General features: G+C 39.3%; 12 protein-coding genes and 3 long non-coding RNA genes across 16 annotated transcripts; 7 read left to right on the top strand and 8 right to left on the bottom strand.

Moving 5' to 3' along the window:
* Nucleotides 1–8,956: 8,956 nt before the first annotated feature.
* On the bottom strand, nt 8,957–10,083 carry LOC122662341 (probable 6-phosphogluconolactonase 1). Its single transcript, XM_043857947.1, has 3 exons — nt 9,904–10,083; nt 9,620–9,755; nt 8,957–9,532 (listed from the first exon to the last, which is right to left on the bottom strand). Exons 1-3 carry the CDS (start codon nt 10,059–10,061, stop codon nt 9,038–9,040), a joined length of 789 nt encoding a protein of 262 aa, XP_043713882.1. The 5' UTR covers nt 10,062–10,083; the 3' UTR covers nt 8,957–9,037.
* Nucleotides 10,084–16,355: 6,272 nt separating this feature from the next.
* On the bottom strand, nt 16,356–19,347 carry LOC122663107 (glucan endo-1,3-beta-glucosidase 8-like). Its single transcript, XM_043858811.1, has 2 exons — nt 19,241–19,347; nt 16,356–16,713 (listed from the first exon to the last, which is right to left on the bottom strand). Exons 1-2 carry the CDS (start codon nt 19,345–19,347, stop codon nt 16,356–16,358), a joined length of 465 nt encoding a protein of 154 aa, XP_043714746.1.
* Nucleotides 19,348–32,585: 13,238 nt separating this feature from the next.
* On the top strand, nt 32,586–35,569 carry LOC122663105. Its single transcript, XM_043858810.1, has 3 exons — nt 32,586–33,139; nt 33,625–33,687; nt 35,449–35,569. Exons 1-3 carry the CDS (start codon nt 32,586–32,588, stop codon nt 35,567–35,569), a joined length of 738 nt encoding a protein of 245 aa, XP_043714745.1.
* Nucleotides 35,570–37,316: 1,747 nt separating this feature from the next.
* On the bottom strand, nt 37,317–41,903 carry LOC122663104 (tetraspanin-8-like). Its single transcript, XM_043858809.1, has 4 exons — nt 41,860–41,903; nt 40,482–40,626; nt 38,403–38,573; nt 37,317–37,631 (listed from the first exon to the last, which is right to left on the bottom strand). The coding sequence occupies exons 1-4, from the start codon at nt 41,901–41,903 to the stop codon at nt 37,317–37,319; spliced, it is 675 nt and encodes a 224-aa protein (XP_043714744.1).
* Nucleotides 41,904–42,023: 120 nt separating this feature from the next.
* Nucleotides 42,024–43,028, top strand: LOC122663103. The gene is made up of 2 exons (XM_043858808.1): nt 42,024–42,607; nt 42,845–43,028. Exons 1-2 carry the CDS (start codon nt 42,024–42,026, stop codon nt 43,026–43,028), a joined length of 768 nt encoding a protein of 255 aa, XP_043714743.1.
* Nucleotides 43,029–45,754: 2,726 nt separating this feature from the next.
* Nucleotides 45,755–46,447, bottom strand: LOC122663102 (uncharacterized mitochondrial protein AtMg00810-like). The gene has a single exon (XM_043858807.1). The coding sequence runs from the start codon at nt 46,445–46,447 to the stop codon at nt 45,755–45,757; it is 693 nt and encodes a 230-aa protein (XP_043714742.1).
* A 3,105-nt stretch (nt 46,448–49,552) lies between these two features.
* On the top strand, nt 49,553–50,681 carry LOC122663101. Its single transcript, XM_043858806.1, has 2 exons — nt 49,553–50,187; nt 50,489–50,681. Exons 1-2 carry the CDS (start codon nt 49,553–49,555, stop codon nt 50,679–50,681), a joined length of 828 nt encoding a protein of 275 aa, XP_043714741.1.
* A 14,657-nt stretch (nt 50,682–65,338) lies between these two features.
* On the top strand, nt 65,339–90,089 carry LOC122662129. The gene is made up of 3 exons (XR_006332977.1): nt 65,339–65,348; nt 65,682–65,686; nt 89,881–90,089. It is a non-coding gene; the product is annotated as an uncharacterized LOC122662129 (long non-coding RNA).
* On the top strand, nt 75,385–90,089 carry LOC122662128 (transmembrane protein 87A-like). 2 transcript variants are annotated; one of them, XM_043857694.1, is made up of 6 exons: nt 75,385–75,396; nt 77,569–77,739; nt 82,681–83,617; nt 83,721–83,816; nt 89,245–89,381; nt 89,488–90,089. In XM_043857694.1, the coding sequence occupies exons 3-6, from the start codon at nt 82,736–82,738 to the stop codon at nt 89,660–89,662; spliced, it is 1,290 nt and encodes a 429-aa protein (XP_043713629.1). In that variant the 5' UTR covers nt 75,385–75,396; nt 77,569–77,739; nt 82,681–82,735; the 3' UTR covers nt 89,663–90,089. The 2 variants fall into 2 exon arrangements, with proteins under 2 accessions (XP_043713629.1, XP_043713628.1); XM_043857693.1 differs by lacking the exon at nt 75,385–75,396 and having other exon boundaries at nt 77,492–77,739.
* Nucleotides 90,090–100,499: 10,410 nt separating this feature from the next.
* On the bottom strand, nt 100,500–214,417 carry LOC122661624 (nuclear cap-binding protein subunit 1). The gene is made up of 21 exons (XM_043857083.1): nt 214,331–214,417; nt 214,073–214,165; nt 213,799–213,858; nt 202,224–202,280; nt 200,188–200,259; nt 190,147–190,209; nt 188,228–188,404; nt 175,964–176,095; nt 170,911–170,977; nt 155,706–155,905; nt 136,933–137,003; nt 133,091–133,175; nt 131,501–131,569; nt 131,054–131,172; nt 130,764–130,902; nt 121,277–121,777; nt 118,116–118,415; nt 116,340–116,518; nt 116,135–116,246; nt 103,835–103,949; nt 100,500–100,635 (listed from the first exon to the last, which is right to left on the bottom strand). The coding sequence occupies exons 2-20, from the start codon at nt 214,154–214,156 to the stop codon at nt 103,839–103,841; spliced, it is 2,598 nt and encodes an 865-aa protein (XP_043713018.1). The 5' UTR covers nt 214,157–214,165; nt 214,331–214,417; the 3' UTR covers nt 100,500–100,635; nt 103,835–103,838.
* LOC122661625 lies at nt 108,815–128,083 on the top strand. The gene is made up of 4 exons (XR_006332912.1): nt 108,815–108,867; nt 108,989–109,134; nt 121,907–121,912; nt 128,073–128,083. It is a non-coding gene; the product is annotated as an uncharacterized LOC122661625 (long non-coding RNA).
* A 3,078-nt stretch (nt 214,418–217,495) lies between the features above and the next one.
* Nucleotides 217,496–218,225, bottom strand: LOC122663100. Its single transcript, XM_043858805.1, has 4 exons — nt 218,181–218,225; nt 217,953–218,081; nt 217,731–217,855; nt 217,496–217,634 (listed from the first exon to the last, which is right to left on the bottom strand). The coding sequence occupies exons 1-4, from the start codon at nt 218,223–218,225 to the stop codon at nt 217,496–217,498; spliced, it is 438 nt and encodes a 145-aa protein (XP_043714740.1).
* A 7,010-nt stretch (nt 218,226–225,235) lies between these two features.
* On the top strand, nt 225,236–225,860 carry LOC122662217. Its single transcript, XR_006332991.1, has 3 exons — nt 225,236–225,463; nt 225,576–225,672; nt 225,781–225,860. It is a non-coding gene; the product is annotated as an uncharacterized LOC122662217 (long non-coding RNA).
* Nucleotides 225,861–239,977: 14,117 nt separating this feature from the next.
* On the bottom strand, nt 239,978–245,672 carry LOC122663099 (protein NRT1/ PTR FAMILY 4.4-like). The gene is made up of 5 exons (XM_043858804.1): nt 245,578–245,672; nt 245,218–245,435; nt 241,691–242,131; nt 241,476–241,597; nt 239,978–240,815 (listed from the first exon to the last, which is right to left on the bottom strand). Exons 1-5 carry the CDS (start codon nt 245,663–245,665, stop codon nt 239,978–239,980), a joined length of 1,707 nt encoding a protein of 568 aa, XP_043714739.1. The 5' UTR covers nt 245,666–245,672.
* Nucleotides 245,673–256,532: 10,860 nt separating this feature from the next.
* LOC122663098 (protein MEI2-like 6) lies at nt 256,533–271,701 on the bottom strand. The gene is made up of 5 exons (XM_043858802.1): nt 271,600–271,701; nt 257,642–258,336; nt 257,096–257,215; nt 256,822–256,963; nt 256,533–256,700 (listed from the first exon to the last, which is right to left on the bottom strand). The coding sequence occupies exons 1-5, from the start codon at nt 271,699–271,701 to the stop codon at nt 256,533–256,535; spliced, it is 1,227 nt and encodes a 408-aa protein (XP_043714737.1).
* Between the last annotated feature and the right edge of the window lie 16,657 nt (nt 271,702–288,358).

The raw sequence follows: 288,358 nt of genomic DNA, 5'->3' as shown, positions 1-288,358 counted from the left end.
CCCACTTGCAACCAACTAAATTTATGGCTTGTGTGGGTGGCACTAGGGACCATGTGCCATTGCAAAGAAGGGCATTAAACTCAGTAGTCATAGTAGAGCGCCACTCAGGAATTTTATTTGCCTGTGTAAAGCCGATCGGTTCGGTGAGTGAGGAAGTGATGTGAAGAGCACGGGGGTTGGAGGGGTGGGGGCGAAGGATCATAGGGTGAGTGTGGGTGGAAATGGGGGAGGAGGGTGAGGTGTAGAGGTCAGTAAGGGGATGGGTTTTAAGGGGAGGCGGAGAAGGGAAAGGGGAAGAATCCTGAGAGGTGGGAAGGGGAGAAATGGGGGGTAGGGGATCAGGTGGTAGTGTGGGGGGTATATGTGTGGGTGGGGGGGCGGTTGGGATGGAAATGATAGCCCAAGGGGAGGATGGGGAGGAGATGAAGGGAGGTGGGGGGGGGGGAGAAGTGCGGAAGGGTAGGTGGTCTTCATCAAAACGCACATGATGCACAATGTAGATCCTATGAGTGGAGAGATCCATGCAGCGGTAACCAGTGTGAGAGGGGCTGTAACCCAAGAAAACACAGGGAGAAGAGCGGTAGTCCATTTTATGATGGTTATAAGGGCGCAGAAAAGGGAAACATAAACAACCAAATACACGGAGGAATGTGTAGTCAGGGTTTTTATAGAACACCAATTGATAGGGTGAGATATTATTTGTTACAAGGGAAGGCATCTGATTGATGAGATAAACGGTCATTTTAAAGGCATAGTCCCAATAAGAGAGAGGAACGCCGCCATGAGCAAGAAGGGAAAGACTAGTCTCAACAATGTGCCTATGGCGGCGCTCAACAGAACCCTGGTGCTCATGAGTGTGAGGACAGGAGAGGCAATGTTGAATGTCTAGGGACGAGAAATAGGGAGAGAGGGAACGATATTCCCCACCCCAATTAGTCTGTATGAATTTTATTTGACGGGAAAATTGGCGCTCAACAAGTAATTGAAAACGTTTAAAAGTTGGAAAAACATCAGATTTATTTTTCAAAGGAAAGAACCAAATGAACTTACTGAAATCATCCACATAAATGATGAAATATCTATGACCAACTGAAGAGATAGTGGGGGAAGGTCCCCATACATCACTAAAAACAAGTTCTAAAGGAAAAGCACTGCGAGAAGTAGTTTCATATAGAGGGAGGCGACAGGACTTGCCCATTTGACATACAGGGCAAAGATGAGACTGCAACGGGAACTGGTGATCCTTTAGCAGAAGACAGAGGACACGATCATGGGGAAGGCCGATACGCTGATGCCAACGGTTGTAGGAGGAAGAAGTTGCAAGATGAATTGAGGGTGGAACAGTTGTGGAGGAGGGCATAAGGTAGAGCCCATCTCTACTCGACCCTGAAAGTAGAATATGCTTGGACGTCGCATCCTTGATAAGAAAATAAGATGCATGAAATTCAAAATAAACATTATTGTCATGCGCAAATTTTTGAACGGAAAGTAAAGAATTGGTAAGAGACGGGACATGAAGTACATTGGAAAGTTGAAAAGAACGAGAAAGAGAGGAGATAGAAGCAGAACCAATATGTGAAATAGGAGCACACTTACCGTTACCTACTTGAAGTTGTTTCTTACCCAAATAAGTGTCATAGGAAGATAGAGATTGAAGATCTGGCGTTGCCTGATGAGTAGCACTTGTGTCTGGAATCCATGTTTGGGTATTGGTTGGAGTCTGGTAAGGGGGAGTGAGGTAGGAGTAAGGGTTTGGAGAGGTAGAGGGTTGCTGATTTTGGGTAAAATAAGTGGCGGGAGATGGTGGTTGGCGGTTTGATGGAGGGTAATAGGGTGGTGTAGGGAGAAGTGGTGGAGTAGATGATTGGCCTGAGTGTTGCTACCGATAGAAGCACTGGTCGGCAGTGTGATTAGTGCGGTTGCATATTATACAGAGAAAGTGTCTTGGAGAACCTGAGTGACCGCCCCTTCCACCACAACCACTATTGCCACGGCCACTACGGCCACCATGACTAGGACATGGATATGAAGAAGAAGGGCCATAGGTGTGGCTTTGTTGCATGAGATTGGCAAAAGCGGCAACTGTGGGATCAATAATATCTTATCTTGAGGTAAGAAGATGTTCATGACTGAGCAAAAGGCTGTGAAGCTCAGTGTATGGAATAGGATCAGTACGTGCCATGAAATAGGATCAGTACATGCCATGAGTGTAGGAACCAATGGCCTAAACTCAAATCGAAGAGACCTGAAAATATGTATATTGAAATCAGCAGGTGCAAGAGGCTTGCTAGCAACAGTCAATTCGTCGGAGAGAGCCATTGCACGGTGGAGAAAATGGGTCACCATTTCATCAGGTTTATGAGCAAGGTTCTGCAGAGCGACATTGAGAGATATAAGTCGTATAGTGGAGGCAGAACTGAAGGCAGCAAAGAGGGTATACCACAGGTCCTTGCTAGTATTTTTGTCGACAGCGAGAGGAAGGGCTTCATCGGAGAGTGAAGCAATCAAAATACTCATAATGGCTGCATCTTGTTCCATCCAAGTTTAAGCAAGAGCAGGGTCAGTAGGGCACGGTTTGGTGTCGAAAACATAGTTGAAGAGTCTCTGTCCTTTGAGATAAGGGATGAGCTGGGTCTTCTAATAAACAAAGTTCTTAGATGAAAGCTTGATAGAAAGGTAATGGTGGGAGCCATGAGAACCAGACGTGGAAGAAGAGAGTAGAGGGGCGACAGTAACCACGGCTATGGTAGAAGCGGGTGGAGGTGAATCTGGAATGGATGCTTGCTCGGTGGAGCAAGAAAAAAAAAAGAAGAGAAGAACTAGAGGTGAGGTTGCTCGACAACTCTGTATATATTGAGAGAAAGAAACCAACAGTGTCATATACCTTCCTTTCCCAATTTATCACATGTGATAATTAATCTTCACATGTGATGATAAAATCTTTCCCTGTATTGATACAATCTCTTGTACATGTAAACACAATATTTTCTTTATTTCTTTCCCAACTTAGATCAACTAGGATCTCACCACTTGTATTGCTTGTATATTCTCCACTCAGAGAAATCAAAAATCAAGGAAACATATTCAAAGTTATTATGGTGTCAAGAGCCTCCTAAACTCCAACGAGTTCTCCCTTCCCTTTTTCATTTTTTTTTTCTATTCTTCTCCATGGGGAACGGATCATCCTCCCCTCTCTCCATGGTTGAGCTTTCATCCCCTCTCCCTACCGGTTCCTCTCCCTCTTTTCATAATGCCCATCACTATGTTTCAATCAAGCTCATGTCCAAGAATTTTCTCTTCTGGCAAACTCAGATTGAGCCCTTTCTAGATGGGCAGGATTTGTTTGGTTATCTTGATGGAACCATTCCTTGTCCGAGTGAACCTGTTGTTTCTGCTACCTGGCGTCGTCAGGATTCTCTGATTAGAAGCTTTCTTATTGCCTCCCTCTCTGAGGAGGTGTTTCCACTTATCCTTGGCAAGCGTACTAGTCAAGAAATATGGCAGACTCTCTCTACTGTATTCTCTTCTCCTTCTGAAAGTCATATTATGTCTCTTACCATGGCTTTACAAGAGATTCAATAGAAACCCGATGAACCTGTGTCATAATTTTTGCAACGTGCCAAATCCATTGCTGCCGAATTAAATGCTGCTGGTCACACTCTTCGCCCCAACACCTTTAATCCGCATATCTACAAAGGCCTCAAAACTGAGTTCCAGGCCATGGTCTCCTCTCTATTGACAAGGACTGATCCCATCTCCTATGATGATCTTCATGCGATGTTATTAAGCCATGAGTTTCTCCATGGCACGTCTCTCAATAAGCTTACAGTCACTGATGCTACTTCACCTGGATCTTCCCCATCTGTAAATACTGTTCAACGTTCCTCTTCCCCTGGTCCTCACGGCTCTCCCTCTCCTCATCAGGGTGGTTGTGATGGTAGGGGGTAGGGGCCGTGGTGGTCGCGGTCGTGGCTTCTTGAATCAACAACCTGGCCGTTTCTGGTGTTCTATCTGTTGGCGCACAAATCACTCCACGGATCGGTGGTATTATCATCAACAGCCTGCTTATGCTCCCCCAAATAATTTTGCTTACCCTAACACCCTACCGGCTGCCCACTACACCTACCCCACATATCTGTCCTATGCTACCCAAAACCCCTCCTACCACCATCCCAATCCACCACTTTTGCCCAACCCATCACCGTCTCCCTCACTCCCTTGGTACCCTGACACCGGTGCTAGTCATCATGTAACTCCTAATATACAGTCTCTCTCCCACTATGATGAATATAATGGTCAGGATCAATTGCATGTTGGTAATGGTAAGGGCTTACCCATAACTCACATTGGATCTTCTTCACTTCCTTCTGACTCTTCTCATTTATTTTCTTTAAATAATGTCTTACATGTTCCTTCCATGTCTAAATCACTTCTTTCTGTTCAAAAATTTTTACTTGTGATAATAGTGTGTTTTTTGAGTTTCACCCCTCTCACTTTCTTGTGAAGGATCAGGTCACCACGTCAACCCTTCTTTCCCATCCGAGTAAAAGTGGACTCTACGAGCTTCACCCCTTGCGTTCTCCAACTGCCCATCATGCTGTTCGCACCTCTCTTGATATTTGGCATCGCCGCCTAGGACACCCACATGAGCAACTTCTCCGCCATATGATAATTATAAATAATTTACCTTCTCAATCTTCTCGGCTTAGTAGTATTTGTAAGACCTGCCAATTGGGCAAGGCAAGTCATGTATTTTTACCTACAACGCATCATAGGAGTTTATTTCCCTTGGAACTTATTTTAAGTGATGTTTGGGGTCTTTCCCCTACTGTTTCTGTTGATGGACATCGTTTTTATGTAATTTTTGTGGACGATAACACTAAATTTATTTGGTTTTATTCTCTTATTCGTAAATCTGATGTGTTTGATGTCTTTATTAAGTTTCAAGCTCTTGTTGAACGCTTGTTTGGTCGCAAAATAGTATCCGTTCAAACTGATTGGGGTGGCGAATCTGGCACTTTACCTACTTATTTTTCAAAACTTGGAATTTCTCATCGTATTTCTGCCCCTCACACTCATGAGCAGCAGGGTTCAGTTGAACGACATCACAAACACATCGTTGAGACAAGACTCTCTCTTTTAGCTCATTGGTCGGTTCCTCACATCTATTGGCACTTTGCTTTTGAAACAACTGTTTACTTGATTAATCGCATGACTACTCCGGTCTCTCTTGGGATCTCTCCCTTTTAACTTGTTTTTCATCGTAGTCCGGATTATTCTTTTCTTAAAGTTTTTGGCTGCCTCTGTTTTCTGTTTTTGCGTCCTTTTAATAAACATAAAATGGATTATCGCTCATCATCATGTGTGTTCCTAGGCTACAACCCCTCTCATTTTGGGTATCGCTGTCTCAATCTCTCCACTAACCGCATTATCATTACGCGCCATGTTAGGTTTGATGAAGGGTCCTTCCCCTTTTCTGTATCAATTCTAGGACCCCCCCTCTTCACCCATTATCTCCTCTCCGTGGGCCTCTGCCCCTATTCAGGGTCCTACAACTCCCATGCCCACGCCATTACCAGCGGTACAACTCCAGGCACCCTTATCCCCAGTGGGGGGTACCAGCCCTACACCCATATCCCCCTTAGATGGGCCTTCCCCGGCCGTCCCTAGCCCTACCCCTTCCCTGACTCCCCACTCCTTAAAACCCGCCCCTTACATGAGCTTTACCCACCCCTAACCATCCCTAACCTGGCTGTACCCCAACCTTCCCAACCTCCCACCCGCCATCCCATGCAACTAAGGTCCAGGCCAGATGCTCTTAACGCAATTACCGTTCCTACTGAACCAACCTATTTTTCGCAGGCAAATAAAATTCAGGAATGGTGGGTTGCAATGACAGAAGAATTTAATGCTTTACTTCGGAACGGGACTTGGTCCCTCGTTCCAAGGACACCCCATATGAATGTTATTGGCTGCAAATGGGTGTACCGTATTAAAAGAAAAGTCGATGGGTCTCTTAAGTGCTATAAAGCGCGGTTAGTAGCAAAGGGGTTTCACCCACAACACGGGCTTGATTATGGAGAAACCTTTAGCCCAGTTATTAAGCCCACTGCCATTCGCCTGATTCTCTTAATAGTTGTGTCCCAAGGGTGGTCTATCAGACAGCTTGATGTTAGCAATGCCTTTCTACACAGTTTATTGACTGAGGAAGTTTACATGACTCAACCCCCAGGTTTTATTGATACATCGCATCCCCATTCTGTTTACAAATTGCATTAGTCGCCTTATGGATTGAAACAGGTGCCCCGTGCCTGGTTTGCCCGCATGTCTGAATTTCTCTCTCGTCTTGGTTTTCATGGCTCCAAGACGGACACTTCATTATTTATTCGCCATGCGGGCAGTCATGTCTGCTATATTCTTATCTACGTTAATGATATTATCATAACAGGCAGTGGCACTGACATGATTACATCTGTCCTCCACCAACTATCTGGGGAATTCTCAATCAAAGATCTTGGCCCACTCCATTTTTTCTTGGTTATTGAAGTTGTTCCTCATTCCCGTGGGCTGGTCTTGACCCAATCTCGATATATTTCTGATCTATTAAAGCGCACTAGTATGGTTGACTGCAAGTCGGTCAAAACTCCTATGGCTACATCAGTTAAGCCTTCGGATTCAGGGGGTGCTCTCATGTCTGACCCCACTAAATATCGGTCTGCTGTTGGTACTCTTCAATATGTCACCCTCACTTGATCGGATGTTAGTTTTTCAGTTAATCGGGCATGTCAATTTATGCATGCTCCAACAGAGGACCACTGGCAGCTTGTCAAACGTATTCTTCGTTATCTCAGCAGTACCCGGTCACATGGACTTCTTATTGAGCGCTCTCTTGTTCGCTCTCTTCAGGCCTTCTCTGATGCTGATTGGGCTGGTGACACTGCTGATCGCAAGTCCACAGGGGGATTTGCCATCTTTCTTGGTCCCAATTTGATTTCTTGGACCTCTAAAAAACAAAGAACTATGGCACACTCCTCCACCGAGGCCGAGTACAAAGCCCTGGTAAATGCATCGGCCGAGCTAGTCTGGTTGGAGTCCCTTATGTGTGAGCTTGGTTACCCCTTGGCTGGTCCACCGATCTTATGGTGTGACAATATTAGTGCTACCTATCTTTCTGCTAATCCAGTGTTTCATGCACGCACCAAGCACGTGGAAATAGAATTCCATTTTGTCTGTGATCATGTGTCCAAACGGCAATTGCAGGCTCAATTCATCTCCACACATGATCAACTTGCGGACACTCTTACCAAGCCACTTGCTTCGACGCGCTTTGCTTTCTTGAGGGACAAGTTGAAGATTCGGCCTACCAACTCTCCACCTTGAGGGGGTGTATTGAGAGAAAGAAACCAACCATGTCATATATTTTCCTTTCTCAGTTAATCACATATGATAATAAATCTTCACATGTGATGATAAAATCTTTCCCTGTGTTGATACAATCTCTTGTACATGTAAACACAATATTTTCTGTATTTCTTTCCTAGTTTAGATCAACTAGGATCTCACCACTTGTATTGCTTATATATTCTCCATTGAGAGAAATCAAAAATCAAGGAAACATATTCAAAGTTATTACTATACCATATTAGAATTAGAATTCTGATTTCATTAATTGATTATGATAAGTTACAATGCAAATATATAAATATAGAAGAAGATAGGAGAAGTGCAAAACACATGTACACGGCTTCACATTGGTAGGTGAGATAAGATAAAAGACATCCATGTTATTGGTGGTTGAGGTAATGAAGATGGGAGACTTCATGTAAGAGACATCCATGCTAGTGGTGGTTGAGATAATTAAAATAGAAGACTTCACGTCTTCTATTTTAGAATTAGAATTCTGATTTCATTAATTGATTATGATAGGTTACTATGCAAATATATAAATATAGAAGAAGATAGGAGAAGTGCAAAACACATGTGCATGCAAAACACATGCACACGGCTTCACATTGGTCGGTGAGATAAGATAAAAGACATCCATGTTATTGGTGGTTGAGGTAATGAAGATGAGAGACTTCATGTAAGAGACATCCATGCTAGTGGTGGTTGAGATAATTAAAATAGAAGACTTCACGTGTGAGTGAAGGTTGATATCACATGGATCTCATGTGTAGATAGGATCCGATTGATAGCTAGATTGTGAAAGACCTAAGCTCCCTATGAGAAACCACAAGTGTAATAGGAGAGTTGAAGCTTCTTCCATTATTACTTATTGTTTCACTTATGAAAGCTTTTTTTTTTTTTTTTAATTTTTTTGGAAATAAGAAATATCAAGCCATACATTTGGAATAATATGTACGGTCATTTTTGTTCCCTGCTCTCTTCCTCCATTCTGCTAGTTTGATGCACAACTCGTCTAAAGATTTCCTTTGAAAACACACGATTGGCTATAGAGTTGAGGCCAGAAATCTGTCAGTACTAAGGCATTGTTGCTAATACGACAAGATTCTAAAAATATTATCCGAATTTTATTCGATCAGTCCCGGTCGAATTGAGTCGGGTTCTTAATCGGTCAGTCTCAGTGGGACGATCATCGGGTAGGATCTTTACACTGGGAACGACCAAATATTATTCAATGTAGGTTTAAGCCCAACATGTTTGATAAAAGGTCTGGATCGGTTTCGGGTTTTTTTGATCAGGGTTCAATCCGATTAACCAGTGCAAGCTTAGAATTGACACCACCACCTTCCACATACGATAATGTTTTAGTGTAGCACAAACCATTATAAAACCATCAACCTCTATAGAATTCTAACTTCTATTCTCTGCCAACTGCGGTACATGGTAACCAACTAAGAACTAAGAACAACTACAACAAAACAAAAAAAACATAAAAAACTAAGACAAAGTCTACTACGTACTCGGGGACTCCTATGTCCGTGGCAGTGGGACCCAATACATTCCAAAAAGGACAAAAAAGAGAAAAAGCAAAAGAAAGTTAAATCGATTCCAGAATCCCAGGGAATTTGGAATCCTACGTGGCAGAGCTTTCCCCGCCGTTGTTCCCGGGGAGGAGAGAAGCAGCACTGCCATCCAAAAACCAGACAAGATTCCCACCATCTCTAGGTGATACCATCTGAGCCGGAATGAACCCACTAGGAAGTGGGTCCCCAAGAGCCAAAGATACACTCTGAGCCACGTCACTACCAGTTGCCACAATCGCAACGTTAGCTGCAGAGTTAATCACAGGAAGAGTGAGGGTGACGCTTTCTTTTCCTTCACTGGCAACACATGCAACCCACTGTGATTCCTCACTCAACACAGGATGATCTGGAAACAACGAAGCTACGTGGCCATCTTCTCCCATCATCAACAACATCAGATCAAATCTCGGACTATCACTTGATGGTGAAACTGCCACCGTTCGACTCCTCACCACCTGTCTGATCTTAAATTCGTATTCCTCCATTGCCTTCTCCGCCGATACACCGAGTCTCACGGAGTAAATATTCGCCGATTTTATAGGAACCTGTGTTAATCAACGGTGGAGATGAGTCCACGTAGATAGTATCAACTAGGGTTAGCAAAAGAGAAAGAGAGAGAAAAAAAAAAGGACCTTTGAGATGAAAGCTTCTTTGGCTTGGCGATAGATACTCTCTGGGTGTTTCTTGGGAAGAATATTCTCTTCAGCCCAAAACACATGCCACTTGGACCAATCCACCATTCTTACATATGGTGGTTTGGTTAGTTTCCTACAAAACAAACAAGAAGAAAATAGTTAGTTAGTTTCCTACAAAACAAACAAGAAGAAAATAGTTAGTTAGTTTCCTACAAAACAAACAAGAAGAAAGCAAGGCCCAAAAACAAAAAAAGGAAAGAAGAAGGAGAAGAAACCATCACCGCATGAGATGGATGAGATTTCCTCCAGATAGAACAATAGAAAATGCTCCTCTTTCCTTCACTGCAGTATCAGAGTTCTCAATAACATATTCTGCAAGTGCAGTGGAAAGTTGTTCAGTGTTATGGAACACTTTCACTTCTTTGTCACTCTTCTCCATTTCACTCTACTACTCTCTTCCTCTTCTTGTTCTTCTTCTTGTTCTTCTTCTTGGTTTCTCTCCAACTCCCAGTTCATCATTTATAAGCAAAAAAAGGGAGAGAAATAGAAAGAGAGAAAAAGAGAGAGAGAGAGAGAGAGAGAGAGAGAGAGAGAGAGAGAGAGAGAGAACGGTCGATGACAATTGATGGGAAGGAATTGAAGTGGCCTTTCAACTTCAAAAGTTACTTCAAGGGCAGAAGCTAGAACCCCATAAAGGAATGGAAAGGAAGTGTTACTCAGTTACTGGCAATGGTCCAAGCAGGGAGACCTGTCTATTTACTACTTACATCTCTCAGAAGCATCTCATCATGATTGAATCTTTCAAGGAGATTTCAATAGGGCATTAAGGGCACTGTACCCTTTCTAATAATAGATACTCCCATCCCATCAGCCAATATACAATACAACAAGTCCATTTTCAACAAATACTTAACCAATAAATGTAATTTGACTTTTTTTTTTTTTTAAGAACTAAATTAATTGAACTTTATATAGAGAACTCATTGGGGGCTCTTTTAGTTTGACTACTATATATATACATTAGATCTCATTGGGCTATTTTTCAACTTTTTATTTTATTATTATTATTATTATTTTTTCTTTTCTTGTTCATAGGATTAATTGATGTTTCCCCTAGAACCTTCACCACTGGTTATTATAGTCTCATAGGATCTCACTTTGTAGTTTTTGTTCTTATGGTAAATGCCAAACTAAGATGGATTGGTCAGGTTAAGTACAAAGAGAATTTACATCTGAGCTAATTAATTTCTTCTAGGAGAGAGAGAGAGAGAGAGAGAGAGAGAGAGGAAGTACCACTAAGTACTAAGTAAAGCTGTTTGCAGATCAGGTTAAAATACAATACTAATTAAGGAGATACACATATTGAAGCTCAGTGGCAGATCAGGTCAGTAATTGTTTACTTTATTGAAGCATTTATTTTTTTTTAAATAACATTTTCATAATTGAAAAAAAAAAAAAAAAAAAAAAAAAAAAAAGCCTTCAATGAAAAAGGGTTATGTTTAGTGTGACCATGCATGGTTACATTGAATTAATCAAATAGGGGAAAATGCATGGATTGTAGGGATTTTTTTTAAGGGAGAATGTTCTCTGTGCGGGGGGCGTAGGCTGCGCCCAGACACATGGGGTGGGCGCATTGACCACCCTGCCCCCTGAGTGGCAGGCTCGGCCCATGTGTCTAGGCGTAGCCTGCGCTGCGGCACAGAGAACATGAGTCCTTTTTTTAATTATAGGTCTATAATACCAGTTCTGCCCCCTACTGGAGAAAAAAGATTGTCCATTATTATACAAATGGGAGAGAGATGGGCACATTGCCAGTTTGTCATAAACTAGAGGTGGCACCAATGGGGGTGCAGGATGAGGCATCATACAAAAAGGGCAGAGTCATTTCAAAGGGAGGAGGGAGAGAGACAGATTTACGATACACCAGTGGTGTGCCCAGCCTTTTTCCTATACAAATATTAGGGAAATTCTAGTATGGTTTACAAGCTTAGTGTATCCTATCATGGATACACAACAAAACCTAAATAAAATCCTTTATTTGAAATTCCTTTTTTACTCTTAACTTAAATAACTTTTGGAAATTATACAAGGTGCAATCAAAAGAAAGTTATAATATCTCAATTCACCACTTTGGTTACGACAAGAAGCACCCTTTAATTATTTAAATTTTTTTTCTTAATAGTTTAGCAAAAATTTTATTATATGATGTTTAATAAAAGGTACCTAATCTAATGTAGGCCTTTTTCCTTTTATTTTGGATGTGGGATGTTGTACAATCCTTGTGATTTCTTCTTCTATCGCTCCAATAGTTCAAAACTTTTAAAAAAGGTAATCATAAGGGGGCTATAAATTGTTGAGTAGCTGTGAATCTTCAAGGAGCGATTTTAAGCATAATTAAAAAATCAAACCTTTATGCGGACCATAAAAGATCATGTTTTTTTTTTTTCTATTTATGAACAATACTCTAATTTTTATAATAATATAAACCACCAATTAGAACCCATATAGGAGTTGGTTTGAATTTAATTTGGGTTGTGTTTGGTATGCATTCTAGGAATGCATTCCAAGTTAATTTTGCATTCTCGAATGATAAAAATAGTTGTTTTTGTTGTCTGAGAATGTGAAATTGACCTGAAATGCATTCCAAGGATACATACCAAACGCAGCCTTGGTTTCACCAACTGATTTCTGTTCTAATGTCTTAAATGATGGTCCTCAGCTCCATGGCTCTTTTGTAGTTCATGTTCATTAATAAAAGGTGTTTTATCTAGGGTTACAACAGGGTTAGGTTGGGTCGTGCTTTACAAACTTTATTTATTCTTATGTTTAAAATTTTTTTTATGAGAAAATCTCATTGTAATCTCAATGGTGAACTACAAAATTGTATTTTTACTATTTTTCCCTTTTAAGATAACATATTTTTTTCAATAAAAATAAATCATATTGTTTTAAATGCGGACACCGACTTAGCCCGACGGTTGTGCCTTGCGTGTCCTTTCCAAGGCTGAGGACTTCATTTCGGTTTCAAAATCCCTCCTACACAATGCAGTGCTGGTTGCTATTATGTCCCCACCACACCCCCATGTATTGCTGCCACTCCAAATCATGGTTTTAGGAATTGATATCAATTAATGGATTGGTACTGAAAAGGGTAAAAATGTAAAATATATATTTTTAAAGAAAACATGACCGATAAGGATCAATTTAGATCGATATCGACAGATACTGATACCGATAACTAAAACCCTGTTCCACATTACAGAAAATATTACATTAAATAACTTTCAATTTTTTAAAAACCTTTACTTATTAGTTCACCATTTTGGTGACAAAAAATTGCACTATTTATTTTGTTTTATCTTTTGTTTTCTATTCTAATCAAACAATATTTTCTTTCATATTTCTTTTCTTTTAGGTTTTTTTCTTCTAAAGATTCTCTTTTCTTTTGTTTTCTTTAATCCATATTTGACAAACAAACACAGCCTGTCTTTTGTAACATCGTTATCGATTGCGGGAGTTCAGGAATGATTCTTCTCTCCCTGCAACGACGTAGAATCTGGACGGTTTTAATGCTGATATGACCTTTGCAAAAGACCAGTACAAAACAACTAGTAAACAACACCAAGCCAAGTAACATTTAAACATCTAGCACTCTTTTAATGCTTTAGCTATCTACCTGAAGCCGCCCTTCCAGTTCTAGTTTTTGGTCGAACCAAACAATTGGGTTGGTTCGAATCAAACTTATACCAACCCAACTGTGTTTTTCTGGTTAATTATGGCTGGATCTTTTGCTCACATGGACTTTCCTAATGGTAACTTAACAGGGAGAGAGATCGTTGCCAGTGTCTCTAGAGCCTCCATGCACACAATGGTCAATGGGAGCCTACACACACACACACATCGACTTGGGCGAGATTTTCACCTTTTCATAAGGATAACATGATACTTTCACACGTTTCTACGTTTAGACATAGGAACCACATGACCAAATACCATTTTTTGTTTTGTCCTTCAAAGGATCGGTGTTGACTTAGACCAATCTTGCCCGGTATTAGTGAATCGTTCCTTGGTTCGATCAACTTGATTGGATCGCCCAAATCTTGGGACCCAATCATTGATATCGGTCATTACGTTTATAAAATGGTTCCTGATCTCAGGATCAGATTGGTCCTGACAGTGATTTTCTGATTTATTTTTACTTTTCATAATTTTTAAATATTTTCTAAATAATACTTGCCATTATGGGAACTGATCTAGCAAAATTTAATTTGTTTTTGTCATGTTTTACTGATAGAGCCTAATTGATATTAGCACTGATTGATCCCGATATTACGAACTATGCTCACCACTTGCATACACTCAATCTCCATCATATCCACAAAAAAAAAAGGTTACATAAATAAAAAAAAAATAAAATTTGGGTGCAATACATAAATTCAATCAATTGGATCATTTGGGTGGTCAAACCACAAATGCTTCATAGTCCGGTTCGATTTAAGCCTGAAATTAGGAAAAAAGAGAAGTGGGAATGTCATTCTCTCTTCCCCTATAGGCAACAGCTGGCAGTAATAGATCTATCACGAATTGAAGTGGATAGAATCATTTTCTTAACAATTTTCGTAAACACAAAAGCTAATCGTCACCGTCGATTCTCCACCTGGACGGCAAGAGATGAAGAATATAGTACGTTCTGATCTTCTTTTGGTGCGTCTGGAATAAAGTACTGTCATCTGTCACCTAGATACTGCCTGGCAGACAATTGGAAATGAAAGTAGAGAAAGAATCTCGTCTGTTTTTTTTTTTTTTTTTTTTTTTCTTTTGTCTTTTTGGAAGTTTATGGACACGTATGGTGTTTCCTATTTTCCACGTCTTTTCTGTCTTTTCTTTTAGTAAGATTCCTATTTGCCACGTCAATCTATACTAAAACTATTAGAATAAGATTGATAGTGTGGACCCCACATGAGACTGTCGTTTTCAGATTGGAGCATGGAAAACTGTATTGCTTGTGATTTGGCAACTCGAGCCCGCTAAACCATCCCATTATGATCGAAAATTTTTAATTGTGTTTGTTTTGCATTCTCATAATACATTATGGGTCAAGAATGTTTCTGAAATCTAATTTTTTTTCTTCTAGTATATCACTTTAAAATGCATTTTAGGCATTTTGTTTGCGACTTTCTTAGGAGGCTGTTTTGATGCAAATGATGGTTCCTTGAGGGTCCCAATATCATCCTCTATTCTTCCAAAAGTTTGGGGATTTATTGAAGGTTAAGAACGATGGATTATTGGGGATGGGGCGTCCATTAAATTCTGGTATGACCGTTGGTTGGGCGGTGCCAGAATTGATGATTTGATCAATAATGATGTCCAAGTTTCAAGCAGATTAACAACCATTGTTTCGGAATTCATTGAAGAAAGGCAGTGGATTTTGTCTGTGGTTAAGGGTGCGTTTGGTAACGTTCAGAACAGTGTTCTGAACAGTTCTTTTGTTCAAAAAGAACAACAAAACATGAAAAAGTGTTTGGCTTTGCGGTTCGTTTTTTCGTTCTTTTAGAACGAACCGAAGATCTTGAGCACCAAAAGAACGTTCTTTACAGACCGTCTCAGAGACGGTCTGCAAAGAACAAAGAACAAGACGCAACGAACAAAGTCACAAATCACGGGTTTTTTTGGAGAAAAAACACAACTCTCACATCTCTCTCGCTCTGCTACCACGAATTTGGGAGACGACGAAAGGCTCAATCTGCAACCCTAGGTGAGATCTCTCACTCTCTCTCTCGCTCTCTCTTCCTCTCTATCTCTCGCATGAAGGTAGCATTGTTTCCCTCTCCATGTTTCTCTCTCTCTCTCGCACTCTCTGCACTTCTCTCTCGCTCTTTCCCTTTCTCTGACTCACTCTCTCCTTCTCATATACTCTCTCTGTGTCATTGTTTTGGTTCATTTCCTCTCTCTGTCTCTCTCTCTCTCCCTCTCATACTCTCCCTCTCACCGTCTCTGTATGGAGATTATGGAAGACTGATCCAAATTTATTTTATTGTCTCAGGAAGTGGATCTACACCCTACAACCGAAAACAATAGACGGATCAGCACCCCTTTGCTTCCCATTTGGTCTCAGGTAATTTTATATCTCAGATCTAGTGTAGTCTACTTTTATTTTCTTTTAAATTTTTTTTCCTGCTGTAACGGATCAGCACCCCTTTGCTTCCCCTTTGCTTCCCATTTTGATTCATTACAATATGAATGACAAATAAAAATGGTTTTGATTTTACAAGTTGGTATGCCTCTAGATGATTCCATGGTAAATTTTGTGAAGTTGGAGTTTTCTGGTTTACTCTCTTCCGTCTTTGATTAGTAAATTCAAGGTGCAGGAATTGCTTGCACTATAGCTTTTCATGGGGAATAGTTTTGCAGACTGAATCATAAGTTGGGACAGTTGGTTGAATAGTTTTGCCACTCATCTTTTGACTTGCATTTTTATTATTTTTGTTATTAATTTGTTAGGATTTCTTTTTCCATTTTTATTGCTATTATTTCTGCTATTGTATTTTTTACAACATGTTCCAGAGACCTGGAGAAATAACATTAAATAAGAAACTATCATTATAACTCCTACAATTGATTCATAATATCATTTATATCAATTCCAGAATTGGTAATTGTCCTGAACATCCTGAACTGTCTAGGAAGCATGTGATGCAGTCATTGCTATTGGATATCTTCTGTCCACAATGGACTAGTTTCCATTGTCTGACCCCTCAAAGAAAGCATAGTCCACAGGGAAGTATTCATTGTCATAGAGGCTAAGGAATGGGTAGATATTAACAATGAAAGGGGCATCATTCTCATTGAGGTACTGAACTATTTCAATTGTAAGTTCACATATGTCTGACCTGAAGTCACCAGCAGAAGGGACTGGCTTTGAAACAGGGGAATTGTAGATATTAGCATTGAATGGAACAGTTGCTTTGATACGGTTTCCAAGCCCAACCTCATTTAAGGCTTTCTGAACATTCTGCAAGGCAGGCAGGGTGACTAGTGAGAAGGTGCCATTGTATGTCTGGAGGAAGGGTTCATTGCCCACAGCAACATACCTGCAAATTTTAATGGTTTTTGTTGAAAACAAAGAAACCCATCAAGTAGAAAAGGAAAAGGACAAGAAGCTCAAGATAGAATGGATTAAAACGAAGAAGAAGAAGTAGAAAGAAAAAAAAAACAGTCTCAAAGAACAATACAGAGAAGGAAGCAACAATATAAAGAGGTAGCAATGGGCTTTTATGCACCACAAGCTACCAAGTGCACTAGGCACTTGTTCACTAAGCAGGGGTTGTTAGTAGGCCAATCCATGGAGTATTTCAGCCTTGAATTTGTGTTAAAACTAGTAAGCTCACATAGGGCTATTCAAAGCGGACAGAAGTTATATAACAAGAAACTCTCAGAAGTCTTAACTATCCCCACTACATAATTTTGGACTTATTAGCGATTACTCCTTGCTTGGCTAGATCATTGGCTATCTCATTTGCTGACTTTGGCTTCTACTGGAATGAGGTATGAGGTATTCTCTTAGGAAGCAATGTGAATGATGAAACAAATAAGGTGGGTATAAACACCAAGGCTAACTAGAGGCTTTCCTCATCCAACCAGTGACTATAGCTGAATCATCTTCCCAAGGGGAGTTCACCTTTACTTGGAGGAGGAGATTGGCGAACTCAATAGCGGATGAGCTTGCTTGTAGCTTCTTCTTTTTTTTGGGGGGGGGGGGGGGGGGTGTTGCTGGTCAGTCACTCATTGAATTTGGGGTCCTATCCTTTGATGTAATATGTTTTTGTGTCAGATTTTACGCCTCCTGTTGTTGTTATACTCTTCCTTTCTCCTTGTTCTATTTTTTTTTTGCCAGTTTTACTTTATGTTCTCTTTCTTAACCAACCCATCTATCATGTATTGTTTTTTAAAACATGAACATGGTTCATATTCTTTGTACTTCGTTTGAGTGTTCGGTACATAGCATGATTCAAAGAAACAAGAATTAATAACCAGATTTGGATTAGTAGGTGGTCTTAAAATTTTTTCTTCTTCTTTTTATTGGTGCGTGGTAATTATGAAGTTTGATCCTAGAAACCTAGATATATCTCCTCGATATATTTGAAAGTTCAGTTCTCTTTCCCTTTCTAATCATTTTTTGTTTTATAAACAATTAATCATGAAAGTTGCAAGTCACACTGCTTAATGCTCCAATTAAACTTGAAACTCATCATCACATCTATATATTAAAGAACTACCACCACACATCTCCACTACTACTTGCTTCTTCATATTTGATCAGTAGTACTACTACTACTTTACCATATTATTCCCAACATTCTCTCTTTCCCATATTATTCTCAACATTCACATTTCACAAATCACATGCATTCACTGACACATTCCCACTCATTACTCCCACATGCACATATCCATGCATGCAATCCTATTAATTTTTCCAAATTACACTCCCTCTTTTGTTACTTTTACCAATATTTATTCTTTCTCTCTCTCTCTCTCTCTCTCTCTCTCTCTCTCTCTTTTAGTCTGAAGCACTCACATTACTACTATTACAACTCCATCGATCATGGATGGAAAAGAGGGGAGAATATATATATATATATATGGGAAATGAAAAGGAAAAAAGAAATGATAGGGCTGTCTTGTGTTTACAACTAACAATTCAATATATCCATGTATTCATCATAACATACCCTTCGATGCTTGTTTTAAGCTTCGATTGGTGGGTGTGCATTAGGAGCGAATCGTAGATCCATACTCAAATCACCTTTATCATTGTCCCAACCTCGTGTAATGGAAAACCCAAACTACAAGATAAGTTCCTTCTTTATCAAGAAGAAAATTGTGGTTCCTTCTCTATTACAAACCAACAGTGCAAGTCACACTGCTTAATGCTCCAATTATCTCTCGAATCGTAATCCAATTGAACTGAAAACCTATATTAAATCAAACCACTTTATTGAACAAAGAAGGAGTCATAATCCTTCATTAGTCATTAAAGTAACCCTAGATTTCAACCATGAGGTCCAAACTCCAAAGTCCAAACCCTCTTAATCTCTTATCTTACCTCCACACTTCGTGTCACAACTTTGAGCTCTGTCTCTGTTTCAACTCACGGACCCAAATCCACCAAATCTCAGTCCTCTCTTCTTTCTCTTTTCGAGTCTCCTGGTTTGCATATCTCGTGACTGTTTTTTAGGCTCTTAAACACATATTTCCAATTTCTTTCCCCTCTTTAATTGCATTTAATATATCTTTTTCCCCTCCTTGGGTAATTGGGATAGATTTGTCTTTAACAACTCATGATAGGACAAATGGTTCCCTGCTGCATAACAGTATCAAAGCTCAGCAATTCGGAGTTTATTCTTGAAAAACAAGCACATGGGTTCTTCTATGCAGTCCCTTTTATGGGCCTTACAGGGACTGAATTCTCATTGCTTTCCTTGTACGATTTGTGGGTCTTCTCTAATTTTTTTTGTTCTTACTTGAAGATTACCCATCGCTTACTTCAGTAATTTGTTCTATAATTTTTAGTACTTTTGTTCTTGGCCAAAAGGGCCAAATCTGTGTGGTTAATACCTATATGTAGCCTTGAAAACAGCATGTTTGTATGGAATTGTTTGGGTCTTTTGGTTATGGTTGAGGAGTGGTTCTCTTTCAAGTGGACTAACCCTAGCTTTGCTCATTGTGATCAAGCCTCCTATTTCTCTCTTTTTTTTTTTTAATCAACATTCTTCAATTCTTTGGTAATGAATATGACTATTTATTTTTTTGGGTAATAGATATTTTTATTTCATATTGTTTGTTACATAATGTATGTGTTATTATTCAGATATTATGGCTACTTCATCAAGGTCAAAAGGAAAATCAAAAGTTGGTCCTGTATCTTGGTCCACTACTGAGGTTGCCTTACTAGTTCGGTTGATGGTAGATAATGTAAGGGCTGGCAACAAGAGTGGGGCAACCTTCAGCAAGAATGGGTGGGATGATATTCAGACCCGGTTGGAAACCACTCTTGGTAGGGTGTTCGATAGGGAACAGATAAAGAACAAGTTCAACAAGATGAGGATAGATTATGGAAGTTTCAAGTCATTACTTCAAACTACGGGATTTGGATGAAACTCAATCACCCAGACAGTTACTGTTGACGATGACAGTGTTTGGGATAAAGCTATAGCGGTAAATACTATACTAATATCTTCTTTGGTTTGATCTAAACTATTATATTTAGTCTTATGTTGATTATGTAGTAAATATCTAATAATTTATTTGATATTGTATATAGGCAAATTCAGGATGGAAAAAATTTAGGCATCAAGGCTTGGCACATTGGTCTGAACTCCAAATTATATTTGGAGATTCTTATGCCCGTGGAGATGGTCATTTGGATAACATGCAAGACTGGGTGACAACTGAGATTGATGATCTAGATGTTGATGATGAAATACCTACACCAACCCACACCACTTCAATGGGTCTAGATGACTTTGAAGTCAATGAGGTTGAGGAAGAGACTACAGTCCATAAACAAGATAGAACTCCAAAAGCTAAACGGAAGCGAAGTATGAGCGGTAGTGTGACAACTGCTTTGGGATATGTTGGGAAGTTATGTCAGATAAAGATAGAGAAGGCAACTGCAAGTGCTGAGGCTACTTCTGAAGTTTCTGGCCATGGCACGTCAGTGACTCCTATCGATACTAGTGTTTTGGCATGTACACGTGTCCTTGATGAGATACCTGATATAAGTAAGGACATGTATTTGAAAGCCTTAAAACAAATTAGGGAGTCAGGACCGTGGAGGGAGTCATTTATTGGTTGTAGGCCTGACAGGAGGATGTGGCTGTAGGAGGAGTTATAGGGTGATGTTATTTAAATCTGTGTGGTTGTTTGAAGCAATTTACTTATGTTATGTTTAATTTGGATGGTATGATGATACAATCTTGTATTTTTTTAAATTCTGTGTGGTGGTCTGAAACAATTTAGGTTGTGTTATGTTTAATTTGGATGGTATGATGATACAATCTTGTATTTTTTTTAGTTATGTTTGAAACAATTTACTTACTGTATTATGTTAAAAGTTTATTACTTGTTGTGTATATTTAGCATCATGACAACAATATACCAGTTCGAGAATGACTCTTCAAGTGATGAGGATGACTTGATAATGGTAGCTGCAACTTTAGTTGCCGCACAATCTCTATATACAAGAGAACCTTGTAGGGATGGTAGACATCCAGGATCAATTATGGTCCATGAAGTTTTGAGTGGTCATGCGGACCGTTGCTTTCAGAAGTTTAGCATGGAAAGACATGTCTTCCAAAATCTATGTACACTGATGATATCTAGAAAGTGGTTAAAAGACAGTCGATATTTAAGGGTGGATGAACAAATAGCCATGTTTATGATGATAGTAGGAAGGGGTTTCTCTAATCGGGATATTCAAGAGGAGTTTCAACATTCTGGAGAGACCATTAGCCGTACATTCAAGCGTGTTTTAATGACTATGGGAAAATTGGCAAAAGAAATGATCACACCACCAGACATCCAGAAAATTCAGTTAGACATGCAATCAAAACCAAAATACTATCCTTTCTTTAAGGTAATATACAATCAATACAAGTATGAAAATTCAATTATTTAAATTTTTCTTATTTTAGTATGACAAGTTTATTTTATGAAATCTGTTTTTGGGATTGTATTGGAGCAATAGATGGTAGTCATATTAGTGCCATAGTGCCTCAACAAGATGCTACTCGCTACAGAAACCGAAAGGGCATTACCACACAAAACGTGATGTGTATATGTTCTTTTGATATGCGATTCACGTATGTTTATGCGGGTTGGGAGGGCAGCGCTAATGATTGTCGTATATTTGAACGTGCAAGGAGAGATCCAACATTACAGTTCCCACATCCACTTGAAGGTAAAACCCATTTAATTCTACTGATATATGAAGTACTTTATTGGTAAAGTTGAGTTTTTCCTTACAATGGTTTGTATGTGTAGGAAAATATCATGTTGTAGACTCTGGGTATGCAAGTCAAGTTGGTTACTTGACTCCATTTCGAGGTGAGAGGTACCATATTCCAGACTACAAGGGAGCTGGGAGAAACCCAAAGACTGCTAAAGAGCTGTTCAACTACAGACATTCCTCACTTCGGAATGTAATTGAGCGTACATTTGGGGTTCTGAAAAATAGGTTTAGAATATTAAAACATATGACTAGTTACTCAATCAGAGATCAGACTTACATTGTGATGGCCTGTTGTGGGTTGCATAATTTTATTCGTGACAAACAAGAGGCAGAAAAAATATTTGCTGGTTTAAGTGCTGATGACAAAGTAGTCATAGATCCACTGAATCCTGTACACTTGCCTTATGATACATCTATGTCTACTCTCAATCAGAGAGAGAGTGCAAGAATCATGAATGGATTGCGGATAAACATTGCAAATGAATTGGCCATAAGTTGTAGGATGGCGCAACTTACATGAGTTTCTTTTGTATTTGTTTGACCAAACTAGATATTCAATCAAAGAGACAATGCAAGAATGTGATTTGAATGAGTTTCTTTTGTATATGTTTGACCAAACTATGGCTTGTTTATGTAACTTATGTTGGATTTTATAGAGTGATAATTGCGGATGTGAATTTTTTCAATGGATAGAAGAAGGCATGACCTCATCTTCTAGCCAACAGACTAATGTATCGATGGTTTGTCCCTCGGCTCAACAATGTATCCGCTCCGTCTTCTTCAAAATTTCTGAAAGGTTATTGCAAGAGTGCAATTACATCCTCGGAGAATCATGCCAAGATGTTCAAAGACATCCTTAAAGGTCTTACCAAGTTAGACTTGAAGAAAGAAGAAAATTAAATCATGAGAGAGATTGTCAAATTTGTAATTTAATGACTTTAATTAACTATAAGTTGACATATTTTAATTATAGACATATTTTAAATTATGTTAAGTGTAGGAATTTATTAGATATTTTAATCTATGTTAAATAAGGAACTTATGAGAAAATTTTAATTTATGTTTGTAGAGAAACATGTATTTTGAGGTAAGGATGGCATTATTGTAATTAACATCAAAACTGTTCGAACAGATTTTACCAAACACCATTTCCGTTAAACAGCGTTCTTGAGAACGTTACCAAATGGTTATTTTTGGTCTCAGAACGCCGTTCCAGACGAAGAACGCAAAAGAACGTTCTTAGTCAAGAACGGGCGTTCTTTGTTCAGACCGTTACCAAACGCAGCCTAAGTCTCCTCAATTAGTAGTTTTTTGTGATCATATCAGAGCTACACCAGAAGATGGTCATTTTCGGCAGTCCATCACCCCCACCTTCAAGAGATTTTTAATAAGATTGCTGCTAGTGGTATTTCTTGCACCAGCATAGAAGATAGCGTTTTTGGGCCCACACAAGCTCTGGCAACTTCTCCGTCAAGTTTGCATGGGAAGCCATAAGAGTAAAGGCGGCAGCGCCGGGTTGGACTTCAACGGTTTGGGATCGAGACCTCCTCCCTAGAACCTCTGTTTTTGGTTGGCGTTTAGTGCTCGATGCCCTTCCAACTGATCACAATGTGCGACGCAAAGCAGTTCCTGTAGTGTCTCGATGTGATCTCTACCTTGCAGCTTGTGATTCAAGCCATCACGTTTTTCTTGGAGTGTGGATTTTCAACTCAGGTTTAGAGAGAGATCCTGTATGGGTTTAATCAAACTTGGGGCGGGTTCCCCTCTATTGAAAGGCTTTTCTCGTGGTGGCGTAGAAAGACCAAGGTGGTACCTTTGCTGCAAGCCTGGCGTGTCTTGCTCATTATCAGCTGCAAGCATATCTGGTGGGAACATAATAGGCGGCGCTATGATAACCTGCAGAGAACTCCCTCTCAAGTTGCAAGAGCTTGCTTTGCTGAGATGGCTGATTGCACTAGAGGTAAAGGAGCCATTATTCGTTCAGTCCAAGACCTTTCCTTGGCACGAGCTCTTAATGTTGTGATCTCTAGGACCCCTCCTAAGATCATTACAGAAGTAAGATGGAGACACCCCCCTCTTGGCTGGTGGAAATTGAACATTGATGGGTCCTCTTTAGGAAACCCAGGATCTATGGGTGCAGGAGGTGTTTTTAGAGACCATTATAGAACTATGAAGAGCTGCTTCGCGGCTTTCCTTGGGATAGGCTCAAATTATATGGCTGAGATGGGAGCTTTCCTCACTGGCATTAGGCATGCCAGCACTATGAAACCGGAGAAGCTATGGATAGAGAGTGACTCACAAGCAGCAGTTGCGACCATTCTCTCTGGCAAATTCCCGTGGTATCTCATGCAGGAATGGTGGTCCGCTAAGTCGTTCTTGGATTCCATTCAATGGCGGGTTTCACATTGCTTCAGAGAAGCAAACTCGACAGTCGATGCTCTTGCAAACTTGGCAGCCAAGAGGAAGACAAGAATTATTTGGAATACTGCGCCAAGCCTCATTGCTAATGCTGTTAACTGGGAAGCTCTTGGGCGACCAAACTACAGATTTAAGTAATGTTTTTCTTTGTAAGATTGCCAGGATCCTTGGGATCGTTGGTTTCTCTTTAAGGACCCTCTCAGCCATTCTTTATACCACTATTGTTTCATTTTAATACAATTTTGCTGATCTTTAGCAATAAAATATCAGAGCTACGCATCGTCCCTCAGTTGCAGTACAAGATAAACATATTTGGTCTCTATCAGAGTAAGAGAAATTTTTCGTTAAGTCGGTTTGGGAAAGTATTCGAAAAAGGAATCCAATCCAAAGCTGGGCAGGTACTGTGTGGATGAAAGATTTGCTCCCTCAATTCTCCATTTTCGGCTGGTGATTGGCGAATGGGAGTCTACCGACAAATGACTAGGTTAGTAACCGTACAATCTCGATGGTTTCAAGATGTGAGCTATGCTATAAGAGTTAAGAATCTTTCTTACACTTGTTCTTGGAGTGTGAGTACAACGTCAAAGTGTGGAAGGATATTATGATTCGGTTTGATGTGCAATAGGGTGGTTTTCCATCCATAGAGGAGCTATTCTCTTGGTGGAAAAGGAAATCTTTGGTTGTTAAGCTGTAGCAAGTTTGGCACTCTTTGGTCATTCTTATTCCTTTTCATCTCTAGCATGAAAGGAATAGGAAGAGATATGACAACTTGCAATGTTCGCATATGATGGTGATCAAGGTAGATTTGAAGGATTTTTTAAGTTTAATTTATATTATTGTGAAGTCTATCTCTGAGTTACTGTTCTCCAGGCAATTGCAGGTGAGGATTGTTCCTTCTAGGCCAACAAGAATTTTTGAAGTGACTTGGCAACTTCTGGCTCGAGGATTAATGAGTTAAATATAGATGATTGCTCTCTTAGAAACTCAGGACGATCAGAGGCAGGTGGAATATTTAAAGATTACAATGAGATTCCTTTTAGATGCTTTGCAAATTTGGAAGGGGTTACAACAAGTTTTATGGTCGAATTTGCGGCTTTCTTCACTGGTATTCAATATGCAATGACCATCAATGTGAGGAAGCTATGGATTGAATGTGATTCTCAGTCAGTGGTGATGTGCATTCCGAATCAAAACATCCTGTGGGTTTTTCAACAGCAATGGTGATATTGTAAGTGGTTTTTGAACAACTCTTCTTGGTATACATCCCACTACTTTTGTGAGGCTAATAATGTCGTTGACAAACTCGTAAAACATGCGGCATCAACAATGTCTTCAACAACTTAGGATGCCCCGCCCTCTTTCGTAGTTGGTGATATGTCTTGGGATGCACAGTTGAGAACCAGATATAGGTTTTCTTTACCTATTTGGGTGGTTTTTTTTCTTTTTGTTTGGGTTGCTTTTCTGCTGATGGCCATGCCGAAGCTAGAAAAATAGCTTAATGGTGTATTCTCCCGTTCTTTTGTTTGTTGATATTATGATATAGTTTACTTGCTGATTCTTAGCAAAAAAATAAAAATAAAAATTTTAGGCTTAGAATTTATTCCTAAAATGTATACCAAACATAATCTTAATTAGATTCAGAAATCATTGCAAGTCTGCAAGAAATAATAGCTCTTTTTTATAGGCCAGATTTGGTGGATGTTGTGATCTCGGGATTGGATCGACCGAAATTATCCGGATCAGAACGGTCAATATCGGTTGATATCGATTAGTATCGGTCAAGATAACATAAAAATAAAAAATAAAAAAACTTAAAAACTTTGAAAAAATCCACAAATATGTCGAATCGGTCAAGGATTGGATCAGAACAGCCGATCCAGGGAACAATCCAGTCAAACCTTGCCGTATCGGTCTAATCTCGGGATCGGCCTCAATCGATACCAATCCGATCCAGCTGATCCAATCCAAGATTATGAACCATATCTGGCGCACACAGATTGCTCCTTATCTGCGTGGTTAGAACCTTTTTGGATATCTTGATGGCACCCTTCATTGCCCTACTGATTCTTCCGTCGCTCAGACCTGGATACAACGATATTCTTCTATTCTTTATCTATTAATTGCATCCCTTTAGATGATGCTTTGCCTCTTGCCATTGGTAAGCCCACAAACAAAGAATTATGGAAGTCTCTACAACTCGCTTAGGGCTCTACCTCCAATATCTACCTATTGTCACTTCATATGGCTCTCTAAGACTTGACTCACAAGGTGGATGAGTTAATTACTCAATTTCTCCAACGTGTAAAAATCAGTTTTGATGAACTCTTCGCAACAAGTAAACCAATAGCGACGATCGATTTCAATATTCATGTCTTCAGAGTACTTCACTTTGATTTCAAGAGTCTTATTCTGTTGGAACCGCTTCCTCTAAAAGGCCGACCTTGTAGGAAAGGGAGGAAATAATATGTTTATTAAACAGGAGCTCTAACATGGTGGACTATCCAAAGGAGGACACGGGTGGATAAATAATTCAACACCTGCCCGCACCCAGGGGGACTCGATACTGTGACCCCTGCCTGCTCTGATACCGTGTTGAAACCGCTTCCTCTAAAAGGCCGACCTTTAGGAAAGGGAGGAAACAATATGTATATCATACAAGAGCTCTAACACGGCGGACTATCCAAAGGGGGACACGGGTGGATAAATAATTTTTTAACACCTGCTCGTTCCCAGGGGGACTCGATACCGTGACCCCTGCCTGCTTTGATACCATGTAGAAACCGCTTCTTCTAAAAGGCAGACCTTGTAGGAAAGGGAGGAAATAATATGTTTATCAAATAGGAGCTCTAACACGACGGACTATCCAAAGGGTGACACGGATGGATAAATAATTTTTTAACACCTGCCCGCTCCCAGGGGGACTCGATACTGTGACCCTGGCCTGCTTTGATACCATATAGAAACCGCTTCCTTTAAAAGGTCGGCCTTTTAGAGGAAGCGGTTTCTAGTACCTTGCTTGCACGTGTGGATACTATATGTTTCAACGAGTTGCACAGTCTTCTTTTAAGCAATGAATTTTTAATCAAAACTTCTCTGCATAAGCTCACACTCCAGTATTCATCCATTATGCCACCACCTACTATGAATGTTGCACAGGCAACACCACCCTCTTCCTCCACTGGTTCACAAGCCTCTTCTAACTGTCGGGGGTGTGGGCATGGTGGTCACGGGAATGGGGGACGTGGTCATGGTAGTCGCTTCTCTAATCAAGTCTGTCTTTAATGTACCATCCGTCATCAGACCAACCACCTTGCCAATACCTGCTTCTATCGCAACACCACCCCGCAAAACCCGACTTCCCCACAACCACAATACCCTTTTGTAAACGTGAACGGTGCTAAATCAAGACCCGTGACTATGAAAAATGACTGCTCAATCGAGACTTGAGTCACCTTGGAGTCAATCAAGCCACATTCTCAACAACATCTTTGTCTGAACATTGGAATCCCTAAACCAAAACACAAACAAAATCAATTCAAGCACTGGATCTGTAGATTTGTGTATTCCAAAATTCTGGTCTTCTTTCAGGTTCTCAAACCAATCAGTGACTGGAAAAGACCAAAAAATCCAATCCCAAACTCTTTTTGGCAGAACCTTCCTAGTTTTTAGAGAAAAACCAACCATCCACCTACCTGTCCCACCCATACCCCCACCCGCTTAGCAACTGGCTCCCCCCCTCCTCCTTACCCTTACCTCACCAACCCTAGATATGGTACCCAGGCACTACTGCTTCTCACTATGTTACACCAGATCTTCAGCCATTAATTGACTTCATTTGATTCTTACAACAGTCAGAATCAGTTGCAAGATGGGAACGGTAAGGGTCTCCCTATTACCCGTGTTGATCATTCTTCTCTCTCTTCCCCACCCAATGCTATTTTGTTATCTACTACTCTTCATGTCCCTTCTCTCACAAAGCCTTTATTTTCTATTCAACAATTTGCTAATGATAATAATGTGTTCTTTGAATTCCATGCTAATCATTTTCTGTCCAAGAGTACCCTCCTGAGCGGCCCAAGCAAGGATGGCCTCTACACCCTGCTAGTCATTGCTGAACGCACTTTTGTTGATGGGTGGTACCACGGTTTTGGCCACCCCATCATCAAGTTCTTCGTTTGGTTTTAACTTCTAATATGTTGATATGTAACTCTTCTCATTCTAGTGGCTTATGTACAACCGACCAACTAGGGAAGGCTCATACACTTACTTTAAAGTTATCCTCTTTTCGTAGTTTTCATCCATTAGATTTAAGGTTTTAGTGATGTTTAGGGACCATCTCCCGCTGTTTCTTTTGAAGGCCACCACTATTTTTTATTTTTGTTCATGACTACACCAATTATTTTGCTTTATCCCCTAGTTCACAAATCAAAAGTGTTTGATGGTGTTTGTTCTAATTCGGTAGCTGAGATGAGAGCACTCTTGGATGGCCTACGCCTATGTGCTAGTTTGTGATTATATGATTTTTTCATCAACTCGGACTCTTCTACGATTGTGTATTTTTGTTACATAAAAAATGTGTAATCTTTGGAGCTACTGGTTTTTGTTTCATGAGGTGCCCTCTCTGGTCATCTCTTTAGGAGTGTGCATTCATTTCTATTATCGAGAAAGCAATCGTGTGGCGGATTTTTTGGCAAACCTAGCTTGTGATTCTTTGGTTAACTCTTCTTTCTACGATGATCAAAGTATTCTGCAGGGCCTACACCAGATTGTTAAGGAGGATAAAGTTGGATTACCAATTTTCAGAATGTAATGTTTATTTTTTTGGTGGGTTTTTTCTTCTTTGGTGTGTGAGAGTGTACGGGTCTTTGGGTTGCGGTAAGGTAGGTCATGCCCCTTGGTGTATTTCTGTATCGTTTTGATTATTAATAAATTTGCTGGGGCCAGCCTGGGTCTAAGATAATATTCGGGCTAAAAAAAAAGCGGTTTCAAGCTTTAGTTGAAAGCCAATTTTCTAGAAAATCAAATCAATTCAAATAAACTAGGGTGACTACCACACTTTACCCAAATTTTTGCCCCTCTTGGCATTCAACATTGCCTCCCTAGTCCCCACACACATGAGCAACAGCCTAGGTCCCAGATAAAATTCGGGCTAAAAAAAAAAGCGGTTTCAAGCTTTAGTTGAAAGCCAATTTTCTACAAAATCAAATCAATTCAAATAAAATGGGGTGACTACGACACTTTACCCAAATTTTTGCCTCTCTGGGCATTCAACATTGCCTCCCTAGTCCCCACACACATGAGCAACAGGGGATAGTTGAACAATGTCATTGAGATATCCTCAAAACTGGCATCACCTTACTACCCTTTTTATGCCCTTACAATACCCACAAGATGGACTTTTGTTCCACCCATTGTGTGTTCTTCGGGTACAACCCTTCTCATATGGACTACGTTACCTGGACTTAAAAACCAACCATCTATATAGTGTGCGCCATTTCTGGTTCGATGAAACAAACTTCCCCTTCAAAGCTACCTCCATCCTAGGACCACCACCACCACGATCGCCATCACCACCCCTCCCCTCTGCTGCAGCTCCCACATGTGTGGCGCCATCACACTAGCACCCAAATCCATATAATTGGCCTCCCCGACCACCTTTGTTGTCCCCTCATAGTCCCCCTCCCCTACTCCTTTCCCTACCCCTATACTGCCAACCCAAAGTCCCCTCCCCACTGGACTCACACCACCCCCACCAGACTCTCACCACTAACAACCAGATCCCTCCACCCCTAAAAACTAGGTCCATCATTGACCTATGGAATGCCACATCCTCCTAAGTGCTCCACTCACATCCCCAACCCCCCTTTATTGAACCTACCTATTTTTTTGCAGGCAAACAAGGTACCAGAGTGGTGATCTACCATGGCCAATGAATTTAATGCCCTACTACGCAATGGTACATGGACACTAGTTCCACCCAACCCCCATATGAACTTGGTGGATTATAAGTGGATCTACATAATCAGATGCAAGGGCTGACGTTAGTTTGGAATGTTATAAGGCAAGGCTAGTTGCTAAGAGGTTCCATCAACAATATAGGCTAGACAACAATGAGACCTTCAGCCCAGTGGTGAAACCAACCACCATTCGGACTATACTGTCATTTGCCATCTTAGAGGCGTGGTTTGTCTACTATCTAGACCTGAATAGTGCTTTTCTCCACGGTATTCTCAATGAAGAGGTCTACATGAACCAGTCATCTGGCTATGAGGACAAAAGCAAACTGGGTTATGTCTACAAATTGCAGAAATTACTATATCATTTAAAGCACGCAACAAGGGCATGATTCCCCATATTGTCTCAATTCCTACTGGAAAGCGGTTTCAGGGCTTCTCAGATGGAACCCTCCCTTTTTCTATTCACAAACAATACGGTTACCACCTATGTCCTTGTATATGTGGATGGCATTCTAGTAACTAGCAGGGATACTGGACACATTAATTCTCTACTACAACAATTGTCCTTTGCATTTGCTATCAAGGACTTTGGTCCTTTAAGTTTCTTTCTTGGAGTTGAAGTAGTTCGTTTACCCACGAGGGTCATTCTTTCTCAATAAAGGTATATTTCGGACCTCCTCCATATGGTCGGCATGTCTGATTGTAAACCAGTTCTCACCCTCATGGTCGGCCACCACTACCAAACTATTGGCTGCAGGGGTGCACCACTGGCCGACCCAACCCACTACTGGTCCATCATTGGGGCCATCCACTACGTCACCCTAACCCACTTGATGTAACTCTGTCAAGAGCGTTTCAGTTCATGCACACCCCAACTGATGAGCATTGGTCCTTAGTGAAGAAGATTCTTAGATATCTTAAGGGTACTCAAAGTCATGACCTTTTTATTCAAAAATCCACGGATATCATCTTACAGGAAATATACAAGGGGATATGTAATCTTCCCTAAATCTTCCCCTTGAGGGGCTGTATCAACAGAAGATATCAGCCAGTCTACCATGCGCAATCTTGCACGATCTCAACGATCACACTTTCTTAGCACCTTCCATATTGTGCAGCTTCTAAAAAAGGGCATACCCAGTGCACAAGGCTCCTGCCACTGCGGGGTCTAGGGAGGGTCATATTGTAGTTATCAATGCTGAGCTTTCCTATTCTAGAGTTATCAATGTTGACAATATAGTCTTTCCTATTCTACATTGTGAATATTTTATTCCCTATCAACTCTGGTGTTTCCTAAACCAGAGAGATCCCTTGTAATATTCAACCATTCTATATAAATAGAGATCCCTTGTAGTGTTTCCTATTCTAGAGTTATCAATGTTGACAATATAGTTTTTCCTATTCTACATTGTGAATATTTTTTTTCCCTTTCAACTATGGTGTTTCCTAAATCAGAGAGATCTCTTGTTATTTTCAACCATTCTATATAAATACAATAAGCTCTCTTTGGAGAGTGTAGATTGATTCCTAAGTTAACAACAAGAAAATGAAAAGATAGAAGAAACTAAAAGGTTTTTCAATCTTCTAAAGTTTTTAAAATATTAATTTAAAAACCAACAGTACATGTGTGAATGTGTGCGTGTGTGAGAGAGATCACGATCTAATTCATTTCCACTAACGATAAGTTTGTTAACATTTTTACCAAAGGACTCTTCTCCACCAGGTTCAATTTCATTAGACACAAGTTGAAGATTCACAACTCCAAATCTTCCACTTGAGGGGTTGTATCAACTAAAGATATCGGCCAGCCTAGCATGCGTAATCTTGTGCGATCTCAACGATCACGCTTTTCATTCTCAGCACCATCCATAGTATGCATCTTCCTATCATTGAGTTACCAATGCTGAGCTTTCCTATTCTAGAGTTGTCACTGTTGACAGTATAGTCTTTCCTATTCTACATTGTGAATATTGTATTTCCATTCAACTCTGGTGTTTCCTACACCAGAGAGATCTCTTGTAATCTTCAACCATTTTATATAAATATATACAATAAGCTCTCTTTAGAGAGTGTGGATTAATTCCTAAATTAACAAGAAGAAAATTAAAAGATACAAGAAAATAAAAGGTTTTTGAATCTTCTAAAGTTTTTAAAATATTAATTTAAAAATTAAGCAACAGCACGTGCGCATGCCTGCATGTCAGAGAGAGATTTACTTCTTTTTTTGTCAAACGGTTTCTCTCTCTCCTCCTCAAAACAAGGAGGCAGAGGTGTCTTTTCATATGGAGAGAAGAGAGATACACTCATGGGATCTTTTTCCCAATTTTGAATTATTTATGATCGTTTATCACTAATCGGATCCCAAAAGAGGCAAAACAACCATTGCACCCCTTACGAGAAAGTGCCTCAGCAGTAACCCAAGAAACCACCTTCCGAAAGCCCATCTTTTGAAGAATCACACACCATCATCTCTATAAATTAAAGACTAGTCGACCCAAAGTGGCAACATCTGAACTCAACCCATCGACTGTCACCCAATTCTTACAGCCTCAAAACCCATCTCATTTTCTTACCAATGGCCTCTTCTGATGTTACCGTGGATGAGCTCACATGGTTTCATGGCATTGATAGAAAGATATTCACTATTTTAGTGATCAACCTTAGACGTGACATTGCTGAATCTATAAGGGTAGTTGGCCTATGGTTATGGCTAGAAGCGATGGGGTACCCTAATATTATCCTCTCATTGCTCTCAAGCACCGAACCCTTCATCGAGTTGGTGGTAAATGAAGCTATCCTATGCTTGAATACCATTGACAATAAGGAGTACTCTCCGTCTAGTACTGAGATCCCTTACATGAAGAAGCTTATGAACAGAGACATTTCTCTCTTATTCATTCATGGCCAAAGGGTCTCTGCAATTACTAAAATTTTACAGTTTGTCTCTGACATTGCACCCAAAATATTTGATGATATTCTGAAGAAAGCAGTAAGGCATCAGTCTAGAGTAATGGGTTCTGATGGTTCGGATCAATCCAGTGATAGTCATCCTGATGTGAGGACCATATTTATAACTTTCGCTAGGGGATACCCTATTTCAGAAAGTGAACTTAAGGACTTCTTCAACATGTTCGTAATCTCTCTCTCTCTCTCTCTCTCTCTCTCTCTCTCTCTCTCTCTCTCTTACATTCTTGAGTCCTACATCGGTTGCCTTGTTGACGTGTGTTTATAAGACTTTGGGCTCTCACTTCTATCAAGCTAGCTTTTGGGATGGTCTCTTTTGGAGTCTTGTAACATTGGTGGTTTCATTGACGCCATCTTCTACGATTGACTATTTGGGAGGGGCGACCTAGAGGGGGGTAAAAGGGCTTCCTGACAAAAAGGTCAAAGTGAAACCGTCTCTCTCCCTCAAGTGGGTCGATGAGGACGTTGTCGTCTAAGTGTGGGGAATTACACTCTTGAGTACCATATCGATTGCCTTGGTGACTTAATGTTTGCTCATAAGACTAAGTCCTGTAGCACACACTCTCTCTCTCTCTCTCTCTCTCTCTCTCTCTCTCTCTCTCTCTCTCTCTCTCTCATTACTGATCCCTGTTTTGGTTTGTGGAGTGCAGGAATTACGGAGAATGTGTAGAGAGCATCTATATGCAGCCAGTAGTACCTCATTCAGAAGCCAAGTTTGCTAGGGTGGTTATTAGATCATATGAAACCATGCAAGCTATCCTTAAAATGCTTAAAGGAAATGGCGATGAAGAAAAATTTAAGTTATGGATAAATGGCAAACATGCCCAGGCCAAAAAATATGTCTAATGACGATGAAGAAATAGGTCTCCAATAGATGGCATAGTTACTGGATGAACAATAAGCCATCGTAAATGAGAGGCTAAGAGTTTATATCAATGGATCAGAAGTGGTTTAGTATCTTAGATTTAAATGGGAATAAAGATTCTCTCTCTCTCTCTCTCTCTCTCTCTCTCTCTCTCTCTCAATTAAACCCAAAGAATGCTTCACTGTACCAAATTAACTGAATAATTTTTATAGGATATCCATGACCGAATACAGATATCCCTAAATGGATACAGATGCGATTGAATTCGGACTTTCAACCATCCGTAACCGAGTTCTCAATTGATTTGGATCAGATAAATTTTTTCCTATATTATTCGAATATCCGTAAACGGATACAGATACCCCTAAATGAATACGGATGCAAATCAAATTCGGATTATCGAATATCCGTTGACATCCCTACCACCAACCTGATACTTGCCTTGCTCATACAAATTCCATTGCATCACATGGTGTAATGGAATTTGTTTCATTTCCTTTTTAGTAAAAAACTTTTTATTTGAAGAGGTCATTCAATTCAGTTTTAAGCAGAAAAACTCGAGCACTTTGCGTCAAAAATAGACAAAAATCATGATGATCGATGCAATGATTGCTTAATGTGCTCTCCTCAAATTCTTTTTTTTTGAATGTTTTTTGAATTTTTTCTTTCCTTTTCTTGACATCCAAACATAACCTTAAGACGACCCAACTTGCTTGGGCAACCTCGCTTCCTCATGCTCATAGTTTTTCAATAGGAATTGAACAATACAAAGAAGAAACCATGAAGTGAAAAAAAAAAAATGAAAGTAGAAAACAGAAGGAACCAATAATATGTACTGCGTGAATAACAAACGTCGTTTAATCATTGGAAGTTGTTCTTGTGGCAACTGATACACCATATTTTACCTACCCAATCCGAGGATGACACGTGGAATGGTTTGGATTCCAAGAAACCAGTCTTCGTTCAAGACTAATGAGACCACGTGCATGGCAGTTATACTAGTTTAGACACATCAGCAAGATCAGTTTTAGAGAACCCTGATAGATGGTGGCTGCTAACCACTACCCACGTGTAAAAAGAAGATTCCAAACCCCTGGAAGAGAGGAGAAGATCCCCTCAATGCGAATATCATATACCAAGAATGACGCAACCTCGGGAGGAGGGAAAAAGCCATTTGGCAGCTCTATTGTAACAAGATTGGGGGGGGGGGGGGGGGGAAATTCTATAAATAGGGGCCCTTGTGCCCCATGTAAAAAAAAAAAACTCAAATTCATTCACAATCAAGTCATTCCGGTACTCACTTGATAGAAAGAGAAATAAAGCAATCGAGAAAGTTTCAAGAATATCTTTCGTTCTCCAATACTATTTCCATTCTTAGTTGGAGTGTTGCAGAGAGGGAAACCAAGCCGTTTTCTTTGCGCAACAGCAACCAAACCACTGGCCATGGAATCTGATCAGCGCTCTTGCTCCTCTTCCCCTCCCTCCTCCATTGCTACACTCTGCCAGAGAAGTTGAAGTCGAACTCTCAGAGAGGAGAAAAGTCTTGGGGATCAAGAGCGGCAGAGAGAGATTCGAGAGTGTGACTTATATGTTGATCATTTTGTTGCAGAGCAGCAGTGGTGTCGGCCATGGTTTCTGAATTGGAGCATTGGAAGGATGTTGATGTTGAATTCTTCGAAAGCAGAAAAGCCTTTGGATCAAAAGCTGCAAAGAGAGATTCGAGAGTCTGAGTCCTGGGCTGATTAGGTCATCGCACAACACCAGAAATCTTTGCCATGGTTTTTGTTTCTTCACTTCTTAGTACTTCGTTCTTCTTCTTGCTTGCTTTTTGCTTTTTTTTTTTTTTTTTTTTTTTTTTAAAAAAAAGCAAAATCAATTACCTTTGAGAACCCCGATTTTGCTCTGAGTTTTCGGAAGAAGAGGAGAAGGGAGCTCACAGTGTATCGTCAGCAATCTGGTGGAAGCAGAGAAGAATGTCGGTGATGGAGAGGATTTGGGAATTTTGGGGATTTCTCCTAAACAATCTGAATCCAACCCTAGGCAGATGAGAGGATTGGGTTTAGTTTGAGTGAAATGGGTTTGGGTTGATGTGTCAAACCGGTCGGGTGGGTTTGGTTTGGGGTTGAATATGGTTCAAACAGAATCTCATTAGATTTTCAAAATATTTTGAATTTATTCAATATCATCTGTTGGATGCTGGTCAGGCCAGGTGGCGCACTGTGAGATGTTGGAAGTAGGACAGAAGTAGGAGCTTTGGAAGTAGAGGATCTGGATCCCTAAGGAAGCGTTTGGTTGCATAAATCTTTTGGATGTGGTCTGATTGTGGATGGTCATCCACTTGAGTTACCATTTGTTGAATCGTAATTCTAGAAAATAAACTGTTTGGTTATCATGATTCTGTAACGTGATTCTTCCTGAAAAACTGTTTGGTTACCCTGAGTCTGTTAGTTGGATTCACCTTGAATCTACCTGAATAACTGTTTGGTTACCCTAAGTCTGTCGGTCACTAAACCTTACATTTAAAAGTATAAGACACATTAAGCAAAAAAAATACGATTACCATATTAATGTTCTCAAATAATTAATTAAATCCAATTACCACCCAACCCTATATAACCTAAAATTATTAATATGCCATTGCTATGTGTGAGTGTGAGCTTAGGTGTAGGGGCAGCAAGGGGTGGGGGTGAGTGTGTGCTCAGGTGTAAGGGCAACACGGGGTGAGGGTGAAAGTGTCAGTGTTGTGTTCGGTGTAGGGGTAGCAAGGGGTGGGGGTGAGTGTTTGCTCAGGTAAGACAACATAGAGGATATGACTCAGTATGACTTAATAGCTTTCATTTAAGTAAAACAAAAGTTTAGATTCCCCCAAGCCTCACCCTATTCTAATGAGTAAATCAGTTCACTTCAAGATAAGAAATTAAATAAGAAGCTACTGCTACATGAGAGTCGTGATGGAGTCGAACCATCATCTCCTGGGAACAAACCCAGGTGCTCTTCCTCTTGAGCTAAAGACTCACCTACCTACATAACCATGTCACAAAAACATATAGCAACTGAACAAAAGCGAAAAAAACATTTGAAGCCAACCCACAGATCCAACATCATTTTACACCAATATGCAGAACCCAAAACAAAAACAAAAACAAAACTAGCAACAACGGAATTGGTCCATTCGGGTTAAGGTATGCAGCCTTAACCCGCTCCCTATCACAAAAGAGACTTTCCAAAATTTAAACCCGCAACCAACAGTTATCCCCTCAACCACAGACTGAAACAATAAGAACAGTTGTGTACACCAGGCAGATAGGTATAACTCTGGTAATATATGATGAAATACCAACAGATAGCTATACAAAAAAACATATCCATGTATCAATCTACTATGAATCAAATGAAAACCAGAGTAAAACAAATCAGCAAAATATGCTATCTGCATCTTCTCCCTCTATAGCAATGTAACCAGATCAGATTAAGATTCTATGGGTAACCCTTATATCTGGGATAAGAATTATCCATCCTGTTGTTCCTGAAAGCACAGCAACCAATGGTGTAGACAATGACAAGGAAGATGAGGAAGATGATGTTGACAATGGCAACCTTCTTCCACTGACTCTTTATATTTTGAAGCACTCCACCCTTACAAGACTGGCAGTTGTAGCAGAGATCATTTTCATTGTTGTTCCAAGCTGTGTAGTCAGAATCAGTGAAGGAGGTTGTGTTGCTTGGGTTGGTCCATTCGATTAGAGTCACATAGGTGAACTTACATGAAGTTGGAGGCTTACAGCAACCAGACTGCAGATCACATGACCAAAAGAAAAACCAAATAACACATTAATTTCAAAATGTCACACCTGAAGTTACTAAATCACAAAGAGAGAGAACTAGAAGCATAATTCCAGTGAAATTTAGATGAAGACTACAATAATAAGGCAGGTAAACAAATCTAAAGCCCCAAAGTTTTGAAATTGATGAAGATTCCATGATACCCACATGTTCAAAATCTAGCAAAAACACACACAACCCGTTTAAAAATTTCTACCAAAAGTTTCAGAAAATTCAATGTCCCATCATTTAATTAAGGCTGTGATTCGAATAGAAAAGAGATGCTAAAAAGACACCAAAGCAAACAAAAAACCCAATGTACACTTATTTAACAGAGGTTTCTGGTGGTTACTAGATCTAAAATTCTGAACAGATCCAGATCAGAATATCAGAATCACCAACTACGCATTTATTTTAAGAGAAAATCCTAAGAAGATTAAGAGAGAATCAAAATGCAGAACCAAAATCAAGTGACTGAACACCCTTCTTTTGAAAACCTATTTCATGTTTCAAAGACAAACGATTGATGAAAGAGAGATCAAGAACTCAAAAAGAAAATCCCAAAAGAGTATTACTCAAAATAAGAGCAAATCTAGCATATATTATAAGGAGAAGAAAGTCAAGAAAGAGGAAACATTACTGAAAGCAAAAACCCTAAGAACTCAAGAATGAGAAATATAGAGATAAGTCAGTATTTCATATCTGAATCAGAGACAAGTTATTGCTATAGAACTGGTGTACGTTCTTGTTCACGTTCTGATCAACGAGACTCTTGCAAACCTTGCTATCAATCAAGCAACTCTTAATATTGTTCCAGTTCTTGGTATTATTAACCCTCTTCTGCAACCAATTAGAATAATCCCCCAACTTAAACTCCTTATAACCTCTCTCAGAAACAACCTCTCCAGCACCCTTGTTAGTTACAACGAAAGCAAAAATGGTGAAACAGAAAAGAATGCAGGTTGCAATTCACTTGAGTTTGTGAAAGAGAGCAGAGAGGAAGCGAGAGAGTCTGAGAGAGAGAGAACGCAGGTTGAAGCCATGGATGAACAACCTTTGTTTCCCTAGGTCGTGAGAGAGTCTCGAGAGAGAGAACACAAGTCGCGATTCACGATTTGTTTTTTGATTTGGGGCAAGAAGCTATCATTCACTTTTGGATGATGGTATTTATACTAACCCTAGAATTTGTAATTCATATCTGAGTTCACCTAAAGAGGTAAACTCAGATATGGATCATATTTAGTGTAAAAATCAGAATCATGCAATTCTTGTAATCCATTGGAATTAGGCAACCAAACGGTTTTATTAATTTAGAATTATGGTCCGACAGAACACCATTCTATTGATTTACGCAACCAAACGCTTCCTAACACACCCACATGAAGGACGTGTTTAACTTGTTCTCAGGTAGTGATCCGGACTCAACCCCTATCCAATCTCCCACGTCCCATGCATCCGATGACCCTCTGGGCAACAGTGAAAATGGCCCAGGCAAATCCTCTGTGTTGCACCCTCCAGCTCCTCACTCATCTGTGTACCTTGGGTATAAATAAAATCTCTCATGGCCCCATTGGTGTGGGGAAATCCACTCAATTATATCGGCTCTGAGAGAATCCTACACAAAGGGAAATTCTATCACAGCAAAGTAGGAAAGAGTCATATAAGAAAAGTACAATAAGAGATTGAAACAAAATAAGAAAGCTAATATTTATGCACTGTTGGCCCTTGGTAGATCATACTGAATCCACATGGATGGGAGAGAGAATATCTTTGGATTTACTCCCTCAAGGTGAGGCTTGGAGACTTCTAATCTTCAACTTGTCCCTAAAAAAATTGAATTGGGCGATGCTTAGGCCCTTGGTAAGGAGTGGCGACTTGGTCCTTAGTGGAGATAAATTGAACCTGAAGTTCTTTATTGGCCACTTTAGCACGAACAAAGTAGAAGTCAATCTCCACATGTTTGGTGCGCGTATGGAATATTGGATTAGCGGATAGGAAAGTGGCTCCAATGTTCTCACCACCAAAGTACATGAGCTACTCTTATTGGAATGCCAAGTTAGCCAAAGAGTGAGCACAACCAAGTGAGCTCCGCACAAGCATCGAACAACGCCTTATACTCGGAATCAATTGAAGATCGGGCAACTGTGTACTGCTTCTTGGACGCCTAAGAAATGAGATTAGGGCCCATGTAAATGGCATAGCTGCCCATAGACTTTCGATCAGTAGAGTCATCAGCCTAGTTTGCATCAAAGAAGGCCTATAGGGTCTGTGATTGGGATTTTGAAATGAAGAGCCCATGAGTCTTGGTATGCTTGAGGTAGCGCAATTTGCGCTTCACCATGGACCAATGTGTTAGAATATTTTATTCCTATTCTATATTCCTTCCTATTTTGTGGGTTCTATTAATTGTGGCAACTGCCATTTCTAAAGGGTTGGTCTAATAAGGTAGATATGCAATAGCTTAGGGTTTCCAATATGGAATGGCTAGTGTAGGTTCACAGATCACCGTTAGATCTGTAATAGGAGGATCTATGGTTATCTGTATAAAAGGGAAGCTAGGTCCCTCCTTTAACTTCGATCAACACATTGTAACACCACTCTGTCGAAATGGAGACTGAAGGGGTTCTACCATTGAGCCAGTGCTAAAGGGGAGATTAGAGGAGAAGATCCTTGCTTCGAAGAAGACTAAAGTGCTATTCCATTGCGTTCTTCATCGTCTCCATAGATCCGAAGGAAGGTACGCTCCCTAGAACGAATCTGTCACATATTGGATGTGTTCTTGATCTGTCTATATGCAATTCTGTTTGGATTTACTCTTACACAATGATCATCTGTTGAAGCGTGCATGAACTGACAAGCATGATTAACTGATTCAGGACTTTCTTCTTCGCTGAAGGAGTGGATTCTTTCCTCCCATGCCTTTCTTGGTCGGACCAACCCAACTGGCAATTTCCGACAAGTTTTTCTGAATTTTTAGCACATGAAGCAGAACTATAGGGATGAAATAAAAAGTGTTTCTTACAATTACGCCCAACAGCCCACTTGAGCAATTTGCCATTCTCCCATTGATTCCTATGAATATAGGAAACTTGTATTTCTCATTCACAAATCCATCTTTGTCTATGCCGCTAACTCTCAGTTTGGTTCAACTTCTGGTTCATTTTGTTACTAAAAATGGAGGGGGAAACTCAGTACCAAATGACATCAAGCTGCGTCAGGGTGATGTACTGTAAAGCACCAACAATGGAACGATACCTAGTAGGATCAGGGAATGGTGCACTCCCTGACTCTGAGGCTTCATAGTCGTAGCAATTGGCGTCTAAATGGGTTTGCAATTAGTCATGCCCGCCCTATTCAAGAGATCATCAATGTAACTGGATTGAGAAAGGAGGACACCTGTGGGCTTGTAAACCACCTCAACTCCAAGAAAGAAACTAAGTGGACCAAGGTCTTTGATGGAGAACTTATAAACTAGGTGTTGTAAGAGGGAGGCAACAAGTGAAGATTGGTTCCCTGTAAGTAGAATATCATCAACGTAGACCAAGATATATGTAGTATTAGTACCCTGACCAAAAATAAACAACGAGGGGTCGATTTTGGAAGCTCGAAAACCAAAGGCAATAAGAATTTGGGATAGCCGATGGAACCATGCACGGGGTGCTTGTTTGAGGCCATATAGAGACTTATGAAGTCGGAAAACATGGTCAGGATGGAGTGGGTCCTCAAACCACCCTTGTGGCTGAGTCATGTACACCTCGTCATTCATAATGTCATGGAGGAAAGCGCGTTGGGCACATCAAGTTGTCGAACAGGCTACCCTTTGGATAACGCAAGAGAGAGGACTGTGCGTTGTGATGAAAATTTTGTTTTCTACTCCACAAGTGACAACAAAAGGCAAGTATGTAGTGTTTGGTCCGAATGATGTGAGAGTTTATGATACTACAAGGCTATAATTGGTCTGTAACTGGAAAACATATAATTCTTTTATTTTATTTTATTTTTTTTGGTATGAAGAAGTTTATTAAGGAGAAACATGCTACAACTCAAGGTTGGAGAGCGGACATAACTCACGCAACCAAGGAGAGGAAATTGGCCAAACTGTCTACGCGTTTGAATTATATGATCAGAATTCTTGGTTCAAATAACCAAACGGTTATAAATCTGCCCTCAAGAGGCAAAAGCAAAACAACCATTGCACCCCTTCTGAGAAGGTACCACAGCAGTTAGCCCAGAAGCCACCATCTGAAAGCCATTTTTTGGATCACACACCCCATCGTCTATATAAATTAAAGACCAGTCGATCAACCCATTGATACTCCCCCCCCAATTCTTACTTCCCATCCCTCAAAACCCATCTTGCCAATGGCTACTTTTGATGTCACTGTGGACGAACTAAAATGGTTCCATGGCATTGATAGAGACATATTCACTGTTTTAGTGATCAATCTTGGCCGTGATATTGAAGAGTCAATGAGGATCATTGGGTTTTGGTTATTTCTAGAAGAGTTAGGCCATCCAAATATCATCCTCCGCATGCTCTCATCTCCGGACACCGTCATCGATTCGGCGGCAACTGAAGCTGTTTTATGCCTAAATTGCATTGACAAAGATGAGTCTCCGAAGATTAATGAGTTCCCTTCAACTAAGAAGCTTATAAATAGAGACATTTCTCTCTCATTCTGTCCTCATATTAGGGTTTCTGCAGTTTCTAAAATTTCTAAGTTTGTCTCTGATTTTGGACACAAAGTATTTGATGATATTGTGCAGAAAGCAATAAAGCATCGGTCTAGAGTAAGAGATGGACAAAAAACTGGTTTTGGTATGATGGGTACCTCAAGCTCTGGGTTTAGGCCTTATGGTAGTCATCCTGATGAAAGGACCATATTTGTAACCTTCGCTAGGGGATACCCTATTTCAGAAAATGAACTTCGAGACTTCTTTAACATGTTAGTAATCTCTCTATAATTTCTGTTTTCCTTAATTTGTTTCTTCTATGATATATAAAAATAGGATGGGCCTTGGTGCAATGGTAAAGATTGCTCCAACAGTCTCTTTGTGAACACAAGGGTAAAGGTACGTACATTATCACCCTCCCCAGACCTCGCAGTGGCGGGAGCCTCAGTTTAATTTTTATGATATAAAAAAACTAACATTTTTCTTTTTTTTGGGTTTGTGGAGTGCAGGACTTATGGAGAATGTGTAGAGATGATCCATATGCAGAAATTATCTCCTAATGGACAAGCTATGTGTGGTCGTGTGGCTTTTAGATCATATGAAACCATGGAAGTTATCCTTGAAGGTATGGACAAGGAAGAAAAAATGAAGTTTTGGATAAATGGTAAACATGCTTGGGCAAGGAAATACTGATGGGGGCATATTGGATGGGAAGTGGTTTAGAATCTTAGTTTTATAGCTTCATCATTTTGATGTAATTTTTAGCCTCTCTCTCTCTCTCTCTCTCTCTCTCTCTCTCTCTCTCTCTCTCTCTCTCTATATATATATATATATATATATATGTGGGAATAAAGGTGTTCTGACATCTCTCTCTCTCATTCATTGTTGAAGAACTAGGGCAGAATAGGATGTTAGAATCTTTTAAATGTATATCCTGGAGTAAATAGGATGGTTAGAAATATGGGCAACGAGACATCTGTGAGACATTACATGATAGGCCATCCTATACTATTGATCTCTAGAATGGATCCAATCAAGTACCTGTTCGAAAAGATAGTACTAGACTCGCTCGATGACTTTTGTTGCTATCAGAATTCCACATCAAGTATGTGATACAGAATTCAATCAAAGGTCGAGCAATCTCCGATCGGTATCATCTTTCAGTGCATCCCATCCCTGAAACATACCGTTAGAGGACGTATTCTCTAATGAATATGTTTTAAATTTAGAACTAGAAGACACAGAAATGATCTGGCGGCTGCTATTGGACGAGTAGCGAACCATAAGGGATGTGGGACTCGTCTAGTATTGATTGCACCAAATGGATCCCATATTCCTTGGGGGCAGTTAAGCTAAACTTAAGGCCATATAAAAAATATGTCGACATTTTGGCTAAAGAATTCAAAGAAATCGCCTTCGATTACCTGCAAAGAGACTAACTAATTCATCAATTTTTGCATCCATGGTCAAGATGGATCCAAGAGCAAAGATGCAGCCCTTTTCGATTGAACAACGACATCAGCCAGCATACTTAAATGACATCCATACCCTGTCATGGCTTGAATCCATCAAAACAATTTTTTTGCTGAAGGTCAGCAAGAATTGAATAAAACTACAAATGAAATATACAGTTAATTTTCAGGCATACCCAAATGATTACAAAAAACCAACTTAGACTAGGAAGCCCCACCTTCAGCCATGGCATCAGCAGGAAACTACCCAGACTAACTAAACAACTTAAACTAATTATCTTGAGAACAGATTCTGCGGCCTGCCTTGCACATCCCTCTCCAGTTCGTCTTGAATAAGAATAGGGATAACAATTGAAGTAGAGAATAAACCCTATTTAGCCACATCTTTCACAAGGAAATCCGCTACTGGATTGGCTTCTCTAAAACTATGAGTAATCTTTCCAAGAGATAGAAGACAGGAAATATTGAAGATAGATCCATGATTGAGTAACGAACCAGGGGATCGACTTCCTGTAAATGACGCAAACCACAGCTGATGAGTGGCTCTCAATCCATAGGTTCCTCACACCTATTTCCATGGTAAAACCAATTCCCTGGACCAAAATCTCAATTTTCGCAACATACATGTCATACACATCGGCACCAGTTCTCCTTGGATTCCAAGCGAACACCCATCAATATTTAATTTTAGCCTTCCATGGACTGGCTTACACCACCAAACCTCTCCAATTCGTTGAGGTGGAGGAGGAACTGAAGGGATGGCCAAACGATTCACATATAAAAGATCTAGAACAGATCTTACTGGGTCATTGAAGTTAACCCCCAACTCACTCACTCTTTCAAAACAGGATTAATAGTATATGGAGCATATTTTCTCCTACCTTTTTAAGGGAAAGCAACTTTGACTTCCTTTTCCACCATTGGAGAAAATCTATAATCAACGTGACCCTCGCATAAATGCGTGGATGTTGGCTAAAAAGATCCTTAGACTAGGGTATTATTGAAATACGATCCAAGTAAAATATTCCTTTGGCGTCCACAAGTAGTCATGCACCCACTTGTTGTGCCCTTTCGAGTGTTACAGAATTTTGCTCAGACTCGAAACAAACTTTGTAAGGGAATTGGTAAAACAAAAGATGTTAAAGAAGAATACTTGTGTTTTGTATGGAAACTGTTAAGATTTGGAGAAGACATGAAGAAAGGTTGAGAGACAAGAAGAAGAAGGACACAAGGATTTACTTGGTTCGGTGGTGAATCACCTACGTCCAAGAATTCTCTACTTGAGAGAAGAATGTATTCACTTACCTTTCTTCACTTCTCCTTACAATATTTAAAATCCATTCTTTCCATAACCGATGGATTTATTTTAGGGATAGGATTTGAATGAAATCCTTGATTTTGGTGAGAATAAAATCTCTGATTATGGAGCTGATAATTAGGGGGAGACATAGGAGACATATCTGCCCTCTTCCCTTGATATTTTGAATTATTTCCATTTAGGAAATTGGCATGTGTTTTGTGTGTAAGCTGAGCATTGGGAGAAGATAAGCCATGAGTCAGCACTAGCTTATTTTGAATCGTGGTTCCTCTTTGTACCATGGTTCCATGGTCTTGGTGACCATGGACCGATTTGAAATCTTCCTGTGTCATAACACTCCCCCTCAAGCTCATGGGGTTGGAGACCACTTTGAGATTGCTTATGATGGCCGCAAACCGTTGAGAGGATAGAGGTTTGGTAAACACATCAGCCAACTGATCTTTGGTGGATATCTACCGGACAGTTAGATCTCCTTTAGCAAATTTGTCTCGAACAAAGTGGAAATCAATTTCCACATGCTTCGTCCTTGCATGAAAGACCAGGTTGGCACTTAAATAAGTTACCCCTATGTTGTCACACCATAGAGTAGGGGCATGTGGTAAATACACTTGCAGTTCTTTGAGTAAAGATTAGAGCCATGTTACTTCTGCAGTGGCATTTGCTAGAGCCTTGTATTCAGCCTCTGTACTGGATCGTACAACTGTTGATTGTTTCTTGGAGCTCCAAGAGATGATGTTGTTACCAAGGAATATTGCATATCCACCAGTTGATTTTCTGTCATCTGGACTCCCTGCCCAATCAGCGTCAGAAAAGGCTGATAGTTCAATCTTTGCATTTCTGTGAATTTTAATTCCATGGGAAATTGTTGATTTGAGATATCTCAAAATCCGCTTGACGGCCATCCAATGTGTTGTGCTGGGGTTATGCATATATTGACAAACCCTATTGACAGCATTTTGAATATCTGGTCTTGTGAGAGTGTCATATTGTAGTGCTCCTACTACACTTCTATATTGTGTAGGATCCGTCATGGGTTCCCCACCATATTGACTGAGAGTGGTTGAAGTGGCTGCTGGTGTAGAAACAGACTTACAGTCTAACATCTTTGTACGGTGGAGAAGGTTGTAAATGTATTGCTCTTGACACAAGACGATCCCATCAATCATCCATTCGACGTTGATTTCCAAGAAGTAATTGAGTCTCCCCAAGTCTTTGATTGCAAAAGCCATACCGACTTTGTGCAGAAATTGTTGAAGTAAGGCATCACTAGTCCCAGTGAGGATGATGTCATCCACATAAATCAAAATATATATGGTTCCCATTGTCTGTATTGAGATGAAGAGAGATGTGTCTGTTTTTGAAGCTCGGAATCCATTTTTCAAAAGAAAGGAACTTAGCTTGTCAAACCATGCTCTCGGGGCTTGTTTCAAGCCATACAAGGACTTGTGCAATTTGCAGATATGGGTTTGATAGGAGGGGTCAATAAAACCGAGCGGCTGCTTCATATATACATCCTCTTTCAGATCACCATGCAAAAAAGCATTTTGCACATCTAGTTGCCGTACTGGCCATCCCTTGGAAATAGCTATGGCAAGGACCAACCGAATTGTGGTTGGTTTGATGACAGGACTAAATGTTTCATTGTAGTCAATCCTTTCTTGTTGATTATATCATTTTGCTATCAAACGGGCCTTGTACCTGTCAAGCGAATCATCGGCTTTTCTTTTTGTGCGAAAAACTTATTTGCAACCGATCACATTCATATCATTGCGGTGGGACACAAGCATCCAAGTTCCATTGTGCATTAACGCATTAAATTCATTGGCCATAGCTTCACACACACAAACAAGAGAAAAGAGTGAGAGAAGAGAGTAAGACACATAGAATATCATCTCTAAAGTGTCAAGGATGTCTTTTATTTATAGAAAAGAGATACCCTTAGAAACACCCATCCAAAAAGGTACAAGAGATGTGTCAATGAATTCTCTTTAGATGTCAAACAGAGACTTGAGTGCAGCCGCAGCCAAAAAACAAGACACACACACTTGTCAACACCGTGTCTTGCATCACCACGACCCAACCCAACTCGGTGCACCGGTGTGTGAAAATAAAGCCTAAACCCTCAAAGACAAGAGAGCATAGTAAGGTCATGGAGCCTGCCCTTTTAGTTCTCATTCTAATATATAAGCATCACTTCACTCTCTTCCAAATACATTGTGTGACTAAAGATTTCTCACTCATTTGTCTTGTCAAAAGCAACATCGGAAAGGTCTTAGGTTCAACACTGGAGACAAAACAAATTAAAAGAAAAGGAAGTATTTTAAAACTTAATTTTTGTTTTTAAAATCCATTTAAATCCAATAGAACTCTATTATTTATTGTGGCAGTGGAGGAGAGCTAACTAAGAAATGTCTACCATAGACCTAGAATGGTGACAATCTTGTTTTTCATTCCACATGTGACAGCAAAAGGCAAGTAAGTAGTAGTTGATTCCAATTAGGGATGTAAATGAATAGTCAAAATCCATTTCCATATCCCGTATCCGTTTAGCACTATCTAAACCCGTCCGAAAGCTAAACGGATACGGATACGGATAGGCTATAGCTCTCCGAAAAACTATATTTACATGTAAACAGATAAAATATTCGATCTGTATCTGTGTCCGTATCCGTTTAGCACTATCCATGTCCGTATCCGTTTTGCCAATAAAAATCAAAGCCAAAAATGCATTTTGGTAAATAAGATTGGGGTTGGCGTTCTCTGTGGGGGAGTGTAGCCCATCCGTGCATGGGCCAGTGAGAGCATGTATATTGGCATCATGGGGGCAGGATTTCTGCCTTCCATAGGAGATGGAGCGATACACTCCCTCAAAGAGAACTTTTCCCCACAAGATTGATTGTTCGATTCTTTTGTCTGTTAAAAAAAAAACGGTGCTTCAAGAGGATAATAGTTGTTGAAGTATCATCTTCGTTTCTCTTAAAACAAACATGGAATGATACATAGATGATTTTATGTATTCACGGGCGTGTTAGAGAGAGATTCCATCCTGACATAGGATCACGTGAAATTACCACTTAGTCCCACTGAACTAAAAAATCTCATTCAATCAGATGCTCTTGCACGCGCTCTTATTGACCTCTTGTGTTGGTGCAGGCTCTACACGACCAGACAAAGATCTATTGCCCTTTAGATTTATATGATCAAAATAAGGGTGTAAATTAAATCAGTTTGGAATTGATTATTCGGTTCGGTTCCATAGAGTGTGGGTGTGTTCCAAAACCAAATTGGTTCTGAAATTCAATACTCAAACCGAACCTGCTCGGTTCGATTCGTTTGGTTTCAATTTTGGAATTCAGTTCTTACATGGTTCACTTCTAGTCCCTATTCTCGGTCCATATACTATAATATATTACACTATAATATTATATTACAATATAGTCGTATATAAGATCTAATAATAATATTAGTAATATATACTATAATATATTAGTATTATAATGTATTAATATACTATCATATATTAGTATTGTAATATACTAATATACTATAATAAAATAGTATCCATATTCGGTTCTTATGCTGAAACCAGAACCTAACAGAACTCGGTTCTTACATTTCAAAACCGAGTTGGAACCAAATTTTATTCGTTTCGGTTTTCAATTCCGGTTTCGAATTGACACCCTTAGATCAGATAGAGATATCTTGCCCTTCAGATTTAGATGATCAGAATAAGGGTGTTAATCAGTTTGGAATTGATTATTCGGTTCGGTTCCATAGAGTGTGGATGTGATCCGAAACTGAATCGATTTTGAAATTCAATACTCGAACTGAGTAGAACCTGCTCGGTTCGGTTCGTTTGATTTCAATTTTGAAATTCAGTTCATACATGGTTCACTTCTAGTTCCTATTCTCGGTCATATACTACAATATTATATATAATATAGTCGTATATAAGATCTAATACTAATATTAGTAATATATATTATAATATATTAGTATTATAGTGTATTAATATACTATAATAAAATAGTATCAAAATTGAGTTCCTATGCTGAAACCAGAACCGAACAGAACTCGGTTCTTACATTTCAAAACCGGTTGAAACCAAATTTGATTCGTTTCGGTTTTCAATTCCGGTTTTAAATTGACACCCTTAGATCAGAACCGTTGGTTCTTTTTTTCTCTGCTTCTCACGAATCTGCCCGCAAGAGGCAATTAAAACAACCATTACTCTGCATGCACCCCTTACCAGAAGGTGCCTCAGCCCGAAAAGCCTCCATCCAAAAGGCATCTTTTGACTCACAACCCCAAAATCTCTATAAATTAAAGACCAGTCAACCCAGATTGGCAATGTCTAAACCCAACCCATCGGATACTCATCCAATTCTCAAAGCCCATCCCTCACAGCCCATCTCATTCTCTAACCAATGGCTACTTCTGTCACTGTTGAAGAACTCAAATGGTTCCACTCCATTGATAGAGATATATTCACTATTCTAGTTATCAACTTTGGCCGTAACATTGCAGAGTCTATGAGGATCATTGGCCTTTGGTTATGGCTAGAAGAGATGGGTTTTCCTAATATCATCCTTCCACTTCTCTCATCCTCCGACGCCATTGTCGAATTGGTGGCAAGGGAAGCTGTCCTATGCTTGAATTGTATCGACAAAGATAGGTCTCCGGCAGGTAATGAGATCCCTTCCACTAAGAGACTTATGAAGAGAGAAATTTCTCTTTCATTCATTCGTAAGAATAGGGTCTCTGCAGTTGGTAGAATTTCTCAGTTTGTCTCAGAGATTGGACTAGCATTTACTGATATTGTGGAGAAAGCTGTTAATAACCGGTCTAAAGTAATGGGTTCTCATGCTTCTAGGGTTAGGCCCATTGGGTCCAGTTTTAAGATGGGTGGCCCAAGTTCTGCCTTCCTTCCATGGTCTAGTTCTTGTCATCCTAAGAAGGGTATGGCCTCATTAAGCGCCTCATCAGATGAGAGGACCATATTTGTAACCTTCTCTAGGGGATACCCTGTTTCAGAAAGTGAACTCCGGAACTTCTTCAATATGTTCGTGTCTCTCTCTCTCTCTCTCGCTCTCCTTGGTTTGTAATCGGACTCCTCTACTTCTGCCTGCCCCTACTGTCGTGTGCGTCCTAGCTACACACAAGTAAAGTGGAATGTACCGTCTTATCTCTGCCCGAGTGCCTTGCCCGAACAGAGGTAAGGCGGTACTTTTCGCCGCGCTTATGTGTGAAGGCGCAAGTACCGCGCAGGCGGAATTAGAGGAGTCGGATTGGTAAGTTTGTTTCTTCTATGATACCAAAACTAACAACATTAAAGTCTTTATTTTGGGTTTGTGGGGGTGCAGGAAATATGGAGAATGTGTAGAGTGCATTTATATGCAGGAAGTGTCAGCTTATGGACAAGCCCTATTTGCTCGTGTGGTTTTTAGATCAATTGCAACCATGGCAGTTATCCTTCAAGGTATGGAAAATGACGGAAAAGTGAAGTTATTGATAAATGGAAAGCATGTTCGAGCAAGGAAATACTTCTCCAAGTGAGACTAAATTAGTGTTCTCTCTCTCTCTCCCCATTTTAATGCAATTTAAAGTGTTCTCTCTCTCACAAAAGTAGTCCATATTACCTCTTGTATTAAGTAAAATAGTATATGGAACAAGATGTACCAATATAATAGGATGTGGATGTGGATTTGTATCGGTTCCTAATTGGTCTATCAGTTCTAGTTTCTAATAGGTCGGTTTTGATCCGATTCCGGTTTCAATCCAAAAATTGACACCCTTTCGTACCTTGTCAATAGGAATTGAAGAATAAAACGAAAGAAGATATGATGTAAAAATAGAATGAAAGCAGAAAACAGAAGGAACCAATATCCTCATTCGGATCCGACTCCTCTCTAGGGAATTCAGTGTTGGAGGGGCATCCAAGGGCTGGGCTGTGCCGCACACATCCTGGCGCGCACCTAGTCAGCCATTGGGATGTGTGCGGTATAACCCAACAGCTGGATGCCCCCTGGGCACTCCCTGAGCGCTAGACTCCCTAGAGAGGAGCTCAATCCTCCAAATTCAATTCCACATAGGGAGTAAGGAAAAGATGTAATAGAGATTGCTCTTGGTAATTGAGACGGGTCTATTTGGTTCCAGTTCTTTATGGCCAGGAACATAATCGTGCTGACTAAACCCATTATTAATCAAGTATTTATTTCTAAGCATATAATAACCAAATATCTATTCTTAAGCATACAAATAATCAAATATCAATCCATAATAAGCATATAAATAAAAATATGAATCAAATACTTCTCCATTCTCAAAAATTCCTAAACACCAGATAAACATCCCAAATGGTGTAGGGTAAAGGTTGGGCATGTACACCGGCACTGTGCCCAGCCAGAGTATCTCTCCCGTCCCTATGGAAATGACCATCCTACCCTACCATCCCATGCTCTTCATTCGGCACAACCACTAGCTCCAGAAATCTCTATTTCCTGGGCAAGTCCATTTCCCCAAGTTCCTCTAATAGAGGGGGCAAAAATGACCATCCTACCCCTGTCCGAACACACTGTCCGGGTGGGGTCCACCCCCCTCTATTAGAGGAACTTGAGGGAATGGAGCGGGCAGGAAATAGAGCAGATAAAAATACTAGCGACGTGCGGTTTACCGGTACTCACCTATTTTTAAGTTTTTGAAAATGTTGAGATTTTCTATTACCGAAAAAAACAATTTGAGATTTTTCAAATGAGGACAGAGAAGATCGACCCTACCTGCGTAGGTAAAGTATCTCACTCTTTTCTTGCTAGATCCGATCAAGTGCTGCATTCCCCGGAGAATCTGCATTTGTGGATTAAAAAGACAACAAAAAAGAGGATTAAAAGGCATTATTTTCCGCAACAACCAATTGTGTAAATTTCATGAAAAGAAACCAATTGCATGAATGAGATTGCAAAACCTACCATCTACCTCTCCTAGACCCTGTGAAACATGGGAGCCTTGTGCACTGGGTACAACCCTTCTTTAGATTGCAAAACCTACAAGCACGTTGTATTATGAAGCTGCACATTGCAGCCATGCAGTTGTATCTCCACGTTAATGCAACAATGGACCTTAGGAATATTTTACAAGGTGCATGTCTTTTGGAGACATCCATTGGCGGTACCTCTTCTCTGCTATATATAGAGAGGAGGGTGTGCCTTTTTCTCTAACAATTTAGAGACATCTCACTTCATTTTTTTCTCTTGTATTTCTCTAATTTGCCCAGTAAGAGAGTGCAACGTCTACTCAAGGGGCCTACGGGACTATTTCATCTTGGAGGTTGATTAGCAAGAACTTGGCTTGCACCATAGGAGGCGTCTACAATCTTAAGGAAAATGTCATTTGGTATGACTCAACCCCACCGATTCCTTAAGTTTGTCCAATTCAAGTTCATGACGCTATATTTGGCGCTTCAATTTATCGACATCAACCTTGGTTTGTCTACGGCTCAGATAAGTACTCTATTCCCCTTAATACATGTAGGGGTGTCAACCGGTTGGGCTCGGTCGGTCTAAATCGGGACTAATCGGGCTTAACCAATTTCAAACTCGGCACCGTGACCGCCCATTTAGCTAATCGGGCATAGCTTGGACGGGCATGGTACACTACATAAGGTCGGTCGGTCTCGGGTTATAATTGGGCTACTAGAATCGGACATTAAGCGAGCTTATGGGCCTATTTAACTCTAGACGGTCTTTAAATGGGCTCTAAACGCTGGAAGGGGATACCAATAAAATGAGGCCTAGAAATTTCATGGAGATCCACCCATCATCAGATCTTAAGGTTTTTATGGAGTATAAGATTGTACAATTGTTTGTTATTCTAATAAATACCATGACAAACCTACGAAATATTAATGAACACTGAGTGAGAGTATTTCTCCCTTGTCAAGCATCGGAACATGATGATGGGTTGCATCAAAGATTAGCAACCATAGTTGCACATGCCATGCATTTTTTGTGTTTAGAATCGACTTCAATTTTTTTGTGCTTGGAATCTTTAGCTTATGGGCATTGGAGGGAAAAATGGGAATTTCAAACAATAGTAAAGGGCTAGGCTAAGTGCTAAAAAGGTCGGTTTAAGTCGGGCATATAATTGGTTGGTCTGGCCGGGCGCCTGACAGGCGCTAGGAGCCCACACCAGGAATGACCAATTATTAAACATGTTGGGCTTAAGCCCGACATGTTTAATAATCGGGCCAGTCTGGGTCGGGCTTTAACCGGTTGGCCCTGGAGTTGGCACCCCTAAATGCGTGTGTTATAATGGATGCTTTGGATGAATTATTTCCAGCAGTTTTAGCATTTTCCATTATACAAAACTAAAATAAGAAAATCTATTAAAACCCAGAACCCTAAATGTGCATGAGTTCATCAGACTATTCACCGTTCCGGAACTATTTCTTCTTAATGGAACTTCAGAAATGATGAGAAGTCCCTCTAGCACTAGTACGAATATGCGCTTCCCTATGTAAGTGTTCCCCTAGCCTTGTATGTTGTGGTTAATAATTTGCATGTTAGTACTAAGAAGGACCTATAATTTGCTAGTTAGCACATCTGTAAGAGCATTGGTGTCCGAGCTCATGTCTTGGGATTGAATTTGCCTTCGCCTTTGAGGGGTTTGGCTCGGGGAGAGGTAATAGGATTTTGGAATTTGTAATTAAAATTTTGTTAAGGCTAATGATATGTTCAATCTATTTTTTTATTAAAATTTTGTATTGACTAATGATATGTCCAAATCAAAGGATCAAGGTTGCCATTATCATATTCTTGGGGGGGGGGGGGAGCCAGCCATGGTGACAGGCAATAGGAGCAGTGAGGAATTGGCTCACGGCTAGGAGTGGTGGGGCAGGGCAGTAGTGAGGAAAAGTCCTCATACATAAACTCCAATCATCTATCATGATGATATAAATGTTTTGATGATAACAAATAAATCGAATTGTACTAACTCTTGTCTAAAAGATGCATAGATAAGAACAGAGCATCAAGTAAGGGGGAGCACTTAAAAGATTGATGCACCAAGTCAAAACTTTCAAGATATTTGAAGAGAAGAACACAACTCAAGACTTATCTTCAACAAATGGGATACAAGACCTCAAAGAACTTGTTTAATTTTGTATCAAGTTGTATCTTAATTAAAGTCACAATTGATGTAATGCACACACATGCATGCATTCATTTAGATGGACGTTAGGAGGTTAAAATTAACCCCAATCCATGTGATCAAACCCATTTGGAATCATCCAAGTAAGTCCAATAAAGGACTTAACAAATTTCAGCAGAAATTTGGTGAACCGATAAACTGGATCATGAAACGGCATACCGGATCAGATGCAAATCTCAGGAAATAATCCACAGTAGCCTTTCAGCCCACACCGGATTGTAATCCAGCATACCAGATCATAGGCTTGTTGTGTTTTACCCTGAACCGGCATACCAGATCATAATCCAGCATACCAGATCAAGATATGACTGTTATAATTTGACCATTGCTCCTTATTCATATAAGGAAATTTGGTGAACCGGCATACCGGATTGGGAAACGGTATACCGGATTATTGCTGTCTAAATCAATCCGATCTTAAGACAATTTCCATATTGATTAGAGCTATCTAACCTATAAATACCCACTTGTTTAAGGCTCTAATAACCACTGCTAATCACAATTACGAGCCTCCAATACAAGTTACTTCCAAGTGAGAATTCAAGCATCCATTCAAGGCATAGACTCTCACAAGCTTCCTTCATTCACTTAGCAGGTTGAAAGGTAGCAATACATTACTAAGGTTTGAGGTAACTCTAATCATTTAGTACATTCATTTTTACTTATAATAAGTAGGTTGAGTTCTCTTGCTCGGAATCAAGAGTAGATTGAGTTCTCTTGCTCATTAACTCAAGATTAGTTGTTGTTGAGTTCTCTTTCTCACACTCAAGAGTTGTTATAGTGAAATTCTCTCTAAGGTGAGAGGATTGGACGTAGGCAAGTATTGGCCGAACCACTATAAATCTCTTGTGGCACTTTTGATTTATTGTTTGTCATTATAGTGGTAATTTGTTTTATTTTCGCATTAATTTTTATAATTTCCTACCTTCACCTATTCACCCCCCCCCCTCTAGGTGAATTCACAAGTAGAGGTTACAAGAACAAAGGGGTAGTATTTGGGATTCTAGGATAAAAGAAGTTAAAGGTAGGGAGTTTGAATAAATATAGGGTGAGTATAAGAGAGTGATAGTAATTGCCCCAAAAAAATAAAGAGATTGAAAAAAATATATGATAGTGAACTCAACAATAGGCATAATCATGATGAACCATCACCTGTAATCCTTACATTCATGGTCACTGAGAGGGGGTGAACAAGTGGACTCTAAAACTTTTTTCTTCAACTTTTTCATCTCTCAGTTCACTTATTGATGTTTGTAGCACACAACACAATCACCAATATAGTCCTCTTAACTGCACAATCACACCACTACACACTATCTGACAAAGACTTAAAAATAGTAGTGAAGTCATTGCCTAGAAGATCATTTAGAAACACATGAAATTCTAGTAATGTTATGTTGAACACTGATGGTCACTGAGAGAGGGGTGAACCAGTGGACTCTAAAACTTTTTCCTTCAATAGTTTCATCTCTCATTTCACTTGTTGATGTTCTTAGCACACAACACAATCACTGATATAGTCCTCTCAACTGCATAATCACACCACTACACACTATTTGGCAACTCTGACTCAGACACACACAACCATAATCATAACCCCTGTTGCCAAGAGCTGATGATCACAATGTTGCCAAGAGTTGCTATGTCAATTGCTGGAAATCGATCACTCAAGCACACAATTTCAATCACTGCTAGAGGCCCTCACTGATGGCATACATAACACACACAAATCGTGTCACACATTTCCTCTCAGCCAACAAGCAAGCATACAATTCATGTGGCTAGGTCTACCCGGTGTACATACCCATCCTGTAGACAAACACTCGAAGAATACACAAGCACATCCACAACATAGATATATGTGCTTCGGCAAGTTGCCTACATGCATGGAGTAATAGTCACACTGACCTCATCATCTACTCATCACTATTTTCTCAGCATAGAATTGAGATGTCACAACCACGACAATTCCAAAGTTTCCATCCTTGATGTACAAAGGTTGAGTCTTCACCTATTTACCTAGAATGAATTAGAAGGTCGCACCCACGGTAATTTTTCGGCATCAAACAAAGAGGCCAAACAACTGGCCAGTTCAGGTGCTCAATGTTACCAGTGTTCAACATCCACTCAACACACCCACATGCATATAAATTTGGGCTTATATGAATGCCATATAGTCAATCCCACATAGCATAGGTCTATGGAAATATAACCTAGCTAACATATGCAATGAAAATACAATAAATCAAATACAACAGGCAATAAAGTGTAGAAAATCTCACAACAAACTCTATCTCTGATTCTGGTATCCGGAGATGGAGTCTGGAAACTTTGGTAGCTCACTCGAATCTTCAACTTCTCTCCATTTGATGGAGAACTGGAAACTTCAAGTGTGCATTGATACTATCTGAGTCTAACAATGTTTGAAACCCATAACAATGGATGTATAATATTCTCTCTCTCTCTCTCTCTCTCTCTCTCTCTCTCTCTCTCTCTCTCTCTACTTTTCCTTTCTTTTCTTTTTCCTTCTTTTTCTTTCTTCTTCCTTCTTCCTTCTTCTTTCTTTTCTTCTTCCTTCCTTCTTCCCCGATCTTCTTCTTTCCTTCTTCTTCCTTCCTTCCTTCTCCCCTTTTCTTTTCTTTCCTCCTTCGTCCCCTCTTCTTTCCTTCTCTTTTATGCTATAACCATCACATAAAAATTGCAATGAAACTTACCTACTTTGTTGGAACCATTAATGGAGCTCCATAGACGCACAAGCATAGGTAGGGGGTGGCTTTAGCACATAAAATGATGGGCAGTGGCCTTTTTGCATTTTTTTCGCTCCACAGAGGCTACTACCTCAATCTTCTATTCATTCCAGCATGTAGAGCTCAGAGAGATGGGAATTCTGCAAGTTGGAACACCCAAATCGGACTTAAGAGGAGTGATTTATTCAATTTTGAAGTCCTACTAATAAGAGAATCCCAAATAGAATCTCGGGTACAGTGTGTTGTGCATGTGTTACATCTCAGTAACGCATTTTCCTGTGTAGCGCATGTGCATGTGCGCCTGCAATATCAGCTGTTAAATCGGTTTCTCAAGATACAGCTAAGATAATATCTGTCAGATCCTTGTTAGACTTGTCAGTGAGTCAGCGCAGATAGTACTAAATCATGTTCGTTGGATCCAAACGTGGTGAAGCGGTGGAATATTACGCGTCAAAGGCTTAGACAACATTTCCACATTTCATTGGTTCCTCAATATAATTCAATCTCAACTGTGCAATCTGTTAGAAAAGGGAGGTATTACGTCCCAGCCAGGTAAATGGAATCTTAGGGTGTACGTCAACCTTGTGCGGCGCTACATGGTAATAGCAACTTCAATAGTGTGGCACGGACTAGGAAACTCTCAGTATGCTCAACCAATGCAGAGTCACTAAAAGGAATCTTTCTTGTCAAGGATCGGGCACCTACAGTAACCTCCATCAGAACTAACAAAACAAAATCTTTTACCTTTCCAACCTGTGCTCATGACACACTGGATCTCCTTTCCATAGCTGTACTATTGTGCATACATGGTCTACTGAGGCTTGATGCACCATCTAATAAAGCTCGCAATGGAATCTTTTGTGCCATGTGATGTGCCCTTTATGTGCCCCTCCACAGCCGATGTTAGGTGGGAATATTCTTTATTTTATGCTCATTATATGGATGATGATTTATAACCCAGTCAGCCTTTTACTTCGGTATATAACAGATCACCAATTTCTCTATCCTCCTAGCCTACCACAGAGACTAAAATGGTATCTAGACCATTACTTCTTCATTCGATCAAATTTGTGGATGCGGTTTACGATAGTACGCTCATGAAGAGGAGAACTATCACCCTATGTATAAAAAATCAATTAATAGTTATAGAGTGCATATCAATATCCCCAAAACCTCTCAAGTTTGCTTATAATTTACTTGATTGGACGAAAATCATTGTATCTCCTCCGTATGGTGTCAAAATGGCACGGGACCATGTTCAATGGAATAGTGACTTGAAGAATTGTACTTTTTTAATTTTGACCTCCTTACGAAAATTCCATATAGGTTTCTAAAAATGCCCTCAAACACATTGCCATCACGTGAACTTAGGAAATCACAATTTCGGAGGCATATAACTTTCAGCGAAGGCTGCCAAACACTATAAAACACTAAGGTGCTACCATATAAGCACGGATGCTCCAGTAATCTTGCCACATCACTACAAAATGTCTAACATACCCCTGGGAGCTGTGTCAACACTCCACTAACCTCTGTGATTGACATAATCACCAAAATATTCATGGATGTTGACTGTTACCAGTCTAGCCCATTTGCACTCTGTAAAATTATAGAAATGCCACTGTAATGTATCCATGTCTATAAATGACAGAATTTTCCCTGGATGACCCTCAATCATTGTGGGACCTCTTTGTACACGTACAACCAAACCCCAATAATACTATCACTATAATTGTAAACATTGTAAGAACTATTAGGAATGCTGGGAACATTGTCTAGTCATTGACTGTAGTGCCATAAGTCTGCCAACTCAACTAGAATGTTGCCTGAACTATCCTGATCACTATATCTGCCGCTCTACTAATTGAACTATAATAAGATGCACTGTGTTGACACTAACAACACACACGCACTATGTTGACAATAATCACAACGAACACACAGTCACTGCCATGTGCATTATGTGTTTAATATGTTAAACAAAGCCTATGCATGCCTTATGGATTGCATTGATGATATTGGAGATCACCACAAAAACATTGATTCTAGAAGAGCAACTCAAGTTAGCAATTCTCAAGCATTAGGGGACGTTGCTTTGACAAAGATCCTATATGGTGTCATCTCTAATAGATTTTTTCATCGATATCACTATTCTCTAGTTGCAAAAGAAAGGAAGACAGATCAGCCAATTTGATTAGAAGTGGGGGGGGAGAGAGAGAGAGAGAGAGAGAGAGAGACTTGAAGTTGTGAGTTCTTCTCCTATCATGTGAAGCACTAACTGCACTTCCATCGCTTCTAGAGTCTTATTTGTTATGTTTTTCATCAAAAAAATTAAAGAGAGCAAGCAATGCTTGAGAGAACTTGAGTTTTTAACTTTGGGTATAGTGTTCCAAACCAGATAACCCACTAATATTCTCTTCTTCTTTTGGGTATTGGATCCATATAAAGAAAACTTATCGTCCAGGTTAGTGAAAGGGAATTGATATGAGCCACTTCTTTCCGTTCATATTTAGCTACTTTTTGTGTCAATAAGTAATCTAAGGTCCTGATTGGTAACACTCCCAATTCTTAATTCCATTGATTTTATTCAACGAGAGTGGATTGGAAGTGGAATTCTGCTTGGTGCAACAGGCTGACTTCATGCTCCAATGAATCGGACCAGTCCCAAATAGTGAATCAAGAATTGTAGAACATCCTTTTTATGATTTCCTAATTCCATAGCAAATCATGTGAAACAAATTTTTCAAAAAACCCAAGGAAGCCCGACACTTTTTCCTAACTCAACCCAAGTCAAACATTCGAGGCAACATTGCAAAGAGCTCCCAAGTCAAACACGATCTCACCTTAAGCTCCGACGGTAAGTTCTTCTTCACTCCTCCTTTTCCTCCTCCTCCTTTCTTCTGCAACTACAACTACTACAACTTCTTCTTATTCTTCTTCAATTTCCTAATTTGTGTAACTCTAACCATAGTCAGTCCCAAATAAATGAAATTTTCTTCTTCATCATCTTCTTCTTCTTCTTCTCACCCACAACCACCTTCTTCTTCTTCTTCTTCTTCTTCGTCTTCTTCTTCTTCTTCTTCTTCTTATATAAACCCCAGACTCCCTTGGAAATGTTAATTTGTCCCTCGAACATGGGAATCTTTTTGTTTCCAACTCCAAACCAACATTCCTCAGAAATTGATAGCATAGAGGTTTAATTTTTGAGTTTTTTGGTTGATTAGTAATGGCTAAACAAAGTTCCTTTTTGTTTTGCAGGGGATTTGTCACATTTCATACCGATTCAACAATAGCAATGAATTTGATCATTAAGGACATATCACATTTTCCTCTTTTTGATTAGTAAAGGCAACAAATGATGCTATTGGAATCCTTTTGCCCAGTTGTATGTGCACATACGCGACTTATTACATCACCACTAGTTCTAGGTTGGGTCTGGACTATCTGTAGAAGTTGGATCATCACATGCTTTATCTCTACTATCTCGGCTTGTAACTGATCAACAAGCTGGCTTAATTGCACTTTAGGGTGGTCATTACCTATTGGATCCATGCTTGATCTATTAGGAAGCTACTCAATAGGGCTTTGATTCACGAGGTTGGAGGGAGAGAGATATCTTTGGGTCTCTAATTTATTGGAGGCAAGAAAAATAGGGATGGAGTAGGACTGATTTGGATCAATCGATCACCTAGTAGTCTTTTTAACGTGAAATTGTACCTTACATTAGCAAGATGGGTCCAAATTAAGAAACAAAGATTGATGGTAAAACACCTATATAAACAAACAAGGTTAGTTCACATGACAACATGCTTTTAACTTGGATCTGTCTAATAGTATGACAACCTCATTTGATGCACTTTCCAAAAAGAAAGCAAGATTGTGGTTTCAGCACTTTAGCTCTTAGCTACTTCCTTTGATTGGGCTTCACAAGTTATTGTGGATGAAATTTTAGTTCTTGTCTCTTTCTTTAATTATATTCAGTATCTGTATCTTCCTTGGTGTAGTAAGAGTGTTGCTCATTTTTTAGCAATGTGAGTTTTCAAGTTTAAGTTGTTTAGAACTTGGTCGCCTTCCCCGTAGGCTTTCCTTGTAGCTTCTTGTTTAGTTGGCAATGCCTATTCCTTTACTGACTTCCTCTAATATAGTTTATCTTGTTTCAAACAAAAAAAATGGAAAAATTGTTGACAGTTCATTGGATCACCATCTTTTAGTGCAGTGATATTACTGTGATTAGCTTTTATGAATAACAACACATCTTTTTTTGTCGAGAATAACAAAACACTATCTACAAATAAGATGACGTGCTACTTTAATTCCATTTAGAATTTTATTAGAGTATCACCTTGACTCATACCTATAGAAGGAATAATGTGCTAATTCAAAGGCGTAAACCCATGCATTGATATTAACTTGAAACAAACCTTTGTAGACAACAAACGAAAATTAAGGTCACTCCATCTCTCATCAAAACCTATGAATTCCATGATGGGATAGATAAAATCTCACTCAACCCTATCAAATACTTTTGTTATGTCTAGTTCGATGCCCATAAATGTAGTTTTACTATTTTTCTATTTTATTTTTCATATTGGCAAAGAAGTGATGATTAAATCAGTTGCTTCCTCTATGTCAAATTATGCGGCCTCTCATTTCAAGCTTCATATATCTCATCATGATTAAGTAAGGAAGACATTGTGAAATTTCTTATGAGGTTCATTTGATAACAAAGTAAATATTCACTGGATTTCTTGGTCTCGTTTGTGTCGTTCCAAGGAAAAATATGGTCTGGGGTTTCATGATCCCCCAAAACCTTGTTTTATCATCAAAGACAACATGGCAGAATTGATCTCAACCAGATTCTTTTTGGGCTAGATTTCTCAAAGCAATATACTTCCCACTGATCGATTTCTTACACGCATCACTAGGTAACCAACCCTCCTGAGGTTGGCGTAGCTTACTTGAGGGGCGTAATGTCCTTCTCCAAGGCCTTACTTGGTAAGTGGGAGATGATTCGAGTATTAGAACATGGGAGGATAAAAGGCTACCAACCACTAAAGATTTTAAAATCCAATACCCATAGCCGCCGAATTACAGTGTTGATTTGATCTTTGATCTCATTGATCATGAAAATATAAGATGGAGAACGGATTTCTTAGAGTCGATTTTCCATCCATCTGATGTGAATGCCATTATGCAAATTAATTTAGGCATGTATCATTTGGAAGATAAGCAAGTATGGGGAGCTTCTCGGACTAGTCAGTTCTCCGTAAAATCGGCTTATCACTTATTGTCAAATATTGACTATGATCAGTCCTTAAGAAGGTCATCTTCCTCTAAATGCTCAATGTACAGTCTTGTTCCGGATATGGTGTGAAAAAGAATTTAATCGAGCTAGACATTATCAAAGATTCGTAGTTTTCTATGGCGAGTTTGTGCACAAGGAGTGGCGTCTAATGAAGCTTACTCAAAAGGTGTATAAATATGGATACATCTTGTTTGTAGTGCAATGAACAAATGGAATCCACTAATCATATCCTCTTTGGATGCCCATTTGCAAGAGCAGTTTGATTCGGCAATTCTCTAACCTACTCCCTTCCTAATGTATTTGATCCAAAAACTTATCTTTGGATTAAAGACTATGATAGTATTTTTGCAGCAAACAAAGTACGGGCTAGGGAGGCTTTCTCGTTAGCATATTTTATATGTTGGGGATTATGGAAAGCACGTAATGACAAGGTGTTCAATGGAAAAACTTGGACTTTGGAGGAATTGATACAGTATAGTCAAACGGCTTTTAATGAATTTTAGTTAGCGGTGAGGGAGAAAAGGATTGAAGGTGTTGTTGCCTCTTCTAACCCATCTTCACACCAATCAAGGTGAGAAACTCCAATGCAAATTTTATAAAGTTGAATTATGACGCCTCTATGCAACTTGATAGCTCTATTGGGGATATTGATTGCATTCTTAGAGATAGTTTTGGATCCCAACTTGAAGCTGTTTTGGAAAAGATGTTTTTCGCATCTGTCGTGGTAGGTGAAGCTTTGGTAAAACGGGTGGACTTATTCTATGCTCAATCTTTGGGGTTGGACCAAATTTAGGTGGAATTTGATAATTCAGAGGTTATAACATCTCTCAAAAGGGTGAGCAGGGATTATACTCGTCTTCAGTTTGCTCTCATTATCCATGACATTGTTCGAATAGCAGCATATTTCTGTGTCTGTTCTTTCTCATGTAATCCCAGGACTAGCAATGGTATTGCTGATAGCCTGATCAGGAAGGCCATGTCAATCTCGTGTAAGACAGAATGGCCAAATTCCACTCCTTGGCTCCATGAGCTTTGTGTTCAGGATGCTTTAGGTTGCTCACGAGTTCATTCTCAATAAATCATTTTATTACCAAAAAAATTTGTGTAAATTCAAAGGGCTCTAACTGATTGACTTATAGTTTGAAGATGAATTTTTATAAAATATTACATAAGCTAACTGATCTAAAATGCTCGGGAGGTGGGGGTTCTCATGTTTGGGCATAGAAGTTAGGATAATTTCATTAATAGAAGCCAATCTGTAAGAAATTGCAAGCCAAGTTAATTACATCATTACCATTGACATGTCAGAAACCTCTAGAAGAGGAAAAAAAATCACATGTGAAGGCCCATTTACACAAATTGGTTTAATTCAACTTTGACCAAGTGTTCATTCTTCCAAAATATAACTTGATGGTATAATTAGGCCTCGTTTGGCTATATGTTCATTTGCTTTTGTGTCAAAAGAGACCTAATTAAATCCTATACAATTAATTTAGTGCATATGCCCAAAGTCATGAAATAATTACATCATTTAATACTAACAAGTTACCCATATAAGTTCAATAAATGGGATTAAATATTCAAAACATCAAGAATATTTCATATGTTTAAGACTTACTATACTAATCCAGTAATACATACATAAATACATACATAGGAAGCCGTGGTGAGTCCCAAATTGCTCAATACACCAATAGAGTCAAAACCAACTTAGGCTTAAGTTCTTTCTTTGAGTCCAAATCCAAAGAGGCTTAAACAATCAAGCTCATATCCCTTGTTTGTATCCTTAAGATCATCTGCATAAGCTATGAACATCCAGGAGTGAGCGGGTTAATAATATGTTTGTCCCATTATGGCCCATATATATATATATATATATATATATATATATATATATATATATATATGTGTGTGTGTGTGTGTGTGTGTGTATGTGACGGGATGGTTCACGTTTGGTCGGGTAAGAACTTGTGTGAGAAAATGGTTTGCTGGCCAGGTCACTTAGGAAAACATTCCTGCTGAACTGCCTAATACTTAGGCAAGCTGGATGAGGTCTAGATTTTTGTAGATAAAATATGCAACTCAAGTCTTCCGCCCATATGTAGAACTTATGTCCAAATGAAATATGTCACATGACAAAATAATTTTTTTTATTTTTTTATTTTTGATGAAAATAAAACTACTCAGTGAAAATAATGATTGAAAAAATATCACCTTAAAATTATTGGAGGAAGTTACCACACTGCCAAACTATCATTGGTTATCGAAACCAACTACAATGTATCACTAAATTAATTATGAGTTTGATATTTTTCTTCTTAAGGTATTCAATTGAAGGATGCATCTATGTGTTAAGTTTTAAGCCTTAACAAACCAGTATGAATAAGATCATAGGATAAATATAATAAAATTCAGATTCTAACCTCAAAGAAAGATAGAGAGAGAAAGATAGAGAGAGACATTAATTGTCCTAACATATAGCAACTTCATATTTTCATTTATTAAATTTCAATAATTCATCATCTTTCCACCATATTAAAATATCATTAAGTACAATGTCTATTTTTATATATATATTTATTCTTGTCTACCATTAGAAAAATTAAAATAAATAATTAATATATATTGTTGTATAGCATAACCACATACTTAAGAATACAATGATACCTACCTGCATGTAAAAGAAAATGAGAAGATGTGTAAATAACAGCCTAAGACTAATTAAACTACTAAAATTAATTGAAAAGAAGAGAACTAATTAAAAATCTAAAATAATATGTAGAATTAGAAGGAATATCTAAATAATTTATAGAGAAATATAAAAGAAACTCTTATACATGATTAATTGGCATGTGAATGTTCTTCAACTTCTTGTGTTGTTGTCAACTCATCAACTTCGTATTTTGCCAGCTTAGCAAAAATCATGAATACATTTAGGCAAATATTGCATTCATACTTCAATTTTTTGTAGTGATATTTATTGTGATCTTTGAAACCTTTTATCATATCAAACTTTCCCTTGTAATTGAAGTATAAATGTAACATTTGTCTCAATGTATTCCTGACACATTGATAATTTTTCTCAGGATTTAACATGATGATTGAAAAAGGAAAAATTAAAAGACCCAAAACAGTTAACACGCACTAAGACTACATGTGCAGGCATTCAAGATGTATTGAGATTAAATAAACAAGTAAAATGCAATTTACATGCACTTGAGGTCTCATGCACCCTTGTAGCATGAAAGAGGATCTTCATATCCTTTGCATTACTAAATGTTATTTTCATGCATCTATTAGGGAGTGTATGTAATAGAAACTGAACCAATTAAGCCATGTTTATATAAACTAAAGAAAAAAAAAAAAAAAGAATTATAGCAATTATTTAGTAGATGTAACATTATTTTTATGAAATGTCAAATTTGACAATTTAATGGTAGAAATACAGTTAAAACTGATGGGCAATATTATTGAGATGTACCATCAAATTTCTACCAAAAAAAAAGATATAACATTAAATTTAACAACAGCCTTAATAAGATATATTCCATCTGTCAGATAATCAGAATGACAAATGATGAGTCCACATTGCAAAAAAAAAAAAAAAAAAAATGTAAGCTAGCACTTCCAACATATGAATCCAATCATTTATTAATTCAATTATTAATCTTTTGTGTAATGAAATTGCTATATCTCATAGTGACTGTGACATCGCAAGCATGATCAAATATCAACTTTTCTGTTTTTATTGTCTAGAAATTGTCACTACATGGCCTACCCAGATAAGCTTTGCATGGCTCGAAGATTAACCACATTTTAACTTTTAGGTTCTTTCCCTTCATTGCATAGCTCATAATTTACGGTTTGATCCTAGTCAACTTACCTGTTCCAGCAAGATAAAAACTGGAAGCAAGGTTGATTGTTCAATCTACCTGATTTGTCTTCTCAAACTATCAAGCAATGATCATTGACCTTAATCGGATGGATTCTGCAATAGATTGAGCTACAAACTTATTGATTGAAGATATATGTGTTACGTGCATGACAAAAAGAGTAAAATAATAAAGAGTGAGTACTTATGGAGTATTTATGGGAGTTTATATAATTATTTATGTGCTAATTAAGGAGCATGGTTAGAAAGAAAAAATCTCATTTACAATAATTGGTTTAATTCAACTTCAAACAAGTATTCATTCTTCCAAAATATAAGTTTATGGTTTAATCAGGCCTCATTTGGATACATGCTCACTTTCTTTTGTGTCAAAACGAGACCTAATTAAATCCTATACAATTAATTGAGTGCATATGCTCAAAGTCATTAAATAAACTATAGCATCATTTGATACAAACAACTTACCCATATAGATTCAACAAATGGGATTATATATTCAAAACATCAAGTATATGTTATATGTTCAGGATTTTACTATACTAATCTAACAATACATGTTGGATTTATGTGTCCACATCAAACCCGATTTGTTCTGGTTAGTGCCGGTTTATATTGTATTGAACCGTTTATACATTTTGATTTAATATTATTACATGCGATATAAACTTTTTTAGCATTATGTGTCCGTAAGTTTAACTTAAAATAGTAGTCACGACTAGGGTTTGGGCTGGGCACCCTTATCATATGGTCGTCGCATTAGTTATTCCTAGACATGTTGATGTTGGGGTACAAATGCCAGTGCACATTATGATGTGCATTGACGAAGAATCTACTATGTCGATTCCCTCATGTATTACTGTCAAATGTAGGATTGGGATAAACATGTATCACCGAGAACTAGTACCTGAGAGGACCTTGTCACTGTGAAATGTGAACACATTCTTTGGAACATCAATGACTGAGTTTCAAGAGAATCAAAGCCCATGTGCTGGGAATGCGTGAACATTTTGTGAATGAAAGAATTACTCAACATGTTCTCCATTGCCCAATTGAGGAACATCAAGATAGAGATTATCTTTGGATGATTGGACTAGAATCTAGATCCACTGTCATTTTAGAAATAGTTTTTGCAAAACTTATTTTCACATAAAATGATAGATTATATGTGATTTCGATTAAAAATATTTAATTACGTTTTACGGATTCCGATCATATATACAGACGCTCTGATATGGCTATGTACTATGGAATGGGGTTTGGTAATACATGTGTACATGCCCTAGATTCCATAATAATGATGTTGATTAGTGGTGGGTTGGTACATAATGATTTATTATTATGTAAGAGTATTTTTGCGATTTGCTAATTAATTAATTTAATGGATATGGTACTAATTTTATTTATCCATTAAATATAAAATAAATAATTTATTTATTATTCCCTTTAAGATTTTGCTTCTTCACCAATTAGAAACCCACTAGGTTTGAACAGGTTCAAGTCAAGGAGGAGAGAAAGAGTTACAGACTCTCACTGGGATTTCCAAGTGGGGCTCTTTATAGCCTCACATAAAATCGCTCAAAGGGGGGGATGGCCAGGACTTCTTGTAGAAATTTTTCTCTCCCCCCTTAGACGAATTTCACTCTCTCTCCTTCTTATTACTCTCTAGTTTTGAGGATTAGGGTTTTGGAAACCCAAGATTTTGTTTGAAAAATTGAAGGGATCCTTGGATTGACTTGGAGAACCTTGGCTACACCATAGAAGGTTCAAGATTATTTTACTTGGTCTGCTCATTGGAGGAAGAACTACTATCTAGAGGAGGAGCAATACTTGAAGCTCAATAGGTTAGCAAATTCTATTTGATTTCTTAGTGATTATTTGTTTTTGTCATCCATGGGATGCGAAAGAAAATCCGAATTAATTCTTTTTCGCTGCATATTCGGGTATGGAATGGTTTCCTCTTTCCATGTGATGGGAAGAAATGATCTTTCTTTTTATTTTTCCCTAAATTATAATATAGGAAGAACAATGAGATGTTTTTGATGATTTTTTATCATACCAGAAAATTCAACTTTAATCTCTTCTCATTCCCATGAGATGACTTAAACCAAGAGATGATCCCATGACTTCAACAGTACATACATACATACATAGGAGGCCTAGGTGAATCCCAAGTTTCCTAAGGCACCAATAGAGCCGAAACCAACATGGACTTAAGTTCTAGCTTTGAGCCCAAAACCAAAGAGGCCTAAACAATCAAGCCCATATCCTTTGTTTGTATCCTTGAGATCATTTGAGTAAGCTATGGATGTCTAGGAGTGTCAACAGTTTAATAATATATTTGTCCCATCATGACCCATATATATATAAGCTCACCCTCTGTTTATTTCAAGTTCAACTCAAAATAATCAAGGCCTCCCAATGATGTCTCATCTTACAGATATTCAATGATAAAAAATATTTTTTCTGAGTTTAAGAATAAAGTAGGAGAACCAGAGATCTATATTCATTAAATTCCATCAATTGGGACAGAATGAGTCATGTCTACGGGTTGGGTAAGAACTTGTGTGAGGAAATGGCTTGCTGGACGGGCCACTTAGAAAAGCATTCCAACTGAACTGCTTAGTTTTTAGGTAAATTGGATCCGATCCAAAGTTTTGTGGACAAAGTGTATAATTCAAGTCTTCCGCTCATATGCTGAACTTCCGTCCAAAAGAAATATGTCACATAACAAAACTATTTTTTTTTATTTTTTAAAATCTGTTATGAAAATGTAACTACTTAGTGAAATAAATGATGAAAAATATATATTATCTTAAACAATGATTGGAGAAAGTTACCACACTGTCAAACTATCATTGGTTAGCAAAATCGACTACAACATATCAATAAATTAATTATGATTTGGATATTTCTCTTCTTAAGATACTTGATTGAAGGATATATCCATGTGTTAAGTTTTATGCCTTAACGAGCTAGTATAATTACGATCATAGGATAAATATTGTAAAATCTAGATTCTAACCTCAAAGAGAGAGAGAGAGAGAGAGAGAGAGAGATTGATTGATTGATTGCCTTAACATATAGTAACTTCATATTTAAATTTAAATTTCAATCATTCGTCATCTTCCCACCACGCTAAATTATCAGTAAGTATATTACCTAGTTTTTTTTTTGGGTAAATTATTGCCTAGTTAAACACACACACACATTTTTAGTTAATATATAACATTGTATAGCATAATCACATACTTAAGAATTTAATGATACCTACCTACATGTAAAAGAAAATGAGAAAATGTGTAAATAATGTCTAAGAGTAATTATGGTGCAATCACCCCTACGGGATTGCTTAAAAAATGGATCAAGAGAGTACTTCTCAAAACAGAGATTCTGTCAGAATGACTTCCATGTAGTATTTTAGGAATAACTATACTAAAATATGGATTAGGGTGATTTAAAATGGGTTTTGAAGAAGACAGAAAATGTTACAGTTTTGGTTCTTTAAGTTTTGTCAAACTAATAATATAAGGGGATGACAATGGGCTGTGAAGTGAGGGTCACTACATAGATCCGAATCTGAGATACTAAAAGAGTAAATTTCAGAATTCGGGGGGCATTAAGGAAATGAAAGGAAAATGTTATGGGTTTGGTTTAGGATTAAAAAAAAAATTAGGTTAAAAGGATAAGAAGAATTCTAAAGATGAGTTTAAGGTGAGGATAAAATATATATATAGAAGAGAAAGTATGGATGCAAGAAACTTCAAGATATGTACTTTTCTAAGTGGATCTTTAAAGTGAACCCCTTCAACGACCTACTCTTTTAAACTTCAAGAGATCTACTCTTTTCGATTACTTACTAAAATTAATCGAAAAAAAGAGAACTCAAATTCTTAAATAATATGTAGCATTAGAAGGAATATATCTAAATATAAAGGAAACTCATATCCATACATGACTAATTGGCATGTAAATATTCTTCAGTTTTGTGTTTTGACAATTTAACAAAATTCAGGAATATATTTAGGCAAATATTGTATTCATACTTCAATTTGTGGTGATGGTCTTTATTGTGGTCTTTGAAACCTTTTGACATATCAAACTCTCCCTTACAACTGAAGTATGAATGCAATATTTGCCTCAATGTATACTTGACATATTGATAATTTATTTTAGGATTCAAAATGATGATTTGGCAAAGAAAAAATTAAGAGACTCAAAACAACTAAGATGCACTATGACTATATGTGAAGGCAATCAAGATGAATTGATATTAAATAATAAGTGAAATACAATTTACTTGCAATTGAGGTCTCATGCACCTTTGTAGCATGAAAGAAGATTTGCATATCCTTAATTTACATTACTAAATGTTATTTTCATGTATCTATTAGAGAGTGTAGGTAATATAAACTGAACCAATTAAGCCATGCTCATATGAATTAAGAAAAAAAAAATTATAATTATTACTTGGTACATGTAACATTATTTTTATGAAATGTCAAATTTGGATAATTTAATGGTTGAAATACAATAAAAAATGATGGGTCATATAATTGAGACATACCATTAAATTTGACAGCAGCCTATAGAAGACCTCTTCCATCTATCAGATAGTCAGAACGACCAACGATGAGTCCACATGAGAAAAAGAAAAAATATGTAAAAGTAGCACTCCCAATGTATGAGTCCAATCAATTATTATTATTTTGTGTAATGAAATTTCTATATATCATAATACTTGAAAAAATCCAAAGCATACATAAATCTTATGCAAATAAAGAAAATAGAATACTTATCGAATCGTAGACAAACTGAGGTTGATAACAACAAATTCAAACACTAAATATATTATCATGAATATAGAAAAAAAACATGGAGAAACTTAAGGATTCGGTGAGGCTAAGTCGTGCCATTGGTCACTCTCCTTAAGACCTTAGTTCCCCCTTACTGGTGCAACCGGGTTGGTGTGAACTTGTTTCCTAAGATAAAACATCCCTTATCGACCCTCTAGTCCATGTGCACTCGTTGATTAGGCCACATCAGAACACTTCAAAGTTGCACTTAATTGTATACAAATCATTGTAGAGAAAAATCAAGAGAAAAGTGAAGATAAGATTCTATCTTAATTGTTCGAGAAATGGGTTTAGCAACTTCTCTATAAATAAAAGACGAAGAGACACCTCCATGGGGTGTCTTCGAAAGATATGCATAAATAACGTATCCTTTGCCACAAGATATGCTTGTCGACCATTCAAACATATCTTCTAATAGATACACCTATTGGCCATTTAGGTGTCTATCAGGAAAAGATATAATCCTCTAATATTCTGAATCATCTATTTAATTCAAATAAAATTCAAAGAATCCCCACATGATTTGAAATATTCAAATCAATGACAATCCCAATTGAACACATTAGAAATAGTAGGAAGTGTCATTGCAGATGTTTTTTGGACTTCAATCTACACTAGGTCTGATAAGTCACGCTGCAAAAGAAGGTTGAAATTAGAATTCTTGAACCTTTTCTCATTAGTGTAACCAACTGACTTACCATCCACATCTTACCACTCGAACCTTTAGTATCCCTTTCGATGAAGTGGGTATTTCTGGCCTTGTCTCCATCTTGGAATCATGATCGTTCAGAGAATTCACCCTCAAAATTCTCATCTGTAGGCGGTCTCACCTTCTACACCCACTTAGGTCAATCCATAGTGTGCACCATGGTTAACACACCCTCACATTTATGAAATATATGGTTAATTAAGAATTTATATTCATCATCTGTTCATCATGGTGGATATTAATTTCTCATCTAACCAAAATAAATCAGAAATAGTAGTACTGGTCGAGTCATTCGATGACTTCGTTATTACCCTTTGAACATAATTCAAAAATATGAAATCTATAAATCAATTATATTAACCGTGTATGAATAATGAGATTACAATGAATAGATAGACTTGAACTTTCCATCCTTAGCACATACGATAATAGAAAAACCAGTTGCAATAGGAAACTGTAGGTAACTGTTATGCATGAGATAAGGATGAAATCCTGATAAAAGAAGAAAAATAAATATTACAAAATTACAAGAGATTGTATTAAAAAACAAAACTTGGAGGGCGTGGGTTGGTAGCGAGATCTCCTCTAGTAGATCCGCTAATACTCCCCCTCAAGTTGGAGCGTGAAGATTACGAACGCTTAACTTAGAAGGAAGAAAGAGAAAATAAATAATATAATATTACAAGAGATTATATTTAAGAAGAAAACTTGAAGGACGTGGGTTGGGAGCGAGATCTCCTCCAGTAGATCCGCTACTAACGAATATACCTCTCACATAGGTTGAGTGTCCATCACATGACTTATATCACATGTCTTTAAGGCTCATTCCTTTAGATGAAATCACTTTAGTGATCTAAGGCTTTATACAAATTTTAGTCAGACTATTTTTCTAACTACATAGATTTGATAGCGTTATCTCACTACCCTCACCAGATATATATTTAAGACATATAATGACCTTTTAATTTTGGCCGTTATATTGAGGCATCGACTTAGGTTCTAAAAATATATTTGTTGTTTAGGTCCTTAACCTTGTAGCTTCCAATCCGACCTTCTTACAAACCCACAAATCATTAAAATCATGGTGGATCTTGTAACACAAGTTTATATTATTAATTTCATGAATTGTCCCATTAACACAAGTCTTTACATACCACTTTTGAACCGAGGTAATTTTAAAACAATTATATAATCGAAATTAAGCATATCTACCTAGATTATGTTTTTAAGTAAAGATTAACCATTTTGTTTATCTCTACATATATATATATATATATATATATATATATATATATATATATATATATATATATATATATATATATATATGCATTATCAGTTGTATCACAACTTATCAACAAGATAACTTAGAGTATCTTGCCTAATACTTGATCCACTTAAACAAACTTTATGGTTAATTACTTAGATCAATTATTGTCTTATTCTTAATTGAATCATTTGATCCAAACACCGTTAAATAAACAAAATTTTCTATCTTGAATAGACAACACATAAATTATCTCAATTTACTCTAATGGGTAGTTATTCTTTTGGTCATAGGAATGCATAAAATTCTTTAAGGCAAAATAGTTAGACTTTTTTGATTGGGGGGCACAATTTAGTGCATGGGGTGTAAGGGATGCCTACACGATAAATTTGTTTCTCTCCATATCCTACCGATTACTTTACAAACTCATTACAGAGAAAGTAGAAGACACTTTTTGATGTAACATCCTCATCTCTGTGCAAATAGAAAGATTAAAAGACACTTTTCAAAATGATTGGTACTAATGAAAACTATGAAAAAAACACGTTGGTTATCAAAATGATTTTTATTTTTTTTCTCTCTCTCAAAAATCTGGACAATTTGTCTAAATATACCAGAGAAGCAAAACAAATTAATGGGAAGAAATCCACATCACTTGCATACGTAATGCTCATTTTTTTTTTTATCTATTCTAATCTAAGGGCCTATAGACCAACTACAACTATTGAGGGAAGGCTAAGACAAGCTAACAGAACTACAATTACTATAGGGGAGGGGGGAAGGGGAAAGTGTGCCTTTTTTTAATAGTATAAATGTGACTAGAAGAGTCGAACCCATGACATCCTAGTGGCAACTTCAACTAGCAAGCCTCCAACCAATCGAGCGAGGAGCTGTTCACTTCCTCATGCTCATTCACGTGAGAGAGACCTCTCTGAACGCTCATATTTTCATTCTCGAATTTTATGGCAGCCTTTGATTGATCAATTATGGGTCCACCCGTTCGAGAGCTGTAACTTCTAATTCGTTCGTTCAATTTTGACATGTGATATATCATTTCGAAAGCTCGTGTGGAGCACTATCCAATGATGTGCGAATTAGGCTTGAATTTGACCGATAAATTTTGTGTAAATGTGCAAAAAACAGTACAACCTGCTTAACAATGTGGGGAGAGAACCAATGGACATTTTGCATAGTTTTTGCTCCATTGGCTAATGTTTGATCCTTATATGATGGGAATGCTTATTTTCACATCAAAACTGGCCGAGATAATCCTATTCCTTAACTATTAAGCCAAGGGGTATTCAGGTCCTTTCAATAATCAAAGTCTTGCTTAAAGAGATGTTGTGATTCATTAGCATCCTATCGTCATCATTGCCAAGGGTGACAAAATGGGGTATCTACAACAGAATTGGACATATCATATTTATTTTATTCATCATCAAAATCGTCACCTAGTGCCGACATAATTTACTTACAAATATATTTTCTAGTGACCTGGAGTTTTAGTGAATCATTGGCTAAATTTGGTGGTGGTTTTAAAGATTACCATGTTCTTTGAGTTGAGTTACCCCTTTTAGGTTTCCTTTGAAATAAATTCTCAATTCTTGTAGTTTGTTTTCCTGATGATTGTAGACATAAATTGGTATAATTATTTTGTTTAATTACATGATTAATGTGAATGGCAACAGCCTCAATATCAGGCCTCTATATCCTTTGTAAGGGGACACTTTATACCATTAACCTCTAATCATACTTTAGGGGATGAATGGCTTGAATTTCTTTCCCTTCATTAGTTGTGTATTTTTGAAAAGGAATTTCAGTTACATTAATTGTTTCATTGGTGTCCTATTTAAGACCTGGATGTTTTTTACAATACCAATTCTACCAAAAAATATGTACTCGCTCTTTCTCATGTACGAGGCTTTAGAAGACGAACCAGATATATTAACCCTTGCTTTGCAGAAGGATGAAAATTATATTTCTACCTCACCCATTAGGGTATTCAATTATTCTTTCTAATTTTTAGTTTCTAAAGGTATTGGCTTCGACTGTGACTGTAAGATACTATGATCCAAGTTTCAGGTAATGTGATTTTATCCCATGGAATTATCCTAGGTACCATAACATTAAACTTTGCTGAATTGGCTTGAAATAGAATTGTTTATCCTTTGGTATCAATCCTTTTAGCATCATGTGCTAAGGTGATCATTGCCTTATAGCATATTCTATATATAATTGCTATGTTTTGGGAATAGACATCATGTTAAAACCTTGAGTTTTTAGGTTTAAAGTAAGTGCTTCTAATATATTAGGATTTGTTAAGGCCATTGGAAAGCATGGGTAACATTTAAAGATAGGGATCAAGTTTGGCTTTGTCGCCCTGAACCTGCCCTGAGCCTGAACAGGGCCTCGGCTCAGATATCTTGGCCTTGAGGGCGGGTTAGGACTGGAAATTTCTGGCCCTGAGTTAGGGCTAGGTCGGGATCAGGATTGTAATATATATATATATATATATATATATATATATATTATATATATATATATATATATATATATATATATATATATATATATATATATATATATATATATATATATATATATATATATTATAAACTTTAAATGTCACCCACCCACATTTTGTTATATAATATATTATATATGAAAATAATAAGTGATATAATATATTTTATTATAATATTATTTTACGTAAAATTGATAATTTTCTCCCTAGCCAGTCCAGCCCATGCATCTCCCTTCCCCCTCCCCATGATCAGGGCCAATCAGGGTCAGCCCAGCCCGACCCTGAGGGCGGGTCAGGGTTGAATTTTTTAGGCCCTGAGTTAAGATCAAGTCGGGCCAAGTTAAGGGGACTCAGGGTTGGGTAGAGTTTAATAAAGCCCGACCCAATCCGACCCTGTTGTAGCTCTAGTTAAAAAAAATTGGACCTTCACTTAGACTAGATTCAACTAGCTAGTCCTCTAATAGAGAATCCGAAAAATGTTCATGTTCTAACGTTCTCTTAATACGACTAGAATAGAGTTATTCAAACTTATTCTAGTAAGTGGTTTATTAGCAACTTGTAATATAGTCCAATATGGAGATAATTATATTTATTTTGTTAATGATCCTCTATCAGTCTTTTAGACAATAATTGAAATTGATCTTGATTTTCCATTACAGAGGTAGTTTTCTTTATAATTTTAGTAGTATCCATAATGAGCACTTTAACAAATTCCTTTATACCCTCCTCACGTAATAAACAATGGGACCCTAGTCGAGATTTCACTCTTCTATTCTGACCATGTGGGGTCCCATATGAATGATATTATTTTCCTACCCCTCGTTGGTTGTATTGTGTAGTTTTCTTCTTATACTGCCTTATAGGAAACCCTCTCTCATATATGGGCAAGAGAGTGTTGCCTGATCATGTAGCCCTACACTAGAGCTGGGGCCAATGAGAAATGCACATAGGGTGGATAGAAAATTTTATTTCACAACGGATGGGGTGCTAAATTCATGTGCTCCTGTGTCTGGGTGAAGGGGCCACACGACAGACAACATTCTTTTTCCCTATATACGGGGAAGAGTTTTCAGTCTAGGATCTGGCGCATGGGCTAATGGGACTGTGTGCGGAAGCATCAATAGGGGCAGTGTTTCTATCTTTCATGGGGAGCGGAGCGGGTCTAGACTCAGGAGCCACACTCTCGGACAGGCTCCTTTTCCCCATATATATATATGGGAAAAAGAATGCTGCTTAATCATGTGGCCCCTACCCCCAAACACAGGAGCATGCAAAATTACCAGCGGACCCCCATGAAACTAAAAATCCCATCCATGTTGATGCCCCTACATGCATCTCATTGCCCATATATGTAAGACAAGAGATCGCTGCCTAGTCGCATGGCCCCTGCACCAATGCGGGGATCAGTGAGAGCGCACGTAGGGGCATCAACATGGATGAGATTTTGATTTCGGAGGGGCTGGATAGTAATTTTACGCACTCCTGTGTCTAGGCGTAGGAGCCACGCAACGAAGCAGCATTTATATAGGAAAAAGAACGCCGACCGGTGGCGCTTCCCTACACCTTCTCACACGGGGGTAGTGAAATGACCACCCCACCCCCTTCCCTTTGGATGCCCGTGCGCACGCTCCCATTGGGTCGCGCTGGCGCAAGTTTAGACAGAGGAGGAACGCCTTAACTTTTTTTTTGATAATACGGGGAACGCCTTAACTCTCAAGCAAAACATTCACTTCTCAGTTCTTCACCAACCAAAACTGAATAAATTGCAGCCTTTTTGTGTCGGTGATCTCGTCTTAGAGCTTTATCTCGTCCTCCATTAGATACGGCGATCTACGCTCTCTATCTGATTTTTGTGTGTTTGTTTCATGGCCATGGGTTTCGCGAGATCTGTATTGTCTCTTCTGTCGTTTACAGCTATTGTTGTACTTTTTGTTTCACTTAGTGCTGCTGAGGCTTCGATTCACGTCTACGATGCTGAAATCTTCAAGGAGGTTGGAAATGCTTATCTCCTCTCTGGAGGTAGCGAGGGAATTGTAGCTTCTCCAGCTGTTCCTCCTGTTTCTGCTGAGCAGCATTTCAGATTGGGGATCCACGATGGCCTTTCCTATATCCGGTAATCTTCCACTCCTTAGTTGAGTCTCTCTGTCACGTATGGATACTACATTATTACATTGGAGACATCCAGTGATGTTAGAGATTGAAATCTTATTCTTAAGCTGAAGTAAGAAACAGATGCTAATGAGATAGAAATGATGAATTATAAGTAGAGTTAAGGATCGAATTTGTTTAGGTAATATGGATTGGTTAATTTCTGATGATAGAGAAATGAAAGACTTCCTTATGAATCTTATTTTATCTCCTTGATATTGCTTAATTTTTTTTCCCGATAATTTTGAAAGAGGATTGTTGAATTTTAGAATCGTGATTATATTGTGTTTGTTTTTTAACTTATATTTCTCTCTTAATTGTTGAAGTGGGAATAGATCTGGGGGATTCAAATTATAGGTTTGGTGCTGGCAGCATGTTACTTCAAGTGCAATGCCTGAATGGCTGATTCAACTCATTATGGCTCATGAGAGCATGTAGCTTTTCAACTTATTATGTCTTATGAGAGCATTTAGCTTTTCTGCTCCAGTTTCCTGTATTGCTAAAGATTGCCCTGAAATTTGAACATTTGAGTTTGTGGAAGAACAAATCTAAATAAAGAGTTGAGAGACAGATTGAGGTAGTACTGATCCATTGCATGGAAAATGGGGTGGATCCATTGGCATTGATCATTGCTTTGAGCATAATTCTACATAAGTATTGTATTATTCAGGTTTTAAAATTGTATAGGAATATATGACACCCTTTGACAGGAGTATGTGGCATTAGTTTAAGTAGTTTGATTTGAATTATGTGAAAAGGTTTAAGTATAGAAGCATAATAAGAGTAGAAAGCCCATAATAAGAGTAGAAAAGCCCTGCTTGGGAAAAATGGCTTTGAGGGTACACATCCAAGAGGGTGGGCCTTGGTGCAACAGTAAGGTTGCTCCATTGCGACCTAGTAGTCGTGGGTTCGAGTCGGGAAACAGCCTCTCTGCGAACCGGGAGTAAGGCTGCGTACATTGTCACCCTCCCTAGACCCTGCAATGGTGGGAATCTTGTGCACTGGGTATGCCCCTTTTTTTTTAAGGGTACACATCCAAAATGAGCAAACCCTTCTTCCTTTCCCTCTTTCGAGCTAAGCATAAAGCACAAATACAATAGGAAACCGTACTAGTCTAAATCTAAACTACTTAACAAGAAGATATGACCCTACGGTATGGAGGTCCATGAGCACCCATGGACCCCCAACCGGAGAGAGAGAGAGAGAGAGAGAGAGAGATTACAAATATAATTGGAGACTTACAACGGAGCTAAGCATAAAGCACAAATACAATAGGAAACCTTACTAGTCTAAATCTAAACTACTTAACAAGAAGATATGATCCTACGGTATGGAGGTCCATGAACACCCATGGACCCCCAACCGACAGACATGTATTCTAACACTCTCTCTCAAGCTGGAGTATATATAACTCTGATGTAGATCGAAATATGAAGAAAAAAAAGACCAAAATACTGTTCACACAGCCCATATTTGCCTTGTGTGAGGATGCTTTTTAGAAGATCTTTTGGGCCCATCAAGTGGAGAAAGATTCTATCCTAATGCTGCCTTAGTTTAGTTTCTATCTTCAGTTTTAGAAAGTATATTTTATTTCATTTAGGTAGCTCTATTTTCAGTTTGTTACTATTTTTGTTTTTTGGAGTTTCTATTTGATGTATAGCAGCTAGATTTATAGGAAGTTTCTATTTTGGTTTTAAGCTACTTGGTAGAAAACACTTTCTATTTTGGGCTCAACCCTTGAATCTGTATAATGTAATACCCTTAAAGGCCTCCAACGATTGAAGGTTGAAGAAAATAGAGAGCTATGGCTTGAAGCTACGAGAGGCAGTTGCTGTGGGATACAGCAACGATGAGAGACCATGGGTGAGAGACTGATGTAGATCAAAACATGAATAAGAGGCCAAAACACTGGTCATGTTACTGTTCACATGAACAGTGTCACAGCCCCATATTTGACTTGGTGGGAATATTCCTAGAAGATTGTGGGGGACAGATCAGTCTTTAATTATTAGTTACTTCAAGTCTTTAAGTGAAGGGTATAACTGTCCTTTTGTTCCAAGTTCTAAAAGCCTACTTGCACTAATTGATGGAGCCATATTTAAAGGTGGGATCCCCAAGGAAAAGAATCAGCAGCAATACTTAGCACTCAAGAGGTGGGGTCCACAAGGAGCAAGCGCATCGGCTGGAATATTTAGAAAACTCCTAGAAGACTTGAAGATTATATCTAGTTTCTATTTTCAGTCAATTCGGGTTACTATTTTCCTAGTTTCTATTTTTGAACATAGCAAGTTAAGTTTCTATTTTTCTTGTAACTTGAGAAGCAAGTATTGTCCTTTATTCCCTATACTCCCATTAATTTCCTTCTTTTATTCAAACTAAAATAGAATATTCTTCTTATTTGTTTTTATTTTATTTTTTGCATTTCAGAAATTATTTTTGAAAAATCTGAAAAATAAAAATAAAAAATAACAGTAAAAAAATTCTAACACCGTCATGCTGTAGATCGCCAACGATGTCTAACATATATTAAATAGGTGTCCATCCGTCATATTTAACCCTAATTTTTTTTTTTTCAAAATTTGTTGTGGGAAAATGCCTTTTTAAAACAAAAATTTAGAAAAAGTGAACTACCCAAAAAATAATCTCATTTTGCGGAGTCGTAGATCGGGCCATTCTAACTAACATAAAAACTTGAAAGAAATTTATCTTGTATCGTAGTATATTGTACAAAAAAATTTTGAATTGGGAAAAAATACATTACCTTTAAGCTTCAAGCACCAAATTGAGTGTATAGCAAGCTTGATTGACTTGGAGAATGCAAGAAATAGGAGTTAGATGTTGATTTGAGGCCAAACAGTAAGTACTTTTATGCAAAAAATGCTCTTTTTAGTCGAAACCCACGAAACTAGAAGCTTGCAATCGAAACTTGTCTAAATATGCAGGTTTCGATGGAGTCAATCAATTTAAGTGAATTAGTGGTTCAATTTATGTGGTTTTAGTAGTTTTTCTTCCAAGTGTTTAGTTGGGCTGGATTAGGACTCTATTTTGAGTCTATTTCAGTTTCCTAGTCAGTTTAGGTTACCTAATAGGTTAAGGATTGGGTTAGGCCTGTCCATTTTAGTGTAGGAGTCTATTTTTGAGTATTTTATATAAGGTTGTAAAGGGGGCAAGTATTAAACACGAATTTTGATATTAATGAAAAGCTTTTGTTGCTCTTCTTCTTCATTGAAGATTTTTGTCTTCTGTTTGATCAGGGTTGGTGGGATCGGTGTTTGATCCAATTGACACCTTGCGGTGGGAAGCCCGGGTGGTTCATTGGTGGGATTGGTGTTTGATCCAATCGACACCTTGTGGTGTGAAGCCCGGCTGGTTCTTTTGAAAGCTCTACTTCAAGTTCTAGTTAAAGATTCAATTTTTATTCAAGTTTTTCAATCATACAAGCTGCTGCCAAGGGAATTCTGCAACAATAGTGAGTTTGATTACCTTTCTTCTAATTCTCTATACCACCAAACCCTAACATCCCCTCCATCTTTGAACATCATTCCCATAACCCAAATTCTACCCAGACCAAACCAGCCATCAAAATACCCCCCATATTTGGATCGAATTTCCCTCTCACCCTTAGGAGAACTCAATCCAAACCCCTGCCCTAATCTCCCATTCTAAACCCTAGATTCTGCCATTATTCCCTTTTCAAAAACCTGAAATCGAAACCTTAACCTTGCTGCCAATTCTAATTAAAAGGCCTACACTTAACGTAACCTTCACTGATAGACTCCCCTACATCAACTTGACCTAACCCTACCATCAAACCCTAGGTCCCATCAAATCCTAACCCTAATTTCACAATTTTCACCTATCTTGACCAAACTGAACTACCCTGTTCATGGCAGGTCCTGGTTGTCTGGCTTCTAGTTGGTCTTCTACCAATCTAGGACTACATTATTCTTCTTCTTCCTTCTATTGTCTTTCCCCTCTTTCTTCTCTCTTTTCTATATGGCTGTAGGCACCATAGAGTGGGGCAGAATACAACCAAGCTGGCTTTCTCCAAGTCGTGTTCAAGTCAGAAGTTAGAGCTCAGAAGCTTACCTGCGACTGTCTCATTTCGATCTTCTCTGTGTTTGGTAGTTAGGTTTTTACACTGTTACAACGTGTAAAGTATCATCTGAAATGGAGTTAATCTAGTTGAAAAAGAATACATCGAACAATTAAGGACTACTGAGAGGTTGCATGTGAACGCTTGGATTACCAGAGAGTGGATGCAAATGCATTGGGGGTAGACAATTCAATTTTAGTATGAAATTTGACACATGACTAATCAAGACCATTCACTTAACCAGTGGTTGAAATTGCCAGCTCACCCTTCCATGTAGCATGACTAGGTGGTTCACTCATAGGTACTCAATGGACAGACCCATCCATAAAAACTTTTTGTCCTGAAACAATTTCCCTATGGGTTTAAATATATGGAATTGTAAGGTCTTGTAGTTTCGCTTGCTTATTCTATAGATTTATTAGTAAAATTCTTCTCTCAGTCTTCTCTTTTAGTCAATTTGACTAAGTTTGGCAATGGATGAGGCTAAGTTAAGAGTGCCCTACTTAAGCACTTTGATGGTTATATGTTGTTTCTCTTTTCCAGGCAGTTGTATGTTACGTAGAGGGAACTCTGGGATAGGTCCACTAGAAAGAATTAAAAAATCCATTTTTGGTTAATGCTTAGAGTAGTAGTACATCTTCAATTTAAAGTTTGGGCTAGTCCTCTCTCTTAGTCCCCTTCTTTGTTTGCATTTGGATTAAAGATATTTTGGCTGCCCATCTATACTTCATTGTTATCTGTCTTTTGTTTTGTTATTTATTTAATTATTTTAGTGTGTTCATTTGCTTGGATGTTTGATAACATGAACAGGTTTGAGAATATCACCTTCTGGAGGAGTAAGGAAGTTACTGACAAGAATTCAAATATGGAACATAGCACGGGCCTGGTTCAGGCTATTATTTTTGAGGCAGCTGATAGGGATAATATTGGTGGTTCTGCTTATGGTGGACAAAGGTCAATATGTTGCACACCTGATTTGGCAAAGCTTGAAGGTTGTAAGCAAGGTGAAGTTATTAGGAGACCTTCTGCTGGGGATCTTGACTGGCCTATTGTTTTAAATACACAGTTCAGTGCGAATTATTTGTCTACAAATATGGATTCTAAAGAGATTTACATTACAAAGAGTGGAATGTATAACTTGTTCTTTATATCCTGTGATCCGAATCTCAAGGGGTTGGTGATGAGTGGGAAGACATTGTGGAAGAATCCTGATGGTTATTTACCTGGGAGGATGGCACCACTGATGAAATTCTATCAATTCATGTCAGTTGCATATTTAGTACTCAGTCTAATATGGATTTCTCAGTATGTGAGATTTTGGAAGGATGTATTGCAGCTTCAGAACTACGTCAGCATTGTTATTGTTCTTGGTTTGTCGGAAATGACTCTTTGGTATTTTGAGTATTTAAATTTTAACAATACAGGAATTAGGCCAATTGGAATTACAACTTGGGTTGTTACAATTGGAGCCATAAGGAAAACAATTTCGCGTGTTCTTATACTCTCTGTTTCTATGGGATATGGCGTTGTAAGACCTACTCTTGGAGGTCTTACCTCAAAGGTTCTTCTTCTTGGAGTAACCTATTTCTTGGCAACAGAGTTACTAGATATCACTGAATATGTGGGAACTATCAATGACATATCAGGGAAAGCAAGACATCTCCTGGTTCTTCCTAGTGCATTCCTGGATGCATTTTTAATCTTATGGATTTTCACTTCTCTTTCAAAGACATTGGAGCAGCTACAGGTTATCTCTATCTTTCGATAAACTTGAGGTTGGTTAATGTGGAAGTATCCATGAGACGGTTTAGCAATGTTTACATGTTCCTCTATATTTTCCCAATTTCCAGGCAAAAAGAAGTGCTGCTAAGTTGGATATTTATAGAAAATTCTCAAATGCATTAGCAGTAGCTGTGATTGCTTCAGTTGCTTGGATCGGTTATGAGGTATGTCTTCAAATTTTGTCTTGAAAAAATGAATCATTTTGTAGTACAATGGATCCTGAGGAGGATCCAAGTTGCACCTAGATGGGGGGGGGGGGGGGGATGCGGACTGCTATCCTGGTACCTCGCGATAGTGCTCTTTCGCGTCGTGGGAGGGTGGCCCGGACAAAAACACAAAGGGGAGTCGCCGCCTAGATTAGGGTCTAGGACCCGCAAATGATCCCCCTCCTTTTGGAGGAGGGATTAACTCTAAACTCAATGGCAGGTCTGCCACAAATCACCGGGTAGGTGTCAGGTTACGTTTGGGGAAGCTGTTAGGCATCCCTAGAACACCCTGCCGGAACTGGTCTTCCTAGACCATACACTTGTTGTTTATACGTGTTATACACCTAATTAATCTAGTTCGAAATGGTTTAGCTTACATTGGTTAAGGTTTATGCACCTTATTAGACTAATTAGAATTAATAACTTAATCCTAATTACTAACCCTAGGTTAGGTATTTATGCACCTTATGAGCCCTAATTAATTTAATTAATGCATTTTATCTTACGTTAAAAGTCCTAAAATCTACTTTATGTTTAACATAGTGAAGGACACCACAACACCTAGCTTACAGTAAGGTTAAATGCTAAAATGATGAAAATGACAAGATTGCCCCTGAAAACCAAAATACAAGGAGTGCATGAAATTTCATTTAAATGTCAAAGATATCTAAATTATGATTTAACAACATCAAAGACATGTAAAGAACTTACTGAAGATGCACACGGAGATCAAACAGCAAAAAGAGAAAAATTACCAAAATGCCCCTACTTGGGAAAAAATGCAAGTCTGCATGGGGATGGACCTATGATGCAAGAAAATCATTGGCAATGATTCCTAAGGTTTTGAAATACTAAAATGTAGGGTGTTAAGTTCACAAAACTGAAGCTAGGCTTAATTATCACAAAATGACCAGAATGCCCCTATAGGGAAACAATGCATGAGGTATGCTAAGAACACAGCCTTATCCCAACTAAATGGGTTCGGCTACATGGATCCTTTCAAAAACAAAGTAGAGAAAAGTGAGGTCCTCACAAAGGGAAAGGAAAGTAAGAGAAACTTTAAAAGAAATGGAATAAGAAAGGTAAGTAATGGAAAATGAAAGATGAAAGTAAGAGGAAAGAGGATAGCCCAGGAATTCAGGAACATCTCAGCTACATGGTGTCGAGAACGTGGATCCTTACCCTCCAATAGGCTCTATCTGAGGTCATACTTGGTAAAAGACCCAGACTATGCATGTCATTCTTCACAACCTCACGTATGGTCATTTTAGGTCTGCCCTTAGCTCTTTTAGCTCCTGAAATAGACATCAGATCACTTCTCCTTACTGGGGCATCCCCAAGCCTCCGTTGTAGATGGCCAAACCACCTCAAGCGACATTCTTAGTGCTTGTCGCTGATCGGCGCAATTCTCACATCAGCTCTAATACGTTCGTTCCTCACTTTATCCTTCCTAGTTTTGCCGCACATCCATCTTAACATCCTAATCTCTGCATTACATAGCTTCGCTATATGACACTTCTTAATTGTCCAACATTCCGCCCCATACATCATAGTTGGTCGGACAACAGTCCTGTAGAACTTTCCTTTAAGCTTTAAAGGAATGTGTCGGTCACACAAAACTCCGGTCGCACCTCTCCACTTCATCCATCCTACTTTTATTCTTTGTGAAACATCATCATATATGTCACCTTCTTTGTGTATGATAGACCCCAAATATCATGAGGTATGCTAAGAAACCCATCAAAATGCAGTTTTTGCTTTGAAACATGTAGATAGATTCTAAAACATCAAAATGAAGTAACAAAACCCTTCCTAAATCTTCGACAAAAAGGTTGAGTATAAAATGACCAAAATACCACTGAAGGGTAAAATGATAAATATGGCTAAAATCACTCTTTTTACACAAGAGTACTAAAAAATGCTCATGTATGCTTTAAAATATTTTGATATGTCAACAATGCAATTTTGTTATGGTGAAAATCCCAATTACCCAAAATCTGGAAAAATTACCAAAATGCCCCCTAGAGGGCAGGGAAATGCAGTTTTTTATGCAAAAAACTTTTAAGTGAACATGCATGCATATAAAACCTTGTGAAAATACTAAATCATTTTCATGTATGCCTACAAATATGATTCCCTAATCCTAACCATATCACATTTTATACATCATGGTGCACATGCCCTAATTACGAAAAACAGGAAATCTGTTAGATATATGTCAAAAATCACATAACATGATTTGGGCATGCATTGACATACTAAACAGTGAACTATGACATGTCACATGATAATACACAACATGCACATCAAAGACATTTTTATTTAATTATTTGAATTAAAATGAAGAAAAAAGTGACATTTATGTCCTAATAGGGGAGTGAAGCATGCAAAACATTGCATAAACATATAATCAGAGAGGGATTAAGTCTAAGCACTAGAAAACAACAAGGGTCACATTATATATTTTTTTCGGATTTTTCTAGAATTTTAAATATTTTTAAGTGCAAAAGACGAAATACCTTTTGGGGCGCAAAATGGTAAAATGTGTTTGCACGATTTTCAAGGCCATTCTTCCTCAAACTAAAGCCCAGATGTATAAATTTAAAAAAAAAAAAAAAAAAAAAAAAAAAAGCCTAGACCAAATTCAGATTTTTGGACCCATATTTATAAAATAACGAAAATTCCTTTGAGGCCAAAAAGGTCATTACCGAGAGGGTTTGGACCTGAGGATTTAACATCAAAGATAATGTGGGCCATTACATATAAAATTTTCAGAATTTTATGAAATCTTTAGGAGTATTTTTAAAATGAAGTTTAATATAAAACACCTACCTTTGCACCTATTTAGAAGAAAATATAAAATAAGTGGAAAAATATAAACCTACCCTTGATGTATGGAAGAGTCTTGGCTTAGTGTGCGTGTGTCCGGTTTGTCGACTTGCTGCTGGGGCTGCCTAAAACAACTTGGAAGGCAATGCTTGAAGTGTCAAAACAATGCATGGTAGGGGTATTGTGGTAATTTTCCAGGCTATAGGAGACACTGGTAAGGGGGGTCAAAGCACCATTCGAAAGAGGGGGTAGTGGGCTAGCTCTCCTCCAAATTTCGTCCAAAAGACCGCCGATTCAAGTGCTATATGAGTTGGGTTTAAAACGTCATGAGACAGTTCGGTTCCTATCTACTGTTGGTGTTAAAGGGAGAAAGAACTATGAGGAGCCAACCCTGTTGGCCCCACCCCGAATTGATTGAGTCACCCTTCGTTTTTTATTTTTTTCCAAAATATGTTTTTCAGAATAAGAATAAGGAAAGAGAGTCTATTTGCTACTTTCTCCATGCTACTCTTAGAAAGAGCACTATTCTTCTTTAGTTAGGTAGTTCTCCCCTTTCTCAGACATTGTAAGACCCTGGTGGAATTGAAGGCCGACAAACAACAGGGGACTGTTTCTCACCCAGCCCTACCTACTTCCGTGAGGCTGGAACAGAAAGGATCTGGTTCCGCACACATGAGACAGGCAGAAGGTGTGGGATGACCAGTTCACCACGGAAAGTTTGCTTAGGAACCTGAAAACCAGGAGGGGGAATGTCTAGAGTGCAACATCAGCCTAGGTCGCAATTCTCGTACTTCAGCAAAGTTATGAAATCTCACATTATGGATTTCTTTTCTTCTTCAGTAGTTGCCTCGGCCATACTTTCTTGAATGAAGTCTTCCCATTCCTCCAGAACCTCGGGGTCCGAGTCAGATTCAGTAGCAAGTTCTGGCCTGCTTGAATCCAAATTTGAAGCGGATTCCAAGACATCCACTTCATGTTGGGAATCTGAATCTGTCATCATGTAATCCTCCGACGGGGTAGATGGAATGTAGTATGGGGAACTAGACTGAAATGACCAGGCATCATCTTTGTTGAACTGATCTTCTGACTCACTTGACCTCCCATCATTCGTTGGCCCTGGCTAAATTAACAAGGTTGGGTCAGTCTCTGCTGCTGCTTCTTCAATTGGGTCGGTCTCTGCTGCTTCTTCTTCAATGGCATTTACATCTTCATCAAAGGAATGCAGAGGGTTTAGTCTCCAGATTGCAATATTATGCATGCCACACCCTATCCTGGCAATGCTAAAAAAATGGTTCCTTTTTGCACTAGTGGTGACGTCATAAGGGTTTTCCCATAAAATTGGTGGGATCTGCTCTTTGGGCACACCGTTGAACTCAAGTTTTAAGTAGATAAGAGTCCATGCATTTTACTTATTTATTTCTTTATTTTTATTAGTTTCTAATATTCATTTTATAACTATGGGACATGGAGAGCATATAGTGGAATGACTCTTTGATTTGAATGGATAACTGATGGAACCATGGTCTTAACTTTTATTGCAGCTGATTGCTATTCTCTTTTTGTCTTGCTGTTAGCAGTTTATTACCTCTATTATTCAGTCCTTTGTGTTTATTAACCAAATACACAGATATGTTTGAACTTAAACTTTCTCTTTAAGTTTATTACACACTCCCACCCTTCACTCCACCCCTTCCATACACAACCCCCCCTCCCCCACCCCCCCCCCCCCCCAAAAAAAAAAAAACTTTTAGTTTCTGTATATATTTTCTTGAAATTTTGAGTCCTGAATCATATTTCTTGATCCATTTGAAGAGTTCCTTTCAGCTGGAATCTGTTTTACAATTTCTTTGAATTCCATTTATTTTTTATTGAACATAATATGTTTACTAGTACTCTTTTCTGCTTGATAACTATAATATTTCGAGATTGAGTTTTCCCTCCTGAAATTGAGTATCCAACTAATACCAGCTAACCACTCAAAGACTTGATGAATAATTCTTCTATAACTATGTCGTTTGTGTTGTGGCCTATTGATTTTCTCTGAATTTTCGTAGGGGTTAGATTTCAATTTGTTAAGCTATGATATTTCCCCCTTATGATATCTTGCTCTTCATATTACCTTAATTTAGCTTCATTTGTTAGTTCCTGATATTTTAGTGTTGTTCACGAGACTTGGAGTTTTGCATTATCCAACCTTTTCTTACTATCCAACCCCCTCCCCCCCAACCAAAAAATTAAAAAAATAAAGAAGGAAGGAAATATCAATCAGTGAATCTAAGGTAAGATTTTCTTAATCTATCCTTCATAGAGAAGCTGTATCTAGGACTGCTTAATATCGAGATAATTACTGTTAAGTGGTTGTGTTATACTGCATCTTTTGAAAAGTAAGGTAAGATCTGTGGTTCTATTGAGTTTTACACTTTTACTTCAGCTTAAAGCCTTAAAACGTGATTGTCCATAAATTACAGATGCAATTTTCACGATACTACCTTTCTTACTGGGATTGTCTACCATTCTCTCATGATTTTGACATAACAGAAATGCTTCCTTGTCACAGGTATATTTCAAAGCAACAGATCCATTCAGTGAGTGGTGGCAGAGCGCTTGGATAATCACTGCTTTCTGGGATGTTCTTGCATTTGCTTTACTCTGTGTTATATGCTATCTTTGGGGACCATCTCAGAGTTCTCAAAGGTGTCTTTTTTTTTTTTTTTGGTGATAATACAACTAAAATTATCTATATTTGTTTACCCCTCTTTCTCTCTCTTCCCCCATTTCAATTGTTTTTGTTTCCAACCAGGTATGCATACTCGGAGGAAGTAGGAGAAGAGTTTGGTGATGAAGAAGCCCAATCTTTAACCAGAGGAACTCCGGAAGGTGATATTAGTTTAGTTAAGCAAGAGATGAATGAGAGGAATGTTGAAGATGATGATTTTGATCCAGAAGATGATATCGAAGAAGACAAAAGGGAATGATCCCTGAGAAGTCATCGAAAAGTTCCTTATGGTCATGATTTTTGCTGCAGAGCGTCTTTTTTGAAAACACATCGATGGGAAAAGTTTGCAAAAATTCTCCATCTTCATGTAAGGTAGCTGTTCTTAATTTTGTTGGATATCTCAGCATCTATACTCAACCAGGGAGAGTTTTACCAGTGTGACCATGACAAATCCAACCACTCCTTGACTTTCTAGAGATTTCCCAGAAGTGACTGCTGCCTGTGTATTTAACTTTCTTGAGCTTTTCATTCCTGTAAAGCATTAGTCTGCCAAATTGTAATGTGGACCTATGTATAATTGTGGACTTGTCGCATCAGAGGAGCTGTCCCCAAATGATCACAAACTGAGAACCAACCAGCAACTACAGGTATGAAACTGTTTCATCCATTAGTAAAACAATGTTGAGGGTACCACCTTCCCTTTTCCCTTCCTAACAATTTCTTTGATAATGCAGGAAACAACAGAAGCTGTCTCACTTAATATCTTGTTTGAACTTTGAAGTACTGAATTTTAATGTGGAAAGAGGTTATTTGCATGGCCTACATAGTTAAGGCTTCCTGTAAGGTTTACCTAGTTGTATCACATGGAAGGATGATGGGGGTAATGCTAATTGTTGGATAGATGGAGCATAATGTGGGTTTGGTAATGCATCTTCCCATTTTGGTGTAATCCATTGTACTTTCAACCTTCATTTATTTTTCTGAAGAAACAAATGAAGGGTGAAAGTACAAGGGTGTACACCGAATTCGGAAGATACGAAGTTACCCATCCAAAAGATGGAACCACTAAATTTCCTGAATCGCCGAAAAAGCGATGGGTCTGTTGGGGGGGGGGAGGTCTGATTCTGTGCATTTTATACTATTTTGCCCCCGTTAGTGCACAAAGCACTATTTAGCCTGTGTTTTATCTATAAGCTCCTATTGAAATTTCAGTTTTATGTTCAAGTAGTCTCCCATTCTTTTTTACTTCCGAAGAGACTTTGGAGATGTTTCGATTGCTTCCAAGCTTAGGTTGCGATTTGGATCTTATCTTCGTAGTGCTCCTGCTGTTCTGCCTTCCGTGGCTCCCTTTCGTTACTGTCTTCAAATCCCCATTGTTAATTTGCCTCTCCTCTACTTAACACTTGTTATTCCCTTCTAATTTCCCTTCTTAGAGTGCTGGATTTGGTATGTATTGACCATCACCGCTGTTAGCTCCAAAACTGTTGGCTCTGGACTTATACTGCACTTTTGAATGATTAGCCTGTCTTAAAACAATTTCTTGGACTAATTGGTTTTCTACGACACTGTTGCTGATGCCATTCAAGGTGGACATAGGTGAACAGAGGGCCAATGGATGGCTGCAACTGTTACTCTGGAAAAAGGAAGAGAAGTTAAAGGGGAAGGGGTAGACTGGCTAGTGGAATATGATGGGGTTAGTGGACAAGTTTTAAAGTATTGGTATTGGGTATCTTAACAAAAAACTGATTTTAATAGATGTATCATATTGTATCAGAGAGGCGCAAGATATGTAAAAGATAGAATGACATATGGAAATGCTAAGAATATATGCAAGATACAATTTTGAAGCATAAACACGTATAAAAAGGATAACAATGTACAATGAGACATTCCATCTAGTATATGAAAAGGATGAGGTTTTTTACATGTATTAATGCTACAATTTTTTTAGATATCGTATCGGCATGTTGATATTTAAAGATAGAGAAAATTAATTGGACACCCCCTGTACTGTGGCCTAATCACTTAGTCTCCCCAACGTTTGAATCAATTACTTGAACACCTCCTACAGTTTACCATTTCTTTCAAGTAAGTCCTGTCTGTTAGTTGAGTGATGATGTCATTGGTTAAATTTTTTGTGCCTAAACTACCTTTAAAGGGTAGTGAAGTGACCCTTTTACCCTCTTCCTCTTTCTTACAACCCAATTTCAGATTCAAATCCTATTCGATATCAGAAAACAATCTCTTTTCTTAAACAAATTTCAAATCAAAATAACCCAAAACCCTTAATCGATTTCAGATTTAAACCCTAATAAATCTCTTTCATGGCCGATTATAGTACCAAAAAAAAAATTTAGTTTGAGATCTCGCAACCTGTTCCTCTGTTCAGAGATAAAAACTTGATTTTCGATTAAGTATTTTCGCTGCCCTCATGGTTCTGATTTTGAAGAATATTATTTCATTATCATTCAAGTGGGATGCTTCTAGATTAGTTCCCCATTACCAACAACATAAGTGGATTATTTGAACTTGAAGTATTTGGTATCACAGGCTGAAGATAGTATGGTAGTTTGATTTTGTCCATTCTGAGATTATTGCTGCTGATAGGTCATAATTTACCAGAACCAATCCCCACGTGACACATGGACAAGCAGGTCAGCTTCGGCTCGGCTCATAAAAGCTTGGGTCGGGATATTGACCTCGGGAAAACCCCAACTAACCAAGGTTGGTGGTTAACTCAACCCTCCGGCCAGGTTGAAGACATGCATTCCCGCATGACCCTAATCACGCTTCTTACATGACTCTAGGTCACACACGTGTTGGCCAGGGAACATGCCACCAAGGACGACCTGGACCCGAGATTATCATCCATAAATAGGTAAAGTTTGGGTACAACATAGTGACTCGAAGCTATAAATAGCCGTGCCCACCCAAGGTATGGGCACTTCACTTCTTCTAGCTTAAGCTCTTTAGCTTGAGATTTTTATCTGTTGCAAGTTCTGACTTAGGCATTGAAGTGCACTAACCAGCTCAGGCCAACACTTCTTTGTCTTTCTTGTGGTTTGCCTGTGCAGGACGACCCAGTACGACCCGACCAGGCGGACCAGGTCTCGAGTCAGAATTTGTCACAATAGTTGCAAATGGTGTACATCGATTGACCTTTACAAATGGATTGTTGGTTTCCACCGATTGAAAATTTTGACCTCTACAAATGGACTAAGATTATTGATGCATACGTGGTTGTGAGATGAACTGAGATTATTACTCCACCCCTACTCCGTCTAGGTTTCCACCTAAGGGTTTCAAAACCTAGCCCGAACCGTTAAGACCGACCGACAAAACCCAAGATCAAACCGAACCGATCCTTATTGGATTGGTTTTGGATTGGGGTATGACAGGACCGGTTGAAAACCGGACCGACCGATAACAAACCAAAAACCGAACCGAATGAAACCGATAAGAAAATAATGAGTATAAGGTTATGAATCATTGAATTGATTTCAATATTAGTGAGCAAATTTATGGTTGTAAGATAAATTGTTACAAATCAATGAGTATGAGGTTATGAAAATAGGAAAATTGATTTGTAACAATGCTTGTTCCATTGATCTCCTTTTTAAGTATGAGGCTAATGAAATATTTTATGTAGTTGAAAAGAGAAAGAGAAGAAAATAGGCACAAAACAAACCCAACTTGTTAAAAAAAAACTCGGTACCGAACCGAATCCGAACCTATATCAACCCGTTATCATAAACCGAAACGATCCAAAACCAAACCACACCGAAACCGAAACCTAAAAGTTCTTATTGGATTGGTCTCGGTTTCTCTAAAAGCCACACCGAAATCGAAAAATCCGAACTGAAACCGGACCGAACCGACCCATTGATTCCACTGATTGAAAAAAAAAAACAAAAGAGAAGAAGAAGAAGAAGAACGGAGAGGGCGAGAAACCAAGAATCCCTCCCGATGTACCCATCATGCGTTGATGGTGACGGTGGTGAGGTTTGGTCCTCCCTTCGCAGCTGAATTGCAATTGTAGGAAGAAGAAGAAGAAAAAGTTAAAGAAGAAAGAAGGAGAAGAAAGAGAAGAAGAAAGAGGGTAAGTTGGTCATTTAATTTCATAAGTTTAAGTTAAATAACTCATAAGGGTAAAATGGACATTTCTATTTAAACACTAACAACAAACTAACATCGTCAGGTTTCAGAGGGTGTCAAGTAATTGTTTCAAACGTTGATAATCATAAGCAAAATGGCCATAGTATAAGGGGTGTCGAAGTAATTTTCTCTTAAAGATACGATATTTATTGATTAACATCGACGAATACGATAGGATACTGTTTGCACCCTATTTTTACTAAATAATCGGTCAAAATAACCGATGTATGTTTGACCAGGCTTTATGTTAAATAGTGGTTTAGACCAATTCAAATTCTACAAGGAAGAATATTTGGTAGGTCAAGAACGGTTATAACTATAAAGAAGTGGGGTTTGAACAACTGACGCCATTATTGAAGGCATGGAAAGATAGGCCACTAAACGGCAAGTGGGTCAACGCAATTTCCATAACTTTCTAGACTAAATGGTCCCAAGAAAATGCACAATTCTAGCAAATATTAAAAAAAAAAAAAAAAAAAAAAAAAAAAAAAAAAAAAAAAAAAACCTCAGAGAGGAGAGAAGGGGATTGACACATGACAACATTGATTTTCAATTTATCTGTACAATTTTTCTAGTTTAGTTTATTTTTGTCTTTTCTTCATAGTGTAGCAGTAACTTTCTAAGCCAACTCTTATTTTGTCTTCAATCAATGGTATGTTCTTCAATGTACTAGCATTGAATTCTAGGGAATACTTATCTTTTCTTCAAATTTGTAACAAAGATTTTTCAATTGAATTTCTTTATTCAAATCTCACTTTGTCTTCAATCAATAATGATACGTTATTTAATGTACTAGTATTGCGTTTTATTGAATTTTTGTCTTTTGAAGTTCTTTATTTGATTTCCATCATCCATTCTTCAAGCATTACGGTTTAGCTTTGTATTTCAAAAGTCCTTGGAGCAACCAAAGCAGGAATCCGTGCAACCCATCATTGCCTGAGACGAAGTTGAAGCAGAACCTTTGCTTCACTCAAGCATCAACAACGGTCTTGAGATCGAAAAAAGTGGGAAACAAATACTTAAAACATTGTTTGGTAGCATTGGTGATAAGAGTACCCATCGTTTAAGTAAACAAACTCAATTGTTGTGTAGGCAAAAGCAAGCCTCCATAATCAACAAATTTGTTGTCATAGATGTCACGATTCTTAGCTTTCCCCAGATCCCCCCTTTTTATTTTTTCGGCTATGTTTCTACTTATCGGTTGGCAGAGTTGTAGCAACAGCTTAGAAAAGTTTCCTGTGCACTATTTCAGCCAACATCAATGGGTAATCGATAAAAAACCTTCCTAACAAGTTGTAGTAACAAACTAGATGATTTCCATTTTCCCTGACTGTCTCGACCATGTTGCCAGTGGAGAGCCACAAAATCATTCCATAAGATCGCAACACAATACTCAATCTTGATGGCACTTGTTCGGTGTAAGTAGAGTTGCAACAGGGTCGGATTGGATCAGACTCTTTAAAATCCCAGCCCAACCTTGAGTCCCCTTAGTTGGGCCTAAACCTAGCTCAACCTTTACTCAAGGCCTGAAAAATCCAACCCTGACTCGCCCTCAAGGCCGGGTCTGACTAACCCTGATTGGCCCTGATCAAGGGGAAGGGAGATGTAGGGGTCAAGCCAACTCGGGGAGAAGAAGAAGAAGTAGAAGAAGAAAGATCAAGAGGAAGAGGAGGAAGAAAAAGAAGTAAAAGACAGGGTCGGGCTGGGTAGGACCAGGCTCAACCCAAGGCCTCACCCTAGCTTGGTCCGACCTTGACTCAGGGCTAGAAATTCCAGCCCTGACTCGTCCTCAAGACCAAGGTATCTCAGCCCAGACCTTGTTCAGGTTCAAGGTGGGTTGAGGCGGGCTTGGGCCGATAGGACCAAACTTGCACCCCTAGGCATAAGGGTGTCAATAAACTGAAATGGAAATCTAACATCTAGAATCAAATCAAATCGAAAAAATTTGGTTCGTTTTGATTTTGAAGAATGAAAGTTCATTTCCTTCCGTTCGATTTTAGACTAAAAGCCATAAATTGTTGGTTTAAGTCAAATCATATAATCCACATCAAACCTAGACCATATTAAACCCTACAAATCTATAATTATGTCTTTCTTGGGCTGTGTGATATTATCTAATAAGAATTTCTTTGTTAAGTTGTGCAAAAAAAGTTGAAAGGTATCAGATTTGATATCATGGGACTCTATTTTCACAAGGTTATAATTTCCTTTCCAAAACTTTATTTGTTTCGGTAGGTTATTTCCATTTGAACCGAATTAACTAGACTGTGTACGAACTATATGAAATTGAATACATAAACTGAATAAAATCGAAACGATTTGGTTCAATTTCAATTTTGAGGTTATGAAATATTTTGTTTTTTATGAAAGAAAACAATTCTATTAATTAAAGAGAAGAAGTATGTATATCAGAGGAGAAGGTCCTCAAAAGTTTTAAGGGCAAGATGTCCTAACAGTTGAACTATTTAATCATCCTGACATAACTTAAAATAGGTTAAAGAGAAATTAGAAGTTGAGTCCACTAATTCAAGGTAGATAGGTAGAAGATTCCAAGGAATATTGACATTATGAGAGGAGTTGAAGTAGGTATGCAAGTCTTTGCTGGTGCACTTCGGTTGGTAGAACTCCTTTGTTCTTGGCTGCTTTCAAAAGCTCAGCTTCCATCTGATCAGTGTGAGAATGTGAACCTGCAGATGTTAGAACATGCTGGCCATCTATCAAAAGGCAAAAAGCCCAACCCATTAGGCTTAGTTGTGGGTTAGAAATGTCTGCGCAAATTAAAATAGGGCAGTGAATATTAATGTTAGAAGCATACTGGGAAATATTACATTCAATAGCAAAAGTTGAGTTATCAAGGGGGGAATTAGGTAGTAGGGAAGGGGATGAATGTTAGTCACCAAGCCATTTAATTACAGTCCGTAAAATAAAATGTGGACAAGTTCTAGCCGATCCATGCACCACCACATTGTTCCAAACAACCCAAATATATTAACAAGTAACAATAAAGATTGAAAAAGCCATTGAGAAGATTGTTTATCCAACGCTCTAGAAAGGAAAAGAGAGACACACAGTTGTGCTAGAGAAGGGTAGGAGAGAAACTCTGTTCTCAATCCAAGAGGGCCAGATTCCCAAACACGCTTAGTCCAGTCACATGATAGGAAAATGTGCCACATGGACTCATCACAAGAACCACATAAAACACATGTTGAATCAATTGTCATCCATTTCGAGATCTCTGCTTTGACAAGCAGTCCTGCATCAAAGACACACCAAAAGAACATTTTAAATTTCGGATGTAATTTAAGTTTCTAGAAAAAAAGGCCACCATTTAGCTAGGATGAGGCTGTAATGCTTATTCGAAAGGAACTTTGCAGCCTGTTGTGTTGAAAATCTTCCAATACTAGAAAGTGAACATCTCCATTGATCATCACAATCAAAAATTGGAATCTTTAAAATTTCATTAATAAACACTGTTGGAAAAGAAAGTGAGAGTAAATCTAAGTTCCAGTAATTGGATTAAATAAACTGTCCAATAGAAGGACTGGAGGAAACAATATGCAAATTAGATGGTAAAGATTTTCTAGGTATACATGGTATCCAAGGATCAAACCAGCAATTAGTATTGAGACCATTCCCAATTCTCCTCCGGATAATAGATTTTTGGGTGCAAATCATGGAGCATAAACTATTCCAAGTCCAAGAGCCCTTTTTCTTGAGAGTCTTAGGATCAAATATAGATGTCCTGGGAAAATATATGGCTTTAAGGATTATTGCACATGTAGAGCAATTATCATTAAGTAACCTCCAACCTAATTTCAAAATAAAGCCTGATTATGAATTAATGATTTTCTCAGGCCTAATCCTCCAAAAGGAGTTGAGGAACAGATTTTATGCCATCCTATTAGATGTAGCTTCTTTTTTTCTTTTTGATAGATAAGGGGGAGGGAAGATGTGAACCAGGAGGCTTGAACCCAAGACCTCCTGGTAGAAATGGGCTTTAATGCACCACAAGTTACCAAGTGCGTTAGGCACTTCCCCTACCAGGACGCTTGAACCCAAGACCTCTTGGTAGCAATGAGTTTTAACGCACCACAAGCTACCAAGTGCGTTAGACTTCCTAGTAGCAATGGGCTTTAATTGAATGCAACTTCATATTATTGTTAGATGTACCATTCCAAAATTGAAGACAAATTGAATCAAGAGACTTGCATATCTTCTTTGGAAATAAAAATCAAGACATTAGATATGAAGGTATTGAAGCAAGCACATATTGTATCATAACCTTCCTACCAGCATAAGAAAGAAACCAGATTTTCAAGTGGTGAGTTTAGACTGTACCTTCTTAGTGATGAACTCCAAGTCCTTGATTTTAAAACAAAAAGGACACAGTCTTGTTCCAAGATAAATTGAATCCAAAGACATTTCTAAGAAGTTTAAAAATGAACAACATTTCTTTTTTGGGGGGGATGGGGACATTTTTACTGAAATAAATTTCACTTCTGGAGAAATTGATTTCTTGACCGATTATGTCAGAAAACAGATTTAAAATAGACTTGATAGAAGAACATCTTCATCAGTGGCCCTACATAAGACAAAGGTATCGTCTGCAAAAAGAAAATGTGTTATCTCTAGTGCCTCCTTAGCAACCTTAATCCCTTTAAAAGAACCTAATTCTCAATAGGTTTTTGTAAGGCTAGATAAGACTTCCATCGCAAGGAGAAATAGGTAAGGACTTAAAGGGCGTCCTTGGTAGAGACATCTTTCTGGGATCATGTATCTAAAGGGGCTACCGTCAATTTTGAAAGAGAAAGAGGAAGTGGTAACAAGGATTTGGATCATGGAGATCTAGTTGATTGAGAATCCCAAGTATTTAAACAAATTACAGATCAAGGACCATTCCACTCTGTCATATGCCTTGGCCATGTCAATCTTAATAGCCACATACCTAGTTATGTGGTTTTGCCTTTCTTCATATTAAGGTAGTGGAATATCTCTTGGGCACTGATGATGTTGTTAGAAATTTGGTGACCTGTTAAAAAGGCAGCTTGGCATGGAGAAATGATAGAGGGTAAGATACTCTTAAGTCTGTTTTGCCAAGAGTTTAGCAATGATTTTGTAGGATACATTGCATAAGCTTATTAGCCTAAAATCAGAAGTCGATGTGGCATTCAAGTTTTTGAGAATCATGCAAAGTAAAGTATCATTACAGCCACTAGGCAGCTCAGAGGAATTAAAAAATTGTGTAACCATTTTCACAATATCAACAGAAAGCACATCCCAATATTTGTGGTAAAAACAGGCTTGGAATCCATCAAATCCTAGAGCTTTGAATGCTCCAATAGAGAAGGTTGCACATTTAATATCCTCCTCAGATACTAAGGAAGACAGGAAAGAAGCCGTGTGAGTATCCAAACATTTATTAAAAATACATTCAATCAAACTTGAATCCAAAGGGTGGGAAGTTTTGAACATTTGGGCCATATGATCTGAGAATAAATTGGCCATTCTGGGAGGGTCAGAGATTTTATTCCCCAAATGATCAACCAAGAAAATAATAGATCTTTTCTTTAGGTTAGTCTCTGCCACAGAGTGATAGTATTTTGTATTCCTATCAACATCCCTGATATATGTCTGTCTTGATATTTGAAGCCTGAAGGCTTCCTCAGCCTTGAAGATCCATTTTCGCTTGAAAGCAGTATGAGAGAATTCTACAGATTTTTTTTTGATGAATGAGAGTTCTACAGATTTATGAGAGGGGTCGGGGGAATCTTCCAGGGTGCCAAAGAGACAAAAATAATTTTCTCTAAGTTTCTCCACCTTCCCAAAAACTGATATTTCCATTGGGCAAGAATTCTACTAAAAGAAAGTAATTTGTTGTGAAAATTCTCAGACTCAAGACTGGACCATTTGGAATAACAAAAAGAGTTAAAATTAGGGTGATGAGTCCATGCAAATTGGAAATGGATCATTTTTTTAAAGGTTCGCCTACATGGGTCAATTATAAGGTAGATATAGGATTGTGGTCTGATCCCAGAGAGAGTAGTTTAGAGAAGGTGGCCTTGGGTAAAGTGATATGCCATGGTTGTAAGGTTATGGCTCGATCAAGACTTTCTTTGATCAATTTTGATGGTTTTTATTTGTTGGACCAGGTAAAGGGGGAGCCATGAAGGGAAATTGCTTCTAGGGAGAAAGATGATAAAAGAGATGATAAGGTTTGGTAGGAGGTGGCGTTAAGGAATGGATTCCCTCCTAATTTATCAGTCTGAACCCTGGTGGGTTTGATGCTCTGCAATTGCAAAGGTTGGGATTGCAACATCGCCCTACCACCTGACAGACCTGGCTGGCTGTCAAGAAAGAAAACCTGTCCTCTAACTAGAAATTCCCATCCAGTGATGAGAATTGCTGGACCTGTATAGAAAATTTAGAACGAAAAAAAATAGAGAGAAAAATGGTCAAGACGGGTAGCAGGAATTGCCAAGTAATCATTCCAGGTGGCAAAAACTAGGTGGGAACTAAACAGAAGGCTTCTTTAGCAGGCGGCCAAACAATATTTTGCATACTCATCATGATTGTATTGCGTTTGTGTAGTTAGAATTTGAAAGTAGATGTTATCTAATTAAATCCAACTTTGTGGGGCTTTGAAACGCCAGGGTTGAAAGAGGCCCTGCCACCCTACTTTTAAACTCTTAACTTTCAAATGAGTTTTCTGAGAATATGAATCGCATCCATGAGTAAAACAAGAATACAAGGGTTTCATTTTTCTTTAAGGTACATCATAATAAGAATTGAGTTGCAATGACCTGAACCAACAATCTAGACTAATTATATTCCCATCCCCAGGTAATAAATTTTTATAAGCCACAGTGGGGGGAGAAATGCATTGTCCACAAGGTTAGCTTATCCACATGTTCAGCATGCCATTTAGGACTTCGAATTCATCCTCGAACTCCAAAAAACCATGTCCATCTTGTTGCTGCTGCTGCGGAGAGTACATTTAACATTTCTTTCGATGTGTTTATAGGTTTTCTTGAAGAATCAACTTGATCAAGCTCTTTCCTTGACACACACTGGCACACTGCTAGATCACATAGGGCAAAGCACTGATCAGTTGCTTATAGGATTTAAACATAACAGGTTATGTGCAGAGAAATGGGACACATCCATTGGAAAGTCTAGACAGGATCCCCTAGCCAAGGTTTCAAGTATCGAAACGTCCTATCCATTGGATGGTCTAGACAGGATTCCCTAGCCAAGGTTTCAAGTATCAAAACAACCTGTGTGACACATCCATTGGATGCTCTAGACAGGCACCTAGCCAAGGTTTCAAGTATCGATATGTATCAATAGCATCAGTCCAATGCACATCTGTTTTGGCCCTCACCGATACGATACAGAATGGATGCATAAAAAATATTTATTTAGGTATTATTGACCATATTGAACCAATAAAGATTGGCATGGTATCAATAAACTGATACAGTCGATACATGCTGCCAAACCCATAAATTTCAGTTTCTTAAAGAGAACTTGATGCAGTTATGTGTAGGAGTTAGGACTTAAACCTTTTTTGTAATTTTTTTTATTTTTTATTATTCATGTTATTAGAATCTTCCAAGGTTAAGAGTCTAAGTTTATTTGAGAATGTTTTCTGTTTAGATTAGATAAAGGGTCAAGTTATGATTTCAGTTTCAAGATAGGATTAGGACTTTAGAGTTTAGTCATGTGGGCCAAACAGAAGAATCAAATTCTCTATAAAAGGGCATGTAACCCATGATGGAGAAGAGAGTTTTTTGGAATACAATTATATTGAGTTACTTGCCGTAGAGTGAGGTTCCTCTCTTCTACGATTCTGAACTTCATCTTTCTGTAACTCTTCTTTTAATCGTCTAATCTTTTCTCTTTTATTTCACCTTCTTCGATTTCTTCTTCCTTCTCCCACAGTCTGCCATAACCAATGAGTTCCTAAAGTTTTTCCCAGCCATACCCTGTTTTCCAGTGCTACCTAAAACTAATCAAATCCGAATTGATTCCAACCAACCTTTAACTCTTCAATCTGAAATTAGGAGCGAAGGTTCTACACTCTAAGGCGACTTACCCACCTTCATTTTTGACTGATATACAAAAGGATCTAGGAGACTGAAATCAGAATCTGCTGTTGGTTTCACTAGTATGCCAAAATCAGTTGCATAGCAAGACAGACTGCTATTTGGTTTTTGTTTCTTGGGCTGTGTTGTTTGCAGTCAAGAAGGATATGGGTTGATCTTTCATCCAAAATTTCAAGTTGATCGAACTCCATATGAGAGAGTTCTTGCATTCGCAATTGAGCCTGGTTGTCGTGAGTACAGTCTGATTAATCGAATGAAAAAGAAGATGCAATTTTTCTTATTTGCAAGTAAGGACATAGTTCTCTATTTACTTTCCAGCCCTTGTTTCTGAGTTTTGTTCTGTCCCTAATCTTCTGAAACTCCAACTTTGCCCCTTTTTAAAAAAAGTAAATACTCTTCCATCCCCCAAAATTCTGTTCATCTCTTAAAAGGGTTCCTAAATTGTTCGCAATATTTACAAAATTACCATTATTCCTTTACAATTGAGTTATTTGTATTTGTGGGCCCACAAGCGATCCAATAAGGGTTTAGAACCCTGGAGATCCCATCTACACTAAAAAACAACCTAGGCCAGGTGATCAAACAAGCAAAAGATTTGTATCAAAAGTGATCAAAGTAGAGAATCAACATCTAGGCCATGAGTTGTAGTATATTTTAAAAAAAAATTGATCTTCTTTTCCTTGAATCTTTGTTTTTCTTGCTTGTTTTTGCCAAGTATCACATCTAAGCTGAAAACCAACTTAATTCTATGCATTCATTATTGAAAAAACCATAGATTTGTCCATCTATTTTCATTTTTTTTTTCTAAAAATCGAAAAAGTGAACATTTGAAATATTTTAATTTCCCTGCATTAAATGCAATATCCTTTTATATATATATATATATATATGTTTTGTCTTGTTTGGATCTACGACACCCATGATTTCAAGAATTTTTTGAATTTTTTTTCACTAATTTTAAGAAACTTTAAAAATACTATAAAGCAGTTCCTGGGTTTTGTTGCTAATAGCATGTTTAGCCAGGTTATGAGCTGGCTGAATGATAATTCTGGGTTGTTTAGTTAAATTTACAGACCTGTAACATCTGAATGTCAAAAGGCAAATGGTAGAACACTTCAGGTCTCATCAAACTGTATGACGAATAATTTTAATTTTATATTTTAATCGAAGTTTTTTTTTCATAAAAAAAAGATAGTTTTTGATCTTATTGAATGTTTTGTGAAATGTTCAATTGTCCCCAATCCTTCGAATTTGTACAAATTATTGGGAAATTAATAATATTGAATCGAAAGCATTACATAAGTAGGTAGATTTGGATCATCTTAAGTGAGATTTGATCTACAAGATATAATTACAATTGTTACTAAGTACTTATTATTAATAATTATATATTACTTAAGGTTTGTTTAATATTGTTTAATATATGCTAGTTAGTAATATGTTTAATTTTCTTACGCTTACATATTGTTTGCTTGGTTTGGAGCATTAAGGTTTACTTTTGGCTGATATCCTAATATCAAAATATATTTTCTTTCAAATCCTTTTGCTATATACTTCTTATTACCTATTAATAAGTTTGACATTGCACTTGCAATTGAAGATTTGAATATAGACAATGCCACCAAGACAGAAAACCTAAAATTGGTTGGATACTAATATTTATTGATTATTTATGGCATATAATATTTAAAAACACTAGTTTTTCATGTATCCTAAGCACATTGCTGTGTATCCAAGTGCATCCAGCATCTCTCTAATACGTCTCTAAGATGTCACTTAAATCAGCTTTCCAATACACGTTTCGTTACCAATACTTTAAACCTTGCCCCTACCATTAAAGTTCCATATCATAGGGTACCAGTCATTATGTGCATTTTTTTTTAGGGGGTCGGGGTGGGGGTGGGTTTGGGGGAGTGGCATAGGGGTTCTATGATGGTAAATATCACAACCTGGATAATGCTAACCACAAGAACACAAACAAATTGCTTGCTTTTAATTCTCCAGGAAATATAATAAAGAATACAATTAAAGAGGTCAAACATGGTCAAACAAGAAGCTGTGCTGCTAATCTAACTTTATCTTGATTTTATTCACACCAGTTCAAAAGACGCAGATAGGATTCTTGAGGTACAATTTGATTTGGAATGCAGAAGGTTATAAGGAAATTTGACCTGATCACTCTTCATGGATTGGCCGACGCAAACCAGAAAAGACAGCTTTGCGGAAAAGTGGATGGGCATTCTCTGTAAATACCTCAGAATCCAGCTTCTCAACATGAGGCCAAATCTGCCAAGCAGAAAACATAAACCAATAAATAATGCCCGAGGCCAAAATAACAGTTACCTGATTCAAGCCTATATTTGCCCAGTATATGATTTAAATACAGAAATAACTCACCAGAGGTCATGTTAACAACCATCTTAGCTGATAGTGAATGGATGCAACTTTGGTTTTTCCCCCTAAATTAAGAATCTCATAACATCCTCCCACTTTACAGAAGCAGGTTAGGATGGTGAAGCTCCATCATCCCTATTGAACCCATACCAATGTTAATTGTAAACTATTTCTGTTGGGATTCTAAAAAAATCCAAAGGATTGGGGTTAGGAATCCCCAAGTTTTCCAGAACCACAGGATTAGGAATTGACCAAGTTTCCAAGAGAAATCCAATAGCAGACCTAGGATAAGTCTGATCTATATCAAAGTCTTGTCAAGTGGTTTAAACAGCCAGTAGAAGATACTAGTAAAATATGGAAGCAATCCAACGGCTGGATTCAGAATAAAGGTTTCCTGCTGTATTTAGGAAACTGAAAACTCAGTCAGCAGCAGAATTCGATGGTAGGTTCTTTGGGGGTTCAAAACAGTATCAAAGGCAATCTGATTTAATGTTTAATCAGCATGATGGAGCCTCAATAGTAAAAGAAAACCAGAACCAGAAAGGTAAGAATTCGAGGAATCAGACTTTCAATAGTAAACTACAAATCGATATGCAGAAAAGTCCGAGATTCATAATTGCATAAATCATAGTTGTCAAGGCGTTGCCCAGGCGCCACTTAAGTGTCCAGGCTCTTTCTTGGGTCCGAGTCGACAACTTGCCTTGTTGACAGTTTTACATTGTGTTATGTTCACTACTTTGTTTTTTTTATGAAGATATTTATATTATATCCTATGCTTTTGTTTATTATATGTGGGTTTTCTCAATATTAGGTCATTACTATCATAATTATACCATATTGCATTGATATGACTTCTATGTTGCATATAAGCATAATTATATAAAATTATCATTGCTATATTACATATGGACATATACTGCATGCCTAGAGTGCTTAAGTGACGCCTAGGCGTCCCTCCAAAGCCTTGCGTTGCCTAGGTGCCTTGACAACTATGGCACAAATGATGAACTGAATTGATTGGTACCAAACTGAAGCTATAACAGTAAACAGAAACTCATATTTAAAGCTTAAACCAGAAACTGACATTTGTAGAAAGTAAACTAAAAGAAAGACTAAGAAATCAATGGCAAGATGGGATTTTGAAACCAGAATCAGAAACATTGCTAGAAAAAGAACTCAGAAGATGAACTAACCGAATATCAATAAGAAAGCAAAACAGAACTAAACAAGTATAGAATAAAGTATGTGCAGGATAGAAAGTGAAGGAACAATCAGAAATCCACCCAATCATAGTTATCAAGGCATCGCCAAGGCGGTTTTTCAAGTCCAAGGCGATAGGACGCCTTATCATATGTCGCAAAATCGAGCGCCATGGTCTCCAAGGCGTCGCCTTGGTTGCTTTAGGACGCCCATGCTTCTGGGCGGTCGCCTTATGAATTTTTTTTAAAAAAGATTTTTGTTTTTTAATTTTTTAATGTAATTTAAGATATTCTAATTGATATAATCTGATTGGTGTGATGCTTTTGGTTCCATGCTCTGAGAAGCATGGAATCAAATGTTACAAAAAGAATAAAAAAAAACAAAAACACCTAAATCGATTCAACTAATCAACTTAACCCTCTCACGAGTCTAACCCCAAACCCATTTGACCCCAAAATTTGAAAAAGACGAAAAAGAAGAAGAGTCGAGGACTGCGAAAGAAAAATAGAGAAGCAGCAGCGACTTCGAGTCTTCGACTTCGACTCCGTCAAACACTCAAACCTCACTCCTCACTTCCTCAATGCCCATCCTCCACGGGCGTCCGGCGAGGCTGCGACATCTCCAGCGGCAGCCTTGTAAGTATTGTTCTTTTTTTTTTTTCTTTCTTTTTTCCTTCTAAAATCTAAACCCTTTCTAAGTTCTAACCCCTGCGGCCCTACTGTTCTTCTTCTTCTCTTCTCCAGCCTCAACCTCCACCGGTGACATCTCCAACTTCCACCGGCGTCTGGCAACAACTCCATTAAAGGTAAGTCCGTGAGTCATCTTCAGCTTTTCTTCTTCTTCCCTTCTATTTTTCGTTTTTTTTTTCTTATGCTGCATTGCTGCTGCTGTTCCATCACTTCCATGTCCCTCTTCTCCAGCTTCCACCCCCAGTCCGGCAGTCCCCACCGGCGACATCTTCAATCTCCACCCCCACCGGCGAGTCGGCGACATCTCCAACTTCCACGGTAAGAGGTGCCATTTTTTTTTTCTTTTCTTCTTCTAAAATCTAAAGTCTAAACCCTGTTCTTCTAAGTTCTAACCTTCTCTGTGACTGTGTTTCTTCCTTTTGGCAGCAGCAGCCTCGTACATCGTCTGGCGCTATTGTCTGCCATTCCAGCAGCATTTTCCAGCCAGTAAATGTCTTTTTTTTTTTTTTTTTCTAGTCTCAGTGCTTCACTTATTCTCTTCCTCATTAGTCTAATTCTAAATCTGAGTATTTTCTTTCCAAGTTCCAAATTCATTTTTTCCTGATTTTCTTTTCATTTTTTAAGCTTCACTGCTTAGAGTTTCAAATTTCAGCAATGTATTACTGTGTTACTAATTTCCTGCTTCTTATATGCCTTCGGTTGGACTAGCAAACACTTCAATAGTTCAATTAATCAATTCTCTATTTTTATTAATTTATTTTCTCTTCTTCAGTTCTTCTCCTCTTCCTCTTTGGTTCTTTTTTCCATTTTTTTTAAAGCTTCCATGATTGATTGATTCTATCATTGCTGAATGTTAATTTACTGATTTTAGTATTTTATTCTATTGTGAATCTGTGATAGTTTGATTACACTTTCTATAACATAGTTGTTTTTTTCTTTACTTTTTAAGTTTTTGTACACTTCAATTCTCTTTATTTTTTAATTTTTTTCTATTTTTTGTCATTGTAGACAACTAGACATCAGACAAAGGGAGTACAATGGCCAATGTCGATGGTAGTAGTGGGGCTGAAAATATAAGTACAGCGGGGTCAGGGATTGATCCAAGCAAGGATCCGAAAAGAAAGGCTAAGTCTAATGATCTGGGGTGGAAGTATGGATACTAGCCTAATTTAGAAGACAAAAATTGTGTCAAGTGTATCCTTTGTGGGGTGGATACCAAGGGAGGAATAAAAAGATTGAAGCAACACTTGATTGGTGGCTATGGAGATGTAGCCAAGTGCTCAAAGACAACTGCAGAAGTTGCTAAAGAGATGAGAGAAGCGATCTTGAAAAACAAGAAGAGGAGGATGGAAAATTTGGACGATTTGGATGTTGGCGGTGGAGATATTCCTGTTGAAGGATCCGAAGAAAGGCATATAGAGTCCGATTTGGGGGGTGGGGGCTCAAGCCTTATTCCAAGCTCTGGAACAGCTTCAAAAAAAAAAATAAAGTTGTCATTCCAACAATAGTCAAACAAAAAGTAAGGGGTCCCATGGATGCTCATGTAAAGAGGCGGACTCCTAAAGAGGTTGTTGCAGAGAGCACGGTAAAGGTCCCCAATAGACTACAATGGAGAACCGTATGAGATCAGAGGAGGAAAGAGATAAACTCCGTTCTTACTTTGCAAGGTGGGCTTTTGAAAGTGACGTTCCATTCAATGCATTGAAGCTAAGGAGCTTCGAGGAGTTGGTTGAGGCAATTGGACAATATGAGCCAGGTTTCAAGCCCCCTTCATTTCATGATTATAGGGTTCCTCTATTGAAGTCTGAAAAGGAGAAAGTTGATGAAATAAAAAAGAAACATAAAATCTCTTGGAGGAAAGGGTGTACTCTCATGTCTGATGGGTGGACAGACAGGAAAGGAAGGCACTTAACTAATTTTCTTGTCAATTGTACGGAAGGGACTTTTTTTTTAGGGTCTGTAGATGCATCAAGTCAAATACAAGATGCAAAAAAGTTATTTGAGCTCCTTGATAGTAGGATTGAGGAGATTGGACAGGAGAATGTGGTTCAAGTGGTCATTGATAATGCTTCCAATTATGTTGCTGCTGGAAGGTTATTAATGGAGAAAAGAAAGAAGTTGTATTGGACTCCATGTGTAGCTCATTGCCTAGACCTTTTGATGGAGGAGATAGGCAATATAAAAATATACAAGTCTGTGATACTGAAGGGAAGAAAAATTACTACCTTCATCTATAGGCATGCTCGCCTTCTTGAAGCTATGAGGGTACAAACAAAAGGAGCAGACTTGGTAAGGGCTGGAGTAACCAGATTTACATCTTCATTTTTAACACTTCAGAGCTTATTGAAGCATAAGGATGCTTTAAGGAGATTATTTCTTTCTGACCATTGGGAGCAATCTAAGTTGTCACATACAGAGGCAGGGAAGCAAATTGTTGAAATAGTTATTTCCACACCTTTTTGGAATGGTGTGCAGGATTGCTTGAGAGCATCATTGCCTCTTCTTCAAGTATTGAAGATAGTAGATGGAGATGAGAGGCTTGCATTGCCTGAAGTATATGTTGTAATGGAAGAGGCAAAGAAGCACATAATATCAAATTTTAAGGGCATAGAAAGGAAATGGAAGAAGATTGTAAAGATTATTGATAGCCGTTGGACAAGTCAGATGGAGCGACCAATATATTTGGCTGCATTTCTCCTTAATCCAAGCAAGTACTTTAAAGCAATTGAGATGGAATCAGATGAATCTTTAGCCAACTCCTTGATGCATAAAGCAAATGATGCCTTTAACGATGTTCTTGCAAGGATGGTGCCTGATACAACCTTGCAAGACAAGAAGTGAACAATCTGCTGCTTATATTAGAACTAGAGGATCTTTTGCAAAGGAGATGGCGATTAGACAAAGGGACAAGTTGAGTCCTAGTAAGTATTTTTTTTCTTTTAATTTATATTGCTTAGTTGTTTTACTTGTTTGTATTTTGTATTGTATATTGACTTTAATTTAAGCTATATTTTTTCGTATATATATTATATATATTTATAGTCGTTTGGTGGGAAAAACATGGAAGCTCTACACCTGAGCTTACAAAGCTTGCAAAGCGCTTACTTGGTCTTTGTTGTTCATCTTCTGGTTGTGAGTGCAATTAGAGCATATTTGAGTTTGTAAGTAATTGAGTATTTCAGTACTAAGTTAATATTATTTTTATTTTTTGTTTTTTGTGTGGTTTTAATGTTTTATGAAAGAATGACTTAAAGAATAAAAAGCAATATTTTCATATTCTTTATTTGTTCTTCAGATTCACACCAAGAAGAGGAATAGGTTAGAACATCAACGTTTAAATGATCTTGTCTATATCCAGTATAATCGCCGTCTTCAAGTAAGGTTCCAAGAAAGAAAGGAACAAAGCAGAAATTATGATCCACTGGAGCTTGATGAGCTAGATTGGAGTAGTGAGTGGATGACTGGGGCATCAGATGATGAATTAGTTCATCCTGGGGATGATCTCACTTGGAGAACTGTATCAGCAGTAACTGGGGCATCTTCATCGTTTTATGGCGCCAATAGAGTGAGGAGGTCTGGACCATCAACCGCTCCAGTTCCACTCCTTCCCTCTTCTTATTCACGGCGTGCTAGGGGGAGGGTTGAGGAGTCTTCAGATGAAGGACTGGAGCTCGGGTTGGAGTTAAATGAATTCAATGAACAAGATCTACGTGATGATGAAGATGTTGAGGATGATTTTGGAATAGAAAGTAATGATGCGGACAAGCAACAGGAGCAAGAAGATTTAAATATACTTAATTGGGATTGAAATTTGAAGTTGTGAAGTACTTACTGAACAATTTGTTTTGGATTTGGTACTTCACAACTTGTTTTGGATTTTGGATGGTTTTGTTTTTTAGACTTTTCTTCACTTTAAGTATTTGAATGTTTGAGCTTTAATGATTACTTCATTTTGGCATTTTACTATTTTAGGTTATGTCATGGTTTCTTTTATTGAGTATTGATTGACAGGGTCACAAAAGTAGAAATATAGTGGATGACCTTAGGGCCTGCGACTCAATTTGGCATCACAGAGGTAAGTGTACTAATTTACCAACCCTTTATTCTTTATATTTAATAATTTATAATGTCGTTTGATTCTTTGATATTTATATTTCATTATTTTCATATGCTATATTGCATTATTGCTATGACAATATGATGAACTTAGTTTGTTAATTTATTTTTTGATGAATATCTTGCATTGGTTTGACTCTTTAGTATTTATTTGGCAAAGAAGTAGAATTATATAATTTTTAATATGCTATTTGTGCCAAATAAAATGGTTATATAATAAAACATAACACTAGAACGCTTTGTTCGCCAAGGCGCCGCCTTGCGGTCGCCCTATCGCCAAGGCGCTTAGGAAGGCCCTCAAATGCCATGGTCGCCTTGCCGCCTTGATAACTATGCACCCAGTTAACAATCTGGATTTCAGTCGATCCACTTCTGAATCCACAGAAGTTCACTCTTGAATCCACAAAAGTCAACACTCAGATATCCACCGAGCCTGAAATCCACCGACCGATTGAGCTGAAAAGCCTTTTCTTCATTAATCAAATCATAGAAACGGCTGTAAGCCTTTACAAGCTTTTAGAATTGACTGCTAACTAAAACAGACTTTAAGCAGCAAAGATAAGAACCATAAAAAAAGAGGAAATCTTCCCCTTGTGGTAGGCTGAGATGGAATTTCCCTAACTAACTAGGAAACTAAAATATAATAAAAAACTGAATCTAAATCAGGTCTGGAATTAAATATTGCTTTCCCAGCCTGTCTAAACAACTGAACAGCAATAAAATAAAGAAAATAAACTCCTAAAGCTAGCCCACGATTTGAAGATTTCTTGGATGAATCAGAACTTGAACCATTGGTTCAGCTAAACCAGAAAACTGGTTCAAACCATGAACCGCATGACCAAAATAGGTTCTGATCTTGATGCTATCACAGGAGCCTCTCTTCCTCTACTTTCTTTTGCTAGATATCTGGAATGGCTAATGGTCTAAGATCAATGTAGAATCAATAGTACAAATATAGGAAAAGATCAGAATAGTCTGCAATTTTGGTTGGGTAAGCTTTTAAAGACGGCCTATCTAATGATACAGGAATCTTGGAAAACAAATGCAAGAAATAGATGAAACCAAGGTTCGAAAACTCGGGTCTCGGTGCCAACTCGGACCTTTGAAAAACCGAGTCGAGTCGAGATCTCGGCGAGATCTCGCCGAGTTGTTGAACTTTTTTTTTTCTCGACTCGAAGCCTCATCTCGGTGGGTTTTAGACCTAGTTTGGGTCTAAAACTTGGTATTCAGCCTATTTTAGGCCATTTAAACACAATGCCACTATCAGATTTTGCAAAAACTAAGTCCAAATAGGAGTTTCAGTTAGTAGGAAAGCAGGACAGACACTTACTTATGCTAGAAACCAGGACAGACACACTTATTTATGCCTTAAATGATATTGCATTTACTTAAGATATTATTCATAAATAAGCAAATACCCCTCTATTTGAATCCAATAAAAATAGTTAAAAAATAAAATTCCAAAAGAAAAAAAAGTCACCCCCCCAGTTCAAGAACAAAAACTAGATTTTCGGCGGTAGGTGCAATTTTCAAACTTTCTAACATATCGATTTTTGACAAGACATCTCGTGCACAGAATTAAGTTTGACCGGTACATAACTCTTTCAATATAAATCAGATTTTAGCACTCTTGGACTTGTTGGAAAGCTTTGTTTTGAAAGCTTTCCAACAAGTCCAAGATTTCTAAAATCTGATTTATATTGAAAGAGTTATGTACCGGTCAAACTTAATTCGGTGTGCGCGAATGTTGTCAAAATCGCTCTGAATGGAAATAATTTTTTGGACATCAAAACAAATGAAATATTTTACTGCACTTTTGGTTTTTAGCAATGTTTTACCATAATAAGATTTATGGAATTTTTAGATTTGAGAAAAACCCCAGCATTAGAAAGTTGAAAATTGCACCTACCACCGAAAATCTAGTTTTTGTTCTTGAACTGGGGGGTTGACTTTTTTTCCTTTTGGAATTTGATTTTTTAACTATTTTTATTGGATTCAAATGGGGGGGGTATTTTCTTATTTATGAATAATATCTTAAGCAAATGAAATACAAATACAAAAGCATTTACTTAAATGATATTAGGCATAAATAAGTGTCTGTCTTGGTTCCTGGCATAGATTCCGGGCATAGACAGGTGTCTGTATACCAAGAATTTCCAGCAAGATCTCGAGATCTGGCACTCATGTAAAGGACCTAGATGGGCATTTTCCTATGTCAAACCGAGAAACTCGAAGATCTCGCCGAGAAAATGCACTTTTAGAATGCGTATGTGATCTCGACTCGAGATTTTGAAAAACCGAGAAACTCGGCGAGATCTCGCTGAGATCTCGCGAGTTCTCGAACCTTTCATGAAACCCAGGCTCCTTTATAAATAAGCTATAATCAAGACTAGGAATGAATGAAACTATTTTAAAACAGAATTTTGAATGATAGATCTGAATTTCAGAAGCCGGAAGACAACCAATAATTTTAGAATTGTAAAGAAAGATAATATAACAGCTTTAAGAAGTAGAATAGGAATAAGAATTAAGAGAGATGGAACCTGATCGCAGTAGATGATTGGAACTAGAATAAGAAATCAAGGAGGAATTGGCCAGAAGATCATCCTTCTTCCACGTGCCCAGTATTATAGTACCAAATCTCTTAAGAAAACTCATTTTATTATCAAATTATGCTTAACTAATTGGGGGGGGGGGGGGGTGTATACATATAATACATATAGCCCTTTGAAATTTCTGTCCATTCCTTCTCCCCCCCTCCTCGCCTTCTCTCAGAAGCTTAAAAATGTCAAAGTGGCCCTCAAATCCTGGAACTCCTCCACTTTTGGTCATATTTCCTCCTGTGTCTCCTATTGTCGTGACACCCTCTCCTCCATCCAATCCTGTCTTCAATCTGACCCTTTCAATTCCTCCCTCGTGGAGGAAGAGAACCTTGCTGCTTCTGAGCTGTCCTCTGCGCTTTCCCAAGAAGAAAGCTTCCTTAAACAAAAACCCTGCATCAAATGGCTTGAGCTTGGTGACTCGAACACCGCCTTCTTTCATCGCACCCTTAAAGCACGCCCCAACTCCAACTCCATCCTCTCCCTTACCTCCTCTGATGGCTCGACCCTCTCCTCTGTGGATGCCATCAAATCTAAAGCTGTGGCCTATTTAAATGGTATCTTCAGCCCCCCTCCCCCTACCCAATCCACCTTTCCAGAGGATCTCTTAAACATATTCATCCCTTCCCACCTTTTCAATTCCCTTAGCTCCATCCAATCTGACTCCGAGATTGCCTCTGCTGCACGCTCCCACAAGGCTAGCAAAGCTCCCGGCCCTGATGGTTTCCAGGGGTTCTGATGGTTTTCATCAAGCGGGTTCTTCTCCGCTTGCTGGGACATCATTGGTGTCGAGCTAGTCAAAGCCATCAAGAGCTTCTTCTTCAACCCCCATCAGATCCAAAGCGGGTTCTTCTTCGCTTGCTGGGACATCATTGGTGTCGAGCTAGTCAAAGCCATCAAGAGCTTCTTCTTCAACCCCCATCAGATCCAAAGCATCAACCACACCTTTCTTTACCTCATCCCCAAGTCTTCTGGAGCCTCTTCCATGGCCGACTTCAGGCCCATCTCCCTTTGTAATCTCCTCTACAAGTTCATTGCTAAAGTACTTTCCAACCACCTCCATCTTGTCATCGACTCCCTTGTTAGCCCCAACCAGTCCGCCTTCATCTCTGGGCGAAGTATCTCGGATAATATCATCCTTTGCCAAGAAATTGTCCGAGGCTTCGACCGCAAATCTCACTCCCCGTCTGCCCTTCTGAAAATTGATATCCACAAGGCTTTCGACTCCATCACCAAAGTCCTTCTCAAGATGTCCTTCCCTCCCATCTTCGTTAACTGGATACACTCCTGAATCTCCACTCCCCGCTTCTCTGTTCTTCTGAATGGCAGCCCCGCTGGTTACTTCCCATCCTCTGTTAGTATTCGTCAAGGTTGCCCCCTCTCCCCCTTCCTTTTTTGCCTATCCTTGGAGGTGCTCTCCTGCAGCATCCAATCCAAAACTGACCTTCATCTCATCTCCCCCATCCTAAAGTGTAAGCCTACCAGCTTGACCCACCTTGCCTTAGCCGATGATCTCATGATCTTCTCCAAGGCTGACCCTCTCTCCATTGAGTCTATCATGTTCTCCCTTCGCCTTTTCCAAGACCTTTCCGGCCTCCGCATCAACCTCCTCAAGTCCCAAATCTTCCTTGCAGGTGTTTCAGGCATCACCAAAGCTTCCCTCTCCTCCCTTAGCGGCTTTACCCTTGGCACCCTTCCTGTCCGATACCTTGGCCTTCCCCTTATCCCTGCTAGCCTCTCAGCCCACCACTGCTCCCCCATTTTAGATCTCCTCCGCAAGAGGCTGCAGCTTTGGAAAGCCAAGCTTCTATCCTATGCAGGTCGGCTCGAGCTCATCAGATCGGTTCTCCAATCCTGTTACATCTATTGGAGTGGTGTTTTTGGTCTCCCCAAGGCTACCATCAAGGCAGCGGAATCTATTTTGTGTACTTTCCTCTGGAAATGTGTGGACTCAGGCAGATTTCTTCACCCCAAGAGTTGGTCTTCCCTTTGCCTCCCAAATCTGAAGGAGGGCTTGGGCTTCGAAGGATAAAAGATGTCAACATTGCTGGTTCGATCAAGCTTATCTGGAAGCTCTTCTCCAACAAAACCAGCATTTGGTCTTCTTGGGTGTATGCTGGGCCTCTCCGTAGGGACTCTATTTGGACTGTTAACTCAGTGGCAGACTCCTCCTGAGTGTGGTACAGAATCCTTCAAGTGAGGCATATCGCCAAAGAGGCCATTTCTTGCAGGATCGACAATGTTATGTCTACCTCTCTTTGGCTAGACAATTGGCACCCCTCAGGTGTTCTCTCTACCCTTGTCTACCCTCGTGACATTTACTCCTCTGGATTGGACAGATCTTCCTTAGTTGCCTCCATCATCACCAGAGGTTCTTGGTCCCCTCCTCCCTCCCCCCTCCCTTGGCAGACCTTTGGAGCTCCCTCCCCCTATCCCCCCATGGCCACCAAGGTAGAGGTGACACCATCTTGTGGCTCCCTTCCCCCTCAGGCACCTTCAGTTCCCACTCCGCTTGGGATATGGTTAGACATAGAGGGACCCCCTGTCCTTGGCACAGAGTAGTCTGCTTTAAAGGGCACATCCCTCGCTACAGTCTCATCGCTTGGCATGCCCCAGCGAACTGCCTCCCCACTCAGGCCTTCCTCATTCATCGCCATATGCAGGTCTCCCCCAGCTGCTGCCTCTGTTGGAATGGAATTGAAGATGTAGATCATCTGTTCTTCTCTTGCCCCTTTGCTTCCTCCATCTGAACCCGTGTTCTTCGGAATTGCTGGCCTAACCGCTGTAACCCTCTTCCTCTCTACAGAGAATGGGTTTGGATAAATATGACGTTCGGAGGTAAGACGATTTGTGATTCGGTCGGCAAGCTTGCCTTTTGTGCCGCTATCTCCCACATTTGGATGGAACGCAACCTTAAAAGATGGGCGTCCAACTCCCGCTCTTTCAACAAGATTTGGAATGCCATCTTTTTTGATGTCTCATCTAAAGTTAGTTCCCTCCCCCTCTCTGATGTTAAGGATACCCCAAGGAACAGGCTCATTGTTGTCTCCTAGGGTCTTCCTCTTTCCATATTGCGCCCTAGCTAGCCTTTAGCTTCGGTTGTTGGCCCTTGGGCTTGTATATTCCTTCTCCTTTCTTCGTAATTTAAACTTTTATTCATCCAAAAAAAAATCTTTCAGAAGAGACTTAATAAACTTAAAACAGAGCCATCTAGCTATAATAAGTATCCTAACCTAAGTCAAACACTTTACTAATCCTGTGTACTAACTTCACCCTCAATTTATGACATAATTTAGGCCCATTATAATGAAACCCATACAAATAAAAGTCCATACAATATTAAAGTAAATTAGGCCCAATAGAATTGGACTGCCTGCATCAAACTCCCAGTGTATAATGAAATCACAAACTGCACCGTCTTAATTAATGCCTAAATGGAGAAGGTATTTAAACTTCCACATGTCTATTTTACCTCAGTAGCATATTGCCTTGAAAAGGCCTTGATGTAACCCAAAGTTGATATACACCATTGCTGATTTTCTCCCATTTTATAGCTGTTCCTTTCTCTCTCACCATTGGCCAGACTGCTCAAAGAAAGGGAGAGAAGGCTAAGAATAAACAACTACGAAGAAATACTTGTATATAAAACTACTGAACTCTCTGAGAAAAGCTCAAACCTTTTCTCTGGCCTTCCATTCTCTTTGTCCACCTCCATTGCTGATGGTTCTTCAGAGTCCACAGCCATTGTCTCCAGCTGATCAGACAGTACAACCCCCTTCTTTTCATCTAAAGACGCATGATGCAGTCGTTCCATAAGCACATTTGAGAAGCTCTTATACATAGACACAAACAATGCCTGCATAATGTAAACAAAATTAACCAATAAAAAAAAAGACCGAAAAATGTTAAGAGCCTCAAAACATCGTGCATGCATGGAAGCACAAATAGTCAGGGCAAGGGCAAACAACCACACGAGGCACACAAACATAATGTTCTCATCATATTAGTCTCAGGTAGAAAACCCATTTTTTGCAGAAATTCTCAAAACGTTTGAACAAAACAAAAAGCGTTGAGTTCCTCTCGTCCTCCTTGACAGAAACCACACTGATTTTGCAGAGTTAATGCAGCATGAGTTCTCTCTCTCTCTCACATTTTGCAGCATCCCCCGTATCAGGTTAAGTAATGGCGAGATCCCAATAATAAAACATTCTTTCAGTGACTCACCGACCCATTTCAGATTTATTTGCAGTGTTCTCTAATTTTATTTATTTATTTTGCTTGTTCCCAATTTTAAATGAAGCTAATTTTAAGTCAATAGGTTTGGATTGAAAACACAATAGGGAAGAGACAACAGGAATCTCTGTGTTCTATTCATGTGATGAGACAATGATCAGAGACAATCTCTGCAAAACCAGATTTTGGGTATCTTAGTTTTCAAAATATGAAATGGTGGCGTTTTGGAGGTTCTGGAAAACCAAAACAAAGTGGGCTTTTGGCAAAACCGCAGTTGTGAGGATTTAGGATAAACGGGATCAAGAGGAAGAAGATGGAACTAGGAAGATGGACCCAACTCCAAAACCTGTCCATTGGTAGAGTAGCAGAAGCTGATTCTGAATTTTTTTGTGCTTCCACCGGGCAGAGGTGAAGGGGGTTTGCAGGGAGGAGCAAGTGTGAGGTGGGGTTTGCAGGGAAGGGAGTGATGAGAGACAATGAGAAGGAAGGGGGTGGGGTGGGGTGGGGTTGCAGGGAAGGGAGTGATGAGAGATGATGCGAAGGGAATCGAGACGAGGAAGATGATGTGGGTCCTACTGTTATGAGATATATTAAAAAATAAAAGCAGTTGAGCTTTTGAGGAGGTAACCGGTTTTCCCTTTAACACGTGTCAGCTTACCATCATATGTGAAGAGTATCTAGTCTCCACATATGTGGAGCTGATCCGGACTCTTTCTTAACAAGGTCCATTCATTGGGTGGAACAAACTTATCTAGGGCATGACCAAGGTTTTAAGTATCCTTTTGTATCCATCAATATTCTAACCGATATGTATCCTGTCTTCCAGGTAGCGATACGATACCTAAAAAAATTGATACAGTACATGGAAGAAATCTCATCTTGTATATATAATCAATTGAATGAACTTGTCTTGTCGTACTTTATTCTCCTTTTTATACATGATATATTTTACATAGTACTATGTATAGTGTTTTATGCTTCAAAACTGTATTTTGCATATATCCTAAGCATTTCCATATGTTTCTTGACCATTTCCATACGTATCTAGCATATCTTGCGTCTCTTAAATTCACCATTCCAATATGATACTCGATACCGATACTTTAAATCTTGGGCATGACTAAGCAAAAGTTCAAATGGAGAGTCATAGCAACACAAATCTAGCCAAGAGTTTAATGATGAAAACAACAGTAATATGAAAAGAGTGGTAGCAATAATACCTCATTTTCCTGAAGGGCTCGAGTGAGGAGGGCGGTCTTTGCCTCTAAAGAATCACATATGGAGACTTCATGCTCTTTTGCTTTCTCGGCATATGATTTGAGACGCTTCATTCTTGCAGGGTTTTCACCCATTACAGGTTCACCATTAACAACTGTAAGTTTTGACTCAGCAGCTTCTAGGTCAGTTTTAGCCTTTGCTGTGGCTTCCTCAGCTGATAGAACAGCCTTCTCAAGGGATGAAATTTCTTTCCTTAGATCAGATACACGATTGTATGTCTTCTCGACTGCATTCCTAAGAATCTACCAGGAAAAGGGTTTACAAAGATTTTGAAGACAATTTACTGTTAGATAACAATCCAGGGGAAAGCAAAAGAAATTTTGCAAGCAGAAGAGAGACCTATTACATGTGCCAGCTAGTACACAGAACAACTAACTAAAATTTTAGCGATCCCGCACCAAACTGGCTGATCAAAGTTAAGATTCTTTACTATATCACATATCATGAAAACAGACAATATTCAGACAGGAAATATTTTCAACATAATGTAACAGGATACAGAGTTGCCCCCCCCCCCCCCCCCAAAAAAAAAAAAAAAAAAAAAAAAAAAAAAAAAAAAATTGGGAATTTTCATCATCAAGACACAAATAAGACAACAGGAATTAAAGAGGGGGGGGGGGAGAAAATATTACAAGTTTAAAATAGACCGGTAAACAGAAAGAATTAGATAGCTAAAATCCAGTAGTATTTAAACTATGAAAATAAAACTTTTAAGATGTATGAATAAAAACAACGGGAAGAGAATGTGACTAGCATTATTCCAAAAGCAAATGAATAAACAAATTAGTGATCAATATCAAATACATTACATAACAATAGAAAGTTGGGTACTTCATCATGTGATACATGTTTATATACCATGAAAGTTAAAATCATAGTGTCAGCTGTTCATGACTTTTTGCCTTGTATAAACAATATCCGCTATATGTGCAAGGCCTCACAAAAACAGGACATACGATTGATGGAGATCCGGATTGAACAGCCTGCAGGTAATAGGCGCAATAGGGAAAACAGGGGGGAAATCCAATACATTATACTACGAAGAGAAGATTCCAACCAGATGGCTGATATAGAACAGATTAGACAAGATCTTAGATCCAATGGTCAGATATGATAATAACAAGGGGCAGGATTAATATCTAAAATTCCATATTTAAACAAGATATATAAGATGGTGAAAAAAAAGAGTGAATACAACAGATCAGATCTTAGATCTAATGGTCAGATTTGATAATATCAAGGGGCAGGATTACTATCTAAAATTCCACTTTTAAACAAGATATATAGGATATCAACAAAAAAAAGAGAGGGTACAAGAAGGTATCAACGAGGTACCATAGGAGAGAAAATAGGAAGTTTAAAGGAAATGAATAGACACAAATAAGGAAGAAAACAAAGGTGTCGAATGTCAATGACTATTAAAGAGAGAAAAAAACAAGGAGTCGAGAACAAAAGTTGTTATGAACAAAGGGAAGAGAAATTATAAGAGGTAAGGAAAAAAACCAAGAGATTAAACATGGGATGGGGGAGGGGAGAGTGAGTAGTGACCTCACCAAGTAGGCAGTCCTTACTGAAAAAAAAAAATCAAAGACATCATCAGCCACTTCGATTTTCCCACCCCTCAACTTCCAAGAGAAGGGCGAGAGTTACAACTGTATTTATAGAAGAAAAATAAAAAACAAAATATAAATAGATCTAGGACTCTTACTTCTTGTTATGACAGAAATAGGATTCTAGGATAACTAATAGACCGGGATCTTTAAATGCGCTCCTGCATTAAGAACCCAACAAGCCAACAGGGAACAACACAAAAAACACATAATCGATTCATATTCTAAGTTAGCAATAGACATCAGAAACTTCTTCATTTGCGGCAGCCCAATGAACCATCTCCTCAAGCCTTGAAGACTACTTCATACACATTTTAAGCATGATTTCGAAGGCCCCCTCTGATTTCTCTGATCAGAAAACATTTTGCTAAGACTTTTGCTTGTTAACTAGGAGGTGCAATTCTGCAAACTAGTGTCCAAATAAAATAAGGCCAGTTTTCAACCCAAAGTGCATATAAACTCAGATTCGGAAACCACGGTCAGTATGGTCAATCTACAGAGATGTAACTTGTGGAAGGGATGGTACTGGCTCCGAGAGGTCTTGGGATTGATTTCACTGATGCAGGCTACGGTATCATTTGCATTTCGGGAAAGCAATAGAGCGGCGGATTGGCTGGCTAACCACGCTTGTGGTACAGGATCGTCTTTCACCTTCCAACAAGGTAGTCTGCCTGGGGGAGGCTTTGCTGGTATTATTAGAGAAGACAAGGCAGGAATGCCAGTCTTTAGGGTCTAGCAGTTCTTGATTGTAAGGGGAACGTCCCTAAGAGAGTGATTGAGCGAGTTTGAGTTTGGGTGTGGGGTAAGGCGGCATGTCCCCCCTTTTGTATTCTTTGATTCCTTATTTTTTTTGGATATAAATAAAAGTCTAGGGGCTTACCCTGGTCCCAGGTAATATTCGGGTTTAAAAAAAAAAAAAAACTTGGGAGAGCACCATTCAAGCGCTTTAATTTGTGGTGAACCATCTGATCAACAGTCAAGATCATCCAGTTAGGTTAGCATATAATAATATTTTAAAAATAAAAAAGAAAGGAAAGATGGTATTATGACCATAAGTAGTCCCTTCATAATAGAGAATAATATTTTCAAGGTTGTTAAAACTCACACCTCTACTTACATACACTAAATGGATTACTCTTTAGAACGTTGACTTTGAAAATAAATCAACATTTAACAAAAAAGAAAGACATAATCAGTAATTAATTATTAAGATTTAGTGTACCATGTCAGATATCTTATTGGTTTCCCATAAACAGTTTAAATTCAACATAATGCAAAAATAACATATTTCTCTTCCTGGACATCAGTGGACCAACTAACTTCAACTCAGAAGTGGAACCAGATTGCTTCAACCAAGGCATTTTTGAGTCTGTCTCCAGCCATATTTTATATTTCTTTATGGTTGGAGAGAAAAATCATCCCTCGTTACAGAAAGGGAAAAGGGACGACTAAGCATTTAGAGACTTTCTATAGCTAGTGGAACCGTAACATACCTCCCATGGATGATCTGATGAATGGAACTGCTCGACATTAGGTGGGGAGAAAACCCAGTTTACTATGGCCAAATTAGATATAAGCCGGTAACCCATCATTCGGTCGATGGTAATAGCCTTTGTTTGAGCATTGTTCTTCCAGTACGAACTGACTTCATCTATCAGTATCACTTGCTTATCCAGATCAGGACACAACTTAGCAATTACTTGGCCATATCTCTCCAATACGGTGATCAAATGAGTGAAACTTTTCGATCCAATGTCAAGAAAGGTTTGAATAACCACTTCAAGTGCAACTGTAAAGCCATGAACTGAGATTACACTCTCTTCAACCCAAGAAATAATCTCCTGGGATGTTACCCTCCCTTTCACCATGCTGCTGAGTTGAACAGAAAATGCATGTGCTTCTGCTTTTTCACTACCATCTTCTGCACTGTACTTGAAGTTTGGGCCACCCTTAGGGGGAAGCAAATCCTCCAACGTAGGGGCACTTTCAATGCTCTGTATAAAGAAAATGATAGTCAACAAAAATAAGTAAAACTACATTTTTCTTAAAAAAAACAATAAATTTCATTCAATTAATAAAAGAATAAAGGAAAATGGCAGATGGAAAGTCACTGGTGGACCTAGGTCCACGTAGTGTTCCCTTACTAAACAAAAGTAAATTTTTCTGTACAAGATTGAGGGTATCAAAATTAATGGCCTGAGACCTTGAATCCCATTATATAAAGGGTAAAGCTGTTTGTAACCAACCCGGTTACAACGTATTTTTGTAACCTCCTTTTTTTACCCTTACCCACATCATTTACACTTTCTTCAAGTGAGGACTTTGTAGTAATTTTGCTCATTCATCTTCTCCCTTTGTTTCTTTGTTTTAGGATATGGAGATGGAGAAGAACTTGGGTTGCAGTCTGTCAGCAAGAACCAGAAGCCGGGCTTGGAAGTCACCATTCCTTTCCCCTCAAGTACCCAATCTCAGATCTGATGAAGAACTTGAATACGTTGGGGAGCATGTGAACGAATCCTGTTGTTCCGCAATTCTCTCTTTGTTCTCTCTTTGTTAGAATCCGATACTATCCTCTTTGCGCTTATGGTGTTTTTTTATTCATTTAAATTCCAGAAGAATGGAATAAGTGGTGATGGAGGTGAACATGAAAGTTTTTTTTCTTCTTTATTTCTATTTATCCCTTTCTTAACATATTAACTTAAGGAAGGATTTCAATTCCTCGGGTTCCAAGGACCGCAGTATAGGTCATGGAGATTCTTTCTGCAATATGGACGTGAATGGGCAGGTTGAAGCCATCGACGATGCTAGCACCATACAGGGTGAAGCCACCATGCCGTTGCACTTGAGGCGACCACCAGTCACTGGTAGCACAGGAGAATCAGTCATTGGAGTAGTTGCAGTCATCGGTGGGAGATGATGGCAGAGAGCGAAACTGAAACCTTCCCTTAAAAGCGAGGGTCATTGTGAATTTACATTGTTAGGCACTTTAAAAAAATGACATATCATCTTGTAGGGATAATAAATGTAAGGTTACAAAGTCTGTTTGTCACTTCTTGGTTACAAACAGACGCACCCTTATATAAATAATAAACTGTGAGCTTCAATAAGTTAAAACATTCTGTACAAGATTCCGCTTAATAAGGCATCTTTTATTTCTTTCATAACACATTTTCCTGGGTGGCCTTTTTAACTGAAATTTAAGGACTGTACACCTAGTTGCACCATGTGAAATGGTGATGTTGCAATTCTTATCGTTGGATATCTACGGGATGGTCTAGATTGGCCACATTGTTAAAATTCCAGAATGAAATTCAATCATATCTGTCCATGTATTTGCATTTTCCTCCTGTATTTCCAGATGTCAATTTCTTTTTCAGTAAGTTTAACTTTTCCATTGGATTTCTTGGCCGAATCCATTTGAGCTAAAACTTGACATGTGAGTAGAGGACACCAAGGTCCACCTGTCCACAAAATTTTAGCTCCATCTGACTTGCCACATGACAGATATTTGTATTGTCCATGTACTTCATAATGGGCATGCTCACATGCCATCCAAGGAAATCCCTCCCTCTTTTTTTTTTTTTGGGTGCTAAGGGAGGATATAAATGTTAATAAGCCATTTGATGCTTGAAAACTATTTCAAACTTTAGCACCTGATGGAAATCATTAAAAGAATAATGACTTGTGTCCCAAGGGATCACATCCAAGCTTTATTTATTAAAAAGGAGAAAGAGTACAAATTACAAGTACACCCTCAAGACAGAAAATATCTAAAACCAAATTAATACCCGAATTACAACACTCCCCCTCAAGTTGGTGCATATATATCACACATGCCCAACTTGCACAAAATAGAATGAAACAGCTTGCTATTAAGTCCTTTAGTGAAGACATCAGCTAACTGATCACAGGTTTGAACAAAGGGAATACATATAATTCCTTGATCTAGCTTCTCCTTGATAGAATGACGATCTATCTCCACGTGCTTTGTCCTGTCATGCTGAACTGGATTATGGGCGATACTAATAGCAGATTTGTATCGCAGTACAACAACATTGGAGAGTGAGTGCTAACACTAAGATCCTTAAAGAGACTCTTAAGCCACAACAACGCACATATACCATGTGCCATAGCACGGGGCAGGCTTGCTTGCACTCCCGGTCTATTCGGCTCGGCGAACCTATTCTCTTCTCTACTAAACTAACCACTTGAGCCAACTCGAGAAATGAAAACTAAAATGACAATCCATTCTATTGTTATTCAAAAATTACTGAGTACGAACACACATCTAGGCCGTCGGGTAGCTGCTCACCATTTCAAAGTCTATATCTGTGGTTCCAGAACCAAGCAACGGATGAGCCCAATTATTAGTAAGCTGATCTACGAGCACCGTTGCGCGGGAGCGCATCCAAGAATCAAGTCTTTCCACTAGCACGAAGAACCAAGCAACGGCTAGCTGATCTACGAGCACTCTCTTCCTCCGTCTTCCGAAAAGAGATGCAGCAATGTTGAAAAGACAACTATCTCACTTGCAAGCATATTTGGGTGGGATCCAATATATGACGGGGTTGCCTGATATTGTAATCATCGTTGATCAGCAAGAAGAATATACGGCTCTTCGAGAATGTGTCACTTTGGGAATTCCAACGATTTGTTTAATCGATACAAATTGTGACCTGTCTCTGCACTAAACCGAGCAACAATAACTTGTTTTTTACTACGCCAAGTCACAAGGTTACCTCCTACAAAGGAACAATAGCCAGATGTGGACCTTCGATCATCTGGAGAACCTGCCCAATCAGTATCAGTGAAGGCTTCTACACGTATGTGACTATGAGGAGAAAAGAGAAACCCTTTTCCTGGAGCTGACTTTAAGTACCTTAGAATATGATACAAAATGTCCAAGTGGGTTGAGTATGGATCATGCATGTACTAACTCACAAGGCTCACAGCATGAGCAATGTCAGGCCGAGTATGAGAGATAAATCAATCTTCCAACTAGTCGTTGGTAGCCTCCTTTGTCAACTGGGTCACCATCCTTGCCCTTCAGATGAATGTTTGTCTCAAGAGGAGTATCAATAGGGCAACAACCAAGCATCTAGTTTCGGAGAGGAGATCCAAAGTATATTTCCTTTGAGAGAGGAAAATTCCATTGGAAGAGCGAGCAACTTCAATTCCAAAGAAGTACCGCAATTGCCCCAAGTCTTTGATCTCAAACTCTTGACTCAAATAGGTTTTTAAGTTTGCTATTTCAGCGGAGTCGCTTCCAGTAAGGACAATGTCATCAACATAGACAATAAGAACAGTGATGTGATCACTAGACCGCTTAATGAACAGGGTGTGATCAACAGTACTTTGAGTGTAATCAGCTATGATCATAGCCTTATGAAAACACCCAAACCAGGCTCTAGGAGACTGCTTCCACTCATATAAAGCACGCTTCAGTTTGCAAACCTTTCCTTGAGTTTCCTTGAGAATCTTTGAGGAACTTCCATATATACCTCTTCTTCTAATTTGCCATGAAGGAATGCATTCTTAACATCAAGTTGTTGTAGTTCCCAACCCAAGTTCACAGCACATGAGAGGATAACTCGAACGGTGTTCAGTTTCGCAACGAGTGCAAATGTCTCCTAGTAGTCAATCTCATACGTTTGGATGAACCCTTTTGCAACCAGCCTGGCTTTATACCGATCCAGTATTCCATCAGCTCTCTGTTTCACTGTATACACCCATTTGCAACCCACATGCCTCTTGCCCGGAGAAAGACACTGATTCTCATGTGTCATTTTTGCCAAGGTCCCTCATCTCCTCTATCATAGCTGCTTTGCATCTCAAATCTGCCATTGCATCTTGCTAAGACTGGGGAATAGAAATAGAACACAAGGAAGACACAAATGCATGATAGGAAGGAGAAAGGGAATCATAAGACACTAAGAGAAATAGGGTGTTGAGTACAACTCCTCTTTCCTTTACAGACAGAAATAGGAAAATTCAAAGAATCATCATTAGGAGGAAGATTACCAAGCTCAGATGTCATGATGGTTGGGCCTGGATTTGAGGGAAGTTGGCTAAGTGGAGTGGTAGTAGTGGTAATATCTGCTGAACCTTTGCGAGAAAGAGACCGAGTGAACACCTGCAATGGTTTAGCACTAGATACACTGTCAGTATTCAGCTGCTCCCCTTACGCAAAAGGGTTCACATCGAGCTCAGAGAGAGACAAGGAGGGGATGTCAACGGGAACCATCAACGGCACATCATCCCTAGAATGCTTCCCCTGCGGAGGTGCTGAGGAAGAATAATAAGCAACAGACTCATGAAACACGACATCTAGAATGACTATCATACAACGAGAAGGCAGATGGTAGCACTTATAGCCTTTCTGAGTGGTAGGGTATCCAACGAAAATACATCGGAGCCCCCAAGGGTCAAATTTGCTAGCAAGACGATGATTGCATGCAAAACACACAACCAAAGACCTACGGAGGGAGAGTAAAAGAGGAGTGGTGTTGAAGAACATCCAAAGGAGACTGGGAACCCAACACGCGAGAAGGCATGCGGTTGATTAAGTAAGCAACAGTAAGGACGGCCTCACTCCAAAAGTGTTTAGGGAATGCATTTCAAGCATTAGAGAACATGCAACTTCCAACAGGTGGCAATTTTTTTCGTTCCGCAACACCATTTTGTGCAGGAGGATCGACACAACTAGTCTGATGAATGATGCCCTCAGCAGCAAGATAGGACTGAAAGGAACCCTCAAAATATTCTTGGCCATTATCACTACGGAGAACCTTGACAACAACATTAAACTGGGTTTTAATCATACGATGAAAAAGCTGAAAGCAATGAAACACCTCACTCTTATAATGCAACAGATATACCCAAGTAGTACGAGAATGACAATCAATAAAAGTCATAAAATACCGATAGCTGGAAATAGACGAACATCTTGAAGGCACCAAATATCAGAGTGAATTAAAACAAAAGGTGCAGCACTTACAAAAGAGGATAAGCAGTACGAGTTTGCTTAGCAAAAACACAAGCATCACAGAATAAGTAATTTATATTACACTTTTGAAATAGATTGGGAAAAACAGAGACAAAGTCCTAAGAGGTGGATGGCCTAAACACCGATGCCACCTATGTAACTCAGATAAAGTTAAAGCACACGAATCTAACTGATGTGCCTGAGGTGTAAGTACTAAAGCTCTAGGGTGGATGTCCTCTAGTAGATATAAACCACCACACAATCTACCACAGCCAATTGTCCTCCCTATCACCAAGACATGAAACACACAGTTTGATGGAAAGAAGGTGACCTTACAATTCAAGTCGCAAGTAATGCTACTAATAGAAAGAAGGATAGTGGAAAATTAGGAACGTGAAGAACAGAGGATAAAAGTAAACAAGTAGAACACTTAATGGATCCTTTCCCAGAAACAAAGGAAAAAGATCCATCAGCAACTCGAACACGTTCTTTACCTAAACCTGGATGGAAAGTAGAGAATTGACTAGAGGAACTAGTCACATGATCTGTGGCACCGGAGTCAATTATCCATGGTGAGGAAATAGTAGAAGCACAATGACCAATAAAAGAGATACTTGAATGCATAAAGTTGGCGGTAGAAGATGTCAAACCAGATGTGGCAGAGGCAGCAGTGGCAACAAGAAATGGTAATGAACATGGTGGTCAACTCTCAACAACATATGTACCAAGTCCTACCCTAAACATGATGTAAATTCTTCTTCTTAAGTAATATAATACTTTGTTTTTCCATTAAAAAAAAAAACTTGGACATCAGACGGCGGAGAACCAGCAACTCATCCAGGGAAATCTGGCTATCTGTGGATGGAGGAGTCACCTCAGTATGGTGAGCATGGTTGGGTCCAAAGCAACATGTCCACGTCCACGTCCATGTCCACGACCACACCAACATGTAGAGGTGGGACGACTGTGTAACTTCCAACAATACTCCTTCGTGTGGCGCTCCTTCCTACAATTCTCACATTTCACTAGATCAGATGAAGGTTGCCCAGTAGAACGAGTAGAACTATCCCGGGACTGAGAACCAAACCCAGTGTAGAGAGCTGATCTCTCCAGAGAAACGGGTTGTAGCATAACCATCCGTCGACTCTCCTCAAGCTGAACAAGAGCATAGGACTGCACCAATGAAAGGAAAGGGTCCTGACTGAGAACTTGGGACCATATATGATCATACTCCACATTCAATTCTGCCAAAAAGTCATAAAGATGGATCATATATTCAAGTTTCTTGAAGTTGGCAGCATCAGTAGAACATGTAGCCTGAAAGGTCTCATAGAAATCAAGTTCATGCCACATGTTGCGCAACTCAGACTAGTATAGGGACAAGGACATCTCCTTCTGGGTAGTCTGATGAAATCTCTTCCGTAACTCATAGAATTGAGCAGCGTTTCCAACCTGAGAGTAGGTTTCCTTGGCTACTTTTCAAATCTTCTCAATAGAGTCCAAGAGAAGATAGCCATGAGGCCCATGAGTAATCGAAGGTTCCATAGAGTTAATCAAGAAGAACATGACAAGTGAGTCATCAAAAATCCATTTTTGTAACAAAGGACCAGTAGTCGTAGGCTTCACAACTTCACCCGTAAGATATCCAGTAAAGCCACAGGCAGCAATAAAGAGGAAGCAAGAGCGTGACCACATCAAATAGTTGCTGCCATCCAACTTGATGGAGCTAACAAGGAATGAAGGAAACTCGCTACTAGTGTTGTGATTCACACCTTCAGTGTTAGTGGATGTGGTACTATCGCCAGACATGATTGTTGATCAAAAGGTAATCCCAACTGCTTGCTACAGCTCGTTAAAGTTGAAAAAGCGGATGAAGCAAAGGAGCATCACAGGGAAAAAGTCCAGCAGAAAAAGGAATCTCTGGTTTAGGCCATAAGAAGCAGACTGATGAAAGAACAGGGACCCTTGGTCGGAAAAAGGAACCACCGAGGGTTAGATCATAGAGAAGACCCTCTAAGAAGAGAGGGGAGTTTTAGAAGGAAGAAAAGTGAAGGCCGAATGCTGGTGGTAGAGAAGAAGAGGCATGGGAGAAAGAGAGAAGAGACAAAAGTGAGTCACAAGAAAGAGAAAGAGAAAGAGAAAGAGAGGCGGTAGGCTAGCAGTGGTGTGTGAGAGTCGCGAGCAGGAGGAAAAGAAGTGGCGCTGGTTTAATGGGTGTGAGAAAGGGTGTCGCAAAGGAGAAGAGGATAGACAGTGGAGGCGGTGATGATGAAAGAGTCGGGAGAGAGAAAGGAGTCGGCGCTGCTATGGTACTTCACGGTGGCGGCGGTGACATGGGTACTAGGGCAGGGATCCCAAGATTGATCCCCGCTCTGATACCATGATGGAAATGATTGGGAGAATAATGACTTGTGTCCCAAGGGATCACAGCCAAGCTTTATTTATAATAAAGGAGAAAGAGTACAAATTACAAGTATACCCTCAGGACAGAAAATATCTAAAACCAAACTAATACCTGAATTACAACAGGAACCATCTCATGATTGTTTTTGTGCTTTGATTATCAAATTTTTGTCAAAGGTTTGGCTTCATAGCTTTGGTGAAATGAGCAGTGGGAAAAGATTTTCAATTTTATAATTAATCTTAAGCTACGATAGCTGAATCATTGAGATTAACAGCACAGTCCAAAGGTATGGTCTGATAAATAGATGTAATAGAAGCACTATTGACTCTCTTATGAATACTATTTTGAGATTGTTTAGTCAGCACCAGAGGGGTTTTCTAGGTATTTCCTTTACAAAACCTTGGTTCAATTTGAATTTGAGCAACATGCAGGCCTAGGTTTGGGGTGGGTTAAGGGTAGATGTTTTAAGGGGTTCATCATGGAAGGTTCACTTTGATGGCAATCCTAATGGAAGGCCAGAGTACCGCTTGGATTTGACATGCATTAAATTTCATGGCCTAAACTATTCTAGAAATTATAAAATATCCACTGTTCACTTTAATAGGGATTTATCACTCGTAGTGGACCCATAGCGGCCTAATTAGGGTTTTTGAACCTGGAGTTGCACCAGTCAGTGAGGGAGCAATTTGCAGTGGCAGCTTGTGGCGGCTAACTGAGGGTATCAGGTAAATACTAACCTCTTTCTCCCACCGCCTCTTCTTCCTACTTTCCCTTTCTTCTCTTCCTACTTCCTTGTCCCTACCTTTTCTTCTTCTTGTTCCACTGGTTTTTCTTCCACCTTCCCTTCCTTCTCCTTCTTCCTCCACCTCCATTTTCCTTCTCGTCCTCTGATTCTTCATCCTTCTTTTTTCTTCCCCCCCCCCCCCCCTTTTTTTTTTTTAGATATTTTTCAGTGAGCAAGGCATGCCTAGACAAAAAAGCAACCACATGCCTTGAGCATCTGAATGTGTTTTGCAGCCTAGGCAACACCTCGACAACTATGTTAGTAACAGGTCCCAACCAAAACTAGGAGTTCTGCAGTTCTAAATATAAGTCAGATTCTATTTCTGTTTTAGTTCTTTCCTAGTTGCTATTAGATTTAATTGGTACATTTTTAGAAGTCTAATCAGAATAGAAACTGGTATATTGATTTCTTTTTTATTAGGAGTATGAGTATGCAGGGTATGTAACTAATTTTTCAGTTTCACCAATGAATACAAGTATCATGCTCAGCTTTAGTGCAAACTTTCTTCTCCTATTATCTGTGGTTTTCTTAGGAGAAAACCCTGCATTTTCATCTTAGCCTTTGGCTTATATTATGACTGATAATTATTTATTTTTCAGTAAAATATATTTTTTTGAACTGAAATTTCACAGGATTCATGTCACATGCTTGGTTATCATATAATATATGGATTACTCATATCGGATATAAATGTATGGACCCTGATCCAATATCATGGTCAAGTCCAGTCCCATTGACACCCTTGTAAGGAAGAATACTGAAGTCATTATCAGAAAAGATAAAAAGGTTTTGGGCATACTGTTATACCTGCCTGATTTTCTCCCAATATGATAGACGGACTTCCCTCTCCAATACTTCTTGAACAAACACTCGTTGTGGTGCCCATTTTGGGAGTTCTAATACGTAAGCCCACTCTTCCCATGGCCAAAAGAACTGAAAGTTTGATCTGAAGAGAGGGGACCAATAGATTAGGCTTGTGCATGCGCACACATGCAAGCATGCGATCTAAACACAAAATCAATCCAACAAGATGCAACTAAAAAGGTTAACACATCAGCCAAAATCACAAAGCTATGCTTCCTGACACAATAACTTACAGGTGGTGCGAGAACCACAGGATCAACCGTGTTCTACATTCCATATCCAAATCAGCAATTCTCTCGAAAAGTGAACGAACTGCTCCAGCCACAACGGATGGAAAAGCCCCAGGAAGAGCCTAAAATATAAATCAGTCAGTAGACTCCAGAAATTTGCAGCATGCATTGATCAAATCAATAAAATCAGCTGCCATCTTTTAAAGATCAAGAATTCCTTCGAAAAAGTCATAGTTGTCAAAATCACAGCAGAAGAAGAAAGCTTTGGCCACTAGCAGGAGAAATTATCCAACTACAAGAAAATTAGCTGCATGAATGCAACCACTCATGTACCCATGCACATACATTTACTCTAATATTTCATAATAAACAACTAAGGGTGCAAAATTATGGAAGGCCAGTGATGTACTTAAGTATGAAAACTTCATTTGAGGATAGCATTCATATTACCTTGCAGAGGTCGATAATAACCAGCGTATAGTAAATTGGCTTGAATGGTGGTTGAGGCAGTAAAAGCAGCTGCAAAAGACCAATATGAAAAAATATATTTTCAGAAAGTCCACCAATATAAAGTCACATAATTAACATAGACTAAACAATTCATCTCAAACTTAAGTTGGATGCAAAGAATTCCGAAAATCAGACGCATCAAACATCAACAAAGGGATATACTTTAAATTCTACTACTGATCAGCAAAATGTCACCCAAATTTGAATGAAGTACATAACAAGAACCTCCTCTAATAGCAAATCAGAAAATAATGGAACAGAAGCTTAAAGGAAATAGCTTGACAGGACTCCAAGGGAAAAGCCAAGGAAAGCTCAAATATACCAAGTCCCTGAACCTGATATGGACCTAGAAAAGAACTCGTTCCCAACGCTCACCTGGATCAGCCAATGATGACAAAGAATGGGCACTGGGCCAAAATACTGACCTGGATTAACCCGGTGAAGTCATTTTCATTTATGCAATATAAACTTAAGTTGTACATACAATGATGTATAGAGGTTACTTTTCTCACAAGGGTAAAAAACCTATGCATTTCCCCTACCAAAAATGAAGGTATGCACATTACCTCCACATCATTTACTCCTGATTTTTTTCACTTATTTCAGGACTCTCTCAATATAAAGAGGAAACCCTCCTCTCATCCGCCACCCTGTATTCTTTCCCACAGTAAATTCATATGGAAAGTTTGCAATTTCTACGGATTTTTTGCCACACTTCTTTTTGGTTTAAGTAAAACTTTACAGGCTGAAAATCATGCAATAGAATACCACATATAAGATTATCTTTTAAGTTGTGCAGGTATTTTAAGCACCCCTGTGCAAAACATGAAAAATAAACCAACAGCTAAATTCCAAATTTTATTTTTAGACTTTTAAGACTTATCTTTTGAGTCAAACTACCAGATCAGCCATGTGATACATGTTAAAAACTGCTACCATGGATGATAAGAGTCATTGTTACCATGAGGGGTCCTTAATTAGTTGTAATTGTTAGGCTATGAATTGTAGTTGTAGTTTACTTTACTTTTAGTTGTTTACCTTCCTTGTAATTAGACTTGTACTCTTAATAGGTTTCCTACTAAGAGTCAATCGTTCTAGCTCTCTCTCCCTCTTCTCCATTCCCATCGTTCTCTCTCCTCTTCTCCCTCTCAACTTTTTTCTCCTCTTCTTCTTCTTCATAGATTTTGGTGATATCTGATATTGTTACAATACATATTTTCTACTTTGCAAAATTTCAGGATCAATGAATGAAACCACCTCTTAAAAAGGACAAGGATGATTCATGCCCCAGCAAGCCAAACAGTTTGCTTTTGCAATATTCTTCTTCCAACAATATAAAAATATCCAAATAGTTAATGCACAAACATGTCTTGTAGAATGTTGAGTTGAGCACTCACCATATCAATGCATATCAATCATGAACTATTTTCACCACATTACTAGAGACTCGAAATGACGAAACAAACAGAAATACTCACAAACATTCTGTACAAAGAACAACCAGAGAACAAACAAGGTTGTGAAACATACCTGAGAGAATATTGTCTCCGCCATAAGGTACTCATATCGGAAGGGCACTGGGAGACCAACCATGAATGATGCGCATTCTTTGCGACTAGCTTTGCATGAAACACGAAATAAAAATACAACAATTAAAATTCCATAAGTTCCACCCAAGAGTCAAATACAAACAGAGGAGAGAAAAAAAAAGAAATGGTTCTGAACAAATTTTTTTTTTTTTGGAGTGTGTTGGGGGGGGGGGGGGAGGAGGGAAGAGAGAATGTAAGAATCATGTCTTGAAAGTAACATCAATAAAATCCCATAAAAACATGCAGAATCAGACTAGATTCCTAACCTCCCCTTCCCAGGAAGAAAGAAAAAAGATCTATACCTTAAAGTAGAAAATCTCTTCACCTAAGAGGCCGTTTGATAACACTCCAAGAAACAGGTTTTTCCGTTTTTCTGTTCTAAGAAACGAAAAAACGCCCCAAATAGTGTCTGATAAACTTGTTTCTTTTCTACTGTTTTTTAAAATATAAATTAAAATTTATGGGCCAGAGAATGGGTTTGAAGAAACAAGTATGACTTGTTTTTCTGTTGTTTGAAACAAATTGACTGAGACTGTGTCCAATAAAATAAAGAAAGGGGGGGGGGGGGGCGAATCGTTTGCGATAAGAAGAAACTCAGCGCCAGCGGCATCCTCAAGCTCCAACGCCATATCTACTCCAACCTCAAGCTCCATCGTTTGAAAGCTCCTACCGCCTGCGACTCGCCATCGCCATCACCATCTACAGTAAGTTTTACTATTGCTTTCTGATTTTACATATGCTCCCAAATGATCAATCTGGCTCTGTGGGTCTTTGGATCTGCAGAGGTCTGTATTTTAAAAATATATATATTTGGCAGCCAAAACTCAAAAGCCACCATGATCGGCAAGCATGGCTGCATTCTTTCTGTATTTTATTTCCCAGAGAACCGTTTTGGTAATAAGGATTGTTGCATCTGAGCAACACTTTCTTTTCTTCCGAGTTTTCGCCGATTACATTTTTTTTTTTTTTTTGTGGGGGGGGGGGGTAATCTATGATTGATGGCCCCACTTTCTTCTTCATTATGATCTGTTGAAACTTGAAAGTATTTTATATGGTTACTTGATGGGCAAAATAAGAGCATCTGCAACAGAATGCTCAGTGCCTGCATATTTAGGTGATTAATTTTTTTTTTATGCGGCTCACCTGCAGACCAATTTCTGCCAGCAAGAGCTACCTGTGCAGTACGCTGCCATGGCTGTCCGAAGCAAGTCGCAGCACGCATGCCGCTCACAGCCCAGGTTGCAGGTCGCCTATGTATACAGGGACCCTGCGGCTCAGGATGCAACAATAACACGCATTATCGCCATCCCCTCCATTCCCTTTCGTCATCGCAAGAATCCAGAAGGGGGTTCTTCTACCTCTTCTTCTATTTCGTCGTCATCGCCGTCGTGGAAGCAAGTTCTTACCCCACCGTTTTACCGTTTCCGGAACAGGTTTACCAAACAACCCAAAAACTGTTTCTCAGCACAGAAACAGCAGAAAAGTTATCAAACGGTGCCTAAATTAGCATTATATCAGGAAAGAGATCATATGATTCTTCAAGACACGAGTTCAATCCAAGAAATGATAGACATGAGTTATATTCAATAGGTCACTGTATCATGATCTAAAAGTAATTACCACAAAATGATCAGATATGGTCAGGCAGGTACTTTTTTATGATGAGATGGTGAGTAATTAGTTCCCAACTCCCCCTCACCCAGCCAAAGGGGCACCACCAAACCAAACTTTGATGATTGCTTCTTCGGTAAGTCCTCTTCCTAGTGCAGCAAGTATCAGGATTAGGGAGTGCATACAGAGTGATCCATTATGTCAGTATTTTCACACCAAGGGAAAAATGGACTCTGTATTGACTCAGAATAAGAGCAGTTTTTGGCTTGTTGGAGGGCTAGATGCTAAGGTATTCAGAGGCTTTCGATGGAATGGCTGTGACACCAACCAAGCTTTATTTTAACAGAATGTTGGGCATTCAAGAAACATGACCTACAGGCTACCGGCCAAGAATAGAAACATGACCTACAGGATAAGCATATTACTATTCGAAGCAATCTTCTCACTGAAAATAGGGTGTAGTGGAGAAAGAGAAGACCCTACGGCTCCTATATCCTTCGGGTCTGTCAGTGTTTTCGCAAGATTGCAACACAATCTTTGATGGTGTTGCTGCAACGTGATAAGAGTCCTTTATCAGGTTCACGTGACGATCTTTCCACCAGCCACTTCTTTGAAAGATTTCAATGATGCTTGATATCATGAGTTTTGTTCGTATAAGCAGTAGAAATATTTTAATACTCCAAAAGAATTCCTTGCATGATTTTGGCACCTCCATGTATATGATCATTATTAATTAAACCTTCCATTTTATTGATTAAAAAGAAAGCAAAAAAACTGAGATGACAATGTTGACATGCACGCGCGAATAGACTAGAGTGAACCTATCCCCCCCCCCCCCAAAAAAAAAAAATAAATAAATAAATAAAAAGAGAAGGCTAGAGCAAAGCAAGGCATATTTATGGCAAAATTGGGTTAACACAAAACAACCAGTAGGCGACATGATGAGTGTATGATAACTCTAATGGTACATTCACAAGAATAGAAGACCCAAGACTGCACCAGTGCAACAGAGCAGCATGGTACAAATCCAGGGCCTTGGAAAGACACGGGGAAGGCAACCAAAGGAAGTTGGTGGGTTTGCAAGAATAAGTTGGATGATTATCATTTAACTGAGGGTATTGGCTTAGATAACTAAGCTCCACCAGATAGTTGGAACAAAGCAAACCTCTGTGTTTGTGTGATTAAAGATTAAAGGATTCAAAAGAAAACCTATAGCAGATAATGGGAACATTGATAACAAATTAAAATTGGCAAAATTTTGCAAAATATTTTAGTTTGCTGAGAGTTGAAATTGGCAAGATTTAGTGTAACTGAACAAAATTTGGTAAGGTTTCATCTAGGGTCAAAGTTACCCTCACTACCGAAGTTTAAACTCCTGATCACAATTCACAAGTGAAATACTACCCACTATAGAAAGGGTCAATGGCCACACAATGAATCTCCTAGATTAAAACCAATAACCACATAATGAGAACATTGATTACAATTTCAACCATCTCATTGAATCCGACGCAGATAGTTTAGCAGAAAATTTGATGATAAGGAGAATCAGTGTCCCTGGTATCTTAAGCCATTTATTTTTCAGATATTATGTACCTTAAGAAGATTTTGAACATTGCTTTTCAGTATGTTCCTAGAGCAGAGGAATAATGAGGAGCCCACAATCTAGCAAATAAAGCTAGGTTGGAGTTCATTAATAATGTATGGACTAGTACCAACCAAACATGGCTTAGAAGCGTGCAGTGACATGGATGCTCAGATGTACTGCATTTTGTGATTAATGAATTATTATGTTTTCGCTTAGAAAAAAAAAAACCATTTTAGAAGAGGTCAAAGGCCCCATGATTAATCTCCTGGATGATGACTGGAGATAGGAATCAGACCTCTACAGAGGTCAAAAACTTATTTAAGTTCAATCCAGAAACACCAAAAAGAAGAGCTCTGACTTGCACCTTGATATCAACTCCCACTCCAAAGTAGGGTCTAAATTTATAAAGTTCTCCATTCCAATCACACGCATCTTTAGCTTCCTCGGTAAATATTTCATGTGTATATAGCTGAATATAAATCAAATGACTCGAACTGTGCCTTTTATCAAACTCATTCAAATATAGCACCATGAAGACAATGAATTACAGACAGAAAAATAGCTAGCCAAGTATGTCTACAAACCAGCCATTAAAGAAGAAGAGCACATCCAGCAAATACTCCTCCACAATGAAGCGATCTATCGGTTGCTGACCCTGCAGTACAGCAGAAAAAGGTAAATGTGGACACAAGAAATGAACGACATGGCATCTTTGGTGGGCACAACAAAACAGCACCTGAGTATAATAAAATTGCAAAAATGAATGCATATATAATTTCCTTTTAATACCTACTTATATTAAATTCCTCATAAATATAGACGCGATAAAATAAAATTTTAAGTTATACAAAACTGTTACCAAAGATTTTAGAAGGTGACCCTTTCAGGCTGAATAGGATGGGCAGCCTGACCTGAGCAATCGATTGATGCTACCAATCAGAACTACTAGATAGATTGGATACCCTCCAATCTGCCCTATGTCAAATTTCACAGGTTATCTCACACATATGATCAATGTGAAAGTTTCAGACCTAGAACAACAAACAATAACTAACTACTAGAAGAAGAAAGAAAGAAGAGAGAATCAAAAGACAGAGGAGAAGAGAATAGGGAGAAAAACTAGTGGTACCAATTGGAGAGAATAGGTTATATCCAATCTGTAATCATAGTGTGAACTATATGAGTCATTGCCCTATACTCAGCTTCGGCACTAGAGCTCACCACTGTAATTGTTTCTTACTACTCCAAGTTACAAGATTACCACCAACAAACGTACAATAACCAGTGGTACACCTCCTATCATCTTCAGCACCAGCCCAATCAGCATCTAAATAACCAACAAGATCAACATTTACATGAGGCTTATAAACAAGACCTTTCCCTGGAGACTGGAGCACCCTTAAGATGGTGAAGAATGTGACATGCAACCTCCCAATGAACTTGCTTAGGTGATTCCATGAACTGGCTTATAACACCAAGTATAAAAGATATTTGAACTAGTCACGGTGAGATAAATAAGTTCACCAACCAACCGTCGATATTAATTCTATCTAAAAACTTCTTGCCATCACAGGTAGAAAGCTTTTGATGTGGATCCATGAGGGTATCAACAGGTTTAGGGGCTAACATAACAATCTCAGGCAGCAATCAAAAACATACTTTCTCTGAGAAAGACTTATACCCCTTTTACTTCGAATAACTCCAATACCCAAAAAATACCTGAGAGCACCTACATCCTTTATTTGAAAATGTTGTTGCAAATAAACTGACATTTTCAATTCTAGACAATTATTACCAAAAATAATAAACCGTCAACATAAACAAAACAATCACCTTGAAATACTGACGACGAACAAACACGCAATGATCAAAGTATCACCATGCAAAACCACAACCACGGACAATGTTGCTAAACTTGTAAAACCAAGCGTGTGGAGACTGTTTCAAACCATAGATCGTCTTCTGAAGCCTGCACACTTTCCTTTGATTCTCACCTTGAGCAACATACCCAGAAAGTTGCTCCATATAGACCTCCTCAAGCAAATCACCATACAAAATAGCATTCTTTATGTCTAGCCGATACAAGTGTCAATCAAGATTAACAATCAATGAGATAAGAACATGCATAGAGTTCAGCCAAGTAACAAGAGAACGCCTCAAAATAATCAACACCATAAGTCTAAGTGTAGCCCTTGACCACCAAGCGAGTTTTAATCTTTTCAACAGATCCATCAAGGTGATACTTAATGTTATACACCCCACGACAATTAACAGGTTTCTTACCTGGAGATAATTCAACAAGAATCCATGTCTGATGATTTAACAGAGCATCCATTTTCACATCCATAGCTGATTTCCAGCCAAGACGAGAGAGCTTCTCTTAATAAGATTTATGTATAGAGTGGATAGAGAAGGATAAAGCAAAGCCATGAATGGGAGATGGAAGATGTTAAATAGAAACATACTTTTCTATAGGATAAGTGACCAAAGAACATTGAGTGCATGAACGAGTACCTTTGCAAATTGCAACAAGTCAGTAGTGGTAAATGACAAACTAGGATATACAGATACGGTATCGGAGTGTGTGGCGGGTGGCAGAGGAGCAGTAGCATCTGGAGCAGATGTCTTACGACGACATTGACAGACTTTCAGTGGTTGTAACAAAGACAGAGAATTTGTAACAGAAAACACCACAGAGATAGGGGGAGAATGGATAGGATAAGATTCCAAAATACCACTCTGAGCGTAAAAATAAGGGGTACCTTAAAAAGGTAACATCGGACATGAAAGTAACCCTTGTAGGTTTTTTTAGTACGAATACCCAAGAAAGGCACATTTGACAACCTAAGGAGACAATTTATCAATGTCAAGACTCAAATTATAAACAAAATAGGTACAACCAAAAACTTGGAGTGGCAAAGAAAACAATAGAGAGTTAAGAAAGACAACAGACATGGGAGACTGATTTTGAAGAACAGAGGCTGGCATTTGGTTAATCAACTAACAAGCAGTCAAAACCATAGTTGTCAAGGTGTTTCCTAGACTAGGCGTCTAGGCACCTTGGTCGCCTTGGTCTCCTACATGGGTGTCTAGACACCTGTTGGTATCACCTTGCATCCAAGCCCCCTCCAACACCTAGGTTGCCTAGACACCATGACACTATGGTCAAAACAGCATATTCCCAAAAAATCCTAGGAACATTATAATGAAATAGTAATGAACGAACAATCTCTAGCAAATACAGATTTTTTTCATTCAGTTACACCATTTTGTTGAGGAGTGTAAGAACTAGTCTAATGAATAATACCATGTTCAGAACAAAGGATGAAACTCCAGGTTTTTTGTATTCAATAGCATTATCAGAATGGAGAACTTTCAAGAAAACACCAAACTGAGCTTTTATTTCATTAAAAAAAATACTTGAAGACAAAAAAGAATTGTGACGATCTTTCAATAAATAAAGCCAAGTTAAACGAGAATGATCATCCACAGTAGTCACAAAGTATAACATACCAGACTGACTTTTGATACGACATGGACCCCACATATCCGAATGAACCAAAGAAAAAAAAGACTAACTCCTAACTATATCACGAGAAGAAAACACAGTATGATGATGCTTGCCCAACTGACAAGCTTCACACTCAAGACGGGAAACGGAGATGTAACTAGGAATCATCTACAGAAGCTCGGAGAGAAAAACATTCCCCAACCGATATTCCAATGATGCCAATTAAAAGGGGAAATACAACTGGAAGACGCAGAAGCAATTGTACAAGACAAAGCATCATCAAGATAGCAAGACCATCGTTCTCATGCCCACCACTAATCGTCTTCCTTGTCGGTAAATGCTGAAACACACAATATGAAGGGAGAATGGGAGAAATCACATAGATCAAGATCAACAGATCAGATGGTCTCTATACTCAGGTCAGTTCAGCAAACATGGGGTAGCACAGTCGCTGAAATTCTTAGCTCAATTCGAGAGCTGGATCAGAAGTTATGAGTTAATCCCAGTAGCACAACGAGAGGGCTACATCCGTAAATTCACCACCCAAAATAGAAATCAGATTATAGGAATATTATGAGCAATCGATTCAGAACATAGAAAATAAAAATCAGAAAAAAACCAGAATGCGAATCAGTATACTGACGCACAGTATCAGTTACTAAACAAGGGCAGTGTAAGCAGTGAGGAGGGAGCCATTCGAATTTGACAGGCTGCTCAAAACAAAACCCATCGTCTTCCACAATGGTGATGGAGGAAGGTGGAGGGCGATCAGCAGGGACATTGATACAAAGCCGAGCAAAGGAAAGCCTGTCCATTTTCAGAGTGCGAGCATCAGAGTACAGGGGATGGCAGAAGACTGAACCTATTCTGCTGGGACAATCTTCAGTCCAATACTCCAACGGGAGGCCAGGGAGGGTAATCCACAAGGGAATGGAGCTGAAGTCGACCTTGTGGAGCTAGATAAAGGGATCCCACTGACGGAGCAAGATAGGTTTGGAGCCAACAACCCAAGGAGGACCTTCCAAGGCTCCGGGTCCATGGTTCAAAATCTCGCGATATTTCGGTATATTTCGGATATCTCGACACTGCCGAGACGAGATGACCATACGAAATGAAAAAAGTCCAAATTTCGGTATATTTCGTGAAATTTTGGTATATTTCGTGATATTTCGTTGAAATTTCGGTATATTTCGTAAATAAAGTGTATTTAACAATTTATACATCAAGGTCCGACCGTATACTGTCAATAAAGGGTGCAAACCCAAAACACAACTTTGAGTTTATTTTTTTTTGCAATATGAAGGTTTAAATGTGTTTATTCAACTTAAATAAGGGTGTACATGAAGTATCAGGCCTTAATATGGCCAAAAACCCACCGAGATGGAGTGCCGAAATATGATATTTTCGGCGAAATTTCGATATATTTCGGATATCTCGACCAGCCCGAGATAACGAGATATCGCGAGATTTCAAACTATGCTCAGGTCTTGGCATCCTCCGAAAAGAACTTGAAGATAAAAACACCGGTGTCGAGTAGGAAGATGTCAAGGGAGCCTTGAGCTTTCCATTGCTTAGAGAGGGAAGCCTTGACAGTTGAAGGAATAATTGGAACGGCTTGTCAATGAGACACAGCCAAGGATTATATTTATAATGATGGAAAGAAGGTACTAGAATAGGAACACTTACATAATTACCCTTAGGCATAAATAGAAAGAAGATAACTAACCCCATGGGTCGATCTTATAATATGGATCCACCCATGTTACATAGAAAACCCATTTGTCAACACTCCCCCTCAAGTTGGTGCATAGATGTTTGTCATGCCCAACTTGCACACAAGAGGAAGAAATGTTTTTCCACTTAAACCCTTAGTGAACACATCAGCCAACTGTTCCCCAGACTGAACATAAGGAAAACAAACAGTCCCATTATCCAAATTATCCTTGATAAAGTGACGATCAATTTCTATGTGCTTCGTCCTATCATGTTGTACTGGATTATAGGCAATACTTATTGCTGATTTACTATCACAATAGAGCCGCATAGGTAGAGTGATAGGAATATCTAAATCTTGCAACAAGGTTTTGAGCCATTAAAACTCACAAATTCCAAGAGCCATAGCTCTAAATTCAGCTTCTGCACTAAAGCGAGCCACCACTGTTTGCTTCTTACTGCGCCATTTAACTAGATTTCCACCAACAAATGTACAATAGCCAGAGGTGGATTTATGATCATGCGAACCAGCCTAGTCTGAGTCAGTGTACACCTCAACTCGAAGATGGCCCTGTGGAGACAATAAAACCCCTTTACCAGGGGCTGACTTCAAGTGCCTCAAAATTCGGAATACGGCTTCCAGGTGATGAGAGCATGGATCATGCATAAATTGACTAACCAACTCACAACATGGGCAATGTCAAGCCTAGTATGAGAAAGATAAATTAATCTGCCTACTAATCTCTGATATCTCCCCCTGTCAACTTGTTCACCATCAGTACTACAAAAAAGAACATTGGCCTCAATAGGAGTGTCTACAGGAGAGCTCCCCAGCATGCCTGTCTCTAAAAGAAGATCAAAGGTATATTTTCATTAAGATAAAAAGAGCTCTTTGGAAGAGTGAGCCACTTCAATCCCAAGAAAATAGCGAAGTGTACCCAAATCTTTGATGTCAAACTCTCTAGCCAAATAATTCTTCAACTTGAAAATCTTAGCAGTCATTTCCAGTTACGACGCTATCGTCCACATAAACAACGAGGAGAGTAAGAATGCTGCCCGTCTTCTTGATGAACAAAGTGTGATCAGCATTGCTTTGTTTATAGCCAAATGTCATCATTGCCTTCTGAAACCGACCAAACCATGCATGAGGTGACTATTTAAGACCATACAGAGCACGCTTGAGTTTACAGACCTTGCCTTGAGTTTCAGCAGATGAAAAACCAAGTGGTATATCCATGTAAACTTCCTCTTCCAATTTACCATGGAGAAGGCATTTTTAACATCGAGCTGCTATAGACTCCATCCAAGGTTTATTGCACAAGAAAGAATTACTCTGATGGTGTTCATCTTGGCAACATGAGCAAACATTTCCAAGTAGTTAATCCCATATGTTTGGGTAAAACTGTGAGCAACCAGTCTTGCTTTAAAGTGATCAACTGTACCATCAGCCTTCTGTTTGACCACAAATACCCATTTGCATCCAACAGTTTTTTTCTGTGGTGGAAGTGTGACAAGGTCCCATGTACCACTCTTTTTGAGAGCTTGCATTTCTTCGACCATAGCCCCTTTCCACCTAACATCTACAAATGGTTCCTGCCAAGCCTATGGTATGGAAACAGAGGATAAAGAGGAAACAAAAGCATAGAAAGCAGGGGACAAGGAACTATACGAAACCACCTGAGATATTGGATGTTTCGTACAAGTCCTTGTTCCGTTTCTAAGAGCAATGGGTAAGTTCAGAGATGGGTCAGAAATAATAGAAGATTCAGAAATACTGATGATAGGAGAAGGATCCAATGGATCAGAAATATTACCAGAGGGAATTTCATTCGGTCCTGGTTCAGAGGACAACTCTTGATTTGGTAAAGGTGCAGTAGTGGGCTGTTGGTGCCTTAGTTTTTTCCGATAAAAATGTTGCCTGAAATCATTTGGTTTCGGCTGAACCTGTTGCTCCCCCTGAACTAGATCTAAATCACCTTCTAAAGAAACATGAAACTCATCTGTGGGTTCATTGAAGATGGGAATAGAAATTGGCACATCTTCTAGAGTAGATGTAGACTCCCCCTGAAGAGGTGTCGTGGAGGGATAGAAAGCCACAGATTCATGAAACACAACATCCATAGAAACAAATGTGCGACGAGAAGCAGGATGATAACATTTATACCCCTTTCGAGTTGGGGGAATAGCCAATAAAAATGCAGCGGAGACCACGAGGATCAAGTTTTCCATGAGCATAGTGATTTCGAACAAACCACACACACCCAAATATTTTTGGAGGAATGATATAAGAGGATGAACCGTTCAAAAGATCCAGAGGTGATTGATAGTTTAGAATGTGAGAAGGCATCCTATTGATAAGATAGGCAGTGATCAAAACAGCCTCCTCCAATAAATGAGAAGGAACATGCATTTCAAACATGATGGAACAAGCTACCTCAAGAAGATGTCTATTTTTGTGTTCAGCCACTCCATTTTGGGGTGTCGTATCAATGCAACTAGTTTGGTGAACAATTCCTTGAGTAGCAAGAACCATTTGAAAGGCCCCATCAGTATATTCACGACCATTGTCACTCCGAAGAGTTTGAATGGTAGCTTGAAATTGGGTACGAACCATGCTACGGAAAACTTGAAAACAAGAAAAGACCTTACTTTTATGTCGCATTAAATACACCGAAGTAGTACATGTGTGGCAATCAATAAATGTGACAAATCACTGAAAACCAGAACATCAGAGTGTATCATGAAAAAAGGTTTGAAACATCTTTTATTTGAGCTAGAATAAACAGAACGAGTTCGTTTTGCAAAAACACAAGCCTCACATAATAAAGTTTGAGGATTACAATGCTGAAATAATTGGGGAAAAAACTTTAGCTAAGGTTCCTAATGGAGGATGTCCCAACCGGCGGTGCCAACGATGCAATTCAGATAAATGAGTGTCAGAAGAAGTAGCCTGATGAGCCAAGCCAGATGAGGCAACAACAACAGTCTTTGATGGAGAATCATCATCCAGCACATATAGTCCACCACGCACCTTACCAGTTCCAATAGTTCTCCCCGTCCCCAAGTCCTGAAAAATACAATGAGAGGGATAAAAAACAGCTTTGCAGTTAAGATCAGAGGTCAAGCTACTAATAGAAAGAAGATTAGAAGCTAAATTAGGAACATGCAAAACCGAAGACAAGGATAAGGAAGGAGAACAATGGATGGAACGCTTCCTAGATACAAAAGCGAGGGAACCATCAGCAATTTTAATTTTATCCTTGCCAGAAGAAGGAAGATAATGAAAAAACAAGTTGGATGTACCAGTCATATGATCAGTGGCTCCGGAATCGATTATCCAAGAATGGGATAATGCCGAAGCACAATGACTACTAAAGGAAATACTTGGTTTGGAAAAAACAAGATTGGATTTAGAAGAGGGAACCATAGTCGAAGATGATGCAGATGCAGATGCGAGGGACCCAAAATTGGTCATCATGCAACGAAATACAGCAAGTTCCTCTGCAGACATAGTGGTACTAGGAGATGAAGTAGGTGTTTCAGTTGTTTCAGTAAGATTGGCCTGTCCACTACCACGGCCACCACCACCACGACCATGACCGTGGCCAGCACCACGACCATCAGATGTATCAGATGGCCGACCATGCAATTTCCAGCAATAATCCATAGTATGGCGATCCTTTCCACAATGAATACATTTGAGAGGTTCCTTCTCAGAACGGGTACCAGTATTAGAAGAGCCACCCCCAAAAGTAAGTAAAGCTGATCTCTATGGCTGAGTAGGTGGTAACATAGTGGATCGACAGGAATCCTCCAAGTGTATCATAGCGTAGGCCTGCTCCAAAGTGGGAAAAGGAGAACGACTCAAAACCTGAGACCTAAGCTGGTCATATTCCACATTGAGTCCAGTCAAAAAGTGTATACTCTGAATTTATCCTCCCTTTTCTGAAATTTGGTAGCATCTGTTGGGCAGTCAGCCTGAAAATTATCATAGTAGTCTAGCTCTTGCCATAGAGTACGGAGTTCAAAGTAGTATTGGGACAAAGTAAGTTCTCCCTGTTTGGTTGCATGGATTTTGCTTTGAATATCAAAAACTTGTGCATCATTCCCTACTTGGGAATAGGTGTCTTTTGCAGCCTTCCAAGTTTTGGCGGCTGAGTCAAGCAGCAAATAGCCACGGTCAATGGCTGGAGTCATAGAACTGATAAGAAAAGACATAACAAGTGAGTTAGCTGAACTCCACTTACCTTGTAATGGACCAGCATCACTTGGCTTTACAGAAGTACCATATATATATCCCTTATAGCCCCGTGAATCAATGGAGAGAAAGCATGATGTCGACCATAGTAAATAATTTGTGCCATCGAGCTTCACTGGACTGGGTGGAAAATAACGATATTCATGATGATGCCCTTGTGTAACAGATGGGCCAGTAGATGCTGAGGATACATCTGAATCAGGCATGATGATAGTTGCAAAATATCGATCACAAAACATGCAGAAAAAAAAACCAAATCACAAAGTCGATTCTGCAGAAAATCTGCAGTTATCGTTTTCTGCAGAAAACGGATTCTCAGTTTTTGGAGAAGACCTGGAAAACTTGAAATAGGCTGGTGTTGTTTAACCCTCTGTGGTGTCGATCTTAAAGTGCAGAAAAGAGCCTGCGATGAAAGAAGATTGACGCCAAAAAAAATCTGGAATGCCGAGAACTTCAAATCTGGAAAAAACTGCAGATCGTGGCTGAGAAAAATAATCTGCAATGTCTTCAAAAAAATGATCTCGACATGTATGGAGATCAAAAAAAGGATAGAAAAAAAGGAGGTAAGATCCAGGGTAGGTACTAAATCATTATTTGATCACCTCAAAGTACCGCCCTCCATAAACAGATGGAGACTGGAGGGAAAAAGTCTCAATCTAGAGAAGGGGGGAAAAATCGAACTCAAGAAGGGAGATCGATTTTTGGGAATTGGGATTTATTCCTTAGGTATCGAGTTTGGCTCTGATACCATGAAGGAATAATTGGAACGGCTTGTCAATGAGACACAGCCAAGGATTATATTTATAATGATAGAAAGAAGGTTCCAGAATAGGAACAATTACATAATTACCCTTAGGCATAAATAGAAATAAGATAACTAACCCCATGGGTCGATCTTATAATATGGATCGACCCATGTTACATAGAAAACCCATTTGTCAACAACAGTGTTGAAGGAGGGTCTAGAGCCAAGGAAGTGACCTAGAAGGCAAGATTTCCATTTGGACATCACTGCTAGATCTTTGGACACCACTCTCACGACTGCTCTGGCAAAGCTCCAACCGTATCACCTGAAGATGCTCTGACTCCCTCAACGACTCCATCTGATCCGGCAGCTCCCTCTTTGTCTCTGTTGGGTCTGCCTTGTTCTACAGTTGAAGCAACCAGATCGATGAACCCTTCGGATCTGGCCCATATGACGTCTAACTTCTCCAGAACATCCAGCAGAGGTCGCGACAAAGTGCGCCACCGCTGCAGACGTCGCTGTCGTGTCCTTCCGACTTCTGGTTCTCCCCCTCACAGGGAAACTTCATTGGGGCTCGGGCTTGCTACTACGCTGCATTCCTGCGACACTGCTGATGCTCAGGTTCTGCCTGCAACCCATGCTGGTACCTCACTCCTTGGTCCCAATCAAGACGCTTCCACAGCTTTTGCGATCTCTGGTGCTCCCATTGGTCCTTCAGTGCCCCAGTGCCCCAGGCAATAGACACGACAGCCACTTTTGCTCTGAGCTCTCTGCAGAACAGATCGCGCAGAGATGGCTACCCCAAATTGGCACCTGATACCCTCGGCTGTTCCTCTTCTCATCTGAATGCATCGACGAATTGGACCCTATCATCTCTGGCTTCCTCTGTCACTGATCAGATCAGGGATCAGTCCCCTAGAAGCTCCTCTCTCGAAGGTTGTCTCGCTCCTTTGCGAAGTCGAACAAATGAACCTTTTCCCCTTTCTCAAACGTTAACACCCTTTTGTTGTTGCTTCCCCCCCCTACCTAACCCCCTGGCCCCACCACTTACCTTATTCCCAGGCCTCCCTCGTCTACTTTAAACCAACTCCCATCCTATTTCTCTTACAATCTCCCCATTCTATCCCCTCCAACCCATTTATACCCCAACACTATCCTAAACCACAACCCATCCACTCCCACTCCCCTAACCCAAACCACTTCTCCCCTAACCTGAACCATTTCCCAATCCACTTCCCCACATGCCACCTCCACCCCCTTTACCGACCCAGTTCCCTCCCTCAACCACCACGTGCCATCCTTTTCCCATTGCCCCTTGTCCGCTGAGTGCCCCCTCCCCCTCCCCCTTGGTTTCCCCTAGTGTTTGCGGCAACTCTCTTGCTGCTACTTTTATTGCCCGCCATCGCCCTACCTTTGCTTACTTCCGCAGGAGGTATAAGAGTGTCCCCCCTAGGACTTCGATGCCCTACACCCTTTAGCTTCCCATGTCTATTGGTTTCATCTGGAATGATAGGGGTCTTAATTCCTTGGCCAAGCATCATGACATTAGAGCCCTCATTAAGTCTTCTCACTCCTCCTTCTGTGCCCTCCTTAAACTCGAGTCCTGCAAGAGAATGCCTCTCGCATCGTGGCATCCATTGCTCCTTCTTGGCCTTCCTCTCCAATTACAACCATTCTCCTGATGGGCGCATTTGGATTCTCGGGGACCCATCCAAAATCAACATCTCCATTTCCTACTCTTCCCCCCAGCTTGTTCATATCCTTCTCTCTCTCCCTAATTCCCCCATTTCCTTTTACCTCTCGGTGGTCCATGCTTTTAACTGGGCTACTGACCACTCCTCCCTTTGGGATGATTTGACTTTTATTAAAGTCGGGACTAGGTCCCTTCCTTGGGGGGTGGGGGGAGATTTCAATGTAATCAAATTTCAATCTGAGAAAATTGGAGGTCACCCCCCTGATACCCATTCGGTTAAAGCCTTCAATGATTGTATTGAGGATATTGGTATTGAGGATCTTAAATGGTCAGGATCCCCCTTCACTTGGCACAATCGAAGAGGGGGCAATGACCGGATTGCTTGCAAGCTGGATCGCTTCCTTATCAATGAAGCCTGGCTCTCCACCTTCCCTCACTCCCATGCTAACTTCCTCCTGCAAGGCATGTTTGACCACAGCCCTGGCCATCTCCTTATTAAAGATTATTCCTCCTTCGGCCCCAAGCCTTTTAAGTTCTTTGACATGTGGACCTCCCATCCTTTATACCTCCCTACCATTCTTAAATCTTGGAGCTCTCTCGCTCACTGCCCCTCCCATCCTCTCATTGCATTCACCAAAAAGCTCAGTCTCACCAAATCTGCCCTCAAAACCTGGAACTCTGCCCCTTTGGCAATATCCCCTCCCGGTTATCCACTTGTCGAGCCAACCTTACCTCTGTGCAATCTCGTCTTCAATTAGATCCTCTCAATCACTTGCTGGTTGAAGAAGAGAAAAGTTCTCTGAAGAGCTCTCTTCCCTCGCCACGCTGGAAGAAAGTTTTCTTTGCCAGAAATCTCGTATTCAATGGCTGGAGCTTGGTAACTCAAACACAACCTTTCATCGTTCTCTGAAAGCCAAGGTGAGCTCCAATTCCATCACCTTACTCATTGCTCGGGATGGATCTCCTCTTTCCTCCGTCCTCGATATTAAGTCCGAGGCTGTCTTCTTTTTCTCCTCCCTTTTTAATCCTCCCCTCCCCCCTTCCTCCCCCCTCCCTCCTGGCTTGATAAACAAATTTGTCCCCCCCCCCTCTAGCTAGCTCACTCCTAGCCATTCCTTCTAATGAGGAGATTACAAAGGCTATTTTGTCCCATAAATCCAATAGCCCTGGCCCGGATGGATTCAGCATGAGATTTTTTTTGAGTTGCTAGGACCATATTAAAGGAGACCTCATCAAAGCTGTCCGCAACTTCTTCTTTAACCCCAGCCAGCTTGCCTAGGTCCATCAGACTTTCCTTTGCCTTGTCCCTAAAAAAGATGGAGCCTCTTCTCTGTCTAATTTCAAACCTATTTCTCTTTGCAATCTCCTTTACAAGTTCATTGCCAAAATCCTGGCAAAAAGAATCCAGCTTGTCATCCCTTCCTTGATCAACCCCGATCAATCTGCCTTCATCTCTGGCAGAAGCATAGCGGATAACATCATCCTCTGCTCTGAAATTGTTCGGGGTTTCGACCAAAAATCCCATTCTCCTGCTGCCCTTATGAAGATTGACCTTCACAAAGCTTTTGATTCCCTAAGATGGGATTTCATCTGCGATGTGCTCGCCCAGATGAGCTTTCCCCCTACTTTCATCCGATGGATTCTGGCTTGTATCTCGTCTCCCTCCTTCTCTGTTATCGTCAACGGTTCCCCCGCCGGCTTTTTCCACACTAAAGTTGGGATTCGCCAAGGTTGCCGTCTCTCCCCTTTCCTTTTCTCTCTGTCCTTGGAAGTCCTTTCGAGGAGTATCCAAGCCAAAACAGACCTTCAACTTATCTCCCCCATTCCCAAGTGCAAGAAGCTAAACCTCACCCACCTGGCCTTTGCGGATGATCTTATGATCTTCTCCAAAGCATCCCCCTCCTCCATCTCTGCCAGCATGTCTTCCCTCCACCTCTTTGAGAGTCTCTCTGGCCTCTGTATTAACCTCCTTAAATCCAAACTCTTCCTCTCTGGCGTCTCGGATGTCGACAAAGACACCCTCCACTGCCTTACAGGCTTTTCCCTGATCTCCCTCCCAATGAAATACCTGGGCCTTCCCCTTATCCCCGCTCGGCTCTCCTATCATCATTGCACCCCCATGCTTGACAATATCTGCAAGCGTCTTCAACTTTGGAAAGGCTGACTTCTTTCCTATGCGGGTAGGCTCGAATGCACTAGATCGGTTCTCCAATCTTCTTTCATTTACTAGTGTGGCATCTTTGGCCTACCAAAAGCCACCATTAAAGCTATGGAAACCCTCTTTTATGCTTTCCTCTGGAAAGGGAAGAAAACCTCTAAATTCCTCCATCCAATCAGCTGGAAATCCATCTGCTTTCCCAAATCTCTTCTAAGCATGACTCCATTTGGGTTCATTGGGTCTACTCCCATCTCCTCAAAAATGACTAGATTTGGACGGTCTCCATCCCTTTGGATTCCTCCTGGGTCTGGCACAAGATCCTCTTCCTTCGCCCCATGGCGCTTAGAGCCACCTCCTCTTCTATTGCTGATGGGTCCTCCACCTTCCTCTGGCTTGACCCTTGACACCCCATTGGAGTCCTCTACAACTTCTTTGGAGCTAGAGCAATCTACTCCTCCGGAATCCCCAAGTCAGCCCCCCTGTCCTCCATCATCTCCCATGGATCTTGGACCCCCCATCCCCTTTTCCCCTCACTCTCTCCCAGATCTGGAATTTCCTTCCACCTTCCCCCTTGGCTCATGCGGACAAGGATATTCGGCTCCCCTCCACAAACGGCCTTTTTAGCTTTAGATCAGCCTGGAACCTGGTTAGGACCCAAGCCCCCTCAGTCCTTTGGCACAAAAGCTAGTCATGTTCAAAGGTCACATCCCTCGTCAAAGCTTCCTGGCCTGGAGAACCCTTAACCTTTGCCTTCCAACCCAAGCCTTCCTCCTTCACCGAAAAATCCCTGTCCCCCCTACTTATATCTTATGTTGGAACGGTTCCGAAGATATTGACCACCTCTTATTTGATTGCCCTTTTACCTCTACCATCTGGAAAAGAGCCCTTTCGTTTATTTGGCCTCACAGTAGGAGACCCCTCCCTTTTGCTAGAGGGTGGCTTTGGATGGTCATGACTTACTCTGGCTGCTTTATCTGCAACACTATTGGCAAGCTTATGTTTGGTGCGGCTCTATATCACATTTGGATGGAGAGGAACCTTCGGAGATGGACCTCCAACTCTCGTTCCTTTGACTTGATTTGGAAAGCCATCTTTTTGGATGTTTCCTCTAAGCTTAGTTTTTTGCCTCATAAGACCTTTTTGGATTCCCCAAGGAACAGGCGTATTGTTGTATCCTGGGGTTTAGATAGTGCTCTTTTAAGACCCCGTTAATTGAGTTTGTCTCTTTCCCCTCCCCTCCCCTTCTTTCTATCCTTTGTATATCCCCCCCTCTCTTTCCCCCTCGCCCCCCTCGGTCTTTGTTAATACAATTTTTATTCACCAAAAAAAAAAAAAAGAAACAAGGGCAGAATTGGAATAATGAAATAACTTCATGTCAGCAGGTCTGATCTAGGTCAAAATCTGGTTCAAGGCTTTCTTTAGGTTTAAGAACTCCTTAAATTTTGAGGATGATCCAATTGCCAGACTCCCTCAGCTGAAATTCGTTTCAAAAAAGTCTTGCATACGAATTCCAGATCAGACTAGGAATTGCAGAAAATTCGTCAGCACTTGATTAATGGAGAAGAAGATAGAGGAAGATGAATAATAGCAAGAGAAAACACCCGGGCTTCACACCGCAGGGTGGTTGGAAGGATCAAACACCAACCAGCCTTGATCAAATATAAGGGAAGAGCATACCACGATAAGCAGCAAAGACAACTTTTCACTAATCAAAATCCGTGTACAATGTTGGACCCCCTTACAAACCTATATAGAAAACCCAAAAACATACTCTAAAACTAAAAAGGAAAGGCGTAATCCAAACCTTAACTAATAAGGTAACCTAAACTGACTAGGGAACTGAAATAATAAAGGAAACTGACTCAAAACAAGACTGGACTTGTAGTATCCTAATCTACCTATCTAAAACACTTAATAACAATTAAAATAAAGAAATAAAGACAGTTAATTCAGAAATATTGTATGCTTAGTCTCTACCCATATTATAGTCCCTTTAAAGTTGCCCATTACAATCAAACACATGGGATCAAAGGCCCAATATATACATAACCCAACCCAAAGCTTATTTCTAAAAAACTAAGCCCATTTAGGTGATTTAACTGCATCAGGTCATATCAGGGTCAATAACAGTCGAACACTCCTCTTAGGCATTGATTAATATCCCAAAATATTACTTATTCTGATCGCTAGATGGTGCAAATCAGACAAGTCAAAAACAAGATAAAAAGGTAGAAAAATAGAGCAGCTGCAAGTTCAGATTAAAGTAGATTTGATCATATATCACTTGTAGAGTATAGCAAATTAAAATAGATATGATGGTATATTCCAGCCACAGGAGCAGATTAATAGCAATAGTAAAAAAATAAGTCAGATTAAATCAGGGGAACTGAACAAACAAGGTAGAACTTCATGCGCAAGAATTTTTCAATGATCCCATTAACTTAGCAGCAACAGATCATGTACCAGCACCAGCAGATGAAAAAAAAGTATGCAAGATTACTTAGTTAAGAGTTGAATTTACAACTTCTATCCCTCCACCTCTATTCATGGAAAAGATTTAAAAGGGTAGATAAAAAATAGTGAAGTGAACACCTTCACTCTTCATAGTGACGGTTAGAAAGACCATTTACATAAAATAAAAATTACAAATATGTCCATTACAATTCTGTTTAGTTTATTACAATTAAGGACACACACACACACATATATATTTATATATAATTCTATACCCATACAGACTATTATCTTAACAGAAATTAGGAGATATGAGAAGATAATATCGGAAAACTGAGAGAGAGGGAGATAATTAGGATAATTTAATATTTAAAGTGAAATGATATAACTGTCCTATTTCCCCATGTGCAAATTTGAGTAACTTAAAGATTTAGTGCAATAACAAAGAAATTGTGTTGAAGACCTATTTATTTTTCCAAAACGGATCCAAATTTTTTTGCGACGAAATGTTTTCCCCTTTTTCGAAACAAGAAACAGTTCTTTGAAACATCATCAAATGGTGCCAAAGATTGCATTTGAAAAGTTTAATTTCTATAATTAGTAAGATCTCAATTTAAGAGGGCGGGCCTTGGTGCAACGGTAAGGTTGCTCCATTGTTACCAAGTGGTCACAGTTCTAGTCTGAAAACAGTCTCTCTGCGAAAGCACGGTAAGGCTGTGTACATTATGACCCTCCCCAGACCCCGCAGTAACAGGAGCCTCATGCACTGGGCACGCCCTTTTTTTTTTGGTAAGATCTCAAGTCAGTTCACAGGCACCTAAGTTTATTTCTTGTACTAGCACAAAGCAGAAGCAAAGCTAATTTCTTGATAGACATTGGCAGCCTATCTGACAGGCTGTTAACAATTTGCACGAGCTTTTGTTAGCTAACCAATTAAATCTCTTCCATGCAGAAAATTGTGATGCAAACAATCAAATTCTCAACCAGCCAACCAAATTCTGGGAAGTCCATGAGTAGGGCTTCACCCTTGTGAAAGAAGATTTAGATGGTCCACAAGATGATCAAGACCATTGGTTTCACATATTTTACAGTGGATAACCTCTACTATGGTCTAAATAAAAAATAACACTCAAAATAACTCCATCACCACTTGTAACATGACTATGCATGAATCATGATATAGTGTCACATAATTGTCAAGGCATCGCCTAGGTGACAAGGCAATTTAGAAGGACCAAGGTGTGAGCTGTTGCCTCATTGTATGCACGAAAGGCACCTGCCTTGCACCTCGGTGTCACATAGGCATCAATTTGGATGCCTAAGAGCCTGCCTTTGTATGAGTCAGCTTTTTTATATATATATATATATATATATATATATGAAATTGATTCTTTTCTTTACTCACATATTTGCTTGTGTACAGAGTTCTCATACATTGGAATACATGAACTCTTGCTTATGCATGTGGAAAAACAAAAAGAAAGAAGAGCGAAAAAGAAGAGAAGAGAACATGGCTCTTGGAATACATGAACTCTTGTGGCCATGTCTTTCCTCACCACCTCTCCAAAGGTCATTTCAGGTCTGCCCCTGGCTCTTTTAGTTCCTTCCATCTGAATCAAATCACTCCTCCGTACTGGAGCATCCAAAGGCCTCCATTGAACATGGCCATGCCACCTCAAACAACTTTCTCATAGCTTATCATGTATCGGAGCTACTCCCAAATCAGCCCCAATATGATCATTCCTTATATTATCCTTCCTAGTTTTGCCACTCATCCATCTCAACATCCTCATCTCTGCTACACTGAGTTTATCTATGTCTTTCTTAACTGCCTAACATTTCGCACCATACATCATAACCGGTTGTAAGAGTGTCCTATAAATAAATAAATAAATATATACATATATATATATACACATATACATATATTAAATCCTATACTTCGTTTATTGTATGTCAGTTTTCTCATATTAGGTCATTACTAGCATAATTCTATCTTCAGCATTATTACATATACATTAAATTTTTTATATTGCATTAAAGCATAATAGAGCTCATTATTGCATGAATAATGCATAGAATGCACACCTAGGGCAACTAGGTGACCCTTAGGTCGCCTCCTCTCAATGTAGGGATTCTTTCCCATGCCCTCTCACATAACTAACACTCTCTCTCCTCTTGACATTTTCTCTCCTCCCTGACCTTGTAGTCCCCCCCCCCCTCTATTGACGAAACCGATTCCCACGTGCTAATTTGTGTGGAGGTGGGAGATTCCTATTCCCCCTCCCCCCCCCCAACACTGGCAGTGTGGGGAACCCCTCCCCCCCCCCCCCCAAAAAAAAAAAAATTTAGGTCTTGAAGAAATGAATCAAAATGACTAACAAATGAATGTCCATAATAGATTGGCAATTAATTGTCTCAGAAGTTTCATTAATTGGAGCCATATATATTTTTTAAAAAAACCTGGTGCTGATACATATCCACACTTCACAGGTATCTTTAGTTTTAACATTAAAAATTTGTGAGATATCAAAGTGATTGACACCAAAAGAAAAGAAAATAACTCTGTTGCCGTTTCTATGTCCTTCATTATGTGTCTACCTACCCTACAGAATTCAAAGGGGGTTGTGAAAGTTCACTTGAGGTCAAAATCAAATCCTGGACTACTACCCTAAAAAAAATTTCAAGTAGAAATAAAATATTAAATTCAAATTACAAAGTGCACAAGGTAATATATAGCAAGCACAATCTAACCTGTGAACCAAATATGAAAAAAGCAGCGCATAAATATACGAGTACTTGAGAAGTCATAACCAGTATGGTACCTCAATTTTGCTTTCAGGAAAAATATTAAGCCTTCGCAGCCTTCGAGGATAATTCATTTCAGCTTCATGCTTTTGTCTACCACAAGTGACCCCAGAAAGTACAGAAGGAGGAGCTGGTTGCTCAGGGCAGCTAATAGGACCCAAATCATACGACTTCCCAGCAACTAGCTGAGCTTCAAATGAAAGGTGAGGCCTGGGAACTAAAACAAGAAAAGGAAAGAAGCATCAAAAAATGAGAAAATAATGGAACTACACCAATACAACACACCCTCTATTTATTTATTTTTATTTATTTTGGGGGGGGGGGGGGGGGGGGGGGTGAACACTAATTAGTAATAGCATTAAAGGTATGAAACTATAAACTGAGAAATAAGAGGTACATTCGCATAAGAATGGTCACAAAAAAATAAACTTCCAAAACTAGAATTCTCTGAAATAAGTCAGGTTTTATATGTGCGAGTAGGTGTGTGGACTATGGAGTGTAATTTCCCGGTGTGGGGGGGGGGGGGAGCTTCTAAGATTGGTAACCAAGAAACAACTAATTCAATATCCTGAGTCAATAATTCCATTGGGAATAAAATTAGAGAAACGTTTCCAAAAGATTCGAGAGGGGTGCATGAGGTAGAGATATGCTCCAAGTGTCTGAATGGCAACTAACAGTAGAATTTACTGACAAATTTCACGAGGTAGCCACAAAACAACAAATTAGTTATGGGTCAGAGTATAAGTCAAACAAGAAAAGGCATAAGCTTTTTTTGCTGCTCATGCTGTAGCAACAAGCATAGGAGGCATAACCACCACAGCATAAGCATTTGGGAGTTGCTTTAGTTGTAGATGGCTTTATTGCTGCTTTAGTTGTAGGATGTGTGGGTGTCATTGGGAGGAGATAGATCCAAGAGCTGGGTCCCTTCTATCTCTTGGATCCATGTTTGTAATATTTTCTTATTCTCTTTCAATCAATCCTTTCAATGAATTTTTATTTGCTGTTGCCTACCCGGAAAAAAAATGAAAGAAAGACACAGCACAAGCATTGAAAGCACCTAACTGAAATAAGAATGTTGTGATACAAGAATAAAAAGGAAGTCCCAAAAGGTAACAAGATTTGGGAAAGTTTTTTTTTTTTTTTGGATGAATAAAAATTTAATTACGAAGAAAAAAGAAGGAATATACAAGCCCAAGGGCAAACAAAGCCGAAGCTAGGAACTAGCTAGGGCGCAAAATGGATAGAGGGAGAACCCAAGATACAACACTGAGCCTGTTCCTTGGGGAATCCTTCACATCCGAAGGGAGGAGGGATCTAATCTTAGATGAAACATCAAAGAAGATGGCCTTCCAAATCGTGTCGAAAGAGCGGGAGTTGGGCGTCCATCTTCTAAGGTTACTTTCCATCCAAATGTGGGAGATAGTGGCACAAAAGGCAATCATGCCAACCGAATCCCAAATAGACTTCCCTCCGAACGTCATGTCAATCCAAATCCATTCCCTGCTGAGAGGAAGGGGGGTGCGCCGACCGGGCCAACAGTGGTGAAGAACACGGGTCCAGATGGAGGAGGCAAAGGGGTAAGTGAAAAACAGGTGATCTGCATCTTCAGCCCCATTCCAACAGAGGCAGCAGCTGGGAGGGACCTGAATATGCCGATAAATGAGGAAGGCTTGAGTAGGGAAGCAATTTGCAAGGGCGCGCCAAGCGGTGAGGCTATGGCGGGGGATGTGGCCTCTAAACCAAACGACTCTGTACCAAGGACAGGGGGTCCCTCTATGTCTAACCAAGTCCCAAGCGGAGTGAGAGCTGAATCTGCCGGAGGGGGAGGGGAGCCACAAGGTGGTGTCACCTCTACCTTGATGTCCAGGGGGGATGGGGGGGAGGGAGCTCCAAAAGTCGGCGACGGGGGGAGGGGAGAGGGGGGGGGGGACCAAGAGCCACTGGTGATGATAGAGGCAACAGGGGTTGATCTGTCCACTCCGGAGGAGTAGCTATTGCGGGGGCTCACAATGGAGGAGAGGACACCAGAAGGGTGCCAATTGTCCAACCAAAGTAAGGTGGTCGAACCATCATCAATCCTACAAGAAATGGCGTCCCTAGCTAAATGCCTCACCTGGAGAATTCTGCGCCAAACCCAGGAGGAGTCAGCCCCTGGGCTAACAGACCAAATGAAATCTCTTTGGAGGGGCCTAGCATACACCCAAGAAGTCCAGATGCTGGTTTTGTTGGTGAGGAGCCTCCAAATAAGCTTGATGGAACCAGCAATGTTGACATCTTTAATTCTCCTGAGCCCGAGGCCTCCTTCAGTTTTGGGGACACAAAGGGAAGCCTAGCTCATGGGATGAAGGAACCTGGCTGAGTCCACAACTTTCCAGAGGAAAGCACACATAATAGATTCAGCCGCCTTGATGGTAGCCTTTGGAAGGCCAAAAACACTACTCCAATAGATGTAGCAAGACTGGAGCACCGATCTAATGAGCTCAAGGCGACCTGCACATAGGATAAGAGCTTGGCTTTCCAAAGCTGCAGCCTCTTGCGAAGGAGATCCAACATGGGGGAGCAGTGGTGGGCTGAAAGTCTAGCAGGGATGAGGGGAAGGCCAAGGCAGCGGACTGGTAAGGTGCCAATGGTAAAGCCCGTGAGGGAGGAGCATAGTTCGAGAACTCGCGAGATCTCGCCGAGTTTCTCGGTTTTTCAAAATCCCGAGACGATACTGCCTATGAGTCTCAAAATGTCAATATCTCGCTGAGATCTCAGTTTGACATAGGAAAATGCCCATAGAGGTCCTTTATATGAATGCCAGATCTCGAGATCTTGCTGGAAATTCTTGGTATACAAACACCTATCTATGCCAGGAACCAAGACAGACACTTATTTATGCCTAATATCATTTAAGTAAATGTTTTCGTATTTGTATTTCTTTTACTTAAGATATTATTCATAAATAAGAAAATACCCCCTATTTGAATCCAATAAAAATAGTTAAAAAATCAAATTCCAAAAGGAAAAAAAGTCAACCTTCCAGTTCAAAAACAAAAACTGAATTTTCGGCGGTAGGTACAATTTTCAACTTTCTAATGCTAGGGTTTTTCTCAAATCTAAAAATTCCATGTCTTAATATGGTAAAACATTGCAAAAAACCAAAAGTGCGGTAAAATATTCATTTGTTTTGATGTCCAAAAATATATTTTCATTCAGAGCGATTTTGATAGCATTTGCACACACCGAATTAAGTTTGACCGGTACATAACTACTTCAATATAAATCAGATTTAAGCAATCTTGGACTTGTTGGAAAGCTTAAATCTGATTTATATTGAAGGAGTTATGTACCGGTCAAACTTAATTCGGTGTGTGCAAATGCTATCAAAATCGCTCTGAATGAAAATATATTTTTGGACATCAAAACAAATGAATATTTTACCGCACTTTTGGTTTTTAGCAATGTTTTACCATATTAAGTGTTGAGATGTGTTACCCGATATTATAAGGGTAGTTTGGGTTTTTTATTTATGTTTTATTTATGTACTTTTAAACAAGGGTAGGATTGTAATTTGGGTTGTGACACTGTTCACGTGAACAGTGTCGTGAACAGTGTCGTGAATAGTGCCATGAACAGTGTTTCTCTTTGTAATCTCTTTTATTATTATTATTATAAATAGAGAGTTTGACTGATCTCATTGATCATTCAAGCCATTCACGAAATTCCTGTTTTGTTAACATGGTATCAAAGCCAAATACACTCTGATCTAGGTTTTCAAAACCTACCTCCCTCCCTTCCATTTTTTTCTCCTTCCCTCCATCGAGCTTCTTCCCTTCTTCTTTCTTCCTTTCTTTTGGTTCTTCTTCTCCCATTAGGGCAGCACTACTGAGGTGATCGTAATGATCTAGCTGCTGCCCCAATATACCTCCTTTTTTATGCCTCTTTTTTTGGATCGAGTGGAGCTGAAGCACTGTCTGCGATTTGAAGATTCCTATTTTTTTTGGAGATCAGGCCTCTACATCTGTTTCGGCTGCATCTTCTATTGTGGGATCTTTATTTGATATTGTTCTCAGCCCCTATTCACTTCATCAGATTGGTTGAAGACCCCAGCCCCTTATCGATCTCTCTTCTCAGGGTTTTTTTCAAAACCTTGACATTAATCAATCTTGGGGTTGGGCTGCTGGTTCCTACTGCATCTGATTGGCACCCTTGCTGCCTTCATTCAACATCATTCCCAGCCTACATATCTGAGATTTTTTGCTCCAATACAGCCCTTTTCTATTGGGGGTCGATTCCAGAATTTTTTTGGATATTTTTTGGCTGTTTGCTGCTTCATTGAAGATTGGTTACCTGCTGCAATGACTGGTTCAGATTCTTCTTCGGCCTCTTCTGGCATTGATGGCCAGCCCCAGACTGATTTTCTTCCCCTTTGAAGATGTGTCTGCTATTCTTCCAGATTCTATTCAGGGGGAGCCCTCTGTAACTTCAGCTCCTATAGTGGCTCCTATTCAGGGGGAGCGTAGACCAGTCAGTCAAATCCCTGTTGATAAGGTATATACCCGGGAGCGCACAGGACAAGTTGAGACTACCACCACCACCATACCACCTCCACAATCGTCTGCACTTGATCCAGATCCAGACCCTACTACATCATCTGGTAAGGATCCTTCCCTTGACTTACCTATCGCTGTTCGTAAAGGCGTTAGGTCATGCACCCAACACCCCATCTCCAATGTTGTTTCCTATGATGCTTTATCTCCTTCCTATCGTGCATTTGTTTCTTCTCTTTCCTCTGTTTCTATTCCTCAGAAATGGCAAGAGGCGATTGCAGATCCAAAGTGGAAAGCAGCCATGATGGAAGAAATGACGGCCTTACTTAAAAATGAGACATGGGAGCTAGTTGTTCTTCCTTCAGGTAAGAAACCAGTCGGGTGCAAATGGGTATTTGTTGTCAAGCAGAAGCCAGATGGAACAGTGGATAGATATAAAGCCAGGCTTGTGGCCAGAGGCTTTACTCAGACTTATGGGATCGACTACCAGGAGACATTTGTCCACTGTTGCAAAGTTGAACAACTGTCCGGTTCTTCTTGTCTTGTCTTGTCAACTTTGGTGGGACCTCGGCGATTGGATGTAAAAAATGCATTTCTTCATGGGGAGTTGGAAGAGGAGGTTTATATGGATGTTCCTCCGGGTTTTTCCTCTGACAAGACCCATGGGAAAGTTTGTAGGCTCAAAAGGGCACTCTATGGGTTGAAGCAATCTCCACGGGCATGGTTTGGTAGGTTTCATAAAGCCATGGTCTCCTGCGGATACAAACAAAGTCATGCTGATCACACTTTGTTCATCAAGCGAAAGGGAGAAAAGGTCACTCTTCTCATAGTTTATGTTGATGACATGGTTGTGGTGTAATGATACGATGAAGTTTCTCACTGAAGGCTTTCTTGGGGCGGAATTTGACATAAAAGATCTAGGACAGCTAAGATATTTTCTTGGGATTGAAGTTGCCCGTTCTCCAAAAGGCATCTTTCTCTCCCAGGAGAAAGTATGTTCTAGATTTACTATCGTAGACTGGTTTGCTTGGTTGTCATCCTTGTGACACTCCTTGGAAGCTACTACCCGTCTCGCAAGAGAAGGATGGTGAACTGTTGATAAGGGCAGATATCAACGATTGGTGGGCAAGCTAATTTATCTCTCCCACACGGACGGATATTGCCATTCTTGTGAGTCTTGTGAGCGATTCATGCATGATCCTTATTCCACTCACATGGCTGTTGTTCTTCGTATTCTCCATTACTTGAAGTCGCTCCGGAAAGGGGATCCTTTTGTCTCCTCATGACCATCTTCGCATTGAGGCTTACACAGATGCGATCTTGGGGGTGGTAACCCGACAGAAATCTACCTCCGGTTATTGTACTTTTGTTGGAGGAAATCTAGTCACATGGCGGAGTAAAAAGCAAAATGTTGTGGCAAGATCTAGTCTGAAGCTGAATTCCGTGCTATGGCCCGGGGCATATGTGAGTTATGTGGCTTGAGTTTACTCCTTGATATTCATGGTTCTGTTCATCTTCCAATGATGTTGTCTTGTGACAACAAAGCGGCAATTAGCATTGCTCACAATCCAGTGCAGCATGACCGTACCAAACATGTGGAGATTGGCGACACTTCATCAAGGAGAAGTTAGAGAGTGAGCAGATTTGTATTCCTTTTGTGAAGTCCGGAGATCAACCGGTGATGTCTTCACCAAAGGGTTGAGTGGGAAGTTGTTTTATCCTAGTCTAGTCAAGTTGGGCATGTGTGATATCTATGCCCCAACTTGAGGGGGAGTGTTGAGATGTGTTACCCGATATTATAAGGGTAGTTTGGGTTTTTTATTTATGCTTTATTTATGTACTTTTGAACAAGGGTAGGATTGTAATTTGGGCTGTGACACTGTTCACGTGAACAGTGTCGTGAACAGTATCGTGAATAGTACCATGAACAGTGTTTCTCTTTGTAATCTCTTTTATTATTATTATTATAAATAGAGAGTTTGACTAATCTCATTGATCATTCAAGCCATTCACGAAATTCCTATTTTGTTAACATTAAGACTTATGGAATTTTTAGATTTGAGAAAAACCCTAGCATTAGAAAGTTGAAAATTGTACCTACCGCCGAAAATCCCGTTTTTGTTTTTGAACTGGAAGGTTGACTTTTTTTCCTTTTGGAATTTTATTTTTTAACTATTTTTATTGGATTCAAATAGGGGGTATTTGCTTATTTATGAATAATATCTTAAGCAAATACAAATACAAAAGCATTTACTTAAATGATATTAGGCATAAATAAGTGTGTTTGTCCTGTGCCAGTCCTGGTTTCTAGCATAAGTGTCTGTCCTGCTTTCCCACTAACTGAAACTCCTATTTGGACTTTGTTTTTGCAAAATCTGATAGTGTCATTATGTTTAAATGGCCTAAAATGGGCTGAATACCAAGTTCCAGACCCAAACTAGGTCTAAAACCAACCGAGATGAGGCTTTGAGTCGAGAAAAAAAAAAGTGCACTAACCCGACGAGATCTCGACTCGACTCGGTTTTTCAAGGGTTTGAGTTGGCACCGAGACCCGAGTTTTCGAACCTTGGGGAGGAGAGAGAGGCTTTGATGGTATCAGGGACTCCGACAAGGAAGATTTAGGACTTTAGCAGGTTGATGCGGAGCCCAGAAAGGCCCTGAAAAAGGTAGAGGGAGGACATGATGGACTCAATGGCGAGTGGGTCAGCCTTGGAGAAGATCATGAGATCATCAGCGTAGGCAAGGTGAGTCAGGTTGGTAGGCTTACATTAAGGGATGGGGGAGATGAGATGAAGGTCGGTTTTGGACTGGATTCTGCGGGAGAGAACCTCTAGGTAAAGGCAAAAGAGAAAAGGAGAGAGGGGACAGCCTTGGCGAATACCAACAGAGGAGGGGAAAAAACCAACAGGGCTGCCATTCAGGAGAACAGAGAAGCGGGGGGTGGAGATGCAGGAGTGGATCCAGTTAACAAAGATGGAAGGGAAGGACATCTTGAGGAGGACTTGGGAGATGAAGTCCCCACGGATGGAGTCAAACGCCTTATGGATGTTGATTTTCAAAAGGGCAGACGAAGAGTGGGATTTGCGATCAAACCCTCGGATAATTTCCTGGCAAAGGATGATATTATCCGAGATGCTTCGCCCAGCGATGAAGGCAGATTGGTTGGAACTGACAAAGGAGTCAATGACAAGGCTGAGCCGGTTGGCAAGAATTTTAGCAATGAACTTATAAAGAAGATTACAGAGGGAGATGGGTCTGAAGTCATACATGGACGAAGCTCCAGGGGACTTGGGGATGAGGCAGAGAAAGGTATGGTTGATGCTTTAGATCTGATGAGGGTTAAAGAAGAAGCTCTTAATGGCACTGATTAGCTCGACACCGATGATGTCCCAGCAAGCGGAGAAGAACCCCATGCTGAACCCATCAGGGCCGGGAGCTTTGCTAACCTTGTGGGAGCGAACAGCGGAGGTGATTTCAGAGTCGGAGGGGATGGAGCGGAGGGAGCTGAGGAGGTGGGGAGGGATGAATTTGTTGACCAGGTCGACTGGAAGGGAGGGTTGGGTGTAGGAAGGGGGGTAGAAAATACCAGTGAAGTAGTTCACAACTTCAGATTTGATGGCTTCAACAGAGGAGAGGACCGAGCCATTAGAGGAGGTAAGAGAGAGGATGGAATTGGAGTTGGAGCGGGCTTTAAGGGATCGGTGGAAGAACGCAGTGTTTGAATCGCCGAGCTCGAGCCATTTAATTCTGGATTTTTGCTTAAGAAAATTTTCTTCTTGGGAAAGCGAGGAGGACAGCTCAGAGGCAGCAAGGACTTCCTCCTCAGCGAGGGAAGAGTTGAGGGGATCAGACTGGAGGCGGAGTTGGATGGAGGAGAGGGTGTCCCGACAAGAGGAGACACGAGAAGAAATGTTGCCAAAGGCCAAAGGTGGAAGAATTCCAAGATTTGAGAGCCATCTTGACATTTTTGAGCTTTTAAAAGAAGGCGAGGAGAGGGGAGGAGAAGGAACGGACAGGGATGTTCCAAGCGGCTTGGACAATAGGAAGGAAACCAAAGTGGGAGGACCACATGTCAAAGAACTTGAAGGGTTTAGGGCCACAAGATAGGAAAGGTAGGACAAAAAGAGATATGGGGGAATGGTCAGAAAGACCAGGAAGGTTAAAGGAGGCATAAGAGGATGGAAGGGGGTAGAGCCAAGGATCATTGACGATGACTCTGTCAAGCTTGCAGGCAACTCTGTCGATGCCAGAGCGCTTGTTGTGCCAGGAGAGAACAGCACCCGACCATCTGAGGTCGTTAAGCCCAGAATCCTCAAGACAAGAGTTAAAAGCTACAACGGCTTGGTAGTCGATAGGAGAACCATCCAACTTTTCATGGCTATAGCGGACGACATTGAAGTCTCCTCCAATGCCCCAGGGAGAGCAACCAACAGACGAAGAAATGGATCGGATGTCATCCCAGAGAGGAATCCTATCGGGGTGGCGATTGAGGGCGTAAACCATGGTGAAGAAGAAGAGATAGTTGTGAAGGTGGTCAGAAATGCTGAGATGGAGTAATTGGGAGGAGGAGGAGACCGAGATATGAAGTTTGGAGGGATCCCAAAGAATCCATATTTGGCCGCAAGGAGAGTGGTCATAGTTGGAAAGGAAGGACCAGGAGGGGGCAAGAGAGTAGGCAATATGAGACAAATTGTGCTCAAGCACTTTGGTTTCAAGGAGACAGCAAAGGGGGGATTTGGAGGATTTGGGAAAGTTGAGTAAGACATTTGGTCACAAACAAACTTAGACTAAAGAGTATTGCTTTAAAAAGAAGGAAATAAATGGTACAACTTTATTTCAGATGAATGGAAGAGAAGCATGATGATTCCGATTTTTAAAAATAAAAGCAATATTCAAAGCTATAACAACCATAGTAAAACTAATGAGTCATACAATGAAGTTACAGGAGGGAGTTATTGAAACTCGCCTGAGACAAGAAACTACTATTACGGAAAACCCATTAGGTTTTATGCCAGAAAGATTCACGACATAAGCTATTAATTACTTAAGAGACTCATGGAAAGATTTAGCGATTGCAAGAAGGATCTCCATATGGTCTTTATTGACCTAGAAAAAAGCTTATGACAGAGTCCCTGGAGAGTTAATTTGGAATGTACTAGAGAAGAGATGTATTTCAAGTAAATATGTGGACATAGTTAAAGATATGTATAATGGTGTGGTGACTAGTGTAAGAACGGTGATGGGTCAAGGGAGTGAATTCCCAATTATAATCGGGTTACATCAAGGATCAGCTTTAAGCCCTTATTTGGTTGCACTTATCATAGATGACCTAACCATAAATATTCAAGATCAGGTTCCTAAGTTCCTTGGTGTATGCTTTTTACTGAATATATTGTTTTAGTGGTTGAAACAAAATCAAGGATTAACGCCAAGTTGGAACTATGGATATCAACCTGGAATCAAAAGGTTTTAAGATAAGTAGAAAGAAAACAGAGTATATGGTGTGTATCAAGTGTTTAAGTATCAGTATCGGATATCGTATCAAATGGGTGATTTTAAGAGACGTATCTGATAGTATCGGAGAGATGCAAGATACACTAAAGATATGCATGGAAACGGTCAAGAAATGCACGGATGTGCTTATGATACATATAAAATACAGTATAGAAGCATAAAACACCATATTATGCAATTATGTAAATATAAATCAGCCTGATGCAAGGATTTGAGCATTTTTACCTAATCCAGTGATGCATAACAAACAAAAAAGTGATTTGAGCAAACAAACATAAAAGAGATTTGCAGCTTTACAGCTTTTTTGCACAAATCTATTTTGATCCATGATTTGAACACTATAAGTTCCCAAACCTTGTTGAATAGTGAAGATTAGAGTTGTTTTTTAATGTAAATAATTCCCTCCAACTCATATCAAAGAAAACAAGTTTCCAAGTCCTTCGGTTGCTCTCAGTTTCGTATCTCACACGATTTTTTTTTTTGCCAGTTTACAGGAGGCGTATCTTACCTGTATCGGACCCATATCAGTCAATACAATGGAAAATAAGTATCGTATTGACACTGAATGATACCAATATGTATCAGTTGATACAATACGATATGGCACGGCCTGATAGTTTAAACCCTGTGTGTGACTATAGTTACACTAGGACGGATAATTGATGAGAGGGAGATCATGCAAAGTGATTATTTTAATAATTTGGGTTCAATCATAAATAAGGAAGGAGAAATAGAAGATGATGTTACACAAAGAATTAAAACAAGATGGATGAAGTGGAGAGGTGCATCCGGAGTGTTGTGTGATCAATGTATTCGTTTAAAACTAAAGGAAAAATTTTTATAGGATAGTCATACAACCGGCTATGATGTATGGCACGGAATGTTGGGCAGTTAAGAAAAATCATATAGATAAACTCAATGTAGCTGAGATGAGGATGTTGAGATGGATAAGTGGCAAAACAAGGAAGGATAAAGTGGGGAATAATCAAATTAGAGCTGATTTGGGAGTAGCTCCAATACATGATAAGCTACGAGAAAGTTGTTTGAGGTGGCATGGCCATGTTCAACAGAGGCCTTTACATGCTCCAGTACGGAGGAGTGATTTGATTCAGATTGAAGGAGCTAAAAGAGCCAAGGGCAGACCTAAAATGACTTTGGGAGAAATGCATTGTAGGCTGTTTCGTTTCGACAGCCTACGAAATCGAAATATTTCGGTTGGTTTCATGAAATTTTGTCAAAACCTTGTACCATGGTTGCAACTGAAAAAATCCATACTTCTCCAACTATGTTTTATAATTTGTAAAACATTTCTAAAGGGCCGTAACCCGGTGTGAGTCTTACTTTCACAGGTACCAGGAGGGGAGGACTGGACCATAGTTATCAAGGCGACGCCATGGCGGTGTCGCCTTGATTTTTGCCCCTCGAAAAATGCCATGGTCGCCTTCCCGCCTTGATAACTATGGACTGAACTCAGTCCTAACTTTCAGCATTCTTGCACAAAGTCCCCGCACTCAGACTTGAACCTGCTTCTTCATGCTGCAAGCATTTAAACTGTTTCTCTTATGATGTAATCCAGAACACGGTTCAACTTGACCGCATTCTCCAATTTAACAGAAAATTTCAATTAACTAAGTGTGAAAAGAGTTGCTTCCAGAAAGAGATCAGAGTTACTAGAGAAGAAAACAAAAACAAGAAGCAATAAAGCAGGGCTTAAATTTTCTTGAGACGCGAAGCAAGAACAAATGAGGTATCTTTAGTAGTAAATGAGAAAAGACTAGAAAAAGTTCAGGAGAGTGATGGGAAATGTTTAAGCATTAAGAGAAGGTATGGCGTTGCCCGTGGACCCTAGGTCTATTATATTGCCCCCATATAAGTGAAAACAGATTGATTCAGAAATGAGTTGCTTTAGGCAGGGTCAATAGCTTCATCATTAGATCTACATATGAACTAACTGAATCAAAAAGATAAGAAGGGTTACATACTTACATGTCATCCTCAAAGACAGCAAAGGAGAGAGGGTTGCAGGTCCTCTGTCAAATTTGAAGTCAGAGTGGATAAAAGAGCCAGAAAACAGGTATGCTACCCCCCCTGGTTTACTTTTTTTCTTCATCTCTTCCACTACACCAAGGTCTTAGGCATTGGCATAGTTCAAAAACTCAAATTTCGGTCGTTTTTCGGTCAAACCAAAATTACCGAAATGGGTGACATTTTGCCGAAACAGTGCATTTTTTGTTTGCATTTTCGGTTGGCCATTTCAGGGGGGGGGGGGGCAAACAGCAATATTAAGCTCCGATACTTCAGGAAAAGCTTATTTTAGCTCATCTAAACATAGGGAAAAGGCTCTGTGAGCCTAAGGAGTACACAACGCCTCACATTGATTATTATATCTTTTTTTAAGAAAGAGAAACAATAATTAAAATAATCAATGTAAGAGAGTGTAGAGTACCCGGCTTGCTCAGAGGAGCCTCTCCCAAAAACAAATGTAAGCCTTTATATTGCAAGAAAAATCACACAAAGCGGTGGTTGGCAGTATATGCCGAACCCTATTGTATACCCTATTTCCTTCAGTAATATTGCCTATTCTACACATTGTTTTAGTATTATAAAAAAGAAAATGCAAGTAAACAAGTAAATTATGCACCATGAATGAAGAAACATAATATTGAATAATTATTTATGAAATAGTACAAAGTACATGTAACACAGACAACTTTTATCATCAACTTTTGGGAATTTATCATATTTTTTTTGAAAAAATCATTTTTGGGAAAAGTTCATTACCTGGAACTATTGAATATGGCCAAATCTTCACCAATTTACAGCAACCGATGTCTTTGGAGTATGTGGCAATCCCCAGCAGTGTATTCCAACAGTTTGATGAGGTGATGTGGAAAAAATCCAAGCAAAATGGTGTTTTTCTCTTTCCCGCAAGCAAAATAGCTGAGAAAGACAAGTTCTGGTTGAAATTTCGACCAGAACTCGTGAAGCATTGCCTTTATATAAAGGTCAAAAGTCAGTTCACCGAAACGACACGACACGACACAAGGGCGAAATTTCAGCAATACACTGAAATTTTTTGGACCGAAATTTTGCTGATTCTGTGATTCACCTGCTGTTTTTTTGGTCTCGGCCTTGTCGAAATCAGCAAAATTAGTAAAATTTCAGCGAGATTTTGAACCATAGGTATCAGTATCAATACAATGAAATCTCGAACCACGGGTATCGGTATCAGTACCCGTATCGGTCTCAGCCGATAGCAACAGTGATACAGACCAGACCGTTTTGCCCCTCAAAATACCGATACTTTGGTTTTTTGGACCATTTAACCCTCTATCAATACCCCACTACAGTATCCATATCAATATCGGGTACCAGCGATACTGATACGTATTGGCCAGGCCGATACCTTGAACTGTGCACTCCACCTCCTTCCTCTTCTTCTTCCACTCCTCCTACCCATCTTTTCTTTTCATTTTTCTCCCTTTTTTTTTTTTTTTTTTTTTTTGGGGGGGGGGGGGGGGCAGTGGTGGTAAAGGAGACAACTTGGCAGTTTTCTTTAGAAATCTCCCCGAATATGGAGAAACTTAACTAATTTCACATTCCAAACATGATTCCCACCTTTCAGAGTGTTCCACAATAACATGAAACACAGCATAAAACAATTAAGGGGCATTATGACATGGGTCTGACACCCCTTTTCCCAAAATAAGTGTGTTTTTTTTAAGAACATTATGACCCTCCCCAGACCACGCATTGGCGGGAACCTTGTGCACTGGGTACACCGTTCACCCCCATAGAAACTCCATTTCCCCCACAACCAATGCCCCAGTCATTTTTGTACCCCACCTCCAACTCCAGGACGGGTACTTTTTTATTCCTCCAATGTTTGGCCCTAAATGCCACTAGTTTTACCACACGCAATCTTAACCCTTCGGTTGACTTAATGTGTGAGAAAGAACCCATACTCCTTCTCAAGATCTATCTTCAACTACTCAGATTTGGCTTCAATAAACAAAGAAACCACCCAAGTCGAGTGAAAGTGGGCTCACATGTCTAGAAAAAACAATCCCAAACAAAGGCACCATCCACAATCACTTTCTAAAGCCTTCATTTTGCCACTGATCTCTGTCAGTTGGGATTGTGAATCACCTGACCAAAGCAAAAGACAATCTATGAAGCATGTTACATTGCCATTGGGAAAACCTCACAGGCCAGTTTCTAAATGGAAAATGGTCTAATATAAAGGTTGGAGTAATGACGAAAAAAGGGACAGGGGATCGTGCATCGGTGAAGAGTATCATGAGAAGAGGGGAGAGAGTTGGGCCGCTGCAGCCGGTGGAAGAGAGCTGTCCATCACTTTATGGTCTCAATTTTGAAGAGACCAACACGGTCCATCTGCTGTAACTTCAAAAACTAGAAGCCAATTGACTAATGGGAGTTCAGCATTTTTGTATGAGACTACAACTGGATCTAAACAAAAACAATTTTCTGATCTGCGTTCAATGGTAAATAGCAACACCGATTCACCTATTTCTCTACAAATTATGCTATTTTAGATCGTAGCTCTACACCATGAAAATTACTGGTCATAATAGACAGAGAGGAGGAGGTTCGATTAATCAAGATTCCGACCATAGCAAGAGGAGAGGGATAAAAAAGAGAGAAGGGGGAAGGGGAAGTGGTCAGTACTCATCAAATCAGAGTTTGATGGCATTGCCATGAAAAATCGATATAAAGAAAAGGTCAATTTTGGGATAGAATCCAAAATTAGGAACAAAAGCAAACCCCTCACGGAAATTGGGCTTTCAGCCTTTTTATTTCACTTCTTAGAAGGGAATGTCAATACCCTGGATTTGGAATCTTTGTCATATAGATCAAGGCCATTCCCGCACTAATTAATCAGTTCCCATATTGAACCCTCTGAAATCTATATGAGGTCCATAAAAAGTTGGTGTTACTTCTGCACTCCATGAAACAGGATAGTCTTTCACTTTTCAACAGAAAAACGTAACATGGTAATAAACCAGACAAACATACAATAATTAAAATGCGTAGAGCCCATACAAGCAGAAAATAGCTACCAGATAGGAAAAGAGATAGAATAAGTCCAAGTTGAGGAAGAATACGGCCCGATGCAATAAAAAGGATAAAATAAGAAATGATAAAAAGGACATACCACTATCAAGATTCCACCCATTACTAGATAAAGCTTGTATCCTCTCCCATAGATCTTCTAAGAAATCCTGACAAGGGAAATCAATTAAAAAAAAAGGTTAAAAAAGGAACAGCTATGACATAATTTGAATTTTCAAATGAATAACGATAACAGATTGCAATCACCAAAGGATGGCTGATCAGTGTACAAAATAGGTAACGTTGTACTTAGTAGACAAAGTGTTAATACACAAATAAATTATCAGACTGAAAACTTGAACAGGAACCTGTTTGTCCAACAAAAAGAATCAAGGGTTTCATCATGCTAATGTGCCACGAAGATTGTATTTCTAATACATGAACTCTTTACAGTGATAACATCTTTCAAGTTTGAAGACAAGTGACAAAGTGGAGGAGTTGGTAATAGTGCTTTCAGATGCTATGGTGTGATAAGCTGGTTAAAAGCAAAAAAAAACATGACAGGTCAAAATTTTATTCTAAAAATTTAAATGTGAAAATAATTACACACTTCCATGAAGAGATACAAAGACATTAGATCATTACCTTAAAAAACTACAGAACATAAAAAGTGGAAGGAATTTACTAGGTACAGATGCTGTGACAAGGCAATTGTCCAGATGATTTTTTATGGTGGGAGGCATCTGAGTCATAAAGTCACCCTTTTGAGGCATAAAGGTTCAAGGTTAACTTAAGCCACAAGGTCACAGCAATCTTTTAGTCCTGTCAACGGTTAGGTACTTGACCAATACACCAAGAGCTCTAGAGCTAATGGAATGTGTTAAATCAAGCCCTATAACCTATCCCATACCAGGCTGGCCTAATCTAGCGCCCATTCACTAGATCGGGCCCCATTAGGCACATAACAGACCACCATGCTTCCACAGCCGTCGTCCTTGATGGCTCTCACTCTGGTGGTAGGTAGCCCTTTCCAAGTGGCTCCACTCTGCTCTAGGGTTTTTGCTTGGCGACAGGTAGCTCTTTCTTGACAGCTTTCACTCTACTCTAGGTAGTCCTCTTCTAGGTAGCCCTTTCGATGACTCGAACCCGTGATGTGGTGCCCAGCTCTGATACCAAATGCTAGGTACTTGAGCGATATGCCAAGAGCTCCAGAGCTGATGGAATGCGTTAAATCAAGCCCTTTAACCTATCCCATACTAGGCTGGCCTAATCTAGCGCCCATACACTAGATCGGGCCCCATTAGGCACATAACATCAACCGTCCAGCAGGGGAAACATATGAAAACAACCTGTTTGCCCCAAAGCTGAATCTTTAACAATAGAATAAACAAGTCCAAGGCAGAGGACAGTGTCCGAAAAGCAGAATCTCATGAGCTAATGGGAAAGTAAAGAAGGAAGCCATCAGCAGATGAAAAATGCTGCAAGGCTAAACAAAAGGAGAAATAAAAAAATATGCCTAAATGAGGAGATTAACTGGAAGCAAAAGCCATGGGTTGCATGGCCAACAATAAGTGAATAATATAGGATTCTTCCATCACATGGCAAATTTCAGACCAAATGTGAAGCATGAATGCTCTCCCATATTTGTGGTTGCCTGTGAAGGAGGTCTTAAGGATCAGTATGGCCCTTGTCTGACCAACCCCAGACTGATCCCGATACCCCTTATGAATTATGATGCAGTTGTATAATACTGGCAAGATCAATAATATCCTAGGGCAACCACAAGGTGCTGGCAGCAGTCCAGCGGACTGAAATTGAGTTTTGGTTAGTTAGAATTATATTAAGGGTGTAGCAGATATAAATTATAAAACTATACACGAGATGAGTGTCCTACATGTTTGAGTGAGATTAGGATACTTATTACCAAGTATAGAGTTCAGTTTTGAGTCTATTAAGTCAAGTCAGTGTGAGAGACTGACTATGAGTCCTTTTATTAGTCTAAGTAGGAATTTCAAAGGTTTATATATAATTATATATATGTATACAGTTATACACCCCCTCCCCCCAATCAATTGAGCATGATTCGAGTAAAGAAATTTGAGTTTTCTTAAGAGTTTTGAAGATGTTGATCTGTGCATACAGCACTGGTAGCCATATCTGATCTCCGTCCTTCTGATCTCTCTTATAAGGTGTTATGTTTACTCATTCTTCCTCTCTCTCATTCTCCTTTATTCTCATTATTCTTTCCTCTACTATTGAATTCAGAATTCCCTTCTTATTTCTTCCATCTATCTACTGAGTTTCTTCTCTTGTACTTTATATTGTCATCTAGTTCTACATCTATATTTGCAGGTTATTACTTCCAATCTGCAATTCTGAGTGACCTATTAGAGTAATTATAGATCTGAATCTTGTCCGACCGGCTATGATGTATGGGGCAGAATGTGGGGCAGTTAAGAAGTGCCATACTGAGAAGCTTTGTATGGCAGAGATGGGGATATTAAGATGGATGTGTCGAAAAACAAGGATAAAGTAAGGAATGATCGCATCAGAGCTGACTTGGGAGTTGCTCCGATCAATGACAAGCTCCGAGAGAGTCGTTTGAGGTGGTTTGGTCATGTTCAACGGAGGCCTAGGGACACCCCAGTAAGGAGGAGTGATAAGATTCCAATTGAAGGAACTAAAAGAGCGAGGGACAGGCCTAAAATGACCATAGGAGAAGTTGTGCGAAAGGACATGCATAGTCTGGGTCTCGTGCCATGTATGACCTCGGATAGAGCCAATTGGAGGGCAAGGATTCATGTAGCAGACCCTATTTAGCTGAGATTCTCCTGACTTGCTGAGCTGTACCTCTTTCCTCTTTCACTTTTCTTTTATTTTCCATTGTTCATTTGCCATCTTTCATCTTTCACTTCATCTCATTTTCCATTCTTCATTTTCACTTTTCAATTTTTACCTACTTTGTTTGATTGGATCCATGTAGCCAACCCCATTAAGTTGGGATAAGGCTGAGTTTGTTGTTGTTGTTGTAATCTCAGATCTGACCTACCTCTACTGCAATATATTTCAAGTTCTTGAATATAGCTTGAAAATGCAGCAACCTGGAGTTCATCGATTTCTTGCATCTGTTTTCCAAGATTCTAGTATCATTAGATAGGCCATCCTTCATAACATATTCGATCAGAAAATTAGAGCATTCTGAATTGTATTTTGTTAGATATTGGAAATCTCCAAAAAGACATTCTGGCCATATCAATACCCAGGTTTTGTCATATCAGATTGTGGACCATTGGCAGTTTTGGCCCCAGATTCTTCCTAGAACCCAGAACTAAAAGTGTCATTAGTCATCATCCAGTGCTGGTTTTACTGATGTAGGGTCCTGCAACGGGTGAGTTAGGCGACTGTCATAACCTTCGGTCTCTTTTTTCCTTTTTTCCACAAACTGGCCACTCTCGAAACCAGGGCATTTGCCCTAGCAGCCTGAACCTTTTACCATTGCTCCAAGCAATGGCCCATTCCTAGAACCCAAAACTGCATTACCTTAACCCTAATTGAGATTCCATATTAATTTCTTACAATCCGTTGGTTAAATTGAAGAAATAATGCAACAAAATCATATGATAATAACATCCTACTTCCATGGAATCAAGTTTTCAAATGGTTTGCTATTTGACTTGAATCGAAAAGTTCCAAATGGTTATGGCCCCCCACCATATATTTTTGCTCTGCCTAGCAGTTATGGACTAATGGTGGATCCAAATATGGACCATCTTCTTCATAGCCCAGTGATCCATACCCTAGGTTGGATTACCTTGTTTATGATTCTATCTATAGATGCTATGATGGACTATGAGAGATTCTTCCATAAGAGGATGACATGATCGGCATTTGTCATCTAGTCAGAGCATTCATTTCGTCGACCCAGGTGTAGCATCAATCTACCAATGATACCTATGACCCTCCCCATATTGAATTTCAAAAACAGTTGGAAGTTTGTACTTTTAAGTGTCTAAGTTTCTATGATGACACAATTTGACTGCACATCATCAGGTATGCTTGCAATGTTATATGTTTTATGGATGGAAGTAGTGTTTGAACCTTTTACGGTTCTTCATTTCTAAATAATGTTTCTATTTTTTAATTGAATATTGTGTGTTCTAGGTCTAAAATATGCATAGAATAGGTTACATTAGGAAAGATACAGTTGTCTATGCCATACACTATCATAGGGTCTGAAACCAAACAACTACGTTTTTTTTTTGCATCAAATTACTCAAACATGTGTGTTTATGCTTAAATAGGCAGTCCCTGAGGTGTCATGGCAAAATTCCACCCTTTGTACATTTTTCTATACCTACTTTTGCCCCTATTTCAGTTATCTTTCCGCAATATTTTGGTTTCTAATTTGGAGCTGCTATTGTGTAAGTGACCGGACTCAACCCTTCTTTGTCGGTATTTCCATTCATTCTGTATTCCATAATTTATATCATTCTGATTTATTGATTTAGTTCCTTATTCTTTGATTTGGCATTTCTCTGCTATTCCCTTTTGCTGCCATTCTGATTTCAGAAAAACCACACCATCATCACTAGCAGACAATACTTTGTTGTTGTCATGACTTCACTTTCAGTCAAACCACACCATCATTGTAGCCCGATCTATGACTTCACGGAGCCGGATTTCATTTTCTGTTTTTAATATATGTTTAACATTTTTTGCAAAAAAAAATATTTTCTTACAACAAAATTTTGAAAAAAAAAATAAGGTTATACTTGGTGTTTGGAAGTCATTTTTATAACTGTTGGACACCATTGGCCGATCAACGGCCTCATAGAATCGGTTTTTTTTCTCCCTAAAAATTAATTATTTTCTGAAATGTCAAAATTATTTTAAAAAATTACAGAAAATTCAGAAAAATAAGGAAAAAATTCTGTTTTGGTTTGAAAATTCTTTAAAATTGATGAAAGCATTGTTGCTGTATTTCAAACTGAAAATGATGATTCATGTCTCATTCCATTATTATTTTTGATAAATTATGGTATCATTATTTTTCAAAAATTATTTTAGAGTAATAGGGAAAAAGATAAACCACAAGTAAATCAGAATACCAACAACTAATGTCCATAAGATATCAAAAGCATATGGGAAAACCATACCTTTTCACCATGAACTTTCTTGTTTTCATCATCAAACTCAAAAGCCGAGAACCCAGTATCACAGGCATGTTTTCTGATGCTTAAGTAAGCCTCTATCCCAACCATAACTCTCTCAATTTCTTCAGGGACTTGCTGCATATAAATATTGTTATGTCATAAACAAAGTAGACTGCAGTAACCTAATATAATAAAAACAACTAATAAAGCCCCAAATGCCCAAAAAAAAAAAAAAACCAACAATGAATTCCCATTTTGTATACTTAAGGAACAATTAATATGCTCACTAATGGAATTTATCTTTGACATTTGAAGCCATTACACAAAGTTCTTTGAAGGTAGAAACAGCAGGGCTTTTGAAGGATAAGGCTGTTCTAGCCTACACATAAGTACATAACTAAGAGGATCATCAAAGATCAACCTTCTGGTGGGACTGCTAATTATACTGAAGTCGGAATGTATATGCATCACAAAACCCTGAGTAGTGGGTCAGTGATTAGTGGTTAGTAGATGAAAACAGGTTTCAATCAAGTTTTACCGACCTCCCTGAAATGTAGTAGGATGGAATCTTCCTAAAACCCTTGATTTCAAGAAGAGAACATCATGCAACAGTAAATTTTTCAAGGCAGTTCTCTACTTCTCTGTACCCTAATATAGCAAGCAACAGTAACCAAGTATAATGATAGAAACAGCTAAAACTGATACCTGGGTAAGCTGAAAATCAATAGCCTCATAAAACATGAAATCTTATTAACTCTACCATAAGCTATTAAATTAAAGAAAATATCTCTTAAATTCCTCGAAAGCAAAACAATTTGATTCAGTAGTTGAATGTTGTAGTAATTAGTAAGAAGAACGAATATTCATCAGAAATAAAACAATTATAGCAATGACAACGATACTAATTAAGAAAAAGAAAAGAATGCTTGCATTATATTGGTTGGTGATCACTCAGCGACCAAAATGAGAGGAAAAAGGGTTAGCAGTTGATGACAAAATAATTAACTTGACCAGCATACATTATCCACTAAAAATGTTCATGCACCTAACGAATAAAAATTAATACTCCATGCATATGTGTCACTGATGCACCAGAGTCTATGGTTATAGATTTTAAATGCTAAACCACAAGGGAAAGTGGTGGGTAATATGATAAAATTCATTGGGGTAATAAGAAATAGAAAAGAATAGAAAATAAAATAAGGATTGTTATGGGACTACTAACAGAACTTGTGAAGTGTAACTTTGAAACTAATAATAAGAACAGAGAAAAGATGAATAACTGAACTGAAAAGCGGGGGAATCTGGTCTGAAAATAGAACTTTGTAAAAGAGATGGGGAGAGGTAGAGAGAGAAGAAAACCCAGCCTTTGCTGATCCATAAGCAGCCAATCTACACGTGCAAACCTATAACTGATCCATTAAATATCGTATAACCAGAAGGCAGAAGGCAGGGTGGTACATTACATATGCTTCAATAGAACTCTCAATAACTGACTAAAACTATAACTAGAACTTAACTAAGAGTCTCAGACAACAACTTATTCTACAAGAGCATAAAACAACTCCTAAACAGACTAGAGCAGTGTTTGGTATGCTTTCTAGGTCGATTTCGCATTCTCGGATGATAAAAATAGTTTTCATAATCGTCCGAGAATGCAAAATCAACCTATAATGCATTCCAAGAATGCATACCAAACACAGCCTAGGAATTAGAGACTAATTAATTCTTTAGATATCCTAATGGAACTAGGACCAAATAACCAGTTATATTGTCCCACTCCAGATGCAACTTGGAAAAGACTAAAATTCGTGCAACCCCTTGGACTTAATTTTTGGGCTTTATAATGAGCCTTCAACACCTAAAGGTGTTAAAAACAAAGGCTCATAACCATCTAATACCAAAGCAAGGACTATTCTTGATGTATGACTATTTTAGTCACAAGAATTTTGTTAGTCATCAAAGTTAAAGGGATTTGAGGTTTTCTCCGCTAACATTGAGACTTTTTATTTTTACCTTTGCCATTGTAAAGATTAAATTTTGCACTGAAAGATCCACCATGGATAAAAAAAAGTCTTTTCAGTGTTGACTAAACAACGAGCCTACTCAAAAATGTCAAATATCACGAAAAATCCAATCCCACATTTTAAGAGAATAGGTGAAGATATGAAATAAATCACTATACAAGGAAGAAAAAAATGAAAAAGAAAGGTCTCTGAACCTTATCTATAAATAAAAAGCATGGCTTGGATTTGTTCTCGATGTTTCAGAAATTTTGGGTCCACACGTCTATCTTGTATTAGAGGCAATTATGGACGAGCCTTCGCATGGATATTGCGAATGGGGAATTGGAGAAAAAAAAAAAAAGAGAGAGAGAGAGAGAGAGAGAGAGAGCAAACAGAGACTTTCAATGACAAAAGCCAGCATTCTTCAGAAATGAGCATCCTGACCAGCAGAATGATAATGACTTAGGTGCCATTCACTTGAGGAACTTTCGAGGATAGCTCTGGTGGACCCTTTGGAAATTGAGATATTTTCAATGTCCATGGAAGAACTTGTAGTGCAGATCATAGACAGAAAGAAGAAGAGGAAAGGGTCTGGTTAATCATTGAACCAATTTTTACCCAAACCAGGCCATGCGATTCGGGTTGTCTGGTTTCCTTAAAAACCAGGATCGTGGTAGCTGTTAGTTTCCTTTTAGTCTCCTTTATTGGAGTCTTAGGTTGTCAAGGATCCTCCTTTCTAGGCTACATATGGGAGTTACATATTTAATTTCTGCTTTCTTTATTTTTTTATATGTAAGATTGTATGGTTCTTTAATGAAATGATTGAATGAATTGAAGAAATTGAGTTTTTCTATGGTGTGCTCAGGCATAGGCCTACTGGCAATTCTTAAACTTGTTTCTGTTGTGTCTTTCCCTCTCCTTTCTTCATAATTAAATTTTCATGCATCCAAAAAAAAAAAAAGTATCCTACCATACCCGCTGATAATAACCAATATGTACTGTATCTTTAGGGTACTGATACAATACAATAACAACTCAACCTTATTCCTAACTAAATGGGGTCGGCTATATGGATCCTTGCCCTCCAATCAGCTCTAGTCGAGGTCATACTTGATAAAAGGCCTACCACATCTCTGAGGGTCATTTTAGGTCTGCCCCTAGCTCTTTTGGTTCCTTCAATAATAATCAAATCACTCCTCCATACTGGAGCATCCAAAGGCATCCGTTGAACATAGCCATCCTTTATATCACCTTCTTTATTTATGATTGAACCCACATACCTAAAATAATCCCTCTGCAGAATCTCCCTCTCATCAATTTTCACCAACTCATTATCCGTCCTAATGTATAACTAAAATTACACACCATACACTCTGTCTCCATTCTACTTATCTTAAAACCTTTTCCAAGGTTGATCTCCATAACTCTAACTTGGTGTTAATCCCTGCTTTTGTCTCATCCACCAAAACAATATCTTCAACAAAAAGCATACACCAAGGAAACTCATCTTAAACGAAAACAAAAAAGGACTAAAGATGATACTTCATGTAACCCAATTGTAATTGGGAATTCACTACCTCGACCCCCCCCCCCCACAATTCTTACATGAGTCACCACACGTCCACACCATCATACATATCTTTAATTATGTCCACATTTTTTCTTGAAACACTTACCTTCTTTAGTACTTGCCAGATTAACTCTCTAGAGACTCTGTCATGAGCATTTTTTAGGTCGATAAAGACCATATGGAGATCCTTCTTGCAATCTCTAAATCTCTCCATGAGTCCCCGAAGTAGGTAAATAGCTTCTATCGGTACTAATAAAATACCTAAAATAATTGTATCAATTGTATCAGGTCGATATATGTTCGATGCCTATCCATACATCTCTTATAAACTACAAAACATGATCGGTGGCAGCAAAACACTTGCCGAGACCTCCTGGAAGGCATTCTAAATTTCTAATCTTCTTTTTTTTTTTTTTTTTGGGAAAAATCTACTGGATTCCTGGCTTCTACTAGCAAAAGCGACTCTAGCACTATTGATTTCATAATCAATTGGGATTAAACAGCCTGCAATCAAGGATCGAAACCAGATTTGCACAAGAACATTTAATAATCAAAACTTTGAATTTTTTGCTCAAATATTGATTTTTTGTGTATTTTTTGCAACAGAAAACTAGATTAGTGAAAAACAACCTGAATTATTGCATCAAACTAGGGTTTTTTGCAATGATGTGTGCATCTAAATCCTAAATCTTCCCCAAACTGAAAATGATATCTTTTTTGGTATTAGTAATTATAAGAAACCTCGTCCTTTATACATTATTAATTGAATGCACTTGTCTCTTCATATTTCATACTTTGTTCTCCTTTTTATGCATGTTATGTTTTACATATTAGTATGTACTTCTTTGGGGTAAAGAACGCTGATTGATCACGTGGCCACTGTGCCAACGGCTGGGCCGATGGAAGAACGCACATGGGCATCAACCAGCAGGGGCAGGATGGTCTTTTTGCACACCCATGTGAGAGGGCGTAGGGAGGCACGACCAAGCAGCGTTCTTTCTCCCTACTTATTTATAGTGCTTATGCAGTTATGCTTCGAAACTGTATTTGGCATGTATCCTAAGTATTTCCATATGTTCTTGACCATTTCCATGTGTATGTGAGTGTATCTTGCGTCTCTCCAATACGATACGATATGTCCCTTAAAATCACCCTTCCAATATGTAGTCCGATACCGATACTTAAAACCTTGGTCTCATCCCTATATTTAACTTCCAAAATTGTCCTCTTCCCTTTAGATTCCTGACTTGTCCTCTTTTATGTTACCTTACTCCTAAGGACCTGAGATGTTCCAGAAGTTACAGAATTGCCATTATCTTTAATACTTGAGCCGTTTAGCAGTTGGGTGGGCCCATAGCAACTCAAGACTAGGGTTTGGGAGCCCAGGGTTGCATTAACTTGGAAGGCACAGAATGCATATTGAAGAAAGAGGATGTGGGAAGGAAGATGTGAAAGTTTGCCTTAAGTGGCTCACAAGGCCCGCAGAGAGTGAGAAGTGAGTACAAGAATGATCCATATTAGTGTCCTAGAAAAGTGGCAGAGGCTCTAGCAAAGTGGAAATTAGAGTTCTTTACGGGGGTTTGTTTATAACTAAGGTGACAAATCCATAGTTCAAAATCTCGCGAAATCTCGATCGAGATTTCGAGAATTTCGACCCAATCGAAACGAAATGACCCCTCGAATCAAAAAAATACTAAATTTCGATCGAAATTCTCAAGATTTCGAGATATTTCGAGACATTTTCAAAATCTTGCGAGATTTCGAAAATCTCGAGAAAATGCTTTATATAAAATACCATGTTTCGATAGTCTCGGTCGAAATTTCGACCGAGACTGAGAAACAAAGCATTTTTCCTCTTTTGCTTGGTTTTTGAAGGTTTTTGCTTATTTCTTCTTCAATCTTCCACTTCCCACTTGAATCCTTGCCACATCTACGCCGGAATCACTTGGAGAACAAACTTCTTAGCACATCTGTGAAGCCTTTCCACTATTTCAGGTAAAACCATATTCTTAAAATTGATTTTTTTTAGGGAAATGCTTGATCAACATGTTTGTTTGTGATGAAATAAATATATGTTAGACACCGGAAGCCGATCTACGACTTCACGGTGTCGAAATTTTTTTTTGGTATATATATTATTTATATATTTTTCTACTTCAAAAATTGGATTTATTTACAACAAAAATCAAAAAATAATAGGGGTTATGTATATTGTATGGTGATGAATTAAATATATGTTAGACACCATTGACCGATCTATGGCCTCATGGTGTCAAAAATATTTTTCTGCCAATAATTAATTATTTTAATTTTTGAAAATTATAAAAAATATTTAAAAAATTCAAAAAAATAGCAAAAAATAAGAAATAATATGAGGTTTTTGTTTTAAAATTACTGAAAAATATAAAAGTAAATTGTACATACTTCTTATTTGCTGCCCATTTACATATCTTTTCGATTTTGTTGTGCTAGGCCAATATTTATTTGAAAAATATTTTTAAAAATTGTTTTTAAATATGAGAAAAATATGAGGGTTAGGGACTTAGGGGAAAAATACTAAATAGTTATATACTTATATACTTGTGTTAGTGCTCTTAAATCTTAATTCTTAAACATTTAAAATTTTAAACTAAAAGAATTGATGTGCTTCTGTTATTAATGAATTGTCTTTTATTCATGCAACAGTAAACTAGTCTGATTATGACGAACCATGGTAAACGACAGAGCCATAGGCAAGAGGGGCAGAGGCAGCCGGCCCAGACCCAGGAGGAGGGGAGCACACCCAGGCGCACTAGAGGTGACATTGCATGGTTGCATGGCACTCCAATTGATGGGGATAAAAGAAAATCCCAATGCAACTATTGTCACATGCAGCTTTTGGGAGGTGGTGCCACTAGACTCAAACAACATCTAGCTGGGAATTCTCCTGAAGTGGTCGCATGTCATATGGTCCCTGTGGAGGTATCTAGGGTTGTCATTGATTACATGAAGGGAGGGAGTAAGAGGAAGGCTCAGAGGGAGAAGGCAAAAGTAGATCTTGAGGAAGCAGTGAGGTGTACAGCGGGAGGCCAATCAAGCCATCGTGATGATGATGATGATGACAGTGATGATGTCTATGTTCCTGATGATATAGAGACTGAGCAAGAGGCTAGGGATTGGAGACAAGCACAGATGATGAGCAGAGCCAGTTATCATGAGGATCAGGAGAGAGTTGAGAGACAGAGAGTAGGTGGTAGTGGAGGAGCTAGTACCTCTAGAGCTGGTGCTAGTGGTAGTGGAGGAGCAGGTACAAGTGGAGGAGGTGGGTTGCCTAATCCCTTTAGGAGATCACAGAGTACGAGGGCAACTCCCCCTCCGCCTCCACCACCACAAGATGACCCAGCACTTCACCAAGCACCTGGTGTTTATAGAAAGAAAGGCAACAAACAACCAAAAATCAAGGGAGCATGGAAAAATCTGAAGGGGATAGTGAAGGAATCTATAGCTAAGTGGATGTTATACCATACCATCCCAGCAAACACAGCACAAGGCCCCTTTTATCAGACTATGATAGATTCCATTGCTAAGGCTGGCCCAGGGTATAAGGGGCCCACCCCATATGAGATTATGAATGTGTATTTGCCCCAACAGAAGAGAGAGCTTGAAGACTACATCAATGAAATGAGGGGGCTGTGGGAGAACTATGGGGTGACCATAATGTGTGATGGTTGGACTGGTCCTACAAGAAAGTCCATCATCAACTTTATGGTGTATTGTGATGGGAGGACAGTATTTCTGAAGTCTGTTGATGCATCCAAGGAGAAAAAGGATGCAAAGTATATCTACAAATTGCTGAAGGAAGTGGTAGAAGATGTAGGAGTAGGGAACGTTGTCCAAATTGTAACGGACAACGGAAGCAACTACAAGAGTGCCGGTGAGAGGTTGATGCAAAACAATAAGTACCGGTTGTTTTGGACTCCATGTGCTGCCCATTGTATAGACCTCATGTTGAAGGACATGGGAAAGATCAAATTGGTACAACATGTCGTGGAAAAGGCAAGGCAAATGACCAACTTTGTCTACAACCATGGGTTTGCACTAAGCCTCTTGAGGGAGAAGTGTGGGGGTGACTTAGTGAGGCCAGACATAACTAGATTCGCCACCAACTACATTGCACTCAAGAGTATAGAAACCAAGAAGTCTGGACTGAGATCAATGTTTGCTTCTGAAGACTGGTTCAATTGGAATGGGTCCAATACCCATGGTGGTAGGGAAGCACAAGCTACAATTTCATCAGATGACTTTTGGTCTAAGTTGCATAAAGTGGTACAACTTCTAGACCCAGTGGTCAAGGTTTTGCATATAGTTGATTCTGCTATCAAGGGACCAACCATGCCACATCTATATGCTGCCATAGACTTGATGAATGAAGGTGTTTACAATGCAAATCCACGAGGTAGCAAACACTTTCTCAAAATTATCAAGGAGCGCTGGGAAAATCAACTTATGCATCCACTGCATAAGGCTGGTGAGTGTACACTCTTTGTTTTTTATACAATTACATCTTTTAAAGTTAATTTGAAGGATATATTACTAACTAGTGAATATGTAATGTCAATTTCAGCATATTATTTAAACCCCAAGTACCAATACAGTCATAGGCTTGGGTTGAATAATAGTCTTATTGACGCAGTCAAAGAAGTAGTTGCCAAGTTGGAGCCGAATAGTAAATTACAGGCGATATGCAACAATGAGGTGAATCTTATAAGTTATAATTCATTTGGAATTACTCAATTCAATACTAAATAGTAACGAGTCATTACTAATTTTAAATATTTTCCAAATGATTATAGTTGAAGACTTTTAGGGATGCATTGGGAAGTTTTGGAACCGAAGCTGCACAGCAAGGCCGGACACGCGGTGATGCCGGTACTCATTAGTCATTACTTCATTAGTCATTACTCAATTCAATATCTTATTCTTTTGAAATGAAGGTGACATGTTTCTTTTGTTGTAATGCAGCTGAATGGTGGGTGTTGTATGGGGGTTCGGCAAACAATTTAAGAAAAATAGCAATCAAGGTTCTCTCCCAGACATGTTCAGCATCTGGCTGTGAACGGAATTGGAGTACATTTTCTCTCATCCACTCCAAGAGGAGAAATAGATTGGGTTCTGAACGTCTCTCTGACTTAGTGTATGTGCATTATAATTTGAGGTTGAAGATGCAACACATACGCATGGGACAAGAGGGTATCAGGGAAAATATCGATCTCGCCGACATTTTCCAGGTGGAGTCAGATGATGAAGATCCTATTGTTGATTGGGTGAGGGATAGAGGTGAGCCAGTGTTAGATCAGCCTGGAGGTAGACCTGACCCCATGATAGCTGAACACATACAAGCTGATGTGGATGACTTCATGGCTGCAGAGGGTGAGGTACATGCACGGGACGCGTCACCCATACCGTTCCAGTCTACTGGTGGTGTTGATGAGGAGGATGAAGATTGGTCTATGTCATCTGGTGGAGATGGTGGTGGTGGAGATGGTAATGGTGGAGATGGTGGTGTTGGTCCTGGTGGAGATGGTGATGATGGAGGTGATGATGAAGGTAATGATGGACGTGATGATGATGGTGATGGTGGTCAAGCATATGAGGGAACTCGAGTCCCGTTTGTGGTACAAGAGCAGCAAGAGGCAATCCGTGCCCCCACCGGCCCCACACCAGCCACACGGCCCACATCGTCCACCTCGACCTACTCGAGAAAGCAGCGTGGCCAGTCCCGTCCTGGTGGTCGTGGTAGTGGTACTAGTAGGCAGGCTGAGCTTATGGACATTGATGCCCTATCTGGCTCTGTTGGTGGACTGAGTATTGGCGATAGAGACAGTAGATCGAGTGGGCATTTCCGTGCCCCATCTTTTCATGTAGACAGCAGTCCATCTCCAGCACAATCAGAGCATGGTTCATCTCATTCACATCCATGTGGCGAAGGGCATTCTGGGCAATACCCTTGGGGGCAGCAGCCTATATCTTCTCCATCCATTCCCAGTTTTGAGTATGACTCCCACTCACAAGGATATAGTGGATCGTCTTTTGTGCATGACTTCTTTTCCTATACTGGCTACCCAACCCACCAGCCGCAGCCGTACAACCCGTACATGCTCCCAGAGCCGTCATATGACTTATATCATAGTGGATCAGTGGGTAGTACTTCTTCACAGTTTGGTGACCTATATCCTAGGATAGGTTACCTTCAGCATGTTGATGATGCTGTTTACATGGCCACTGTGGATGACTACACTCGCTTCTTCTCCCAGACTATGACGTGGCATGCATTTGTCCTACAGTCGGAGAGCAATACACGTCGGCTCCAGCGGACCATGAGTGGGGTTGATCCTGGACGGCGGAGTAGTTATTATTAGCAAATTTGTAAACATTTGAGATGAATGATGACTAGTGACTACTTGACTTGTAGCCTTGTAGGGGACAATTGGGGATATTGACATATTGTGATTTGGAATGTTTGATATCATCTTCTTAAATCTGAACTCTTAAGTTGTTATTTGTTAACTTGTTATTGACTTGATGTCTTATGTACTTAATATTATGATTTATGACTTAACTTATGAGTCATTATGTTTCCAACTTAGTTCCAAGTCAATTTACTTGTTTAATGTACAATATGTATGTGTAAATGTGTAATTAACTAAGTTATACACTTATACATGAGGGTTCGACCGTACATTGCCAATCAATGGTGCACATCCAAAACACCATTTTGGGTGACTATTTTTGCAATTTGAACATTTAAATGTGTTTATATAGCCTAAAATAGGGTTTCCATGAAGTTTCAGGCCTTAACTTGGCCTAAAACCCACCGAAATGACCTATCAAAACATACCAGAAAAAATACAATATTTCGACCGAAATATCCGAAATTTCGAATATTTCGGATATTTCGGTCAGCTCGAAATACCGAAACGAAACGAGTTCTCGAACTATGGACAAATCTAATTGGGTCATACACAGAGGGGCCTCAGCCCAAGTGCACAAAACAATATCGGAGAACCTTCTTTTTTCTTTTCTTTTTTTTTTAAATATGAAAATCATGTTGAATTTTTTAACATGGTGAATCAACCATTTTTTCCACACATTTTGGAGCTGAGAATTCTTTTCTCAATTCTCAAATTTTCTCACATAAATAAAATAAAGGGTAAAGCTTTAAGGAAGGGTTATGTAATTTCTCCCCCTCCCTCCCTGTCTTCCCTCCATCTTCGACGCCCCATCCCCATCCCTCTCCCTCCTCAATCCCCGCAGCACCCCTCCCCCGCACATCGCATCTCCCTAGCCCTACTGCGTCGGAGCTGTGAAGTCCGCAATTATTGCAGGTGTTGTTTGTGTGCTGCCGATTGGTAGTGGCATCTTATTCTTGCGTTTAGACAAACATCGCTATTGAGTTCAAAAAGTGGATAATTTAGGTGGTGGTGCCATGAGAACAGCATACCCAGGCCCAATCAAATCGATGAAACCCAAAATGTGAAGGTGTCCGCCATGATCAGATCCTTGGTTATACGAAACAAAATCAGTAGAACTAAGAGATGTGAAGACAAAAACTAGATTTTTCTTTCCTATCGAATTTTCATACGAGGACATCAACAGTTTCACCGCAATCGAGATGGAACAAAATCCAGAGATTTTGCAGCGCAAAATTAATTCTGGAGGAAGAAATTAGAGTTTCAGAAGGTAGGGTTCCGACTTCCAACTGTCGCCTTGGGGTGCGGAGTCTTGTCACGATCAGGAGAATTTGGAAGGCTCGCATGTTATAAATGATGAAACCAGTATAGTTTTAAGAACTTCTACCCCCCCCCCAGTTCCAACCTTAGAGGAGATGCAACTGTGACGAAACTGCCTGGTTATGGAGGAGCCCACAAGGACCAGATAAGGATGATAAGTTGCCCTCCGTCCAAGGAGAAGGTGAGAGAGAGAGAGCTCAACGCCTCAACCACAGTTTCCCTATCACTGAGAGGTCAGCCTAAGATAAACCAGACCTGCTCGAAGTCTAAGAACTGAACAAGCAAATTAAAATTCCACGAGTTCGATCTATGGCAGCGAGAGATGACATTGTTGCTGCGACACAATTCAAAGTGTTTCTTAAGATTCAGATTCATACTTAAGCTTTGGCACACCTTTACCCCAAACATGACCTGCTGTTGGGAAGGGAGAGAGGGAGAGCACCATTGAAGAAGGATATGGAAGGTAGAAGTAAATTAGATCTTTAGACCCTTAAAGCAATTGACACATCAATTTATAAGGGGCAAATATGTATGATTATAAATTCTGTTTGTAACCTTCTTGGTTACAAAACAGACGCACCCTAAAATAAAAGCCAAAGAGTTACTAATCTCAATTCCCAGAAGGGAGGAGCAAAGAAGAATAATATCCAACTTATATTGAGGCTGGAAAAAAACAATTTATTTAGAGGAATATAATATCTATGCCATGAAAGTAAAAGAGAATAACATAGCACTTGCATTCACACACAAAAAAAATTCATCTTATGGCATGTCTGATTTTCAAAATTCTAACACAAGCAGTATCAATTACTCACTTTCTACGTGATTGACCCTTTTTGGATAACAAACTTGTGAAGCACCGCAAGGATTAAAAAGTGGGAGATTGCCATACTAAAGCCTCCAAATGTTAAAACAGCATTACCTCAATCAACTCTGGTCCTCCCCATGGGAGACAGGACAAGATGCAAGTAATGTAAAAGTCTGCACGTGCTTGCCAAGAAGGGTTTCCATTTTCTTCATCTACTGTTGTGGCAGCGGATGACAATAGTGTTTCGAAGACAACAATTATCGACCCTGGCTGGAGCACTTTGCTGCACATCTACGGAGCATAGCAAGCATGCAATGTGATTAAATAACAAGAATAAATTATTCAATCAGTTGACCATTGGAAGAAGGAGAAACCACAAATCCCAGCCAAATATCTCAATTACTGCCCATTAAGGTTGAGGAGAAAATCTATCAAAAAAAATAAGTTGAGGAGAAAAAGTTTAACAAAGTTGATATCTTCATGCATCATATGCCAAGAGTGAAGCAGTCAAGACTGCCCAATTGGGCCAGGGGATGAAGTCTGAGTGTGAGATTAAAACTTAAAAGTAATTAAATGTCTTGAATTTTCAGTTCTAAGAGTTCTGTTTTGAGTCTATTTAGTTTATTCAGTGAAAGAGAGTGATTAAGAGTCCAATAGTGGGTCTACTTAGGAATGTCTAAGGGCTTATATATGCGTATAACCCCCATTAATTAGACATGATTTGAGTAGAGCATAGTTAGGAATGTCTAAGGGCTTATAAATATATGCGTACAACCCACATTAATTAAACATGATTTGAGTAAATAATTTTGAGTTTTCTAAAGAGTTTTAAAGCTGTTGAGCTAGGTATACACGACTGGCATATCTGATCCCCTCCTTTTTCGGATTAATTACTTATCAGGTGGGATTGATCCTCTCCCTTCTTCCCTGTTCTTCTTCTCTCTGGTATTTTCCTTTAATTCTTCTATTTCTCCCTGATTTCTTCTAATAGTCTTCTCTTCTATATTGAGTATTAATTTCAGAATCCTAACTATTTCTTGCTGGTTACCATATTTGAATTGCAAATCGAAGTTCTGTAATTTATTAGATTCATCCCAGATCTGATATCAACCCTCCAGAACTTTTGCAGTTCTTGCTTGTAGCTTGACTATTAAGCTAGCTAGATTTCATCTAGTTTTAGATCTCTGGTTTTCAAGAACTTTACATCGAATGACAGGTCTGATTACGCTCTTCACTCAACCAGAATTACATCCAGATATGCAACCCCAGATGTTGAGATATCGAATCTCTCTTATTTTCAGTCAATTCTTCCATAACCTAATTCTATCAAATTCTATACTGATACTGGTAGTAGTTCTTTTCCAGATTCATTTCAAGAACCCTTAACAACATTAAAGAGAGGCGGAAAAGGAGAGTTAAGGAAAAGCCAGAGCACAAAATTAACTCCGAGTTTTCAGCTCATTAGCACACCAACATATGGAACCATTTTAACCCAGGATAAAACTCCACTCAGATGCACAACATAAACTTAACATGGGGTCAGTAAATCAAGTTCTAAACCTGCTCAACAAACAATATCAGAGGTATATATATATACCATTCAACATCTAAACCGTTAAAAGAGTGCTCGTAGCAAGTGATCAAATTGATTCAAGGATAAGGAAGAGTAATCCAGTTTGGTTGGCAAGCTCCTCTATAAAGTACCTACGACCATACTGAATGGAATTCTTTATTCGAGGTAATGGACTTCATGGGTTAGTTTTTCTTTACCATCTTTTTCCATAATCATTGGGTCCTTAACAAGCTTTCTTGAAGGTTCAATAGTGGGGAGATGAGGAGACCCACTTCCTGAACTGTTTTTTAAAGTGGAGAGTAATGTGTAACACCCCCACCCCCCAAAATAAAGATGAGATCTTGCTACCAGAATAGAAGAAAAAGAAAAATATAAACCATTTTTAAAAAAAAAATCCTGAGTAGACCCAGACTCCCAGAGTAACAAAAGACCAAATCATAAGCAAACCATTCTTACATACCAGCATTGTCAGAAACCGCATCAAGATACGAATTCTGTTGCAATTTCCTGAATGTAAAGCATCCTGCAACCCAGCAGATACTTAAATCATAAATTCCAAGAAAAGGGAAGATAATCTTAGTTAAGACATGAACAACGACTAAATTTTCCTTTCCTTGCCATTGCAATTCCCACAAATATATGATCAACAAGATTGGGATGAAACTTCCACAATATATACCACTTCTGGGAAATGTTTTATCATATCACGAACTTTAAGTAATCCAACAGACATCCAAAAAACAAATGCCATTCTCAGTATCTGTTACAACCGCTTATCCAAAAAGCTCGAGCTATGAAGGGCTACAACAATGTATATCAACATACAACAACACCCCCCACCTGCACATGCAGGCCCACACACACACATGGCTCCACACGTGACACAATCACATGGTGGCGCTATCACAAGGCACCAAGGGGCACAAACTGTAGGTATGCAACAACACATGACACAAACTCCTCGCACTTAGCAGGGCGAACACCCGACATCCCGGCTCTAATACCATGTTACAACCGCTTATCCTAAGAGTTCGACCTTTTAAGTAAGGGCTACAACAATGTATGTCAACACACAATATCAGTATCGGAACAAAACATCTTTGTCATCAAATGATCAATGATTTGTGCTTCTAAACATACTTCTCTACCCTCCCAGTGGGAAAAAAATTAACACAAAAAAAATCAATAATAAAATACAATCCGAATATGAATTTTCTAAACGCATTTAAAATTAAACAAGCAATCTTTTCTGAATGACAAAATATTGTGGAGAATTTAGGGATCAACTAGGTGGGTAATGTTTCGAATTGCACCTGAAAGCAAATTCCCTTAATTTCAGGATGATGCCGGCAATTTTGATTGTTGGATAGACAGGTCAAAGTCAAGATTAGCCATGTGTCAAATTTCAGCCTCAAATTCAATCATTTACCCTCCCATGTAATGGTACAACCCCCCGTATATGTCATGCACCCCTCATAGTCCCACACACCCTCTTCATAGTCCTTGATTTTTTTGTGGTTTGTTTTGCCACCTAGCCAACTCAAATTGTGTTGAAACCTGACATGTGTGCATAGGACCATAAGGTCAACATGTCCACAAAATTTGGGCACCATCAAAGCTGTCACGTGGCAGATATTCGATGTCAGATACGATTTCATAGATCTCCTAAAACAGTATCCCATAACATGACCAAATATTAAACTTATTGTTCTCAATATTAAAAATATAATTAGTGTGTAACTTTAGTTATAATAGAACGGATACGAGGTGGTGAAAATTGATGAGAAGGAGATTCTGTAAAGTGATTATTTTAGGTATATGGGCTCAATCATTAATAAGAAATAAGGTGATATAGAGGATGATGTTTCACAGAGAATTAAAATAGGATGGATGAAGTGGAAAGGTGCGTCCAAAGTGTCATGTGATCGACATATTCCTTTAAAACTTAAAGAAATACAATTTGCTATGATGTATGGTGCGGAATGTTGGTCAGTTAAAAACCATCATATAGATAAACTCGGTATAGCTGGGATGAGGTTATTGAGATGGATCATAGCTGTCTAGGTGTCGCCTAGGCGTCCAGGCAGCTTTGTCTGGATTGGCGCCTTGCTGGTATTGCCTTAATTTTTGCCCCCTCGACCGCCTTGATTCGCCTAGGTGCCGTGACAACTATGGGTGGATGCGAAGCAAAAATAGGAAGGATAAAGTAAGGAATGATCAAATTAGAGCTGATTTAAGAGTAGCTCTAATACATGATAAGCTACGAGAAAGACGTTTTAAGTGGCATGGCCATGTTTAACAAAGGCCTTTAGATGCTCCAGTGTGGAGAAGTGATTTGATTTAAATTGAAGGAGCTAAAAGAGACAAGGGAAGATCTAAAATGAATCTGGGAGAAGTGGTGAGGAAAGAAATGCATAGCTTAGGCCTTGGATCTAGTATGACCTTTAACAGAGCCAATTGGAGGGTAAGGATCCATGTAGCTGACCCCATTTAGTTGGGAATTGGGCTAAGGCTGAGTTGTAGCTGGTGTGGTTGTTCTCGTATATCATTCCGCAATTCCCAATTCACCCCCTCTCAGGTTACCACGCGGTCCAACAACAACAACACACTCAGCCTTATCCCAACTTAATGGGCTCAGTTACATGGATCCAAACGACAAAAAGTAGAGAAAACAAAGATCTACCAAAAAGGGAAATAAAAGATGGGAAAAGAGATGAGAAATGAAAAAGGAAAAAAAAAACACATGAAAGACAGAAAGAGTTAGAAATAATAAAATGATTGATTCAAGAGAGAAGGGAGGATGAGAGCAAGAAGAGAGAAGAGAAGAAGTGAGCAACCGAATATGTTGAGAGAAGAGTTCTCCCACACTATATGCATTACTTAACATAAAAGAGAGAAATTACAAACACCTCCCTGGGGAGGTAAAAGGAAACAAATAAAGACAACATAATAGAGTCAGTTCCCAAAGTACCCCTTTACATAAACTCTAACACTCCCCCTCAAGCCTGGGAATAAATATCATACATTCTCAACTTAGACAAAAAGATATTGAACTGACGAGGAATAAGGCTTTTGGTGAAGACATCCGCCAATTGATCACATGTCCTCACAAAAGGTGTACATATGTAGCCAGTGTCAATCTTCTCTTTGATAAAGTGCCGGTCCACCTCAATATGCTTGGTCCAATCATGTTGTACAGGATTGTGAGCTATGCTTATGGCAGCCTTGTTATCACCATATAGTATCATAGGGGCCTCCGTATCAAACCCCAACTCTTGGACCAACCTGTTCAACCATAGGAGTTCACAGACTCCATGAGCTATAGCCCTGAACTCTGCCTCTGTACTGGATCGAGCTACCACTGATTGCTTTTTGCTCCTCCATATAACTAGATTACCACCTACAAATGTACAATATCCTGAGGTGGATGTTTGATTAGATACTGAACCAGCCCAGTCCGCATTAGTATAGCCCTCTATCCTCAAGTGATTGTGCCTGGCATAAAGCAGTCCTTTCCCTGGGGAGGACTTCAAGCACCAGCGAATACGATACACAGCATCTAAGTAACCATTCCTTGGAGCATGCATAAACTGACTCACCACTCCAACTGCATAGGTGATGTCAGGACGAGTCAAGGAAAGGTAAATCAATTTTCTCACAAATCTTTGGTACTTCCCTACATCAATAAGAGGAGTACCACAATCTTCTCCAAGCTTATGGTTTTGATCAATAGGAGAGTTTGCTGGTTTGCATCCTATCATTCCAGTTTCTTTCAACAAATCCAATACAAACTTCCTTTGGCTAAATATTTATCCCTTTCTTAGACCTTGAAACTTAAATCCCCAAAAAATATTTCAACGGTCCGAAAACCTTAATTTCAAACTGTTGTGCCAAGTCTAACTTCAAGTTACTTATTTCAGCCTCATCATTTCTAGTCACCACAATGTCATCCACATACACAATAAGAGCGGTGATATTACCATTACCTCGCCAGGTAGATAGAGTATGATCGGCTTGGCTTTGGGAATACCCAACCTTCATAATGGCCTATCTAAATCCCTCAAACCATCCCTTTGGAGATTGTTTGGGACCATATAATGCCTTCTTAAGGAAGCACACTTTCCCTTCAGTTGAAGGGAACTTGAATCCAAGATGGGGCTGCATGTACACTTCTTCTTCTAAATCTCTATGAAGGAAAGCATTATTTACATCCAACTGGTACAATGGCCAATCTCTATTGGCTGCCAATGACAGAAGAACTCTTATTGAGTTATGTTTGGCCACAAGAGCAAATGCCTCTTGATAGAAGAACTCTTATTCAGTTATGTTTGGCCACAGAAGCAAATGTCTCCTGATAGTCAATCTCATATACCTAACTACACCCTTTAGCCACCAACTTGGCTTTATATCTCTCAATAGCTCCATTTGATCGGTACTTGACTATGAAAACCCATCGACAACCAACTGGAATTCTCCCCTTGGGAAGATCAACTAATTGCCAAGTATGGTTCTTCTCAAGTGCCATCCGTAGTGTCCATGTTACTCCATCTATTTCCCTTAACCCTTGTCGCCTTGTTAGTGTCGACTTGTTTTTTAGCCCGCTCGACCGCCTTGATTCGTCTAGCTGCTGTAACAACTATAGTGCCATCATTTCCTCTACCATTGCTCCTTTCCACTTTGGGTCAAACATGGCCTTAGTGACATTCTTGAGGATAGGAATGGAGGAGATAGCTACAAAAAAATGCAACACCTGTAGGAGAGAGAGAATCATAGGAAACAAACTTGGCTATGGGATTAATACAAGCTCTCTTTCCCTTTCTAACAACAATTGGAAGATCTAAATCTGAAGAGGGAAGGGTATTACCAGACTGAGGAGGATGGATCTCAGGATGAGATTCCAAAGAGGACTCTTGGCAGGTCTTCTTCCCCTTTCTTTGATACACAATCACCTCCTTAGCATTACTAGAGCTCCCTGAATGATCAATTACATCAATGACATTCACATCCACACCTTTTTTTTCCAATATCAAATAAGAATGGAGCAATAGGTACAGAAACATCATCAACATCCTGTTCACTCTGGCTATGCTCCCCCTGAAGAGGAGGTTGATGAGGAGTAACGAAAAGAATGGATTCAACTGAGGTAACATCTTTGGAGAGAAAACGTTTCCGAGAAGAGGGATGATAACATTTATATCCTTTGGTAGAGTGAGAATAGCCAAGAAAGATACATTTGAGAGCTATAGGGTCAAGTTTAGTCCGAGCAGACTTATTAACATGGACATAACAGACACACCCACAAACCTTGGGAGGAAGAGAAAAAGCAGGAATTTGGGGACACAGTTTCGAAAGGAGATTTAGAACCCAGAAGTTTAGAAGGCATGTGGTTGATAAGAAAGCAGCAAGAAGTAGGGCTTTAGACCAAAAGGTTTTGGGAGCATGCATGTCAAAGAGTAAACTTCTAGTTACTTCCAACAAATGGCGATTTTTTCGCTCAGCCACCCCATTCTGTTGAGGGGTGTCAACACAAGCAAGCTGATGGATAATGCCATTGTCAGTAAAAAAAGGTTTGGGGACCCCTATACATGTACTCTCCCCTATGTCAGAACGAACAATTTTAATCTTTGTATCAAATTGGGTACAAACCAACTGATAGAAATTGGTGAAGGCATCATAAACATCACTTTTATGTTTCATCGAAAAAATCCAAGTGGACCAAGAGTAATCATCAACAAAAGAAAGAAAGTAACGATAACCAAACAAAGAAGTGGTGGGGGCAGGACCCCAAACATCAGTGTGCACAATATGAAAAGGAACAGTGGATCTATTACCATGATATGAATAAAAGGAACAACATTGTTTCGCAAATACACATGGTTCACATTGAAAAACATGAGAAGATGAAAAAAATGAAAACAAATGTGGTTATTGTTTTTTCATTAAAACAAAAGATGGATATTGGATGCCCCAATCGTTGATGCCAAAGCATCACAAACTCCATAGAACTGCTGTCACTACAACCACACACATAGGACTAAGCAGTATGCAAAGAAGGGGAGCTAGGTTCAAGAAGGTAGAGTCCATTCTCCTCACGTCCACTGCCAATAATCCTCTTCGTCACCAAACCCTAAAACAAACAATGAGAGGGGAAAAAAGTAACAAAACAGTTCAAGGATTTAGTTAAGTTACTCACAGATAACAGGTTAGTAGCAAAGTTTGGGACATGAAGGACAGAGTTAGTGGAAATAGAGGGAGTAACATGGACACTACCCTGACCAAAAATGGAAGAAAGGGAACCATTAGCTACCCTTACCTTATCCTTACCAGAACAAATAGCGTAGGAGTCATGACACTAGGACATACCAGTCATGTGATTAGTGGCGCCAGAGTCAATAACCCAAGGAGCAATGGAGACCTGCAGGGCTGAAGCTGAGGACACTGTGGAAGAAGAGCTGTCCAGTTGTGACATGAGTCAGTGAAGAGCTGCAATATCCTCCCTGGTAAGAGAACTGGGATCTAATAGCAGCTAGGGAGATGTCCCATAGAGTCGAGCTTAGTCATCACAGTATGAGCCAGGGCTCCCCCTCTCCGACCATCACGCATACTAGTGCCACCGTCGCGCATACCAAGAGGACGACCATGAAGAGTCCAGCACGTGTCCCGAGTATGCCCAAATCTTCCACAGTGATCACATTTGAATCGCTCTCGACCATGCCCTTGAGGTTGGTCGTGGCCTCCTCCACCGCTATCCCAATTCCGGTGTGTGCTCGAAGAAAGAGCCGATCTCTCCAATGATGGTGCAATAGTCATGGTCCCTCATCACTTAGCAAGTAGCTACACACTTCATCCAACGATGGAAGAGGAGCGCGGCCCAAAACTTGTACCCAGATCGGCTTATAGTCTTGGTGCAGTCCACCAAGTAAGATTAACACAAACGCTTTCTCAAGAGACCTGTAGACCTTGGCTTCATCTTCAGAATTAGACAACTGAAGGTACCTATAGTGATCATACTCTTCCCATAGACCAATGGCAATGTTGTAATAATCAGAGATAGTCATGTCGCCTTGTTTTAGGGAAATCACCTTTTTGAAGAAGTTGATACACCTTAGTTGAGTCACCTAGATGATCAAATGTTCTTATAACACTATCCCAAATGTCCTTGGCAGTTTCTTTTCTCATAAACCTCCAAACAATTTCTGGTTTCATTAAAAAAATCAACCAAATCATAACGGTTGAGTTCTCGGATTCCCATTTGGCAGAAGTAGAGTCGTTGGACTGAGGAGCTTTAATAGTACCAGTAATATACCCTATTTTCCCCCGACTTCGCAGGAATGACTTCACCGAGTGTGACCAATCCAAGTAGTTGGCATTATCCAACTTCACTATGGATATCTGAGTGCTGGAATTCTCAAAAGTAATCAAACTGGGGTGGGTGTTGCTTGAACCACCACCTGAAACTTCACTGGCCTCTGACATGATAGGCAAACAAAGTGGGGAGAATCCCTACCCAAATCCTTCTTTCCAAGGAGTAAAAAAAATTCTGCAGGGTGATAAACAAGTGGAAAAAATGGAGAGGAGCCACTCAACCATGTTGTGTGCAATGGAACTTCATCTCAAACCAACAAACAAACTCCATATAACTTCATGAACCAACCACCAAGAACTAAGCACAACTACACCACCACTTCAGACCAAAAATATCAAAAAAAAGCAAAACTGGCGGTACTGAGAGAAGCCGATAGAAAGGAGTTGTGCACCTTCAACTCCCAACTTCAAGAATCAAGACCACAAACCAAAGATTCCCACTCCTTGGGCAATGCAAATGAGCCTAGCCATGTTGCAAATGGTGGCCTGATGAGAGAGAAACCAAAGATTGAAGAGAAGGCTGGCGGACTTACTGTAGCAGCAGCCAAAAAAAGGAGTTGCAGACCTTAGGCTGTCTTCCTTTGCAACCAAGCTTTGGGGAGTTTAACAGGGGGCCCTCTGACAACTTCAATGGGCCAAGTACCATCTCCAACAAAGCTCTGATGAGGAAGAAGAAGAGCATTTTCAGTTCTCCGGTTATTGTTCACGGAACAGTAATCTGGGCTGTCTTTCTTTGATTTGAGCTGCAAATAGCCCAATGTCTTCTTTGAATGGTCTTCAAACTTCTCAAACTTTTTGTATATGCCCACCTTGATGATGATAGAGCTTCATTATATTACTTTGGTGTATTTATTTACATGATATAACCTCCTATTGGGACCCTCTACATTTTCTAAGGTTCCAAAGAAGGATACAAGGAAGCTAGAACCCTAGTCGACTCTCAAACCTTGCTCTGATACCAAGTTAGAAATAATAAAATGATTGATTCAAGAGAGAAGAAGAGAGAAGAGAAGAAGTGAGCAACCAAATGTGTTAAGAGAAGAGTTCTCCCATACTATATGCATTACTTAACATAACATAGAGAAATTACAAACACCTCCCTGGGGAGGAAAAAGGAAGCAAATAAAGACAACATAATATAGAGTCAGTTCCCAAACTACCCCTTTACAAAAACTCTAACAGAAAGATGATAAATAAATAGAAAAATGAACGATTAAAGATAGTAAAAGGCAAGGGGCACAGCCTAGCACGTCGGGAGAATCTCAACTAACCAGGATCTGCGACATGGATCCTTGCCCCCCAATAGGCTCTGTCTGAGGTCATACTTGGTACAAGACCTAGACTATGCATCTCCTTCCTCACCACTTCTCCTATGGTCTTTTTATGTCTGCCCATAGCTCTTTTAACTCCTTCAATCGGGATCATATCACTCTTCCTTACTAGGATGTTCCTAGGCCTCCGTTGGATATGAGCATACCAACTTAAATGACTCTGTCGGAGCTTGTCATTGATCAGGGCAACTCCCAAGTCCGGTCTTATATGTTCATTTCGCATTTTATCCTTCCTTGTTTTTCCACACATCCATCTTAACATCTTCATCTCTCATAGTACAAGAACTCACTGAGATCTCGGCGAGATCTCGATAAAAACTCACTATTTTGATTTGGCGAGACAAGATGCAGGTCGAAACCTAAAAACACCCCAACTCGGTCGGGTCGAGATTTTGGTTCAACCGAGATTTCGCCCCAAATTATCATTTAAGTCTTCTATATCTCTACCGAGACAGACGAGATCTCGACAGAACTCAACTGTCTCAGCAAAGAAAAGCGAGCGTGCGTGCGTGCGTACGTGCATGCGTGTGTGTGTGTGTGGAGCTGGTTTTTGGTCATTTTTGCCTGTGGTTTCGACGGAAAACTTGCCGGAGACAGGGAAGAGGTTACAAAATCTACAAATTTGCAAGATTTGTGAGAAATCAGCTCACATTTGAAGAGCTGATACGAGTTCTGTGGCAACCTATATGCAACACTACAACAGCACTATGACATGGGAAGACTTTGTGGCACAACAAGGAGTTGAATACTTGATTCAACAATATGGCATGGGATGATATATGTAATATGTTAAGATTGATGTATTGTACACTTTTACATTTGTAATGTTTATTGAAGTGGTTTTATTTAATTGTATGATTTGATTGCATGCAATTACAAAATTATGTGTAGAATAGGGCCTATTAGTACGTCGTCGTCTACCAACCTAGGGTCCGAAGTGAAACTTCTATTTGGACTTTGTTTTTGCAAAATCTGATAGTGTCAATGTGTTTAAATGGCCTAAAATAGGCTGAGTACCAAGTTTCAGCCCCAAAATAGGCTTTTTCCAGGTCGATAAACACCTCACAATTAAGAGATCATGAGTCCAACTCTCCTATCAAAAAAAAATCACATACATGCTGTCATAGAGCTTCCATGTTGAGCATGGTATGTGAATTTTTTTCCTTCTGGTTTCATTTGTGATATATTCCCATAAAATTGAGCTCATCGCATGAAACAAAGTTTAGCTTGTTTTGAATAGCTAAGCAAAACCTGCTCTTGTTGACAATTGAGGGAGAGGAAAATCCTTAAGAAAAGTCAATTTAATTAATTGCAAAACTGGAAAATATCACAGTGCAAGTTGGACCTGGTAAATCAACAGAAAAGAATACTCATATCAATGTCATTGCTAGCTAGCTAGCCAAAGCTAGAAAATATTTCTTAGGATGATTAGGAAAATCATTGATTAACATCATTTAGATGTCATGATTTTATACCCATTAGCTAGATATCTTAATCTATATCTAGAAAGGAACTTTGAATTACCCATGCTAGGGAGGTGGCAGGGCAGAAGTTCTTTGCAATGAACATGTCTTCAATGTTCTAGGTTACTATGGCACCACTTGCAAATTAGATGTGATCAGATAAACTTTTTTTTTTTTTCTTGAGAAGTAGAAATAAATGAGACGAAAGACAAAAGTAGGCAACAAGGCCAACCAAACGTGAACTAAATAACTAATGACACATAAAACCTACCTATAAAAGTAGTCATATTTTAACATGAGCTTTACAAGTCAAAGTAAACCATCAATGCATTTATTTTGTACCTGCAAGTTAGTTTGAGTATCCTCCACTACTTTTCTGGCAAAATCCTCACTTTCCAGATTCAACAATCCAACCTGGAAGCATAAGAAAACTACTCAAGCATCTGTAAAACAAGCTCACTACCTTGCAGAAAACTCAAAATAAATTAAAAATAACAAATCAGGAGAGAAATTACACAAATTCCAGAGACAAAATGAATATTTACAACAACACAAGATACCCAGCAAAAATATGTTGACGTGGAAAGAATATGAAATTAAAAAATTCTGGAAAATGGGGGGGTAGGAATAGCAATCAATAGAGTGTTAATGTATTGCTAAGCAACTTCAACAACTAAATTAAGGAAATAAAGACTCTAAGTCATGTAAGAGAAGATTGGTAGCAGTTAAACTACAACCATTTGTAGTGAAAGTAAGCTCTCCCAGTTTAACAGTTCCAATGTTGTAAAAATTGCAGAAGGTGAGTGCTTGAGGCATGATGTACACCTTATGCAACCTCACTAGGCTTCCAGGTACAACACTTCAATTACACACTCACTCTAATTCATGCAAACCATTCAAGCCAAGGATCATGCTAGATCATGCCCAAAAGATCAAATGTCGTTTTGATAGGCTTGTAATGAGAATGCATAGCAGGTGGTTTTATATAATGCATAGCAGGTGGTTTTATATAGTCTTAAACCAAATGTCAAGTAACTGAAGTTGTAGACCTCATAGCCTCGGGCCCTCATGACGAGTTGGACAAGCCCAATGGCATTTCTGCAATTAATTGCTATGAAAATTTGAAGAGTCTTCAATGTCTACTCAAGGAGATTGGGTGAAGTCCTAACATCATCTTGTAAAGGAAGCAGCCAGTTGCTAATGGGTGTGGCCTCTAAGCTTGCCCTCTGTTGGTCCCTTGGCTTTGTGTTCGCTACATGCTACACTAGGTGACCCCCCTTACTAAGTCAACCAAGTTTTCCATAAAAAATGTTGGAATTTAATTTGTAATGTTTGACAAGAGAATTTTATGATATGGCTACAATATTTGTAACACTACCGAGGGGAACAAAATTCTGACGTGTTTTCGATAAGCATACAGACGGTTATCTTGTACTTTACCTAATTATTAGATTTTTCTGACATTCATGATTCATTTATAAATTTCGAAAATGTGGCAACTAATCCATTTAGGCATATGTATCACTCAGAGCCTCACACTACAAACAATTAGAGGCCCTAGAACCTTACTCCCACATACCACTTGAATTACTCAAAATTGAGCTTCACCAGTCAAAAGCGATAAACAAATCCAAGGATAGTGGGGAAAAGCTTCCTTGACAGCCCATCAAGATCCAGATCCCAAAATGTCTGTCATGCAACCACTCAGCAGGAGTCTGAACTTTGGGGCACATTCTCTAGATCATCCTTGAATCATGGTAAGTTTGAGCCACAAAGCATTACACTATGAGACACAATGAACAAGTCAATGTTGGTCAATATTTGGATTGCTGATGAAACCAAGGAAAAAGGTTCAATACCACATCAGATCATGATATGAGCTTGGCATCAACAACGAATGGATGGCCAAATACAATTGAGGTCAGCACTAACTCATAACGGATGCCCAACTACATGATCCCCTATCTATCGAACAGAAATTGCCACATCATTCCTACACTAGTTTGAAAGTTAAAAATACAAGGAGAAAATTCACGACCACGAGATGGGGGAGACAATATGGTTGAGACGTGCCACAAAATTTGAACTGTAGAAAATCCAAGAGGTCGACCATGTATCCAGCAGTCAGAGCGTCCCAGTGCACAACGCTCCCTCTACTGCAGGGTCTGAGAGGGGCAAATGTACGCAACCTTTCTTAACCACTGCTTCGTCGCAGGAGAGGTTGTTTCCAAGTATATATCCAGCAATCAGTTTGTTTCAGTCAACTCTCCACATGGCCCAAACTAGTAGACCGGGAAGATAATTTTATCTAGATGGGGCTGTGAAAATAATATATTCCCTAAAAAGGAAAAAGTGAAAGGGACATAGTTTCACCATACCACTGTACCATACAAAGGAATCTTGTGAGGCAGTTGTTCAGCACATTGGAGAAGGAACTGTCAAAAAGTAGCAAACAAAATCAGTATGTGATAACAAGCATGTTTCAATTGGGGAAAAAAGGGATTTAATCCAGTATAGCATGACATTTTTAGACCGATCAATAGAACTACTGGCACAAGGAAAATACTAAATTCAATCAAATTCCAGCTTTCTAGCAAAGGTATCAACTGCAATCAATTTACCGATCTACCTATTCTTTTAATGAAAAAGTTAACGTTCACAAAGGCTAGTGACTTTTGTCAAATTCATGAGACAAATGGCTGGTAATGGTATATATGATTGTGTACATGTTATATAGGACCCTTCACAAATCTCATCAGTCAAGTTGCAGCCAGATAAAAGTATGTAAAGGAGGTAAAAACATGGTCCAAAGTATCAAATTACCATGCAAGTAACCTCCAACATGCAATAACAGAGATTAGAGGCATCATTGTAATTTTTCAATACTCTGTACAAAGTATTAACCTAATATGCTCAATTTGGGCTGAAATTGGACCTATGAGGTGGATGAGGGATCCTTTATAACATGGACAGATGCAATGTTAGTCATACGAATAAAAAGTTGGTGAAATTTACAAAGTTCATAAACACATGTGAATGTTATCGTTAACCTTCTTTTGATCCATTATCAGGATCCCTATCAAGCTGATGCAAACCTGGGGCTGGAAAACACTGTTTGGGTAGCTTATGGGCCCGCAAAAGTGGTTAAGATCCAATTAAGAAAAAACAGTACGTAAATGAAAGTTTATGATATAGTGGAAAGGCTGTAAATAAAGAGAATCTTAAAAGGCTACGTTGGAAGTTAAGTAGTGTTGGGAAAGGAAGGGAAATTATATTTATTTGTACGGGGACAATCTTGGAACAAATATAAATTGAAGGACAAAAGAAATAAATGGAAAAGGAAAGGACAAATTTGGAAAGAGAGGGTTCAAGGTTTTAAAACAAAAGCCACGAACTTGGGTTTGGGGGTTGTCTTCAACCTTCGACAAAAACAACCAGCAGCCTACCTAGAGCAGAAATCAGAAGGGTTCGAAGAGGAGAACTCAATCATGAAGGCACAAGCTTGATATTAGATTTCAGGATAATCTTCTTCACTACCAGGCCTCTCAAATTCAATTAAGGAACACTCAAAACCTTAATTGAAGGCAAGTTATTCAACCACCGATACTGAACCTGGCAGAAGGCTCGGAACCAAATCTGCAGTTCGATCAATTTCTCACAACAAAGTAGGTAACTAACTTAGACTAGGCCTCTTCTCTGCAAATGAGCTCCTCCCCTCCATCTGTCTCTCCCTGCCGGTCCCTCCGGTAGGTCTCCTGATCCTCCCCTCATCCTCTCTTCCTAGTATGGCTTCCCCCGGTTCTGCCCCTGTTTCTCCCTCTCCTCCCCCTATTCCTCCTCTTCATCCCCCTGTTTCCCAGCCCCTTCCCTGGAGTTCCATCGTCGCGGCAGGCTCCTCCTCTTCCTCTGATGGACTCCCTCTGCATTTTGTCCCTTCTTCTTCTGCTGGCTCTTCGAAGGTGGTCTTCTGTCCTCCTGACCTGCTCTCGAATGAAGCTAAACTTTGGGAAGATTGCCTTGTGGGTAACTTTCTGGGACCTCGTCCTCCCTTTCCCATCGTCAAATTGTCTCTTTCCAAGCAATGGTGTCCCCAAGGTACTCTGGATACCTTTCTGCTAGACAATGGCTTCTTCATTTTTAAATTCTCCTCCTCTCTTGACAAGTCTCGTGCCGTGGAAGGAGATCCCTGGCTGGTGGGTAAAAGGCCTATCTTCTTGCATCAATGGACTCGACAAATTCAACTTCGGCGACTGGACCTTTCATCCATTCCTCTGTGGATCACTTTACCAGGCTTGCCTCTTCATTTCTGGTGCACTGATGGCCTTAGTTTGATCAGCTCAGCCTTTGGAAATCCTTTGTTCTCTGATTTGCACACTCGCAGGAAGGATCGTCTAGCCTTCGCAAGAATTTGTGTTGAAGTTTCTGCTGCTAAGACCCTACCTTCGTTCATCACTATCAATGAAGGTGAGGGCCACTCTTTTGAGCAGGAAGTGCACTATAATTGGCTACCTCCTCAGTGCCTGGTCTGTAAAACCTTTGGCCATGACTCCCAACATTGCACTCCGGTAGTCAAACCCCTGGAGGCTGATGGCCTTGATCCTCGATGCAACTCAGTCTCTTTGGTTGGCGATGGATCTGCTATCTCTGCTATAGTTCCCTTGGATAGAGCTGTGATAACGGCTAATGGTGGAGTCGAGACAATAAACCTCCACTCCAAGGTTGCTCGCTCTAGCTCTCGAGGTCGTTCACGATCCAGAATCCGACACCGGAATCAGCAACGAAAGAAGAAGAAGCCATCGGAAAGCACCAACGATCTGTCTCAATCGTTGCAGAAGCCCTGGGCTGATGGTCAGAATCGTTTCAGTCTCCTGGCGTCGACTGAAGATGCAGAGCCCCTTTCGTGCCCCGAGAAACCCCAGTTTGAGATACTTCCTCGCAGCAGATCTCGTATGGCAGAAGATCCTGCTGTCGAGCCTTCCATTCTTGGCTTTGGCTTAGAAAATGATGATGCTCTGGCTTCTAAGTCCTCGACTGCTCCTCTGAGTTGCTCTGCTACTCCCTTGATCTCTGGCGATTGTGTTTCGCTCCTGCCTGCTATCGAAGTAACCGACTCTCATTTTTCTCCTGCTTTATCGAACCCCGCGACACCAACTCTTGCTGACCTAACTCAAGTGGGGCCCCTTCCAGTTGACCTTCCTCCTCCGTGTGGCCTTTTGGGCTCTACGTTGTCTGCTAATCCATTTAAACCGGGTTCTTTTAACCCATACCCATCTGCCCCTTTACCCAACTCCTCCAATGGGTCGGGTTATCCAAACTTAAGTTCTTCTTCCTCTCGAGCGGGTCTAAGCTCTCTTTTGGGACCTGGCCCATGTCCGTTGAACCCATCATCTTCTTCACCCGCTCCTTGCAGCTCCCCTGTTTCATCTCTTGCCCACCTCCCCCCCCCCTCCCACTCCCTCTGCCCCCTATGGTAGCTCTTATCGCCGGCGGCACCATAGTGAAACTAGGTCCCGTGCTGTGCTGACCAGGCTCCTTCAGCCTTCACTGCCCCTGCAACCTCTGTCCCAATGATTCACAGCATTGTCTGGAACACTCGCGGGCTCAACTCTCCCGCGAAGCAGGCTGCTGTTCGTTCTCGTATTAGATCATTTCGTTCGAGTTTTTGTTGCCTCCTGGAAACCCATGTTAAGGAGCCCAACTCTTCCAAAATCCTTGCCTCAGTTGCTCCTAGTTGGTCTCTGCTTTCCAACTACATCCGCCACACCAATGGCCGTATCTGGTTTCTGTGGGATCCCAAAAAATATATATTTCTCTCTCTGCTTCCTCCTCTCATTACCTTCATACCAAATTCTCCGACTCCTTAGGCCATTTTTCCTTCTTCTTCTCAGTTGTTTATGCTGAAAACTGTCCTGCTCTTAGGACTTCTTTGTGGGCTGATCTCAGGTCCCTTGCTAGCCAAATTGGATCCCAGCCTTGGGGTCTTGGAAGAGACGTCAACATTATCTGCTATAGTAATGAAAAGCAAGGGGATGACCATATTGACCTGGATGCAATGAATGTTTTTAATGATTGCATTGAAGACATAGCTGTTAATGATCTCAGATGGAGTGGATTTCCCCTTACCTGGAGCAATAAAAGGTTTGGAAACTGTAGAATTGCCTGCAAGCTTGATAGATTTCTGGTCAATGAAGAGTGGCTCAACTCCTTCCCTTCTTCCCATGCTTCTTTTGAAAACCCAGGCATCTCTGATCACTCTCCCATCTCGATTGCTATCCAGCCCTTTACTTCCTTTGGCCCCAAACCCTTCAAATATTTTGACATGTGGTCTTCTCATCCAACCTTTCTCCCGGTTGTCCTTGAAGCTTGGCAAAAGCCTGTCCATGCCTTCTCTGCCCCTCTTATAGCCTTCTCTAAGAGGCTCAAGAATGTAAAGGCTGCCCTAAAGGACTGGAACCTAAACATCTTTGGCAACATTACTGTTCAAGTTAAAGAGTGTAAGGACAGACTTGCTTCCATTCAATCTAGGCTGCAGTCTGATTTGCTCAATGAATCCCTTGCTGTTGAAGAAAAAGAGGTCTCTATCCAGCTCTCCACCTTGCTAGCTAGGGAAGAAAGCTTTCTCAAACAAAAATCTAGAATCAAGTGGCTGGATTTGGGTGACTCTAACTCAGCTTATTTCCACCGGTCTGCACAAAGCTAGAGTTAATGCTAACTCTATTGTCCAGCTCTCGATAGGATGGCTCTCTTGTTAACACCGTCAAGGATATTAAGGATCTAGCAAGCAAGACTTCAAAGGTATTTTCTCGGGCCTCAACAGGATCGATCCCTATACCTAACCATTTGCTCAACAAGTTCATTGCTCCAGAATTTTTGGAATCCTTAAGTGCTATCCCCAAAGAAGAAGAAATTGTGAAAGCTATTCACTCCCTCAAGGTTAATGGAGCTCCTGGCCCGGATGGCTTTAGTATGGGGTTCTTTCTAGCTGCTTGGGACATCATCAAAGCCGACCTTATTGCTGCCATTGAGAGCTTCTTCCTTAATCCCAACCAAGTTAATGGGATCAATCACACCTTCCTCTGTCTTATACCCAAAAAGGAAGGTGCTATTGCCATGAATGACTTTAGGCCCATTGCCCTTTGCAATCTTCTGTACAAATTTATTGCAAAAATTCTTGCTAGAAGACTCAAGAGTGTGGTGGACCTATTGGTGAGTGACAACCAAACAGCCTTCATCCCTGGCAGGAACATCTCTAATAACATCCTTCTGTGTAATGATATTGTCAGAGGCTTTGATAGAAAGAATCACTCTCCGTCGTTGCTCCTGAAGATTGACATCCACAAAGCTTTTGATTCTCTTAGATGGGATTACATTGCTCAAGTGATGATTCAAATGGGGTTTCCTTTGCCCTTTGTTGACTGGATCAGCTCTTGCATCTCTTCCCCAAAGTTCTCAGTTTTGGTCAATGGCAGTCTAGCAGGGTACTTTGGAGCTTCTGTGGGGATTCGACAAGGCTGCCCTCTCTCCCCTTACTTGTTTACTATTGCCATGGAAATCCTTTCTAGGCAAATTCAGACTTGCACTGACCAGCAGCTCATCATTCCTTTGCCAAAGTGTAAAGGCCTAAAGCTCACTCACTTGGCATTTGCTGATGACTTGATGATTTTCTCCAAGGCATCGATTGCCTCCTTAGAGTCTATCTTGCTTTGCCTCCATCAATTCAAAGAGTTATCAGGGCTTCGCATCAACCCCTCCAAGACTCTCATCTTCTTTGCTGGAGTTTCTGAAATTGACAAAGCCGGCTTCCTCGCCATCTCTGGGTTCCTTGAGGGTCAGCTGCCTGTCAAATACTTGGGAATTCCTTTGATCCCTGCTAGGCTCTCTGCTCACCATTGTACTCCTTTGTTGGATATGATCCGAAAGAGACTTTAGCTCTGGAAAAGCAAGCTTCTTTCTTATGCTGGCAGGTTGGTCCTCATCAGATCTGTTTTGGAAGCCTCTTATATCTACTGGTCGGGTGTCTATGCACTCCCCCAGTCTACTATCAAGGCTATGAAAGCTCTTATGGCTTCTTTCCTTTGGAAGGGCTCTGACGCCACAAGGTTCCTTCATCCCTTAAGCTGGGCTGTTGTGTGCCTTCCCAAGAAGGAAGGGGGATTGGGTATTCGGCATATTAAAGAAGTGAACTCAGCTGGCATCATCAAGCTTCTATGGAAGATAGCCTCAAAAAAAAAGACCATTTGGGTGGATTGGATCTACTCGGGCCCCCTCCGCCACAATTCCATTTGGACTGCTCCTGCTCTACCTGATGCTTCTTGGGTTTGGAGGAAAATCCTTGCCAACTGCCCCTTGGTCCTTCAAGCCATTCGCTCCAGCATTGGTGATGGTCAATCTACTTACCTCTGGCTTGACAACTGGCATCCTATGGGAATTCTTCTTCACCGGGTTACTCCAAGATCCATTTACTCCTCAGGCCTTCATAGACTTTCTTTGGTGGCCTATATTCTACATCACAATGGTTGGGCTCCTCCAACATCTGGCCCCTTCCTCACCCCTATCTGGAATGAGCTTCACTCGGTTACTCGAAGGGCTGTTTCTAGAGGAGATTGTGTTACTTGGTCCTCTAACAGCTCTTGCTCCTCTTCAAAGGCTGCCTGGGATCTTATTCATCTGAAAGGCCCTTTGGTTTCTTGGCATAGACTTCTTTGGTTCAAGCATCACATTCCTAGGCACTGCTTCACAGCCTGGAGAGTCTTCAACAACTGTCTCCCTACTCAAGCTTTTCTTCGCAGCCGCCAGATCTTAGTCTCTCGTGCCTGCTGCCTCTGCTGGAACAATGATGAAGACCTGAACCACCTCTGCTTTGAATGCCCAACTGCTACCACAATCTGGAAGGGAGTCCTCAAATGCTGGCCTACCCGAAGACGCATCCTTCCCTTCTCCAGAGAATGGATTTGGATTGATATGACTTTTGCTGGATCCACCACTTGTGACGCGGTCGGGAAGTTGGCCTTTTGTGCTACCCTCAACCATATCTGGATGGAGCAAAATTTGAGAAAATGGACTTCCAACTCTCGGACTTACCAGAAGATTTGGGACTCCATTTCCTTTGAAATTAAAGCAAAGTTATCTCTTCTTCCCCCCTCTTCTTGTATAGACTCCCCTAGGAACAGGACCATTGTTCAGTCCTGGGGTCTCTCCAATGTTTCCTTGGTTGCTCCGGCAAATGCTTAGGCTGGCTGGTTTGGCCCTCCTGTTGTGGGGCCCTTTGTAATTCTCCTTTCTTCTTTCTTTTGGTAATGAAATTTTTATTCACCCAAAAAAAAAATTTCTCACAACAAGGGAGGACTGAGGGGGTAGTACTCTAGGGTCTGAATCTCCCTAACGTAACTGAACATCACCCAGACTATCAGGCGAATTCGATTGAGGACAATGGAGATCAATGATCGATCGCTCGCCTATGGGCTGTTACTATCGCCAGTTGAAGAAAAGTTGGTGAAGTTGCAAGGTAACAGTAGGAGAAGGAACATTAATCAGATTACTAGCAATAAAAAGTGAAGAATAAAAGAATAGAAGAAGAAATACCTGATGAGAGAAAAGAGATACACGAGAGAAAATACCAGAGAAGGAAAGAGAATTGGGACAGCACCACAACTGCAAAATCTGAGAGTTAAGTCTCATTTTATTTCAATTTCTATTAAAAAATCTTCCTAATATGATGCTTACAAGAGTATTTAAAGACTCAAACAACACATAATCCTAATTGAAATTTAAAACAGAGTTTGACCCTATCTTGGACTCAAAACTGAAACAAACTATAACTCTAACTCAACTACTGCTGACTCCTCTCGTTAACTAACAGCAACAAGATAAGATTAGAATTAAAAGTTACATAATTAACCCTAATTAAATCAACGCTTAACTGCATCACAAGCATTCCAAAAAAGACAATCCATTAAAGTCTAGAATTATGAGATAAACAAACCTACCAGCACAATTCCCTATACCAAGTTAATTAAACACAGGAAGCTTTTAACCTTTAAAATGAAAATGTTCCTTAACTCATTGATTTGACAACATCAAAATATTTAGTGCTGATAATGTTCTCAAATGAAAGTGAACATTGTCATATTTGCATGTCTTCTATGCCCTTTATTAAAATGTGTGGGAGAAATTGCATGACGTGCAAACTGTGTATCATCGCCCTAAAAATTCAGTTAAATACTCAAAGTGAAGTTCCAAGCATGCCCAGGGCAATGTTGGGAGATTACATCAAATGAGATAGCAATTATTAAAGGGAAAATATTAGTATCACAATGGTATGCGATCTTACCCAACATAACAAGACGTATCATCGCCCCAAAAATTCAGTTAAATACTCAAAGTGAAGTCTCCAAGCATGCCAAGGGTAATATTGGGAGACTAGATCAAATGAGATAGCAATTATTAAAGGAAAAATATTAGTATCACAATGGTACGTGATCTTTGTTAGAGTTTATGTTTTAGGGGTATTTCTGTAACTAGTTATTGTATTGTGCCTTTAGTTGTATTTTGTCTCTTGTTTCTTCTTTTTCCTTTTACCTCCCTAAGGAGCTGTTTGTAATTCGAGCAGTTGACTAATGAAGAATATAGGGGAGAGAAATCGATTCTCTCTCCCATACGGTTGTGTTCATTTCTCTTCTCCTTCCCTTCTCTCTTCTTCTCTTCTCCTCCTTCTCTTCTCAGCCTTTACCCTCTTACTTTTTGTTTTGAATCAATCCTAGCTCATTTCTACCTTGGTATCAGAGCAGGTTTTGAGAGTCGACCTAGCTCTCCTTAACTCTCAACTCTCTTTGGAACCCTAGAAATGTAAAGGGGTTCCATTGAGACCATACTATGTAAAGAATTTCACATAGAATGATCTATTGTGGTTAGATCTTCAAAGCAATGATGAATAGAGGAGGTCTCTTGGCTGGAAAACTGCATTGAAGCACTTGGAGATGAACCCAGAATTTCCGCCAGCCATTTTTGTCTCAGTTTCGATTCTGCCTCTTGGCAGGCTGTTTTGTCTTGAAGCTAGGCCCATTTGAGTCGCCTAGAGGTGGCTTGGTTCTTGAAGGGAGACAGTTAGAGAGTGGTGCTCTTTTTTGCTACTGCACAGAATTCCGCTACTGTTACCACCAGCCATGCCTTGTCCAGCTTGTCTCTCCCTCATCCCATCACCATTTGGAGTGGGACCAGCACCATTAGAATCGCCCAGGGGTCTCCTTTCAAACCCCCCAGCACTCGATTGAAGAGAGAAGCAGTTTGAGGAGCATAGTTCATCTCTTTGCTGCTCCAAAGGTACCGCCAGCCCTGTTTCTGCTCCATATTTGATTTTTTTTTGGAAACCAATGCATTGGATGGTTAGTGGTTGCTGAGATTGGAAGGTCTGCATGTTGTTACACTAGTTGGGTGTTGGATGGTTATGAACTGAGGTTCTTTGAAGTTTTTTGGACTGTTATGTGGTGTATGGCTGCTGTGACTGCAGTTGGGCTGCATATGAGGCGTTTGATATAATGTTTCTTATGGGTTTATCCCCCTTCTCTTCTCAGCCTTTACCCTCTTACTTCTTGTCTTGAATCAGTCCTAGCTCATTTCTAACTATCTTACCCAACATAACAAGACAGCATTTACCCCTTTCTATATGTCGAGGTTCGAGATTTCAGTTTCGACCGAAATTTGATCAAAACCCTGTATGATTTGGCTGGCTACTTTGATGGTCAAATGGCCCTATTTTGGCCCGAAACTTTAAGAAAACCCTAATTAAGCATTTCTAAACAGATGGGAACCTTTAAATTTTAAGCACACACACACACACACATCCAAAATGATAGTTTAGTTTCATACCCAAGGTTGGTAATGTACGCCGTACCCTGCTGTATACTTTCTCAAACATAACCTATTCTACTTATAATTTAGTATTAGAACATACAAAATTTGATGAATACAACTAAAATATGCTCTAGGAATGAAGAAAAAATATATAATATTACATCATGTCAAAGTTATACAAGTACAAGTGTACAAGACTACAAGTGTTATAAGTAGTAAAATATAAGGATACAAGTAAGGTTAAAACACCCCTACGAAACAGTTCCTCCAATTCTATGACAGTATCACATAGAGTTCCGGGAAGGCTCGAAACCTTTGGGGAAAAGAGGTATATTGCCAAATTTGAATCGTACAAAAATCTTGCTCAAATGCGGCAAATCGTGTAATAATCCCCAACCTTTGTTCCACTAAAAAATGTAGGTGAATTAGCCAAAAATACCAAATCTGGAGTTTTCCCCTCCAACATGCGAAACCACTTGAAACTCACGAAATGAGTCAAAATTTCGACCCAATTTCGATCAAAACAATTCTTTAATATGTACTATTATGTACCAAAACCAAGTTGAAACCGAAACTTCTGTCAAAACCCAGTATTCCTATTGAGTTGCACCAAGTTTCATTTCAACCTTCGTCGAAACCGCAATATTTTGTGAAATCTCGATGTTTCGACTGAGATCTCAAACTATCTATATGTAAAATAATCCCCCCCCCTTTCCTATCTTGCATCCTGAAAGTCTGGTGACGCAACAGCACCAACAATGACTATGGACGAATCCAGCAGTCCTAGCAGCAGCAAGAACCCACTCTCCTGACGGATCCCGCTATGCATCTCCTTATTCTTCACTCTTCCTCCTTCAAACTCCCTCCCTCTCCCTGTCCCTCTGATCGATCTTTGGAGTATTTCTCTGTTCCCAGCAACCTCTATAGAGGACAATTTATCTTCCTATTGGATCCTCTATAACTTTGGTTCACAGCTGGATCTCATCAATCCCTTACTTTTTTAGGTTTAGGTTTAGTATTCCAGATTTTAGGGTTTCATGATTTAAGGTTTTAAGTAGAGGGTTTTCGTTCTCATTCTCTGGGGTTGTTATGGGGATTTTACTTTTTCGTTTTGGGAAGGGTGGAAGGTTTCCTTAGAAAAAGAAAAATAAGAGTAGAAGTGAAAAATAAATTAATAAATAAAATAAGGGTTGAGCTATAATCTTATGATGCAGCACTTTGATGTGTCATTAAGGACTAGGGTTAGCTTCACGATGAAAGGAGACGTAACAAATATCAAAGTGTAGGTTAAAAAAAAATGACTATCCATGGCAGTCTGCTCATGTGATAAGATATCTTATTCATCTGGCCAAGAAGCTTTAGGCTTTTCCTAATTGGGCTGGTTCCTGGTTGATCCTTTGTTTGGATTATCCAATTTGCATCCGTATCAGTCAGAAAATTACCAACCTCATAATGATCCTTAAACACTTGTATAGTAGCAAGTATTCTTGGTTGATTCAAGTCCTCATCAGACTTATTGGTTGCAATTTCCAAAAATAATGCCACGCTGATTTGCTCTCCTAAGGTTAGGGATCTCAGATATGTTCAGAATTGTTTACCAAGTCGAAAATCCAATATGTATGGATGAAACCAAGAAAGCCCAAAATTATTTTCAAAAGTGCTTTGTTACAGTTAGGTGAAGAAGGAACAATAAGAGAATAAGAGAATATGTAAAGATAAACCAAACTCATTTATAAGGCAGCCTCACCTACCAAACTCTTGGGGTTCAACATATCAATATCCGGACACAATTGGGCTTTATCTAATCTCTTAGAAAAAATTTACGCACATACTTTCTATTTGTTGTAAAGGAAAGAGGATTCCCCATACATACTTATATTTCTGCAATTATTTTTTCTTTTTGCAACAAAATAAAATCTCACAACCTTTGTGTGGAACTTCGTAATTGGCTTTGTTCTTCCATTTTCCCCTTTTTCCTATTTATTTCTATGTTTTTACCGTTGGATGTGCCAAAGAGAAGCCATGTTCTGTATCTCATAGAATCAAAAGAAGAACCATAGGCATTAAAAAATGAATCTTAAAGAAGGAAATAATGAAATTTACTGTCAAAATGTCATCTTTGGAATGGTCCAGCTCCCGCATAAGTATGCCATAGCATGTTTCCTGCAGCACAAGAAAGAAGCTCAACACCCTGCGTCGTTTGTCAACATGAGACTCGTAGACCTAAGTAAGTACCAGAAGTTTGACATCTCCCCAGGATAACTAAAAAACTTCGCGATTAAGTATTCCAATTTAAGTTAAAAGCTAGGGGTTCAGCAAACTACGCCAAAATGGAAGAATACAGTGAGAAGAAGAGTAATTAATGAATTAAACTCACAATGTGATCTTTGAAATCGGAAGTTCCGCCATATTCAGGGCAATTATCTCCGATTCTCAGAAGAAGAGTACGCCAGCTGCTCATAACTCTGAAATAACTTAAAACACGAAAAAAAAAAAATGGATCCACAACAACCAAAGTGAACAAATGATTACCTATCAAAAAACCAAAAAGAGTGAACAAATGAACTGATGAAGTAAACAAGTGCTACTTACTACAGAAACTCCAACAGAAGCAAATGGAGGGAGGGAAGGACGAGATTAACTCCGCGTAGGGGTTTTTTGGAGGTTTTTCGTTTGTGGTTTCAGAAAGTAGAAATGGAGGGAATAAGGAGAAAATGTAGAGAAGAGACACCGAAGCCGTAAGGGACGGTTTATAAAGGGTTTTTGTTACTTTGATCGGTTAACTCGTCGGGTTAGGGTGTACTCGGTTGGGCTGCGACAGAGTTCTCCGAAGCCAAAATGGGCCCGGGCCAATATCACTTGACCACCACTTTGACTCCAGGTCTTTCAGTGTGTGTCACTCTTTTATCCTATGTACCTCCTATTTGTTTAGAATATTTTCCGAAGTGCAATGCACTGTCCAGTGCACCTCACTTAGCATCCAACGATGGCCATGAGACTGAAAGGATGAACTTTAAAGATCAAAGTTTTCTCCATCATCCGGTGAGAGGATAAAGATCCATTTTTTCAAAGCTTTTCATTGAACGAAATTTATAAGCAAAAAGGACAAAGTTTTCTCTATCGTCCGATGAACGTTCAGCCACCATCATAAGATTCACAAATCCCTACAAGATTTTAGTATATTTTCATTTACCATGGCTGAAGGAAAATTGGTCCTAAACAAAAAGTCTACAAAAAGTTGTATTTAAGGTAATTTCAATACAAAGTCTTAATTCTTAACCATGACTCTTTCATTTTGTTTAGTTGAAGTTTACCCATTGCACGAGGCTTTGTAGCCTAGATGGTTGGTTTAAGCAACTTCTTTTTTTATTAGTCTTACAAAACAATTTAGATCACTGGCGGCATTCTAGCTCCGCGATCTTACTGGCGGGGTTTCTTTTTCCTTTTCTTTTTTCACTAAGGTAGATCTAGGGCTTCTAGGGTTTTCTTTCTACTTTTCTGAACGGTTATGGTAGAACTACGGTTTTCTTTTTTCTTTTGCTTTTGAGCAGTTATGGTATATCTAGGGTCTTGGGGGTTTCTTTCTTTCTTTTTCCGTGTAGTTACCGTAGATCTAGGTTTTTGTGTTTTTTTTTCGTCGTTCTTATTTCCCTATTTCTCTATGTGTCTTCTTGTTTATTGATTCTTCTCTTCTAATAGTTAGGTCTTGTTTGTTATTCTTTTCTCTTTTTCCTTTGTGTGCGATGATGCTTATAGCTTTGTTTCAGGTTTATCTCTTCTTCTATCTTCTTCATGTGTTTTTTAGTTCTTAACTATTTTTTTTTTATTTCTTTCTTCTGTTCTTGTGTGGCTAAGATAGATCCAGGTTTTCGTGTTTTTTTTCTTTCTTCTTTCCGTGCTTCTCTGTTTGTCTTTGTTGGTTCTAGATTTTTCTCTCCTGGTGGTTAGGTTTTGCTTGTTTCTCTATCTCTTGTTTCTTTGTGTACGATGATGCGGGTACCTTAGTTTTAGGTTTTCTTCTTCTTCTATTTTATCCCTGTGTTATTGTAGTTTCTCATCTATTTTTTATATTTTAGGTTACGCTCTCTATTTTTTCTTTTCTCTCTGGTTCCTTTGCATTTTTTTGTGTTTGGCAAGTCTCAGTTTCTTCTTGCAGAGTTAGGCTTTGGCCTTGTTTTGATTCCTTCCCTCATCCTTCCTCAATCTTTTTTATTGTTGTTTTGGAGATCTTTATGTTTGTGGATAAGTTTGGTTTGTTTTTCTTTCTTTTTCCCTCTATCCTGTTTTTCTATGTTTCCTTGATCTATATTTACTTTGTAATCGTCGTAGATCTGGTTTTTTTGTTCTGTTTCCTGTTGCAGTCCCTTTGGTTGCTACCTATGATTTTTGTGTTGTTCTGTAGCTTATGTGTGCTCTCTGCAGATCTGGCTTTTGTTCTTCTCTTACTATTGAAGCTCGGGTTTCTTTCTTCCGTTTTCTTTGTGTTAATCTTGCTGGATTCTCCCCCCCCCCCCCTGGCTCTAAAGGTTCTTGCTTATTTTCTTCCTCTTTGGCCCTGGATTTTTTTCTTACTATTTCCAGCTTCTTGTTCGTTTAGGATTTACTTGCATGTCATCTATGTTTGTTTGACTATTTCCTTTTGTTTTTATTTTCTTTGTCCTTGACCTTTGTTGTGTATTTTCAGATTATGCTATCCCTAGTTTTTCTTTTGTCTTCTTCCTCTTCCTCAGACTAAGGGTATCAAAATGAAACCAAAACCGAAAAATAAATCTGAATTCAAAACGTGTTTAAAATGGTGTTGCCATTTTTTTACTATTTTAAACACGTATTCCCGTTTGTTTCCCAAACATACGGTAAAAAAGGCAATCGAACCCTTTTCCATTTTAAACGCGTTTAAAAATGTTTATGTGTTTTGACACTTTTTCATTGCTTGTCATTCACACTGACTCGCTTAACTGACCATACCTCTCTCCCGAACTCCGATCGACTTGATTCTTTCGTCGATGTAAAGATGATTCAAAGGGCTTAATTGCTCATGTATCAACTCAAGGTTAATGCACAGATCTCCGAAATTGAGTTACAAACTGATACATCTACTGAAAAGGGTTTCTAAAGCGATGAGTCCCAAATCCAACTGAACATGCATTACTCCATAAGTGTGTTGGTTGTGTTGACAACAATGAGCAATATCATAGCCAAGTCACATTGCTCAACAAGACTTTGGACATTATGGTGTATGAATTGGGAATTGATATTGGGTGATATATTTTGAATGATATAAGATGACAGGTCTTGAAACTTACAATCAGTTGTGGAATATATATGGATTAGTTTTGGGTGTTACAATTGTTTTGAACATTAGAAGTAAGTATTCAAGTAAAAACTCCTCAATTTATATGAGAATAGTGTCGTTTTATGGTTCTTTTTTTTTTTTAATATACACGTTTAAAACTCGTACTATCTGTTTTCTGTTTTATACTATTTTAAATTTACAATTGATGCCTTGTTCTAACTTCTCCTTGATGAAGTGACAGTCAATCTCAATATGCTTCGTCCAATCATGTTGGATCGAATAGTAAGTAATACTAATGGTGGATTTACTGTCACAAAAAAGTTGCATTGGAAATTGAACAGGAACACCCAAATCCTGAAGAAGACCTTGGAACCAGACAAGTTCACAAATACCATGGCCCATAGCCATAAACTTAGCCTATGCAGTAGAACAAGCAACTACTGCCTGCTTCTTGCTCTAACAAGTAACAAGATTTCCACTAACCAGAGTACAGTATCTAGAGGTAGATCATCTATCATCGTGAGAACCAACCCAATCAGCATTAGTGTAAGCCTCAATACATAGATGATCATAGGGAGAGAAAAGAACTCCTCGACCAAGAGCAGACTTCAGATATCTCAAGATCTGATATACAACCTCTAAGTGCCTAGAATATGGATCATGCATGTACTGACTAAGCATGCTAACGATGAATGCAATATCTGGCCTAGTGTGGGAGAGAAAAAACAATCTCTCAACCAACCTCTGATAACCTCCTTTATCCATAAGTTCACCATCTTTTTGCTTTTGATGAGAATTTTCTTCGAGTAGAGTATCTGCAGATTTGCACCCCAGCATCCTAGTGTTAGATAGAAGGTCAAGAGTGTACTTCCATTGAGAAAGAAGATATCTGGATCTTACCAAGCAACCTCAATCCCAAGGAAGTATCTCAACTTACCTAGGTCATTAATCTCAAATTCGGTACTAAGAAAAGTTTCAGTCGAGCTATTTTGCTAATGTCACTCCCTGTAACCATGATGTCATCGACATATACAATGAGGACAGTAATCAGCTCCCCATTCTTCTTAATGAACAGAGTATGATCAGCATTATTCTGTTTGTAACCCACAAACATTATGGCTTTATGAAAATGCCCAAACCATGCTCAAGGAGATTGCTTTAGTTCATATGATGCTCATTTTAATTTGCATACCTTACCATGGTTTTTCTTACTAGAGAAAACCAGAGGAACATCCATGTACACCTCTTCTTCAAGTTCCCTATGAAGAAATGCATTTTTGACATCTAGTTACTACAACTCCCGTCCCAAGTTGACTGTATACGAAAGAATAACTTAAACAATATTCAACTTGGCCACTGGAGCAAACGTCTCCTGATAGTCTATGCCAAACGTTTGAGTAAAGCCCTTGGTAACCAACTGAGCCTTGTATTTGTCAACTGTGACATCCATCTTCTGTTTCACAGTAAACATCCACTTACGGCCCATAGGTTTCTTCCCTGGAGGAAGGGTGACTAAGTCCCATGTCTCATTTTTTCCAAGTGCCCTGAACTCTTTCAACATAGCAGAATTCCATTTAGGATTAGCCAAAGCTTCTGGCCAATGCTTAAGAATAAGAACAAATGACAACGAGTAAACAAATGTATGAAAAGAAAGTGAAAGAGACTCATAAGAAACAACATTAGAAATGGGATGTTGAGTGCAAGTTCTAATAGGTTTACGAATGGCAATAGGTAAATTAAGTGTAAGGTCAAAAATAGGAATACTAGGAGGAATAAACTCACAAGATGGAGACTGTGTAGGAGAACTTGGATCATGAGGTAGCAATTGGAGTGCCATAATAGTAGTGGTGATTTCATCTTGCTGTCATTAGGACTTAGAGCGAACAAAGACCTTTAATGGAACTGTGGGCTCCTCTTGAACCAGAACTATATCTGTAACTGGTATTGGAGCAATCAGAAGCACATCTTCTTGTGAAGAGGACTCCCCCTGGAGAGCTGTGGTAGTGGGAAAAAATGCCTCAGTCGCATGGAACACCACATCCATAGAGACGAACATACAATGAGAGGGAGGATTATAACATTTATACCCTTTCTGAGATGCCGAATAGCCAAGGAAAATACACCGTATGCCACATGGATCAAGCTTACCATGCTGACGATGATTACGAACAAAGCACACACAACCAAAAACATTCGGAGGCACAATGAAGGTGAGGGATCCCAGAATCAACTCTAAGGGGCAGCAAGAGTCCAGAACACGTGAAGGCATCCGATTTAAGAGATACGCAGCCGTAAGAACAGCCTCACTACAATAAGGGGCATGAACGTTCATTTGAAACATTAAAGACCGAGCTAGATGCAGTAAATGTTGATTCTTGCATTTGGCCACACCGTTTTGAGCTGGTGTGTCAACGCAACTCGTCTGATGGAGAATTCCATGTTCACCTAATTACAATTAAAAGGACACAACAATATACTCTCCCCTATTAACTGTGCGAAGGATCTTAATCTTCACATTAAACTGGGTTTTAACCATTTGATGGAAGAGTTGAAAGCAATGGAAAACTTCACTCTTCCGACCTTTGGCCTGCCCCGAAACATGGGTAACATAGCGTAGGCCGTGAAGGGGGTTCATACTCCACACAAGAAACAACAAAAATTGAATGCTTTCTTTGAAAATGATGCAGAGAAGGTTTTTCTAATGTTGAAGTCACACCTAATCTAAAGAAGATTTAAGAAAGACATTGACACATTTAATATGGACATTGGAAGGCTAAGAAGTATTAGATTTGATGATAAAGAATGGAATTGGATCCACAGGAGCACTTCCCAAACAAGAGTAGTGGGATGGCCCACATTATCTCAATCTGAAAAATCAAAGCTGGCTTTTATTGAGAATCGATTAGCAGTTTGTACATAAAACAAATAAATAAAACAAAAATTGGAAAGATTTTTTCTCCCTTTTAAGATACTAAGGCACCAAACCACAAACCTAAAAACAAGGAATACCTGTACAAATAAATTCCAAACCAACCAGCCAAAATAACCATAAAGAAATTAATAAGAAAAAGGGACAGAGAGGGAAAAAAAAAAACTATGTTACATTTTCCATCTGAAAGCTTATGATCATATGAAAAAAAAGATTACAACACAGAAATCAGTAATTGTCCCTAACAATTAACAAAGCAGTCACTACCATTAAAAAAAACAAAAACGAGAATGCAATCACAAACCCAAATTGTTAGAAGACAAAGAAATCCTAAGAGAAGAGGTCAACATGGATGAGGATCGTCCTATTTGCCCTTTGATCAGTGCCATTACCGCCATTTGAGGGTCTCATTTCACCTCTGTTCAAAGCCAAATCTTCGATTTTCCACCAATAGTCAAAGAATTAATTGAAATAAATACATGGTGGTTGAGGTCCAATCTAAACATGTTTTTGTCGATGGATCCTGAAGTGTGTAGCAACTCTAGCAACCAAATCAGAAGTACTGGCATTGAAGAAAAAGAATGTTAAGCCAGTAAAAGAACCTTCTCATTTAGTAGCTATTTCTCACATAATGTCACTAATGTCCTTGCCACTGTAAGTTTTGACCAGCAAAGATCGATGGAGGAGACTGAAACCCTCATTGAATGGGTTAAGTCAGTGAATCAAATGGGGACCAACTTCTGCAACTCTTCCTTATGAGGCGAGGAAGAAACATAGTGGGGGGAAAAATCATGAGGGAATCTTTTAGGAATTTACACAAATCCACGATCCATACTGGGAGAAGAAAGGGAGAAGGAGAGGAAGACGAAGAAGCAGCCCTAAAACTACTAAGAAACACCTTATCTAAAAAGAGTTGGTAAGTGGTGTGTGTGTGTGTGCAAAAAGTAAATAAATAAATAATTCATATAGATCAAAGAGCAATAGGGAGTGAAAAATGATATAGGTTATCTGTACAATGAGAAAGCCTTAAGCAATGGATCCAAATAGCTTTCGTGCAATTGAGAATTGCAGAGAACATGAAGTTAGTAGGAGATAGAGTATCCACGCCAGTGGTGAGATGAGAGAAAAAAGGGTGAAAAGATTCGTGGTCAATTGAGAGTTGAGATCGAGGTGATAGAAATCGGTGTTTGAAAAAGAAAGAGTGTTCTGCGGAAGACGAAAAGTATTTGAAAAAGGGAGTTGCAGACAACGAAACAAAAGGAAGATGTTTCGCTTTTTTTCTAATTATTATTTATCCCTTTTTTTAATCATTGTTGATAAATACAAAAGTCTTGTACACGTATTTGAAAAAGTAACTGAAAGGTAACCGTATAGGAGAAGTATCTACCATTACTTTATCCTTGGACTGTTCAGATTAAAACACTTCAATCTGATGGTTACTAAAAACCAGTGTAAAAGATTCCTCTTATACACGGCCATGCATGAAAATCGTCCCCTTTAAGTTTTATGTCCCCTAACCCATATAATATTTTCGCTAAATTATGATGGTTTTACATGCTTTGGATCTAATGAATGACTACCTTTATTGGTAGTTGAGCCATGAGATAATATGATAATTGATCCATCGATCATGTATTATGATATATGTTAAGTTTAACTTGAACGGATCCGTTGTCGTGGACCCCACTAGGTCTAGGCGTTCTGGGGGCATGACAATGATACTCCTGAGGTACGTTACCCACAACATCTTCCTCTTCTTCTATTACAGTTGTTGTGGGTGCCCTATACATTGTTGGGGCTGCCCTGTGCTCCATCTCTTCGAAAGTGAGTGTTGTATCATCTCAGGACTTGCCTTGAACTATCCACAATATTTGTATTATAAACTACCTCATTTATGTGATTTCAGTCTGTAAATGATTCACTTGTTGACTCAACTGTATTTCGGGTAAATCACAACTTGAAGGATCCATGGTAGCTCCATTCGGGAATGGCCTGACTGGACTCTGTTTCACAAGATTAAGGGCAGAAAGGGAGATTCTAAGACCTCTAGTGTATGGAGGGGTGGAGACCGGATTAGACTGACTCAGGCTAGCCTGTTACTACGGCTGGCCCACAGAGGTAACGAGAAGCTTTTTTATGTGGAATTGTGTCTTACATAAGTAATAAGAACTTATTTCAGGACGCTGAAGAATTTATCTATGCACAGACACACTATATTTACAATCAAAATTAGTTCATGTGGTTAGATGTTGTTTGACTTTGTCTTCACCTTACTTAGATAATTGATGTTATGGTCACATTATCTTATACCAAGGGGACATAAGAATTCAAGTTGAATTCAGAGAGACTTCTCTTATCATGGAAGCTGATATCTTATACTATCAAAATGTAACTAACATAGTCATACTATAAATCCTTCGTTATTCGGCAATTCTTAGGTTAAACACACGTCACGGCATGAGAAACAAGCAAGGTGGCTAGGGTAAGAATGACAACTCTACACTAATATAGAGTGTCATTTATCGCAAAACAATCCGAGCTTCTCTTTTGTAGGCATGCTACATCAAATAGAGTACACTAACGAGAATTATAACACAAACCTCAAACAACCTACAAAGTTAGTTTGCGGCGTATCCTAGTCATATATAGTCTAATTCCCTACATGATGCATGGAATAGGTAGATTGTAGAATAAAAAGAGCAACCCTTGATAGAATCTATATACCTGTCGCTCGTATACTTAAAATATGTAGTCAATACTTTTCATAACCTGGGGTGCAAGTTTGGCCTTGATTTTCTTCACTCGACTTGGTCCATGAGATATTCAATCTTCTTTGCATTCTTGTTCTTCAAATGAGCCTTTAGGATCTTCTTCTTATTTACTTGATCTTGTGTTCTTTCATTAATGTTCTTCAACCTTCATATGTGCTTTGATGATCATGACTCTTTAAGTCCTTTTTTATCTTTAATGGTTTCCAAAGTTTGGACTGGACTAGTTCAATAATCATTTACTTAAAATATGTAGTCAATACTTTTCATGTGCTTGTTATCATCAAAACTATTTTATGGAGAAGGACATTTTCCAACAATCTCCCCCTTTTTGATGATGACATACATATGATTCTCATCAAAATAATTGAATTTAATAATCTTGAGAAATCATTATATAAAGATAAAATATCCTTATTTTTGCATCGCATTTCTTAACCACATCATTCATAATCATAAGAACACACACCATTGATACTTAATATACTATTTGACTTCCATTCATGGTTCATGTAGAATCATACGTAGTTCTCCCCCTTTTGTCATCAACAAAAATGAAGACAAAAGCAAAAGGTTTCTCTCTAGCCTATGCTTAGGATAAAATAATGTGAAAAATGGAGCAATGAAATAAGTTGACAAATGATAAAAAGACTATACATGTTGAAGTGAGCATAATGTTAAGAGGCTCCCCCTGAAATTATGCTTCACTTGTCAATGAGCATTATCAAGCATGAATGGGGTAGTAGAGTACATATCACATAAAATTAAAATCATCAGAGAGCACCATTCATAATTAATATACTATTTGACTTCCATTCATGAGTCCAAAATATTTTAAGTTAAACTACCCGTAGATACTGAAATGTAATAGTAAGATTATACAAGGAGTCCATTGGTTAAAAAAAAATGTTGAAGACTACTGAGGTGCAGGTGGAGGAGTGTTACTAGAGGAAGGAGCACGAGAAGATTGGGTGAGAATATGAATTTCCTTCATCATGTCACTCATGTTTTGTTCTAAAATATCAAAGCGAGTAGTATGGCGTAGCAAGTGACCAGTATTCTCCTAATGGTATTGAGAAACTTATTTGCTCCAGTTCCCTGCCCGACCTAGTTCCCTAGTCCCTCTAATATGGGGGGTGGACCCCAATCGGGCAGAGTGTTCGAGCAGGGGTAGGGTGGTCATTGTGCCCCCTTGTTAGGGAGATTGGGGCGGGGGGAGGGGATAAAGATCCAATGGAAAATAACTTGGCTGACTCCCTTGCAAGGAAGGCCTGGTCCTTGACATGCAAGACCAAGCATAGTTAGCAAAAATGGGAACAAAAAAAAATGGAGTCTTACGGTATGGGTTTTAAACGGTAAAAAATGAAAAATGGACAGTACGGTTTTAAAAGTTTATATTTCAAAAAATTGGAACAAAGAAAATGACACTATTCTCATATAATTTTGATATCCGTGCATTGACCTTGAGTTGAAAGTGATATCATGAAAAATGTAGCCCTTCGAATCATATTTACGTTGGTGAAAGAATCAGGCCAATCAGAGTTTGGGAGAGAGAGATCTGGTCACTTAAGTCCAAGGTCTTAAAAAACGTCAAAAAACGGAAACGTGTTTTAAACGAGAATGCTTGTTGTTTGCCATTTTTTCTCGTATGGCAAAACGTGTTTAAAAGGGTAAAAAGCGAAAACGCATTTTAAACAGAGTTTTAAACGCGTTTTTGCTAACAGAGAGACACTACAAGAAAAAGCCTTTTTGGCAACGGTTAAAAGTCTTACTGTGGCCGAATATAAATTTATAGTAATGGTAGTATACCATTCGTCACCTTATTTAATTTATAGTAACAATAATATATAATCCGTCGCCCGATATGATTTATAGCAACGATAATATATAATCCGTCGCCCAATATGATTTATAGCAACGTGCACCAATTTAGTGTCGCCAAATTTCATTTAGGGCGACGAAAAATATATTAGTGTTGTAAAAAAATATTTAATACAACGGTTATAAAATAACCGTTGCGAAAAATACGATTTGTTGCAACGACATAATACAAATCGTCGCCAGATATAAAGTGCAAATATACACGACCGTTTCTATGGCAGCGGTAAAAGTATTACCGTAGCCAAATATTATTTTATAGTAACACAAAAACAGAAACTGTCGTGGATTGTTATTTAGGGCAACTAGATATTATTAACTTTATATTTTTGGTGCCCCTTCCCTTTCCCGCTTTGTCTACCCCATTCCCACACAAAACCTATTTTCTCTCAAAATCTCTCTCACAACATCTCAATCCAGGCATTCTTCTCTCGCTCTCCTAGCTCTTGGAAACATATTTTGTTCAACTCCAAACCTAATCCTTCCTCCACAGCTCGCCTCCACCCTCTGAACTACGTACACGCACGATGCAGCAGTTGTGGAAGGTGGACAGTCGAACCCCTTTTCTCTACAACCCCTCTCCCACCCTTGTGCGTTACCAGCAATGAATTGAAAAAATTAGGAGCAGATGATGATTTAAGATTAGGAGAGTTGTCTTCTCTTCTTTCTACAGTATCACTAATTTTACATTATGGATATTTTGGGAATTGTCGAATGGTGCTCGGACCGAGCACATCACGTTTGTTGAAGATAAGTTCAATCTTTATATAGCAGATTCAGGTGATTGATAGTGCCAAGAAAGGTTCTGTTCTTTATGGATTCCAGGATAAGCCAGAATTGAGCTTGGAAACAAATTGGAATGTTTCCAAATATCTTGTGATTGGATCGTATCGCCAACAGGTAATATTCCAAAAGCTTTTTTTTTTTTTTTTTTCTTAATTTTTCTCTTTTTGTTTATATTGATGAAAGGAAGAGTTTAACTAAATGTGAGCTTCAATTTTTCCACTTCTAGGGTTTCTTTTTGTGGTTGAACAAGGGCTCTAAGATCCATGTGAGATGGGAAGTTCTAATTAGCAATTTCAGTGACCTCCTAGTGGTGTTAACCGAAGGTATTGCCATTTCCTAATTTCCCCTCCTCACCCCCAAAAATAAAAAATTTGTATTCTGTCATATGGTTTTGACTGCTTGAGTTTATTTGTCTGTGGGTCTTCCAACAGTAGAGCAGAAGTTAAAGAGATCATTGCTGAGTTCCTCAAATTTACTTGCTCTTACCAATCCAACACATGGTAATAGAACCTTTCATTCAGGATAGTAGGAACTGCAAGGCATGACTATGACCCACCACTCAGAGTGGCTTTGAGCTTGAAATTCCCCACAACACCCTTCCCTTCTCTTTTGTCTCTTCTCTCTTCCCCATGATAGTAGTGGAAAGCAAAAAATTATTAATTACTTGGCTTCCTCTCTTTACAAGTGCCTTTGTTTGGTTAGTGAGTTCACACAGATATTGATAATAGCTCTAAAGTTTGAGTTTGTAAACTCTACTTAAACACTATGGACTTGATTGCTCTAATTAACTATAGAATTCAATTGCAATATTGCATCCTGACTAGATGGTTTATGGAAAATAGGTCTGCATTATATGTGCTTGTGATTAGGAAGTAAAGGTGAGTGAATAGGGGGTGGGTTTGGGAGCTGGGAAATAAATCATAGATGGGGTCAGAGACTTTAGAAGGGAAATAAAAGTAATTCTGTCCTCCACTCTTCTTCACAGATTTTCTAGGTTATTTAGCTTGTAACACAGAGTGTGTGAGTGTGTGTAGGGGCAGCAAGGGCCGGGGTGAGTGTGTGGGTTCATAAATACCCCTCCTAAATTAAGATGATTAACAGACTCGGTACACAATGTGTGCTTGATCAGTAGCCGTATCTAACAAAAAACTTGACCTACATTTGGGTTGCAAAAGTTGCCTCGGCTACACAGAAGCAGATTCCTTCTCTTATGTACTAATACTTTTTCAAATCATTTATCCTTATCCTTGGTAAGTGGAGATCCATATATAACAACCATGCGAGTCCATTAATAATCAAAACTTTATCACATGTAGTGGTATTGGTCTCATTGCTGGACACAAGAAAAGGTTGCCCCAGACAATTCAGACTAAATAAAATGAGAGAGGGGGAGAGTGAGTGAAAGGTTTTACTCACTAAGAGTTATGTGAGTGTGTGAGTGTGGGTAGGGCAGCAAGGGGTGGGGGTGAGTGTGTGGGTGTGTGAATTAGACAAAATAGTTGGCAGTCAAGGAAATGGGATCTTAGATGGAATTTTAGAAAATACTCTTTTGTTTGATTTTTTTGTCTTCCAATCTGGTTCTGCGAGTGTGTGAGTGTAGAAGTTGTGTGAGTGTTGGTAGGGCAACAAGGGGTGGGGGTGACTGTGTGGGTGTGTGTAGGGGTAGCAAGGGGTGGGGGTGACTGTGTGGGTGTGTGAGTGTGTGTAGGAGCAGCAAGGGCTTGGGTGAGTGTGTGAATGTGTATAGGGGCAGTAAGGGGTGGGGGTGAGTGTGTGATTGTGTGTAGGGGCAGCAAGGGTTGGAGTGAGTGTGTGAGTGTGTGTAGGGGTAGCAAGGGGTGGGGGTGAGTGTGTGGGTTCATAAATACCCCTCCTAAGGATGATTAATAGACTCGGTACACAATGTGTACTTGATCAGCAAGGGGTGGGGGGTGACTGTGTGGGTGTGTGTAGGGGCAACAAGGGGTGGGGGTGAATGTGTATGTGTATGTGTAGGGGTAGCAAGGGCTGGGATGAGTGTGTGAGTGTGTGTACGGGCAGCAAAGAGTGAGTGAGTGGATTTTTTATCTCAAATCTTGTTACATTGAAGTCTTATGTTATATTGAATTTTCAGCAAATTGATTCTGATTTTGCAAAGAATGGTCCCCATTGTTGTCGGTGTTGAGAATGCACATTACAAATGTCATTTTGGTTTATATATTTTTTTTTGGGGGGTTGGGGAGTGGGGGTTGATAAGAGATGGTCTCATACTCATCATAGATTGCAACATACTTGAATTGCATTTAGAGGGTCACTTGCTGGACGCATGATCTTGTGGCAATTTTGAGGAGTATGATGAATAATTGAATGGTAAAGTTCAAAGGGCCTTAACCTGTTCTTTGTGGTTTGTTTTGGTACCAAAGCTTTGTATGAGCAATTGTCTGATGTTTTGATCTGGCTCTCTGGTTGTTTAATTCTTTGATCAATGCACTTGTGTCTAGCTTTCTATGTGATCTCATCGCTGAACTTTTGTCTTGACCATATTATTTCTTCATGTTAGTGGACGACAAGGAGATATGCAAAATGACATTTAATATTAAGGATTTTTTCTTTTTAGCAGTTACACATGGAAACCATGTCTAGGAATTGGATTGGAAGTTCAAGGGATGCATTTTTCAGGTTGTCTTCACAATACAGACTTGAGGTCGACAAATTCATAGAATATGCATTTTCTAGTGCATCCATAGGGGATCAGATCTTATGCCCATGTGTAAAGTGTGTAAATCAACTGTGGATGAATAGAAATGAAGTGTTAGAACATTTGATTTGTGATGGAATTTTATGGAATTATACAAAATGGATTTTCCATGGGGAAGGTACATCATCACAAACACATTACCGTATTAACACTATAGTACAAGATGAAAGTGAAACAAATGATGTTACACACACCATATTAGATGAGCTGCGGGGAAGAAATACAAATGAAGAAGTTGAAGATTGTGATACAAATGATCGTATCGATGGGGCAAGTATAGAGGCAAATAAATTTGAGCAATTGATTGAAGATGCAGGAAAGGAGACGTATCCAGGGTGTGTGAAATTTACTAGATTGTCCTTCATTCTACGTCTTTATCATATAAAGTGCCTCTGCAAAATGATCGACAAAGCATTATCAATGCTTTTAGACTTGTTGCAAGAGGCACTTCCAGAGCCAAATATGTTGCCAAAGAATATATACGAAATAAAGAAATTATCAAGGATTTGAGGCTCAATTATAACAAGATAGATGTTTGCCAAAATGATTGTATGTTATATTGGAAGGAAGCAGACAAAGCCGCGTCTTGTTACAAATGTGGCACATCAAGATATACATCTGAGGACAAGAAAATCCTGGCTAAGACATTACGCCATTTTCCTTTGATGCCAAGATTGCAAAGGTTGTACATGTCGTCTAAAATCTCATTAAATATGAGATGGCATCACGATGATTGTATAGATGATCAAAGGCTACGACACCCAGCTGACGGGCAAGCATGAAAGGCATTGGATAAGCTGTATCTGACTTTTAGTGAGGAGCCTCGTAATATCAGACTTGGGTTAGCAAGTGATGGATTCAACTCGTTCAAGTTGATGAGCTCAAAGCATAGCACATGGCCTGTATTGGTGATGCCTTATAATTTGCCACCATGGATGTGCATGAAACTCGACTTCATTTTTCTTACTTTGCTTATTCCTGGACATCAGCAGCCTGGGAATGATATAGATATATATTTGCAGCCATTGATAAAAGAGTTGAAAGAATTATGGTGCAATGGAGTTAAGACTTATGATGCATATAAGAAGGAGAAATTTGTGCTAAAAGCATGCTTGTTATGGACCATTAACAATTTTCTGGCTTATGAAGCCCTTTTCGGTTAGAGTACTAAAGGTGCTTTAGCTTGTCCATGTTGCAATAGCGAGACTTCTTCTCGTTGGCTAAAGTATGGTAGGAAACACTGTTATTTGGGCCATCGCCGATTCCTTCCCCAAGATCACAAATTTCGATGTGATAAAAGGAATTTTGATGACCATGAGGAACATGGACTCCAGCCAAAGCCATTATTGGGGAACAACATATTGGAACAGTTACAAGGTGTTCAATTTCCCCTATTTGGAAAAGAAAATGATGAAATAAAAAATAATAAAAAGAATGGGAAGAAGAGGCGAAGACGGTTAAAACAACCAAAGTTTCCACATAACTAGAAGAAGAAGAGTATATTCTTTGACTTGTCGTATTGGAAAGATAATCTAATTTGTCACAATTTAGACGTGATGCATATTGAGAAGAACGTTTGTGATAGTATCATTGGTACGTTGTTGGATCTATAAGAAAAATCAAAGGATAATGTGAATGCACGTCTAGATTTGAGAGAAATGGAAATATTATCAGATCTTCAACCAAAGGTCATTGAAGGCAAAAATAAATTGTTTATACCTCCAGTAAGCTACACAATGTCTATCACTGACAAAGAATTCCTGTTTGTATCATTTCTTCTAGGGGTGTGTGTGTGCTCATGTGTAGGGTAGCAAGGGGTGGGGGATGTGTACTCAAGTATAGGGTAGTAAGGGGTGGGGGTGTGTGCTTAGTTGTAGGGCAGTAAGGGGGGGAATGCTCAGGTATTGGGCAACAAGGGGGGGTTATGTGCTCAGGTGTAGGGCAGCAAGTGGAGGGGTGTGCTCAGGTATTGGGCAGCAAGGAGGGGGGTGTGCTCAGGTATTGGGCAGCAATGGGGGTGTATGCTCAGTTGTAGGGTAGCAAGGGGGGGTGTGTGCTCAAGTATTGGACAACAAGGGGGTGTGTGTGCTCAGGTGTAGAGCAACAAGGGGGTGTGTGCTCAGGTATTGGGCAGTAAGGGGGGTGTATGCTCAGTTGTAGGGTAGCAAGGGGGGTTGTGTGTGCTCAGGTATTGGGCAATAAGGGGGGGAGGTTTGTGATTAGGTGTAGGGCAGCAAGGGGGTGTGTGTGCTCAGGTATTGAGCAACAAGGGGGGGTGTGCTCAGTTGTAGGGCAGCAAGGGGGGGTGTGTACTCAGGTATTGAGCAGCAAGCAGGGGGTGTGTGTGCTCAGGTATTGGGCAGCAAAGGGGTGTGTGTGCTCAGTTGTAGGGCAGCAAGGGGGGGGGTGCATGCTCAGGTATTGGATAGCAAGGGGGGGTGTGCTCAGGTGTAGGGAAGCAAGGGGGTGTATGCTCAGTTGTAGGGCAGTAAGGGGGTGTGTGTGTGCTCAGGTATTGGGCAGCAAGGGGGAGGTGTTTGATCAGGTGTAGGGCAGCAAGGGGTGTGTGTGCTCAGGTATTGGGCAGCAAGGGGGTGTGTGCTCAGGTATTGGATAGCAAGAGGGTGTGTGTCCTTAGTTGTAGGGCAGCAAGGGGGGCTGTGTGTGTTCAGTTGTAGGGCAGCAAGGAGGGGTGTGTGTGCTCAGGTATTGGACAACAAGGAGGGTGTGTGTGCTCAAGTGTAGGGCAACAAGGGGGGTGTGTGCTCAGGTCTTGGGCAGCAAGGGGTGTGTGTGCTCAGGTGTAGGGCAGCAAGGGGGGATGTGTGCTTATTTCTATGATTTTTTTTTGACTCTCTTGAGTTTTCAAACATCAATCATCATTTAAATTGGATACTATTTACAGCCATATAGATTTATTAGAAAGTTCACTTAATTTGTTTTTCTCTCTATGATGTTAGGCATTTAAAGAGATTACAATTGGTGCAAAGCCTCCAGGAGTATGGAAGACTCTCCTTGGGGTCCTCTATCCTATTAGGGGCTCAAGTAACAATTTTCAAAACTGTAAGTTTTCTTTTTTGGATATTTGCATTGGGTCTGGTTGTCTTAGTATTACTGTCATAATATTCAGATCTGTTTGACAATACTGGTAATTTAGTTTTTTAAATTCACATATTAATTTATTTATGATTGTATAGTGAAGAATCTGCAAATCTTGTACCTCTTCTGAATTTTTTTTATGACAGATATATCTTGTGAGTTATGAATAATGGATATTAAATTAAAATCAGAAATGTAAAGTATTACCCAAGATAATGTCTACTTTAAAAGTTAAGACTATTTTACTTCTAATATAAAGTGGACCAACAATGGAAAATAGCTAAAAATTCTCTTAATAAGATGGCAAAAGTACAACTTAACAAAACAAATTAGACTAGTGAACATCCCACAAACAGCTACATAATAAAGACTTTTGCAGCTGAAATCTGCATGAGGTGAATCTGCACACGAAAAGTAAAAAAATGTGATGAAACCGGAGTGAGCTCGGGGGGGGGGGGGGACTCTCCGATAAGTCAGATATCAGAGAAACAGTAGTGGAGCTAGAATAGAATGTGCAGCTGGGAGATTTGAGTGGGAACCATTGTACTGATTCACAATTGGCATCGAGGGGAGTCTGAAGTTGGTTGGCCATGTGGAAAGTTTTGGTCATGAGTTTGGTGTGAGGAATCTTGGCTTTAATGATCTCGTTGTGGCTTCAAATCGATCATGTGCAGACTTTCTTATGTCTCAGTTATTGGGTAGCAAGGGGGGGTGTGCTCAGGTATTGGGCAGCAAGGGGGGCCGGGTGTAAGTGCTTAGTTGTAGGGCAGCAAGGGGTGTGTGTGCTCAGGTATTGAGCAGCAAGGGGGGGTGTGTGCTCAGTTGTAGGGCAGCAAGTGGGGTGTGTGTGCTCAGGTATTGGGAATACAAGAAATGGTAATAAATTAAGACAATGTATTCTTATTTGGACGTGTGATTAATTTTATTTTTTGAAATGATAATGTATATTGATGTAATTATAGGTAAATATATAAATTGTGCAAAAATAAATTTTTTTTTTTTGTTATTACGTTTATAGTAACGGTCTTTTTTATACCGTCACCAAAACGCTAACTATAAATATACCCAACGGTATATTCTTATTTTTTACGACGATTTATTTCGTTGCTAAAATAATATTTTTGGCAACGAAATAAAACATACTGTTGCCATAATTTTATATTTGATAACGGTAAGTGATGTAGTGTTGCCAAAAATAAGTTTTTAGGCAATAGTACTATTTCTACCATCGCATAATATATTTTTTTCAACACCAACCCTTTACCGTCGCCTATTTTCGGCTGCGCCATTTATGCCAACGGTTTTGGCAACGGGTTAAAAAATCGTCGCCCATATTTTTAGCAACGGATTTTAGTTTTTAGCAACGGGAAAAAATCGTCATAAAAAATTAGTTTTGTTGTAGTGAGACTAAGTGACCTATTGTAGACTTCTTGACGCTTGTAATTCGGATTTCATATGTACTACTCGTTCCTATTTAGTAAATTTTTTTTTAAAGTCTATAAGAGAAGAAAAAGTCATTTGAAGATTACATACCAGCAATAAGATCGGCTCCACCACTGATGTACTTGGTGAGGTTGTGTACAACTATATCAACACCCTACTTAGCAGGAGACAATATCATGGGAGTGAAGGTATTATCCACCACAACCTTCACCCCCTTATCATGTGCTATCTTGCACAACTCGGGCAAGTTAGCGACCATCAGAGTAAGGTTGGACATGGATTCCACATAAAGCACATTAATCCTTTTCTCCACAATGATTTCCTTCACCATCTCAATACCTCTCACATCCACAAGGGTTGGGATGGAGTAAAGCGCATAATAACTTACTACTATTTAATGCTGAAACTACTAAACCATACCGATGCTTAACCCAGAAATATGAAAGATACCCACAATAGAATAACACAAAGATGGCACTACTCGGTTGAGTATAACGAGGGTTTTTCCTCTGTAAAAGCAATGTCATCGTAACTACAAACGTAGCTGAAGTCACAGAAACATCTTTTTGACCAAAATACAATGTCAATATTGGCATTGTAATCTCAGGGTGACGGGGAGAGAGATAAGGGAGATGGTGGGGGGAGAGTCAAGAGAAGAATCATACTTGGCTGTAGATCGTCTACACACCTCGAGAAGCTGCACACCTTCAGAAGCTCAACGGGCAAAAAAAACAGAGACGCAAGTAAAATGGCGGTATTTAGGGATCTAGGGTTTAACTATCATTTTTTCATTTTGATTTTTGCCTATTTAACATAAATCATTAATAAAAACCATTTTTTAAAAATCAAAATCAAAACATAAAAATGGTTTGAAAACCAATAGACATAAAATGTTTTTTTGAAGAAATGGGTTCCCTATATTAAAGAACAATGTTAGATCCAAAGTCAACATACATTCCGACACTACTAAGGGTATAGAGGTCCCAACCACCTTATGTACGATGGTGATACATTTTAGCATATTTAGTGATTAATAATGTAAAAAGGGGAGTTGAGGCTAAGACCACTAAATATGCCGAAATGTATCACCCGAAATATCTTAACCGATGTATTATATGATTAAAATGGGGAGTTGAGGCTAAGACCACAATAAAAGAAGGCATGGTATGAACAAATGATCAATAATCAAACTATGATTCTTTATGACATGAATGATGCATAGATGATTCATGCCATGCTAATGACCAATGATACATAAATGTTATATAAATAGTCTATGAATGAATGATATGCTCATGATGTATGATTATGAAGATTATGTATATGTTACTGTATAGTTGTTTATCTTGGTTACTGGGCTGTATAGCTCATCCCATTATTATTAAATATACTAAAGAAGATCAAGGAGCCAAGGACAAAGACAAGGGCATTGTGATAGCTGCGAGACCTTACTATTCTCATAGTTTAGGAAAGGTTGTTACTTGAGGATGATTAGATTGGTATTTTCATGTTATGTTTAAGAATGTTTATGGATGATTGTAAATATTCAGGTTTAGATGCCAAAATGCATCACCCGAAGTGCCTTAATCGATGTATTATATGATTAAAATGGGGAGTTGAGGCTAAGACTACAATAAAAGAAGGCATGGTATGAACAAATGATCAATAATCAAACTATGATTTTTTATGACATGAATGATGCATATATGATTCATACCATGCTAATGACGAATGATACGTAAATATTCTATGAATGAATAATATGTTCATGATATATGATTAAGAAGATTATGTATATGTATTACTGCATAGTTGTTTATCTTAATTACTGGGTTGTATAGCTCATCCCATTATTATTAAATATTCTAAAGAAGATCAAGGAGCTAAGGACAAAGGCAGGGGCATTGTGATAGAGCGGGACCTTACTATTCTCATAGTTTAGTAAAAGTTGTTACTTGAGGATGATTAGATTGATGTTTTCCTGTTATGTTTAAGAATGTTCATGGATGATTGTAAATATTTAGATTTAGATGCCAACAATGTTACTATCCCAATGATGGGTTTATGGGGATTTTAAATATTAGCATATTTTTTACAGTTTTAAGTTTTATGACCCCTAACCCATATAATGTTTTCGCTAAATTATAATGATTTTACATGTTTTGGATCTAATGAATGACTACCTTTATTGGTAGTTGAGCCATGAGATAATATGATAGTTGATCCATTTATCATGTATTATGTTATATGTTAAGTTGTCATGGGCCCCACTAGGTCTAGGCGTTCTGGGGGTACAATAAGGACACTCTTGAGGTGCGTTACCCACGACATCTTCCTCTTCTTCTATCATAATTGTTGTGAGTGCCCTATACATTGTTGGGGCGGCCCTGTGCTCCAGCTCTCCGAAAGTGGGTGTTGTATCACCTCAGGACTTGCCTTGAACTATCTACAATATTTATACCATAAACTATTTCATTTATGTGATTTCAGTTTGTAAATGATTCACTTGTTGACTTAACTGTATTTTGGGTAAATCACTACTTGACGATCCATGGTAGTTCCATCCAAGAATGGCCTGACTGGACTCTGTCTCACAAGATTAAGTGGAGAAAGGGAGATTCTGAGACCTCTAGTGTATGGAGGGAGTGGAAATCGGATTAGACTGACTCGGGCTAGCTTGTTGCTATGACGGGCTCATGCAGGGAACACAAATTTTTTTAATGTGGAATTGTGCCTTATATAAGCAAAATGAACTTATTTTAGGACGTTGAAGGATTTATTTATGCACAGACACACTATATTTATAACCAAAATTAGTTCACGTGGTAAGACATTGTTTGACTTTGTCTCCATCTTACTCAGATAATTGATGGTATGGCCACATCATCTTATACCAAGGGGACATAAGAATTCAAGTTGATTCAGAGAGACTCCTCTTATATCATGGAAGCTGATATCTTATTTCATAAAAATGTAACTAACGTAGTCATACTATAAATCCTTCATTGTTCGACAATTCTTAAGTTAAACACACGTCGCGGCAAGAGAAGTAAACAAGGTGGCTCGGGTAAGAATGACCCAGTGGTTAGCTCTACACTAATATAGAGTGTCATTTATCGCGAAGCAATCCGAGCTTCTTTGTTGTAGGTATGCTACATCAAATAGAGTACACTAACGAGAATTATAACCCAAACCTCAAACAACCTACAAAGTTAGTTTGTGGCGTATCCTAGTCATATATGGTCTAATTCCCTACATGCATGGAATAGGTAGACTGTAAAACAAAAAGGGCAACCCTTGATAGAATCTATATACCGTTCGTATATACGAAACAAGTTGGGGGTATGTGGTTCTTCTCATATACCAATTGGTACGATATCAAAGGTTATGGCTTCGCTGCGAATTAACCATGACTACACATAGGGTTCAACAAGTAGCCACGGATTGAACAATTCTGTGTCGTAAGGATGTGTATGAGTGTAGTGTAGAAAGTGGCACTCATTTGAACTAAGATCTACAAAGAACATCCTTGTCGCCTGATTTCACTTTGAATACTCTTGTACAAAAAGAAGCTATCATCCGATCTCAGATTGCTTAGTATGATGTGCCATACCTCCCTGGAGGTAGAGGCACAACAAGGAGTATCATCGTCTTTTAATTTCACTTCGAACATAATGCATGATGCAGTTAGTACAATCATTATACAACAATTGGCTATTCTAAACATGTTATTATACAAGCAATGCTTAAAGATGAATATTCTTGCATTTAACAAAAGCATTTAGTATTGACCATAAAACATCCCTAGTCAAGTCACCCATTATGGCTACCGCGGCCTTGGAGCGCAGATTTCTTTTTTCCACCTAACGGGCGTGATCCGTTTTTGAGGTACCTTGGCGACGATGGGTTCAGGATGAACATAATAGTCATAATAAATTAAAAGGAGTCGCCACCTATGATTAGTGCCTAGGACTCAAAAGGGGTTAGCCCTATCCATGGTGAGTAGAAACGATTGTACATGATTCTTATGGTCTGGTTAGAATCTAGGTAAGAGGTCAGATTACTAGAGTAGGAAGGTGTTAACACCTATTTCGCCCAGTTGAACCGGTCTCTCTACTAGATGCTAAGGTTTGAACATTCTCTAAAATAACACATCCTAGACCAACATGTAAGGCTAACACATAGTTAAATATCATGCACTGACTACATTAAAGAGACTTATATACTATTTATATAGTATTATTTGTACTAAAATAAGCTATTTTAACGGTATACATTGTGTTAAAAACAAAGGATAATGAATAAATGTATACCTGAAATCTCAACAAGATGAAAGCGAGAAAAATTGTCTTTTCAACACGAGCAAAGTGCGAAGTATCTCCCGGCTCAGGTGGAGACTAACAAATGTTTTGTTTCTCTCTCTTACAAGACTTTGGTTCTTTGAAACCTTTAGAAAAAATGGAGTTTTGAGGTATAGAATGTGAATTCGGGTTACTTGGAACTTAAATAGAGGGACGCTAGTGCAAGTCTTGAGGTGGGGTTTGGGTTTGACAGAATGCCGAGGTGGGTTGATAGGGGACTTATACACTTTCAAAGGCTAAAATAATAAGGCTTGGGGCTCACTTCCTAAGCTTAATTTTTGTCTCTTCATTAAGGGGAGGGGCCCCAACAATTTTACGATGCTATGGTGGTAAGGAGACCGTATTCATAACGCTGCACGGATCGTACGTCGTACCAAGCACAATGTACAAGTGTGGAGCCGCGGGTACGGATGTCGTACTCCCATGGATTCAAGACTATTGTAGGGTCCAAAACAATGATTTTTTGGGGGGTTTTTAAGGCTAGGGGAGGTTCTAGAAGGCCATTTTGGAGGTTATCAAGCTGGGAGAGGTCTCTATTGAGCAATTCCTTCTTGAGAGCAGTACCGATGTCTGTTCATGTCCAGTTTTCGTCATCACTGAGGGAAGGTGGAACACTTAAACGTCTGTATATAATCACATAGAAGAACCGCCTAGTGACCATGATAACCTCAACAATGAGGTTGGGGACGATGTCGAGCCAAATAAAGATTATGCCAAAGAAACAAGGTTGTTATAAGAAATTATGCGAGAAATTCACAATCATATCTAGGACTTTTAGGCTCTTCATGAAGAATAAAAAGACTATATTCGGGTATAGTTCGAAAACCTATTCGTAAGAATACAAGATGTCAAGAGATTCCTTCGGGATCGTGTTTGAGGAGATCCTATACACTACTGGATAAATAATGACGGATCTTTATCACCTCCAGTTTGCTGACCGGCCCAGTTCCCCAGTTCCTCTAACAAAGGGGGGCTGAAATGACCTCTCTACCCATGCCCAAACACCCTGCCCGGGTGGGGTCCACCATCCCCCTATTAGAGGAACTGGGGAACTGGGCCGGTCAGCAAACTGGAGGTGATAATTTTCCAAATAATGACAATCTCACAGTAAATAGGGAAAACGACCCCATCTCTTCAGTCGTCCAAGATATATATGACGAGACCATGCTGATAGAAGCATTAGCACAAAATGTGTGCGTGCGTCGACCTGAGCATGTGGAACCGGATGAACTTATATTAGTCTCCCTCAAATGAACCAGTTGTCAAAATGATCATGATTAGTGATGGAGACTCAAATGAGTTTGAGAACACCTCATGGCCCAGTTTGACTTTGAACTCTACTTTAAGTCTGATATGGAGTGGAACCTAGTCAATTCCAACACTTCGAGTGGTAAGAGTTTTAGAAAATCCATCAGAGTTTGTAAAGCAAAAAAACCAAATAACTACTAAGTTTGAATCAGAGAATGAAGTCCTTAAGCAACTGAAAAAAACTCAAGCAAACATCTTAATTTGGGGTCTACTGACCGAGTCGCAAACCCACAGGGATGTTGTCCTTAAAACTTCGGCCAAGGAATATATCCCTATTAAAATTGAACAAGCTCAACTAGACAATATAGTGGGACTACATATGCCATCAAAGCCATCATGTTCACTAATATGGACTTCCCTTAAGACTGTGCAAACCATACCATGGTCTTCTACGTACTATCAAGTGTTTGGGTTTCGATCTAAAAATATTACAATCATCAACCCAAGGGGTACACACATATGATAATACTAAGAAGAATGTCATAGGTGTCCTCAACACTAAAATCACTTTGGCACTTGCCAAATTCAAGGTCAAATTTCAAATTATCAACATTCCCTCCTCTTTCAACATACTCCTTGGTAGGACATGATTGCACTTAGTAGGAGTAGCAGCATCATCCCTCTACCAAAAACTTAAGTTTTTGATTGGTGACAAACTACTCACCATCGTGGCGAACCTAGAATTTGTGAATTCCGTAGGCAACATAGAGGCCATTTAGTCCAGTACCAATACTGAGTGCCACCTAGGTAGGTTTTAACTCGAGCCAGTATGTGCCAGTTACCCAGTTCAACTCTTAAAAGAGAAACTTCCTTTCTCCCAGTTGAATAGCCATAATATGGTCGTACTTAACATACTCACGCAGATGGGGTACTTCCCGGGCATGGAGTTAGGCAAACATCACCAAGGGAATGTTGAAGTTTTGATACTCTCCACCAACAATGAGTACTATGGCCTAGAGTATGCACCTACCACAAAAGACATCGCCAAGCAAGCAGAAAATAAAGGTAGAAGAAAAGAGATGCTTTCATGAGGAAGCTACAATTGGTCCCCACCCTAAAATCTTGAATGGATACTTCATCAAAGAGGGAGATACTATCCCTTATATATTGTGGTTTTAATGAACCTTGGTATGATGAAGTTTCCCAAAAAAATAATGTCACGTCTCATAATATTCTTTATAGATGAGTGGATTGGTTGGAACTCCTTCAAGAGGGCTACATAGATTCCAACAAAGACTGGCAAGATGAAGAAACAACCTTTGGAATGGGGAAACTTTTCAGATAAGTAGTTACAATGCTAAGAGAAGAAGGAGAACAAGCACCTAACACTCAAGCAATGATCCACCCAGCTGAGGAGCCATCCCAAATTGGGCTCAATGAACAATTAAGCACTAGGTGACCTCATAATAAACTGGTCTTGGTTATGAGTTGTCATGGATCCAAACTCAAAAATTTTGGTCCCCCCAAGTTCGAACAAAATTAGGGACCAAATGATTAATGATAAAAAGTAGCTAATAAGCAATATTATTCAATAAAGTGCAGCCCCTGCTCACAAAATCTTGAACCTTTATCACTTTACTTATTTTTCTTCTATATTATATACAAGCCATGAATGATTTATGATAAAAAGTAGCTAATAAGGCTATATATTAAATTCTTTATTCTTTAGATTTTCAAATTTCAATTGCTCAAATCAACCTTAGTTTTCCTCCCCACATATCTTTTAGCCCAAAACAAATAGTTAAAGAACCCCACAAGACCAAGAATGGCTAACAACCAATAGAAACGATCAAGATGATTGTGATTCAAATCATTTCCTCCCAACCACCCAATTTCTCCCAACCTACTTCTATTTCTGGTGTATTTGTTGACTAATTCCACAAGAGTAGAGCCTAACAAGGATGACAACCCAAGTATACACCAGAAAATGGCAGTTCCTAGTGATTTCATCCCCCTTGATGCTTCACTATTGAAGAACTCTAGCAAACCAACATATGTAAACACATCTATGATAACAATGGCAAAGAATTGAAATCCAAGCCATAAAACAGAGATGGGCACCACATGAGCTCCTGAGTTAATTACCCAATTTTGCTCCTCAACAATGCTTTTCCTTTTCCTCTCAATCAATGCAGCTATAGTACCTGCTAGTGATACTATTATGAAGCCAACGCCGATCCGTTGCAAGTGAGTGATACCAGTTCTATGTCCTGTGATCTTGCTTGCAATTGGAACAAATAGCCTATCATAGATGATTAGGAAAATTGTTTGGAAAAGTATAGGGATGGTCAAAAGAGAGACAGGAGAGACATTGATTTTTCCAGCTAGTTTGGTGTTCATAGTGCCTCCTTGTTGAATGGTAAATGTCAAAAGTTGAGGTACAGGAATGTAAGCAAGCAAAGCACTGAGGAAGATTGGTAGCATTCGAATTATGATTTTTGTTTCCTCTACTTGGGTGACAGTGCAAAGAGACCAATTCCCTCTTGACCCATTTAGAATTGCAGCTTTGTCTAGGAATCTGCAAACAAAATTAGCTAAGTAAACTTAAGAAAATCAAAATGTATACATTCAATAGGAGAGATTAGGGGGTGCAAGTTTGGCCCTATCGGCTCGAACCCGTCTTGAGCCCGAACAGGGTCTGCGCTGAGATATTTGGCCCTCAAGACGGGTTAGGGCTGGGAATTTCTTGCCCTTAGTCAGGGTCGGGTCGGGCTAGGGTTGAGGCCTCGGGCTAAGCCTGGCCCAGCCCGGTCCGACCCTATTTTAAGTTATACTATAAAAAATATATATTATAAACTTTAAACGTCACCCACATTTTGTTATATAATATATTATATATGAAGATAATAAGTGATATAATACATTTGATTATAGTGTATTTTACGTAAAATTGATAATTTTCTCCCCTGCCCATTCCTACCCATGTATTTCCTTCTCCCTCTCCATGATCAGGGCCAATCAGAGTCAACCTAGCCCGACCCTGAGGGTGGGTCAGGATTGGATTTTTAAGGCCCTGAGTTAGGGTTGGGTCGGGCCTGAGCCCAGCTAAGGGGATTCAGGGCTGGGCTAGGGTTTTATAAAGCCCAGCCAAACCCGCCCTTGTTGCAGCCCTAGGAGAAATGAATAAGTAAGCTTCTGAAGAACACAAAATACCTAGATAATCTAGGCATGCACTTACTTGAGACTCTTTGTCTGTGGTAGTATCTCTCCTATTTTCTCTTCATCGGGAGATTCTTGATATAATTCTACTTCATTTTCTGGTGAGGGAAGATTTCTTTTTCTAAATGCAGCTACCAAAACCTGAAATAGGAATTAAACAATGCAAATATGTATTAAACATACACAGATTAGCAATGGATGCATGGAGAGCTAGGGATCAAAATTTTATTATACCTGTAACACCCGAGTAAGGGGACTGCCTCTTGGGATCTGATAACGATAGGATTTAAAGCCAAATGCAAGCACTATAAGTCCAAGTAACATAACAATTGAAGTTAAAGAGAGACCTTGGGTCCATCCTTTGCTGTTCTCAGTCCACACTATTAGGGTTAGACCCATTACAGATCCTCCAGAAATGCAAACGTTTAACCAGTTGAAGTAGCTAGATTTATGACGCAACTTGGTTATATCATCTTCATCAAACTGGTCTGCACCAAATGGTGGGAGGTTGGCTCTTAAACTGCCTTCACCTATTGCTATAATGTATAAGGCTATGTACAATACAATAGCTTTGGGGCCATGGACTTGCTTGCAATCACTTTGTTGCCTAGAAGTGTCACATGTTGGTGGTCTTAGAGTTGGAAGATATGCTTGTAATGTGAGCATCACAAAACCCTACAAAAAAGAACAAAAAAAATTACTAGTGCATTTTTTGGATTTTTTTTTTGCCTTTTTTGGCCAAAAATACACAATGATGGTATTTTCATGTTTTATGATATTCTTAAATTTTCAGTCAAAAATAATGTAAAGAAAATGCAAATGGAATTTGAACTTGATCTCTTAATACATTGTAGATCATCAAGAGATTTATAACATTGACTCTTGCACCTTTGGGTTTTCGAGGGGGGTGCCACAGAATAGATTCTATCTGAAAGGCTGTGAGTTGTTCACGTACGCTCACATACGTGAACATTCCTTGCACTCTGGGTTTTTGTGGAGATACAGCCAAAAAATGCAGTATGTATGATGTGACAATTGTTTTTTCTTTAATTTTTAGATAATTAAAAATAAAAAAGTATGCAATTTATGTGGTTGATGTATGACATGTATGCATAAATAATATAAAAAAAGTTGAATTTTTTTTATGTTTATTAATATTTTTTTCTAAATAATACTTACTTTAATGAAAAATAGAAAATTTGAAATATTAAGAAAAAACAAAATTATGAAAAAATAAAAAAATTATGATGTATTAAAAAACGATGTCTAATGATTACTTACGTATGATCAACTAAAATTTAATAATTCCCATGTTTATTAATGGGTTATATTTCAAAAAAAAAAAAAAAGAAACATACTTTAATGGGAAATGGTTTTTGAAATTTATGTAAAAACAAATTAATGAAAACTCAAAAATTAGATTTATATGAAAATGATGTCTAATGACTACATATGCATGATCAAATACTTTTTTTTTTACATGTTTATCATGGTAATTTTGTCATAAATGCTCACCTAATGGAAATTAGGATTATTGAAAATTTAAGTAAAAACATTTTGAAAAATAAAAAAACTTTAGGATTTATGTCTAATTATGCTTGATTATGCATAATTTTAATTTTTCATGTTTATTAATACTTATTTTGTCAATTTACAAATGGTTGATAGAGGCCCGGTGTAACAAACCTGATCTTGATAGCAATATGGAGTTTGTTCTTTTTTTTTGGATAAGAACTATACTTGGTTCATGTACTATAATATATAAAGTATTAATATATTAATATGCTGTATATATTGTTATAAAATATATACTATATATATAGTATAATATAAAGTATTAATTTTTATATATAAGTATACTAATATATACTAATAGTATATATTAATATGCTTATATATACATATATATTAATATCTATACATATTATTAATATATTATATATATTGTTACCAAAAAGATATACTATATTCCCAATTAGAATAACTTCTTGTCACCATAGTCATGAATTAAAAAGTTATAACCTTACTTTCTTGTGTCTTGTCTTATTCCTAAAAGTTATTTAATGAAACTTTTTTAATGAGTATAAATTTGTCATTTTACATTGGAACTGCATTAAATGACTTTATTAAATAATATGTGGAAATAAAAGAAGAAACAAAAAAAATGAGATTATAAGAAGATTTTCCCATTTATCATACATGAAATACACCAAACATAATAAATAAATGGGCAAGAGATCTCTACCTGGTCGCATGATCTGTAAACAAGTGTTTGGGTAGTGGACTAGTGGGTGAGCAAGCCTCTGTAGCAAAATTATCTCCTCCAATTCCCTGCCTGACCCAGTTCCCCAATGCCTCTAATAAGAGGGGAGTGGACCCCACCCGGGCAGAGTGTTCGGGCAAGGGTAGGATGGTCATTACACCCCCCTTGTTAGAGGCATTGGAGAACTAGATAGGACAGGGAATTGGAGGGGATAAAGGTCCTATTTAGATGATTCTAGTAGATCTTCTTCTGATGAAATATAGGCGATGGGGTACTATTTTTTTTTTTTTTTGGGGAATTGGGAGCTTTATATATATATATTTTGTATAGAGGGGGAGGGGATAAGGTACCAGCCAGGAGACTCGAACTCGAGACCTGCTGGTGAGCATGGGCATGAAGCGCACCACGGCTCACCAACTGAGCTAGGCAGTTGTTGGTGCGATGGGGTACTATTTGATATGGGTAAATTCTAACTCCCAATGAGTAGCCTCCACGTGGTATGATGACAACTCTCAAATATTCTATGTAATCCACCACATTCCGGATTATATAAGGATTCTTCTTCCTAAAGGCTCGGGAAGCTCTACTAACTTCCTCTTGAGGTCTTTCGAAGATGATCTCCTTCTATGATAGTGTCTTATTTGGATTCATCTTCCGTACATGAAAAACTTACCTTTGGAAGGATCTGAGGCACTGCCTCCCAGCAAGAACACAACTACCCTACTATAAATACGACCTGGATCATCTGCACGTACTAACAGGTGAACGTGCATGTGAGAGCCAATCACATTTCAATTTTGTTTCCATAAAAGCCCCTGTGTCCCTTGCAAATGGCAAAAATAGGACAGGTGGTTGGCTCTCACATGTACGTTCACCTGTTGGTACATGCAGAGGAACCAAACTCCAATAAATATATGGGCGAAGTTAAAGTGCAGAATACTTTTCACCCTTACTCTGCTATTACTCTGCAAATTCTTATTGTTATCTTGAAAACTAACTTAGACATCGGAGAGTCCTCCCAAAATCTCTTCCAGTTCTCTCTTATGCTCTTTTGTCTCTTGATTTCACAGGAAATCAGATCCACGTCATCTTAGTCAGGGTTTTTTGGCAGTAACACTATTTATTGGGAAAGATTCAAAATGATCTTCAAGAGTTTTCAAATAAGAAGTTGAGATTAATTAATATGTGATTGTATTGGATTTACATATATGAGCTGTAAATGTATTTGGTTTTGATTTATTGTTTATCTATTTATTTATTGGGGCGTTGTTCTCTGTTCCGTAGCATAGGCTGTGCCTAGGCACATGGGAGTGGGCGCAATGACCACCCTACGCCCCTGAGTAGCAGGCCCATGTGCCTGGGCGCAGCCTGCGGCACAGAGAACATTCTCCCTTATTTATTTTGTCGAATACACAGTTTTATTCCTGTTTTAGCTCTTACCATTATTTCATATTTGTTTGTTTGAGAGAGAGAGAGAGAGAGAGAGAGAGAGACTTACAAGGATAACTAGGGGAGCAAAAATAAGCAAGGTTTTGAATCTAGTGATATAAGAGTCGGAGATGAAGCCGCCAAGCAAAGCGAAAGCGCAGGTAGTACCGAAGAAGTTAGTCACAGTGGTCGACGCAGTCGCAACATCCATATGCATTGTACCACGAAGATATGTCACCAAGTTTAGAAAGGTTGGTGCATATGACATGTTTGTCATCAGCACCATAACTGCAACAACAAGAGAATTAAACCCATTTCACATCTCAAATTCTCTTTTCTTTCTTAAATCTATGAATTTAATGACTTCAAAAACCAAAATATAACAAAAAAATATCTGATTTGGGTTTAGAAGAGGGTTTTGCTAGCTTACAGCAGATGAACAATGCAGCTTTGGCTCCACCATGCTTGTCTTTGTTGATGGGGTTGCCTTTCCAATCCATGAAAACCTGGACAGCCATGTTTGTGTTGGAGAGATGCTTTCAGGAAGGGGAATTTCCTCAAACTCTCAATCTCTTCTCTTTATATAACGATGAGACACTTACTGAATTAGTCAAAGAGGGTAATAATATGAAATAATTGGGAGTCATAAATATGGTATGAGCAACTTACTCAATTTAGTAAGAAAGAAAAAATAGGAAAAAAAAAAGATTTTGGGGTTGATAAATACCCTCCTAGGTTTTAGTATTTTCTAAAATACCCATTGAGATCCCATTTCTTTAGCTACAAGACGAATCGTTATCACCTCCAATTCTTGCCCGCTCCAATTCCCTCCAATTCCTCACATAGGAGGGAAATGACCACCTTATCCCCTGCCCGAACACATTGCCCAAGGTGGGGTAGGGTGGTCATTTCTACTCCTATGTGAGGGATTGGAGGGAATTGGAGCGGGCAGTGAATTGGAGGTGATAAAAATTCGCTACAAAACTTGTAGCAGCAAAATTTTGTCTGATTGGTTTTGCACAGATGGAAACCAAGAGAGGTGGGTCCTACTCTTCAATACCATCCATGCGGCTCAGGCTTGTACGAGAATGGTTCACATATGAGAACCTGAGCTGCACTCCCAACTACATGCGGAAGCAGCTGAGTAGATCATGATAGACCAACCAATGAAGGGAGCCTGGTTTAGAAGCCTGCTTGGACCATTGGTCAAACCAGGTTCACCCATTCATAAGACTAGGGATAAAATGACTCGGCTTTTGACTGTATCCTACAAACCCAAACGGGTTGAGTTGAATTGATTTCTTGGTGACTCAATTGCGAAAACTTATGAGTCATGAAATATGGACGAGTTGGATGTATCGACTCGTTGATTTGGTTGGGCCAAGTTGATTAGTGGGTCAAGAAAACAGAAAAGAAGTATCTCAAAAACTCTACAATAAGAGAATTTTCACCAAAAAAAACCCATTTGTTTAAGTTTCACACCAATCAAACTTGTTAGAAAAGGAAAAATATTGAGTCAATATTGGAAATTAGACTCATTAATATTTGATTCTTCTAGCATTGAGGATCTTTCCTTGCTTGGAAAGATTTGGGAGCTTGGAGATTGAGTCTTAATTGGAAACTCAATATTCGTAATCCATGTGTCTCATTAATTTGGGAGTGTGGGTCAGGGTTGCATAATATATTCAATATATTGCACAACCAAAACAAGAAGAGAACTTGACTCAAATACACATACTCTTGAAATCGTGGAGCATATTCCCTCCCTTTGAATGCGTCCTCCCTCTCTCTTGGTGTTTGCTCTTGGAGATTGTCTAGAGCTTTAGGACACTAGTGCATGGAGGATCTTGCTTGATCGAGTGGGAACGTAAAATTGTGCGCAGTGCGTGGAACCATTGTGAAAGGGTTATATTCGATTGAAAGTTTTGCACTTGCGAAACTCAAGGTAGCAAATGATTTTTCTTGCAATTCTTTCATATGAATGACTTCTCCCATCGTTAGAATAGATCTTTTTCATTTCCCTAGATCTTTAGAGATCCTTACAGTGGAATCAAAGCCTCACTACTGTATGGGAAAGTCTTCAATCCCAGTAGATTTGACCCTACCTACACCGGCAGCCAATCCCCAAGCGGTCCTGCCACCACGCCGATTTTTTCTTTTTCTCCACTATTTTATGTAATGCTCTATAATTTTGACTAAAAAAATAAACACTTTTGGCTTGAGGGGATCAATCATGGACGATGGTTTTGGGATGTAAGGGCAAGGAGGCTGCTGGTTTTGGCCGCGGGCATACACACCGGACAGCTGCATGCGCCACGCACCTGCTGCTGCCTTCATGCCACACCCCGCCTGCGCCTACTGCTACGAAGGCAGCCTGATGGTCTTTTTGTTTTTTTTCCTATGGGCTGCCCTTGTTAGGGCAGCATGTATAAAAAAATAAAATATTATTATTATTTTATTTACGTTTTTTGGAAAGAGATCACTTGGCGAAGATGGGTGAAGGGATTCTTTCTTTCACTCACTTTCACTGCTTTGCATACTGGTTTATTTTTTAAATCTTCTTTTTGTTCAAATAAGCATGTATGTGTTTTGATTTGAATTTCCTTCTAAATTATGGCGTGTATTGGATGCACATGGCCAATACATGCCTTATAGATAAGAGGGAAGCCTAATGTCGTGTTTGGTTCGCTTTCTACGGAGATAGTTTCCATAGAATCACAATTCAAATTTGGAAAAAGTTTTCATACACGGCTGTGTAAACCGTGTATGTGAGAGGGTCTCTCACAAAGAATTGGAAAAGTCATAAATCTCCACCCATTAATTAATGCATTGAAACTCCCACCCTCTCACATACACGGTTTACACGACCATGTATGAAAACTTTCCCCTTCTAATTTATTAAATATGTGTAGTTTGACATTGAGGTGAGCCATTATAGACACACTTGATTCCAACGAATCGATGGTTTTTAACCAAAATGAATCTAATCAGAATTAACCTATTTACATGTTTTCTAAATACAACCACCTTTTTTTTAACCCTAATTTAAATAGGTTGAAACAAAATAGAATCAAAATCATCGGGGTCAAGTTGGAGGTCGAGGTTGTCCGCCTTGTTGTTCCTTCAATTCAGTTGAGGTATAGAAACCTCTCTCTCTCTCTCTCTCTCTCTCTCTCCCTCGCTCTCGCTACATCTCTTGCATATATCTCTCCCTTGCTCTCGCCCTTTGTTTAGGTTTAATTTTATCCAGATTTCTATGTTTTAATTCTTAGGGTTTCATGAATTTTTTTTAAACTATTTTTTGTGATCTGATGTAGGCATTTAGTGATCTTCGAACATTTACAATGCAGTTGAAATCTAATGCAAACATTCAATGATCTTTGAGCATAACAATCAAATCAAACTTGAAAATATAGATTGGCCAACTGACAAATACATGACAACCAAACAATTATATAGAGTGATTCAAGATGAATCCAACTGACAGACTTAGGGTAACCAAACAATTTTTCAGGAAGATTTAGTTCACAGAATCAGGGTAACCAAACAGTTAATCTATTAGAAATACGATTTCACAGAAAGTCACTCTATGGAATTATGTCCATAATCGATACATGCACCAATAGAATTACTGAACCAAACACACCCTAGAAAAGCAATCAAAATCGACACTGAAGATATAATTTCCCCACTTTGAAGAGAATGGGCATTAGAGATGTACCCCAAAGCGATGCGGATGAGGATGATCCTATGAGGGATGCTCCACACAAATCTCCTCCTAGGAAGCAAGCTTCTGAGCAAGGTCACTCCAACAATCTTCTCACTAGAGAAGAATTCCAAGCTTATGTGCGTGAATCTTCAGAAAGGTTTAACACAATTGAAGCTCAAATCTGTTCCAGCCATGATGACTTAACAACCCCAAAGCCAGTTGATTGTGGAGCAATTTCGCATCATGTCTATGAATTCGCCTTAAGTATATGTATGTGTGTGTGTGTGTGTGTGTAATGTTCTGGTTTCCCCATAGTAGGTTTCAATATGTATTCTTTAATTTTATTTGGATGTAAGCTCTGTAAGAGCAATTTTGCTTTATGTTCCTCGTAGGTACAATGGATCCAAAGAGGAGGATCTGGACTGCAGCCGAGGGGATGTGCGAGACCGCTACGGTATCCTCTGGTAGTACCCTCTCACGTCACAAGAGGTTGGACCAGGAAAAAAGGGAGTTACAACCTAGATTAGGGTCTAGGACCTTCATTTGTGGGAGGAACACTAAATTAACTTCAAACTCAACGGTAGGTATGCCTCAGATTACTATGTAAATGTCAAGTTACATTTGGGGAAGGTGTTCAGCACCTCTAGAAGGCCTGATTGAAGCTGATCTTCCTAGACCATACACTTGTTATACTTGTTGTTAATATGTATTATGCACCTAATTACTTTAATTTGAAAGGTTTAGCTTATATTAGTTAAGGTTTAAGAACCTAATTGAACTAATTGGAAGTAATGTCTTACGTAATTACTAATCCTAGGTTAGGTGATTACGTATTATGAATCCTAATTAATCTAGTTAATGCCTTTTACCCTAAGTTAGAAACCTTAACTCTATGTTCAATCCTAAGGTCAACCTTGTGAAATATATAAAAAGCTAAACTAGGTTTAACATAGAGGAAAAAAAACACCCAATACCTAATTTATAGCGAAATTAAATGTCAAGCTGGTTAAAATGATGGACTTGCCCCTAAAAAGCCAAAATTTAAGACAAGTACACGAAACTATATATGACCAGTTATTTATATAACGTACAATACAATGACCACTAATTTATACGTGTTAATGACATCATCGTTTCGAAAAGTGATTACACCAAGTGAAACCCAAAATACTGAGTCTAGATCCTCTCCAGTGTGCTAGTGAGTGCAGTGTGCATTGGATGGCTGGAGATGTTTGCCATGTGCCCCCAAAGACAGCACCAGCTGTTTGATGCGCGCTGCACTCACACACGGGCGGGAGAGAATTTCTTTGCCAAAATACTTCTTATTTTCTTATATTTCCTTTCTTGTACGGATGAAAAAAATTGAGTATACAGTAAGGGTGTTAAACGGTGTGATTCGGTTTAAACTGTTTAATTAAACGGTCTCAATTTTAAAACTATAACTGAATCATTTATTAAACGGTTTCACGGTTTCGATTTTAAATGATTTGGTTCGATTTTAACTAACGATTTTTATTTGATTTTGGCACATTTATGTACAATTTAAAGTATTAAACGGTTTATTTAGTTAAACAGTCTGGTTCAATTTAAACCATTTAATTAAATGATCTTAATTTAAAATTATAACCGAACTATTTATTAAACGGTTTCACGATTTCAGTTTAAACGGTTCAATTCTATTTTGTCTTGATTTTGACATTGGGCATGGTCGGCGTTCGAGAGAAGGAACGGTGTTTCTGTTTTTTTTTTAATCATAATTACAAGTCTGGTAAGCCATCTTGATTTAATGATCAAACTTATACGCAATTTTGACATTGATTTGATAGATTTGATGGTTATATTCAATTTTTATAATATATATTAGGCCAAATGTTCTCTGTGCCGGGGACGTAGCCTATGGCCAGGCACATGGGGGTGGACAAAATGACCACCCTGCCCCCTGAATGGCAGACCCATGTGTCTGGACGCAGGCAAATGTGCAGCATAGAGAACTTCAGACCTACATATTATTAGTGTTGCATTTCTGAATACGCAAGCACATGGTTCTAGTGCATGGTATCAGAACGGGTATCGGCAACTCACAAAACTGATATGATATTGATACGGTATTGTCCTAGAATGGCTGTATCGGACAAAATTACCCCTAAATTTCCTTTTTAAAAAATGAGTTTTTTGATCATTTTACCCCTTATTCGTACCGTGCTACCGATACAGTATCGGTGAGCATGGTTTTAGTGCATTAAAGTGGAAAAAAAACAAAATAGTCTTAGTACACGGTATCAGAACGGATATTGGTCAATTGGAAACCGATACAATATAGAATCAGTATTGGTACGAATCGGCTGGACAAATTGGCCCATGAGTCTCCTTTAAAATGAGTTTTAACCATTTTACCCCTATACAGTGCCACCGATATAGTATCAATACTGATACAGTATCGGTATAGTATCGAAATTGATAACTTGTAAAATTGTTACATATCGTCCGATACGGGGGTTACAATACCGATACCTCAAACCATGTCTGCGAGGACGGTGTGCGGTCTTCTTGATCTATTTTTATTAACACATGAAATCCAACCGAATTGGATTGAATATTATACTGCTACCAAGCAACACCTCTCCATCTAGTGTTTCGGACGTTGTTTTCTCTTTTAGTCCAAAAGTTCTAGGGCTTGGTTGTGTTCCACTAGATGAGAAGAATTACTAGGGTTGCAACAAGGTCGGGTTGGGTCGGGCTCTTTAAAACCCCAGTCCAACCCTGAGTCCCCTTAGCTGGGCGCAAGCCTGACCTCGACCCTGACTCGAGGCTTGGAAAATCTGACCCTGACCCACCCTTAGGGTTGGGCCGGGCTGACCCTGATTGGCCTTGATCATGGAGTGGGGAAGGGAGATATGCATGGACTAGATTGAGATGGGCTGGATCGGGAAGAACATTATCAATTTTGCATAAAATATAGTATCACTTATTATCTTCATATATAACATATTATATAACAAAATATGAGTGACATTTAAAGTATATAACATATATAGTATATCAATATGTATTTTATAGTATAACTTAAAACAGGGTTGGGTTGGGCTCAGCCCGAGGCCTCAACCCTGCCCTAACCCGACCTTAACTAAGGGCTAGAAATCTCCAACCCTGACCCGCCCTCTAGGCCAGGTATCTCAGCCTAGGCCCTATTCGGGCTCAAGGCGGGCCAGGGCGAGTTCGGTCCAACAGGGCCAAACTTGCACCCCTAAGAGGAACTATTTTGTCGCAGTTCCTTAAATATCATTTTGAGAAGGAACAATATCGTTCAATCATGTGGCCCCTGCATCAGCACAGTGGCCAATGAGGAGCCAATAAGGGCATTGACTAGGAGAATTTTTCATTTTATAAGGGACAAGATGATCATTTTAAGGGGTTGTATCTAGACGCAAGTTGCACGTACACGACCATGCATATTCTTTTTCCCTGTCATTTTTACCCAACATTGATTCATTGTTTGGTTTTACCAAAAGAAAAAGTAAATTCATTGTTTGGTGGATGACACCCTACCCTCATAGGAAATTCTTAACATTATCATGAACATATAAATAACTGTAGGGAAATGAGTCCAGCTCACGTTCATGTACGTGAGCGTACGAGAACGGCTTCCAATTGTTCAGATGGAATCGACTTTATGGGACCCACATGGATGGATTTCATCTGAACAACTGGGAGCCATTCTCGTACGCTCACGTATGTGAACGTGAGCCCAACTCCAGGGTAGTTTTGCATCTTGTTTCTTTTCATGTTTATAGAGCACAAAACATTGATGACAATAATATTGCTAAATGAGCCTTGATTTATCATCACTAGGTTTTGTAGGAGTCCTCTTCTATAGAGGATCTATTATGCAGTGTACCGTGATGGTTTTGAAAGAAAAAAAAATCCCATTCAATTTCAAGGCAAAATCTTGTCCCATGGGAATTGTTTTTTGGTTGCAATGTCCAATGGGATTTCATATGTTAGAAAAACTATAATTAAAATATGGAAAATAATTATAAAATTCGAACATAATAAAAATACAGTACCATAAAATATTAAAAAGGTTTTTTTTTTTTTTTTGTTTCCACATTGAAGAGAAAAACTCGTCACTCATGGATTCTAAAGCTTTGATAAGATTTTTGGAATAGTAAAAGGAATATGGAAAAATGATAGGTATGCTAGCGATATACCGTAAGCTAGCACCATGTGTCCATCTCTCTCTTCCTCCCTTTGAGGGATAAAGAAGTCATTTCAAAGGGGAGAAGAGGGAGATAGACACATAGGGTGCTAGCTTACGGTATACCGTTAGTATACCCATCCCTCTCCCAAAGAATATTTTGAACTTCCGTAATGAAATCATAGTGGTGGATGGAGATAAAATGTAGGAGAATGAAAAATTTCTCCATAAATGTTTGGGTATATGCAAACCTGAATAAAAACATGTCCATAAATGTAATTTTGAAGATTTAGCTAATCTATTTGGTTTTTTATTATCAAAAAACAAAAAAAAAACGTCCGAGTTTCCCTCCAACTATAATGGGTGAAGAGATAAATGACTTTGTGCTATTTGATGTGAACGTAGAAACGGAGGACTTCGTCCAATAGAGTGGAGAGAAGGAAGTCCAATGAAAAGTGTACATAAAATTAGGGAAAAAGTTCTCTACTTGGAGGTGTTTTCTAAGTCCTCTCACAGTGCACCGTGAGATGAAGCCTTTGCCCCTTGGATAGATATCAAAACGTGCTCACCCATTGGCCCGGGGATCTTTATCACCTCCAGTTTGCTGACCGGCCCAGTTCCCCAGTTCCTCTAACAAAGGGGGGCTGAAATGACCTCTCTACCCATGCCCAAACACCCTGCCCGGATGGGATCCACCATCCCCCTATTAGAGGAACTGAGGAACTGGGCCGGTCAGCAAACTAGAGGTGATAATTTTCCTTGGCCCGGACACTTGTGTAGAGACCATGCAACCAAATAGAGATCTCTTGCCTATAAAATTAAAATGGATAAATCTCCGTGTAACAAAGGTTGGTGACAATAATTCATCACCATCCTATGTGGCTCACAAGAGACAAAACCCATTGATAAGGATAATATTTTTGTTACCCAAATATCTCTTACAGCTTTCGAAGAGAGATTTTCTCAAGGACAAAGTTTTCTTGATGCAAAGATCGATGTAAATATGGTTACACCAAGCAAGACCTAATTAAAATTATCTATATTTTGATATGGCAATAGTTTTCATGCACGGACTATATTGAGTACAATTGAATGTACATACATGCCCATCCAAAATGACCAAAGACCCTAGGTCCCCTATAAGATAGGCTCGATGAGGGAATCTCCCATGCACAAGTCCTATCCCCTTTCGATAATATTTTGATATGAAAATAAAATTAGAAAAATTAGAAAAACAATTGTGTTAACCAACCTATGAAAGATACCATGCATTACCTAATTTTTTTCCTCTCCTGTCCGCTGCCTAGACAGGACCGTGCCGTCCCCTCACATGAGGGCATAAAATGACGACTTAACTTCGCCCAAACAGTGTGTTCTGGTAGGGGGTTAAGTCATCATTTCGCACCCCCATGTGAGAGAACAACACTGTCTTGTCCGGGCAGCAGACAAGAGAGGATAACAATTCATGCATTACCACCATATGTGCCACACACGATGATGTGGTAAATCCAACAATTGAATTAGTGCATGCCCTAGGTTGATCACAACTTGATTTAAAACAGAAAACATAGAATTGACATCTTTCTCTTGTACTTTTAGTCATTTTTTCAAAATATAATGAACCTTCAAATTGTGAATATATCAATAAAATGAGATGCATTATACAGATTATACATGAGGGTTCCCCCACACTTTAAATGATCACCTAGGCATCAGATTGAGTTCAAATTTAACAAGTCATTAGGAGTATCATGAGACCTACTCATTTATAAGATTGAGCCCTAACTACTCACCCATGTGGCAGATATCCGGTCCGACCATCTAACATTAATTCTATGGTAGAACAGACCACTGGGCCAGCTCCTTCAAAACAATACAGCATAAAATTGTGAATAAATCAATTACAGGGAAGTGCCTCTTGGCATGGGCACTGCATCTGCATGGCCTACGCCCGGCCCAAGGGTGATCTCTAGTTCGACTCTCCAACTCCCCCTCCCCCTAAAATTGTGAATAAATCAATTAGAGGGAAGTGCCTCTTGGCATGGTGGTGGCTACCAAAGCAGTAGGATGTTGCATGGCCTAAGCCCAAAGGAGAGAGGAGAGATCACTGGTTCGATTCCCCCCATCAGATGTTAAGGAAGTCAACTCCATAGTTGATAGATCGCATTAATTCAAACCCTTTAACCTATCCCATACTAGATTGATCCAATCTAACATCCATATCCTAGAATGGGTCCTATTAAAAACATAACCAACCACCACGTTTCAACAACCATCGTTCTCGACGACTCACACTCAAACAGTCGATAGTCATTTCCAAGTGGCTCCACTCTACTCCAAGATTTTCACATAAAAACAAAAAACCTTTTTTTGACGGCTTTCATTCTACTCTAGGTAACCCTTTCTGTGACTCGAACCCATGATGTGCCTAATTCTAATATCAAATGTTAAATACTTGATTGATACACCAAAAACTCTAAAACTGATAAAACACGCTAAATCAAACCCTTTAATATATCCCATACTAATCTAACTCAAATTAGCATCCATATACTAGAGTGGACCCCATTAGGCACATAACATACTTGTTGTACGAGGATCTATATACCACACCAGCAACCGGGCATAGATCAATATCATTCACATGAATCCCACATACTCGAACAGAAGAGAAAACTAAGAACCGAGTTTGTGAACTCAGATATTCTTGGCCTCCTCAATACAAAACCCTACGAGGCACATAACCATCCACCTCCACCATGGACCTATTTGTGTCACTGGTGGATCACTTGATGCATGTCCAAGTCGGCTTCTGGAAGGTAAATCCAACAAAAAACTTAGTTTGAAATCTTTGCCACCTCCTTGCCAACTCAAGGACGAGGTCCAAGTGTCAAGAACAATTGTCCATATAGGACTAATTGTGCAACTTAGGTTGGCATTTCTGTGTTGGCCTAACCCAGAAAGAAAATAAGAAAACCCAATCCTGTTTTAAGGCAATCTTCACAGAATCAGTTATAACCATACTATAGTACTATCAATCATGTATGAAGAGAGAACCCAATTAGGAAAATGTTGACTAAGAAGTCAAACTTATTCTCATTATCTCATACCAAACCTACCATTAAAAAAAACAAAGAGGATTTCTGTTATACAGTACAACACTATAAGAGTACAATAAAAGATTAATTAAGTCATTAAGTCATTAACACACTTCTTTAACTACTAACAATAAAAGATTAAGATTACAAACTTCCCATGTTTACACTTCCTTCCCCTGTGCATCATTGTCTCTTGACCAATGAAAACGCACTTGGGGACGGATTTAAAACACAGGTTTGCCACACTTTGCCTCCATCATTAGTCCAAATTTTAACAGATTACAACAGAAAATAAAAAAAGAAAAGAAAAGAAAACCCTAATCTAAATATCCTTCCAGACTCAAGAGAGGCTATTTCCAAGCAAAAGATTCCATTTCATTGCATTAAAAGCAAGAAACGTCTGTTCGTATTTCAAGAAAAGAACCAACGATGGAAGGAGATGGGCATTGAGAAAAGCCATTACGAGGTGGTGAGAACTGAACAGGCAAGTACTCATCTGTAACACATGGAAACTTGGTTCTCTGAAAATGGGCTACCAAGCTTTCTCTTCCCTGATCGAACAAGAACAAAACCCAATAGGAACAAAAAAAAAAGGCTATTATTAATTCAAAATCACAGAGAGAGAGAGAGAGAGAGAGAGAGAGAGAGAGAGGAGAGAGAGAGAGGACCTACTTGTATCCTAGCATCATCAATTTGACAGATCTTTTTTGTAGCAAAAAGAAGCCATTTGTATCCATGAAATGAAGTTTTGAATCGTTCAACTGCTGTCTTACTTGTGAAGTTCACAAATGCGTAACCTTTGTTGACTCCAGTTCTGAAATGAAGGAATTAGAAAAGAAAAACAGAAAAAAAGCAATTACAGAGACTTGTTCTCTTTACATAACAACTTCAAAGAAAGGCTTAAAAAGAAAGAAAGATTAGAAGTTGTAAGAGTTATAGTAAGTGCCTGAAATCAATGGGAAGATACACAAAATCATATGCAGATACAGCTGAGCTTGATCCCATCCCGATCTTGGTGTTCTCTTCCTCACAGTGCTTATCCAACAAGTTTATCAACATCTCCCTACTGTGAGAGAGAGAGAAAGAGAGAGCGAGCTTTAGAGCTTATAAGATGCATGTATCATGAACACAAGATTCTAACAAATAAGAGGGGGGGGGGGGCTCAAAGGCTGAAACTCTAATAAGTGAAAGATAGTTGCAGGAAATTTACAAGAAAAAACCATATAATGAGAGAGAGAGAGAAGGGGGCCTCAAAGGCTCAAACTTTAATGAGTGAATTCCAGTAGGCAGGAAACTTACAAGAACTCATATAATGAAGTAGGAGAGAGAGAGAGAGAGAGAGAGAGAGAGAAGAGATGCATTAGTAGGGAAGGAGACCTCAAAGGCTTAAACTTCAATGAGTGAATTCCAGTTGCAGGAAACTTACAAAGAACAAACCCTATAATGAAGTAGCCAAGAGAGAGAGAGAGAGAGAGAGAGAGAGAGAGAGTACCTGAGTTTGCTTGGAATATGTCTAACCATAACCGAGGTCGAATCACGAATTTTTTTTTGATCAAGCCCAAGAAAACGAGGAGGAGGAGAAGAGCCTTTGGTTTGAAGAGGTAGGGGAACTGGGTTGCCTCCATGAACAACCTTAGGAATCGATGCCCGCCTATATTTCCGGCCGCCACTATGAAACCCTTTGCGCAAAACCTTATAATCAGCTGGAAAAACCCTACTTTTGTACCTATTAACTATTTCTTTCTTAGCGCTTATCACCTCCAAACTACCACCCTCAACCTTCTCCACCGCCTTTGTTGTATTTTTAGTAATGGAGACGTTGCCGGCGACGACGTCGGACGGGGTGGCGGTGGTGCTGCTATAGACATAAGTTGGAGCAGGTAAAAGAGGAGGAGGAGGAGGAAGAGGATCAGTGTTAACTGGGAAGTAATATTGGTAGTTTGTTGATGAGAAACAGTGGCCAGGAGGGTGAAGGAGTCGGTGTGATGTTGATGTTCCTAGGAATGGCGGTGGAATGGGAGGAAGTAGTGGAAGTTGTAGTTGTGGGTTGGGAAGGAATGAAGGGTAAAAGGGTGAAGCAAGAGGATTTAGAGGTTGAGCCTTGCTATTGCACATAGTTAGCTCCAAAATGGCACCAAGAAGTGAAAGACGAGAATGAAGAGGACGAGGAGGAGACGGAGACCACAACTGTGAAAAAGAAAAACATAAAAAACACAATGCAAAAGGGATTGAGGTTAAGAGCCTCTGAGAAGTTTCTCCTTCATGAAACGAACCAAGACAGAGAAATCTACCGTCGGATCAGTACACGTCACATTATTGCATAAAATCAAAGGTTGGGGTTTTAAAATAGAATTCAACACTTTAGATCTGTACATGCCAGAATGTCACATCATTGCAGGGGATATCCGATCCTCAGTTCGAGATAGAGATGTGCTACAGTATATTTCACATAATTGTATAAGAGTATCCAGATCTTTTACGGCACGTTGCCCGCAGCGGCTAGAGCGACACACAAACAAGATGCCTTGCCCGAATGCCTTACCTGAGTGAAGGTAAGACGATCATTGCATCACATCTTATTTGTAGTTTTGTACACCGCTTAGGATACTACGGGCAGCGCATTGTAAAAGATCACAATCCTTGTATAGGATCAGATAACAAAGTGTGATGTGTTTGCAATTAAAAAACACTGGTGTATCTTGTTAATCCATTCCATTGTCTCTGTAAGAAGGCTCGGAGTGAGAAGTTGAGAGTTGAGATTGGTGGTCTCAAATTTTGATGTGTTTGTAATTAATAAACTCGAGGGATCTCTTGTTAATCTATTCCATTATCTCTCTAAGAAGGAGGTTAGGAATGAGAAGTTGAGACGGATGGCTCAAAATATTGGAATCAGAATGTTTCAGTTTTCTATTGTATGTTTTGGATATGAAAATCATTGTGTGGTGTGTGTTTCAAAAATATTAATATATGTGTTTAATGTGCTAAGAGATAGATGATGCCTAAGGTATTGCTAAAGAGGTGCAGTTGATGAAGAACAAAGTTTGTTGATTGGAAGAAGAATTTGTGAAGACAAACTTCTGCAAAGAAGATGATAGTCTTCCATGTACTTGAATAATCAAAGAGCTGAAAGCTACATCTAATGGAAGGTTCTTTCACTAATGTGTGGAGCTCCAACAGTTAGTTTCTCTTGGTAATCTAAGTTGAATATTAGAAACCAAAATGAGCTTAATGCTACTAATAGTTTTGATGTTTTAGTGATTCTCTAACAACTAGTTTCTCTTGGAAATGAGAGTAAAATTTAAGATTCAAATGAGAAGCTTAACTTGACTCTAATAGCTAGTTCATTTTGCCTATAAAAAGGTGGAACCATTGGATGTCCTAATCAATTAACAAGAAGATCAAATCAACAAGTATGCAAGAGAAAAAGAGATCATTTTAAGTTGCTAGATTTGAGCTTCACTGCTTATGTCATCGTGTTGAAGATGTGTTTTTTGAGTCGAAGCAAAAGATCATCTTAAAAAGAACTAAAGCTATGCTTAAATGTGTAAAGTGGTTTATAAGATCATCTTGCTGTTGATTATAAGTGTACTAAAAATATTACAATAATCCGGCTTGAAAAAAGAAACCGTTGTAAGTTCTAAAAAAATAGCATGTGTGGCTTGGTGTAAAATCCTTTGAGTTTGTGTGGTTTGGGTAGATAGCCTGTGGTTGTGTAAGGGTTCTTGATACTGGCACAAGAAAAATATCTAAACGATTTAGGGAATATGAGTTGCAGGTTTTTTTTTCTTGAAGAGGCATTTTTGTAACTTTATCCCTTGATTTTAACACTGTTAATCATAAACTAACAGAATGGGTGCATGTGTTAACATTTGTGAACCTCAAGGGGTACGCATAATTTTCCAAAACTGGAGGGTATTATTATACTTTTGACATACCTCAAGGGTGGTATGTGTAAATTATCCCATAAATAATTATAATTTGAGAAATAAATTGTTACCTAACAAGGAATGTCACTTTATCTCAATGATATAAAGGATAATGAATGCACTTTGAAGTAACTCCTCAATGCTCTCTTGATATAGTACTTTTGATGAGAGATGAGACTTGAACACCTTAGTCCTTGTTGAAGAGGACAATAATAATATTCTCTTTGCTTCGAGGATAATAACTTCACTTTTGATGATTTTATTCTTCATAATAAAGCTAAAGTTCAAGTTTGGAGGGTAGTTGGTTGGAGTTATTGTGTGAAGAGTTGTCTTTTATAACATCACCAAATGGCCCAAAAATAGGTGAAGTGAATAGTCTAGCGACTATATTTTTCTATTTTTCGATCGACCAATTGGCCTAACAGTCAACCGATCGATATGACCGTTGGAGACAAAAAGAGTCATTGGGATTTGACAGTTGATCATCGGTTGTCCGAAACTGCGACCGGTGAGTCATCGGTCGACCGACATCTTGTCGGTATCAACCGAAAAACAATTTGTGACTGTCGGTTTCATGTCACCAGTTTTTTCGATCGACTGGAGACAACGACCTTCAAGTCATTTACTTTGTTTTCTCTTGACTGACTTTTGAGCATTTGTTCATTAGTCCATGTCCATTGTTTTGGGACAAATTAATGGGATATTTGGCACCACCTAGGGTCAATTTAGGGCAATGATATGCATATGAATGAGATGTAATGATTACATTATGCATGATGTGTACTATCCTAAACTTAGTGCCTTGATCTTCTTCTCTTGACTTGGTCCATGAGATCTTCAATATTCTTTGCATTCTTGTTCTTTATATGAGCTTTTAGGATATGCATATGAATGAGATGTAATAATTACATTATGCATGATGTGTACTATCCTAAACTTAGTGCCTTGATCTTCTTCACTTGACTTGGTCCATGAGATCTTCAATATTCTTTGCATTTGTGTTCTTTATATGAGCCTTTAGGATCTTCTTCTTATTTACTTGACTTGTGTTCTTTCATTAATGTTCTTCAACCTTCATATGTGCTTTCATGATCATGACTCTTTAAGTCCTTCTTGATCTTCAATGGTTTCCAAAGTTTGGACTAGACTAGTTCTATAATCATTTACTTAAAACATGTAGTCAATACTTTTCATGTGTTTGTTATCATCAAAACTATTTTATAGAGAATGACATTTTCCAACAATCTCCCCCTTTTTGATGATGACAAACATATGATTTTCATCAAGATAATTGAATTTAATAACCTTGAGAAATCATTATATAAAGATAAAATATCCATATTTTCGCATCACATTTCTTAACCACATCATTCATAATCATAAGAACACATATCATTCATAGTCATGAGAATTATGAGGCATATTTTCATGGTTTATGTAGAATCATACTTAGTTCTCCCCCTTTTGTCATCAACAAAAATGAAGACAAAAGCAAAAGGGCTTCCCCTGGCCTATGCTTCGGATAAAATAATGTGGAAAATAGAGCAATGAAATAAGTTGACAAATGATAAACAAACTATATATGATGAAGTGAGTATAATGTTTAAGAGGCTCCCCCTGAAATTATGCTTCACTTGTCAATGAGCATTATCGAGCATAAATGGGGAAGTAGAGCACATATCACCGAAAATTAAAATCATCCGAGAGCACCATTCATAATTAATTTACTATTTGACTTCCATTCATGAGTCAAAAAATTTTGAAGTTAAACTATCCAGAGATACTGAAATGTAACAGTAAGATTATACAAGGAGTCCATTAGTTTCAAAAAATGTTGAAGACTACTGAGGTGCAGGAGGAGTGTTGTTGGAAGGAGTACGAGAAGATTGGGGGAGAATATGAATTTCCTTCATCATGTCTCTCATGTTTTGCTCTAAAATATCAAAGCGAGAAGTATGGCGTAGCAAGTGATCAGTAATCTCCTGATGGTATTTGAGAAACTATGTCTTAGTTTAGTAATCATCAGAAGGAGGAGCATAGGATGTATCAACATCATTATCATTAGTGCTTACATCATGAGGAAGTATCAGATCATCTTGATTTGGATTAATGGGGCCTTGAGATGGCATGCCCATTCTCTGTAGAGTTGATACATTAATATCAATAGGTGGCTGGTCTAGTTCTTCTCCTTCCAAGCTGACATCAAAGTGACGAAGTATTTTACAAATCATCCTTTTATAAGGGAGATTTCCCCTATAGTTTCTGGTAGCGCACATTTCCCTAGTATGCAAAAGGATGAAAGGGAGATTAACCCGAGTTCTAGTGACAAGGCACCAAATAAGAAATTCTTGAAATGGAGAGACTGCATACCGATGTCCACCTCGGGGAAGGATATTGTATCGGACAATGAAACATAGAATTCTGGGAATGTTATAAAGTTTTGTCATAGTGACATTGTTAGTAATGCCAATGAACTTAGGCATAATCTTGTCATAGACAAGTTGCTCATTCATGGACTTGCCCGCCACGGTGATCAAAATATTCAATAGCATTTCCTCAGACTTTTTATGAGGGCAAATGGATTGGGGAAGACGTCTTCATTGGGTGGCATGGAATAAAATTACCCGGCCTCGCGGAAGGGGGTCTTGGCATTCAGCGTCTGGAGGAAATTAGAAATGCTTTTAGGTTTAACGTCCTTTGGAGAATTTTAACTAAGAATTCTTTGTGGTGTTCCTTTTTCAAAGCGAAAATTTTCAAAATCAAGCATATCGCCCAGGCAGAATTGAGAAGGATTGATTCAATATCTTGGGGAAGAGTTTTAAGGCATAAAAAATTCTTGATCTAGGTGGTTGATTGGAGAAGGGGAGATCAATTTCTGGCTTGATAATTGGTCGGTTGGGGTCCTCTTATGGATCAGGTTGATGGAGCTCACTGCCTGGATCTTAGCTTAAAAGTTTTGGACGTGTTGAATGTCAATGGAAGTTGGAATCAGGAGATTCTTATGCAAATTGATTCCAATGAAGTGCGTGAAAGCATCATTGGCAACAACTTTGGCTTGTCTACAAAAGTAGATACTTTAATCTAGACTCCCGTGAAAGATGGGAAATTGTCTGCAAAGTCTCTGTGGAGCGAAATAAGAAGCACCGGAGTAACTAAACCCTTTGCAATGGTTTTGGAACCAATCTATCCCTTCGAAAATCAGATTCTTTTCCTGGTAGGTTTTGTGTGGCGGTATTCCTATAGAGGATTCTTTGAAAGGTGTTGGCATTCCCCTTGCGTCAGATGCCAATGTTGTGGTACCCCTAAAGGAGAAACAACATCCCATTGCTTAGGGGAGGGCACCACGACTACAAAAGTTAGGGGTTTTTTCTCTTCGATCTTTGATGTGGAAGTGATTTGGGCACAGGGTATCAAAAATAGACTCATATTTTGGCACAATCTTGCTAATGGTAGATCTCTCTGTGGGCTGATTACAAGTTTTATTCCTTCACTTATCATTTGGGAACTCTAGAAGGAGAGAAACAACAGGAGGCATGGTGAGAAGGCGTGAACTGCTAATTCCATTATTGAAGCTATCAAAGATTGGGTTAAGGAGTTGCCCTATTTGTCTCTTTTAAAACATCCGATGGTGAAGAAGGTGCTCATTATGCAGATTTTTGGTACTCTAATCACTCAAATTGTATATAAATCGCCTATCCCTGTGTATTGGTGTCCTCCATTTAGTGCACTGAAGCTGAATGTGGATGGAGTGTGCAGAGGGAATCCTGGATTAGGAGGAGGAGGGGGCATCATAAGAGATCAGGAGGGTCGGGTGTTGGCGGCATTTGCTATTTTTTATGGGGAATGCACCAACTCCATTGCGGAATTTAGAGCAATGAGAGATGGGCTCAAACTTTGTACGGATATGGGCTTGTTGATATTGCACGTGAACTTAGACTCTTCCATAGTGATTCATTGTATTTCAAAAAGAAGATGCAAAACTTGGAAAGCCTAGTATTGGTTTCAGGAGATCTTGGATTTAGCCATTGCTCTTAGCCCGAGTATAACCTTTACTTTCAGAGAAGGAAACAAGGCAGCAGATTGGTTAGCAAATTACGCTTGTGAATTGACAGATAATTCCCTTTTTAATTTGGATTCTAATTTGTCTCGGGACCTTAGGCGTATTGTACGTGAAGACGCTGCAGGTATTCCTATGTTGAGATAGTCGTACTTGCTAGGGTTTTGTAGGGGATGTAATTGTTTTTCGAGTGAGTGCCTCTTCTTTGTTACACGGGTAGGGGTAAGGCAGGAATGTCCCCCCTTGTTTTCTTTCTATTGATTGTTTTGGAATTTAATAAAATCCTAAGGACCAGCCTGGGTCCTAGAGAATTTTCGGGTTAAAAAAAAAAGTTGCTCATTCATGAAATTTTTGTGAGCAGCCTTTAGAGAGAGAAATATGGGATCTCCTCCGGATGAGATGTTCAGTATGTCTCCCAATTGTGTCAAAGTAAGGGATATGGGCACTCCTTTGACCATGGAAGTTAAGATAAGGTCATTTCCCATTCCTTCAATTTTAAGGTTGCAATAGAAGTATTGCAGCATCCTGGGGCAGCATTTTCTCTCAAACACAGTAATTTCATGACATTCAAAAAGATCAAAGTAGATGTCTAATTGATACTGGGATAAGGAGTTGAAGTTTTTCGTTCTCTCTTGCTCGTTTTTCTTCTTTTTGTACGTTTGCCAGAATATGGAAGCTTCCTTCGAAACAAAAAGATCGGTATTATAACTTCCAGATCCTTTGTGAGCAGTGTCTTTCTTTCTTTTCTTTGATGATTCTCCTCTGGGTGCCATTAGAGCAGTTAGAATTTTAGGAAACTAGAGAGTTGAAGAGATGGAGAGTTTGAGAGATATAAAAGAGTAATTTTGGAATGAATGTATAGATTTCGTACGGTTTTGGCAAGGATTTGTGTGAAATATCAAAGGTTGTGACTTTTGAAGTTGAAAAGGCACGAAAAATAAAATAAAAAACAATTAAAATTGATTCATGGTTTCCCTTTTTAAAAGAAAATCTTTTCGTGTCGGTTGACCAATACAACTCTCTGGTTGGCCATCAAACTAAAAATTGCTATTTTTGAGTCTGAGCAAGATTTGGGAAATTGGAGCTTATATTTGAGATGTTTTGTAATCTCTAAATGCTACTCAAATGGATTGCAAATGCCTAACTCTCTTCTAAAGGTGCATAACCTTTCATCACTCAATGACTTTGTGAATATGTCCACCAATTGTTTATCTATTTCAATATATTTAAGGACAGTTTCACCTCTTTGTGTGGTATCTCTAAGAAAGTGATGCCTAATGTCAATGTGCTTTGCTCTAGAGTGTAGAATAGGATTTTTCCCTAGATTAATTACACTAGTGTTGTCATAATAAATTGGAGAGCAATCAAATTTTATCCCATAGTCTATGAGTGTTTGTCTTATCCAAAGGACTTGGGCACAACACCTACCGGCAACCATGTATTCAGCTTCGGTAGTAAATAGTGTAATAGAATTTTACTTCTTACTAAACTAAGAAACAAGACATGATCCACGGAAATGATAAGTTCCACTTGTACTCTTGCAATCAATATGACATCCAACAAAGTTGGCGTTGGAGAAGCTAATTAGATTGAAATCTTGGTTCATAGAGTTGTTGGGAGTGGAATACGGTAGAAGAGGGGAGGGTACCAGGCGCAATATAGGGTTTTTAGAATATTACGGGAGAAGGAAAGGAGGTACAATCATTTTATGTCTAGTTTAAAGCCCACGTCATCACTTAACGTTTACTTGCTAACAGACTGTCAATTTTGTATTTTTTTGAAAAATAGAGGGGTGTATAAGTGCGTTTTTTTTAAACTTTGGATTTATTATTACTTTAGGCAAAGTACAGGGGGTGTACACATAATTTTTCCTTTTCAAAATAATGTTCAACATTTTTGACACACTTAGGTAGACTCAAACTGACCTCATAGACCCAAACCCTAGTTGGAATAGGTTTGGAATTGGCTACATAATTCCCTTGGTGTTGCATATGGACCAGATACATTCTGTCCAAAACAGCACCTGGTGCCATCAAAATGACACCCGAAGCACTTCAGCTGGTGTCATTTCTCCAAAGTGTTGCCAGTTTGACTCCACTCTGTGCCGTTTTGGCAAAAATAGAGGGATTTGGTGAATCTCAATGCGAGATTCTATTTGGTTCGCATCCTTCGATCTTAGCACCATCTTAGACACCTTTCAGGACTCAAAAGACCTTCAAAAGATTCTAGAAACCTTCCTTGGATGGATTAAAGTAATTATTCTTTGATCCCAAGCAAGATCAAGCCTTCTTCTTATGGTAAGAAGATCTCCCTTTAATGGAATTTGAGAACCCCTACTTTACATGGTTTTGGGACCCTTTGCACTATAAATAGGTCACCCCTTACACGTTTTGGGGGATTCTGATACAATTCCAACACAATTCATAAGATTCTTATATGATTTTGATACAAGTTTGACGAATTTTGAAGCATAAGTTGTGTTGTTGTGTCAGTTCCGACTTGAAGCCCCTCTAAGCTAAGTCTAGGACAGTTATATAATTTTTTGTCCTTTACAAAAGTTGTAGGAAGGTGAGTCTTCTTTCTTTTGGTTCTAATTTCATATTTTTTTGATTATTCTGGGATTTATTATCCTTTTCTACTGAGCACGACTCACTACTACCCTCCATAGGGCAACGATGTTGTGCAGAGTCATATTGTTTTGCTGGATGGATTTTGAAAAAACACTTTTCACCATGTTTCAACATCTTTATCTATCTTCTCTGATTTTACCGGATTTTATACCATTGTTTTACTATTTTTAAAGTTTTTTTCTTCTTAGAACAGTTTGATTTCACGATTTTTGCTTAAACGAAATTTTCATCGCTTTTAATGTCTCTCTCTCTTTCTCTATACGCTAATCTCTGCTTGTTGGAATTTTTATTTGTTTTTAAATAAAAAATTTAAAATGTTATTTTATTTTATAAAAATTTGTTATTCTCTAATAGACACTTAAATAATCAATAGGTGTGATTATTAGAAGACTTGTTTGAATGATCAACAAACAAGTCTTTTAGGAAAAGACATAATTTCTAGGCATGTCTTTTGGAGATATCCCTTGGCGGTACCTCTTCTTCTCCTATGTAAAGAGAGGAGATTTTGCCAATTTTTCTAACAATTTGGAGATAATCCCCAATTCATTTTTCTCTTCTTTTTTTTTTTTTTTTTTTTTTTACATTTTGATTTTGTTTTGTCAAATTGAGCAGAGTTTTAAAGTGTTCCGATGTGGCCCAATAAACGAATACAATGACTACTGGAGGGGCCTATGGGACTGATTTGCAAGAACCCGACTTGCACCATAGAGAGCGTTTATAGTGTTAAGGAAAGTGTCCGTTGGCACGACCCCATTGATTCCTTAAGTTTCTCCATGCAATTTCAGGTTCATGACACAATATTTGGTCTTTGAATTTGCCGACATCAACATTGGTTTGTCTATGTTCAGATAATTACTATATCCCTTTTATTTACATGTGATATCATGTGTAATTTGAATAATTATTTCCAACACTCCCTTTCCCCTCTCCCTTTCGTTTGCCTTCATCATTTCTCATTCAGAGATTTTGCAATTCCAACCCAATCCACAACAATGAAGAAGAAGTTGCCAAATCCAAGAAGAAAGAAGAAGTTTGCATTCTCCTACAAGCAGTTACACTTTAAATGGCTATTCCAATCCATGATTCTTGTATTCATAGCATGGATGTATGATCTTTCAATGTCGACTAATTCAAGCTTCTTACTCGCTTCTGTTGCCTTCCCCCATGGTAGTTGTAGATAAACAGATGGAGAGGGTAATAGGTGGAAGCAAAGGCCTTTGAATTTACTGTGTATGGTATTGAGTTGCAAACATGTAGTTGTAGCTGCTCCTGTGTTGTTGAGACCATAGTCAATAAATTTATGTTTAATATGAAAATTATATGTGTTCTCATATTTTTAGATAAAAAACATATTTTCCACATATTTCTAAAGAGTGAAAAATATGCGTACTTTATATTATCTCGTATTAAATAAGTAAAATCTGTGTTTTTTACCATTCAAAACATTTCGGCCAACCATTTTCTCAAAACCCAAGTACCAAAACCCTTCACTAGAGTAAAAATGTAAAACATGTCCTCCAAGTCTCCCTTCATCCCTACAGTTTTGTCGGTGCAAAGTGCAAACCCTCCCTTCCTTCGTCTCTTGGACTTTGATGACTTTGTTACAATTGTCGAACTAATCACTGAAGTAAAATCAATTATGTCTCTCACTTGTTTCACATAGTATATAGAGTCAATAGTTGCTTTTCTGCATATAAAAGTTCTTGTTCGGTTTGTGTGTTGGGATGGTGTTACCTTAAATCTTAGCTCTCTATTTTCTATTTTTTTATTCTATTTAATTTCTTTGCTTATAAATTCTTAAACACAACAATCACAACAGAACATCTCTTTGAATCAAACCTCAACTTAAGTGATCTTTAAATTAGGAGCATCAAGTTGCACCATTAGGGAGGTTTATATCAGTTTCATATTGATATCAAAACTATTCCCTTATGTTTCTATTTTGTGGGATTTTCATGGTTTTATAACAAATGATACATTACTTTCTATGTTTGATGAGATGATATGTCATTGATACATTGATGTGTTTTATGATAATCTTTAGATATAATAGAGGAGATTAAGTATTCAGCTATTATATTGTATTATATTATTATGAGAGACTTCCTTTTGATAAAATCATAGTCCAAATGATATTATTTTAATTGTTTGTTACGTGCCTGGTGCATAGTGAATACATTATCGTATTTTGTTCCTAGATTTTCATATAAGAATTGTATTAAACTGTTATGTGCCTAATGGGGCCCAATCTAGTGTATGGGCACTGGATTGGGCCAACCTAGTATGGGATAGGTTAAAGGGTTTGATTTAATGCGTTCCATCAGCTGTAAAAATTTTGGCATTTCGATCAAATTGTAGACACTGAATTTTGTCATCCCCCGGCAATGATTACAACAGGACACGGACAGACATCGGTATCTCTCTCAAGAAGGACTCTTCTCCCTACATTTGAACCAAATCACCCTAAACATCCCTAAAATGGCTTATCAGACCCTTTTACTAAACGTTGAAGGAGGTACTGCTCACCCTCCCCCACCACGGCGGTGGTACTGCGCCCCCACAGCACTGTGGGGACGTGTACTTGATTTCTACGGCGCTATGCAGGGGTGTGACATCAGCCTGCTGATGTCACCCACAGCACCGTGGAAAAGTCCCCCACGGTGCTGTGGAGGGCTTATCCGGCCAAGGGTGAGGGTCCCCTGTCCCTATAAATAGGAGGGTTCCCCTCCCTCATTTCTCAAGGTTTTTCGGGCCAGGGGACCCTCTACAAGCGATTTCTATCCCTTCTGCTCCTTTTCCTCCCTCTCTCTACCGTGAGTGTGTGAGTGAGTAAAGTCGTTTCGGTGGGGTAGATATCCTTCGATTACCCATCCGAATTTAGAGCGATTCTACTATTTGAATTGGTTATCCCGTCAGTATACGGATAACATAAAAATCCCTTTTGCAGTCATTACTCTGTCTGCATACAGATAATAAGAATCCCTTATATAGCCATTACTCTGCCCGAAGTTTGAGTAGCGAAACCCATCTCATATAGTCCTTACTCTGTCCGACAAGAGAGAGACAAGCCGATCGTCCGTCTCCACCTGAGCCATGGGACATCACATATTTCGCACTCGGTGCGCTTTCGTTTATTTTGTGTATTTCTTGATAGGTATTTGTACCTTTCCTTCTTATTATTTTTGGCATAATGTAGACAATTAAAGTAACTCGTTTTAGTGTACATAGTAAATGAATTTTCTTTCTTTGTCATGATTAGTGCATCATAACTTAGCCTTACATGTTAGTATATGATATATTATTAAGGGAGAATATTCGAAAACCAGCATCTAGTAGAAAAATCAGTTTATCCGGGCGAGGTGAGTGCCTAACACCTTCCCACCCTCGTAACCTGACTACTTACCCTGAATCTCTGACCAGACCATATGGAATCATGTAGCCCTTTTCGCTAACCCCGGAAAGGGCTACACCCATTGGGTCCTAGGCCCTAACCCTAGGTGGCGACTCCATTTCTTTATAAAGCATGATCCCAATCCCTATGATGATTTATCAAAACGATACACCGTTATTCATCGAAGCCAAGCCTTGTCCCCAAAAGGCTGAGGAACCCTTGTCCCGAGGACCACGGTACTTATAGTGGCGACTCCACTGGGGACATTTCAAGCTTTCAACACTAGATGCTCTCGCTAAATGCAAGAATATTCTCCCTTATGCATTGTTTGTATGATAACATGTTTGGCTAACCCTTTTGTTTGTATTAACTGCATCATGTATAGTGCTCGAAGTGAAATCAAACGACGAGGGTACTCCCTGTCGTACCTCTACCCCCGGGGAGGTGAGGTACGTCATACTAAGTATTCTGAGATCGGATGATTGCTGCTTCCTATACCACTTTTGTGCACACACGCACTGTATGGGAACATTCTTATCCCCATAGTTAGTTGTTGGACCCCATGAGTAGTCATGGGTAATTCGCAGCGAAGCTACAACCTTTGATATTTACTGTACGAGTTTAAAATCACCAGCGAGGGTATTCAGTAGTGAGCTGTGGGATGCTTTAGCCATTCAAAAAAGGCACTAGCATGATTACTCTGAGATTGAGTGACCTACTCTCCAGGTATATTAAAAGAACCACGTACCCTCAATTCGTAACCACGAGCGATAGGTATATCGGTTCTGTCAAGGGTGACCTTTTTCTGTCCTATCAAGCTTACCCCTTACATGCATAATGTAGGAAAATATACCATATATGATTAGGGTGCGACACAAACTAACCCTTGTTAGCTATAAGAAAGACCGAGTTTAAAGTCACTTAATGATTAATCTGGCCTCAATACGAGACGCTGCCCAAAGTAAGGAATTCCATAGTCCCGCGATGGTCCCTCTAAGAAAGATGGGAGCCCACTCCCGTATGATGGATTCCTACATGTCCCTAAAAAATGGGGCACCTCGTATTGATTCAAGATATAATCATCAGGAACCTGAAACTCAGCTTTCTTCTTTGTTTGTTTATTATTATTTTTTTAAGAAATGTTTGGGCGACGATGGCATTTAAAGTATGGTCTTAGAGAACTTCTACAATGTCGGAAGCTCCAATGACAACTTCGATTACTTGAGCCAAATACAAAAATAAAATGATCAAAATAAAATACAAAAAAAAATGTTTAAGATAAAAAAAAATTTTTACTCAAGAAAATTCCTTGTGACCTGAAATAATTCTCTCTGACTTTCCCATAAAAATAAAAAATAAAAAAATTCTCTCTGACTTATGTAAAGCACAATTCACATCAAAAGACTTCCAGTTACCCGCGTGAGCCCGTTATGACAATAGGCTAACCCGAATTGGTCCGATCCAATCCAGAGTGTTCAAAACTTCCCCTTCTCCACTCAACATCGTGAGGTAGAGTTCAGTCAAGCTTTTCCCGGACAGAATCACCATGGATTCGTTAGGCAATGATCCACCCAAAGTACGGTTGGGTCGACAAATGGACCAATTACAGGCTGAGGTGGCAGAGATGAAGCAACTTATGGTGCAAATCTTGCAAACAGTACAAGACATGTCCCAAGGAGGCACAATACCTACTTTCAAGGAGCCGGAGCATGCTCAGCCTATGACTCGCAGAGTAGTCCTGACAGTGCCTAGGGTACCCACCAGGATTATGATGGAGGAAGAAGATGCCATAATCAATGCACCTCAGGAGTATCCCGAGACTAAAAGGGAGCGCATGATGAGGGAGAAAGTTGAAAAGCTTGAAATTGCTATCAAGGATACAATTCATGAGGAGCCTGAAGATAACTTGGTGTTCTTCCCTAAAGGAAAGATACCCGAAGACTTCAAATGGAAATTGGATAAATTTGATGGTTCAGGTGATCCTAAAGCTCACCTCAAAATCTTTGCTACAGTGGCTAAATCTAGGGGCCTAAGGAAAAATCAAATGGGGCAGACTTTTCTCTACTCGCTTGCTGAACTTGCTTTGCGATGGTTGACATGGTTAGATCAAGCACAGACTCAGACTTGGTCAACGGTGGTGAAAGCCTTTACAAAGCAGTACTCATACAACACTGAAGTGGATGTCACACGGAGAGAGTTGGAGACACTAAAGCAAGGCCCTACTGAAGGGTTCTATAATTTCATTATGAGGTTTAGAGAGAAGGCCGTAAAGATGTGGAATCGTCCGACAGAAGCAGAACAGGTGGAGATGATCCTGGAGAATCTGCACGGAGAATATCACAGTTGCCTTTACTACCAACACCTCAAGACTTTTGAAGAGCTAATGGCCGTAGGGAAGCGTATTGAAGACAAATTGTTCAGAAAGGCACATGACCAGTATAGCCACACAATGCAATATTATAGCCAAAATTCAGAGGCGAATATGGCAAATTCAAGACAACGTGAGTTCACCAATTTGGGTGTGGCTAGGTCTCTTGCATATGTTGAATTGAAGAAACTGGGACTTTTGGGCACGGTTCCTCTGCGATCGGTTAGGGATCCTCCACCATCTTGGTATGACCCAGATCAATACTGTGACTATCACACCCAAGAGGGGCATCCCATTGATGAATGCATTGCACTAGGGCATGCTATCCAAGACCTGCTGGAAGCAGGAAAATTCATATCAGGGGCAAAACAATAGTCTGTTAATCAAACAATTAATGCCCTCAAAGAAGATTTAGAAGGGTTTGATCCCACCTCCTTGATCCAAGCTTTGTCGGTTCCTTTAGAAGAGGTAGTGACAGGTCAAAATTCTCCATCAATGATGTTCGCCCAGGATGTTCATGAATCCTCTCTTCCTTCAACAACTGATATGACCAAGCTGAATGGGTTTGAAGGCCATGAAGAGATAAAGAAAAAAGGGGTTTTGGTAGGATTGCAATATCGGATTGACCTTTTACCTCTCCATCTCCAAGAACAGATCATGCATCAGGTCTTACAATCAAGGAGTGAAGATTGCCTGGATTTGTTTCATGAAATTACTCTCCTCAACTGTGGGAATGACGACCTCCGAGGACTTCCTGTCCATCAAGATTATCCTTTCTTTGATATCTTCGGGATAAGAGACCTCTACCAGTTGTCTACTGAAGCCATTTGTTTCCTTTCGTACCTTTGCGAAAGGTATGTGGTTGCATTCAGCTTTCGTGTTCCAGAATTGCATCCAGAATTTGTTCCTCCTTGGTAAAAAACAATGAAATTTCTTCTTCGATTTCAGATACAGACTCAATGGCTCGAGCAATTATTCAGTTGTACAAAATGGAATTTTCTCTATACCCTCTATAACCCATATTGGATACAGGAGTTGCGAGAAGAACCAAATGCGAATCTGATCATGCGTCGACCTCATTGCACCTTTTATTTTGGTACAACATTCAATTTGGTGGATTTCTTTAATAGATGATACAGAAAGGATGATTGGGAGAATATAAAGAATCATTTGTGTGAGATTAACGGAGTCCCTAAGGAGCAAATTCCTCCAAGATTATGGAAAAATCCTTTTGATGCTACCACCAGTTTTAAAAGAGAATACTTCTTTTACATTGCCAGACTGCAAAGTGGTAGAATCGCCAAAGAAAGTTTTCTGTATTCCTCCGATGGAACAGGGGCAGACACTGATTGAAGGCATTAAACTACGGTCATTAACTTGATGAGTATCAGTTTCGTTGGCCGACTTAAAATGGATTCAATACCCAGCTCTAGTTAGAAGGGCATTTTTAACGGTACAAACTACACAGTCCGGTGAAAAAGCAGTGACAGTGCTTCAATCTTGTGTAGACAGGATCGCACTGAAGACATCATTGGGTCAGCATCCTTTAGGTCTTTAGGCCTTTTCATTCAATCGAATTTCCTTTTGTAAACTTGTCCACTGTATTTTCCATAGTTATCAATGAATATGTTTCTTTCCCATCTGTCCAATCCCTTTCTTTTTTTCAATTCATCCAAGTAGCAGTTTGTGATGATTTCATGACTGTTGGTATAAAAAATAAAAATAAAAAACAAAAAAATGCTACCCATCTTTCCAATGTCAAAGTCTTGATGGTCAAAGATCTGGAGCTTTCCATACATCTGATCCCCTTCCAGTGAGCCGGAAGCCTGGATGAAGATTTCATCTCATAAAGCCTGTTAAGGGAGGCCCCCTTTGGCCGCTAGTCATCTCAAATAAACCCTGAGATAGCAAAATCCGCTAGTCCCCCAGTTGTGCCTTAGCCGTTCCCTTTTAAAAAGAAAAGAAAAAAAAAAAACTCAGTTTGGCCCAGCTACACCTCATTATCCATATGTCCTCTTGCTCATCAAAATGTTCCATTGGCTTTTAGGGTCTAACCAAAAGAGGTCTTTCGGTGAAGTAAGATGTCACAAGGGCAATACGTTTCCGAAGGATTTAAAAAAAAAAAGGTTAAAAAAAAAATGACAGCCAAAAGAAAAAGAGTGAAAAAAAAAGAGAAAAAAAAGGAGAGAGCAAAAAAAGAAAAAAAAGAGAAGAGATGATGTAGTGGCTCAAGACATAGTAGATAATTGGGAGCACTTGAACCATGGGGCAGAAATAGCCACTTTTCCTTCGGAGACAATATTGTCAAAATTATCAAGGTTGAAATTACCAAAGTCTTCAGTTGAAACACGAGAGGGACTGCCAAGCTTCTTGAGTATATTATTAAAAAGAAGAACTTCCCCAACAAGTTCAGTTACCGGAATCTTGGTAAAGTTTTGGGAGCAGAAGTGTCGAGTCAGGGTTAGACCCTAGGGGCACATTTGAGCCTCTACCATCCTCTGGAACCCAGTCCTAAGCCCCATTACAACCTAGTAAAGCCCTCTCGGGCCAAATGGTGATGAGACTCTCGTCCACAGCTTCAAGTTCACCCGGCTATGAGGGAACTTAATCATCAAGGCTTTGACGTTAAGGCATCTTTGTCCTGAACTACGTTTGACCTGATCCCTATTTGGGGTACGTAGGCAACTTGATGAAGTAATAATCAAGTTCGGTCCTCCCACATGTACAGTTTCCCATTCGTCCATGTACAACTTTTCATTTTTGCTCACTTGCATCATATCTATCATATTTCTACTTTTTTCCCTTTTCCACTAGTATCCCTCTCTCTTTGATGCGATCCGATGATGTGAAGAAAAAGAAGCACGTGTACCAAGATCATGAAGATTTCTGAAGAGATGATTAGGGGATTAAATGCCAGTAGCATTGTACTCACCCTCTCAACCAGTAAGACGATCAGAAGAATTAACTTGTCACTGGGGCAATCCCTATCCAAGATAAGAAGGATAAAAGAGCATAAGGAAAAAGATTTTTTTTTTGGGGCAAGAGCATGTGAAATTAAAGGGGCATATTGTCCATGAGGATCGACTCCCAATCATGAAGAGTCTCAGTCTAAAAGACAAAATGGCCGTACAAGCAGAGAAGGATGATACTGTCTGGGATAAACTGACATGACTCTCCATGAAGGGAGGGAAGAATGACCTATCCACCCATCTTGTTCATACACATTCTCTTAATTTACCCCTTTGACTTGCTTTGTCAAAAATTCACCCCACACCCGTTCGATGTTGGACAAGCAATGTTTGACGAGTCTACGTGTGTAATGGGATGAGAATAATATGTCTATGTAGAATTGTACATTACTAGGTTAGAATGTGAATAACCATAAGTTTTCAAAATAAATTTCTCTCATAAATAAAATTGTTTCTTAAAAAAAAAAATTTAATAAAAAAAAAATGTTAGAGTGAATCTCAGATTTCTCTATCAAGATTTTTGGTAACGTATAATTGTGCACTAAGCTTTTGTGAATGACAAGTGTTGTGCAACACAAAAATGGAGAATATCTGGTAAGTGTCTATGTTTGTATGTGATTACTTTTCACTTGCTTGCATGGGATTGTGTTTTCCTTTTTGTATGACATAATTTGCATTAGGACTATGGTCCCATTGCATGCAAATAAAAAATAATAATAAAAAAAAAAATAAAAAATAAAAAATATATAAAAATATGAAAAATTGCTTGCATAAGATTTTTTTTTGTTGCATTTTGGATTATAATGCAACTAATTGAGTTTTAATGGTAGACTTCTTTTCCATTGTCATCATGGATCCACGTGCATAGGATTGCATTTTCCTTTAAGCATTCCAGTACTCTGATTATGACAACACTCATGTACTATCTGATTTTCGTCATCAGAGTGCCCATGCACTACTTGACATCTAATGGTATACATGTTAGATTGTTTTTCCACTTTCATTCATAGAATGCATTTTCCTGACCAATGATTTGATCATATACCATCTAAATTCTTAGTTTCGTTGTACTTGCGTGCAACCCACTCATCCGATCATATCAGAATTCATATATAGTTTGGTCTCTGATCATTTAAGTTCCATCAGACCCTCGTATGGTTTGACCAAGCCTTCAATCATTCCTGCACTCACGTGCGATTGGACTATCTGATCACTGTTGAATTCATATACAGTCTGATCTCTGATCATTTGGCTCCATTGGACTCGTATACAGTTTGACCAAATCCTTAACCACTTATGCACTCATGTGCATTTGGCTTTTCGGATCACTGTCGGTTTGATCTTTTGGTTATACCAGATTCGCGTATGGTTTCGCACTCTCGTGCAATTTGATCATTTTGACCCTTGTTATACTCGTGTATAGCTTAAATCCCCATTGATTCTTTTGATTGCAACTACAGTCGTGTAAAGTTCGATTACCAGTTGAACCTCCTGATCCCCTTTGTACTCGCGTACAAGTTAATCATCAAATTTTCAGACCCTCACTATACTCGCCTATAGTTCGATCATCCCATGAATCTTTCGATCTTCGACTGACCTATCATCATGATCCCCCTTGTACTCGTGTATAAGTTAATCATTGAACTTTCTGATCATCACTATACTCGCGTGTAGTTTGATCATCTCATGAATCTTCAGTCTCTATTGTACTCGTGTGCAAATTGACCCATCATTCGATCCTCATTGTACTCGTGCACAAGATTGATCCAGTATCTGATCCCCCTTGCACTCGTGTGCAAGTTAATCATTGACATTTTTAATCCTCACTATACTCATGTATAGTTCAATCATCCCGTGAATCTTCGGTCTCTGTTGTACTCGTGTACCAATTGACCCATCATCCTGATCCTCTTGGTACTCGTGTACAAGTTAATCATTAACATTTTTTGATCTTCACTATACTCGTGTGTAGATCGATCATCCCATGAATCTTCGGTCTCTATTGTACTCGTGTACAGATTGGCCCATCATCATGATCCTCTTTGTACTCGCGTACAAGGTAATCATTGAATTTCCTCGCGTGTAGTTCGATCATCCCATAAATCTTCGATCTCATTGTACTCGCGTACAAGATTGATCCATTATATGATCCTCCTTGTACTCGTGTACAAGTTAATCATTCAACTTTCTGATCCTCACTATACTCGCGTGTAGTTCGATCATCCCATGAATCTTTTGGTCTCCGTTGTACTCATGCACAGATTGACCCATCATTTGATCCTCATTGTACTCATGTACAAGATTGATCCATTATCTGATCCTCTTTGTACTCAGGTACAAATTAATCATTGAACTTTCTGATCCTCTCTATACTCGCGTGTAGTTCAATCATCCTGTAAATCTTTCGGTCTCCATTGAACTCGAGTACAGATTGACCCATCATCCTGATCCTCTTTGTACTCGTGTATAAGATTGATCCATTATCTGATTTTCTTTGTACTCGTGTACAAGTTAATCATTAACATTTTTTATATTCACTATACTTGTGTGTAGTTCGATCATCCGGTGAATCTTTGGTCTCCATTGTACTCATGTACAGATTGACCCATCATCTTGATCCTCTTTGTACTCATGTACAAGATTGATCCATTATCTGATTTTTCTTGTACTCGTGTATAAGTTAATCATTAACATTTTTTTTGATCTTCGCTATACTCGTGTGTAGATCGATCATGCCATGAATCTTCAGTCTCCATTGTACTTATGTATAGATTGATCCATCATTTGATCCTCATTGTACTCGTGTACAAGATTGATCCATTATTTGATCCTCCTTGTACTCATGTACAAATTAATCATTGAACTTTCTGATCCTCTCTATACTAGCGTGTAGTTCGATTATCCCATGAATCTTTCAGGCTCCATTGTACTTATATACAAATCGATCCTTTTTAGTCTAAACCCATGGACAATTTATCATCCAAATCATTATTTTATCTGGCCACTATTGGACTCATGTATGGTCTGATCATCGTGATCTCTTGACCACTTCTATACTTGCGCATAATTTTGTCGTCCAACCATTGTCAAAACTCGTGAATGGTTCATTCCCATGTAAGCATTTCAGATGAGACCCATCCCTCACTGAAACCATATCTTTTCCTCGGAACGATTTGAGTGTGTCATTCCATAGGTCAGTCAGATCAGCTATAAGTACGTCATACCATTGTCTTAGATTGACTGAAGAGTGGCTTTCCATGTGCCATCATTGATAGAATGATGTTTATGCCATGCGAGCACCTTCTCTGCACCACAATACTTCTTCGGCATTAGGAGGGTCTTACCCTGTAGAACAAAGAAAAAAAAACCTAAAAGAAAAATATTTTCAAGAAAGGCTCTGAAAAGGGGAAAAACCCTAAATGTTGAGGAAAAGTCCTCATACATAAACTCCAATCATCTATCATGAATCATACTAACTCTTGTTCAAGATGTTAGCGCCAAGATCAGTCGAGTCCTCTTGCTCCTAACCAAGCTTCGTTGGGTCCTCTTGCTCCTAACCAAGCTCAGTCGAGTCCTCTTGCTCCCAACCAAGATCAGTCGAGTCCTCTCGCTCTCAATCAAGATCAATCAAGTCCTCTTGCTCCCAATCAAGATCAATCGAGTTCTCTTGCTCCCAATTAAGATCAATCGAGTCCTCTTGCTCTCAATTAAGATCAGTCAATTCCTCTTGCTCTCAATCAAGACCAATCTAATCCTCTTGCTCTCAATCAAGATCAATCGAGTCCTCTTGCTCCTAACCAAGATCAGTCGAGTCCTCTTGCTCCCAACCAAGATCAGTCGAGTCCTCTTGCTCCCAATCAAGATTAATTGGTTTATCAAAAGATTTTATCGCAGTTAACAGCCTGTTTGGCAACTCTGGTTGAGTGGTACCATATTACCCTCAAATTTGGTTTTTCCCGAGTTTCTCTTTTTAGGTTTATCGAAGGATTTCATCGTGATTAGCTGCCTATTTGGCAACTCTGGTTGAGTGGTACCAAATTACCCTCAAATTTGGTTTTTCCTGAATTTTTCTTTTGAGGTTTATCGAAGGATTTCATCATGATTAACCACCTGTTTTGGCAACTTTGTCGCCTTTAAGCAAAGCGTCAGTAGTACATGCTCTTGGAGATAAAATTAGTTGGTCTTTTGTCTTTACCCTTCGGCTATTGGCACAGGCCTAGGCCAAAGAGGGGCAAACTGTAGACACTAAATTTTGTCATCCCCCGGCAATGATTACAACAGAACACGGACAGACATCGGTATCTCTCTCAAGAAGGACTATTCTTCGTACATCTGAACCAAATCACCCTAAACATCCCTAAAATGGCTTATCAGACCCTTTTACTAAACGCTGAAGGAGGTACTCCTCACCCTACCCCACCACGGCGGTGGTACTGCGCCCACACGGCACCGTGGGGACGTGTACTTGATTTCTATGGCACCATGAAGGGGTGTGACATCAGCCTGCTGACGTCACCCACGACGCCGTGGAGGGCTTATCCGGGCAAGGGTGAGGGTCCCCCCTCCCTATAAATAGGAGGGTTCCCCTCCCTCATTTCTCAAGGTTTTTTGGGCCAGGGGACCCTCCACAGGCAATTTCTATCCCTTTTTTGCTCCTTTTCCCCCCTTTTCCTCCCTCTCTCTACCGTGAGTGTGTACGAGTAAAGTCATTTTGGTGGGGTAGATCCTTCGATTACCAATCCAAATTTAGAGCGATTCTACTCTTTGAATTGGTTAGCCCATCAGTGTACGGATAACATAAAAACCCTTTTTGCAGTCGTTACTCTGTCTACATACAGATAACAAGAATCCCTTATATAGCCGTTACTCTGCCCGAAGTTTGAGTAGCGAAACCCATCTCATACAGTCCTTACTCTGTCCGATAAGAGAGAGACAAGCCGATCGTCTGTCTCCACCTGAGCCGTGGGAGGGACATCACATATTCGCACTCAGTGCACTTTCGTTTATTTCGTGTATTTCTTGATAGGTATCTGTATCTTTCCTTCTTATTATTTTTTGCATAATGTAGACAATTAAAGAAACGAGTTTTAGTGTACATAGTAAATGATTTTTCTTTCTTTGTCATGATTAGTGCATCATAACTTAGCCTTATATGTTAGTATAGGATATATTATTAGGGGAGAATATTCAAAAACCAGCATCTAATAGAAAGACCGGTTTATCCGGGCGAGGTAGGTGCCTAACACCTTCCCACCCTCGTAACCTGACTACTTACCTTGAATCTCTGACTAGACCATATGGAATCACGTACCCCTTTCCGCTAACCCCGGAAGGAGCTACACCCATTGTGTCCTAGGCCCTAACCCTAGGTGGTGACTTCATTTCTTTATAAAGCATGATCCCAATCCCCATGATGATGTTGGCTAAACAACGGTCCAGGGATCAAACCTTGGTTCCCTAGGGAGACCAAGATATTTATCTTTAGGGTTTTGCATGCCATGGGTTAGCCCATGGTGTCCCATGGGTGCCCCATTTTAATTTTAGGGTTTCCCATGGTCGCCCATGGGAACCCTGGTGCATCCCTATTAGGGTTTCTCCTTCCCTATTGCATTCCATAAAATTAATTATCACAATAGGGAAGGAGAAACTCGTCTCTAGTCTCTCACATGGCAAGAGGGATCCATCCCATACTCGAATGCGCAGCGAAAAAAATCGATTCTAGTTTCTTTCGCATCCCATAAATATTAATAATCAATGAACAGAAGGAATTAATAAAGAACTGCTAACCTGGTGAGCCTCAAGTGTTGCTCCTCCAATAGACAGTGGTTCTTCCTCCAATGAGCGCTCCAAGCAAACAGATCTGAACCTCCAATGGTGCTACCAAGGTTCTACATGCCAATCCCAGATGCCCTCAAACTCCTCAGCATAGATCTAGGGTTTCACAAACCCTAACTCTCAAACACAGGTGAGAGAAGCAAGAAGAAGAAGAGAGATCACAAGAGGGAGAGAGAGAAACCAAAAACATAGGAGAGAGAGTGTCTGCTCCAAAAATGTGGAGAGCTCCTCTTCTGCGTATTTTTGGTCCCCTATTTATAATAATAGGGTTTAATTAAATCCTAGATAGATTTAATAGAGCCCTAGTGAGAGTCCGACTCTCTCTCTCTCCCGCGCCTGTTTAAACTCAAAGTGCTACACAGGTGAAGAAGCAGAATCTAATAGGGAAAGTATTAATTAGATTCTTTATTTAATTATTAATGGATAATTACAATTAGCACCAAATCCATTAATTAAATAAAGAGCCAATTAAATTAGCAAATTCCAAATAACTCCCTATATGATAACAATTTATCATATACAACCCCCCCACTAATGAACACCATCATTATGGAATCTAGGGCATGTACGCATGTACTGCCAAACCCCAATCCATAGTACATGTCCATATAAGAGCGTCTGTGCATCCGATCGGGTCCCGCAAAACTCGATAAAACACTTTATTTGAAATAACTATAAATAATGTATCATTTTATGTAAAATAAATTTTGCAAAATCATTTCCAAAACGGTACTGGATCCAGATTCTGATCCGACCATGCACAGACAGTCTCTATCTTGGTGTTCCCCAATCGGGCAGTGGTGACCGTGTTGGATAACTCCTTCACTCACAAAGTGTTCACGCATTCCCAGAACACCGGCTTTGACTCGCTTGAGTCTCGGTCATTGATGAACCAAAGAATACGATCACACTTTGCGTGGAGGTTCCCTCAGTGCAGGTGTCGGTGACACATGTCTATCCCTTCCTACATCCGGGCAAGAATACATGAGGGAATCGACAAAGTAGATTCTTCGCCAATGCACACATCAAACATGTGAGCACTCGCATTCGTACCCTGACATCACATGTCTAGGCATACCCAATGCGACGACCATATGATAAGGGTGCCCAGCCCAAACCCTAGTCATGACTACCATTTTAAGTATAACTTACGGACACATAATGCTCAAAAAGTTTATATCACATGTGACAATATTAAACTAAAATGTATAAATGTTCAATACAAAGGTGAACCGGGTTGAACCGGATCGAACTGGGTTTGATGGACACACACTTGTCCAACAGATGATATATCGAAACGTTACACCGTTATTCGTCAAAGCCAAGCCTTATCGCCAAAAGGCTGAGGAACCCTCATCCCGAGGACCACGGTACTTACAGTCAAGTACCTAACATTTGTTATTAGAGCTAGGCAACATGTCAGGGGTTCGAGTCATGGAGAGGGCCACCTAGAGTAGAGTGAAAACCGTCAAGAAAGGGCTACCTACTGCCAGAGTGGAGCTGTTTGGAAAGAGCTATCTACTGTCACAGTGAAAGTTGCCTGGAGTGAGAGCCACCAAGGACGATGACTGCGTAAGCATGGTGATCTATTATGTGGCTAATGGGGTCCAATCTAGTGTATGGGCGCTGAATTGGGCCACCCTAGTATAGGAAAGGTTAAAGGGCTTAATTTAACTTGTTCCATTAGTTCTCATAGAAGCTTTTGGTGTATTTTTTTCCTCTGCAACCCATTTCCACCTCCGAAATCCCTAACCCTTTTTCTCTATTTTATCCCAACCTAAACCCCACCGAAGTCCTTCTCTTCTTCTAATTCTTCCATTCTCATCCTACTAACAGAGAACCCTCCTTTTACCTCCACCGAACACTCTTCTCTCATCAATCCCTATAAAATCCCACCATCTCTATCTATGAGACTATGACCACCGAGCTCCATTAACTAAAACCCTCTCCATCTTCCATTCTCCCATAATCGAACCATAAGGCCTCTTCCACCATTTTCTCCGCCATTGTGTTTAGGGTTTCTCCTAAGATGAAGATGAATTAGAGTCTCTCCGTCGTTGTGCATGTAATTCCTCCGCCTTAGTACGTGTAATCCATACTTCTCCTCTCCTTCTCTGCTCCTTCCGCCATGATCCTTGGAACTGCCACCAGTGACGATGCCGCCGCCGACGATGACGAGGAACCTGCCTGCCCCCTTTCATGGATCATCACCACCCCACCTTCCAGCCTGCTTCACCACCCTATGTGCCCGTCCCCCCTTCTGCCCTGCTCCACCGCCTTCCATGGCCGCTTTGGTACTCTGTCCTTTGCACCCGCCCCCTATCACCCTGCTCCCACCATGGCTGTCACCGTCAAAACTCTCTGCCATACACCTTCCCCTTCCCCTCCCCTGAAGCTCCCTGTTTTGCCCTACCCAGCCTCAGCTCTGTGGTTGGCTATGGTTTTTAGCCATCGTGCCGAGGGGCTCCTAAACAAGGGAGGTTTTTCATTTTTCTTTGTTTGTGTGTTTGCAGGTGATGCCGACTCAGGTGCTGGTGGCACCGAGGCACCGTGACTATCATCGGCTCCTAAGCTCAAGCTGCTGTTCAATCTTCACCATCCCTCTCCTGTCGTCGGACGAAGCTCCACTCGGCGATCCAACAGATCTACAGATCTGTTCGAAAGTAGGCTGTGGCAGCGTTTCTGGTGGTGTTCTTGCCATTGATCAAAGCTCCACTTGTCGATCCAGCAGACCTTTGTCGATTCGACAAATCTGTTTGAAAGTAGGTTGTGGCAGCGTGTCGACACACGTGGGCAGTTTGGCATTGGACTGTTCAACACGTATGGACCCCCTTCTATTGGCACGCATGTGCATGCGCTCAATTTTAGCTATTATGTCTATAACTTTTTATTTAGGAAAGTGGTTGTGACCCGTCCCTTAGTCTGGATGACTCAGTCAATGGCATGTGACACCAGGTCAATTTTTGCTCATTGGTTTTGGATACCGTGTATCCATACATTGCGTTTATCATGTTTTCTATTTGTTTTATGTATCTTGATTTCCTTTGCTTGGCGTTGGGCGCACATAAATGAATAGTATTTTTTTCTACCAAAAACAAAAAAAAAGGATACATAGAAACTTTTGATGTATCGATCAAATAACTAACATAAACATGTATTAAATGCATATCATATTATTACCATACAAGACCAATAATGCAATAACTCTCAATAGGCCAAACTAAAACTGATTTATTAAATAGATAGTTGATCTCAATCATTCAATCTTTATTCGGGCCAGTTTCAGTTTTGAGAGTCTGAGACTGAACTGTAAACAGAAACCTGTAAGCTACTTTATTGTAGAACAAAGCATCAATAATTTCATTGCACCTAGGATAACTAATCGTTAATTAAGACTTCCATTAAGGGGTAGTAACAAATTATTAATTAAGACTACTACCATTAAGAGATGGATAAAACTGAGCATTAATAGTTTCTAGACCATAGATTAGCTAGCAATGAGTACAAGACTACAAGCGTGCTCTGACTGAAGTGAGCAATGAGTACGGAAGAGCGATTTGTTTCCGAGACAGCAGTAAATGACGGTGGGAGAGAGAGAGAGAGAGAGCATTTAATGACTTGTAGTAGTTTTCCAATTCTTTATTCCTCTATTATCTTCTTTCTGAGCTTCTCCATCTATACTATACTTTTGTGATTTGATTTTGAAGGATTTTTGTGTGCAGCAGCAGCAGAAGTTTATCTAGAAAATGCAAAATCCTCTTCCATCTTATTCTGTTTTGGGTGTAAAGCGTTTCATATCTTCCCTTGCTGGCTTGGTTAAAAAGAACACTCTTCAGGTGTCCTCCACTCAGTCTAGATTCTAGAATGGAAGAGCTCAATAGAGGAGTGATAGGTTTAATAAGTTTTTTAACTTCATGAAATTTGAGTTACTTGTTCAGGTCGTGGGTTTATAGATTTCTAATTAACCTGTAAAACTTGTTTTCAGACCTGCCCATAACCAATAATCAGGATTTGGGTCCTCTGTAGCGAGATACAGTGTGTAGGACAATATCCGATGGCCTAATGTATTTAGACATATAATCCAACATACAGGTAGGGTGTTGGGCTATGTATCCAAACAGATAAGGCATTTGGATATGTGCTATATATTGTGTTGTACTACAAAAGAGCGTCAATGCGCTATATATTATGTTATGCGATACCAAAGATTCCAATAATTATATTTGGGGCTCTTTTATAGCGCGACACAGAGTATAGTGTACATCCGACAATCTATATACGCATACAATCCAATAATTGACTGCATGTATTTACGTTGCAGACAATCGAATGTGCGCTACATACTGTGTCGCGTTGCAGAGGACCCAAATCCCATTGCTTTGCTTGAATAGAAAAGATGTAGAAAAGAATCACAAATTGAAGAAAAAGTAAAAAAATTAAAAATTAAAAAAGAACTCCATGAGTGGCCTTTTCAAGCCCAAACAAAAGGCTGATGTCAGAGACTTTGTAGGGTAAAAAGATAATCATCCTTTCAAATCTGAAGTAGACAAGGACGCTCACCTCACCTCTTTTCCCCTGCCAACTCTCTCTGTCTTACCTTTTCCCATAAATCCTCTCCTCCTCCTCCTCCTCCTCCTCCTCCTCCACTCCATGAGTGAGGATTGAGGAATGGCCCTTTCGAATTTCGATGCCCAGCAAAAGTGTGTGTCAGAGATTTTTTTACAGTGAAAGATATGCTTTGTCTTCCTACCTACAATCCCTCTAATACGGCCACCACCCTCGCTTTCGTCCTTAAAACTTGCCTTCTTCTGTACTAAACATGCCCTTGATGCCCTCTCTCTAACTTATAAAAACACCAACAAATCTATCACTTTGAGTTTTCGATGTATTGCAATAGTTACCCTATGTACTGCCACAGTGCCATTATGCAAATTTCTCCAAACGTCCTCTCACATCTCTTAGTGGACCCTCCAATGTCTTTCCCAACACATTTTGGCTGGATCGATTATTAGTCTGATTTTTTCTTGATAAACAATTATTAGTATACTAGGATTGCCTAACTACATACTATTTCATGCTTATATTGTTGACCTTCTATTTATGGTAAGTGGTGCTATGATAATGAAGATAATGTGTTATTACCATCCCATGTTTCTATAAATTGTCAGGTATGTTGAAGCTTTTCCAATTTTATTCAAAGTAAAACTATTGTTGTCGTAGGAATCTGAATCTTGTTGGGAAAACTTACGTATCAAGAATCAAGAACTAAGCAAGAGAGGATTGGAGTGGACTCTAAAGGGATTCTCTTAAGCCAAAATCCAAACAACAATGATATGAATTGGGAAATTGAAAGAGCACGAGCTTAAGAGATTTATTGTTTGTTTTATCTTATGTCCCCAAACCATTGTCCCCCTCTTTCTTGATTTCTTTCCTTCCCCTTTCTTTGTCAAATCGATTTTCACTCCTTTCTACCGCTTTTAACCCTAATTTCCTCTTGATATCCTCATATTATCCCTACTAAAACATATCATTCTCATAAAACCTTGGCTTGGCCCAAATATTTTGAACCAAAAGTGAACCCTTTGGTTCCCTTGAACCAAACCAATCCAACTACTAAAATTAACTAATAAGAAGGAATCCATTAGACATAACCAACTATATTCAAATAAAGTAACTCCAATAGATTTAAATGAGTGCAAGAATTTAACTAAAGGCCAAATGTTCTCTGTGTCGGAGGTGCGGGCTACGCCCAGACACATGGGGTGAGCAAAATGACGACCCTGCCCCCCTGAATGGCAGACCCATGTGTCTGGGCGTAGGCTGCGTTACGGCACAGAGAACATCAACCCTTAACTAAATCATAGCTTTTCCCCAAGATAACTTTACCACTCAAACATCATGCTATATATATTAAAATTCTAAAATCTCACCTTCGGGTAAACGTACTCATCTCCGAGTTCCGTCAGAATCCGAACCCTCCAACAACTGATAAGTAGTTTATAAATCTAATTGGGTACAGATAATAAAATCATTGTTCTTCGGTCATGGATCCAGGTATGCTAAAACCTATCTCTGTAATTAGATTGTTGCATGCCTATCAGATCTCCATGTCCTATTGTATATGTATTGTTCTATCACTTTATTGTAAGATTTCCTCTTAGGCAGGGTAGCACAGTGTTGGAATAGGAGTTGGCTTGAATCTTCAAGGCACCTTACAGAGTCGCTTTCCTTAAGACGAAATTCGTCCCTACTTCCAGATGCAAATAGGTTGCAGACGAATTGTCTCCTAAGATACAATGAAGCCCAAACTTGTTGATTGTCTTGGCTGCGTATTGCACTCACGAAGCCAAGATCGATGCCTGAAAGCCTTATGAGAAATAGAAAAGCCAGTAGCAGAGAGATCTGTTTCTTGCAGTAAAACAGATTCTCTGCAAGATCAACTTTGAGAATGAGGGAGGAGAAGAACGTTTTGGATATCTATCCAAATTTGAAATACCTCTAGATATTAATAAGCCACTTGGCATTTGTTCTCAAGAGATAGATCCTTCCATCTTTGAATCGGTCCGTTAGATCGTAACTGTACGATCTAAACAGTCCAAACATATAATAGTCATAACTGTTGATCAACTTTGAGTTTGGTTCGTTAGATCGTAACTGTATGATCTAAACCGTCAAAAAATATAACAGACATAATTGTATACATTGATCTTATCTAGATGCAAATCGGACCACTAGATCAAACGGAACGGTCCAGATAAGATCTCGTTCGAAACGTGCAAAGTGCTAAGTGCGTGCGCCACTAATGCCTCTACAGCCCACTGCCCACGCCGCACGTGCGCATGCATGGTCGGACGAAAGTCCTAGTGTGCGCTAGGACTAAAGTCCCCGCACATACACCGTAGCGTTCATCATATTTATTAATTTAAACAAAAAGCAGTGCTCTATTAAATATACCTACAGAAACAACTATACGTTTCCGATGTGGGACTATTCCCAATCCATTATGTTGAAAAACCTCCAACACATAGTCCAC

This window comes from Telopea speciosissima, chromosome 5, assembly GCF_018873765.1.
Source record: "Telopea speciosissima isolate NSW1024214 ecotype Mountain lineage chromosome 5, Tspe_v1, whole genome shotgun sequence".
NCBI lineage: Eukaryota > Viridiplantae > Streptophyta > Magnoliopsida > Proteales > Proteaceae > Telopea > Telopea speciosissima.
The sequence above is the reverse complement of the archived record's forward strand: the minus strand, read 5'-3'. Positions and strand labels throughout refer to the sequence as shown.

Coding starts and splice junctions, on each gene's coding strand:
- LOC122662341 (XM_043857947.1), bottom strand. CDS start 10,061: ATGGAGAAGAGTGACAAAGAAGTGAAAGTGTTCCATAACACTGAACAA. Junction 9,756..9,903: donor AATCTCATCCATCTCATGCG/GTGATGGTTTCT, acceptor TTTGTTTTGTAG/GAAACTAACCAAACCACCAT. Junction 9,533..9,619: donor AAGAAGCTTTCATCTCAAAG/GTCCTTTTTTTT, acceptor TGATTAACACAG/GTTCCTATAAAATCGGCGAA.
- LOC122663107 (XM_043858811.1), bottom strand. CDS start 19,347: ATGAGCAAAGCTAGGGTTAGTCCACTTGAAAGAGAACCACTCCTCAAC. Junction 16,714..19,240: donor GTTTTCAAGGCTACATATAG/GTATTAACCACA, acceptor TAAAATTTGCAG/GTATGTTGCTGTGGGCAATG.
- LOC122663105 (XM_043858810.1), top strand. CDS start 32,586: ATGGCCTCTTCTGATGTTACCGTGGATGAGCTCACATGGTTTCATGGC. Junction 33,140..33,624: donor CTTAAGGACTTCTTCAACAT/GTTCGTAATCTC, acceptor TGTGGAGTGCAG/GAATTACGGAGAATGTGTAG. Junction 33,688..35,448: donor GTACCTCATTCAGAAGCCAA/GTTTGCTAGGGT, acceptor ATTTTGTTGCAG/AGCAGCAGTGGTGTCGGCCA.
- LOC122663104 (XM_043858809.1), bottom strand. CDS start 41,903: ATGGTGGCTTCTGGGCTAACTGCTGTGGTACCTTCTCAGAAGGG. Junction 38,574..40,481: donor CTTCAACAGATGATCATTGT/GTAAGAGTAAAT, acceptor GTAACTAACAAG/GGTGCTGGAGAGGTTGTTTC. Junction 37,632..38,402: donor ATCAGAACGTGAACAAGAAC/GTACACCAGTTC, acceptor TGTGATCTGCAG/TCTGGTTGCTGTAAGCCTCC.
- LOC122663103 (XM_043858808.1), top strand. CDS start 42,024: ATGGCTACTTTTGATGTCACTGTGGACGAACTAAAATGGTTCCATGGC. Junction 42,608..42,844: donor CTTCGAGACTTCTTTAACAT/GTTAGTAATCTC, acceptor TGTGGAGTGCAG/GACTTATGGAGAATGTGTAG.
- LOC122663102 (XM_043858807.1), bottom strand. CDS start 46,447: ATGGGAACCATATATATTTTGATTTATGTGGATGACATCATCCTCACT.
- LOC122663101 (XM_043858806.1), top strand. CDS start 49,553: ATGGCTACTTCTGTCACTGTTGAAGAACTCAAATGGTTCCACTCCATT. Junction 50,188..50,488: donor CTCCGGAACTTCTTCAATAT/GTTCGTGTCTCT, acceptor GTGGGGGTGCAG/GAAATATGGAGAATGTGTAG.
- LOC122662128 (XM_043857693.1), top strand. CDS start 77,492: ATGGCCATGGGTTTCGCGAGATCTGTATTGTCTCTTCTGTCGTTTACA. Junction 83,618..83,720: donor AGACATTGGAGCAGCTACAG/GTTATCTCTATC, acceptor CCCAATTTCCAG/GCAAAAAGAAGTGCTGCTAA. Junction 83,817..89,244: donor TTGCTTGGATCGGTTATGAG/GTATGTCTTCAA, acceptor TCCTTGTCACAG/GTATATTTCAAAGCAACAGA.
- LOC122661624 (XM_043857083.1), bottom strand. CDS start 214,156: ATGAGCAGCTGGCGTACTCTTCTTCTGAGAATCGGAGATAATTGCCCT. Junction 170,978..175,963: donor AGAAAGTTCATGGTGAAAAG/GTATGGTTTTCC, acceptor TTCCCTTGTCAG/GATTTCTTAGAAGATCTATG. Junction 155,906..170,910: donor TGGGTGGAATCTTGATAGTG/GTATGTCCTTTT, acceptor TTCTTGTTTTAG/TTCCCAGGCCTCACCTTTCA.
- LOC122663100 (XM_043858805.1), bottom strand. CDS start 218,225: ATGGATGTTCCTCTGGTTTTCTCTAGTAAGAAAAACCATGGTAAG. Junction 218,082..218,180: donor GTAAGAAAAACCATGGTAAG/GTATGCAAATTA, acceptor GGTTACAAACAG/AATAATGCTGATCATACTCT. Junction 217,856..217,952: donor CTCGACTGAAACTTTTCTTA/GTACCGAATTTG, acceptor TCTCAATGGAAG/TACACTCTTGACCTTCTATC.
- LOC122663099 (XM_043858804.1), bottom strand. CDS start 245,665: ATGGCTGTCCAGGTTTTCATGGATTGGAAAGGCAACCCCATCAACAAA. Junction 245,436..245,577: donor AGCTGCATTGTTCATCTGCT/GTAAGCTAGCAA, acceptor TTGTTGTTGCAG/TTATGGTGCTGATGACAAAC. Junction 241,598..241,690: donor CCCTTACTCGGGTGTTACAG/GTATAATAAAAT, acceptor TTCCTATTTCAG/GTTTTGGTAGCTGCATTTAG.
- LOC122663098 (XM_043858802.1), bottom strand. CDS start 271,701: ATGGTGATTCTGTCCGGGAAAAGCTTGACTGAACTCTACCTCACGATG. Junction 258,337..271,599: donor ATTGGATCGGACCAATTCGG/GTTAGCCTATTG, acceptor TCTTTTTCACAG/TTGTGGTCTCCGTCTCCTCC. Junction 257,216..257,641: donor CATATTCCAAGCAAACTCAG/GTACTCTCTCTC, acceptor TCTCTCTCACAG/TAGGGAGATGTTGATAAACT.